This window comes from Telopea speciosissima, chromosome 4 (genome assembly GCF_018873765.1).
Source record: "Telopea speciosissima isolate NSW1024214 ecotype Mountain lineage chromosome 4, Tspe_v1, whole genome shotgun sequence".
In the NCBI taxonomy this organism is placed as follows: Eukaryota; Viridiplantae; Streptophyta; class Magnoliopsida; order Proteales; family Proteaceae; genus Telopea; species Telopea speciosissima.
The window spans coordinates 4,440,115-4,648,065 of NC_057919.1; the positions used below are offsets into that span (position 1 = coordinate 4,440,115).

Genomic DNA, 207,951 nt, shown 5'->3' on the forward strand with positions numbered 1-207,951 from the left:
CAACAAGGTCGGGTTGGGTTGGGCTTTTTAAACCCCTAATCCAACCCTAAGACTTCTTAGTTGGGCATAGGCCCGGTCTGGTCCGACCTTTACTCAAGGCCAGAAAAATCTAACCTTGACCCACCCTCAAGGCCCGGCCGGGCTGATCCTAATTAGCCTTAATTAATTATGGTGTCACAGGTGATGGTGGAAAGGTTGTTGAGTATGGAAGCAGCACCAATGGTGGAAGCTATGATGTTGCAAGCGGTGGCGGTGGTGATGACGGTAGTAGTAATAATTTTGTTAGTGGTACTTCCTCTATGACTGGAGATGGTAGCTATGCAACTGGCTCGTATGGTAGCAGCATGTGTATGGGTTTTGGATTTGATCAGTATGGTTGAATCAAGACAACAATGCAGGTGCTGCCAAAGAGGTTATGGCGAGGATGATCCAAAGTAGAATTACATGGACAACGATGAGCCCTATCACTATTCTAACAAGAATAAACAAAACATGAAGATAGGATTGGATTGGCCAGACCAGATTCAACCATATCTTGGCTCGGCCCGACTCTGACTCAAAGCTAGAAATTCTCAATCTTGACCCGCCCTCAGGGCCAGAGTATCTCAGCCCAGTCTCTATTCGGGCTCAGGGCGGATTCGGGTTGTCGGGCCAAACTTACACCCCTAACAGATACACACTCTTGTTCACAGTTTTAATAACTATAATTAGATCCAATTCCGATCAAATCGGTTAGATCAGATTCCCAATTCTTTTTGATTCATGTTCAGAAAATAAAAAATAAAAAAATTGAGGTTTCACTGCCGTCAAGCTGATTTTGATCAATTTTCTACATATTCTAATATAATTAGAATTAAAATCAATCAAGAATCTACTTCAACCGATATAATTTTGAGATACGATCATACATAACATGCAAATCATGGGAGGACAATTAGATACAACAGTTGGCGTTGTAACGAAATTGGTTGCAAAAGAGAATAAAAATTCCACTTCCTCAAACAATGCTTCGGCTGGACTTCATGAGTATCCATCTAATATACAAAATCATGCTTATTAGAAGAGGCAAAGTGAGAATTCTACCAAAAAAAGAAGAAGCGGTAAAGTGAGAAAAGAAATTTGAAAGAGAATTTGGAAGCCAACTCTTCCCACCGTTTCAAAATTTGAGTTAGACCAGCTGAATTGGCTGTTCTGGATTGAAATCAGCCTTGACTGTCCCAATCCCGCTAAATCAGATCAGAATTGATCACCAAAATCACTGATTTTTTTTCAGATTTGAAGGCCGATTCTGAATTAATCAGCCGGAATTGCTCACCAGATTGAGTTTTCATATCTAAGGACCAAAATTCTAGGGTTTCCTGGGACCGATTCTGGCCAGCAAGACCTATCCGATCCTGAATCCGATTTTAATTACCTTCTACTCCTCAAAATTTAGTCTCAGCCGGAATGGGGATAAGGAACGGAGCGATCAGAGCAACCACATGAAGGGATTTTCTCATTTTCGTGACAATTTGGATTCTCTATTGCCGAGCTGCCCGACAGAAACGTATTACTGTCAATACATGGTAAGGAACGCAATGACCGTCTTATCCCCACTCGGGCACAACGCTTTGGCAGGGATAAGACGGTCATTGCATGCCTCACCATGTCTTGGAGTTTTCTCACTATCGCGACCAGCATGCCTTGTACGAGATTACATGGCGTGTTCTGGTTGGTTCTCTCTCGTGACTTCACGCGACAAGGGATTTGGATCATGCAGCATGAATCGAACCATCATGGATATTTTCAACTGTCAGATTAGAATCCAATAGAAGTTTTAATTTACACAAATACCCTAAAACCTTGTTGTCTAATTTTCGAATTAAACTCTGGGTCCCACCACTGCATACTGTGTGTATGTCCTTGTCCTCTCCACGTCAGGGATCAGTGTTTTTTATGTTATAAGAGAATAAATATTTGGGGACTGGAGAGTGTTGGCTCAGGTTCAGCACTGAAGAGTGATGAGGAGGTAGAGAGCTAAAGAGTCATCCTCATCAGATTATCTATCAGACTTGTAGAAATGTTTCAGTTTTCTCTTCGACGAGGTAGGCATGCTACCATCCATGATCTCTCTCTCCCTCTTTCTCTCTATGTAATTCTGTTATTTAAGTTGGGGGAATTCTCAAGTTTCATAATTTGTTTGTTCAAATTATCAATCTGTGATAATCCATTTTCTGTTGCAGCGAGAAGCGTAACCCAATTTAGAACCCAGATTTCCGTTATGGGGATCTCACATCTCTCCACAGCCACGGAGCCTTTAGCCAGAAACCCTCCGGTACGTTTTGATTTCAATCGATGAGAACATCTTCGGTTTTCCTTGTTTCCGATTTCTAGGTTGTTTATTTTATCTTGTTCTTGTTGTTTCTGTTGGTGTTTTGATTGGCCTTTTACGAGTTTGAGAAACTTTTATATGACTTATAGCCGAGACTTCGTAATCTGATTGGAGGGAAATTTCTGGAATCGCAAGCGAGTGAGACGATAGATGTCATAAACCCAGTAAGAATCAAAACGCCTTGAATTTATCATTTGCCATCTCGCTCTCTCCTCTTTATGTGGCATTGTTTTATAATCTTCTACCGTTCAATATAGGCAACTCAGGAGGTTGTTTCTCAACTGCCTCTAACTACCAACGAGGAGTTCAAAGCTGCAGTGAGTGCAGCCAAACAGGCTTTTCCTTCATGGAGAAACACCCCGATTACAACTCGTCAGCGCGTAATGTTAAAGCTCCAAGAGCTCATCCGCAGAGACATCGTAATAACATTGAAAGAATTCCTTCCGTCTTTTGTTTTCTTGGAAATTTTGATAATCACTGTATCTGAATTGTTATATATTTTTCCAGGATAAGATTGCCTTGAATATTACCACAGAACAGGGCAAGACGTTGAAGGACGCACAGGGAGATGTTTTCCGTGGGTTAGGTTAGTGCCTTTTCTCATCATACGTCATGTCCGTGGTTTGGTACTTTGGTTGACACATTTTTTACAGGTTTATCTAATGTGATCTTCCGTAGAAAGGAAGAAAGCAACTTACAATTATCTGGTCTCTGTTTTGGGTTTGGTTTCTATCTTGTAGAGGTGGTGGAACTTGCCTGTGGAATGGCAACTCTGCAGATGGGGGAGTTCGTCTCCAATGTGTCCCATGGAATTGATACTTACAGCATCAGAGAACCCATCGGTGTTTGTGCTGGGATATGCCCCTTCAATTTTCCAGCAATGATTCCCTTATGGGTATGTTTGCTGATTCTGTTTATTCCTTTTTTTACCCCCTTAATTACCTCCTTTGGTTATTTGCTTTTTCCTCTCAATCATAACTGCTGTCAAGGTGACTGGTTAGTTTCAGTTCTTCTTAAATGTTCCTATTGTCTATTAATTTTTCGTTTTGTATATGGACAACGACCTAGTCATCGCACTTATGGGTATGTTTGCTGATTCTGTTTATTCCTTTTTTTACCCCCTTAATTACCTCCTTTGGTTATTTGCTTTTTCCTCTCAATCATAACTGCTGTCAAGGTGACTGGTTAGTTTCAGTTCTTCTTAAATGTTCCTATTGTCTATTAATTTTTCGTTTTGTATATGGACAACGACCTAGTCATCGCACTTGTTACTCTCCTAAGGCCGTGCTTTCTTGCCATGTGGAAGACTTGACCGGGCATGGATGGGTCCATTTGATGAGTATTGCACACCCATTTCACTGGTAAAATTTCGGTGTGAAACAAGCACAGAAATAGATTCTCTTGATTGGGGGGATAAAAGAAAAAAGGACAAAACAATCTAATAGCTGCAGCGAGTTTAAACTTTCACAAAATTGCAAAATGCCTTGATCACTATAATGAAATTTAATAGCATTTCAGTAATTTTATGTCACTTTGAGCTCCCTCTTTCGGGAAATATCCTAACGATGCGGGGGTAGGACTTCATACATTATGACCCTCCCTCGACCCTGCAGTGGCGGGAGCTTTGTGCACTGGCTATGCCCTTTTTTTGAGCTCCCTTTTAAGGTTTTCTCCCTAAGCACTTCTTATTGAAACTTGACCAGTGAGATAACTTCAGTGTCTTCTATCACATGGACCTCCTAGTTGCTGATGTGGCAAGTCATGATGGATACAAAACATTACAAACAAATGATTGTTGATCAACTTTTACATCTATCAGCAAACTTAATAGATTCCCTTTGACTGGGGGATAAAAGAAAAACCCTTTACAAACCCTACAGTAGTCTCTTGACTTCTTCTTGCTTGGCTTGTGCATGGGTGCCTTGAACTTCCTGCCGTTGCATACTTACTGCAGCATGATCTTGGTACTTTATGAATTCTTTATTTGCATCATCCCATCCAAAAATTAAATTTCGGTTGTTTGATATCTACAGATGTTCCCAATGGCAGTGACATGTGGCAACACATTTATTCTTAAGCCGTCAGAGAAAGATCCTGGTGATTGTTATCTTCATAAAATTTTATTTTATGTATTTCTTCTTTTTTTTGGTTGAATATTATGTATTTCTTCTTATTTGTGTTTGTGATTGAAAGTTAAAGGGAACATGCCATCCTAATGTGAATTGTATGAAGACATTGTTTATCTTTTTCTTTTTTGTTGGTTTGGAAAAGGATTGTTAAAAGAAGAAGAAGAAGAAAACAGAACAGATGAAGGCTTTAGTGTGAGGTAGATCGACCTATTATAATGATAGGCTCTTGTTCATGGATAAACAATTTAAAATCAGTAGCAGGCCATGAGATGATGTAGTGAACTGGGGGATGCAAAGAACGTGGTGTGGATAAATTGGGATATCATTCAATATGGCCTTTGAATAATGTGTTGGAAAATTTTGGCATACGCTTATTGCTTAAGTAAGTTAGTAATTTAAATATATATGTAGTGGTAGCTGAAAAAATATGACCTGAAATGAATGCAAATAATATGGTGTCGACATAAAATGCTTGACTTTATTTTTTGGTGTGTATCTTTGAGAGATACAAAAAGAGGGAAAGGGATTAGTCAAAGATAATATATTGTATCTCTAATCCTCTTCACCCCCTTGGCATGTCAATAACTAAAATGGAAAAAAAGGGAATGTCGACGCATCCGGAAATAAACACTTGATTTCTATCAATTAATACTCCTGCATTAGTCACAAAAATACAATGCGTGCATGTATTATCCGGGAGTAATACGCAAATCAACTACAGGTGATGCTGATCATTATTGGTTTTGATCAGCTCATCTGATGTGCAAAAATTGACATTGCCTGTCTATTTACTGACCCACTACATGCTACAGATCCTGATGGTGTGGATTTCGATATTGGACAGCATATTATGATGCAACAACTATGGCCTTTTTTTTTTTTTTTGTGTTCTTTCTTTCTTCCCTCTTGTGTGTGTGTGTGTTGTTATTCATGTTTGTCTTTCATAGTAAATTACCGTAGTATCTGTGTGTGTGGTGTTATTCATGCTTGTCTTTCATAGTAAATTACCATAGTACCTGTTTGCATGAATGGATTAAAAGAAAAAAGAAGAAGAAAACTTTTGTATACCATCCTGAATTGAAATATGCAGAAACATATTCTTATTTTGTGATGAATTTTTTTTTCTCTGTAGACTATCCATATCTTATATTTGAGTATGTACAGAATCATTAATCTGGAATAATATATGTAAGCATATCAATATTTTATATATGTGCTGTATTTTAAACCATATTGTACCTGTTAACACTGAATAATACCCGACGGCATCTAAACACCCCAGAATTTATCAAGTCTGGTGAGTGCAGCAGTGGTAGACAGGGATAGTTCCATCTCAGTTTGAACTGAACATTAAAACGTTAATTATGTGCATAATGTGGTTTTGTCAGTTGTAAATTAGAGCTGATTTTCCACTTGTGCATTTAGCTATTCACTTTTTGCTTGTTGGGTTGGTTGATTAAATTTAGGCACATTACCTTGTTCTTTTTTTCCCGTCTCCCCCCCCCCCCCCCCAAAAAAAAAAAGAAGAAGAAGAAGGAATTTCCTTATCCCCCCTATATCCCAGTGCTTAAATGATTCTTTCTTCAACAATCATGCTCTTTAGCTATGATGATCCACATGAGGCTTTTATGAGTGCCGTGTTTTTCCCAGAAATTGTTTTGTCCTTTGTATTTTGATATTTGGAAGTGAAATATAAATATATAATACCATGTTCAAAATTATTTAAATGGTATTATCTGAATTCTCAATTTTCAAAATCGTGTAAAATGAGGGCCATGGTGTATGTTGAAAAATATCTTCGATAATGAGAATGAATTTTTATGACGCTAAAAAACAGGTTTAAGTCTATTACCTATTAACTATATATTTATAACAGTGACATCAAACTTTGCTAGGCCACATGTACAATTCAAGACAGAACAGGCTTGGGCTTTGCCAAAGTCTGCCCAGATCCAGCCCAGGTCCCCAATGCCATTTTTGGCCACAAAAGAGCACCCAGAGAACCAGTCCTGCATAGTAAAACCAAGGATTGGGGTGGCCAAATGTTTATTGGTCAAGACAGGCTGGTGCTAGTCTGATCTGATTTGCAACCCTACTGTAAATTGACTTTCTATCTTTGCCATGAAATATATTTTGGACCCTCTTCTCTATGCATTGGTGTGTGTGGGATGGGGTGGGGGTGGGTAGATAGGATGAACCCTAGGTTCAAATTACACACCCCCTTTAACAGGAACCCAAGCAAACTGTGAAATAGAATTTAGGTCAATGACAAAATCAAAGTCTATCTTATCCGTTGAAGGTCAGATTCTGGCCACTGTTCATAAACTGTTAGAACAAGTAAACTACAAAGGACTATGATGTTCTAACGGTTAGAATGTTAGATTTAAAGTAATGGTCAAAACAGTATAATATCAAACCCAAAATTCAGATTTTGGGAAAAATCTTGTAACAACAGATCAGCAAACAGACCTGATTTGATTCAAACCCTGGTTGAAGGTCACCAGGGATGGGACTCTTTAATATCCCAAAGTGAGGAGAGAATCTGCTGGTCAGATTCCTCACAATAGCATAAATCAGCCTCAACCAAAACGGGTCAAAACAGAGCTGCCGGCAGCCCTGTGGTGGAGTTCCTTGCCTGTGTTTTAATTCCCTGCAATAAAAGAGTATAAACTGTAAATCAAATTGATGATGAACCCTTCCAAACTCTAGTTGAATCAATTTCAGCAAACCCAATAACAGTAGAAGGGATACCTTACTTGAGATAAGAAAACAGAAAATAAAGTGTAGTGTATGACCTTTGCTCTCCCACCAACTGGCCTAGATTAGAATCCCTCTAATCCCAAGAGTTTCTCACTCTCAACTGAGTCTTACAGCAGCAACAAAGGCAATAGCCATTCTCATTGATAACGTTGGTTACCAAGATAGGCTACAAGCTTTGATTTAAAAAGAAAAGAGTCCCTTGCTAATTAAGAAACCTATGTAAACCACACTTACATAGCAAGTAGGAAACTTAAAACAAAAGGACACTTAAAAGTAAACCCTTTGCACTAGGTAAAGGAGTTGGACTTAAATAGGACAATCTAAAAAAAAATAACTAATAAAGTAAATCCCGAATACCTACCTCCTACCCCTAATTTATGTCCATTAAAGTGGCTCATTACAAAGAAAACCCATTGGACCAAAGGCCCAACACATATATAACCCAACTCAAGGATTGTGTTCACTAAAATAAGCCCAATTCTAAGTTTTATCTGCATCAACTATTTTTTGGACCCCTCTTCTATATGCATTATATTAATAATCCTTTTTTTCCTCTTTATTTTATGGTTGGTAGATGACCTATGATGTCATGGTTGTTGTCAATGTTTAGAAAAACATTTTTGGGTTTAGGATGGTTTGGGAAACTGCCATGCATCCTGAGCCCATCCCAACTGTCCTGGTCCAGTCTCAGAGGCAAAAAGGGCTAACAGATATGGGACGGCTGGGACAACTGACAGGCATCCCGAGGTCCCGGACTGCTGTCCGACGTCCCTGTAAATAATGATTGTGGTATAGGATGTTGCCAATAAACTTTTAAGGCCCCGTTTGTTTAGAGGGGTTTATGGGTTGGGAGAGTTATGGGATTACTGATGGGTGGGTCCCATGTGTTTGGAAAAGTAAAGAGTTGATGGATTACTGTAGCATTCCATGGGAAAGATGCAAAATCCCACCTATTTCGTGGGACGACTTTGTCAAGCCAAGGGGTGGGAAAATTATGGGATTTGCAATGCCATGTCAGCAGACAATGGTAACGATTATGTTCCCTCCATTATCTCAACATTCCCACCCCCTTGCAAACAAACAGCCTGGGGTGGGATTGTTGCAATGCCATGTCAGCATTTTACCACAACTTTCCCACCCCTTGCAAACTATTCCGCTAAACAAACAAGAGTTTTTTGTCTAGGGAAACATCATACCATAAAATCAGGCCCATCGATAATTGATTGTACACTTCATTTTCACTGCAACCCCATTCTTCTCTTTTCTTTTCTTTTTTGTGGGGGGAGGGGGAATTCTTGCTCTTCTATTTACATAACTTGTTCTAATTTGGTTTGTATAATTACTAAACTGTCCATCTTTTTAGGAGCTGCTATGATGCTTGCTGGGTTGGCATTGGAGGCTGGTTTACCGAATGGAGTCTTAAATATTGTGCATGGAACAAATGTGAGTTCTTACTTTTTTTTTTTTAATAAGCTCTATTTCATCGTTTTGCTTTAGTTGTGAGAAACATTGTGAAATAGTTAATTCATCTCCACTCTTAAGTAACTCAACATATTATGTCATTATTAACAACTTCAGTACTCTCTTTTATTATTATTATTAATTTTATTTTTTTTTGGGGGGGGGGGGGGTGGGAAACTTTCTGGACAGTTGGTATTATGCCCAGTCATTTGTGGCCTAGGATAATTAGTCTCCATTTTCATTCTATGTTAAATTGACACTTCTAGTTTGAAGCTATCCTCAAGTCTAAAATTCAGTCCTTAGTGCTAGATGGGGAAACCTTTTGTGGAACTGCAGTGACTTATTTGTTCCCCTGACCAGGCAGCTTAGCACATGTTTGTGCCAGGAACTGCGGCCCAGTATCTAAGTGTGTTTCAAAAACTGAAATATGTTCTGGGGGCAGCTGAACGGCAAGAAATGTGTTCTGGAATGTTCTGAAACAGGCCCTATAGTTTCACTGCTCAACATAAGTGAACACACTTTTTCACCTGATTTCTTATGATGCTCAAGGAAGCCAATTATTGCATCTCTCATGGAAATTGGTTATTTCAATGTGGCAGGATGTTGTTAATAATATCTGTGATGATGACGACATTAAGGCTATATCATTTGTTGGTTCAAATACAGTAAGTTCTCTTAGTGGACGATTCCTTTATCATGCTTTTATTTGTGGAATATGTTTTTGTCATGCCAACAAATTTGATTTCATTTTAATTCACTGCCAAATGATCCAGTGCCAGTTGTATTCATTCTTCACAACCTTTAAAATCATTGATGTTTTCAAGAGGGTTGGTTATTCTTTTGGGGGGGGGGTTATTCTACTACCAACTGTATCAATGGAGTGGTTTCGCCACGACTTCAATTTCTTTGATACATAGGGTATAGCTGATGATGTGGGACCATGTGAACTCTAAAGGTATCATTGCATCTTTCATGTTCCATTCACATTTTTGGGGAATAGGAGGAAATAGATATGAAATTGAGTGATCTTGGTGAAACAGGTCCTGTTATCAGAAGTTGGTCACTTGATTTCCAAGTGCACTTTAGGCATCGAATATGGTGTGACCTAACCTTTAAAACTTAAATTCTCATTTTTCCTTTTGTACTTTGTCTTCAAGGCTGGCATGCACATATATTCAAGAGCTGCAGCTAAAGGAAAACGTGTTCAGGTGAATACTGTTTATTTGATTTAGTAGTGGCATGCAATTTTTTGCTTGTGAGTTGGGGGAAATATTCTTTATGTTAGAACTGAAACTTTGTTGATTGACATGAATTCAATATCTGACTTGTGTTCAGTCCAATATGGGAGCCAAAAATCATGCAATTATAATGCCAGATGCAAGTGTAGATGCTACTATAAATGCTCTAGCTGCCGCTGGTTTTGGTGCTGCAGGACAGAGGTGCATGGCACTCAGCACAGCTGTCTTTGTTGGAGACTCAAGAGCATGGTAATATGGTGTATTCAAATTATTCATTTTCTGTTCTTTTTGTCTGGTTTTGCTTATTGTAGATTGAAAATCATCTCTTTCCTTGCAGTTTGAAGAATGTATGCATCTTTTAATGACTAATTGTCTTTACCCTTTGTCCAGTGTGATTATATTTGTCTTATTCTATATGCATGTGGTATCTCACTGTGAATTATTTGACATTCCATGATTGGTAGGAAGATTTGTAGTGGAACCCAGATCACTCCTGGGCAATACTGATCCTGGTCTTTTCAGATGTGAAAATATATACAAAGTATTGGCCAATTCAGTGAGCAGCAAAACGACATTGCCAGCAGATCAACCAATCCATTTAATATAATAGATGGAATTGAAACCATCGGATATGAATCCTTATTAGGCAACCCGGAGTGTTTTCGCTGATTCTTGAACCATAGGCTGGAATATTTGTTTGATTATGGATATTACTTTATTTCTGTTTAAACATTTATGTACTGTATTGCATTATGTATAGGTATAATTCTCTTCACCAGTTTTGATGTTACCATGCACTTTCTTAACAATTGATGATAGTGCTTTAAGAAAATTTGGCTTTGTGTTTGTCATTAATAAATTAGAATCTTCTCTTTTTACAGGGAGGAAGCACTTGTTGAGCGTGCCAAAGCACTTAAAGTAAATTCTGGAACTGAACCTGATGCAGACCTTGGCCCAGTGATTAGCAAACAGGTAGGGCATGGCTCCGAAGTTCTTCCAAATAGCTTTCACTCTGGTTTTGTAGAGAAGAAAAAACAGAGTTTCAGTCAACCAATTTTCTTTGAATGATGTTTTGTGCTGCGCTGATAGAATTTGTGTTGTAAACATTATTGCTGCACATTTGAGCAAGCCCATTCTTCACGAATATTTTTGTATAATTTGTGGAGTTTTGGGTATCTGTCTCGTTTTTGTTGCTTTTGACATGCATCCTTTGACAACAGGCAAAAGATCGAATATGTAGACTGATCCAAAGTGGAGTTGAAACTGGTGCTAGACTTTTGCTTGATGGGAGAAGTATTGTGGTTGGTATCTTTTTTTAATCCTCCTGTTCAACCATCAATTTTATTGTCAAGACTAGTTTGTGCGCAATATCTAGTGTTTACATGGTATGGTAAGCTTTCTTGAATATTATTGGAGTGTTTTACTTAATTGAGTATGTCCTTATATCAGCTATATTTACTAAGAGAGCCTATAGGTTGTGACCCAAGCAAGAACTTCGTGGGATTACATTGATAGCCACGTGGCAAAATACAGCATTGAAAAATTCAGGAGGACTACCAAGATGGTTCATGGACCACGAGGGGGTGCACATGGACATACATGGGAGGGTATGCCATTGCATAGGAGAAAATTAACTGTATTAGGTTCTTAAATTTGACATGTGGATAATCCAAATCATTCCCTAGATATCCAATGGTCGAAATTGCCACATCATCTTTCAATGTGGCACAACTGGATGTGCTGTCCACATAAGAAAATGTGGGCAGGGCTGTCTGCAGATCTTTTTTCCTTAATTATATACTTGTTAATTTTTTTTATGAATTATCTCTTCTTTGTTCAGCATATATTTTATCTGGAGATCTTTTTTTCCGTTAGTTCTAATTCTTATTTTGAATTATTTAGCTAAACCAGGGAGGGAGGGAAATTAAGAATGTTAATTTAGTTTTACATCTATTTGGGTCTGAATGGTTTTAGATCTCTCTTTGAATGGAAATTAGGTTCCAGGGTACGAGAATGGAAACTTTGTTGGTCCCACCATCTTATCAGATGTGACAAGCAACATGGAGTGTTATCAGGTAGGTCTTATACTAACACTTAAGAGTCCAAAGCCTTAGCATTGGTTGTATGATGTTATTTCTCTGCTGTTGAGCAGGAGGAGATCTTTGGCCCAGTTCTTCTCTGCATGCAGGTAGGATACTTGCTGCTAGTTCCTTTCTCTAATTCTCAATTCCCATTCTAAGCTGAAGATGGCTTCTTTTCTTTTGTTTCCTTGTATGTACAGGCTGACACCCTAGAAGAGGCTATAAGCATTGTTAACAGAAACCAGTACCACTTTTCTCCTCCTCCCATCAAATTAGAATGGTCAGAATTGCAAATATTTCTTTTAATTTGTGTTAACCCCATTATTTCAGATATGGTAATGGAGCTTCTATATTTACCACCTCTGGTGTAGCTGCAAGGAAATTCCAGAATGAAATTGAAGCAGGCCAGGTAAGTGAACTGTTTTTACCCGCCCGGGGGAGGGGGGGAAGGGGGGAGGGGGGAGGGAGGAAGAGAACAGCTTTAAGATGCAGATATTGCTACTACTGTTTTGAATGAGCATTTTGATTTCTGGCATGGATCTGATCCTGTTTATGTCAATATCTACTTAGGTTGGCATCAACGTTCCGATTCCAGTTCCATTGCCCTTTTTCTCCTTCACCGGATCCAAGGCATCATTTGTAGGCGATCTTAATTTTTATGGTAAGTACTACTTCCAAAGCATGATGTCTGAAATATTCTTTGGTTACTATTTTTCCCAAATTGCTTTAGATGTATTACCATGACTGCCTCTATTACTAGTAGATGTAGCATCACCTTAGTAGTATATCAGGGTATTGTATGCTTTTCAGTGGTTGTGACTAAGGTGGTCACTGTACTGTGTATTGCAGGTAAGGCAGGCATGCAGTTCTACACTCAGATCAAAACAGTAACTCAGCAATGGAAGGATTTACCAAGCCAAGGAGTGTCACTGGCTATGCCGACATCGCAGAGAACATAGAACTTGGTTTTCCATTCTGTAATTTGCCTCCTTATTGCATTTTCTAACATAAAGCCAGCTGAGATCTGACCAAATCCATTTTCATCCCTGTATATCCATGATACTCAGCCTTAACAATTGAGACAGTGGTGGCCATCCGAATTTTAGCTTTCCAGTTGAGTTCAGTTTCATATATATATTTTTTTATATTGCATTTAAATCTCCCTTTTTTTTTAAAAAAAAAAAGGTCAAGTCACTTGGGAATGTTAGAGAATTGTGTAATGTTCTTAGCCACCCTCAAAAAAAAAAAAGAGAATTTCTGTAAGAGAACCCCTTTACAGAAGTAGTGGGCTTTCTTGGCTTCTGCTGAGATGTCAAAAAGGATGTAGGCAACAAATTTGAGGAAAAGAATTATGGGCGAATGGTTTTACATGCCCTGATGTATCTTGAATGGTCGATATATTTAAAGGAAAAAAATCCTATGCATGCAGTGATCTTGCAGTCTTGAGAGCTCGACACCTGGAAGAATGTGCACTGTTGATTGAAGCATCTTCCACGTGTTGAGCTCTCAAGCCCGAACTACAGTGCACTGTAGAGGATTTTAATCCTCAATAAGCACACACCAGAGTGCACTATTTCTATCCAAGTGCTTAAGTATAAAAGCTCAAGATGCATGAACATGTCTGAAATCGACTCATTATTATTAGGGCAAGAGATCGCACCAGCATGATACCATTTTGTTCTTGAAACCAGATTCTCTCCAGTGCCCCAGGCATCCTGCGCGAATCCCTACTTGTTATAACAATAAATAGGGAAAATGTTGGTCACATTGCCGATGTTATGCAACCTCATTTTCTAATTTCTTCTTAACAGTCTTTCTCCTCCAAATCTCTTAAAATGGGGAAAAAATCTCTCCAAAACAAGCAGTGTAAGCTACGCCAACGTTCTCTGTCTCTTTCATTCTGGCAGTACCTCTCGTCTCCCCCATTGATGGTTAATGAATCATGTTCCAGACTCCCTATTTGCTGTCTCCCCAACCCCATGGTGGGCTCAGAGAAGCCTCTCCCTAATAAATAAGAGATCATGATGTAAGATTTGTAGGAAAGGTAAAAGAACAGAAAAAATAAATGTTTCCGGGCATTGTGGGGGAGGGTGGGGGGCATCTGCAAAATGATCAAACACTTGTGCATTACTTACTGAACTCTTGCAGGTAGGCCCGTAGGGGTCAGCAAATTCATTCAAGAGTCACACAGAGTTTGGTTGGAGGGCTCTGTCCTTTTCTATATTTGGATCCAAAGTTAGTATCCATATTTTAAACAAGTGGAAAAGGAAAAAAGTTTTTTAAGTTTTGTCTTTACTAATGAATGAACGGTGTCTCACCTGGAGTAAGATTAGATAGAAATTCACATTCAGACAACATTTTTTTTATCACACCCTGAAAATACAAAATACTACACACCACCTGATCAGAGAGAGGAACGACCCCAGACCAGACAATGAAGAAGAAGAAGAAGAAATGGACGACATTTTGAGCTTCAGAGCTTGAGACGCTTCCTCCTCAAACACCAGGTCTGCTTCTTCTTCTTCTTCTTCTTCTCACTTTATAAAAAAATTGAAGAAAACTAATCTTCACCACCACTGACTAGACTCTCATTTCTGGGTTCTCTTTACATTTGTTTCTTTTAATCTTTTCTTGGTGGATGAAGGGTTTAATGGGTTAGTGATGTTCTGGGTAATTTTACAGTTGTTTGTTGATACTTTTAACATCTCCATTGCTCTATTTCTCTCCATAGTTATTAAAAACACAGCTCTGACCTCTGGTTTACATTTAATGGGGGCCTGAGATTGGGGTATTCTCCAACCCTGTTTCATCTTTATCTAAAGAAAAAGGAAATCAAGAAATGAAGACTACACTTTTGCTCCAAATCTCCCCTAAATCGTTTCATTCCCATTATATTTTTCTTCTGTATCTTTCTCTGAAAAAATCCTAAAGCATTTTCCTGTAAAGAAAGAAGGGAATGGAAAACCCCTAAATGCATCATTATTCATGTGCGTGCCCCCATTTAACTATAGAAGCAGAACCTCCACCTTCGGATCCTTTCCTACCCAACTCGATTAAGTCAGAGTTTCTTGGTGTCATACAGTTTTGTTCTTATTTCCATTGGATCTTCCAAATGTAAGCTCTGGCCCTAGAGTCTAGAGGGTTTCACAGGCAACAGTGTCAACCCTCTTCTTCTTCTTCTACATGAAATGAGCTCTCCATTTTGATTCTTCTTTAGTGGTTTTAATTCAGTTTTAATCATTTGGGTAAATCACTGTATCTGTTTCTTAATCTGTTAAAAGATCCCTGACCTAACCCCTGGGGTAAGGTAATACATATTTATTCACCCAAAAAAAAAATCTGTTAAAAGAAAGACGATGGCTGTGCAGTGGTTGATATCAACACTAAAATCGTGTCTTCTCTGCTGTGAGATAATGGATAGTGGTGGTTTGTGGTCTTAGTTGATTTTCACTCATTTGGATAAACTGGGTTTGGGTGTCTGAGCAGAGCTGAAGCTCTGACATTACCTTTTTCCGTTCCTCTGTTGCTGCTCTGCAAATGTCATTGAATGCACCTTTCCCCTCTCTGACTATCTATCTTTTCACTCTTCTCTCTTTGTTTGGTCTTTTTTCTGTATATTGTTTCTTCTCTTCCTTCATGTCTCTTGCACTCTTGCAATCTTGCACTCTTGCTTGCTTAGTTTGCTTATTCAGCTACTCTACTACTTGCTTTGTCCAGTTGGCCTTTTTCCAGTGGTCCAGCTGTCCATGATTTTAACCTTTCTGGTTGTTCCATGTTCTTGATTATTTTCTCCTTTTTCTGGTCGTTGGAATGGATCTTGTGATTGGTTAACTTGATGCCAAACAACATGGGCCCATAGCTATCTGTTTTTTGGATTGGGTTAGGCCCACCCAAATTGGTGAGGATGGTAACAACAAGGTTTTAAAGAGAAGTGGACCTGGTTCTGGATTGGCCCGGCCAATTCTGATCTGATCTGATCCGAATAGGCCATATTCTGCCCTAGTCCTAGAACATGGAATCCGGAACCTGAGTTTTAAAACAACAATAAGGACTTCGGGTAATTGGGGCATTTTATGTATGGACCAAGTTTCTCTTAACCCATGGTAAAGTGAGAATCTCTTCATCTACGGGATCTGACACTCTGATTGGACTAGAGAAGAGTAGTTCGGACATTCAACAGTAAGGGGCAGGAGTTAATGATGACATTCACTCTTCCTAGAATCCAATCATAACATCAAATCATAATGGATAAAAAGATTCTGAGTGTGTAGTATGCGATTGTTGGGCTTATTAACTTGAGAAGAGCCTTTCTACCCGGAAGCTAGGAATTTTGTGTTGAACGCCGTCAAATGGTATCAAAGCAACTTATCCATATATTGGCCATATGGTTATGTGTATGGCTCAAAGCTGGGAGAGGAGTGAAAAAAAACTATCCTTATATAATTGTTGAACAGGGAGAACCCTGAACCCATTCATTGATGAATTTTAACATCATTTTGGTATCAATTTGAGGGGGCTCTGATGCTAATTGTGGTCGCAGGTGAAATGGTAACACTGGACAAGTTCGCCAAACCAACTTGACTGGAGAAGAATTAGGTTATAAGTTGCAGTTAGGGTGAGGAGGAGGGATCTGTCATCTCTATCCCCTACCTTTCTGATATTGGCATGAAAAGGCTCAATCGTAGGGTAGGAACCTTGTCATGGGTTAGCATGTTTCTCTTATTTACATAGTTTTATCATGTGTTTTAGTATATCTATGTAGTTCTCCAATTAATTTTTCCCAATCGAAGAAACATTGGATCAGCTCATCACAGGCCCATCTCTGTTTCTAAGTATTGGTATCGGATCGATGGATTCGTATCAATACGTATTGGTGGTATTGGGCAAAATTATGTTTTTCTTTGCTTTTTTAACAAATTTGGATCTGATACGATCCGATCCGTATCGATATCAGCGGTGACCGATACCAGTACTCAGAAAACCCTGAAGCCTATATACGATGCAATATGGCTTAGATTGCACAATTAGCAAGGTAGTGAAGGATCTAGGCTCTCTGGTTGGTCAAAAGCCCATGCTTCACATGTTTACCTGATTTGAAAAATGTCTCTATAAATATGATAAGAACTTTATTAAATTAGTCTAAAAAATTTGACATGTGACTAATCCAAGACACGAGTAGTTCTTATCCAAAAATCAGGATTTGATTTTATTTTAAAGTGGCTCAATGAGATGGGCAACTCTGAGGTATCGGTATCAACCATGGTTGACTGTCGGTGTTTTGAAGAAGCAAATTGAAATCGTCAACCCTCTGACCGATTCTTGAAGTCGATTCAATGGCATTTTAATCTGACTCCGACCATTCTTGACCAGCCTTTTTCACTGACTCCATTTACTTGAACCTTGTTCACAAACTCATCTAAGTTCCGAATTTTTTGAGTCAAAGGAAGAGATTAAGGGACGGAGGGAGCAAGGAAACCAATAAATCCTCAAATTAAGAAAGAAAATGTCTCTTTGTCCCTTCCTATGTTTATATTTCTTTCCATCTTTCCAGTTAAGATTTCAACCTCCAACTCTTCCATAACTTTCAACACTTCGCATCATGGTTTGAGGTATTAGATAGGATCAGCCGATTTTGACCGGATTAGATTGGTATCGGCCAATCCCAAATCACGAACCATGGTTCGCATGCACCTATATAATATTATGACTTTAGACCTTCTAATGAAGTTTCTTTCTTAGTAGGCAAGAGAGAGACTTTTGGAATAATTTATGTAAACAATCTCTTGTAAACTCAAACACGGAACACAAGCAAGAGCTTCTAATGAAGTTCGTCTGTCTTACCAGGCAAAAAAGGTTTTTGGAACAATTTATGTAAACAATCTCTTGTAAATTCTGATACGGCACACAAGAAATGTTCTTGGGATGGTTTTAGGGTCACTATTATCTAATGGATTAAGTTTTCCCTTAATCCCTTCAACCGTAGATAAAGAAGAATCCCTTTAATAACTCCCACCTTCTATTGTATGTATTATATTTTAAATTTTTGGACAAAATTTTAGAATTTTAATGTAAAATTGGAAAAAAGAACGATTTTAATGTTACTTACAAAACTAGAAACATGTGTAACTTAATACAGAACGATCCGCTTTATTGGATCAATTTAGAAATCGATTGAAAAAATAATAAAAGATAGGGAGAGGGTTCCTTGAAAGGCAACATGGCCCTTGCGTCAGTGCTGAGCCAACCTCTCTCCCTCAAACTTCTTCCCTAAACAGTTTGATTATGTTTAGAGTGTAATAGGCAGAAATTTAAACCAAACCGTTTATTAAATAGTCCCAATTAATGAAATAGAAATCATTTTATTAAATTGTTTCGGTTTTTCCGTTTGTAGATATGGTTTCGATTTGTCAGTTTTAAACGGTTTCGGTCTCAGGTTTTGCTACTCATTTGAGATAATAAACTCATAAACAGTCCTTAAATGATTTGTTAACGGTTTTTCAATTTTAAACTCCTTTCTTGATTGTATATTTGTATATCTATTCTAAATGCCTTTACTAAAATATGAAGACTTGGTGTAAACAATATAGTCAAGTTAATTATAATCAATATATCGATTTATAAATTGTTCAAACCCAAACGTTTGAACAATTTAAAATCAAGTTGAACCATTTATTAAACGATTGCACTTTTCCAAGCCCCAAGAAACTCCGTCTGTCCATTCCTTTTTCGAAGTCAACAATGACGACCATGATTTGAGGAAATCAATCGGAATTGATGGAATCGAAGGAATCTAAGGTATTTTTAATCAATTTTATCAAAATCAGAACCAGAATCGATGTAGACCGATCTTGTGTTGCCTACTCTACTTACTTACTTTGAATCTAGACGAGAACTGGTCTAGGTTCAGACTGGTTTGGGTCAACACCCTCGCCCCAAACCACCGTTTGCATCCTCTGTATTACCGTAGCTGTTGACACAGAGTTAATCGATGCTTATTCCTCAGATATCATTAATTCTTCTAAAATCAAAGCAATCCTCAAAATAGAAAAAGCATATATGTCTCTCGTTCCTTCCAAGGTTTCTATGTTTCCAACTGTTTTTCCAATTGGGATTTCAATTTCAAACGATTCATAAGCTTAGTATTTGTGGACTCGACAAAGGTGGCCTTTCCTAATTCCAGATAGGCAAACAGTATTACGAACAGAAATGCAAGGTAACATCTACCAAATGGCAGCCCATGTGTTTCACCCAAAAAAAACTTGGGCAGCCCATGTGAGGGTTTCGTAAACCATGGAATAAGTTCACTTTATAGGAGACAGTACTGGACTACTGGTCACCATTGATATTGATATCGATATGTATCGGCTGGATCGATACTAATTCCATATCAAAACACTATTTTCTTGAAGAAAAAAAAAAAATACAACATCGTATCGGCCAATTCTTATCATTTAGGGCCGATACTATGGTTTATGTTCACGGTATAGGACCCGAGATCGGATATAGATCAATATATCGGCATAGTATCGGATGCTTTTGCCCTTTATTTTGATTTTTTTTTTTTTTTAAAATGAATTTTAAACCTTTTTACCTTTGATTCGTACCATAAAATCGATATAGGATTGGTCAGGTATCGGTATCGATTGATACCACTATTCCCAAACCCATATCTAAAACCCTAAACTGCCTAAACTCTAAAAATCTTGTTTGGAATCGGCATAATAATCATGAGGTTGAATTGGAATCATAATTATCCAAATGCAATTCGGGTCAACAGGATTTGACGATCTGATTCCGATTCCTCCAACCATGCTCCATTTAACTTAAGTTGAATCTCTCTTGTTAAGGTTAAAATCTTGGATTCATTCTAGCAGTGTCTCGGCAAAGTTTGTTGACTCTCAAACTTTATGGATATTTTTTAATGTCATTATATAGTTGTGACTTGTGAGGGAAAAGTTTTATACAACGTCAGCTCAAAAATAAAATTGCACACTCCCTCACATATCACTGTTCATGTGAGGAGATAATATGTCATAAATGCCCCTTCCTCTATTTTTAGATTCCAAAAGCTAAAAGGAGTACTCTTATTCGCCTGAAAATACACATGGCCAATGTAGAAATCCTCTCCCATATTTGTGCTTATTAATTACTCAATTTAATAACCCTATGTGTCAAAACAAAGTTTTAAAAGTTGTTTAGAATAGACACCACTAATTTGAACTTCTATTGAAGAAACCAAAAAGAAGCCTATACTAGGGAGATATTCCACTCAAAATTCAACCTTTAATCAATTTAGAGAAATCATTCATTTATGTCATAGTCAAAACTGTCAAATAATCTCTTCACATGGTAGAAATAGTAGATAGGCTTAGAAATTATTTGTATTCACGGGTGCAAATTAGGCAAAATCTTTTTTTTGGAGTAAGATTTACTCATCCATCTATGGTTATTATTACTCATCTACCAAACCTAATCAAAAAGACCCTTCCTAGTATGGCTGATATCCATTCCATCACTCGGACAGCCATCAATAAAGAGATTCTTCCTTGACCATAAGTGTTGAAAACACATTCTAACAAATTATACTACATTCTTTATTCTTTAGGAGGAGGAATATGTAATTATAAACACGTCTCTAATAACTTTTATTAAAGATCTACCTATTTCAACCACCAAACCTTTGTAGTAGGTTCCCAATACTTTCCTCATTTATACATGTAAAATCCAAAACTGGACTCGACCGAACCCATTCTAGTCCAATTACAAAACTTTAACAAAAAAAATCGATAAGACACCATGCCAAATTGATAACTCGCCTAACAATTTTGTTTCTAGTTGGCCAAGTAATATACTAAAATCGAACTGAATCAATCCAATCGATTGACATCCTTAATTGACCAATTCAGGTTAAATTTGGTCAAACTCAATTTCAACCAATTCATATTGGGTTTCCAAGGTTTTAGATTCATTTCAATCGATTCTCAATTGATTCAAACTAAATCAAAATAAGAATCAACTCAATCCAAACCCGACCTCGATCCAAGTCTTGATTCCAAATTTTAATAACCTTGCTTCATAGATAAGAATTACATGGGATTGATAGCCAAGGCTAGCCCCTAACCCCCGGAAGGGGAATTGTTGTTTGCGATCTTTTGCATGTTCAGTTTGGCACTTTCATTAAATTAATCGAAAGGCCCCACACATATGGTCCGGTCTATTTAGGTCCACTTGCATCCTATGGTCTTGTCTTCCATCTTGACGGTTAAATTTCACTCTCAGAAATATTTACAAAAAAAAAAATCCATTTCCACTGGATGCCTTTTCCACTTGTGAGGGAAACACAACATTGCGTGTGCCTTCTTTATGGGCTCTCCCACCCATCCTTTTAAATAAGACACGTCATGCGGTTCGCGAACAAAAAAAAAAAATCCTTTTCCACCGTTCACTAAAATCCTTGCCGAACGTCCAATAGCCCATGGACCCCACATAACGGAGCACCAGCCCAATAACCTTTAAAGTGGAATTTATACTTCCACTATTTTTTCTTCTTTCAGATTCTCGGCCGATTTTTGCGGTTTTGGGCCCTCTTCTCACGTTCAGAATTAAATAGTCCAAAATTTGAGTTCGGGTTAAGGATCATAGAGTTCCAAACACTTATTTTTTTTATGTAGAATTAGAGACAGAGGGGTGGCAAAATGACCTGACTATCCTTTATAAAAGATAGAAATTTCACCCATGTTTTTTTATTGATGTTTCATGTTTCCATTGGTTTTCGCATTAGCACAGGCTACGCTGTCAAAACTCTCTTTCAGATAACAAATAATCACAATTTAATGTTGATCATACACGTGTCCAAAATTAATACAGACATAATAAATAAGAAATCAGATAAGACAGAGAGGAATCACATGGCTTTCTCACATCATCTTTAAGATTCTCAGGCCATGTGAGCCAATGAAGATGATTCGGATACGCAAAACTGTCAAAATTTCACAGTTCCAACGCATAATTCTGGTTCATGGCGCATTTCATTTGACTCTATCCTTAATCCTTATAATTTTTAGTTATTGTATCGTCAACTTTTGTGTCTTCCACGATTCTAACTCCTCTCAGGTTCTCTGTCCGATCAGGTCAGGTCAGATCAGGTCAGGTTCGTAGGTTACTCTCATAGAGGTCAAAAATGACGATTTCACCTCACCCGGACGGTGAGATGAGATTGTCACTTCTGAAAAAAATTCGTCTTCCACAGTGCTTTTGCTGAAACATTACCAAAAAAAAAAACAATGCTTTTGAAATAGAATGATATTTGTCTGTGAATCTAAATTCTGTAGAGTTGATCTAGGGCTACATTGTAAACAATATATGATTTTTTTTTTCCAAATGGCTAAGTATCCTATTGAAACCTTCTTAGTGGACGATTTGGTTTTTCACCTCCTCATTAATGGAAAACTAAACTCTAGTTTCGTGGCAAACCTTCTCTCTAGATCTATATGTTGTCCACTTATATGTTATATTCATTTCTTATACGTCAAGCCAATAACAGACAGTAAAATATAGAGAGAGATAGAGACAGTGAGACAAAAACAGTACACACTAACGGTTTGTTTTTTTTTTTTCCTAGAAACATAACAAGGGAAAGAGAAGGCGCAACATGGCACCTGTGCTTAAGCATAGGAAGGGTAGGCAAAATGACTGTCCCACCTCTGTGAAATGAAAAATATTTTCGCTGTTGATGCCCTTGCATGCACTCTTATTGATTCCCACAATAATATAGGGACCACGCAGCCTAACAATGATCCACTTCCATATAGCAAATAATAAAATAATGGGAGGATGTAGTTCTCTATGTGGGTCATAAGGATCACGCCACATGCACCAACCAATGAGAGCATGCACATTGACATATTGGGCGATGGAATTTTTTCCATTCATGAGGGGCAGAGCGATCATTGTACTATCTACTAGGTGTGGACGTGGCCCCTATGTCTCACGTAGAGAACTTGTCTCTTAAAATAAGAGATAGAATAAAGGGAGAAGAGAGGTTGTGAGTGAAAATAGACTCTCACAACTAGTATTTTATTTTCCCATAAATATAAGAATTCAACATTAAGAATGAAGCGTGTAAGAATTTTATTTTTTTAATATACTTGTAACAAGCAAATCGAGGTTCCTAGCTACAAGGTTTGTTAAAGCTTTCGTAGTTTAATTTTCCCTAAGAATTTTCCTAGTGAATGCCGAGGACATTGTTATTAAATGGACGTGGCAGCTCCTACACGGTCAGAATGTTACATCATTTTTGTCCTTTTTATATTGTTGACTTAATTATGTAATGGCCAAAGTTTGTATGTGCGATCGTGCAGTGAACGGCTGGCATTTAGTATAGTTAGAGGAGTACAAATGCCCATCCGAAATGAAAATAAGATCCCTACCCCTTATATGTTGAAGTTGATGAGAGAATCTCTCGTGCATGAACACCTTTCCCGTAATGTAATATATACACTTTTGACACAAAAAAAATCACTCCTTAGCATCTATGAAATTATTCTCCAAAATCTTTTGCACTTCTTTGAATTCATCCCTTAGTATTGCATACATAATACAGGATTTGAATTCAAGATCTAGCTAGCAGGCGACTCACAAAATAGAGAATCTTAATAAAACAATTTTCAATATGTTTTAAAAAATAATTTATAAATTATTTACAAAACTTGGTATTTGGCTCGGAATTTTTAGATCAGATTTCTCTCTCTTGATATTCTCCAAATAAAAGAAGTAGATTCTCTATTGAGCGTCTCTTTGCATATTCTTGAGATCACACAGCACGACAATCGTATGAATCGAATGTCTAATTCTATTCCTTGTTGCGAACAATTTAAGATATAAACTAAGAACAAACAATGGTTTAATAATATCATGACAAATTTGATGAACATACAATTCCAACAATTATTTTCCACCCCATAAATATTTCCTTTTGCATATTCTATATTTTCTTGCTCACCATAGTGGCCAACAGATTTACATCCAACATTAAGTAAATGAAAAAGGTAAATGACAAAGCACATTTGGAGATAAGAGTGATATGCTTTTTCTTCCAATTTGCAAGTTTTCCTAACCCAACAAAAAAAGCCACAAAATTGCAAGCTTCTTCCATCTTAGCTTTTCAAGAGTTAGGTCTCCATTAATTAGAAGTGATCCTTAGAGGACCAATTAATAAGCCAAGAAGATATTAAGTTGGGAGGACAAGCAAGGCCATTGAAGCATCTCATCCGTCACCTGCTCTACTACTACCCCACCTACTGATGGTAATGGATTTCTAGTCCACAATCCACATACCATATACCACCCCAAAACAGATTTAAAACCCCACTAACTAACAATACAAGCTTTCTTTTGGGTAATACTGTGCAAGGCCTTTAATTAATTAATTAATGTTATCTAATTTTTAGGCAAACATTAATGTTATCTGATTGGACTTTTCTTAATCATCTTTTAAGGAAAATGGTTAGCACCACGTATGATCCATAGTTCACACCATTCAAGAGACGTCTCTTGATATGTGTAGACTCCCAATAATAAATCAAGTATTCCTAATCTACAACGCTTTAGCTCGTCTCCAGGGAGCCTAGCACGTCCAGGGTGTTGTCAACCGGTGAGTTGTATCGTACACATTCTTAGGCGTGCATCAAGATGTGTACGGCACAGCTCAGCTGCTGGATGCCCCCTGGCAGCATCCTGGGCACTGGGTTCCCTGGAGACGATCCTGATCTGCTTAAATAATGTATGTAAGGGTGTCATTTGGGACATTACTAGTAAAACCTAAAATGTGTTTCCTATCCACGCATTCTCGCACAAGTGTTTTTATTATTATTATTTTTTCTCTTAAAAATATTAAAAAATGCCATTGTGAGGAGGTATAGAAAACCCTATAAGTTTAGATAAGCCTTTCATATACTTAATGAGAACAGTTCACAGGACCTGATCCGTACCCACATGGAATCCACTCGTCCCAAGGTCGGTCCTCATACGTGGACATGATCCAAATTCATACTTGATAGATATAACTTATATTGTATTTATGAAGAAAAAAATAAAAGTTGATATTTTAATATGGGAAGTAGTTTTCTGTCCGATCAATCTCTCTCCTCCTCAAAACAAGAGGGAGAGATAGACTCATAGGAGTGCTGGCATAGGCCACACTCCACTCCCGGACAGAGAATTTTCTCCCTTTTATTATCTATATTTTTAAAGAGAAAAGGTTGGGTAAACTAGTGGTATACCATAAGCTAGCACCTTATGTGTCTATCTCTCTTCCTTTCTTTGAGGGGTAAGAAAGTCATTTCGAAGAGATAGGAGAAACACACAGGGTGCTAGCTTACGGTATCCTGCTAGTATTAGTCATCCCTCTCCTATGTTTAAAAATAGTGAGAAAAAACGTTGTTGTTGCTGCTACCCCTACACCCAAACACAGGGGTGGGTGAAATGACTGTCGTACCGCAAAAAATTCCGCCTTTCCATAGGGTTGCGGTGGTCATTTCGCCCACCCCTTTGTCTGGGGCAGGGACAGTGTACCACGCGCCTCGGTGGCATTCTCTTTTCCTTAAAAATAATATTTAATTAATTGTATGCTTGGTATACTTAAGAATTTAGGACTTTTATATGTGCTTTGAGTACATGAACAATTAAGGAACTGAATCCGACCGTCCCATTGTTAGATAGAACTGGATCTTTGTTTTGAAACCGTTTAATAAATAGGACAATTTTGAGATTGACCCCTCGGAGCCTAAACCTATTAGAACCGTCCAAATGGACACCTTTAGGCTCTACTGTGGTTGCTTCATTAAAACTAAAAAGGATAGGGATGTATACCAATCGTGAGCATGGTTTGAGGAATCGATATCAGATCAGTTGGATTGATATCAATAGAGATCAAGATTGATACCAATTTCTGATCGATAACAAAGGGTAAAAATTAAAAAAAGAGAGCAAATCTGTCAAATTTAAACTGATACGGGTTGATCTGAATCGATATCGACCAAAACCGATATCGATTACTAAATCCCTAATCTTGAGGCATTCCCTTTGGTGTGTCCATCATCTTAGCCCACGTGAGCAACGTGTAGATTCCCTACCTATATTGTATAACCGTTCTTGCCTGAGGATTCTCATTTGATATCGATATGAATCAACCGTATCAATCTAAATTGGACCATTTTTGTTTTCAAATTTGCATAAAAGTCAAGTATCTGACCGTTTTACCCTCTATAGATTACCACACCACCGATCCATTTCAATATCGGTCTCGGTGTGACGTGGTCCAATCAAAACAGTGAGAACCAAGTGTTCTGATTGGTTGATTCTCCTACGAATCCCTTTCCTAAACAGTGTGTATTTACACCATATTTTTTTTTTGGTGGGGGGTGGGGGGGGGGTGTTGGTAATTCTGGATTCCTTTTTAGTTACTGTTAAGAGTAAAACTAGGAAGGGCATATCTGTAGATTTCGTTTCCATTTTGGCCATTTTAATGAAGCTAAGCAGGTTATATACACGCAACGCAACACGATTTAGGCACCGTCTTGTACATCCCTTTTAGTCTTTTTATAGAGGAGAGCTCTTCGCTTCCCCTTCGGAGAACTCTTCGCTTGGGAGGCGAGGAGAGGAAGAGAAGCGCAGGGGAAGGACGGCGATAACTCTGATTCTCTCGATCAATCTGAAGAAAGGGACTGCGATAGTGATTGAGAGAGAGATATGGGTGAGAAGAGATTTGCCGTTCTTCTCTGCGCTGAAGATTCTGAGTACGTGAAGAAGTTGTATGGGGGATATTTTGAGGTGTTCGTCGGAATGTTGGGAGATGAAGGTGAGACTTGGGACCTTTACAGGGTCATCAATGGGGATTTCCCTCAGGACGAGGAGCTGAAATGCTACGATGGGTTCGTTCTCACGGGTAGCTGTAGTGACGCTCACGGGAATGATCTCTGGATCCTTAATCTTGTCAATCTCTTGAAGAAGCTGGACTCCATGAACAAGAAGATCCTGGGTATCTGTTTTGGTCATCAGGTACGGAATCTCCCCTTCTCACTCACATGAATCACACCCTGCACTTGCAGGCACTCCTTAGTCAAATGATAAATTTTTTTTCTTTCTCTTTTCAACGGAAATGAGAAATCTGCACATTCTGTTTTGTCTTTTTAGTTTCCCCTTCTCCTGGAAAAAAAATTCCTTCTTTTTCCATTCAATCGTTTCTTCTTTTTGTTTTTTTTTTTAGTTCTTGTCTGAACATTAGCTGGAGAATGCGAGTTGAGAAGTTTTGATCTTTGATTCATCGAAATGAGGAAGACTCTATGATTTGGGAATTTTCAGCCAAAAACTGTTTTCCAAAACTGTTTCTCGTCCGTTTTTTTTTTATTTTTTTTTATTTTAATATGGGGGCACGTTCGTAATTACGAAAGAATAGATTATTCCTGATGATAAGGTGTAAGGTGTTGTCGAGACATGATTGGTCCATTAGTGATCTTCTGACATAAATTTTTTTTAAGAAAAAAAAAAAATAGCCAGGGTAGCTATGAGCTGGAGCTTGGAATTAAGCCCAGAATTTTGGTATCGGTCTGATATATATCGGAACCGTATCGGTTTGATACATTGTATACATTCTCTTTTGAATCACAAATCTTAAAATTTCTTAAAACTATAATGTTGTAATTAAGGAAGGTTTTGATGGGAAACAGATTCTGTGCCGTGCATTGGGAGGAAAGACTGGAAGAGCAGCTTCAGGATGGGATTTGGGTGTAAGAATGATCAACTTTTTGCCTTCCAAACACTTCTCCTCTGCTCTCAAATTGCCCGTCTATGAATGCCATAGAGATGAGGTTTGTCATAAAAGTAGCCAAACTCAAAACCAACACTTTACTTGGGTCTTCTCTTCTTCTTCTCCTCAATTCATTCCATTTTATCTATTTCCCCTTTTATGAATCAATGTAGGTGTGGGAGCTGCCACCACATGCGGAGGTGATAGGTCGGTCCGATAAGACGGCGGTGGAGGTGTTCAAGTACAAAGAACACATAATGGGCATACAAGGCCACCCTGAGTACACTAAAGGCCTCTTCCTCAGTATCGTTAATCGTCTCCTCCACTGCAATCTCATTCAGGTATCGTATAATACCTCTTCTTCACTTCAAAGAGAAGTGCTTCAGAAACTAATGATTAAATTTAATTTCTTTTTTTTCTCAGGAATCTGAAGCTGTGGTGGGAAAGACAAGGGCAGAGGAACAAGTGCCGGACGGAGAGGCATGGAAGAGATTGTGCAAGAGCTTTCTGAAAGGTTCAAAACCAACTGCAATCACATCACTAAAACCAACTACAACCCTATCACTTCTATAGTTATCGAAGTTAGTTTTTCTTTCTTGAGTCTTGACACGGGAGGAGAGAAAAAAAGAAAAGAAAAAGGAAGATAGTTTGTTTCTGGGTCCTAGTTAGATGAATTTTGGTTGTAAATATTATATAAACTCTTCTATTCTTCTAGCTAGGAATATTATAAATTTTGGATGGACCTTCTCATTTATTTCGTCTTTTAATTACAAATTGATTAATTTTTAAGTGAGCTTTGGCTACCTCTTTGTCTTTGATGAGGTGAATGGGTTCTCCATATGATATCGGTATGGATCGATTGTATCGGACTAATTTAAGATTACAAAAAAAAAATCTATTTTTAGCCAAAACAACTATCTATACCAGTGTCGGCATATGTCTCTGACCATGTATTTGAGAAAAGATCTGTGCGGGAGTGTCCCACACCTCTACCCCTTGTTTTGAGGACGGCGATCACATATATCTATATATATATAAAGCATTCTCTGGGTATCCCAGTCCCACCTTTGTTGGGGCTTTGGTTTTTTGGATTCAATAGGGTTTCTTTATTTTTCAGATGTTTCATGTCCCAAACCTGCTGAAAGAACAGATGTTGGTATCTGACTGTATGGGCATGTGATCCCAAAACCCACTATCACAAAAAATGTGAAAATGGTTTTTCTCTTTTTGATTTGGGCCTTTTTGTTTCAACAAAATTGTATGGAAAGAAAGAACGCAATACTATCTAGTTATAGAATCTGTACCATTGAAAGTGAAAGGAAGGGACATGTGGATCATTATCTGCTGTTGTAACTGTAGCACTGCTGTACTCATCGTGCGGCACTGTAGGTGCCATGTATGCATAGTGGATTCCACATGGCACTTGCAGTACCGCACGATGAGTACAGCAATGTTGCAGTTACAGCAGCGGATAAAAATCCGACATAAAGCTTTATTATAGTGGAACCCATAAATTTCTTGAGGGAAAGAGATCACTACTAGTCGTGTGCGATGAGCAGTACCCCTGCACTTAGACATAAAGTCGTGTGAAATAACCGTCGCATCTCCAGAGAATCTTGCCTTTCCATGAGAGGTGTGGTGATCATTTCGCACGACTAGGTGTTTCTCTCTTCATCACCAACACCATTTCGCACGACCAGGTTTTTATCTCTTCATCACCAACACCTGTTTTACAGCAACATGACTCCCAACCCTCTTCTTTGCACGTTGCCATTCAGTGTCAACAATTGTTTGAGGATTCGCATTAGAAAATTAGAAAATTCTAAGTAGAGTTCGATTGTTATTCATCTTCAAGTGCTTGTAGTTAGAGTGAGGAAATTAAGGCTACGTTTGGTAATGGTCCAAACGCCTTCTTTGCCGTTCTTCCATTCTTTGAGAACAAAAAAACATGAAATTGTGTTTAGGTTGTTGGTTCGTTTTTTTAATCTATCAAAATGAACCGGAGAGAATCTTGCTCCAAAGAACGTTCTTTACAGACCGTCTCAAACACGGTCCGTAAAGAACAAGAACAATTATCGTGAAGCTATCATCGAGAGAAAGGGAAAAAAACCCGTGATTTCTCAAGGGTTTGAACCTTTGAGAAGAAGGCTTTCTCTTGCGATCAAGTGGGGAAGAGGAGACCTACAACTCCACAGGAGATTGAAGGTGATTTCTATCATCTCTCTCTCTCTTCAAGAACATCTCTCTCTGTTCGCAACCCTTACAACTGAAACCCTTTGCCTACAATTTTGCAAACCTAAGGTCCCCCTCTTGCCCTCTCCCTCTCCCTCCCCCTCCCGATTTTTACAAAATCGATTTAGGGTTTAGGATCTGAAATCGATTCTAAATCCTAAAATGTCGGATGCCTATTTGCACCCTCTCGTTCGAGTTGCGATGGGAACAGGAAAACCTAGACACGATGGGGGTCTGATGTCTCTTCTCAGTGGAAGTCTGAGGAACCCCATTTTTAGGTTGGCATATTTTAGACTTTGAAAATGTTGTTCTATTTGTCATTTGTAAGGGAAGGTATAAGTGTGGACTTTAGGACTTTGTTTCGATTTGGTTCATCCTTTGTGAAGAGTGGGGATTATTGCTGCTACAATTGCAAAACAGCTGCAGTGTTAGGTTTTCTCTTAGTTTTTTAGATGTAGTTCAGCGTAATAGCCTCATATTCTTTCAATAATTTTCCAATTTGAAGATTTTGGGAGATGGATGGGAATGTTTGTACATCTTACGGCCTGTGTATGTAAATAAAAGTTGATTAACTGCAGCTCTGTCTTTTGGATTTTCTATACCCTGCTTTAAATTTGCTAGAATTCGTGGAATGTAGCTTCATTTTGATCCTCAATTTCCATAGGTTTGCTTGTGTTAATTAAAAATTGTAATTGAAAATTTATATGCAATCTTTCCTAACCACTCATCATCATCACCTACTTGGTCAAATAACAACCAGTTTATCTTCATCACTAATGGGTAGGAATGACTTATTTAAGTGGTGAGTCAATGGCATGGACAGATCCATGCATGTCATCAGTTTATAACCCAATTCAAAACTAACAAAAATGCCGTTTGTAATACTTGTGTGGCTGATGAGATGAGATTTTCAGATTTGAAGAGGGCTCTCAGCTTTGTGGTTCACTGTTCAAGCACTGCAATATTATAAATAAGGTGGGCCACATTGCCTCCATTACTGTGTAACCGATGAGATGGATTTGTCCTCTCTCTCTCTCTCTCTCTTGTGTTACATACAATGCATGTGGTTTATTGAATAAATCTGTATATAGATAAGATGGTAGTTAGGTTACTATTTCTGGCTTATTACAAGTGGGATTATTATGATGGACTTCTTAAACTTCCCCACTAATTCGAGAAAGTAAGTTTCAGAGTCTGCACAACTTTTTTCTAGATATTATTTTTTGGAGGAGGGCATGCAGCAGCTATTTTTTGGAATTGAATTCATGAATCTGATTCTGAATGCCTCCTTTAACCCCCACGAATGTCTAGCTAAAAGTTTAAGCATTTGGGCTTTTGGCAAAGGAATTAATTATGAAAGGGGAAGAAACTAGACTAAAGAAGAAATAATTATATGATAGATTTGATTGAGCTTATTGAGCAGAGAGAGAGAGAGAGAGATGGTTCTTTGTCTCCACTGCTTGAATGGTAGATGTAGGAAGGTTGGTTGATGAGATCTTGAGGTTGTTCGATCTATGCCAGAGATGTGGTTCTTTGTCTCAATGTGAATGTTAATGCGAATTGATTATGTGAGTCAATGTGAATGTGAATGGGCGTATGCAGGGGGGAAGTATGTGAATGGATTATACTATTGTTTAACCTAATATTTGCAGGACAAGTCAATACTTTTCTTTATATTTGCTAACATGTAAATGGGTGTGCTGCTCATTATTTACTTGAGTCATTTTCCCATCATATTGTTATCTCTGTTATCTCAATTCATCTGTTGTGTGCTTAAAACCTAAAGCCAAATAATTCGATCTGTTGTATGCTTAGAACCGAAAGTATTTTTTGCTAGTAATACCTTATGTAAATGGGTGTGCTGCTCATTAATTACTTGAGTCATTTTCCCATCATATTGTTATCTCTGTTATCTCAATTCATCTGTTGTGTGCTTAAAACTTAAAGTCAAATAATTCGATCTGTTGTATGCTTAGAACCTAAAGTTTTTTTTGCTAGTAATACCTTATGACAGCTATAACAATGGATCCATGCACCAAATCCTTTTGAGAAAGTTAATTAAGTGTTAGTATCTTTTGTAGGCCTAGTTTAGTTTACTCAGTTTGAGAAAAAACTCTTTTGGATAATCTATTTCCCTAGTTCATCATGACTGCTGAAATACCCTTTTGCCTCCACTGATTGAATACTACTTGATGGGTCTTTAGCTCAAATTGGTTGAGCACTTGGAACATGAGCATGTTCCAAGAGGATGGTGGTTCGAATCCATCAAGGCCCTTTTTATTCAAATGTTCATAACATAGGCAATTATAGCACTAATCCACACAAGAACCCAATTTTAATAGCATCTTTAAAATTTGACATATTTTTATAATTACTTTGGTTATGGTAATGAGATGTTTTAATTTTATACTAAGGTTGGTAAGAGATAAATGCTTTTACAAGTATTTTTTGGTATAATTTAGATGGAAATGGCATTATAGTAATTTATATCAAATAGAGACTGTTTTCATTCTGAACACGTTTTTGAGATCGTTATCAAACGGTCATTTTCAGTCACAGAACGCCAAAAAACGTTTCTAGTAAAAAACGGATGTTCTTTGTTCAAACTGTTACCAAACGTAGCCTAAGGTGCAAGAACTGAAGTCTGAAGATACCTTACGGGTAGAATAGAGCAAGATAATTAGATATGTATATAAAATCGTAATTGGAACAAAAGGTTCATTGATAGGGACTTTGAGCACAGGTTAACAGAGATGATTGGTAAATGTTTCAGGCTAAACAGAACAGGATTGGGAGAGATAGAGAGTTGCACATTCCAGAAAACTGGCCTAAAAACAGAGCACCTGTAGGGGTTGGAAATGCTGAGTAAGACTGTCTTGATCTCAATGGCAATTGAAGAATGCTCTGTAGAACTATTAACAACTGAAATAGAAACCAAGTTACAAAACCAGAAAATAGTCTTCGGACCATCATATGGACCTCTACACACAAAACCCAGATGGTTCCCCCTCAATAATGGTATCAACAGCAAGGGAAGAACAGGGAATATGGTCGTCGAATTCTTTCTCCATGCTCCGTGTTGTCTGGCCCTACTCAACCCTCTACAGTTTTGACTCGAGAATCACAGAGGAAGGATGGGGGTACGGCGCAAACGGTTGGGCTCAAGATGGGGTGACGGTGCTCGGTGGGGATCAAATGATGGTAGCATGCGACAACCGAGGATAGGTACCAGGCGTGACTCTCATTTAGCCTCCAGCGGTAGTGACATGAGTGGACTGGTGCATATTGCTGGGCTGGGTCGTCTGTAGATAATTCTGTAATTTTCCCCCAAAAAAAATTCGAAAGGGTGAAGAAATGAAAAATACTGATTCATAAGGAATTAAAATACAGTCACTCGCTTAAAATTATAAGGGAAAAGGACCAACAGGTTCTCTGAGCTCATGGGGTGGGATGGAATCTCCCATGCTATCCTACAGCCGCAGTCTACACCTCTTTCTCCCGCGCTTTGCGGCTGCACCTGCTCTTTCTCCCCATTTGACCGCTGCAGCCTCACTCCTGCATCCTTAGATTTTAGATTTTAAAAGGTCGACAATTTCTTTAGTATCATAATAACAGGATACTCTGGATATTCCCAAGTTCCCAACTACCAGCATGATCAAGCCTCGTTTTCATGGTTTAGGCTTCTCCCATTTCGCTCATCGCTACTACGAGAATCATTTTTGCTTTCTTTTCCTGTGACTACTAAGATGTTTCAATTCACCAGGTTGTCTCTGGCCTGCCCATGGATTTAGCAGCAGTTCGAAAGGTTGACCCTCCTTTATGTTGAAATCTCAGCCTCCTTTGACGAGATGCAACCTTCCATTTTATCCTCCGCATTCAAAAGCAGTGTTACCATGAAGATCAAGGCAAGCATAACCAAAGGAACCACCCTTCTCCATGCGAAAACTTAGGGTTTAGTCATAGTGTATTACAAAATTATTGTATAGTCATAGGGCATCTCAGTGACAAGGTCTTTGGCTTTGGATTTCATCTTCGGAGCTTGATTTAGGAGACTGGAAATTCAAGAAAGACACCTGATTTTTTTACAGGCGGATCTGGACTCTGGGTTGTGAATTGGAAATTGCAATACCCCACACTTGCCGTTTGCAACCCTCTCCCCGACTTTCACAGCTGCAACCCACCACCAACCCCTTCTCTCCCTCCCCTGCTATCTCCCACTCTCCACATCTCTCCTTCCAAACTGTTCGCGGTTCCATAATTCCGAAGCAGTCAAAGGTTGAAACTGGGTTACATCTACTACTCAATTATATCAATTATATCAATAGAATTTCTTCTCATCTGGGTCTTGAATCAAGACTCTTGATACAATTAGTTCAACTATGTACATTTGAAATTCTGAAACGTATGTATATCAGTTCCTATTTACGTTTCAAAACAATAGAAGCATTGCTTTGAATAGAGATAAAAACGAAGCGCATTGCTTTAAATAGAGAAGGAAAAAAAAGGAAAAAGGACATGAAACCCACCGCTAAAACCCGTGGAAGACGAACAAATGAATAAATCAAAAAAAGGCCCCATCCACAGCGGAGATGAGCAGTGGATTGCAACTGCAAAGTGGGAGAGAGAGAAAGAGAGCAGCAGAGTGAGTTTGCGATAACTGATAGAAGAACGATTGAGATACAAATAGGGATCTAACGGCAAATAAACTAGGGGTGTGGGAGATACCATCCCACCTTGTTGGCTCAGAGAACCTACTCCAAAATTATAAGTAGATTGCAAGAACAGAAAACCAAATTTCAAAACGTTGTCCCTTTTTGAGATGCAAACCCTTAATGTTTATAAAAACTGATTTTTTCAAAGCAATTTATTTGAAGCGATTTTTTTAGCCTTCCCCTAGTAAAGGGTGCACCCTTGTGGGAGGTTCAGAATTTGTCGATGTTACTCTGGCTGGGTTGAAATTTAACATGTGAACAGGGAACTTGGACTCTACCTGTCTACCAAATTTCAACCCACATGACTATCAATGTACCGAGAAATAGATCTGCCAACCAGAGATTGCTTCTTGGTTGGACCAACCAGGAAACCTACTCCATATTTTCTCCAATTTAATTATAATTCAAGGCAGTTAAATCAAAACTAATGCATTCAATAATAGGGAACAGATGCAGGATATTCAAGAATCAAGCTAATGCTAGAGAGTTACTTAAGAACCCCAAATAAACAGTGTTTGTCAATGACACAGCAGCAGAACTAAGAATAATGAGTCCTAAGAAAGTTCTTTCATAAAACTGATTGTAATCCCAGAGTAATGTTTCAATAGTTGTCTACAGATATTATTAATTATTAATATAAATTCTTACCATGGAGGTAGTTGTTCCTAAGCAAACATGACAAATGGATATGAAAGTTCAAAATAAAATGAATCTTCCAGTCTCATGGAATGCAAAGGAAGGGGCTAGCACTTAGGCGCCCATCATAGAACCAGAGTTCCTCCGGCACTCGGACAACATATCCAGGTAGAACTGGCATTTGCTGATGTCACTCCCATAGTTGTTCAGGCACTGCAGGATACAAGATGAAAATCAAACATTGGTAGAACACTTTTCTCATGGTACAAAGACATTAGCAATGGTAGTTCCAGCCCAAACACCACTTTTGAGTATTTTTTTTTAACCCAGAATTTCAAAGACAGCTGAGCAACATAAAAGCAAGAAAGCCCAATAAATATATCAAGATAGAAATGAGCACCAAACAAGCACATACTTTAACTGTATCTCATTGTTGCAGCTCATGACCCAAGCAATCCAAACTGGCAGGTTTTCTCCAAGTAAAGCTTTGGAATTAATATCCAGGTTACAGATGAATAAGGTTAAAACATATTATCTCAAACCAGCAAACTAAGCCAGTTAATATGCAGACACCAACAAATCATATTTCTAGCTGTCCCTCCCATAATTAGGGAAATTAAGAATAGTAGCCATTGTTAGTTTTTCTTTTTCATTTTTTTTCTTCTTCAGAATCTCTCCTTTTCTTTCATTTTGCTGTATCTTTTAAATGTTGTCTTCAGGAATTAACACATCCCAACATAACTGCGAGATTTCTCTAGTAATCTTAAAAGTCTACACAAGAGTAAGCAGCAATTTCACTGCCTTCCTTAAAAGGCAACATAGGTCATTGTTCAATGCTAGGAGAGTAAGTAGAATATGAAATTTCCACATACATCTTGGAAGGCCTTGGAGTGATTATTGCATGCATCTGAACTACCGAAACTGTTCATGGTTGGTGCCGGGGCAGCAGCAGCAGCCTCCGATGCAACAGTTTCATGTTGAATAGTGCGAGGACCAAGTACAGCATCAACAGCCCTGTGTGCGACCGCACTACCAGTACCAAAAGCCATGCCTACCGAGAAAAGCATACACAAGAATTGACTCAATTAGTTGCTCAGATCCTACATGTGTGCATAAACTCATGTATAAGCTTCTATTTCTGCAATATAGTGGTTTTACATACCCTGAGCTATAGTGGCACCAAGACCTCCAAGCATGGATCCACCACTGCCACCCTGAGCAGGAGCGGGAGGAGGAGCATGGCTTGCTGCAGGAACAATCCGTAAACCATGAAAGTTCAGACTAGAAAGAATTAGTGACAGAGTAAAAGCAGTTGGTTCAGTATGAAAGAAGCAGGAGAGCTGAAGGCTAATCAAAGTATACACATAAAAATAATAAACATAAAGGTTCTTTAGTTGATTGCAAAAACAAGAGTTCTTGCTGCAATACCTTGTTGTGGGGGATTGCGCACAGGTGCAGCACGAGGAGCTGCACGAGGAGCTGGCCTTCCTGCAGAACAAAGGAACATATCAAGGCACTTTAAACAAAATAAAGGTAGAGCATGTGAATGTAACATTGCCACAAATGCCACTTTAATTGGAACCGGATCCCCTTTTCGTTTGGGTATATATTATACATTTTACCCATTACCATTGGCAAAAAGGGCAACAATATGTAATCATGTGATGATCCAAATGGGAACCAAGACTGTGTCCATCACTCAGTCTCCATCCCTGATTCCCCCTATTCCTTCCTATGGGAGACATGGTCCAATCAAACCATTTGCCAGTAGCAGGACAATTTGACGAGAGGTAAGAGAATTATGGACTCCTAAGGAGTAATCCTAGTAACGACATATCTTTACATTTCGTTCATATTTGGCCATTTTAACAAAGCTAACAGGTTATACACATGCTAAGCAAAATGAATAGGCACGGTACTGTACATCTAATCTTTGATATAGGAGAGCCTTTCGCTTACCTTGAGAGAGGGCAAGAGAGAGGAGTGGAGGAGGGCAGGGAAAGGACAACGATGACTTTGAACCTATACATCAATCTGAAGAAAGGGCTGAGAGAGAGATGGGTGAGATAGATTCTCCGTTCTCTGTGCTGAGGATTCAGAGTATGTGAATAAGTTGTATGGGAGCTATTTCGGGGTGTTCGTGGGAATATTGGGAGAGGAATGAGAGACATTGGACCTCTACAGGATCTCAGATGGCCATTTTCCAGAGGCTGAAGGATTGGAATGCTACTATGGTTTCATGGTCAAGGGTGGGTTAACAGAATGATCTCTGAATCCTTAAACTTGTCAATCTTTTGAAGAAGTTGGACTCCATGAAACATGAAGGTATGGGTATCTGTTTTGGTCAAACGGTACGGAATCTCCCATCTTTCACACCATATACTCCCATCTGAAAGCATGAAGGGCATATCAATACTTAGTTTTATTTCCTCTCTGTATTTTCAATGGAGATCTGCACATTCTATCTTGTCTTTCTAAGTTTGATCAATGATGGCTTCCCCCTTTCCTTAAAATTTAATTCTTCGTGATTTGGGTCGTCAATATATATGGATAATTTGGAGATTTTCACTTTTCCTCTCTGAACATTCGTGGATGATGGGTTGGGGAATGAGAGTGAGGAAATTTTCATCTTTGATTCATTTTAGGAAGAGTGTATCGATAATTTGGGAATTCTTATCCAAAAAATATATCTCCTTTTTTTTTAAGGGGTTTGAGAAGATTATATAGATCAGGCAACAAAACCTAAATTTAGGGAATCGCCGAACGACTTAAATAAAACCCTAATTATCAAGAAAAGAAACAAAAAACCAGCCATTTTGCTCGTGAGCTCAACAAAAAGAATAAACAGTGAAATTAGATTGATGAAAACACAACGTACCTCCGGAGCGGCGAGCCATGGTTCTTGGTTGATGAGGGCGGCGAAAGGAAATACAGCAGAGAACCTGACGCGTGATATTACAGAGCTATGCTTTGTCTATACGGCGACGATTAGGGACTTCGTATATATAAGAAGGGGTCGAGGACTAGGTGGACAAAACAATCAAATGGAGGGTATCACGGTAACTTCGTAGTAACGTTTGTTAATCCCGAACCAAACTTTCCAGTAATCCAGGGAAAAGGATATCGATAGAATGTACTTTCCCCGGAACAAATGGTAGAGAATTTTTCTATTATTTTGACAAATATACCCTGTGAAATATTTCCTTCTGATAAGTTACAAAAACCCTAATCCCCTACACCTAGGTTACCAATTTAGAATCGAACCGAAAACTGAAATCAAAGTCAGACCTTTAAAATTGAATTGAATTGAACCAAAACAATTCGATTGGATTTTGGTTTTGTATGAAATATTCTTTGAATCGAATTTAATTTTAACCTAAAAATCGATCAGGAACCTCGTCTTGAATGTCTGTGATTAAGTCATCCATGATAGACATAAACAAATAAGGGTTCAAAACTTATTCTTTATGTAATTCAACTATAATTTGAAATTCATTACTTTAGTCCCTCACAGGTCTTACACTTTTTAGTGGACCATCATACATGCCTTTAATTATGTCCACATATTTACTTGAAATACTTATATGTTCTAATACTTGCATGACAAACAGGAGATTCTCAAAGTCTAAGGAAAATACAATCTGTTTCTTTGAATTCATTTATTATTTTACGAAAAAAAAAGTCAAATGAATCAAAATTAACTCAAATTAACACTTACTTTGCCTTGATTATAACTCTTCACCTTTCTTCACCAAAAAGTAAAAAAAACTCTTCACCTTTTTTTTTTTCCCTGTCAAGGAATGGGTTCCAACATGCATGGATTTGGTCTTAAAAGTCAACACTCCCTATATATTTTGCCACGTGGAAATGTTATGTGGCCATTCTAGTACTTTTATACTCAGTGAATGGTGTGTGAAATTATAAACCAAATCCTACATACCCTCTTGTGTATTGGCATACTCTCCCATCTATGTCCATGCACCCCCTCCGTACTCCCATACACTCTCTTGGTAATCTCATATTATTCAAAGCTTTGTTCCATCACTTATTCAACTTGGATTGGGTCAAAACTTGATATGTAATCATGTTCACAAAATCTGAGCCCTGTATGAACTGCAAAGTTCCGATTGTTAAGGATGTGACAAAAAGGTAATTGGAAGTGGGTGTGCAAGCCCAAGCATACTATCCCTTCTTTTATTATTGTAAAAACCCTATTGAAAAGTTTTGTTTGTGAAGAAAGTATTCGTTCACCGTACGCATAGGGCTCAACCACCATACTATGATCCTAAAACACCCCTTTCTCTTTTATTAGACAAAGTTGATAATACCCTCTTTTTTTTCCATCCAAAGGCCATAAGTAAGTGGATTCACCTTTTGCTCCTACAAATTGGCTTATTGAAATCCAAATAATTTTCTCTCATTTTACATCATTTCACTTCTAGAAGAAACCCTAGAAATTATATTAAATACAACCCTAAAAAAGTACTTCATTTCATTTCAATTAAATTCATTGTAGTAATAAAAAAAGTACGCTTGTAATTTATTGTAAATCCTTAAACTTCGTTTATTTAAAAGCATCTACAAATAAATAAGATAAGGGAGTAGGTTTCTTTCGACGTCTTTGAGTAGTTTCGAGTGGAGGGAGCTAGTAAGCTACAATCTTTTTGGGTGGGTGTGCGTAGTTTCAAATTTGAGCTAGCATTGTGCGAATCTTTCCCCATAAAAAATATTGTAAAGCTTTATTTGTTTTGATATAAAATTAAAAAAAAATAAATATGAAAAATAAAAGGAAAAATACTTATTCGCATTATGTGATATTCTTTTTCATACATCCATTGGTTTGGTGTGGAATATGCCAATATATATGAACAGCAATTCGATCCATTCCCCAAAATCCAATTATAGGGTTTGTCTTGTAAGAAGTGAAACGGAGTTGACTACACTAGAGCGGATCGGATTGGAATTGACTCATCCTAATCTCGATTCCAATCGATCCAATGTATTGTTCTAGGGTGTTGGCCGATTCTAACTGATTCCCGAGTCCCCGACTGATTCCAGCTAAGATCAGAATGGCCGATTCTAATTATTTGAACCGTGTTTTCTTCCTTTTAAATAAAACAGAGCCTTAAGAAATGAGGGCAGTTTTGGTATTTTAGACTACGCAAGCGCTTGTTAAGCAAGAACGAACCATGACCACCACTCACCAGGCCTCCCACCGCCCCACGGCTTTAATCAAGTTGGAATTCAATTAGATTGGAACCCTTCGGAACCTAAATCTTTGCCGGATCCCTCGATCAAATTCGATTTCGGAGAGAAAATTCCAGTCCCTCTCCGCCGTCTTAGGCGTCTTCTACCATTCTACGCATCTTCATTAGCTTAGGCGGCAAGGAGTAAAGCTTTGGGCCTCTGGTTGTTCTCCGCCTCTGAAAAATTTCTTGAAATCCCCACGCGCTTCAAGCACGTCACTGCTCATCATACTAACACCTATCTAGGGTATCGACAGACTTCCTAATTTATTTGAGTTATTTTCATTGATTCGATCATGGCTGAGGAACCAGTCTCTGCTCCGCAAAGTTCGTCGTCTGCTGCTTCTCTCGGTCATTCTGTAATTCCGATCGTCAATAAACTCCTAGACATATTCGCTCAGCTCGGCAGCTCTTCTATGATCGAGTTGCCGCAGGTCGCCGTCGTCGGAAGCCAAAGCAGCGGTAAATCCAGTGTCCTCGAGGCTCTGGTTGGAAGGGATTTTCTTCCGAGGGGTTCGGATATCTGTACTCGAAGGCCTTTGGTATTGCAGTTAGTGCAGACGAAACGGAAGCCCGACGGCACTGAGGAGGAGTACGGTGAGTTCTTGCATTTGCCAAAGAAGAAGTTTTATGACTTCTCCGAGATACGTAGGGAAATTCAGGTAAGCATTACTGTTACTGTGCTATGGTAGCTACGCTGTATTACACTACTGATAGGAACTTAGGCTGTGGTCTCTCTTTCTTTAAAATTTTTTCCTTTTCACTGTTTGGAGGCACATAGCCCCCAGAAGGAGAAGTATAGCCTGTGCAGGTATCTTGATCCTTAAGAAAAACAGTCAAATTATTTACTTTGAATAATTCGTGATCTGAAAATCCCCCTCCCCTCCACCCCCAACGGGGAATTTTATGAGATAAAACAAACAATAGATGAAATCGTAAATTAACAACAGAAGGGACTGGCACAAGGCCCGAACAAGAGTAAACAGCAGCTCTTTAGATGACAGGGAGGCGAGGTCTGTCCACAGCAGGCTTAGCATAACTAACCAGACAAGCACCTAGTTGGTCGCTTTCTCCACTGAAAAGTGATGCTTCTATGAGCACTTAGAGATATGGCTGGCCTTTCTGTTAAGAAGATGACCAGGGACCTTCATCTCTCAATCCCATCATTGGATGGCTGAGGCAATATCTTCTTCACTGATCGAGTGCCATTCTCTAGAACTAGAGATCTCCAAACTTATAATAATGGCCTTTGGACTGCGCGAATAAATAATCAGGAAATGCCAATTATGCTTGCAAATATTCTCCCAAAGAAAATTAGATTTTGGCACATTGTGTGGATTATTTTTAAAGCAGATGAGCTTCATATATGGATTGGCTGTTGTGCCATCTTTTTCGGAGAGGGCACCAAAATGTTCTTCTGTGGTTGTTGATCCCAAAACCTCCCATAGTTGAACTGGTAGTCACAGAGCAAAATCAAACTCTTTTGTGGATATAGGTGGATTCCTATAGCATTGAAGTTTTGGGTTCATGGTGGTTGAATGGTTACAATATGGAAGCTTTGAAGGTTTCAAACCTTTTGGTAGGCTGTTATGAATTATTTCTCTAGCAATAATAGGGTATTTCGGCAATTGATTGTTGTTCTCGACAAATATGCATGTATCACCAAAAGGGTTGTCGTTAATGAAATTATTTAGAAGTTTTGCATACTGTAGTTTTTTCCCCCCAGAACTTATTGGCTTTAATATTCACAGATTTGTATTGGAGTAACATAAATCTTACACTATTTCAACTCTTAAAGCACTGGGGTGGTGAAAGTAAGTTAATAAACTAAGTTAAGGAACTAGGTAATGCTTTCACTACACCGATTTCCAACCACTTTTTTTTGAGATAATCCTTAATTTTCTGTTTGAATTTCAACTATTATCAAAAAATCTCCCATTACAGACTTGTGGCACTAAACTGATACTGGAAGATCATATTATTTAGTTGTAATCATTGTGCATTTCCCCCCGTAAGTATACTTTTTTATACCCATTTTACCATGTAAGGACGTAACCCACCATGGTACTAGTGATGATGGTAGCAATGGATAGGGATGCAAATATGTAAGGGATTAAACAATGGGCAGGGAATATACTATGGGTGATGATGGTAACTATGGAAAGGGATTAAAATATTGGTAAGGATTAGAGAAAAAGGGAACAAAATGTTAAGTACTTAAGAAAAAAATTAAACTTAAAAAAAAAAAATAAAAAAATCTTCATTGTGTCCACGACATCATTCCCTATTAAAAAAACCATCAATTATAAAATAGTTTTTATTCAGTTAAACGTCAGTTTTTTGTTCTGAAACCAAAAATGAACCGGGAAGGGAATCTATGAGATCAAAACTGGATCATTTCTTTGAGGTTCGAATCGGTTTGATCGTAATCGGTCGGTTCCGGTTCCATTTTGACACCCTTATTCCCAACCTACAACTTAACCTATAATGATTGACTGCCTCCATTATGTTTTGCTAGCAAATACCACTCTTTTTGGTTTTGGACCTTCCAAATCTTCCCCGCAGGAGATCCGGGCCAATTTTTTTCTGATCCTTTGATAAAAAGATTCATTTTCTTCATAAAAAATAGGAGGTAGAACCAATAAAGATTTCTTTTTCGATTCATTCCTTGAGTTGAATACCTCATTCAAGATTTTTTTTGGATCCAATCTGGAGGAATCAGTAGAAAAGGCATATCGCTTATGATATGCCAAATCCGGCTCGGTTATTGATAGAGTGAATAGATCCACCATTTCTTTCTCCCTACTAGTTTTACTTATATTTTATTTTATATTTGTAAGAGAATAATACAGTTGGGTTTTAGATCCACTATCTATCTTCATCTCGACTCTAGGAGACTTACTAATTTAAATATGTATAGCTAGTTGTTTTGGAAAAAAGTTAAAAAAGGCGGTTGCTATATTTCCAACCTCTAATGATTCAATTTACCCTAAATTTTGGCACTCAAGGGATGTTCTCCCTCAATTTCTGAAAGAGGCATACCATTTCCCTATGTGCTAGCTCCTCATCCAACCCTCAAGAGGTTTTGTTTGTCTCTTTAGGAGAGACTTGTCCACACCAGGGATCACGTTAAATTGCTAGTCTAATATTACTTCTCAAACACAGAATCCTTCTACCCCTAGTTCGCTTCGTCATGGTGATTTGAGAAATTATTTTTTCTTTGGTCATAAGAAATGCATGTTGCTTCAATCAGACTTCTATTCAGAAGATGGTCAATTTGACCATTACTGCCCTACTGTGCACAATTATGAAGATCAAACTTGGCATGCCAGAAGGAGCAATAAAGAAGATAAGTTAGACTTCGATTGAGTGGGGGAACTATCTCTGATATAATGTTTCCTAAGGTACTATCATGGTGGTTTTACTGTTGATTGTTGCCTGGGATGATGGGAACACCACTTCAAAATGTCAATTACATTTGCATCACCTGCTAAAGGTAGGAGAAATATCATTTTAGTTGCTTATGACAATCTTTGACATGGAGCACACCCTTTCTGTCACTCTCTTCGTATGCTGGAGCTAGCGAGCTAGTTCCTTTTCATTGCTCTCAATGTTGCTACTTTATGCTCTTGACTACTAGTGAAACATAGATTCTTTATTCTTTGCCTTACCACGCTGACCTTCTGCAACCATTAACATCACTATATTTGTTTTAACCTAGCAGGTATCATCTATTTGATCTGGAGGGGCAAAGATCATCTAGATGGCAGTGCCATGTAGTCTGTTGTAAATAAAAAAGTTTAATAAAATTAAAAAGGACAATCTCTATTCATTATTATCTACTGCTAATGGTGTTTTACTTAGTTCTGGTGTATGTTTTTTATTACGTAATCTCTGAATATCTCTTTTTGTTACTTCAGAGCTTCAGGTCCCTATTTAGTTTCTAGTCATCTTTATCAGAAAAAGTTGTAAACATTTGCAGGCAGAAACTGAACGCGAAGCAGGAGGAAACAGGGGTGTTTCAGATAAACAGATACGTCTAAAGATCTACTCTCCAAATGTTCTTGATATCACACTGGTGGATTTGCCAGGAATAACGAAAGTTCCGGTTGGTGACCAACCATCTGATATTGAGGCACGGATTAGAACTATCATATTATCTTACATCAAACATCCAAGTTGTTTAATTTTAGCAGTTACACCAGCAAATGCAGATTTGGCGAATTCAGATGCACTTCAGATTGCAGGCACTGCTGATCCTGACGGTAAATCTGCTTTGATGCTTTAGGGAGTTTGAATTTCATATAACTCGGTTGAAAAAGGGACATTGTAACTGTAAAAGGAAGGTTTTTTGTTCAATTCTGAAACTTTTTATTGGTGTTTCTTTTTACAGGTTATCGGACTATTGGTGTAATTACAAAGGTGGCTATTACCCCCTCCCCTCCCCTCCCCTAATACCTTGACAAATTTTGCAATCGTTTGTGATCCTCTGATTAGATGTTGCAATAATATCTTCTTTGTGGCCTCAGTTGGATATTATGGACAGAGGCACTGATGCCCGTAATTTTTTGCTTGGAAAAGTGATCCCACTTCGACTTGGTTATGTGGGTGTTGTGAATCGTAGTCAAGAGGTAAGCCTGTTCCATTAACATCTCCCAAAGCCATTTTAAGTTATTTGTTGCGGGCACACTCAAGCAGATGTTTTGAATCAAATTTTTAAATAATATTCTGTGCTCATGCAGTTGAGTTACTTTGAAATGCATTGTCTAATCTCTCTCTCTCTCACAAACACACCGTAAATATTATAGCTTTGGTCAAGAAAATGTTTTTCGTCCCCTACTTGGTCCTGGGAAGTCATGGTTTTAGTCAATGCAGGAACAAGTAATGAAAGGGACTTTACAGAACCTTCAAACGCTGCAGGTTACGTAGGAAAGCAACTACAAAAATATTGGAGTTTATAGGCCTTTTGTTGGAAGTGAATTTTAATTAAAAAGCTATATTATTGAGATAAGCAATATAAGAGATTAAGAGGGAAAAGATGATGGAGAAGAGAAACTCTAGCTTTATGACAGATAGGAAAGGAAGAAAGAAATTGGGTAACTTGAAAATTATGCTATGAATGCAGTGAAATTTGAAACTTATGGATATAAGCAGAATCCACACCATACAGTTAGTAAAAATAAGATTTCTGTTCACCAAAAAAAAAAAAGATGAGATATCTCTCTCTCTCTGTAATGTAGTTCTAGATAGGGTAAAGCCCTACTAGAAGCCAATTAAACCAGGACCAATAACAAGGAACAAAGGGGCTGCTGGTTCTGCAGTTTCAGTAGGACAGAATTGCAGTTTTAGGTCAAATCTAGGGCTTAGGTTAGGATAATGGAAGGGGGGCTTAGGGGGTATGGCTAGGCAGGTTTATAGGACTCTAATAATGTAGGTATTATAGAGTTTTAAGTGTTTTGAAAATTCTGTAAAACTGGGCAGCAAGATCTAGGGTTTAATGGAGTTAGGGTTTATGGGATTCAAACAAAAAATAAAGGGGGTCAATTGGGGGAAAGGATTAGAGTGTTAGAAGAAGAAATTGGGTGTCAAACTTACTGGAGATTCCACTGGCAGCAGCTTTAACAGATGTGAAAGATAGAACCACCTTCGAATTGAAGAAGATCCTCCCAGCCGTCACGGCTTAAGGAGTCAACCGGATTCCACCAGTCCCTTTCCACCTTGATAGAACCACAAGGATGCACACTCAACAGAGCAGGGCAGCAGCTATGGCAGCAAACAAAAAGCTTTTCATTAATCAAATTCGTGTTCAAGGCTTTGCCCCCTTACAACCTTATATAAAAGACTCAAAAATAGACTTCTACTCTAAAAAGGAAAGGCCTAACCCAATCCCTAACCTATTAGATAACTTAAACTGACTAGGAAACTAAAATAGACTCAAAATAGAGTCCTAATGACTTAAAAACAACTTAAACTACTTAAAATAAAGAAGATTCTCTACTAGCCAATAGGATATAAGAATCTCTTAGCCAATAGGATCACTTCACTTAAATTAGACCAATTGAACCAATTGGATGCTAACAATTTAAACCGGTTCAATTAAAAACATAAAAATAGACTAAATATTGGGCTAATCCCGTATGTAACCTATGTACCCCTCTTTTAGGCCTAGAAAAGTGGCCTATTACATAGAAGACCCATGGGATCAAAGGCCCAACATACATATAACCCAACCCTAGACTTATTTCTAAAGAAATAAGCCCATTTCGGTGACGAATCTGCATCACTCTGTGGTGGCAGCTGGCATAGATGGGTTTCCATCAGGTGAAATCGGTTTGGCCCCTTTTGCTCTTGGATGGAATCCCAAGGGTCTTCTAGCTTCCCATGACCAAGGCTTCCATACCTCCAGTTGGAGAAAAATAATGATTCAGCTCTCCTTTCTTTGCTGACCAAAATAGTAGCCTTAATCTCCCCAATGGCCTATGTTAGTATCTGTGTTCGTTTCGTTTCATCTTTGCTTCTGCATTTTTCCCTTAAGGTTTGTCCCATTACCTTCTCCCTCTTTCAAAGATCATGTAGTTTTTAAGCTTTTCTCAAGCAAAGATTAATGTCTTAAAAAGGAGAAGCTTGGGATTGTCACCACATCTTCAGCATGCCCTGACCTTTAAATGAAGGCTTGCTATACTTCAAGCAAAAGATGTGCTCCAATTGCTTCTGTTCTCTGATGATTTGTAGCCTGAATTTTCGACCTACAGATGTCCAAAATGACTATCGTTTGGTTCCTTTTCCAGGTACTACAGATATGAAGTGCCTCTATTAATTTATGGCATTTTTGTTTTTATGTTAAAACTTCCACCAGTTGCTTCAGCATGAATTCACTGGTAACAGCTAGTGTTCTCCCATACCTAGTGCATGCAGAAACTGTTCTTAAACTGCAAAAGTTGTCTATTTTTTTTTCATTTGAATCACATTCTTTTCTCTTATGGGACTATGTCTGCGAGTGCTATCGGTTGAAGTTATATTTTAGAGGTAGCGTGTTGTTGTTGAGTAGTACGATTATATTATATTAAAATGAATATGCTTGACATATACGTCTGTTGAATGATCTTTTGGTTGTAAAATATTGCAATATTCTTTTGCTGGCATGTCTAGTGCATATGTTGGTGAAGCTTCTGATATACTTGTTTCATGATATAAACCAGGATATCATTCAGAACCGGAGTATCAAGGATGCGCTAGCTTATGAGGAGAACTTCTTCCGCAGTCGTCCTGTATGACTAATGTTTATGAGCCTTTGTTTGCAGATCTGGTGAGTATGTTGATGATTTCTGATATATTTATGATTTGTTTACAGGTATACAATGGTCTTGCTGATCGTTGTGGTATTCCTCAGCTAGCGAAGAAGTTGAACCAGGTTGGGTTGCACCATCTATTCATTTATTTATAAATTATAATTGGTTTCAAGCTTTTTACACCTAATCATTTAAATTTTATGTTCAGATTTTAATACAACATATCAAGACTGTACTTCCGGGGTTAAAATCACGCATAAGTTCTGCATTGGTTGCTGTGGCAAAGGAGCACGCAAGCTTTGGAGAAATTACCGAATCAAAAGTATGTTTTGTTCCCTGTCATGATTCCCATTTTACCCTCTCAGAGAAGTGGGAAAGAAGAAAATGCCAGCCTGCCTTGTGTGCGAAAATATTGATAGAACTGTAGAGAAACAAAATTTGTAGTTCTTTTCTGTTCTGATCAAGTCTATGATAAGATGGTTGATAAACTGGACCTTGATGTAAGATATAGTCCATGGTGTGAAGTGTGAACTACTATTTATTGCATTATGTCTTATTCCTCTCTATCCTTCATAGTTGATATTCATCATGTTTGGCATATGTTTTCGTTTTTACAAAGCTGTGGAGTTTCTGTTCTGTTATACTGCTATACTTTGCATATTTCTCATTTGCTGACTTTTGAAAATTTGGATATTTTTACTTATTTCTCCACTGTCTTCCTTACAGGCTGGACAAGGGGCTCTTCTGTTGAACATTCTTACAAAATACTCTGAAGGTAAATATGGCTTGCTTCAAGTGTTTTGTTTTTTGTTTGTGCCATGCGGAGCTGCCAACTAGTTCCTTATTTGATTAGATTAAGTAATTCTTTTGTTTGGATACATGCCATTAAGTTGGGATAAGGCTGAGTTTTTTTGTTGTTGTTGTTCATTAAGTAATTCATGTCTGAAATGTTTCATTTCAGATTTCCCTACTTTTTCAGAATTCATTATTGTTATTTTTTTTCCAAAATTGTGATTTCCAGCTGAAACTAAGTTGAGGCCTATTTCACAGAAGCTGCTCTGAATATTATGGGCTTGGGTCACAAACTCAGCCTAGTTTGTCTATTATGTCTCAAGCCCAATATATATCTTATAAGTTTGTCCATATTAAAAAAATTATTTTTGAACATTGTAACATGGGTTCAAAGATAAGAGTATCGGATTGCCCAGATAGCTCAATTCGGGTCAGTATCATTTGAGAATAATCTAATCTTGGGTGGGAGTGGATCACTGATATACATTGTTTTGATATTTTTTCTGTTTTGGATGTCCAATCCAGTAGTCTGGATCGTTCGGATTGCCCTCTCCATATTGGTATGACCAGAAACAATCTGGACTACAATACCAATCTTAAATACCTTGCTTTGTAATGATGGGGACTTAAGCTTTCTTAACCTTAATCTCTTACATTAACCAGTGGGCTAAACAAGCCCTTGTTTTACTGACCTTGAAATGCATATATACTACAAATTTATAATTCATGATTCAAACATAACTTTTAATACTTATGTACACATGTATCTAATATATGTGGCCAAAAAGTTAGCCAAAATCACCAAATGAAATGACCAAAAAATCCCAAAATTTTACATTAGTAACCAAACTGAATTATCAACCTATACAAAATTTACAACTAGGTTTGTCTCATGCTTGACCTACCTGCTGCAACTTATGGATAACTTCTTTTTGACAGCCTTTGCTTCAATGGTGGAGGGGAAAAATGAACAGATGTCGACATCAGAGCTTTCTGGAGGAGCACGAATTCATTATATCTTCCAGTCAATCTTTGTGAAGAGCTTGGAAGTGCGTAATCTTACATGCCTTTTACTTTTTGCAGTCTTGTTTGAATTGAGACAGGATTTGAGGGCATTTTTGCTTGAGCTTTTTCCATTGAGGAAATTTGTAATGTGACCTTGAGGAGGATGGATTTTAGATTACATATATATTATGGAAACTATGAAACCTGTTTTTCCAGTTTAGTCAAAACAGAGTTCCAAGAAAATGTTAGAACTTCAATTATGTAGAGATTGGGAACCAATTCTGTTCATGGGGGCTAGGAAATTGACAAGGATTTCCAGCTGGCAGCCCCCCTCCTCTGAAGGTGTGGCTAAACTCAATACAGATGGATGTGCCCTTTGTAATCTGTGCCCCTTGTGTATTGGAGGAGTAATTAGACTGTGGTATGGAAATGTGGTTGGAGTGTTTTCAGGCCCTATTGGGGAAGGAGATTGCGAGACCAGAGTTGATAGCTCTAAAAACTGGAATTGAATTTTTGTTGAGCAAGGGGTGGTTTCTTGTTATAGTGGAAGGGGACTCAGCAAATGTGGTTAGATGGATGACAGATTCAAAAGGAGTTCCTTCGTGCTACAATCATGATGCAGTTGCTCTATCCTGGCTGGACAAATATGACTCACTTTAGAGGCCCAAACCAAGAACGTGTCCAATCTGGGTTCATTGGTCCATTAAGGGTTGGAAGTAGTTATTTAGTAGTTTATTAAGTAGTTTATTTATTTTTATGTCTTTTATTTGCAATGTAGGATATGTAGGATTCCGCTGGTTATTGATTATTTTATTTGAACTCTTGGACTAGGATTCTTTGCTTTTCTTTATTTATATCTTGTAATCAACGTTGAAACGCAGATTTGAATACAGAATATTGTTGGTTGCCTATGTGAGTGAGCTTATAAGAATCCATACCAGGAGTTTTGGAGAAAGGCCAACTTGGCTTTCCATTCTAGTTGTCGAGCGGCAGTGTCGTAAAGTCTCCCTTACTTAAGGTGTCTTTCTGTTCCCCCTCAACCCTCTAGTAGTACTGTGCTTCCTTCTCCCCTGCAACTCTAAACCCTTATCAGATTTTTCTCTTCCTATCCAGCCCTCCACCAAATCACCTAATTGGGCCAATTAGACAGCTTACAACCTGTTTTGACATCGAGTTCCTTTGGCAACCAAGAAGTGCAAATGAGGTTTCAGATGATTTGGCAAAGCATGCAGTTGTAGAACCCTGAATTTGTTTCAGGGATTCTTTTCTGTTGAGATGTAGCTAGAGCCCATAGTTGTATTGAGCTGGGTTTGAGGGGTTAGTCCTTCTGAGCAGGGCGCCAGGGCTAGTTGTGTTATTGTAATTATTTTTAGTTTCAATTTTAATGCACTTTTCTTCAACGAAGTTGTTAGTTATCCAAAAAAAAAAATGTTAAAAACTTCAAGCTGCTATGTAGGGTTCCCGACGCATCCAAACGGACCCCTCTTAAGTGTATACGAGACTGATGGGTGGGGATTGAATCGATGACACGAATCGCCCCTATCAATATGATAGTCCTTTGGACCCTTCGCTTGCCGAGAAGAGAGAGCCCAAGTCGATAAGGGAATAGTCAAATGCCAACTCCTGCCCTCTCCTCTCCTACTTCTCTCGAATCTCCTCTAGGATTGCCAGTACCAGATTCTCCACCACTCCCACAAGCCGATGATGAAGGAGCAGGTTGGTTGTAGATCAGGATACCTGCCTGAAAAAATGATTCTATTCCCTAGCAAGCATTCCCACCCAAACCTTGGACCAGGCCCGGCAAGCGGATTTAGGAGGAGATAGACTACTCAGAACAGGCAGAACAGGTCTATATAGACCTATCCGGCTATCCACAAAGTTAGCTTTTCCATTAAGGTTCAGTTTGGATCAGGAGAATGCAAACAACCGGGTAGTAGTCAGTCTTTGTGTGATATTTAATTATCATTACTTATCCAGGAGTGAGATTAGATTGCCAATCGACCAGCTATCCCACGTCTTAATAGTGATCAAATTCCACATATTTAGGTAGAGATCCCTATGGTCATGGAATTTTAAGGTCATACAATTCCCATGCTCCCATATTACTTGACTATAACTAGCTTGTTTTTTTGAAGATTATCGACTGTTTGGACTCTCACGATCCAAACTGAGGGACCAGAGTTGATAGCTCTAAAAACTGGAATTGAATTTTTGTCGAGCAAGGGGTGGTTTCTTGTTATAGTGGAAGGGGACTCAGTAAATGTGGTTAGATGGATGACAGATTCAAAAGGAGTTTTGTGAAGATTATCGGCTGTTTGGACTCTCACGATCCAAACTGAGCTTGATGGAGAAAAGGAAATTGGATATTGCACCTTTAATAATTACTGAGATTGGAAGGAAGAGATTAGGAAGAGATTTTTGAATTGGTGAGAAAAGATATGCATTGATTAGGATTTAGCAATAAAAATAGTTATCAAGGCGTTGCCTAGGCGTCCAGGCGCCTGGGATGCCTAGATGTCGTGGCAACTGACAACTATGGCAACAAATGTCCTTAAATAGCGCTGAATGGCGAAACCAGATTTGTGTAGCTGACCCCATTTCTTGGGATAAGGCTTTATTCAGTTGAGTTGTGTTCAAAAAGAAAAAGGAAAGCAGGGGGCAGAATTTCATTCTCATATCGAGAGTGTGTGTGTGCAAACTCCTGCTTGCCTGAAGTAATCAGGAGTCTCCTCTTTGAACCTCCTCCTTTGACACCTCGAATTGGCACCTCTTGTGTTCCTCAATGGACTCTTTTCTAAAATAGAAGTATATTACAGTTCCCTAGGAATTTCAATCTTTCATTGTTTATAGCTCACCTTCAATTCCAAAGAACTAGTCTCTGATCTGTTCATCCCTGAAAGTAAAACCTTAGTTTCTTGCTCACTTAAGAGGCATATGTCTACTGCATCCATCTTATTGGACGTATAGGATTCAAAAATTCCAATTTGGGGCTTGTTCCTGATGTAAAGATACCTATGTTTTTGTTCTTACAGTGTAAGCTCTAATTCTGTTGATTTTTTAGATGAAGGCGCATAATTGGGAAATGGAATCAGATTCTCTTGTATGTGGAGATTTGGTTCTCCTCTTAACTGTCTACTATCCTACGCAAGGGTTACCTAAAGGCCATCAATTTCTTCTCAAACTTTCCCAGCTTTTGTTGATTTTAGTGGAGTAGCAGATATTAACCCTAGGTAAAGAAAATAAAAAAAAAAATAGAAAAATATTATTAAATTTTTATCAATTGTTTGAAAGCATTTCACTTTTCACTTGCATAAATACATGTGGGTCATCCACCACTAAGTAGACACATGAAAAAGCATATGCCTTCTTCTTCTTCTTTTAACACTGAGGGTTAGAAGTTTATACACCATATGCAATGTGTCCAATTCATTGGTCAATTATATAACATCTTCCCTCTAGGCAGTAGGCATGCCTTAGAACACATTTTGAAGAAGTAGTAGTGGAGGCTGTTTATTGCCTCCATTCTCACTTACTGGTAGTAGATTATAGATATGTGCTACTAAATTAAATGTTGTTACTATCTCAAGCATCCAATCTGGAAACTGTTGCAGGAAGTGGATCCGTGTGATGATTTAACTGATGATGACATCCGTACTGCTATTCAGAATGCAACCGGTCCCAAATCTGCTTTATTTGTACCTGAGGTTGGTGTTGTAGTGCTTTGTTACTTTCCTGGTGTAGAACTTCTTTTGTTGCTGAGAGTTGTCTGTGGTCAGAAACCTCTGCAGATTGTTAATTCACGGAAACAGCAGAGGACACTTGCATTGGCTGCCTTTGAATGTTTATTTAGTTATTTTTGTTCAGAAAAGAAGACTACCTGTGTTAAACACAGCCAATGCGAGTGTCTTCTGGATGTCTCAGTGAGTTTAGTGACTCATTGAGGATCTGCTATCATTTCTATGTGAGATGGTGAAACTATGAGCTTTCTTTTTGCCCTTCTGTTTGCTCAGATTTTTTTATTTGGATGATGCTGATCACTCATTTTGAGCCTGCAAAATTTAGGTGCCATTTGAGGTTCTTATTAGAAGGCAGATAGCCCGTTTATTGGATCCAAGCCTTCAGTGTGCAAGGTTTATCTATGATGAGTTAATAAAGGTCAGGTTCTCTGTTAGCTATAGATTCTTGGCATGTATTAGAATTTTCATTTCTTCTTTGGGAAATTAATTTTAATTGCTTTCAATTTCAATTCAGATGAGCCATCGTTGTCAAGCCAGCGAGCTCCAGCGGTTTCCCGTTCTCAGAAAGCGCATGGATGAAGTTATTGGAAACTTTTTGCGAGAAGGCCTTGAACCTTCAGAGACAATGATTGGACACGTTATTGAGATGGAGGTATGCGTCGAGCATGTGTATCATCCATGAACTTAATTTGTCTATGCATAGATAATATCTGTAGCTGTTGATTGAGACATATATCTTTCATCTCTGATCCCTTCTCTTCCCTCGGTCTGCCCAGCACCTGCAGATCCCCTACCCGATCTGCATCACTGAGCTTCCTCATTCGTTTGGTATTATGTGCCATTTTATTGATAAAACTATGTATCCTTTTCTGTAGATGGACTATATTAACACTTCACACCCAAATTTTATTGGTGGGAGTAAAGCTGTAGAGATTGCACTCCAGCAAATCAAGTCCTCTAGAGTATCTGCTACTTTGCCTAGAGGAAAGGTACATTTATCATGCATTTGGAAGAATAAATAAAAAAAATTTATTATCTATTCTGTATCTGATTTTGAGGGCCATTCACTATTTTGCACATTCTGGATTTAGGATGGGGTAGATTCTGATAAAGTACCGGCATCTGAAAAAAGTTTGAAATCTCGAGCCATTCTTGCTAGATCGCCGGCGAACGGAATTATTGCTGATCAGGTATGTTTGATATCATGTATGCTGTCTTATTATTGGCTTGATGTTATAAAATGTTACAACTACAAGATTTATGAGAAGCTAATTAATTACAAATTGGCACTGCTCACATGTTTTGATTTTTTGTTTCTAATGCTTTCGTCTTAATGATGAATAGGGACTTCGGCCTGGTGCAGATAATGAGAGACCTGGTATATCAGTTAATTTGTCTCACAATAAGGGTAGTTTCATATTGGATTTTAAATTTGACAGTCATTTACTGAAGGGTATTGAATTACTTAGCTCCTTTTTGTTCAGAGAGGCACTTAGGTCTCCTGGATTTCAAGTAATGACTATTGAATTCGAGTTTATTAATTTGTTGATGACTAATCAGGAAATACCACTGGTGCAAGTTGGGGGATTTCATCAATTTTTGGTGGGAGCGAAAACCGTACATCTTCAAGAGAGAGTTCAATAAGCAAGTCATTTAGTGAACCTGTCCACATGTTGGAGCATTCCCTGTCTATGATCCAGTTGAAAGAGGTGACTATACATTTATACAAGATTTCCAGTGTAGAGCTGAGTTACTAAAATTTTCCAAATGCCTTTCTATTTTTTTTCTCATTTCTAAATTATTTTTGTTGTTTATTTATTTATGCAGCCCCCAACCATCTTGAGGCCCACAGAAACTCATTCTGAGCAGGAGGCAATTGAAATAGCAGTCACAAAATTGCTGTTGAGGTCATATTATGACATAGTCAGGAAGAATATTGAAGACTGCGTTCCTAAAGCAATTATGCACTTCTTGGTATGGCTTCTAGCTCTGTTGAGAACCCAACTGCTAATGTTTCATTAATTTAACTTTATGCGAGCACTGGTGATCTTTAACTAAATGGTAGTGTAGTGAATGTAAAGGATTGTCAGGATTCAATATACACTTAAATTTAGATGTTCTTTTTGTTAACTAGATGCCAAGTTGATCTTCTGAAAATGGTAATATTGTGATTGTAGAGAATTGCTTGCCTAGGCCAATGTACGGGTGGAGGGTCCTCTAGCCTCTCTGGCCGTAGAAGCAAAATGCTTCTTTTTCCAAATCAATAGCTCAGTATTTCCTTATGTTTTTTTGAGAGTAACAAAACCAGTTTTGTGAAACAAACTTCATGCTAATGTACCCAAATATGGAAAACAGATCAATTTTTCTGATATCATCAAATTAATGTCTAGGTCAACCATACAAAACGGGAGCTGCACAATGTCTTCATCAAAAAACTTTACAGGTAATGTTGCACACTTTTTGGAGACTGTTTTGGTTAGCAATTGCTTGATTCTCAGGATTCCATTCAACACATTGAACGCTTGCCCATATTTTTTTGTGAGTTAATTGTTTATGGCATTGTTCTGTTGGTCCAAAACAGAGACAACCTTTTCGAAGAGATGCTGCAGGAACCTGATGAAGTGGCAATGAAAAGGAAGCGAACTCGAGAAACACTCCGAGTTTTGCAACAAGCTTTCCGGGTGGGTGCATTATGATTCCATTTGAGTATGAGAAGATATTTCAACTGCATTTTTTCTTTGGCGGTATTATGAACATCAGTACTAAGGTCTTCATGCCATTGGGTGGACCCTTCTGAGAGATATCGAGGGGAAGTAATTGGCCTCACAGGTTAATGCTGACATGTATAAGAGTTGATGGCCACCATAATTAGGATAATCTGATGAGGCCAAGTTTTTGACCTGGAGATCTCTCAGGATACTAACATATTAAATGGGGCTAGTGGCATTGCTGTTACATTGGTGGACCTCCATGCTGTGTTCAACAGGGATCATTTTCTAAATTTATTTTACCTGAAAAGAGCAAGAAGCATCCTTTTTCTGGATATGGTTATTCACCTTTTTTTTATTTTATAAACAGACGTTGGATGAGTTGCCCCTTGAAGCTGAAACAGTTGAGGCGGGTTATAATTTGGGCACTGATCCAACTGGATTGCCAAAGATCCACGGGCTTCCATCATCATCTTTCTATACCACAAGTGGTGATTCCAGCTTCCACACTGCTTCACCAAAGAACCCAAAGACGCGGAAGTCATCTCATTCGGGGGAACTGCAATCACCATTGCATGCAAATGCAGATTCTAATGGCAGTGGACGCTACTCTGTACTTGGATCGTACCCAACTGTTGATCTGTAAGCAATTGAAACATGTAAAGCCGGGTATTGATGGTAATTAGTATATTCATTTGGTTGCTTCAATGAAGAGTCTCTATATCTTCTTCCAACAAGAAATACATAGTCTTTCGTACAAATCCCATTTGTTTTTGTCAACATTGCACATCTGGCAAAAATCCCCATAAAAGAATTACAGGGGCCGGCCACTCTGTTTTGCAAGAAAACTCAAACCATTATTTTCTTCCTTGTTAGTCTCTAGTTGAGGAGTTGACGATGCTAGGTGCTTGAGCCAGTTCACAATCTGGGGGTAACAGGAATCCACATAAACTCATTCAAATTGAAAGAACCCGATGACTCTGCCCAGCTGACTTTATCTGCTCATGTTTGCAATGACAAGCCTTTTGGTTGTTGCCCAGGTGATGTGGATACTAACAACCTGGAATTTGAAGTTTGTATCGTGCCTTCAATTCGTTTGCATTTTTTGTTCCCCAGTTTTCAGTTGAGTTTTACTGATGAGCAAGGACCATGTTTCTTCGGTAGTTTTTAATTGTTTACAACTTAAATATGGGATACTGAACGTAGCTTCCAATGAGTGATTTGGTAACAGGAGGTTTGTAATTAAACAAGATCATTGTTGTTGGGTATGGTTATTATTATTTTTCCTCTCTTGGGGCTGTGAAAGGGTAAATGTTTGATCTGTTGCATCCAGGTTGTTGTTCTAACGTTTTATCCATTCTTTCTTCCCTTTTTTAGAAGGACGACGGAGTCCCCAATCCCATTGTAAGATTAGTACGTGAATATCTACCTTATGTTGCTTAGAAAACAGTTAACAAAAATATTGAAGCCACTTTGCACTATTTTTTTGATTAGAGCTATTATATCAGATCTCTGGCTGTCCAGTTTTCTAGTTAATGGTTTGGTAATTCGAATTCACTAGTTTGAGAATGCAGAGGTTTGTGTCTGTATGCACGGTATTGGCGAATGTGATAACCCAACAGCCCGACATTCTATGGTGTACACTCTTTCAAAAATCGGAATTGGATTGGTTGAATCAAATGGTTCCGCTTGGAATTGGCCGTGACCGATCCGGAGTTTTTACACTTTCATCTGGCTAGTTCTTGGTATTTTTCTCATTGGATCGTTGGGTTTCCAGATATGAGGGGCTGATTCTAGGGTTCTGAATCCAATTCTGTTCCGATCAGAATCGGTCAATGCTGATTTCGGTTTTCATTATCCTGATGGTGTAGCTTCAGAATGAGCTTTTGAAGAAGATGAGTGCAGTGTGTGCGTGCGTGTATTGGGAGTAGAAGCTTAACAAGTAGAACTGAAACAGGGAAAATATAAATAAGGAATCGGGACCCAACTTTAACGCATAAAGTGGCTAATTTGTATGCGGATTTCTCATTCAATCGTTCTACCATTTTGATACAAGAAAAATGAATTAAATTGGTCGCATGCCAAATTTAAGAGTGTATTCAGATATTTTAAACAATTTTACCCGCAAGTCGTTCCTCTTCAATTTTTTCCCCCAACGTTTCTTATTTATTTATTTATTTTTTTCCAACGTTTCTTATGTTCAGCCACTTTTAATTGAAACATCACATTTAAATCATATATGAGGATAAAGGACATGAGGTTTCTTAAAAAAAATGATTTTCCTTAAAATAAAAACTAGGAGTTTAAAGATAAAAGAAAGATTTTCCCTAGAATTAAAATAAAAAAATGGGAGTTTGAAGATAATAGTTTAACGACTGTGGGACAAAAGAAGGTGGGAAAGGGTAAGGGGAGGTGAACCACTGAACCGTTTTCAATGAGTAGAGAGAAATTTAGTCCAAAGTTTAAATGCCAGGGTGTTTATTTTCTGATACTTCAAGCACCGAAGTTAGTTTTTTTTTTTTAATTTTTTTTTATTTAAAATATCTTATGGGTAATAAAAGATTATTATTACTAGGTTGATTTCCATGCAAAGAATAGTGTTTTCGCCATGTCCAAGAATAATGTGACAATTCTCACTATTTTATATCTTAAGCATCATCTATATTGGCCATATGTTATGTTAAATTTTTTATTAAAATTCAGTATAATTTCATTTCATCACCCTTATAAACTTGGATAATAAAAAAATTTAACATGAGTAAAGGGACCTTAGGTTCCACCAAATTACAAATTTTAACCCATTCTCAAGTTTTTAACCAAGGTTTTAATATAAGGCATCGATGGTCATAATGGTGATTATAGGGTAAAGATCCAATCATGATAAGCTACAAGAGGGTCGCCCCGATACATGATAGGCAAAGAGAAAACCACTTTACATGAAATTTTCGATGGAATACTTTGGATGCTCTAGAATGGAGTGGTTTGATTCAGACTAAAAGAACTAAAAGAGCTAGGGGCAGATTTAAAATGACTTTAGAGGAAATAGTGAAAAAGATTTGCAAAGCTTAGCTCTTGTATCAAGTATGACCTTGAACTCTTTACAAAAGAAAAAAAAAATTAAAAAATATGACCTTGAGCATTACAATTTGGATCCTCTACTGCCGAGCTGCCTGGTAGGACCGTGCTGCCCAGACACGGTGCTGTGCGCAATGTCCGCTTTACCCCTGCCCAAATGCCTTGTCCGAGTGGGGGTAATGTGATCATTGCACGCAGCACCGTGTCTGGGCAGTACGGTCCTGCCGGGCAGCTCGGCAGTAGAGGATGTGGATCCTGAACATAGCTCATTGGAGGGCAAGGATCCATATCACCAAACCCACGTGAATTCTCAATCACCACGCGACGTGCCCATTGAGCGTGGGCTGGTGACAATTAAAAAACAAAAGGACCCCTATGAAAAACCATTAAAAAAAAAAAAAAAAAAAAAAACCCTTACGGAACGAAATAACAAAACCAAAAACTTCTCACTTGGGAAAAAAAAGGGGCCCATAGCTGACACCACACACCAGTACTACTTCCATTGTGGCTGGTTTCGCCGGAGCTCTTCGAAAGGTCAGGAAACGGTTCAACAACGAAGGCTGAATGGCGGGAAAGCCAACTTCTCTTCCATCTTTCTTTACCATATGCACTTTGCAGAGATCGCTTCTTGCTCTTGCTGCCATTACTCTATTATCTTTTACTTTCTTCTCCCTCAAATCTCTTCGTTCTCCGATTCGATATGGCTCAGATCTCTCTGCAGATACCCTCAAAAGTAAGGTACTCGCTCTCCTCCTCTCCCCTCCCCCAAAACTCTTCTTCCTTTGCCTCCATTTATTCCTGTTCAATTACCGTTTCCTGGACTCCTTTCGGTCTTTCTAAGATAGCTTTTGATGTGTGAAGGTCGTTTCAGAGGTCGGTGTCAATGACGATTTCTCTGACATCTATCACTATCCGGAGGTTTTCCTGCTGAATTACGCGGAGATGGAGAAGAATTTTAAGGTTTTCATATATCCGGACGGAGATCCGAATACGTATTACCAGACGCCCAGGAAGCTTACTGGGAAGTACTCCAGCGAGGGTTATTTCTTCCAGAATATCAGAGAGAGCCGTTTTCGGACGGAGGATCCGGATTCAGCGCATCTCTTCTTCATTCCAATTTCTTGTCACAAAATGAGGGGGAAGGTAATATCTTCTGGCCTCTTCCCGATTTATTAGCTGACTAGTAAAGAGATGAAATATCAGGCTTTTGATCACAATTCACAGCATTGTCGTGTACTCTTATTGTTTTAGTAAAGATCAATCGGTACTACTTACTGCGTTTCTTTCCCCAACAAAAGCTTTCTTTTATGTTCTTTAATCAAATTCGTAACACGTAGATGCACATATGATGAATGGGTCAACGTGAGCTGGTAATAAAGACGTTGTGCTAGTCAAGACTAATGAGTCCAAAATATGAAGTTGAGAAGCGTCATACTATGAAATTTGTTTGAACTCCCTCCATGTTTGCTCATTACATAATGATGCACGCCTTATCATAGATGATAGATCTCACTTCTATTAACATTTTTCCACCCCTTCGATCAACCACTTCATGCGACATAACTTTTAATCAAGAGCGATTGTTTAACAAAAATGAGAGAGAGACCCTCTCAATTGGCCACATTACACGACATTGCTGTTAAAACAAGAGCTCTAAGTTGACGACTTTGTGTAGAGTGAGAGAGAGGGTACCACTGCAATTATCTAACATCAGTAAGAGCATAACCCGTAGAATATATTCATTGGAGGAAGTTATTAATTGTTTGAGAGAGATTATATTTTCAGGCCCAAGAATTCTGTGGATCTTATCAAAGATTATCTTTTAGTCCCAAACTGGAGCCCACTCAAAAGATATTAGCTAATGATCCCAAACATCTCATTTATTCCGTCAAAAAATGTTGATATATTTGCCTTATTGCTCATCGCATCCCTTTGTTGAATCTTTCAAGAGGTTATTCCTATTCAATCTGAGCCACTTGGAGAACAGATGCAAGAAAATTCATCAATGTGAATTTCCTGTGAAACTTATTTAGCGGAGGATCGGTAAGTGGGTGATTGAAGGAAGGCCTATTGAGAATTGTGGCATGAGTTTTATAGCAGTGGCTTTGAAATTGATTGTAGCTTTTATTGTACTGCATATTGTTTAGCGGGGTGAATTTAGTGGGGTAGGTAGGATGGAGATCAAACCTTGGTCGAACTATCCTACTGGAAGGGTGATTAACAACTCCAAGTAGCAGCCCAATCTAAGGGAGAGATTCCTTTGGATGAAGGGATTAACTTGCAGCCAAAAACAGTAAAGAAATTCCACTTACTTGAGCGAAGAAAACAGGAAATATAGAAGAGGATATGACCTTTGATTTCCCACCAATAGGCCTAGAACAGAATCTCTCTGATCCCAGAGCTTCTCACTCCTCACTGAGTTTCACAGCAACATACTTTCTCAGCAGCAAAAGGCAACAGTCAAAGTCTCATTAATCAAATTCGTGTACAAGGCTGGGGCCCCTTACAAACTTATATATAAGCCTCAAAAACATACTCAAACACTAAAAAGGAAAGGCTTAATCCATTCCTTAAATAATAAAGTAACACAAATTGACTAGGAAACTAAAATAATGAAGGAAAATGACTCAAACAGGACTGGACTTATAGAATCCTAATCTAGCCCAACTAAAACACTTAATCACAATTACTATAAAGAAATAAAGACACTTAACTAATCCAGATCAAAGGCCCAACACATACATAATCCAACCCAAAGCTTATTTCCAATAAAATAAGCCCATTTAAGTGATTTATCTACATTAGAGTTTCTTAGGTTTCCTTTTTTCAGGAGGCATTGTTGTTATACAGGTACATTTTGGACATTTGATGGGTTCTGTTTGTATTCATCATCCCCAATCTTCCCTGCCCAAGGTGCAAATTGGTTTGATATTCTCCCCCCCCACCTTTTTGTACTGCTCCATTTTATGTATATTTTGCCTTATATTCTAGTAAAAACCATCTAATCTAGTGCATTTGCTATTAAGACTTTTGATAGTTGCATACATATTTACATATAAACATGTGTATAAGCAGATCCACTTGTAGGCTTAACATAGCTGTACACTTGATCATGGTCTCGATAATGAATGGAGGATGATCTGAACTTGAGAAATTTGAGTCACTTATTTATGAGTGAGAATTTTCTTCGAAATATTATTTTGCACCTTCGGCTCTTTTGGTATCTAATGGGTACTTTAACCATATGCAGGGCACATCCTATGAAAACATGACCATAATTGTCCAAAACTATGTTGAGAGCTTAATATCCAAGTACCCCTATTGGAATAGGACCCTGGGAGCCGACCACTTTTTTGTCACTTGTCATGATGTTGGTGTCAGGGCAACTGAAGGAGTCCCATTGCTAGTGAAGAATTCAATTCGGGTTGTCTGTTCTCCGAGTTATGATGTTGCATTCATCCCACACAAGGATGTTGCTCTTCCTCAAGTACTACAGCCATTTGCTCTTCCACGTGGAGGAAATGATATAGAAAACAGGTATCATGTATTGCTAATATTTCTTCTCTGAACTAATAATAAACAATCTTTCATATGTGATAAAAGAGGAATAAAGGATGTAGAATATGTTGCTCTGATATCTTTTGACAACTCTACAGATTAATGACCATCAAAAGATGTTGATTTTAGAGCCAACCAATATGCTGTAGTTGTAGATGTCTCAACTGCTTAAGTATTCTGCTCAAACCTCTAGCTGAGCTGCCTACTGGTACCATCTAGCAGCTTGTTCAGAAGTGAATGACCTTTGGGACTGAACCCTTTTATACTCCAACAGAATTATCGATCCCATGCATCTCTTTTTTGACAATGGAAAAATCACTCAACCCTCGTTTGAAAATGGGCAGTAAAAATGAATTATTCTTCCATTTCTCCAAATTTGTTTTACATACTATAGTGTGATGTTGCTCTTGTCTATAAGATGGTCAATCTAAAACTGTGCATTGGCTGATAACTTTGGAATATACTAAAGCCAAACATTACCCACTTCTCAGAGGGAAATTTGAGCTGCCAGATTTCCTTTTCATTGAGTTTCTTCTACGCTTAGAATTCTTCAGAATGCCAACTCTGTCAACATGTGCCAAAAGTATATACGTATGATGAGCGCATAATGCAGAAAAATCACTTGTTCTAGATGTGTTTTAATGTTTGTGTATAAAGTAATCATATTTTTCTACATCTTTTGATTCAATAAGGGAGACAATTTTCTTTTCAATAGTTCATACTTGTGTGGATAGTTAACTAACCATGGCATGACAGTCAGCCACCTTTCCATTATACATAATCGACATCCACTCTATATTTTCTGTTGCAAGCTTTCTGTTGTCTATAAAATTCTCAAACATCTTCCAGAAAGTAGTATTACAGAACCATTGCCCCACTACATATTGGACTCCTTTGATAAACTCCTCTTTACGCGTTAATTCTTCTGTGTTTACAAGCTCATGTCAACTTCATTTAGATTTCTTCATTAGCAAAGGATTTGAAGACCTGCCTCCTCAAAGTATTTCTTGCATCTCCAGTTCTCCACAAACATCGTGTCAGACATGTGCAGTCGTGCGGACATGAGAAGTGAGTGGTGAGAGGGAGGCGGTGTTTTAGTGGGTGTGGGTGATCATAGTTTAAAATCTCACGATATCTCGGTATCTCGGGCTGGTCGAGATGGCCGAAATATCCGAAATATATTGAAATATCGCCGAAATATGGTATTTTTTCTGCCATATTTCGGCACTTCATCTCGGTGGGTTTTTGGCCATATCAAGGCCTAATACTTCATATACACCCTTATTTAAGCTAAATAAACGCATTTAAACCTTCATATTGCAAAAAAAATGAACTAAATGTGGTGTTTTGGGTTTGCACCCTTGATTGACAGTATACGGTCGCCGACCTTGATGTATAAATAGTTAAATACACATTGATTAGGTACTAAAAGGCATATAAGAAATTTAAACAAAGTATTAAAACAAAAATAACTCATAAGTCATAAGTCATAACTCATAAACTCCATAATAGTCAATAGTTCAATACTCAATAGTCAATACTCATTACTCAATAGTCAATACACAAAGTCACAAGTTCACAACTCACAAGAGTGCAAGACACAAGAAATATCGCTGAAATATCACTGAAATATGAACTTTTTCCATTTCGCCTTGCCATTTCGTCTCGGTAGTGTCGAGATTTCCGAAATATCCCGATATATCGGTGATATTTCGTGAAATCTTGAACCATGTGGGTGATGCAGTATCAAGCCTGAAGAAGATCCCTCATGCTATTTTGGTCTACGTCAGAACTAGACCAACCCGCAGGACCAAGAACCAGCCCCAATTAAGCCCGGCCGTGGGTTAAGCTGGCCAGGGTTAGTCCCTGTGATATTATTGTTGGTGGGGCCCATGAAGTAGACTCCAAAGAGCCACCAGACCTGAGTTTAATTTTCTTAAAGTGTCTTTTAATTTTCCAATGTGTCTTTTCATTTTCCTAGGCTTAGTTAATGAGTTGATTTATTTTTTCTAGGTGCTTTATTTAAACTTTTTAGTTTTCAAGTTGGGTCTTTTAAGTTTTCTATGTAGGAGTCTAAAAGTTTGTGTTACTTGGTATTAGTTTCTAGGTAATTTAATGCTTTATTGGAGTTGGTTTTTAGGTGATTAATGTTTGAGTCCAAGAGTCATTTCTATTTTCTTTATATACTCATGTAATCCAACAATGAAAAAAAGATTTGAAGAATGAATTGAATATTGGATTTCATTGGAAATCAGCAGGTGTGTTTGATCACCTTCTATCCTTCCCCTCTCCTCAACGTCTTCTCTTCTTCTCTCCCCCCTCTGAATCTCATCTCTTCTCCTCTCTCTCACAATACTCCCTCTCATCCCCCCGTGTCTTCTTCTATCTTCATCCATGATCATAATCTGATCTTGAAACCCCGTCTTCTATCCCTAACCTCCCTAATCTCTCTACTACAGATTTGAACCTTCCGCCTGCGTCAGTGGGGAGGAAGAGGTGGGGTTTTTAATGAGATTGGAATGTGGGCGGAAATAGAGGAAGTTAAGTCATCCAAATTCAAGGTTTTGGGTAAATCCTCCCCCCCCCCCTTACAAAAAGAAAAAAGGGGGGGGGGGGGGGGGTGGGGTGGGGGAAGAGAAATCTGTACTCAAAACCTTTTCATTTTCTGTCCTTTGCACACCACTGTTGCTCCTAAATCTTTAAGAAAAAATGTATGGTTTGAGCAATGGGGAAGAGAAGCCTCAGAAGTAAACCTACTCCCTTTTCTATTAAGTATTACGAAAGCATTTAGAGGTCCCCTAGGTAGACAACATTTAGTTAGGGTTCTATCACCTGTTGAACAAGAAAATGGAATGCTTGTTCTTATGTGTGTGTGTGTGTGTGGCCATGTTGCCTTTCCTAGATTGAAGGGGGTAGCTGTATCTGTGTCAACATGAAGCACTTGTGTATCAACAGGTCATAGCTTAGAGAGTGACATGAAATGAGAACAAGAATTTACTCTTCTGTTTTTTTTTAATGGCTTAGGCTCTTTTCTTCATTAAATTGATATATTTTCTAGAGTTTCATCGGGCTCTTTTCTTCATTAAATTGATATATTTTCTGGAGCTGCATCTCAATATATTTCGTGCTTCTGTATCTTGAACATTTATGACATGTTTTGTGGTTTATCCTGCATGTAAATAGTTAATGCACTTGCTTGTGTTGTTTGGCTTCTCAATTTCCTGAGGTTGTAATGTACTATATATTGGTTTACAAAATAGAAATGTTGTATTAGTAAGATCTCAAGAAAATCATCACTGAAATTACTAGCAAATGTATATTGCAGGACAACTCTTGGTTTCTGGGCAGGACACCGCAATTCTAAAATAAGAGTTATACTTGCACGTGTATGGGAGAATGATACAGAACTCGATATCATGAACAATCGAATAAATAGGGCTACTGGACATCTCATCTATCAGAAGAAGTTTTATAGGACTAAATTCTGTATATGCCCTGGTGGTTCCCAAGTCAATAGTGCTCGCATAGCAGACTCAATTCATTATGGATGTGTTCCTGGTATGAACTCTTCCCCTTATGGCTGTTGATATGAAATGGTCCATTGTTAAAAGGAATGGTTGCAACAAAAAGGTGCAGCTGCACTTTGCCTTCCTGCTGAAAAAGGAAAATCAATCACTATAACTGCTTGAGATATTTGGTTGGCTATTTTATCTCTGTGGGCTGAATGATATGCTGTTGAGAATAAATTGAAAAAGAGAGAATTTCTGTAATTACTGCTTTCTCTTGGTTACTGGGTTGGTTATTTTATCTTTCAAAGGCCATGAGAACTGCTGGTGAACCTCATTATGTAATTCCTCGTACCAGCACCTCGACGTCACCTCTAGCATTCTTTCTAGGAATGCATTTTCTCTCCTTCCCTGTTGTTTTCTTTATTGCACTTCTCTCTTTCTTTATCACTCTCCTTAGATCCCCAGCCCCAAAAATATGCCATTAGAAGACAATCTGGACGTGGAGGAAATGACAAGTTTTCTATGTGAAACATCTATCTGGTAATCCATGTCATGCATAGAGTTTCATGTGTGATGAAACTCTATGCTTTGCAGGACACTTGTTGTGTAGATTACTTTTGCATTCACAGGTTTCTTGGCAGGCACTTGTTTAGACATAGCACAACTCTTTTGGATACTTCGTGTGGATCTCTTGCACGTGTCTTCATTCCCCCCCCCCCCCCCCTTGTGTATTTTGCTCTATGTAATATAGTTACATCTAATGTGATGAGGCAAGAGCACAGAAGGCACTCTTTAACAATCTAACCATCAAACCATCCCAAAGTTGTCTTGTTTTACTTTAAAAAAAATGATCTATGACATTGATTCAGAAATTTCAGTCATAATGATTTATTAAATTACAGCTGGGCTTCTGTTTCTGGACTTCAGGGGTCTCCATGACTTCTCACTACAACAGTGTTCATGTCCATAAATCAGAGCACAAAGTTGATACAGTGGCTCTAGAGTGGTTGGCTTGATACAACCGAGTTTGGTTTGTTTTGTAATCTTATTCTATCATTTGGTTATGTTTTACATTGAATAGATTACTTAGGGGGTAGAGTCTTATTTGTTTTGAGTTTTTATTTCAGTTTTAGGATTGTTTGGAGCTTTTGGAGTCTTCATATAACCGTCGAATCTCATAATTGATTATGTCATTATGGAATGGAAGTTTCATTAGTGCTGCTGCCAAGAGCTGCGTGAGCAAATTCTGTAACTTCCTCTTCTCAGTTCCTCCCCTTTGTTCCAGATTAATCTCTCCCTTAATCTTCTCTTCCTTTCTTCTTAATTGCTCTTTATTCTCCTTCTTTATTTTCTTATTCCTGCTTCCTCCATTATCCCTTTTCTCCTATCACTTATGTTGTTATTGGATTATCTCTGTTTTCTTTCTTTTCTGCTAACATACACTGCCACTGGGTTGGGAAGGGTTATTAGAAATCACTGGTTAATGACCCATTTGACTTGGGATTCTTGATAATACAATTCATCCCGTCAAATCTCGCCCCTTAAAACTCTGCCGTTGTGAGAACCATATCAAATCTTAGTTCTGATCTCATGTCTTCTGCCTGATCTGGTTTCACCAAGTTGTTTACAGATTGATATTAATTTGTTGGGGGTTTCCATGGGTTGGAGTCGATAGGTCTGGTGAATACAATTCTAATTGTAAATCCACAAGGTAATCGAAACCAGAACCACTGCAAGGCAGTTTTATTAGCTCTATGTGATGAACCGGAACCAATGCAAGGCAGTTTTATTTGTGAGCTGCATTGGTTGGAGGTTGAAGACAAGCCTCTGGTCTTCCCCCTTTTTGACACAAATAATTTTATTTCTTCAATACAGAAATTTCCCCTCCTCTTTATCTCTATTTCACTAATGTCCTTTAATTAATTTTAATTCCTAGTTTACCCCTATTCATTAATTCCTAATTCCCCTCTTGTCCCTTCCTCTGTCAAATCACCAATCTCCTTTTAAAAAGTCTACCTATTTATGGTTCTCCACTTCCACTTGCAAACTTGGAGTTATTTACAGAATTGTCTTAATTTATCAACTTTTGCCTATTTTACACTTGTGTGGGCCCATAGCGACCCAAATCTAGGGTTTTTGAACCCATGGTTGCATCAAAAGTACATCTATATGTCTGTCAGAAAAATACATTCATGTTTTAAGGATCACGAGCACAAAAAAAAATTGAAGAAAAATGAAAGAAGAAAAAAAGTACAAGTATGGTAAGTTGAGATAATTGAAGTTTTAATTCTAATCTGATCATGTTTCAAGGCAAGAAATAGTTTTATTCACTGTCAAAAAGTGAAGTGTGAAATAGTTTTAACTAAATCTCCAGTTATAAATCATGGGAAACTTTTGGAACTCAAATGTGTAATGTGGTTATGACATGTGAATATTGTTGTTTTAGTCTCATTCTTCATATTTTCTATTTTGTTTCCTTTTTCCCCTATTTATATACCCAACTTCCCAAGAGAGAAAGGATTGTTCTTGCAGCTTAAAAATATCAAATAGAAAGATACCCCCATCCCCAGAAAAGAAACATGTGAAGTTGAAAAAATTTGCAGTAGCATGGAACTGGCTCTTTGTTGTGTGTCCTCGGTTTGATCTCTCCCTCTTTGCATGCTTCTGTTCGAACCAACTAAGCATGTACTATTGACAAATTTAGGTAGTTGCCAATAACACTGATTTCCTGCTGTCTTGCAGTGATATTGTCTAATTACTATGACTTGCCATTCAATGAGATCCTCGATTGGCAAAAGTTTGCTGTCATAGTCAAAGAGCAAGATGTCTACCAGCTCAAGCAAATACTCAAGGCCATTACTGATGCAGAATTTATTGCACTGCATAATAACCTAGTCAAGGTACAGTATCTTAATGAAAAAAAATCAAATTATGACTATTCCTTTGATGATTAGTTTTTCTGTTGGGGTAGAGATGGAAGAAGAGTTCCAAACTTCGCTGTCTGATGACCAACCAGTTTACTTGGTAAATCATCGCAATTTTGATTGGGTGTTCTAACGATGAACCTAGCAAAAAAGTGAATTGGAAAAAGCCTTCTATATGTTGTTAATCTTTAAAATAAAAAGAAATTTAGGGGTGGCGTTATGGGTGGGAATGAAAAGTAAATATTTTTTGTAGGATATCCATTGATTTGGTTTTATTCAGCATTTCTTTATGACATGTTTACCAGGTTCAGAAGCACTTCCAGTGGAATACACCACCTATCAAATATGATGCATTTCATATGGTCATGTATGAGCTTTGGTTGCGCCACCATGTTATCAAATATTGAAATCCAGAGGACGTGCTAATTTCGTGCGAACGTGGGAGTGTCTACATCTGTCGCATGAAGTTGGACGCTGAAGATTCTTTTATCTAATTTGGTCTCAGCAGATCCATAAGCGTGTAATACTATTGCATTCAATATTTCAGAGCATGCATTTTTGATCGAAGAACTAACACCAAGCCAGTGAAATGGGAAGTTCACACAGGATTAGTATCAGAATGAGGAAGAACATAATGCGTGGGAACTGAAATGAACAGAAGATCTACGTGATGCGGAGTGTCCACCTGATGTTAACTGTTAGAGACAGTAAAAGATTCCAATCTTTGTGCTATCCATCTGATCCGTTTTCCTTGTCTAGTTACTCACAGGTTGTAAGGGTTTTTTGTTAGTGGTTTAGCTTATTTGTATCCTTTAACAGACTTTCCTTAAAAATTTTCTGTGAAATTGAAACAAACTCTGCTTGTCTTATAAAGATTTAAGCTGTGTTAGGTGTGCATTCTAGGTCGATTTCACATTCTCAGGCAATGAAAACAACTATTTTTATCATCTGAGAATGCGAAATTGACATAGAATGCATTCCAAGGATGTATTTTCATCATTTAGACACTTTGTTGCTAAAAATAGTTACTGTCTAGTTTGGTTCTGATCATAAACTTTATTTCTTAAAAAGTACATCTCTCATTAGTATATTTGAGGAATAGCATAAATTATTGTGATTTTATCCATGTATCAGTTAAGGGCAATTGAACATTAACAGGTCACGTGGTCTCTGCTTCCGGACACAGGACCACTTGAATTTACTGTTCAGCTCCCAGTGAAATAAAAAATCTCATTCAGACATATCTCCCTCCGTGCGGTTTCATTAGCTCCCACATTTGTGCAGGCAATACATGATGACACAATGATCTCATTCATATTAAAAAAATTGCCTATCGACAGCCCTATAGTTACGGAGGGCAACAAATTTTGTTGGCCCAATCAATGCAATGGAGATCCCAGTCGCATCTTCTTCACTTCGATTTTTCACTCAGCTCATGACCCCCAAGAGCCTTGAACATGGAGGTAAGGTTGAGTAAACTTATTTATTGGGATTTTGGGGGAGGATTTCCCATGCCGCCTATGTGGGAGAAAATCTGCACACCACACTAATTGGTGTCCTAAAAAAAGTATCGTCCATATACGACCGACATATTCAAGTAGGAGAGAGATTAATAATTCAGAATACAAAAATGCATTTTTCATTTTACCAAAATACCCAGCCGGAGTTTACCTTTGCCAAGTTGCTCAAAATAAAGATGGGATTTCATAATAACCACACCCATACCACCAAAGAAGATAATTGCTACAGCATGTCCGATGCCCTACTAACAGAGTGCAAGCTTTTAGGTCCCGGTTTCGACTCTCATGTCTTCACCTTGTGCCTTAAGACACTCACTTCTTACACTATCGGAGACTTCCAAAATCAACCCTTATATCTAGTCTGTGTGACAGTACAATAATATCTAATCCAAAGTGGTTAATGATATCGAATCCTTAAACTTTTGATAAGCCACAAAGTTTGATGACTAAAAAATTCAAGATCCACTCCATCCAGTCAATTCTGCCTCTACAAAATGAGCAACTGGTGTCAGAATCCAACTTAAAGAAACCCAAGAGAGAACCAGTCCTTGCACATAATAAGTGGAAGATAAACCAAGAATATGAAAAAATAAATAAAAAAGAGTTCACAGCAGATAGTGAAACAATTTAAGCTTGTAGTTTCAAGTAATCCACAGGGACTAACACTCATGATTCATATGTTCCAGAAGTTTGGTTTAAGTTTACACTGACCAATTTGTGGACTGCTACAATCCTTTGATCTCTGGGCTGTAAATGTCAAATCCCCATTCAATGTCATACAATTTTGGGTACTGGCATCTGAAAACCACCCACCACAGAAAAACCAAACTTTCCCAAACAACAATCTGCAGAAGTACTCCAAAGCTTTAAGTCCAAAGTTGTCATTTAAGTTCTTCAACTTCCGCTTCCCACCTAGTGAATGGTGATTTGGTGTACATGCGTAGTTAAAAATTTATTTAAGATTCCCAACATTTGTGGTTCTATAAAAAAGTTGTTTAAAACATTTATAGTTTTATCCATACGACAAAAAAAAAACCCTATTTTGGAGTCATGATCAAGTACCATTATTGGGATACTACTGGGATTCATAATAATAGCAAACAACCGCTTGGTTGCTTGATTGTTGGCTTGCCATTAGGAGTGCATGTCCCCCGATCAAAGGATCGATTATCTTGATTTGAATATTTGTGCCAGAAAAAAGACACCCCCTTCTCCCCCTCTAGTGGTTAGATATCTCAGACTTGTAATAATGCCCTCTTATTGAAGTTGTGTTTAATAGATTCTGAAACAACCCTCTTCTCTTTGGGTTCGAATCTGTTCTAAGGTCTGGAGGGGTCTCCAGTGTATTCAGTCTTCTTGTTAAATTAATATGGTGGGGAATAGGTTTTCGATCAAATATTAATATTTGGGATGATCCTTGGATCCCTTCACTTCTAAACTTTAAAATTCCTCCATTCCAGTGGTGCCTCTTTACTCTCGGGTAGCTGATCTTTTGAACACTTATAAGAATTGGAATTTACCACTGTGTAATACTTTATTCTCCTCTCAAGTTACCAAACATAGTCCAAGTGGTGAAGATAAGAGTTAGAAATTTAACATTCATTATGGAACAGGATTTCCATGCTGCCACTGTGGGGAAAAAAAAATCTCCACCGACACCAATCAGGGGAGTGTTTTGTCAATTGGGGGGGGGGGGGAAGGGGGAGGGAGGAGGGACCAGGATCCTTTGCAGTACCGTCGAATGTGTGGTGCACATCCTGCGGCACAGCATAGGCCACGTGGCACACATGGCCTCTGCTGTGCCATCTGATGTGCACTTGGCGGTACTGCAAAGGATTTTAATTTGGGGAGGAGGGTCTTAGGGATGTGAGAGAGTAAAGGCCTAGTGCACGAGTCTCCCATCATTGGGGAGTAAGGAGAGGATATACTGTACACAACCTTATCCCTGCTTTGTGAAGAGGTTGTTTCTTGACTTAAACACGTGACCACCATTGTTTGAGGAATCGATATCAGATCGGTCAATTCTTATCGGTATCGGTAGAGGTCGGAATCGATTCCTTGCCAATCTCATATTGATAGATCAGTACGGATCAAGGTTAAAAAGTAAAAAAAAAAGGCATAGATCCTTCTGATCTGGATCGATACGAGTCAATCGGGATTGATACCTGATCGATATCGGCCAAGACCGATACTATATTTAATACCGATTCCAAAATTCCTGATGACCATTAGGTTGCAATGGAGTAATCTCACCATTGCGTAGAGTGTCTAAGGGATGTGTTACAGAGAGTGGGAAAGAATCCCCACACAAAGCATACATTTATTTTGGTGATAGGTGAAAGGCTGAAAGCACCATCAATTAAATTGATGTGAAATCAAGTTGTTATTGGTAGGGCAAACCTGATCTTTTGTGGGTCATGCATTATTAAGTAGGTCTCTCGTTGGATGTCTGATCTTCATCTTTTACATGTTTATTTCTAACCTAGTTGATGTGTCTGTCCCTGTTGAGATTGTTCCCTCTCCCGAGTTTCTTTGTCCACTTTAAATTTTCCTATCTTGATATGCGCAGGATCTACTAATCATCTCTTGAAAGCATTAGGGGCTTCAATAAGTTGCGGTTTTGGGATGACAAATCAAAGAAGTCTGGATTGAAAATCATGATTTGTTGAGCATGCTTCTTGAACTTATTGTAAGTGTTTGGCCATGGTGTTAGAAAAACAATGCCCAAAATGACGATTTGCAGAAGAAAAACGAAGAGAAAGAGAAGAGCAAGCACACAAGACAAGATTTACATGGTTCACCCCCAAAAAGGAAGACTACATCCACGACTGAGTGATAGAACAATTCCACTATCTCTGTCAAGCAAAATACAAACCAAGAGAAGAGCAAGCACACAAGACAAGATTTACATGGTTCACCCCCAAGAAAGAAGACTACATCCACGACCGAGTGATAGAACAATTCCACTATCTCTGTCAAGCAAAATACAAACCCTCACACTCCTATCTCTCACAGAGATAACAACATTATATAAAAAAACCCTAACCCAGAAAGTACAAAATTGTCCCTTGAGACCCTCCTGGTCTGGTTTGGACTTAAACCAACATATGTTGAAACACATATCAAATCGAAGATCTCGACGAGATCTACAAGCAGATGCATTTTTTTGGCCATTCTGGTGCGTTTCAAAAGCGAAAGTACCCTTCGAAGAATCACCACAACACTTTTTGGATTGAGATCAAACTTCACCAATAACACGCGGGATCTCAGTTCCGATTTTTTGGGCATATTCTCTTGGGCAGATGTTTAAGAAGTTGACTTGTAAGGCCATACTTGAGAAGGTGGGTTTGGTGTATCAGGAACTGATGTAGATATTTTCTCTATTTTTTTTTAATGATATTTTTATTTTTTTTAATAAAAAAAATGGAAACGGTCCAAATTTACTGTTACCATTGAACCTCACCTGAAAAGTTCAATTTTCTCATTTATTTTTTTCTAAGTCACTAATAAGCTATTTCTAGGGTCATCACCTCATCTTGTTTAGTCTTTGGTGTTTACCATATTTATTAATGGATTCAAGTGATGTAGAACTGACTTTGACCTCAGCTTAGTGGTTTTACCAAAAAATAAATAAAAGACCTCAGCTTAGTGGGTGGTTTCAAACACTAGAAAAGAATAGACAGAGAAGAAGAATATCCCAATAGCCACTCAAACAAGCTACTAGCTACTCGTTAAAAGAGTAAGAAAGTTGAAGTATCCTTTGCCAACACTCCAGCGACCATGTCTCTCTTTGCAAGGTTGTGTGACTTTTAGTAAGCCCCATAGAATTTTGACACTCTTTAGATCTCTTCAACTTCCTCCCCCTCCCTCTCCCCATGTCGATTTTTGAGATTTTTCATAATGTACGCAGTTTTAATCTAATTTTACGGAGATATTGTTTCTTGATTCGAACCCATGATCATTAGGTGACAATTGAGCAACCTTACTGTTGCACCGATGCCCGTCTTCTAGTTTTATCCCCACCTATATTAACTGTAAAAGACTTATGAACTCCAATATTTTTGTTTTTATGTTAGAAATTATCAATCTTTTAATCTAATATGTGTTTAATATTGATTCTCAAAATCATTCCAGATATGCTATCAATATTAATCATAATAATATTCCAAACATGTTGCATATAAGCCGAGTGTCATGCATATGTGGTATAAGATATTTTTAAAATCAAACAAATAAGCTAGGCGAGGTACCTAAAAGAAAATGGAGAAAATGATAATTCTCTCTCCTCCCTGACAGTCTTGCCACTTGTTTACGAATCGTATCCCACCCTCTCCCACTGCCATTGACTCAGTATGAAAATTCCATTTCACATTGTGGGCTTCGCAATCACGTACCTACCCAGTAAAAATGTTGCTTTTAATGCTTGCATGATTACAAGATGATATTTTTATAATCTTGTACAAATTTATACTCATCCTGATAAATCTTCGTACTTTTTTTAAGTTAAAATTTCATGAATAAAATAATTGTGACTACGACTGTCAATATATTTTCTTTCTATCATTTTGAAAATAAAAAAAAATAAAGATCCAAGTGAGGTTAATTGGTAGTGGAATCTTTCACATTATTGATATTTTCTTATTAATTTTCATGTCACATGTTAATTGTATAATTGTGTGACACTTTGATTCATCATGTATGGGAATCACTCACAATCTCACTCCTCTATGGTTTTAGGAATCGGTATTGAAGGTGGGTATCGGTTGATTCGTATCGATATCAGACGTGCCGCTTGATGCGGATACCTGACCAGTATGATATTGACAAATAACCGCATGAACTCTAGATTTTTCTTTTATGAAAAAATGACTATTAATTCATAAAATTCATTCAAATTAATGTGAATCAAATAAACAATTAGACAAAGAAGCGTTGGTTCTTCGGCAATGGGTAAAATTGAAATTATGTAAGGAAGAGGATTCCCTTAGATAGAAATCTTCACGTCACATCAATGGTGGTACAAAGAATTATATCATTTAGATAGAATCCTAACATAGTCAGAGTAGGAGAAAGAAAATAATAAAACATCCCAAAAAAGGAAATAATACTTAGAATGTCTTGGCGATTCTTTTCCCATTGTAGAAATATTTGAAGATTTTTTTTTTGGTAATAAATATTTGTAGATTAAAGATATGTAGGGACCTGAGGACGGTTTTAGGTATTTCAAATCAACAAAATACAACACAAAACTGACTTTTTTATTTGAAAAAATTGACGATTTGATCATCTAGAATCGGGGCTATACGATTCAATACAGTCAATACACATAATGAATACCATCACCAATGCTTTGAATTAAATCCTTGGACCAGAGGCATAAATATCTCAAGCATGAGGAACCTCGTGTGTAATTTAACCATTATTTTTATCAATTTTTTTCATATAATGTTATATATATTTTTTAAGAGCTTTTCTTAACCTCATAGAAAGGACTTCACATGTCATATAATACAATATTACAAGTCAAATGAAATTTGAGTATTTTGTAGTTTGAACCCTGCAATATATATATATATATATATATTCTAAATGTTGATTGGACTGTAAGGCTCAATGTGCTCATTAAATACGTAAAATTAGTATTTTATATTTTTTTAAAATAAAAAAAAATAAAAAAAGATTTATGACAATCACGTGGTTAATAATATTTGAATTTTAAAAAAAAAAAAATCTTTTGAATTAGGATTTAATGGAAAAAATTCATCAAGAAAGTCTGTTGATAACTTTATCAAGACAGTCTTTTATTTATTAGCTACGTGGATAGTTGGTTTTGGTAAAATGATCGTTCGATAAGTTGCATACTTTATGGATTAACTATGTGTCAAATTTTAGATTCTATCAAGTAACTATTAATGTGATTCTTGTTGTAGGATTGATTTGATTGATCACTTACGCTTTCAATCAATGGATCTCTCTCCGCTTCTAATTTAGAAAGCTAAATCTGAAAGCTTGTGACTCGTTGAACTGTTGATCTTAATTATCTTTTCAACCTATGATTAGGAATCATTAAATGTTTAATTCAATGTGATCAAAAGGATTAAACATTGATCTTAATCACAAAAAGAATTAAAGAAATAATATTTCATATTTATTCAACAAGTAAATCTGATAAAATTAAGCAACACATTATAAGCCATGTGTTAATCCCAACTTAGCCAGAACTTTAAAACCTTACTGAAAGCTCATGAAAAGCGGCATTGACCTCTATTCTTGCAAAGGCAAATCCATTAAGAGTATTTCCGTTTACATTCAAAATATCCACGGATTGATAAAAGAATTCTTAACATCGCATATACGGAAATTAAGTGCATTTACCTATACGGATGAAACTTTGTTAAAAACAATTTCAACTCTAACTTAATTAAGTTTGGATTACTTTTTTGGTAAAATAATCATGCAAAGGAGTTGGTTAAGTTTGGAATAAAGATGATCATTCAAACATGGTCTGTCAAGGGAAGACCCATTCAAGGTAGATATAACCCTAACTCATCTTGGGTGCAAACTAATAAATCATTAAAGTATAATTAAAGAAAACAAAATTTTTTTTAGTGAAATATCTAGAAAACTCTTTCATAATTATCAACTTATGTACACATTGAATTAGATAGAAACTCCTCTAGATGATTCGAGAACATCATTAGAACACTAATAAATAATTGTGCAATGTATTAAATTTCAAATTCAAATTCAATCATGTAACCTCTTATATATTGGAATAGTTTTTTTTTTTTTTTTTTTTCTGAAATATAACCAAGTATTGATGCGCATTATTCTATAATAGTTTTGGATTTTACAATTTTTTATTTTGCAATTTGGATTGAAACGTAACATGTGAATAGAAAACACTAAGGCGTAGGATCTACCTGTCCACAAAATTTCACCTCATCCAATATGGGATGTGATAGAACTAAAAGAATAATTTAAAAATTCTTAATGGACAACCCATCCATTAAAATATTGCGATAACATAATGTGTGACAAATTGAAGAATTTTATTTTAAAAATTTCTTGATAACCAAAAATTAAAAAGAAAAAAAAATAAATCTAAATGATACCTTTATCGGTATATTTAAAACTTGACACCCTCTTTTGACTGTCGGTTGTCTTAATTCTAAAATTTGTTTAACTAGAAAGTGAAAAATGTTTTAAAAGAAGATCGGAGGCAAAAGAAAAACTTAGTCAAACGGCCAGGAAAAGGGGACAAAGTTGCCTGCCCAATTATACCCACAAGGCATTTTCACCTCTAATTGTGATTATCTCATCTACCTTGATCACATAAAAGATAATTTTGTATGTAACTCAGTTTCTGAATTGAGAAATTGAAAAATTTAAGGTGTTTGTAATTTATAAATTGGCAGTTTGAACTGGTGCAGATCATAATTCATAAATATCTTGAAAAGGACCCTTTATTGACTATTTCAATCAGTCAAAAGGAAAAATGAAACGTTACATATATATTATAGCTATTTTATCTGGTCTTGGAATTCTACGCTTTGGCTCTCATTCAGAAATTTAAATTTGCATTCAACCACATCATACCATCCACTCTGTTAATATATTAATCCATTACGAAAATTAAGAGAAGGATTGAATCATAGTTAACAAGACCACCCCTTGGCATCCAGGATCTTTAGACCCTCTCTTATGCCATTGTCACTTTGCCTCCCTGATAACTATGATTTGAATCATTTTTATGCTCTCACTCTCTATTGATTTTTTTTTTTGGGTAATCATACAGAACACATGTCAATCCCCAAAGGTTAATCGACTTTTGAGATTGTGGAATAATGAATATACACAATAGGCACATCACATTCTCACACTCGATGTGGGACTAAACTCATGCACTTAGCGCACACAGTATAATGTTTCTTTCAGTAATAATACAAACAACACACCAATCTCAAAGGTTAACAGACTTTTGAGATCGTAAAGTGAAAGATACACACAATGCCTCACCCTCGATCTATTGATGAAGTTAAAATTATCCTTCTCTAATGGGATTTGATAATTCCGATGAAAGTTGATGTAAAGATACCTCTTCACCATGGGTTTAGAGAAACTCGCCCCTTAATTTACCCACAAGCCAAATGAATGTCATTCTATTTATAAAAAGGTCATGTTAATGTTGAGTATAATCAAACACCTCCATAAAATAAGGTATGTTGGTAGGTAATGGATTAATACCTTAATTATGTCAATGTCTAATTATCAGCATCATAATGAAATTGTCTTTTCTATGATAATATTTTGTCTTTTTTATGCCACGAAGATGGTGACAACCCTTTGTATTGTAGCATGGTTACACCAAGATTAACCCATTTGTAAAAGCAATTGTGTTTCATTTGAATAAATTTTTTTTTTCTCAAAACCCAATGAAAAACAATTTGGCAACAAAAAATTTCAGCCCAACCAACAATTATTCTTTTGGGAAGCCTTTGGAAAGCATTAAATCTAAGATTAGTCTCTAATTAACCTCTTTGTTCCAAAAGCATAGACTCTCAAGAACTCGTTTTATTTGATTGTAAAATATGATGCATTTTTTGGAAATCTTCCATACTAAGTTTTACATCATTGAGGGAAAGGACTTTTCAGAACTTCACCTTGCAAATCCTGCATGATAATTTCTTAATCAAAAGAGAAATACTTAAAATTTTTAGTATAATATTTGAAAGGTAGGAATCCATGCATCATTTTTCAGTTCTATGGTGAACTCATATATGACTATAAAAAATAGGGAGAAAGATTCAAAGTTAGTGTGCACACCCTCTTACATCCCACTGTGGAGCCCACACTTTCTCTCATCATTAAAATACATCCTTATTGGACGACTTGATTCCCCAACCCTTGTTGATGGGAAATTGCACTTTGGCATCGTAGTGATCATTCTTCCTATAAAATATTAATAAAAACTTGAAAAATACTCTTCTCTCATTTTCATGAATGTGGGTTTGCTATGATCTTGCAGGACCTAGGTTCTAACTATTCCATCACAAATTTGTCTATACTGAATGTGAGCAAGTTGTAAGGGAGGCTGCAAGTTTGGGTTTTTATGCAGTCCAACTTCGATCCATGATTGGTTTATACTGGGATAAGATTTTCTAGTGTAGCACGGCTAAAGGGTATCTCTAGCTCAACACAAATATCTGTCTCATGACATATTAAGAAAAGAGTTTAATTAAATTAAGCGTATGCCAAAAAACAAATAGCTCTTATGAGATTAAGAATTCATTACAATTTTTAAAACTATACGTAGAAGAAGGCTGCTAACCGATGGAGAAAAAATCTGTCTAATTAAGAAAGTAAAGCTTAATTAAATTAAACATAGATCAAATCACCAAACAACAAATAGCTCATAAGGGTCCAAGACTCCATTATGTAGAGTAAAAAAAACTTGTAAGCGAAAATGACAACACACACACAAGCAAGCTTTCAAACCTTCAAGTTGCAATAATAATAATAGTAATAATCAAAGTATTAAATTTGTACATTTGGACTATTTTATGTCTAGTATATTCAAACAAATAAATAAATTGTTGCCCTTAAGACTTTGATTTGCTTACTTAAACAACAAGCCATAAAATTTGTTTGCACATGCAAGTAAACTTTTGTATTAATACATCTTAATCTTTGACCACATCCAATTTTTGGGCTAAGGATAATTTAAAACTGAAATTATTATGTTTAAAATTTTTCACTGCAGTTGGTAGACTTGGTAATTGTTTTTTTTATCTAAAAATAAAAAATAAAAAACTTAGTAGTTATCTTGACCTTTCTTTTTCTAGTATTTGATTTCTCTCTCCTTATTAAATGCCATTTACTAAACAATTCGATCATCCACCCCCTCATTAGTGGGAAACTACACTTTGACATCGTAGTGATACCCCTTCCCATACTTTAAATGTCCCTTACTGAACGATTCGATCACCCCTTCCCATACTTTTACGATCAAAGACATGATCTTTAAAATAGAAAATCACCAAAATGTCCATACTAAGTATTGATACCAATGTGGTCTCTCTCGCTCTCTCTCACGTACACACACACACACACCAATGAAATTTAACTTCCCTTATGATATGTGGATGGCACCAGTTTAGTGGACCAACAATTAAAAAAAAAAATAAAAAATCCATCATACATATGACATCCTCCCACATTTTTAATGTGTGGCGGTTTTTTACTTAGCACGTTATTCTCTCCATTTTATTTTATTTTTAGTTCTTTTAATAAAGTTATATTTTCAAATCAAATCATATTTTAAAGTTGATATGTGCGTAACAGGCAAATTGCCAATCCTCATTTCTCAGTTGTCTGAATTATGTAATTTAGGCATCTTGCGAGTTGTTCATGACTTCATGAATGAATAAATAAACTAATTTCTACAAAAAAAAAAAACAAAAGTTAATATGCTTTTTCGGTCAATTTTTTTTGTTCTTTCAAATTTAGATGAATTCTTCCCCAAAATGTTGTGCAAGTCAATGTTCTTGCTGTCCACCTAATTTTCAACCTATGTGTCAAGTATGAGTCCAGTTAAATTTTAGAAGAGGGATTTACATGTTATTGTCATTTTACACATGAAGCCAATAACGGATAGCAAAATAATATATTTGAAGAAGAGAAATAAGTTATACTTAGTTAATTTGCGAAGCTTTACTCTAATCGAACTCCACAGAGCGTTCAAATAAGCCAAGGATTAGATGTCTTCTACCTAGAATTGCACTCTCCACCATCTTTGAATTGGCAAGGGAATTGATCTTCATGGATTATATTCTAAGTCCATCAGAATCGGCCAGAACCCTAAAAATCAAGTATAAATCAATCGGAATTGGAATTAGACCGATTCAATAGGAATCAGTGATCCAATTCCTTAAACCAAATAGAGTGTTTTGAGAATGGGATCGAATCAGCCTGTGCTGATTCTAATTCGAATAAGCAGAATCAGTTTAGGGCATTTTTTGCCGATTCTTGACCTATCGAAGCAGAATCGGCCAGGACAGACCAGGATCCCCGATTCCGTTCTTTTAAACCCTGACCATGGTTGGACCTACATGCGAAAGTAGAATTTTCATTTTTCGCAGAAATAAGGCATGTAGCTTTCCATAAAAGTTAGCGAAAAAAATGTAGTTTTCCATAAAAGCAAACAAAGGACAAACGTGAATTTGTCTGTAGTCTGTAATCCAAATTAGAAAGTAAGAACATGAGATGAGATGAGCTCTTTCTTTCTCTCTTTGTCTAAATCTCGTGAGAATTTGACTTCTCTCTAAACTAAACATGCCACGTGGGTGATCCTCCCTGTACCATTAACATTAACACCAGTCCAGCTCACCTTTCGCTTATTTTCTCCCTATAAATTCTTATAAGCTCTCTCCCGTTTGCATTCAGACCCTCCTCCGCTACTTCCCCCATCTCTCTCTCTCTCTCTCTGCAAAGACTGATCAATCATGGCGGTTTCTGGGTTTCCCATGACGAGAATCTCAACTATCAAACCTTCCATTAAAGCTCCACTAAGACCACTGCCGTACCTTAATTGCAGGAGACAGGTTCTTTAAATTTAATCCTTTACTTACTTATTCGTTTTGTATTCCTATGTGTTTTTCATGGAGGTGCTCGGCTGATTGTCCTCGATAGTGGGACATTAATGATAACTATGATTGTTAAATACTGATTGATGGTGTTGAGTTTTCAGGTTCAAACGAGAGCTTCTGCAAGTAACTCTGCCGGAGAGGAAGGGAAGATATCGATAAAGAAAGAAAATGGTGCTTGGAAAATTGATTTCTCAGAAGAGAAACCAGCTACTCCTTTACTTGACACAATTAATTACCCAGTTCATTTGAAGAATCTCTCCATACAGGTAACTGGGTTAATGATTGATCTTGTGTTTTTAGTTCATGGGTTTTCTCCTTTGTTTCAGGGATTAATGGAATTTTACCGTTTCTTTCAGGATCTTGAACAACTCGCAGCAGAGCTTAGAGCTGAAACTGTTTATACTGTTTCAAAGACGGGCGGGCATCTCAGTTCGAACTTGGGAGTGGTGGAGTTAACTGTGGCTCTTCACTATGTTTTTGATACCCCAGAAGATAAAATCATTTGGGACGTCGGCCATCAGGTGAAGAACTTTGATTTTCAATTATAATTTCATTACAAATGTTTGGAAGGAAGGCTTTGATTTTCCTTCTTTTTTTTTTTTTTTAAAATGTTTGAGAACTGGTTGCTGAACTGTGAGCAATAAATTTTCAGGCATACCCGCATAAGACTTTGACGGGAAGAAGGTCAAGAATGCATACGATTAGACAGACTTCGGGGCTTGCAGGTTTTCCTAAAAGGGATGAGAGCGTTCATGATGCTTTTGGTGCAGGACATAGCTCCACAAGTATCTCTGCTGGTCTTGGTACACAATTCTAATTCCCAACTTGTTCTTATTCTCTCTTAATTAATGTGAATGAGTCACATATTAAATCCTCAATTCTTAGTTGGGTTTTATAATTTTTAGTCTCTCAAGTCTCAACAACTAATCTGGGTCTCTGTAAATTTCTGTGTTTTTAGGAATGGCGGTTGCGAGAGATCTTCTAGGGAAGAATAACCATGTTATCTCTGTGATTGGAGATGGAGCCATGACTGCAGGGCAAGCGTATGAGGCAATGAACAACGCAGGATACCTTGATACGAATCTGATTGTTGTATTGAATGATAACAGACAGGTCTCCTTGCCTACTGCCACTCTTGATGGTCCAGCAACGCCCGTTGGAGCTCTCAGCAGCGCACTCAGTAAGCTGCAAGCAAGCACCAAATTCCGCAAGGTCCGTGAGGCTGCCAAGGTAAGCAATCCATCAGATTCCATATTTACAGTTGGACTGCATAGCTATGGCTTCAAATAGCAAATTAATCTGAATTGGATTCTTGTCAGGGTTTAAGCAAACAAATTGGAGGGCAAGCACATGAAATTATAGCAAAGTTGGACGAGTATGCGAGAGGGATGATCAGTGCCTCTGGTGCTACTCTGTTTGAGGAACTTGGCTTGTATTATATAGGCCCAGTGGATGGTCACAATGTTGAAGATTTAGTGACCATATTCCGAAAAGTGAAAGAGATGCCAGTACAAGGGCCTGTTCTGATCCATATTGTAACAGAGAAAGGAAAGGGTTATCCACCAGCAGAAGCTGCTGCAGATAAAATGCATGGTTAGTATTGCCTGCTAGTAATCAGTTTAATGGATATATGACTGCAACATATCCTATTTTGTTAGAATAATTCTCAAAGAGATCTGTAATTTTTTGTTGCAGGGGTTGTTAAATTTGACCCCAAATCAGGGAAGCAATTCAAGTCCAAGCCCCCCACACTTTCCTACACTCAGTACTTTGCAGATTCACTTATAAAGGAAGCAGAGGTAGATGACAAGATTGTGGCTGTTCATGCTGCTATGGGTGGTGGAACTGGCCTTAATTTCTTCCAAAAGAGGTTCCCAGATCGATGCTTTGATGTTGGGATCGCAGAGCAACATGCTGTAACATTTGCAGCAGGTCTAGCAACAGAAGGTGTCAAGCCGTTTTGTGCCATCTATTCATCATTTTTGCAACGAGGATATGATCAGGCAAACCTTTAAGAACAATTTAAATTTGAATTTATTTAAATTCAGTCATTTTTTTGTGTCTGAGATTTCTGAAGCTGCTTCTTTGAATGGATTTCAGGTGGTACATGATGTGGATCTTCAGAAACTACCGGTGCGGTTCGCACTAGATCGAGCTGGCTTGGTTGGCGCTGATGGACCTACTCATTGTGGTGCATTTGATATTGCATACATGGCTTGCTTGCCAAATATGATTGTCATGGCTCCTTCCAATGAAGCTGAGCTGATGCATATGGTTGCGACAGCAGCAGCCATTGATGACAGGCCAAGCTGCTTTAGGTTTCCAAGGGGTAATGGAGTTGGAGTAGCACTCCCTCCTGGTAACAAAGGCACTCCACTTGAGGTAAGCATCACAAACAACAATTGTAAAATTTCCAATTTGAAATGACCAAGAAAACAATGGATAAAAATGTCATATTTCTTTGGATTTTTAACAGATTGGGAAAGGTAAAATACTGATGGAGGGAACCAGAGTGGCTATTCTAGGATTTGGTTCCATAGTTCAGGAATGTATTGAAGCTGCAAATGTACTCAACTCCCGCGACATAAACGTCACAGTTGCTGATGCTAGGTTCTGCAAACCTCTTGATACAGAGCTAATAAGAAATCTGGCTAATGAACATGAGATCCTTATTACAGTGGAGGAAGGCTCTATTGGAGGATTTGGTTCTCATGTGTCTCACTTTCTCAGCTTGAATGGACTTCTAGATGGGCATCTCAAGGTAATCAATCAATCCCCCTTTACAGAACTTTAAAATCCCTTGACAAATGCTCTTCTTTTTTCTTTTCCAATATTTTTTCCCCTTGACCTTGATTCTATGGAGGTTCTTTGCAGTTGAGATCAATGGTGCTACCTGACAGATACATTGACCATGGTTTCCCACAAGATCAGATTCAAGAAGCAGGGCTTACTTCAAGGCACATATCTGCAACCGTGTTGTCTCTCTTGGGAAGGGCCAAAGAAGCACTTCAGCTCCAGTGACTGACTACAAATATAAAAAGCCAGACTTCATTCAGAAGCTAGAAATGGGCATTCTCACTTTTGATCTGGTATCTGCAAACAGTACAGAGTTTTAATTTTTTCAACTCGGTGCAAAACTTGATGATGATTTGATGATTCAAGACATTACCGAATTTTCTTCAATATAAGCTGTGCTTTCACTGTGATTTGAGTGAAAGCATTTATTTATTATATGTGAGTTAGTGAGATACAGGGTAGTTTGATATGTATTGAAGACTGGATTGTATGGGAGTATGATCTGTGAAGAGAAAATTGTAAAAGCTGTGCTTTCAATGTGATTTTATAAACAGAAGTTGAAACTTGGGGGAAAAAAAATTCTGTTGACAAAGCCCAAGGGGTGAAGATAAAAGTAAGAAATTAAGAACTCATATATGGGAAAAACATCATTCTCAAAGTAAAATTGAAAGTAGAAAGAGAGACAAGTAAAAGCATGCGATTGAGTTAAAAATTTGTTCCTACTAAAAACACTTGGAAATATTTGTTTCATGGGGAGTGTTTGAGTTAAAAATTATCGCAAGCGTACGGGTAAATCGTAGCTACGGGTCGAACACGAGGAGATATACGTCACTCTATTTAACTAACTTAAAAGTAATGCAAAGTGAACCAAATTAAAGTGTTAAATTAAACTAATTAAACTAATGAAAATTTATGCATCCTAACTCATAAGCATCTAACAAAATTAAGGGATTAAATTGGCGTCCTAACACATGAGCATCTAATCTATCAAACTAAAGCGAATTGAAAGGAATAACAAAAATACAGCCACACTTCATAATCACATAAAAAGAAATAAGAGAATAAAAGTGCATCCACATACCACAATCATATAAAAAAAATAAAAGAAATAGAGGGAGAAGAAGAAGAAGATAGAGAGAGAGAGAGAGAGGAGAGGGAGAATGAGATTGAGAGTTTAGATAGTAAAACCTGAATGTGCTTGCATGGATGTAATTGAAAAGCTTGAATACTTTTATAAACTTACCATGGCCTCCTCTTCTAAATCTTCAAGTCTTATCATCAACTTAAGAACTTAGACTAGAAGGCTTAAAACCTAAACTAGAATTAAGAAATTACAACCCAATTGAAGACTTAAATTGAAATTAAAGCATAAACTAAACCTATTATAACCATTAACTAAAAATCATAAAAGCAAACTAGAACTTAGAAAAACAAAAAATCATAAATTAGAAGGAGAAGAAGAGAAGAAATTTCACTAAGTGAATGAACTAAAAATTACTCTAAAAACTAAATTAAAATTGAACTAGAAACTAACTAAAAACTGAACTAAAAAACTAACTCCTTACAACCCAGAGGGCAAGGGGTATTTATAAGGGGAAGAGTGGAGAAGAGAGGAGAGGGAAGTGTAGGAGAAATATTCCCTAAGAAAAGAGAATATTCTCTTCTCCTTCCTCTTTTACAATGCCTTGAATCCTAAGAAAAAAGAAAAAAATAGAAAGAAGAAGAAGAGAAGATTGTTTTACGTAGACTTTATTTACAGAAAAGTAAACTTCCAATTCTAACAAGTCTTTCTTTTTTTAGATATCTTCTCCAAGCAATAAAATCAAAGCATCTTTGATTTTTCAACTTTCCATAGGTGAGAGAATATCTTTCAAAATAAATCTATCCCAAGTAGAATTCCAGAAGTGCCCTTGAGAAGTTGGAGGAGAGAGAGAGTAAGGGTGATGTCTAGGATTCCTTCAAGAATAAATAAAATACCCATTCTGTCCTTCAGAAAACGTGGAGCATGGGGTGCTTATATAGGCCTCACCATTGTGTTCCTTGCAAAAAATCACCCAAAATAGATCCAAATTTCGTCCAATTTGGAGTTCGGGAGCCCAAGATATCTCAAGTTGAAGTTGGACTGTCCAGAGCCCTCCAAATGGAATCTCTCGGGTACAAGAAATATAACTTCTGGTTATTGCGTTAAGACCCCTGGCATCTGAACTTTTGCTTCATTTTATCCCTGTCCGACTGTCAATAATTACAAATAAACCCCTATAGACCATTTTCGCACTTCGTTATGGAAACGGCCGTAACTTCTTCGTTTCAACTCAGAATCAAGTGTCGTTTGAACCGTTGCGAAGCTGACTCGATGGGCTACGCATCCAAGCCATTAACACCTCTAAACAACTTAAAAAATTTCCTTAGCATCATCTCCTCCATTTTCACAAGAATTCACCAAAAACCTGAAAAGCACAAGAAAGCACCAAGTAACTCTGTCCAATGTGGTAAAATATATGTTTTATGCCCTAAGATTTCACACATAAATGTGCTCATCAGGGAGAGTTTTCCTACGACGCCAATGTGTAATATCCCACCAATAGATGTCGTGGGTAACGAATTGTCCAATAGAGTGAGGGTGTATAGAGGAATCTACATGCTGATGTCGTGGGCTTCTTTTTCCCTTGTTTCAAATTTTAATTTACCCAAAAAAGAGAGCACATGGAGTGCGTGCGGAAGCATCAACAAGGGCGGGGTTTCCACCTTTCATGTGGGGGGGGGGATTGGGATAGTCATTTTGTTCCGTACTGTGTCTGTGTTTGGGTGTAGAAGCCACACTCCTGGACATAGTTCATTTTCCCAAAAATAATCCAATTTCTCTCAACCTGAAGAGAAAATCTCTTCATCCTAAGCCTTTGATTGGACTAGAGAAGGGTATTTTAGACCTTCAACAATAGGGGAAAGAAGTTAATGATGGCATTCAGTCTCCCCCGAAGGTTTAACCATAGCTAACAGATTATCATTGCTCACCCATCATGAAAAAAAATTAAGTGTGCTCCACATTTTACATACTCACAATTTCGGAGAAGGTTCTATGAGCAAATGACATTGAAGAGCGCATCGATGAGGTGCGATAAAATATTTTCATCCATAAGAAGGATCAGGATATCCTCCATGAAAGAAAAAGACTATGTCTCAAATTTAAGTATCGATATCGTATCAGCCGTATGTAGATAAAGATTGAAATGACGAATTTATATCGGTATCAGCGGCGACCGAGTGCCTATATCTTGAATAAAAAACCTTGACTAGTCCTAACTCGTCAGGAAACGATGAGAGACATTGGAGAGAGTTTCGTGGTCCATGCCCCGACTAACCAGTTTAAAGTAACAGTATCGTGGTGGAGGTGGACCAGGGTTTTAGTAATTAGTATTGGGATTGGTATTGGTCTCGGCTGAGATCGACCTGATACGAATCTGGATTGGCCTGTACTGGTCTAGATCGGACAGATTCTCTTGTTTTCTTGAAAAAAAAGTCCAATTCTTTTACATTTTTCCCTTTGGTTTTACCGATCCACCGATATGGGATCGGTTAGGAATCGATATCGATCTCTAACAATACCAATACTAATAGACCAATCTGAACATTCCTCAAACCATACGGTGGAGGCATTAAAAGTACGAAGTTACATAATTCTACCCAGATTAAAGCAAATCATAAGCACGATCAAATGGGTAAAAGAGTATTTGACTACCATACATTGCTCGAGTCCCATAACAGTTAAATATCAATTCCTTCCTTCTCTTTTTCAAGGATTTAAAGAATTTAGCTCGTCTCTAGGGAGGTGTGCCCCCAGGGTGCATCCAGCGGTTGAGTTGTACCGCACACATCTCGGTGCACGTCTGGGGATGTATGCAGCACATCCCAACGGCTGGCAGCGCCCTGGGCATTCCTTGCTCCTTGAAGACGATCCTGATCCGGATTTAAATTTTAAATCACGGAATTCAAGATCGGATCACCCGATGGATATGGATATTTGCTGACGTTGGATACTTTTATAGATGTCCACCAGTCGGCTGGATTTTAGACCGGCAAAGTGGCAAAATCGAAATAGATCAATTAATACGTTCAAATCTGTTTCAGATTTTTAAAACGTTTCTCTTTCCTATTATTGAAGAGGAAACTAGGGGTTGACGTAGGGGTGAGACAGGACAGGTTGGGCTGGGTTTTTTTAAATCTCAACCCAACCCTGAGTCTCCTTAGCTCAGCCCAAGCCCAAGCTGGCGCTAAGGTCGGGCTGAGATATCTCTTAGATCAGCCCAGGCCCAACTCGGCCTTGAGGTCAGGCTGAGATATCTCAGCCCAGGCCCAACTTTGCCAGGCTCAGTCTATCCCGATCCATCCTTTATTGATCCTGATCGGGTATGGTTAGCTCTAATTAACCCTGGTTTTTTATCATTTGCATCCTCTTTTACGTTAAAAAAAAGGAAATACATGTTTGGGTATTGATTTCTCACATACTCAATTGACTATTTAAACAACTTAGTTCAAAACTTATAATTTTAAAAACTTTCTTTGAATAGATAATTAAAACTATTTTTTTGGGATAACTAATAGATAACACAGGTTCAGACCGGGCTGGGCGGGCTAGGGTGGGGTTGTGCCGACAGGGCCAAATTTACACCCCCTAGGTTGAGGTATGTGAGGTTATATATATGGTCCTAAGTATATCGGCCAATACGTATTGGGATCACCGGTATTTTTTTATATTTTTTTTAAGAATTGGGACCTTTATATATATTTTTTGTATAGAGGGGGGGGATCAAACCGGGGAGGGGATAAGGTACCAACCAGGAGACTTGAACTCGAGACCTCCTAGTGAGCATGGGCATGAAGCGCACCACAGCTTACCAACTGAGCTAGACAGTTGTTGGTGGTATCACTGGTATTGAATATTGATATGATAACAGTATGGATTTGAAGTATTGATAAAAATATTTTAAAAAAAAAGTGATTTTTTTCGAATTTAAGCTCAATACGGCCCGATTCATATTATAGCAATATTGGTATCAGCGATGACGATTTGATTCCTTCCGTAAATACCTTATTATCATAAAAAGTAATAAAAGACTTTGAAAATATTTTTCATTCCTATTATTGAAGAGGTATGTGAAGTCGTCGATCCTTATAATTCTACTATTTCTTAAAAATAATCAAATTAATTCCAATTATTCATTCTTTCTGTAAATACCTTATTATTATAAGAAGGAAATAAAGAGCTTACTAAAAAATAATAATAATAAAGAGCAATAAAGAAGCTAACTAAAGGGAAAAGATTGCTATCAGGTCGCGTATGGTGTGAGGCTCCTGTGCCTAGACATAGGGTCAAATGAAATGACTATTATGCCCCCATGAAAAGGTGAAAATCACTAAGGATGCGACAGTTATTCCACACAGCATTGTATCTAAGTGCAGGAACTGTACACCACATGCAACCGGGAAGCGTGCCCTTTCTCTTAACTAATATATAAAAGTCTCAAAAAGTACCTTTTAAAATTTTTTTCGTTTAAATTATTCTCAAAAAGTACCTTTGTTCAACTTTCCCCATGAAAGATTTGGTCAACCAATTAAAATTATACTAATTGATGTTTAAATCAACAATAACTTATGGGAAAAAGAACACTACCTTGGTGCATGCAATGCGTTGCCCTTGCGCTTAGACAAAAGGGCATGCGAAATGACCGTCATACCCTTAAAAATTTCCACATTTCTAGAGGGTGCGATAGATAATTTGTATGCCCTTGTGTCGCCCAAGGGCAACACATCACACTGCATGCGCCTAGGTAGCGTTCTTTCTCCCATAACTTAATTTCTAAAATAATAAATGAAAAGCACCATTTAAAGAATCGAGATTGGAATCAGCCAAGGCCGATCTTAATTCTGGCTAATTTACTTAGTCCATCGTTTTTTTACAATTAGGGTTAGGGCATGTTTTGGCTGTTGGTCACCAATCTTGATCGATTCCAATATAATTCAGATTGCAAAATGTTGTGACTGGTTTGGATTTCAATTTCGGGTTTGTTAACCCTGATGAAACGGAAAAAAGATTTCACCACCCTCATAATAGTACCTCTGTCCATCATACTTGCTATTTTCGATGAACTAATGATTTGATCGGATTATTGATATAAAACTCCTAAATAAGTCATCTGTCAAATTTATTGGCCTATTTCAAATATATGCCCACCATGCATTAGCATTTTCCAACAAATGTACATCTCGCCATGCATTGATTTTTTTCTATAATTTTTTTCCAACAAATGTATGTCTCCATACATTGGCTTTTTTTCATTAATATTTTCCGACAAATGTGCATCTCACCATGCATTGGTTTTTTCCTTTAATTATTTTTTCGACAAATGTACTTCTCATCATGTATTGATCTTTTACTTTAATTTTTTCGACAAATGTATTTCTCATCATGCATTGGCTTTTTCTTTTAATTTTTTTCCAAACAAATGTATGTCTCACTATGCATTGGAGACAAACTTGGTCACCCAATTTTAGTAATATTGAAAGTTGTATAGGAAATTTTCCAATTTTGGTGCCCAATAAATCTATTCAAATATTTTCTTTTCTTATTATTTCCTAATAAGTGTATCAATATTTTACCATCTTTAAGGATGGGATTATCAATATTATTTGCAATCCCAACAAGCTAATTTTTTTTTTTTTTTATGAATAAACATCATTGGGGAAAATGAGAACTCAAAAGAGAGTACAAGTAATACACAGCTAACCAAGCCTCAAGTAATATCTCCTAAAACATTATTCTCTCATTTTTTTAATTAAAAATTAGCAACTTTTCATGTTTAATGCGTGAAAAAGGATTAATTTTTCCTTCACCTATGGAGAAGAGAAATCTTTCTCTACTTTTGATATGACCATGTGATTGAAATCTTGTGTCATCATTTCATTATTATCCTTAATTTACAAAGTCGAAAACATCCCTCTCTATTGCAATCCAGTGGTACTAAAGGTAATGGATGTGGAGATTCACTCAACACCCAGAGTGTAGCAAAACTCAGTCCAATGATAAATGCGCATAGCATGAATTTTTGTCGAGGCATAAACCTTATGAATCACTCTCACTTATATACGTCGTTTAAAGATGAATCACTCTCACGTACGCGAATGTGACGATTCGTACACACACCTTTTTGCATCCCACTTGTGGATCCCATATTTTCTCTCCTCATTAAATGTCTCTTATTAAACTATTCGATTACCCACCTCCTCATTGGTGGGAAATTGCACTTTGATATCTTTATGATCCACATAAATTCTCTTTTGCTCGAGTAATTGCATTTATTCTAACGAGTTCAATGGTTTGTAAACTAATAATTAGGTACTTTTTAATGTGTGGCTGTTGTTTTTGTTAGCACACTAATCTCTTCATTTTTATTCCTTTTGAGTTCTTTTAATAAAATTATCTTTTCAAATCAAATTTTGTTTTAAAGTTGATAAGTGCGTGTCAGACAGATAGGCCAATCTCCATTTCTTGGTTGTCTGAATTATGTAATTTAGACATCTTGCGTTGTTCACACATGAATAAATAAACTCATTCGTACTGGGAAAAAAAATTGATATGATTTGGGTCAAATATGAGTCCAGTTTAATTTTAGAAGAGGGATTTACATGCCATCGATTTATATTGGCATTTTACACGTCAAGTCAATAACGGAGAGAAAACTAATATATTTAATGAGGTGATAAAAATAAAACTTAGTTTACGAAGTTTTACTCTAATCTAACTCCACACAAAGTGTCTAAATAAGTCGAGGTCGAGGAATACATGTCTGCTACCCAACACTGTACTCTCCACCATCTCTAAATCGCAATGAAATTGGTCTTCATTAATTCATTGGGATCTCGATTCTGTTCTTTTAAACCCTGACCATGGTTGGACCTACATCTTAGTTACCTTTAATTTTTTGTTATAGGTGATATATCTAAAAATATACCTATACACGTGGCAGTATAACAAGAAGGTCCTGCTATCTACATAAAACCTAGTGGGTCCCATATAAGTAATACGTCTGAGATATTAAGCCTTCTAATCTCTCCCAGGGTGAGTCAAGGCAACCGACCTAAATCAGTCGGTTGTAACAACTCACCAGTCACTCAACTGGGTGGTAGCACAAATCGACTCGGAGTATAAAAAGAACACTAACATACAGAGGTAGACGACTTACATTTTATTACTCTTACCGTATTTCACTCTTATTTACTTATTGCCCGGTTCTGACTTAATCATCAGAGTTACCATGAGTTAACCTCGGATTCATCCCACAATTCTCTATCTCTCCTACAGGTCATTCACCTCAGTCAGATCAGAATTAAACGACAACAATTAGTATTATTCAAATCGAATTCAGATAAAGTGCGGAGGCTATTTTCGACTAGAACCCACGAACATTGTATCTGTTGAACTGAGTAAGTCGCCAGAAGGATCGACTCAGATAAGGATGCCAAGTTGTGATATGGGGATAAGATTGGCAAGCTGTGTGTTTCCTACTTAACAAGAACTCATGTGGCTCAAGGAAATCTCTCCTATATAGAAGAAGATAACTTAGAGTCATTAGAGGACTGTAAATCTGGAAACCAATGTAAATATGACTCTCACACTCATCGTTGTAATCCTCTATTTAAGAGTAATACAATCGCCCCAAGAAAATAAGACTATTTGGGGTTTGACATTGTTGATGTAAGCCTCCATGGCTGAACCACGTTAAATGCCTTTTGTGTTTTCTGTTGTGCTTTAAGTTTGAACAGTATCGCAATGGAGCAATCTTACCATTACATCGAGGTCCGCCTTCTACAAATAAATAGAAACATTTTTTTCATAAATGCAGACAAAGTGGATAACACACATGAACATGTAACAAAATCCAAATTCAATTCCGAAAGACAAAAGGGGAAAAAAAAATAAAAACCAAGACACGAGAGAACCCTGAATGGAAAAGTAGATACTATTTTTTCACAGAAATAAATGTAGTTTTCCATAAAAGCAAACTATGGACAGATGTGAATTGTCTGTACTCTGTTTCTAAATCCAATCATGAGATGAGCTGAACAGAACTGGAATACGGAATACGAAATACTGTAACCATCTTTCTGTCTCTCTCTCTCTCTCCAAATCTCGTGAGATTTTTGGCTTTCCCTAATCTAAACATTCCATGTAAGCGATCCTCCCTGTAACAGACTAACAGCTCACCTTTCGCTTATTTTCTCCCTATAAATTCTGCCTCTTCCTCTACGTCCCCTCCTAATCTCTCTCTCTTTCTCTTTGTGTGTGTCTGAAAAGACTGAATAGTCATGGCAGTTTCTGGGTTTCCCATGACAAGAACCTCAGCCATCAACCCTTCCATTAAAGCTCCACAAGGACCAATGCCGTACCTTAATTGCAGGAGACAGGTTATATTCTTTCTGTTTTTCTTTGTGTTTTTCATGGAGGTGCTCGGATAAAGATAACTATTGATTGTTGAATGCTGATGAGTTTTCAGGTTCAAACGAGAGCTTCTGCAAATAACTCTGCTGATGAGGAAGAGAAGAAAACGATAAAGAAAGAGAATGGTACTTGGAAGATTGATTTTTCAGAACAAAAACCGGCTACACCGATGCTTGATACAATTAATTACCCTGTTCATATGAAGAATCTTTCGATACAGGTAACTGGGTTTATGATCTTGTGTTTTTAGTTCATGGGTTTTCTCCCTTGGCTTCAAGGGTTAATGGTATTTTACCGTTGCTTTCAGGATCTTGAACAGCTCGCAGCAGAGCTTAGAGCTGAAACAGTTTATAATGTTTCAAAGACGGGTGGGCATCTCAGTGCAAGTTTAGGAGTGGTGGAGTTGACTGTTGCACTTCACCATGTTTTTGACACTCCAGACGATAAAATCATTTGGGATGTTGGCCATCAGGTAAAGAATTTTGATTTTCAATTTCAATAGAAATGTCTGAAGGAAATGGTTTGATTTTCCTTCCATTTTTTTATAAAATAATTTGTATATGTTTGAGAACTGGTTGCTGAGCTGTGAGCAATAAATTTCCAGGCTTATGTGCATAAGACTTTGACGGGGAGAAGGTCAAGAATGCATACGATTAGACAGACTTCGGGGCTTGCAGGTTTTCCTAAAAGGGATGAGAGCGTTTATGATGCTTTTGGTGCAGGACATAGCTCCACAAGTATCTCCGCTGGTCTTGGTATATAATTTTAATTTCCAACTTGTTCTTATTCTCTCTTAATTAATGTGAATAAATCATATATTAGATTCCCAATTCTTAGTTGGATTTTATAAATTAATATGGGTCTCTGTAAATTTCTGTATTTGTTAGGAATGGCGGTTGCTAGAGATCTTCTAGGGAAGAATAACCATGTTATCTCTGTGATTGGAGATGGAGCCATGACCGCTGGGCAAGCCTATGAAGCGATGAACAATGCAGGATACATTGATACGAACCTGATTGTTATATTGAATGATAACAGACAGGTCTCCTTACCCACTGCCACTCTTGATGGTCCAGCTACGCCCGTTGGAGCTCTCAGCAGCGCTCTCAGTAAGCTGCAATCAAGCACCAAATTCCGAAAGGTCCGTGAGGCTGCCAAGGTAAGCACTCCACTCCATCAGATTCCATTTTTACAGTTTGACTGCTTAGCTATGGCTTCAAATAGCAAATTTATCTAAATTGGATGCTTCTCAGGGCTTAAGCAAGCAAATTGGAGTGCAAGCACATGAAATTGCAGCAAAGATGGATGAGTATGCGAGAGGGATGATGAGTGCTTCTGCTGCTTCTCTGTTTGAGGAACTTGGCTTGTATTATATAGGCCCAGTAGATGGTCACAATATGGAAGAGTTAGTGGCCATATTCCGAAAAGTGAAAGCGATGCCTGTACAAGGGCCTGTTCTGATCCATATGGTAACAGAGAAAGGAAAGGGTTATCCACCGGCAGAAGCTGCCGCAGATAAAATGCATGGTTAGTATTGCCTGCTAGTAATCAGTTTAATGGATATATGACTGCAACCTATGCTATTTTATTTAGAAGAATTCTCAAAGAGATCTGTTTTTTTTTATTTTATATATATATAATTTGTTTTTCTTTTGCAGGGGTTGTTAAATTTGACCCCAAATCTGGGAAGCAATTCAAGTCCAAGCCCCCTACACTTTCCTATACCCAGTACTTTGTAGACTCCCTTCTAAAAGAAGCAGAGGTAGATGACAAAATTGTGGCTGTTCATGCTGCTATGGGTGGTGGAACTGGCCTTAGTTTCTTTGAAAAGAGATTTCCAGATCGATGCTTCGATGTTGGGATTGCAGAACAGCATGCTGTAACATTTGCTGCAGGTCTAGCAACAGAGGGTATCAAGCCATTTTGTGCAATCTATTCATCATTTTTGCAACGAGGTTATGATCAGGCAAGACATTAAGAACAATTGAAACTTGAATTTATTTAAATTTGGTCATGTTATTGTGTCTGAAATTTCCAAAGCTGTTTCTTTGAATGGATTTCAGGTGGTTCATGATGTGGATCTTCAGAAACTACCAGTGCGGTTCGCATTAGATCGAGCTGGCTTAGTTGGAGCTGATGGACCTACACATTGTGGTGCATTTGATATTACGTACATGGCTTGCTTACCAAATATGATTGTCATGGCTCCCTCCGATGAAGCTGAGCTGATGCATATGGTTGCGACAGCAGCAGCCATTGATGACAGGCCAAGCTGCTTTAGGTTTCCAAGGGGTAATGGAGTTGGAGTAGCACTCCCTCCTGATAACAAAGGTACTCCACTTGAGGTAAGCATCACAAGCAACAATTGTAAATTTTCCAATTTGAAATGGACAAGAGAACTATGAAGAAAAAATCATATTTCTTTGGATTTTTTTTACAGATCGGGAAAGGTAGAATATTGAAGGAAGGAAACAGAGTGGCTCTTCTAGGATATGGTTCCATAGTTCAGCAATGTCTTGAAGCTGCAAATGTACTCAACTCCCGTGATGTGACTGTCACAGTGGCTGATGCTAGGTTCTGCAAACCTCTTGATACAGAGCTAATAAGAAGTTTGGCTAATGAGCATGAGATCCTGATTACAGTGGAGGAAGGTTCTATTGGAGGTTTTGGATCTCATGTGTCTCACTTTCTAAGCTTGAATGGACTTCTAGATGGGCATCTCAAGGTAATCAATCTCCCTTTACAGAGCTTTCAAATCCCTTGAGAAACGCTTTTTATTTTTCTTCCAATATTTTCCCCCTTGACCTTGATTCTATGGAGCTTCTTTGCAGTTGAGATCAATGGTGCTACCTGACAGATACATTGACCATGGATCCCCACAAGATCAGATTCAAGAAGCAGGTCTTACTGCAAGGCATATATCTGCAACAGTGTTGTCTCTCTTGGGAAGGGCCAAAGAAGCACTTCAGCTCCAGTGACTGACTACAAATATAATTAAGAAGCCATAGAATTCATTCAGAGGCTAGATTTGTGGTGGGCATTATCCATTTTGATCAGCTGGTATCTGCAAGCAGTAGATCAGAGAGTTTTTAATTTATTCTACTCAGTGCAAAACTTGGATGATGATTTGATGATTCAAGACATTGCCAGTTTTTTCTTCAAAAAAAAAAAATAATAATAATAAAGGCAGGCTAAGGAAGTCTACATGCATGTGAAATATATAGAACAAAAAATTAGGGATGGAAAAGAAAGGAGATGAAAATAGAGACAGGGTATATAGAGATATTGGTAAAAAGGAAAGCCATTAATAAAAATTGAAGTAGCTGTCAGTGTCACTGTGAGGGATTTTCGGGAATCTGTGAATTGATACAAATAAGATTGCAGGATATTCATCCTACCTTTTGTCATTGGCCCAACTGGGTTATTTGGAAATGAAATAAAAGCCAAAGATCTCTCTCTCTCTCTCTCTGTGGGAAAATTCCTAAATCCATTTACCAAAGAAAAAGGAAAATTCCTAAATCCATGGTTAAGGAGAATTTTGAGAAATCAAAACACAGTAATATCTTTCATCTTTATTGATCTCAACATAAATATCGAGTGTTCCCACATTAAAATGCTGGAAACAAAAAAGCAAGTTTCTTTTTTAATTTTATGCAAATCAAAAAATGAAATATCATTACTTAAACGGATTTTCTTATAATGTATATTTTTTTTAAGAATGGTAGTAGTATCATTTTATATGTGTACTTGAAAAATATGTATGACAATGACACATTTTGATAATTAAATTTTGTTTTTGGAAAAATTTCACGGATACCCCCTAAACGTATCCAATGTCTCAGAAACTTACCATACTTGGTCAAAATGTCACAGACACCCCAAACGTTAAGCACAGTTAGTACCCAAAGGTGAAATATCCATTTTACCCCTTAGTTATTTAAATAGAAAGACAAAATTGTCATTTCATCTTCTTCCCTCTATGGCTGCGGCTCCGGTGACCATCACCTGCTCCGGCCGATGTCATCTCAAAAAATGAAATGGTTGTCGCTCCAAAAAATTCACTTCCCGCTGTTGCTCCGATGGTAGATGGTTGTTGCAGAGGGGGTAACCGCAGAGTTCAGAGATAGACCGTTCAGTCACTACATCCTCATAGTCGCTTCGAGACATCAGTGACCCAGCGGCAAAGAGTTGGTTCTCATGGTGGATGCCATCGAGGAGGAAAAGCTGCAGCTTTTTTTTTTTTTTTTGCCAAACAAGGGCTTCCTTAAAATCCATTGAGCTTTCATGAATCACAGAGAGAGAAGGAAACGAAAAAAGAACGTTTTCGCTAAATCACATCTTAGAAGTAACTATATTGAACTAAAAAACATTAGAAAACAAAAGGAAATGGCCTTTGAAGCAAGAAGCTCAGAAATGATCTAAAAAACAAACCTGAAAGACGGAACTGAGTTTAAGAAAACATCGATCCAAGCCAGCTCGGTTGGCGTCGGCTTCCGAGGATCATCAGATGGGAACCTGTAAGGAATTGTGCAAGCTCTGTAATTCGACTCAATAGGAGTGATTAGCAGAGGAAAGGGAACCAATTCCGAAGAACTCTCCATGAAGTCTACGATAGGTGGGACTTCCGAGCCTTGCTCTTTGGCACTTTGGAAAAGCTGCAGCTTGTGGACGGCTTCTTTTACAGAAAATGTTTCATCTTTCGCCATAGAAAATATTTGTCTTGCAGCTTCCCCCGAGATGGTTGCCACTCCAAAAAATTCACTTCCCGCTGCTGCAACCTCCATGATCGCACCTGAATTAGACCCATTTAGCCCCTGTGGTACAAATTCTGGTTTTCTCTGCAAAGTGCAAACTATTAGCTTCTGTAATTTATGCTCAATTCCGAGAGATCTGTCGCTTTGTAGGATTTATTTGATGCAGATTGGTTGTTATTAAGTAGAATTTATTAGGTTTTCTATCATCTGCGTCGACCCAAGTTATATTAATCTCGAGTTATCCAATTCGACTTGCCGGAATTTCTTTTGTCTCGAGAAATTCTGCGGGAAATATCCCGGTGCTGATGCCTTCGGCTGCAACCTCAAAGACGCCCTCGTCGCCCACCTCCGTTCGGTCGACATCGAGTTGAAGACATCGGCACCGGAAAATACTACTCCATCGGTGAAGAAATCGGCCGTCGCGTCAGCAGCGCCGCAAACTCTGATGGCACTGCTACCGTCGAAACCCGTGGCCTCGTCGCTTGTGGGACCGGCGTGGGTGTCTCCATCTTCGCCAACAAATGTCCTGGCGTTTACGCCGCCACATGTGTAACAGCCGGCGAAGCTAGCAACGCTCGATCCATCAGCAAATGCAACATTCTTGCTGTCTCTGGCATGAACACCGCCCCTGAGACTGGCATAGAAATCCTCAACATTTGGCTTGAAACCCCCTTCAAATCCCCTTGCCCTGCATCAGGCAACAACCCGTGGCCCCAGGAAATAGAAACCTTCCTCGACGAATCGATCTCCGAGATGTCAAAAATCGGAACTTGAGAAGGAGGAGAGACTGGAGAGGGTGGTGGCGGGGTTGCAGGGGAGCAAGAGAAGGAGGGCTGGAGGGGGTGGCGGCGGCGGAAGAAACAGCATAAGGAGAAGAAAGAGAAGAGAAGAAGAAGAGGAGAAAAAAGGAATAAAACAAAAGTATTGAATAAAAACACGGGCAAAATTGTCTTTTTCTAAAAACTAACTTCTAATGCAAAAAATTGCTAGCTCAGTTGGTTGGTTGGTGGCATTGCAAGTTGGTGCATGCCCCCCAGGAGGTCAAGGGATCGATTCTCCTGAATTGCATATTGTGCCAAAAAAAAGGCACATTTCTCCCCCTCCCCCCTACCCCCTTCCCCCTCCTCCCTTAGTTGTAGATTGTGGGCTTGTCTTAGCCTTCCCCTTAGCTTGTAGATGGCCTATCGGCCCTTGAGTAGGATAGTCTAAAAAAAAAAAAATAAATAAAATTCTAACATCATTAATTCATCATTAAGGGTATTACAAGGATTTCACTGTGGTAAGAATAATTTTGCCATTTAAGAAGACTTAACAGACACTTAACTGCAGAGATTAACGGAGTGAATTAAATTGAAACAAATTCATAAAAATAGGGGGTATCTGTGACATTTTGACCAAGTATGATAAGTTTCTGAGATATTGGATACTTTTAGGGGGTGTCCGTGAAATTTTCCCTTTTTTTTTTGTTTTTTATACTCTATCCTTAAAACACTTTTGGGAAAAAGGAAAATGACAATTAAATGAAGGTGTCGGGTTCTAAATACATCTATAGAGGTATCATTCGGACATTCCTTTAATTTAAAATTGCAGGAATAACATCTACGGTTCACTGTTAGTATAGTTAGCTTGTAGTCCTTGTTTGAAGTCTATGCATCTTGTAAGCATCCTTTAGTTTCATAATCTATAGAGTCCTAAACAAGTTTATGATTAAAAATTATTAATGCAACCCATCCAGTCTCTCCATTTGTTGGTGTGTAACTACAATTGAAAATCATGATCAGGAGATTCTGAGATGGTATTTAAAAACTCTTGAAATGTTTAAAAAAAGGGAGAATGTTTTTTGCATGGGCCGCAGGGGCCACGCCCAAACACAATAGGGGCAGGAATGACCGCCATGCCTCCCGTGTATGGCGGCAATTCCGCCCCCTTTTGTGCCACTGCATGCAGTCTCATTAATTGGCACGCACGGCGTGGCCCTTGTGTCACACCCAGAAAATAGCGCCCCTTAAAAATTGTTGATTAATAAGCTTACAAGAATTTGGAATTTGAGGAGAAAGTAATTGAAGATCGACAATCTACTGGTTAACATTAGAAATAACAAAATGAATGTTAGAGTGTGGTTGCTAAATAAACAATGTTTCCATTCCATTCAAATGAAGTTAAAAACAATTGAAACTACAACAAAGATTCTAATTATTGATTCCTTCTATAAATACTTCTTATTATCATAAAAGGTAATAAAGAACTTACCCCAAAAAAAAAAAAAAAAAAAAAAAAAAAAAACAATAATAACGAAGTTTGGATCGAGTTTTCCTCCAGTCATGGTGAATGGGATCCCATTCACCAAGGGACGAGAGAGGATACGAATAAGTATCAGGAGGGTATTTTGAAACATATAAAAACCCTAAGAGGGGTTTGTGATTCCTAGGAATCTAGGGTGGTGGGTGCACCGTCCTCTACGGGTGGAGGAAAGCTTTATCCAAATATAAAAATCTCCAAAAGTACATTTGTTCAGCTTTTCCCAAGTATGATTTGGTCAACCAATTCAATTAATACTAATTGATGTTCCAATCGACAATAGCTTACTTTCTAAAATAGTAGATGAAAAACACCATTTCAAGAATAGAGATTGAAATCGGTCATGGCCGACTAATTTGGCTCAGCTGGTCCTTATATGGAAACTAGAGTTAGGGTATGTTTTGGCTGTCTCATCTATCTTGATCGATTCCAATCTAATTCAGATTGCAATGTGTTGTGACCGATCTGGATTTCAATTCTGGGTTTGTAAACCCTGATAAATAGGAAAAAAGGTTCCACCACCCTTTGAGCTGGAGTTCTTTCCTTCATACTTGGGTATTTTCGATGGATTAAAGATTTGACAGGATTATTGATCGATATAAAACTCCTAAATAGATCATCCGTCAAATAATTGGTCTATTCATCATGCATTGATTCTTTCCTTTAATGTATTCATTCTGACAATTGTACGTCTCACCATGCATTGGCTTTTTCCTTTAATTTTTTTTTGAACAAATGTGCGTCTCACCATGCATTGGCTTTTTCTTTTAATTTTTTTCCAAAAAATGTATATCTCACCATGCATTGGCTTTTTCCTTTAAAAGGAAAACATATTACTCGAAAAAGTTTATAGATATATTATATCCATACTGGACAAAATTACATTTGTCCAAAATGGTCTTAGAGGCCAAGTCCGTAATCATATCATTAAGGTTAGAGTCATAGTTCCATGGAAAAATTGGATTAGTAAAGTTTGTAGTCAAATCGCGTTCCAGCTAGGGCCAAAAACTATCATCAGATGGTGGTAAAAAAGAATAGATCTAGCTACTGCTACACCAGACTTCGTGGAGCATGATCTTTAGACTGTCAGAGTGTTTCAACCCCTGCAAGATCCCAATGAGTTTTGCCTCTATCCTATCATTTGATGTTAGAAATCCTGCAACTGCTAAAACAAATTGTTCTTCTAACAAAATGCACATAGCCCAACCTGATTGCTTTAGATGTGGGTTAGATGCTCCTGCGCAAATTAAAATAGAGAGATTGGAAATATAATTAAGAACAGATAATGTATTTGGTGGAGGGGTAGATATGTAATAAATCAAGTATGGACTCTGTGAGTGGGGGGATTAATATTCAGCTCTGAGAGCCATTTAGTTACAGAATGACAAGCCAAGAATGGATCAACTCTGGCTAATCCTTTAACAACCTTGTTCCTGATAGTAGCAAGTGAAAATAAAAACTAGAAGAAAAAAAAAAAAAAAAATGTAAAATTGTTTGTCAAGGACAATTGATGAAAAGAAAGAGGCACATAGATGGGCCATGGTGGGACTGGAGAGATGTTATGTTCTCAATCCGAGGGGGTCTGTAGCCCAGACACGCTTATAGTCCAATTACATGATAAGAAAAGATGACAGATGGATTCACCAAGAGAATCACATAAAACACAAGAGGGCTCGATTGACATCCATTTCGAAAGAGTCGCTTTAACTGGTAGTTCTGCATTTAAAACACGCTAAAAGAACATCTTAAATTTCGGATGAAAGTTTAATTTTCAAAGAAAAGATCTCCACCATTTTTAATGGATGGGGCTTGAAAAGATGGTGGATTAATTAATTGGATTTTTCCTTTAATTTTTTTCCAATAGATATACGTCTCACCATGCATTGGTTTTTTCCTTTAATTTTTTTTACCACAAATGTATATCTCACCATGCATTGGCTTTTTTCTTTGATTTTTCCCACAATTCCTGTTAAGTTCATGTTGAGTTCACTTCCAAGACTTCTCAAATTTTTTTTAAATCTCTACAATAACACAAAAGTATATCGGATTGTTCTGAATTTAATGATGATGCAGACAACTTGGTCACCCAATTTTAGTAATTTTGATAGTTGTATAAGAGATTTTCCAATTTTGGTGCCTAATAAATCTATTAAATATTATAAATCAAATATTTTATTTTCTTATTATTTCCTAATAGGTGTCAATGTTTTACCATCTTAAGGATGGGATCATCAATATTATTTGCAATTACAACAAGCTAATATCTTTTTGATGAATAAGTATCATTTATTGGAAAATGAGAACTCAAAAGAGAGTACAAGTAATACACAGCTAACCAAGCCTTAAGAAATTCTCTCCATAAAATTTTTTGTAAAAAATGAGTGAGAACCAGAGAGGAACCTTTGCCCAAATCTTTATCCCCTCTAGTTTTTTGTCCGGCCCAGTTCTCCAGTCTCCCTAACAAGGGAGGTACAATGACCACCCTACCCCTGCCCGAACACTCTGCCCAGGTGGGATCACCCCCTGTTTCGGCCTCGAAACGATCTCGAAATGCTGATAACTGGCGGGGCTCGGCGTGGAGTGGTGTTGGGCTCGTCAAGTTCTTCGAAATGAATACCTTTTGAGCCATGTGTTATGTTTTGGTCCGGTCCAGGTTTATTGGGCATTTTTGGGCTGGAGGCATTTGTGTACTTTCTAGATTAGGGTTTTCTTATATATTGTTCTTATCTCTTTGAGATAAATGAGGGTTTTGTAACACTTCAGAGAAATAGTGAAACCTGTTCTTCTGCTCGACCGTAGACGTAGCTTCCATATTGGAGGTGAACCACGTAAATCTCTGTGTTGTGCGTTGTGTACACTTTCTCTATTTTTGTTTTTTTTTTGTAAATCGTCATTCTGGGTGTTGTTTTCGTAACACCCCCCTTTTTTAGAGGAACTGGGGAATTGAGCTGGGTAGGAAACTGGAGGAGATAATTTTCCCCTTTGCCCCCATTTAGATGCCTTTTCAAGTCAGTCAATTGTTAGTTGACTAAATGATCTGTCTTTAGTAAAATCTGATTTTCATTTTGAAAAAGGAAGCTATATTCAAGGGAAGAATTTAATACAAATAAAAGAATAATTTCGAAATAGCCTCTTTTAAAGCAACAGCTCAAAAAAGCCATAGCATTCCACTGGCATGTGAGGTATTGGAGGAGAAGCGAGTGAAATCCCCAAAATCAGATTAATGCGCCAATGTTATTTTTCCCAAATAAAAGTGCCCAGGGTTGGATGAATAGGGATATTTCCATAAATAGTAATTATTAATTCCACCATTAGTTGTAAGCATTCTTTGTATCTTATATCACCATAGAACTTTCCCAGCCCTTTCCTTCCCTAGAGAACTCTTTACAATTTTTCACACCTATGATTTCATTTTTTGGTATTCTCAGATTTTAATTAGCAATTTTTTAAGTTTAATGAGTGAAAAAGGATAAAGTTTTCCTTCACCAAAGATTAGAGAAATTTCTTTCCATTGCAATCTAATGTTACAATGGATGTGGAGATTCACTCCACGGTGTAGATAAACTCGGTCCAATGATAAATGCGTGAATTTTTGTGGGACATAAACCTTATGAATGACTTTCACTTAAATGCGTCTTTTAAAGATGTGATAATAACACCTTCTCACATCCCACCTATGAACTCATACTTTCTCTTATTGAACGATTTGATCACCCACCCCCTCATTGGTGGGAAACTGCACTTTGACGTCATTGCAATTCCCCCTCCGATACTTTTATGATCCACATGTATTCTCTTTTGCTCAAAAAATAACATTTATTCTAATGAGTTCAATAGTTTGTTAACTAATAATTAGATACTTTTTAATGTGTGGCAGTTTTTTTGTTAGCAGTTAGCATGCAAATCTCTTCATTTTTTTCTTTTTTAGTTCTTTTAATAAAATTGTCTTTTCAAATCAAATTTTGTTTTAAAGTTTATAAGTGCATGTCGGACAAATTGACCAATCTCCCCATCTTGGTTGTCTGAATTATGTAGTTTTGACGCAAACCTTGCATTGTTCACACATGAATAAATAAACTCATTCCTACTGGAGAAAAAACATTGATATGATTTGGGTAGGTATGAGTCTAGTTTAATTTTAGAAGAGGGATTTACATACTATCGGTTTATTTGGCTTTTATACGTCAAGGCAATAACAGAGAGAGAAATAATATATTTAATAAAGTTATAAAGGTAATACTTAGTTTGAAACTGCACTCTCCACCATCTTTAAATCGCAGCGGAATTGGTCTTCATTAATTCACCGGGTTCGGATTCTGTTCTTTTAAACCCTGACCATGGTTGGACCTACATCATCTTAGTTACCTTTAATTTGTTGTTATTAGTATTTATTCGAATTGAATTCCGATGAAGTGGGGAGGCTGTTTTCCGACAAGAACCCACGATCACTATATCGCAATGAAGCAATCTTACCATTGCATTGAGGTCCGGCTTCTATAAATAAATAGAAACGATTTTTTCATAAATGGAAACAAAGTGGACAACACATGAAGGCTGTCTTTGGTATAGTTTTTATTTTTTATTTTAACCTTTAAAAACGTTTTTCGGAAGCTGTATCAAAATCCAAATTCAATTCCGAAAGATAAAGGGGAAAAGAAGCTCCAATGGGAAAGTAGAACCTGTTTTTTGGCAGAAATAAATGTAGTTTTCCATAAAAAGCAAACAAAGGACACATGAATTTGTCTGTACTCTGTATCTAAATCCAAATTCCAAATTGAGTATAAACACGAGGTGAGCTGAACAGAACCGGAATACGGAATAGGAAATTGTATAATCCTCTCTCTATCTCTCTCCAAATCTCGTGTGAATTTGGGTTTTCCCTAATCTGATCCTCCTTGTAACGTTAAGCCCAGTACAGCTCACCTTTGGCTTATTTTCTCTCTCCCTATAAATTCTGAAAACCTCTCCCCTGTTTGCATACAAGCCCTCCCTCTCTCTCTCTCTCTCTCTGTGTACTCGTCTACAAAGACTGATCAGTAATGGCAGTTTCAGGGTTTCCCATGACGAGAACCTCGGCCATCATCAGCCCTTCCATTAGAGCTCCACAAGGACCAATGCCGTACCTTAATTGCAGGAGACAGGTTATATTCTTTCTGTGTTTCTTTGTGTTTTTCATGGAGGTGGTCCTCTGAATTGTCCTCGATGCTGGGATAAAGATAACAATGATTGTTGAATGCTGATTGATGGTGTTGAATTTTCAGGTTCAAACGAGAGCTTCTGCCAGTAACTCTCCTGGCGGCGAGGAAAGGAAGAAAAAGATAAAGAAAGAGAATGGTGCTTGGAAAATTGATTACTCAGAACAGAAACCGGCAACACCATTACTTGATACAATCAATTTCCCTGTTCATTTGAAGAATCTTTCAATAGAGGTAACTGGGTTTATGATCTTGTGCTTTTAGTTCATGGGTTTTCTCCTCTGTTCAGGGGTTAATGGAATTTTACCGTTTCTTTCAGGATCTTGAACAGCTCGCAGCAGAGCTTAGAGCTGAAACAGTTTATAATGTTTCAAAGACAGGTGGGCATTTGAGTTCAAGTTTAGGAGTGGTGGAGTTGACTGTTGCACTTCACCATGTTTTTGACACTCCAGACGATAAAATCATTTGGGATGTTGGCCATCAGGTGAAGAACTTTGATTTTCAATTATAATTTCAAAAGCAATGTTTGAAGGAAATAGTTTGATTTCTTTCCATTTTTGTTTTAAAAAAAAAAAAATTAAGAAAGGTGAAAATTTATTTTGTATGTGTTTTGAGAACTGGTTGCTGGGCTGTGAGCAATAAATTTTCAGGCTTATGTGCATAAGACTTTGACGGGGAGAAGGTCAAGAATGCATACAATAAGGCAGACTTCGGGGCTTGCAGGTTTTCCTAAAAGGGATGAGAGCATTTATGATGCATTTGGTGCAGGACATAGCTCCACAAGTATCTCTGCTGGTCTTGGTACACAATTCTAGTTCCCAACTTATTCTTATTCTCTCTTAAATTTGAATGGATCATTGATTAGATTCTCATTTCTTAGTTGGATTTTCTAATTTTTGGTCACTCAAATCTCAACAACTAATCTGGGTCTCTGCAACTTTCTGTATTTGTTAGGAATGGCGGTTGCTAGAGATCTTCTACGGAAGAATAACCATGTTATCTCTGTGATTGGAGATGGAGCCATGACCGCAGGTCAAGCCTATGAAGCAATGAATAACACAGGATACCTTGATACAAACATGATTGTTATATTGAATGATAACAGACAGGTCTCCTTACCCACTGCAACTCTTGATGGTCCCGCAACGCCCGTTGGAGCTCTCAGCAGCACCCTTAGTAAGCTGCAAGCAAGCACCAAATTCCGCAAGGCCCGTGAGGCTGCCAAGGTAAGCACTCCATCAGGTTCCATATTTACAGTTTGAATGCTTACCTATGGCTTCAAATGGCAAATTAATCTGATTTGGATTCTTCTCAGGGTTTAAGCAAAAAAGTTGGAGGTCAAGCACATGAAGTTGCAGCAAAGATGGACGAGTATGCGAGAGGGATGATGAGTGCCTCTGGTGCTTCTCTCTTTGAGGAGCTTGGATTGTATTATATAGGCCCAGTAGATGGTCACAATGTCGAAGATTTAGTGACCATATTCCGAAAAGTGAAAGAGATGCCTGCACAAGGGCCTGTTCTGATCCATATTGTAACAGAGAAAGGAAAGGGCTATCCGCCAGCAGAAGCTGCTGCAGATAAAATGCATGGTTAGTATTGCCTGCTGGTAATCACAGTTTAATGCATATATGACTGCAACCTATCCTATTTTATTAGAAGAATTCTCAAAGAGATCTGTTTTTTTTTTATTTTTTTTTTATTTTGCAGGGGTTGTTAAATTTGACCCCAAATCAGGGAAGCAATTCAAGTCCAAGCCCCCTACACTTTCCTACACTCAGTACTTTGTAGACTCCCTTATAAAAGAAGCAGAGGTAGATGACAAGATTGTGGCTGTTCATGCTGCTATGGGTGGTGGAACTGGCCTTAATTTCTTTGAAAAGAAATTTCCGGATCGATGCTTCGATGTTGGGATTGCAGAACAGCATGCTGTAACATTTGCTGCAGGTCTAGCTACCGAGGGTATCAAGCCGTTTTGTGCAATATATTCATCATTTTTGCAACGAGGATATGATCAGGAAAGACATTAAGAACAATTGAAACTTGAATTTATTAAATTTGGTCATGTTCTTGTGTCTGAAATTTCTAAAGCTGTTTCTTTAAATGGATTTCAGGTGGTTCATGATGTGGATCTTCAGAAACTACCAGTGCGGTTCGCATTAGATCGAGCTGGCTTAGTTGGTGCTGATGGTCCTACACATTGTGGTGCATTTGACATTACATACATGGCTTGCTTACCAAATATGATTGTCATGGCTCCCTCCGATGAAGCTGAGCTGATGCATATGGTTGCCACAGCAGCAGCCATTGATGACAGACCAAGCTGCTTTAGGTTTCCAAGGGGTAATGGAGTTGGAGTAGCACTCCCTCCTAATAACAAAGGTACTCCACTTGAGGTAAGCATCACAAGCAACAAATGTAAAATTTCCAATTTGAAATGGGCAAGAGAACTATGAAGAAAAAAAAATCATATTTCTTTGGATTTTTTATTAACAGATTGGGAAAGGCAGAATACTGATGGAAGGAAATAAAGTAGCTCTTCTAGGATTTGGTTCCGTAGTTCAGCAATGTCTTGAAGCTGCAAATGCACTCAACTCCCACGACGTTACCGTCACAGTTGCTGATGCTAGGTTCTGCAAACCTCTTGATACAGAGCTAATAAGAAATCTGGCTAATGAACATGAGATCCTTATTACAGTGGAGGAAGGTTCTATTGGAGGATTTGGTTCTCATGTGTCTCACTTTCTCAGCTTGAATGGACTTCTAGATGGGCATCTCAAGGTAATCAATCAATCCCCCTTTACAGAACTTTAAAGTCCCTTGACAAATGCTCTTCTTTTTTCTTTTCCAATATTTTTTCCCCTTGACCTTGATTCTATGGAGCTTCTTTGCAGTTGAGATCAATGGTGCTACCTGACAGATACATTGATCATGGGTCACCACAAGATCAGATTCAAGAAGCAGGACTTACTGCAAGGCATATATCTGCAACAGTGTTGTCTCTCTTTGGAAGAGCCAAAGAAGCACTTCAGCTCCAGTGATTACAAACATAAGAAGCCAGACTTCATCCAGAGACTAGCTGTGGGAGTTGTCCATTTTGATCAGCTGGTATCTGCAAGCAGCAGAGAGTTCTTAATTTTTTCAACTCAGTGCAAAACTTGGATGATGATTTGATGATTCAAGACATTGCCAGAGTTTTCTTCTTCTTCTTCTTCAAAAAAAAAAGGCAGGCTAATGAAGTCTGCAGGCATGTGAAATATAGAGAACAAAAATCAAGGATGTGAAAAGAAATGAAAATAGAGAAAGGACAGAGATGTTGGTAGAAAGGAAACCCTTTTATGGTGTTCTTCAGAGTTCTGTCATTGGCCCAACTGGGTTATTTTGCAAATAAATAAAAGCTAAAGATTTACCCAAAAAAAAAAACAGAGCTAAATCACTCTCTCTCTCTCTTGTTTAATGAGATTTTCTTATTGAAACCCCTTGATGTTGGTAGAAAGGAAACCCTTTTATGGTGTTCTTCAGAGTTCTGTCATTGGCCCAACTGGGTTATTTTGCAAATAAATAAAAGCTAAAGATTTACCCAAAAAAAAAAACAGAGCTAAATCACTCTCTCTCTCTCTTGTTTAATGAGATTTTCTTATTGAAACCCCTTAAGGTGTTAAATAATTTGTAACCTTATTTTTTGTCCATTTAAGTATAGCACACAATTTTTTTTTCCAATGAGGATATTAGTGTCATTTCATGTGTACTTGGAAAATATGCATGACAATGAAACCTTTTGCTAACGGCACAATGATATGGCACTTTCAACTTATTTTTGAAAATCCTTTTATACTCCTATCCTAGAAGACTTTAGGGTATAAGGCGAAGGGCAATGAAATGAAGATGTCAAGTTCTAATTACAGCTATAGATGTGTCACTCAGATACTCCCTTAATTTAAAAGTGCAGAAATAAAATCTACAATTGTCTTTCATATGGTTAGTCCGTGCTAGTATAGATGACTCGTAGTCCTTGTTCGAAGCCCAATGCATGCGCTTCTTGTAAGCATCCTGCAGTTTCATAATCCATATAGCCCTAAACAAGTTTATGATTAAAAAGTATTAATGCAATCCATCCAGTCTCTTTATTTGTTGGTGTGTAATTACCATTGAAAAACATGTTCAGAAGATAGGCAATCCACCGGTTAACATTAGAAATAACATATGGAGGGTTAGGAGTGTGTTTGCTAAATAAACAATGGTTTTTCATTCCATTCATATTTTACGTAAAAATTTGACGTAAATCCGTACTTAAAATCTGATTACTTAGAAGGATAGACTGAAACAAATGAATCATGGAATTCATTTCACAAATTTAATGGACTTGTGAGCCATACATATTTTAAAGAAAGTACAAGAAAGAAGCAACACACTTAAAGTAGTCAGTACACGAATTTTTATCCTCCAAGTGCAGTGCACTGCCCAGTGCATCACACTTGAGCATCCATGAGACTGAGAGGATGAACTTTAAAGGTGCACTACCCAATGCACCATTGGATGCACAAGTGAGGTGTACTGGGCAGTGCACCGCACTTGGGAGGATAAAGATCTATCAGTATGTACACCCCATGCAAGAATGCCGTGCAACAGGTCTATCAACGGAATTGACAATATTTAGCTTAATAACCACAATAGCAAATTGTTATTCTTGGAACAAAGAATGTATTTATTAGACTACGGACCAAGTTTCCCTCTACCTATAGAAGACGGTTCAACCATCATCCTAGGGTTCACAAACCTCTCCTAGGATTTTAGTATATTCCAAAATACCCTCCCGATATGATACCCTCTCTCGCCCTCGGTCCTTAGACTATAGTTTCACAATCCATTATGTATAAGATCATTAACTTTAGTGAAAAGAGGGTGGACAGACACTGTAGCTGCAGGAATCAAAAACAAAATTTACCCAAAAAAAAAAAAAATATATCATAAACAAAGAAGCAAGTTGAAGTATCCTTTGCCAACAATACTCCACTGACCACAAGGTTGTGTGAGTTAGTAAACCCATTGGACTTTGACACACTGTGGATCCCTTGGACTTCTTATAATCCCCCCCTACTACAAGAATCTTATCCACACCTATATTAACTATAGAAAGACTCGTAAACCACAATCTTCTAGTCTAATATGTATTTAATATTGATTTTCAATATCATTCCAAACATGTTGCATGTGAACCTAGTGCCATGCATACGTGGCCTCCATTTCTTCTAGATATCACCCGTATCAGTTTTTTTTTTTTTTTTTTTTTTTTTTTTTTTTTGGGGGTAAAATAGAGACTTTATTTACCATTAATTGCGAGGGAAACTCGTCCGACAAACATTAAGGGAAAATTATCTCCTCCAGTTTTCTACCCGGCCAGTTCCTCAGTGCTTGTAATAAGGGGGGTGTGGACTCCACTCGGGCAGGGGTAGGGTGGTCATTGCACCCCCCTTGTTAGAGACATTGGGAAGGTGAGCCAGCCAGAGAACTAGAGGAGATAAAGATCTCAAACATCAGAGTACAAAAGAAGAGATAGAAACCCTGGAGGGTCCCACAAACATCAAGGGAAAATTATCTCCTCTAATTCCCCAGTGCATATAATAAGGGGGGATAAGGTGGTCATTGCACCCCCCCCTTGTTAGAGGCACTGGGGAACTGGGCCGGGCAGAGAACTGGAGGGCATAAAGATCCCAAACATCATAGTACAAAAGAAGAGATAGAAACCCCGGAGGGTGTACATTCCATTAAACAAAACATTGAGATCTTACATCAACGGATGCATGCTAAAAATTCAGTTACAAAATTACCCTCCCGAAGAGTGTGTTGGAAGATTACAAGATCAAACTGGCTTACTTAACATTAAACAATCCGAAATTATATTTGAGATTGTCCACGAGATAGACTAAAAATCACGGAATGAGGATATTTACAATCATCAAGTTCTCACTTTCAATCACAAATAACTTAATTGGATTGTAGGGTATATTGATCATCCTTACCTGATAAATTCAAATTATGGTATTCTTCAAGTTTTGTCCTTTGATGATTAACCACAACTGGCATGGGTTGATTGTTATTGATGATGCAAGAATTCCAAAGTTTTGGAATAACTATTAAGAATTCCAAAGTTTTGTGATTAACCACATTTATATTGTGGAAATTGAAATAAAGACCTTCCTGCACTGCACTAGTGGGTAATATCTTTCTTTCAATCCTAATTGATAAAATATCTTTTTGGCCTTTTTGATAAAAGTCATAGATAGCGATGGTTAAATAAAAGTATTTACTAGAAACCAAAACGTAATATTTTTCAACCTTATTGATAAAGAGGAGTCATGCATTCTCATGCACTAAGTACGTTCCTTTTATAGTCATCATTCCACGTTTATATTGGGGAAAATGAAAAAAAAAAAACAAAAAGACAGAGATAGCTATGTAACTTTATAAATATTCACATTTATATTTGAGAAATGAAATAAAAGCCAAAGATGTCTCTATACCAAAGTCTAAAACCATTTATTAATGGTGATGGTTCTCTTAGCAAATAGGATACTCGACTGACTCTCACATTGGTTTTTTTTTTTTAATTATTATTTTCTTTTTTTTAAAAAAATAATATAATAATCTAATGTGATAAGGTATAGTGTACGTCTTAAGCTCACAAAATGTTTTTCCAACATTTTAGAAAACAAAAAAATAAAATAAATAAATTTGGTAGATGGAAAGTTCATTGTAAGTTTTGTGGATTAAAAATTGGTAGAAGAAAAGTCTATTTGTCACGTACGATGCACAAAAGGACAAATGGCAAGAGCACGAGTTTCCCACCATTGTGAGGTTTGGGGAGGATTATATTTGCAATTAAAGAGATTGTTTCTCAGCTTGAACCCACAACCACTATAATTTGAGGAATCGGTATTGGATTTGTCGGATTAGTTGATTTGTATTGCTATTGGTACCGATTTCTGGTGGTTAAAAAAAAAAAAAAACACACTAATTTTTAAAATAAAACAAGGATAGATCCATCCAATTCGGACTAATATGAGCTGATCTAGATTGATATTGAATCGATAGTGATCTCAGTCGATATCGAAATTTATTGTCTTTAATAATGGATTCGATTCAACTATAGAGATAAGTTTGACCTCAGAGTCTTTACCAAAAACAAAAGAGTTTGACCTCAGAGCAGTGGTTGGTTTCAAGGACTTGGCTCTGGTGCAGCCGTGGCGTGAGCTACACAGATGCAACACCAAAACCACACCAAATACAGGGGGCGGGTGGTCATTTCACATGTGGGGCCCAGGTAGGACCCACCTGTGAAATGACTACCTTACCCCTGGTTTTGCTGTCGTTTAGCGATGCTGCACCTGTGCAACTCCTGCCACGGTTGCACATGATCTTTTTCCTAGTTTCAAACGCAATAAGAGAATAGACTGAGAAGAAGAATAGCACAATAGTCTCTCATTCAACCTATTTCTAGTTATAATTAAAGAGAAGCAAGTTGAAGTATCCGTTACCAACACTCCACTGACCACGTCTCTCTCTTTTCATTTGGGTGACTTGGTAAACCCCAAAGGACTAGGACTTTGCCAATACTACATGAACAATCTTATAAGTTTCCTAAAAGAAAATGTGGAAAAGGACCTGAACACTTATAATCTCGGACACATTCTCTCTCTTTCTTGACACTCACTTTGTCATTTTTTTATGAATTGTGTCCCATCATCTCTCATGCTGTCATTGATTCAACATGAAAATTCCATTTCACATTGCGGGCTTTGCAATCCCCCTACCCAAATAAAATGTTGCTATAATATTTTTTAAAGGGTATACTATATTGTATGGTTACAAGATGATATTTTTATAATTTTATGCAAATTTATATTCATATTCGTCAATAAATGCTCCGGGGTCATCCCCTTGAAACAAGATGACTTCATTTTAGATAAGGATGGTTCATAAAATATTGATCCACTCAGATCCAGTCAGAGATCATAAAAATGGATGGGTTGATTCATAAAATTCACTCAAATTAATGAAAATCGAATAAACAGCATTGATTCTTCTTCTGTAATGGGTAAAGCTGAAAATAGAAAAGCGAGAGGATTCCCCGATGATAATATAAAAAACAATCTCTTCTCATTCACATAGGCCTATATGATTAGAGTAGGAGAGAAAAAATAACATAACATTCCGAAAGAGAAAATAATACGAATTTTTATCCTGTCTGGTATGGTTGTCCAGTTCCTCTCATAAGGAGGCAGAAATGACGACTTAATCAAACTCAGGCAGTGTGTTTGGGCAGGGGGTAGGTCGTCATTTTTGACCCCCTATGAGAGGAACCAAACAACTGTACCAGACAAGGAACCGGAGACGATAATGATCCAATATTACTTATAACGTCTTGGTGATTTTTCTCCTTTATAGAAATATTGTTAGATTAAAGACATGATTGACTCAGGTGGATAATTGCTTCTTAAGGGGGACCAAACATTAGTTTTTAAAATGATTTTAGGAATCGATATCGAAACCGCCAGTACAATATGAAACTGATTTTGCCAATACAGTCTATACATATCGATGACGACCGATACCATCACCAATGCTGTGAACTAAATACTTGGATTGAAAGAATTAATATCCCAAGCATGAGGAACCTCATTTGTTATTTATCCATTATTTTTATGAAGTTTTTTAATTTCATATAATGTATATTTTTAAGAGCTTTGCTAATCTCATGGAGAGTACCTCACATGTCATTGCATTATCAAAATAAGTCAAATGAGATTATGAGTTGTTGTAAGGCTCATGGGGCTCATAAAATATGTAACATAAGTATTTTTCAAATTTATTTTTTAAGAACAAAAATTATGATTCTTTTTTGCAAAAAGTAAAAAAATAAAATGATTTATGCTACATCACATGGTAAGTGAGATTTGAAATTTTCATAAAAAAATCTTTTGAATTACGATTTAATGGCAAAAGTTGATCAAGAAGGCCCTGTCGATAACTTTATCAAGACAGTCTTCTATTTATTATCCAATATTTAATCGTTGGATAATTTGAATACTTGTGAATTAGTTATGTGTCAAATTTTAAACTCAACTTCAATCAAATATCTGCCTCGGCATCACCCTTCCACCCCGCGCTCTCTCTTCTCCTCTTGTCATCTGCATCACCTCCCATGTCCTCTCTGTCTCCACCCTTACACTCCATCCTCTCTCTTCCCCTCATGTCATCTCTCTCTCTCCTTCTCCTATAATAACATAATGGGAAGTAGTTTTCTACACGGGAGTGTGGCCTACGCCAGCACTCCCTTGTGTCTATCTCTCTTCTCCTTAAAACAAGGGGGTAGAGGTATCTTTTCACATGGGGAGGAGAGAGATAGACTCATGGGAGTGCTGGCATAGGCCACACCCCCGGACAGAGAACTTTTTCCGTAACATAATATAGATAAAGTATAATGAACATGTTCCACCCTCATTATTTTACATACAATGTGTACCCGAAAGAAAATACCAAAATTACTTTGAGATGAATATCAAATGGGATGGTTCAAAGATTTATAGCACTTGGATTAAAATCCTCTGCAGTGCACTGATCTTGCGGTGCATTGCATTTCGGGCTTGAGAGTTCGACACTTGAAAGATGCTTCATCAAACGGTGTGACCTCGATTGACCTATTTTTTTTTTTTTTGTATTTCTTCTCAAGCTCAACTATCAAGCTAGCTAGCTACCATTAATGTGATTGATAAGTTGAATTTGGATAAAGATGGTCATGCAAACATGGTCTGCCAAGGGATCCGATCCCTAGTTGATTGGGCTGAACTACTTAAAAACCATCGAAGACCCAATCAAGGAAGATATAACCATATCTCATCTTGGGTGCAAAGATATAACCTTAACACTTCTATTGGTGTACTTAAAATTTTACATGTTCTTTTGATTGTCCTTTATTTAAATTCTAAAACCTAACTCTTCTAATTAAGAGTAAAAAAGATTTTCATAAGGAGGGGTTTGAAGACAAGGATGTTTGGATCAATTCATAAGTAGGGGCCCACCTATGAATTGACCCAAATAACTTTGGTGAAAGGGCCGGTCATGAAGGGGAACAATGGTTGCCATCCCAATTATAACCCCAAAACCGAAAGGCATTGTCACCTCTGATTGTGATGATCTCATCAATCTTGGTCACATAAAAGATAATTTTGTCAGTTACTTACTAGTTTCCAAACTGAGATATTAATGCTTTTAAGGCTGTGTTTGCAATTGGATTTGAAATTTGAATCGGTATGTATGGATCCTTCATTAATATCTTCAAAAGGACTTCATTGAATATTTTACGATTAGTCAAACCCTACAAAAATGAAACGTCACAAATTATAAATATTTGGGTTATCGGATCTTTGGATTCCACGCCTTCAATCGTTCAGAATTCTAAAGTTGCATTCACCCTGCTCGCTCGTGTAGCGCCTACATCAGTGTGGTTTCAATGAGAGCGTAAGTAAGGGTATTTGTTGGAATAGAATTTGTAATTTCACTGGGGGGTTGAACGATAAATTTACATAGCCATTTATTTGGACACAGAAACCACGTAACCAGTTAATGTTTCTTTTCCTTTCTATTAAATAAAACTTATTCTCTTATGTGACCATACGTTTGCATCATTATTACACTCTCACCCTCATTTGATGAAGTAAAAAATTATTACTCTTTAATTCATTTTGATGATACAGTTGTGGGTGGATATGAAGATTCCGCTTCACCATGGATGTAGAGAAATTCACTCCTTAATTTATCATCAAGGGAATCTGGAAATATTTTAGAGTACTATTATTTTTTTAATTCTCATTATCAAACACCTCCGTACAATAGGGGTTTTTTAGGTAATCAAAATACCTGGCTTAGGTCAGTGTTTTGTCACCGTCACAATAAAACTATATTTTCTATGATAATATTTTCACTCTTCTATGTCATATAGATTGGTGACAATTTTTTGTAATCAGGCATGGTTACACCAAGATTAAATCATTTGTAACCGTAATTAAGTTTCATTTGAATAAAATAATTTTTTCAAAACCCAATGAAAGACAATTTGGCAACTAAAAGTTTCTGCCCAACCAACAATTATTCCTTTGGAAGGCCCTTAGGATTAGGAAGTATTAAATCCAAGATGGAGCTTCAATAGTGTCCTTAACCATTATGTTTCAATAGCATAGAATCTCAATAACACATTTTATTTGATTGTACAATATGATGCATATTTGGAAATGGACTGATGTTTCCTTCAACCACGGTGATCCATTCACCGCGGGCTTCTCAATGGGCATGAGAGGATATCAGGAGGGTATTTTAAGTATATGCTAAAACCCTTAGGGATTTTGTAGACCCTAGGATGGTGGCCGAATCTTCACCGCGGTGTGAAGGAAATTTTTGTCTTTTGAAAATCTTTCGTATTATGTTTTTCACCATTGAGGGAAAAGGTCTTTTCAGGACTGCACCTTGCAAATCCTACATAATAATTCCTCAATTGAAAGAGAAAATATAAGAATTTTGTATTTGAAAGGCATAAAACCATGCATCATTTTCAAATCCAAAGGTGAACTCGTATATGAATATGAATAATAGGAAAAAATATTGTCACAATGCCAATGTGCAGATTTCTGCACACACCCTCTTACCTCCTTGGATCCCACCATGGAGCCCTCTCTCTCTCTCCCTCTCTCTCTCTCTCTCTCTCTCCTCATTAAAAGCCACCCCCAGTGGACGATTGGATTCCCTACCCCTCGTTGGTGGTAAACTAAACTTTCGTGTCATAGTGATCCCTCTCCATAGAAAATATTAATAGATATTTTCTCATTTTCATGAATGTGGGCTTGCTATGATCTTAAGCTAGGACCTAGGTTCTAACTTCATTACCAAATTGTTTATACCGGATGTGTGCAAGTTGTAATCAATTGTGATGCTGCTATGGATTTGAAGATTAACTCTACAGCTGAAACAAATTGGATACTCAGACTCAGAGATAGTGATTTTACGTTCATAGGAGCAAGCTATAAGTGTCCTTTAGTTAACTACCTCGAAGCCATAGCAATTCGAGAGGGTCTAATGGAGGCAGCAAGTTTGGGTTTTTTAGGCAATCCAACTCTGACCCGATGCTCAATCCATACAAGGATAAGTTTTTCTAGTGTAGCAAGGCTAAAGAGTATCTCTAAACCAACACAAATACTTGTTTCATGATACATTAAGAATATTAAATTAAATTAAATTAAATTAAACATCTGACCAAACAACAAATAACTCCTAATAGGCCAAGACTCCATTACAATTTTCAAAATTATAAGTAGAACAAGGCTGGTAACCGATGAGAAAAATATATTTATTATAGTATGTCTAATAAAGTAAAGCTTAATTAAATTGAACATAGACCAAACAACAAATAGTTCCTAACTTGTCAAGACTCCATTATGTAGAGTCAAAGAAACTCATAATAGGAAAAGACAGGCATGATCTTAATTAAATTTTTAAAAATGAGAGAATGATAATAATAATAATAATGTCTCTTTAGCCTGATTGAATCATGTCGTCTTCTCGAATTGCCTTCATTTTCAAGACCGTCCGGGGTTTCAAAGTTTGGTGCCAATGCTTGAATTTTAAATTTGGGTACAGTTTTATAATTTTGAATTTAGGCGTATTTTTTTGAATTTTGAATTGTACTTTGGCCTATTATATAAGTCTCTTTAAGGTTTGTAATCTTCATCTTGAAACCTGACATTTTCGTTCTTATTTTCTATATTGTGGATTTGAGGGTCATTTGCGCTAAAACGATATTTAGTCTATCTATACTTCTATTGCATCAAAATCAATATCAGTGGTGACCGATTCGGCTATTGATACCCTTACCTGTAACAGTTGTTGTATATCCTTCAAATATATTATTTCCTAAAATCGATCAAATTAAACCCAATTATTGGTTTTTTCTGTAAATACCTTATTATCGTAGAAAGTAATAAAAGATTTTTAAAATATTCCTCATTCCTATTATTGAAGAGGAAATAAGGGGCTGAGGTATGTGAAGTTGTAGATTGTTCCAATTCTACTATTTCCTAAAAATAATCAAATTAAACCCAATTATTGTTTCCTTTGTAAATTAATAAAGAGTAATAAAGAAGTTAACTAAAATATAAAACTCTCAAAAAGTACCTCTGTTGAACTTTCCCAAGTATGATTTAGTCGACCAATTCAAATTATACGTATTGATGTTCCAATCAACAATAGCTTAATTTCTAAAATAGAAAATGAAGAGCACCATTTCTATAATCGAGATTGGACTCTGCGGTGGTCGATCTTAATATTATTATCCTCTCTAATTCCTAAAGTGTGGCAGTGCGGCAGTGCTAGGTGGAGATGTTGACACCTGACAGTTGTCGCATCCAACGATCTGAGCTCATTGATATGAATGGTTGGATGGGGCAGCTGCCAAGTGTCGACATCTCCACCTAGCACTGCCGTACAGCCACACTTTAAGGAATTAGAGAGAATAGTTTTTCCATATACCTCAGCCCATAATTTCCTCTTCAATGGATTTTTTGAACTCGCAACCTTATGGTTACAATCACATTAAGTTGTGGCACTATTGTTCTGAACTTTTTATCATTGACAAATGATGATGTTGACAACTTGACCAAACAATTTTATTAATTTTGACAGTTGTAAACGAGATTTTCCACTTTTAAAGCCCCATGGATCTATTAAATATTATAAATCATGAGAAAGGGAACGCTATTTGGTCACATGCGGCGTACGGCCTGCGTCGAGACACAGGTCACGTGAAATGATCGCCGCGCCCTCATGAATTTTTGCCTTTCCAATGGTGTGCGACGGTCATTTGTGCAGCCTTGTGTCTAGGCACAGGGGCCATGCACCACGCGTGACTGGCTAGCATTCTTTCTCCCATAAATCAAATATTTTGTTTTCTTATTATTTCCTAATAAGTGTATCAATGTTTTACCATCCTAAGTGAGGATGAGATCATTAATATTAAATGCAATCCCAACAAGCTAATATATTTTTGGGGAAAAGAACACTACATGGTCGCGTGGCTCCTGTGTCTAGACATAGAAATGCACAAAAGTATCGCACTGCCACCATGGAAAGGTAGAAATCTCGCCCATGGCAATGCTTGCGCATAGGCTCCCATTGACTAGCGCACACGTATAAGCTCTAGAGACCTAGGCAGCAATCTCTTTCCCTCATCTTTTTTATGAAGAAGACTCTCTCTCTCCTTTCCCTTATTGGTCAAGTTATAAATATCCCTCCCTATTGCAATCAAATAGTATTAATGAGAATGGATGTGGATATTCACTACACATCCATAGTGTAGAGAAACTCGATCCAATGATAAATGCTCACACCATGAATTTTTGTAGGGCATGAACCTTGTGAATCACTATCACTTAAGTATGTCTTTTGAAGATGTGATAATACATTTAGGAAAAAATAAAATCATGCCGTCAATGTGAAGATCCTTACACATGCCTTCTCACATCCCACCTGTGACTCACACACACACACACACACACTCTCTCTCCTCATCAAGCTCCCCATATTAAACGATTCAATCACTCACCCCCTCATTAGTGGGAAACTACATTTCGGCGTTGTAACGATCCCCCTCCCCCTCCCATACTTTTACGATCCACAAGTATATGGGTGAGGGTGAATTATAGAGTTTGTAACTCCATTTTGTTTAAGTACTAGCATTTATTCTAATGAGTTTAGTGGCTTGTTAACAAATATTTAGGTACTTTTGTTGCAACAAGATCCTTACAAATTTATTTTTTTTTCCATCGAAAAACTCTTATATTGTTATGTATCGCAAAAATAAAAGATTCAAAGACATGATCTTTAAATAGAAAATCGACAAAATATCCATACTTAGTATTGATTAGTAATGTATTCTCTCTCTCTCTCTCTCTCTCTCTCTCTCATCAATGAAATGTAACTTCCCTTATGATAGGTGAATGGTATCAGTTTAATTCTACCGGAAAAAAAAGATAGCACCAAAAAATAAAATCCATCGTACATATGAGAACCCCCCACATTTTTAATGTTTGACAGTTTTTTACTTAACATGCTAATCTCTCCATTTTATTTTATTTTTAGTTCTTTTAATAAAGTTATTTTTTCAAATCCAACCTAGTTTTAAAGTTGATATGTTTTTTCAATCATTTTTTTGGTTCTTTCAAATCTAGACGAGTTCTTCTGCAGAATGTTGTACAGGTCAGTGTTCTCTCCAAATGTTAGGTCAGGTGGGGACCAAAAGCAGTTATCCATTTAATTTTAGAGATGTGATTTACATGCTTTCAACTTATATTGGCATTTTACACATCAAGACCATAGCGAAAAAATGAAATAATATATTTGATAAAGAGAATAAAGTTGTATTTCGTTTGTAAAGTTTTACTCTAATCTAACTCCACAAAGTGTCTAAATAAGCCAAGGAATAGATGTCTTCTACCTGAAACTGCATTCTCCACCATTACTAAATCGCAATGAAATTGGTCTTCATGGATTCGACTAGAATCTTAAGAATTCAATTATAAATCAATCCCAATTGAAATCTCCGAATCAGCCAAATCAGTTTATGGCAATTTTTGGCCGATTCTTGACTGATCAAAATTTCAATTCTGATCGAAGAAGAATCAGTCGGTTCGAAATTCTGATTCCAATCTTTTGACCATGGTTGGATCTACATCCTCTTAGTTACCTTCATGGCCTCATGGGTTTTCATCTCTTTGTTAACAAAAAGGACCCATCAAATGACTCTGGTTTTCACTTAATCAGATTGGGTTGAAGGAACCATTTCAACTTTCCTAAATTATGGAGACTGACCATTTATAACTATCACAATGATGTAACTGCGACCAACCGGTTGGTCAGTGTCCTTGAAAGCGCTTCTACACAATAAATAGAAAGACTCCTTGGTTCGAAATAAATAAATAGAAACAAGTTTTCATAAATGCAAATAAAGTGGTCCAACACATGAACCTGTATCAAAATCCAAATTCTCAGTTCCAAAGAAAAGGAGGGGAGAGGTGGGGAGGGAGAGAGGGGGGTGGGTGGGGGAACAAGATAGGACAACCCCGAATGAAAAAGTAGAACATCTGTAAAGTAATTTTCCGTTTTTTCTAACTTTTTTGATAAAAAATAGTTTTTCTTTTCCATAAAAGCAAACAAAGGACAAATGAATTTGTCTGTAGTCTGCACCTAAATCCAAATTCCAAAGTAAGAACATGAGATGAGCTGAACAGAACCACCGAACCGGAACAGGAATTAGTATAACCCTCGTTCTTTCTCTCTTTGTCCAAATCTCGTGAGATTTTGGGCTTTCCCTTTCCCTAATCTAAACATGCCATGTAAGCGATCCTCCCTTTGTCCTTTCGCTTATTTTCTCCCTATAAATTCTGAAAAGCTCTCCCCTGTTTACCTCCAGCTCCAGGCCCTCCTCCTCCTATTCTCTCTCTTTCTCTCTGCAAAGACTGATCAGTCATGGCGGTTTCTGTGCTTCCCATTACAAGAACTTCAGCTATCAACCCTTCCATTAAATTTCCACTAGGACCATTGCGGTACCTTAATTGCAGGAGACAGGTTATTTAAATCTAATCCTTTAGTTACTTATTCTTTCTGTGTTTCTTTGTGTTTTTCATGGAGGAACTCGGCTGAAATGCCCTCGATGCTGGGAGAATGATAACTATGATTGTTGAATGCTTATTGATGGTGTTGAGTTTTCAGGTTCAAACGAGAGCTTCTGCGACTAACTCTGCTGACGGCGAGGAATGGAAGATAAAGATAAAGAAAGAAAAGGGTGCTTGGAAAATTGATTTCTCTGAAAAGAAACCGGCCACCCCGTTACTTGACACAATTAATTATCCAGTTCACTTGAAGAATCTCTCCATACAGGTAACTGGGTTTATGATCTTGTGTTTTAGTTCATGGGTTTTCTCCTTTGTTTCAGGGGTTAATGGAATTTTACCGTTTCTTTCAGGATCTTGAACAACTCGCAGCAGAGCTTAGAGCAGAAACTGTTTATAATGTTTCAAAGACAGGTGGGCATCTCAGTTCAAGCTTGGGTGTGGTGGAGTTGACTGTGGCTCTTCATCATGTATTTGATACGCCAGAAGATAAAATCATTTGGGACGTCGGCCATCAGGTCCAGAACTTTGATTTTCAATTACCATTTCAATAGAAATGTTTGAAAGAAAGGGTTTGATTTTCCTTCCTTTTTAAACAAAAAAATTATGAAAACTAAAAACTTAATTGTATATGTTTGAGAATGGTTGCTGAACTGTGGGCAATAAATTTTCAGACGTACCCGCATAAGACTTTGACGGGGAGAAGGTCTAGAATGCAAACAATTAGGCAGACTTCAGGGCTTGCAGGTTTTCCTAAAAGGGATGAGAGCATATATGATGCTTTTGGTGCAGGACATAGCTCCACAAGTATCTCTGCTGGTCTTGGTATGTGAATGAATCATAGATTAGATTCTCAATTCTTGGTTGAATTTTATAATTTTTGGTCTCCCAAATCTCAACTAATCAGGATCTCTGTAAATTTCTGTACTTGTAGGAATGGCGGTTGCCAGAGATCTTCTACGGAAGAATAACCATGTTATCTCTGTGATCGGAGATGGAGCCATGACCGCAGGGCAAGCATACGAGGCAATGAACAACGCAGGATACCTTGATACGAACATGATTGTGGTATTGAATGATAACAGACAGGTCTCCTTACCCACTGCCACTCTTGATGGTCCAGCAACGCCTGTTGGAGCTCTCAGCAGCGCCCTCAGTAAACTGCAAGCAAGCACCAAATTCCGCAAGCTCCGTGAGGCCGCCAAGGTAAGCACTTCATCAGGTTTCATATTTACAGTTTTTTACTGCTCAACTCTGGCTTCAAATAGCAAATTAATCTGAATTGAATTCTTGCCAGGGTATAAGCAAACAAATTGGAGGGCAAGCACATGAAGTTGCAGCAAAGATGGACGAGTATGCAAGAGGAATGATCAGTGCCTCTGGTGCTACGTTGTTTGAGGAACTTGGCTTGTATTACATAGGTCCGATAGATGGTCACAATGTCGAAGATTTAGTGTCCATATTCCGAAAAGTGAAAGAGATGCCTGCACCAGGGCCTGTTCTGATCCATATTGTAACAGAGAAAGGAAAGGGTTATCCACCAGCAGAAGCTGCTGCAGATAAAATGCATGGTTAGTAGCCTGCTAGTAATCAGTTTAATGCATATATGACTGCAACCTATCCTATTTTCTTAGAATAATTCTCAAAGAGATCTGTTTTTTTTATTTTGTTTTTCTTTGCAGGGGTTGTTAAATTTGACCCCAAATCTGGGAAGCAATTCAAGTCCAAGCCCCCCACACTTTCCTACACTCAGTACTTTGCAGACTCCCTTATAAAGGAAGCAGAGCTAGATGACAAGATTGTGGCTGTTCATGCTGCTATGGGTGGTGGAACTGGCCTTAATTTCTTCCAAAAGAGGTTCCCAAATCGATGCTTCGATGTTGGGATCGCTGAGCAACATGCTGTAACATTTGCAGCAGGTCTAGCAACAGAGGGTGTCAAGCCGTTTTGTGCCATCTATTCATCCTTTTTGCAACGAGGATATGATCAGGCAAGCCATTAAAAACGATTAAATTTGAATTTGTTTAAATTTAGTCTTTTTTTTTTTTGGGGGTGTGAAAATTTCTGAAGCTGCTTCTTTGAATGGATTTCAGGTGGTGCACGATGTGGATCTTCAGAAATTACCAGTGCGGTTCGCATTAGATCGAGCTGGCTTAGTTGGAGCAGATGGACCTACTCATTGTGGTGCATTTGATATTACATACATGGCTTGCTTGCCAAATATGATTGTCATGGCTCCCTCCAATGAAGCTGAGCTGATGCATATGGTTGCCACAGCAGCAGCCATTGATGACAGGCCAAGCTGCTTTAGATTTCCAAGGGGTAATGGAGTTGGAGTAGCACTCCCTCCAAATAACAAAGGCACTCCACTTGAGGTAAGCATTACAAGCAACAATTGTAAAATTTCCAATTTGACATGGGAAAGAGAACAATGGAGAAAAAAATCATATTTCTTTGGATTTTCAACAGATTGGGAAAGGTAGAATACTGATGGAAGGAAACAGAGTAGCTCTTCTAGGATTTGGTTCCGTAGTTCAGCAATGTCTTGAAGCTGCCAATGTACTCAACTCCCGCGACGTAACCGTCACAGTTGCTGATGCTAGGTTCTGCAAACCTCTTGATACAGAGTTAATAAGAAATCTGGTTAATGAGCATGAGATACTGATTACAGTGGAGGAAGGTTCTATTGGAGGTTTTGGATCTCATGTGGCTCACTTTCTAAGCTTGAATGGCCTTCTAGATGGACAACTCAAGGTAATTTCCCTTTCAAAGAACTTTCAAATCCCTTGAGAAACCCCCCCCCCCCCTTTTTTTCCAATTTTTTACCCTTGACCTTGATTCTATGGAGCTTCTTTGCAGTTGAGATCAATGGTGCTGCCTGACAGATACATTGACCATGGTTCACCACAAGATCAGATTCAAGAAGCAGGACTCACTGCAAGGGATATATCTGCAACCGTGTTGTCTCTCTTGGGAAGGGCCAAAGAAGCACTTCAGCTTCAGTGACTGCAAATATAAGAAGCTGGACTAGACTACTAGTCCTACAAATAAAAAGGAGAGAATCAAAGATTTGAATGAATTTAGGGGTTCTGGGTAAGAGGAATTAGTGAGAAGTAAACATCATTAAGAGAAAGCGGGAACTCTGATCTTGATATAGTTAGGTTCAATGTTCCCTTTTTGGCTCCCTCTTTTGTACATGTATATATCCCCCAGCCACCAAATGAATAGGTTGAAAAGAATCAAATTGAGCGTTTCTTTACTTCTTTATATCATCTGCTAGTACTGTTTCAATACCCAACATATAAGACGTAAAATTTAGTATTAGACCAAGGGAATCAAAGAGTTAATTGTAAGCCTTGTATACTGTTGTCAACTTGTTGCTGCCAACAAAACAAAAAGAAATGTTGTTAGGTGTGTTAGAGAGAGAGAGAGGGGAGAGGGGTACATAACAAATAGGTCCACATCACATCTATAAAATATAGGATTGTGGTTTATATAAATATATCAGATACCAGCTTGGTTTCATGTATTTTGTAATTCATGACGTTGTTCTAATATATATAAATATTTTTTTAATCGAGTTTTCCTTGAACCACGGAGAAGGAGAATCAGTTACATTGACTTTTTGATGGAATTGAAAGGTAAACATATGGGGAGGGTATTATCGATTTTGTCCAATAGGAAGTGCTTTAGGACCTTAAGATGGTGGCTGAACCCTTTCTATGCGGTGAAGGAAAACTTTCTCCTTTTATTATCATGATCTGACAGTCCGATGGAGTCTGGACATGAGTAAAAAACTTTCATTTCCAATTTCCTACGACATTAAGGGCCAGTTTGGTTGCAAGGGAAATGGGAAAGGGAAGTGAAGGGCAGGGAAGAGAACTGAAGGGAATTTTTTTCTTCCTTTTAAGTCGTTCGATTGCAAAGGAAGTAAAGTGAAATTAATTTTACTAAGTTGTTTGGTTGTCTGAAAAATTGATGTAAAATCAATGTAATTTTTTTTAAAATTTGTAATCCAACCCAGTGTACTAACTTTCACTTATTAAGATTCTTTCTTAATAATTTATGAAAAAAGGAACGCTAACCGGTGCTGCAGTGCGGTGTGTACCTGCGCCTAGGCACAATCGCGTGAAATGACCGACATCCCCTCAATGTAATTTTTTTTAAAATTTGTAATCCAACCCAGTGTACTAACTTTCACTTATTAAGACTCTTTCTTAATAATTTATGAAAAAAGGAACGCTAACCGGTGCTGCAGTGCGGTGTGTACCTGCGCCTAGGCACAATCGCGTGAAATGACCGACATCCCCTAGAAAGGCAAAAAGGACCAAGGAGTGTAACAGTCATTTCAAACTTTTGTTGTATATAACATAATTTTGATGAATTTGAAATAATGTCTGAAAACACATCATAACTACCTTGTTGAGACCCCCACACACATACACAAATGTGCATAGACAATTAGAGAACGAGTCTGAATTCTAACAATTTGGATGGTTGGGAGAGGGTATCGCACATCAATGGGGGGATATTATCAAACATTCATAAATAGGTGGGCAGACATTTTATAGTCATTAATGACCATTGAAGCAAAACCAAATTGTAAATTCGGGCCTAATGATTCAAAATGCAAACATTCAATATGCCTCTTCTACATTTTTCTAACCTTGTGTGGAAGAAATAAATAAAACATTTTCCAATGACAAGCTAGATAAAGAAAATTCTATCTATAACCAGTTGGATTTTTCCTCAATCAATCAAATAATACATTTTGCTTACCCAAAAAAAAAAAAATAAAAAAAAAAAAAATATATATATATATATATATATCCAAAAATAGTCACAAACAAGACCAACCTCAATGGCATGTCTATATCAGATTGCAATGTCAAGTTCCTAATTGAAGTTTTCCAACTACGATGTGAGCACTGTATACAAGGGCAAGGATAGGGTTACAAGAAAAGAATATATATACGGAATAGAAACTAGGATCAAACACCATATCCACAGACTAAAATTAAGCTCCACAGGAAACACCAATGAAACTCAATGAGTGAGCCAAACATTATAAATCCAAAGTGCAAACAGTTCCATACTTCGCTAATAATGTTGTATCTTATGTAGCTAACAATGTTGTATCTTATGCTAACTCAACTACAGGTTCCCAACCCCACACCAATGTCTTTGCCAAAGTCAGATTTGAATCCATCCTTAGCCTTAGAATAGTAAACATAAAAAAGTTCATTGAGTATGCCAGTGAACACAATGAAGGCAGCCCCTACTCCAAAGACTCCTTTCCTCAAGATCTAGCAAGAAGGAGGTTGGTACCCAAAAATTATCCTGTGTCTGGTATGGTAGGCATTCCTCACAGAACCCGCAAGCAAGCAAATATCTACGATAAAAAATGCCAACCTGCGATGGACAAATCAACATTATATTTAATGATTGGAGCAAAAGAAAATATTACTAATGTCATGGAGTGGAAAATTAAGGCATTGGGCAGATACAGATCAAAGAGATTTCAATTTGAAAATTTATCCACCATTAATAAGTACCAACACCCTAAATTTCATCAAGCAAATCCAAGTATGCTGCAAGGGAACCTTTTCCCAAAAATAACAGAGTACAACCCCCCCCCCCCAATAAATAAATAAATATTGACAAAGCGTTGAAAGCAATCTACAGTCATCCTAGTCATGTGTTTGCAGTCCTCATTTGACTCTAGTAAACGACTCACAAAACCACGATGAGTATAATAAGTATTCCTATAGATTGACTTGTCCACATATTTTGAGTAGTATTCCACAGCATTGCATAGCACAGCTGCTGATGTTGCTACTGAAGTTGCAATGTCAATAATAAGTTCCTCCTCTGAGTCACCATCTCCTTCTACATGTGAGTCCTCCATGGAAACTATTCAACCTAATGTCTACCATGGTTAAAAAAAAAAAAAAAAAAAAAAAAAAAAAAAAAAAAAAAAAGCAAAATGACACTATTGTCTCACATCTATTTTAGCAGAAAAAGAAAAAAAAAAAGAAGACAATCCAACATCCACATCACTCTCTCCCTTCTTAGTTGTCAATGAACAAAGATAACAAAAAGGGTCCCTTGAGGTATTGCATCAGGAGGCCCAAAATAGAACCAACAATCCAATACAAAATAGCAAATCCAGCAATAGAAAAATCTAATAGCAGCATTTACGCAACAACACAGATGAAAGTATGAAGCCACAAGTACTTTAATATGTTCCCACATTGCCTAAGAGCTACTTCAGCTGAAAGCCAACAACAACAGCTTCTGCATCAGATCCACCAGCTGAGAAATACGAATATCAGCTGATTGCTGATTGCTTTTGGCATGTGACCTAGGGTCTTAACCGTGTACTCTGGGTCCAATTCCATCATTGCCCACATATTAGAAATAAGTGGAAAAAATTGCCTTATAGCTATATGAGGGTTAAATAACATAGCAAGCAAGAGAGGGAAAGGATAGTTGCTGCGTAATAGGAGACCATGCTTGCTTTGAGATGGATACACTTCTCCCTTTATGAGCCCTCTCTTTGCTCACTTGCTCCTTTTGAAAATAAAAAACTAAGTAAGCTTTGAAGTGTATATCAAGTGGGCTTGGTTTAAAAGGGTCTAAAGGGATCATGTCAGTTAATAGAATCCAGCCAAATTCAGTAGATTTCTACAACTCTCTTGTTTGCTGCCTATATTATTCACAACCGACTCTGATGGCTGATCCCATATCCGATCCAGGTTTCTTAAACCATGGGAACAATTACATGTTCCTCCCCTTGGCAGGGTACTTTGATAAAAGAGAAAATTATGTTACTTCAAGAAAACAAATTAGAATGGTCCAAAATTTCAATAAATGCGTCTATTATATAACTAACCTAAAAAATCTGAATTGATTCTATCAAAAGAACAGTCACTCTCTGAAGAGTCCTACATTGTGTAATGTTAATAGCCGGATGAGGACTGAGGTGATTGAGCAACAGATTTAGAATGGTAGAAAAAAATCCCAGAGAGGATAAAACCAGATATCACTAAAACAATCTGAACCCAATTCAATAAGAATACTACGGGATTTTATAATCAGTAGAAGATCAAAAATTTGACAAAACTAGAGTAACAGAAAGGTTAAGAAATTGAATAAATTTGACCCAAGCACGATTTGGAATCCACCTATTAGACAACTGAATCCACAACAAAAACAGTTAATAAATTGAATAAATTTGACCCAAGCACAATTTGGAATCCACCTATTAGACGACTAAATCCACAATAGAAACAACTATATCCACACCTACCAAAGTTTCATAAACTAAAAACTATACAGAATATAGAAATCAAATGTCATACAAAGAAGCCTTTGGAAATGCCTTCTCCACCACAACTATTTTACTTATAGTTTGTTATCTTCAGTTCATCTAGGAGATGGTGCAACAAATATATCTCTAAATATTATATGCCTAACAAATAAATCTCTAATAATCTCTGATCAACAAGTCCTACACCAGTTAAACTATCGACCAGATAAGCCATGAAAAATAGAAAACAAGAACAAATTTATGGATTTAGAAGTACCTAATATTTAATATAAGTGTGCATATATATCCTTATAACACAACAAGGTGGAGATACCAACATTTCCCTCAAAACATCCATAATCTGATATATAATGAACTAGAATAACCTACTGCAATCAAAATATCTGGAATTCCTAAAACCCCAAGCATGGATAAGCAAAATGACTCAGTTTTGACCCATTAATATGCAGAGAGAGAAGCTGCTGGATTATTATGTCTCAAGAAGGTTCCCCATATAAGCTACTGCTATCCTTAATCAGAAACCAATTCAAACCATGCCGAAGCAGGACTTAGACATCCCAACAGTATATTCAACAAAAAAAAAAAAAAAAAAGGAAGCACGGGAGGGAACAAAAAGAATATTCCAAACTCAGTGGCACAGCATGAATCCTGTTCCGTCTTTCTACTCCTAGTAAATAATGAGACAGTGGAATCACAATGGCCATGTGCAGTATTAAATCCAGTTTCCAAACTCCTATGTAATAATAAAAATAGAGAAACAAATCCATACTACCAGGAAAAAAAAGAGACATATCCAAGCATATTTTTATTTCGTATTTATTTTCTAATCCTTCCAGAACCAAAGTACAGAGAGGGAAGGGAGCTGTTGAAGTTATAGTACAGGGGAAGTTCATAACTACCAGATCATCTGATGGACATTTTTACATACACAGAGAGAAAACTTACAGAGTAGATAGATTGTCGCTGGCCGAATTGAACGGAGATGGTGAATCTGCTGCTGCAATTACCGACTGCCACGGGGGGTATTCCGGTATTGTGAGGACGCACTTCGCAAGTCACTAGAATCGCCGAGGAACGGAGACAGAGAAGAAGGGAGCAAGGGTTTGGGGATTTTTTCAATGAACCAGATGCAAGGTCTACTGAAGACTTGAATCGAAGGCCCCGTCCTAGCTTCAGAGCTTGCTCGAGCTTCGAAGCCTTCTTAGAACCAGCACCAGAGACGTTAGGGCTTCAGCTTCTCAAACGTTCGCAGAGATTCTCCAATCAACGAAACAAACCACAAAGCAAGGTTTGAGAGTCGTTTCTCGGGTTTTGATTTTACTTGCGTTTTTTGTCAGTAAATTAAAATTGCAATTTGACCTCAAAAGTGAAATTTATTCTCCATGGGAAAAACAATTCTCTGACAACCAAACACCTAAAATTTTTACCCCTTGAGAAAATAATTTCACTTTGCACCAAAAATTTCCATTCCCCTTGCAACCAAACAAACCCTAATTTCATATTCAATTTAGGGGCGGGTATAAAAAATAGGGGATTTTTTTCCCCTGAAAGTAAACGGAGGTACATTTGAAAAGAATTTCTTGTTCTACTGTGACCTGTAGACAAAATATATTTTTAAGTATTCACCTGAAGGAAATATATCATAGAAACAAATACAATAAAATCTACAATAAAGATTAACTATTCCTCCACTCCCTACTACTACTCTGCTCAGCTATTCCTCCTCCGACCACCGTTTCCCATGGCTGCCCAACCAGTAGCTGCAACTCCTTGTCTAGACCGGTTCTCCGCAAAAGTGTGTATGCAGTCTTGACAACAGAAAATGCTCTGTTAGCTAAAATTGAAAATCCACGGCTAAGTTCTGTTATTCGTTCTCTTCATTCTATCCTCACAGTACTTAGCTTAGGTTTCTACTTTGGAGCAGAAACTCAGAGAGCGAACTCTGTTGATCTCAGGTTGCTTCAGTCTCTAGAAATTACCGTTCCATTTGGTTCATTTCTGCTTTCTCGCTTTCTAGCAAAATACAAGGGTTGTGTCAAATCAAACAGCTATCTCGATCTGATCTTTTCTTGGTCAGTTCTTAACATGGATTCCTTTATATGCTTCACAAGCTCATCTTTTTTCCTCTTTTGTTGAACACAGTTCACCTGAGAGACTCCACAACCGACAAAGAGAACACTGACATAAATCCCAACAGATCACCATCCTTAGAACCCCTGGGGTCGCATCTCGTCCAACTCTCGATAACCTCCTCCACCACCACCACCAGCAGGAATCTACGTTGTTCAAGTACCAAAAGATTCTCTACAAAGTCCCATCACCTCACACCACCACTCGCTATGAAAGTTAGTCACAACAAACCTCGTAGCTTACTGGTTGCTGTTGCCGCAGCTTCTGCTGCCTCTTCAGTTTCACCTTCATCCTTATTGTCCTCATGGCCATCACTGCCGGCGCCTTCTACATAGTTGTCCTTCCCAAAACCCCTAGTTACTTGGTCAAGACTCAAGACTCAAGAGTCTATCCACCAAAGGCTTCAATTTTGACCCAATTGACAACCACCCAAACTCTCTCCCCTAGTTTTGATTTCTCAGTGAGAGCAGATTAACCTAACAAGAAGATCTGAATCTATTACAAACCAGATAGACCTGTAACCATTTTTTACTCTTATGTGGAGCTTAGCAGTGGACCTCTGCCGGTGTTTTATCATCCGACACAGAATGCCTGGCACTATTTATTGTAGGAATTGAAAGGTACAAAGGGCATCATGCTCCTAAACCTGGTGTGCCGTTGCAGATAGAGCCCCACTAGTACTGCTACCACCTGAAAAGGGGTCACACAGAAAAATTGCCCAAACCAATGCGAAGAAGATGAAGATTGCCATGGCTCTTGAATCCAGCCAGCTTAGCAAGGCATGGGCCCTCTCCCCATGTTGCCAAGTCCACAACCACCGTCTGCACCCTCCCTGCCACAGTCCTCAACTGATCATACCTCATCCTCACAATGTTCCCTGGCTGTGACGTTGGAAATGTGTTGAATTCCTCAGCCAGCTCATCTGGGTGAGCCCACTCTGCATGTGATAGGCAACCATCCATACGGGGTTGATGCCTCAGCCTGAATTGATAATTTCATATCACAATCGCGAACAGATAGAGGAGCAGAGTGGGTAGAATCAGCTCTAGGTAGCAGACTAGTATTAGGATTTAGGAACAGCACATGAACCAGAATTGTGGTGACCGAAGCACCTCTACAGTTCGAACAGAGCATCGCCGCAGATTCAGAGGGCGACCTGAGAACACATCTTCGAACATTGAATATGTAGGGCCTAATGTGATTTCCCAAATTACACACTGAAATGATATTCTTATCATGATTTGAGGAGGGATGAGGGGTCTTGGCAAATTATATCCTTAAGACCCTGTAAATAACTGACATGCATAGGGACCCAAAAAAAATATGTTTACAAATTCTGTTTGTATTCTTCTTGATTACAAACAAACGAATCCATTAGAAATTAAGAGAGAGGTTACAAAGGCAATAGAATAAAAAGAATTGATTTAAGGTTAGAAATTATGAGAGAGGTCAAGAAAGTTCTATCATTAAAGAGGTAAACAAGAAATGGTAGAAAAGGAGATTATTGGTTGCTAGCTCTCACCATCCTTGAACGCTATGCACCAGTTCCATGTGGGCACGAACACTACCGCAATGTCCAATGATCAAATCATCCCTCAAAATGGAAATCACCAATAATCTCCACAAGAACATAGGCCATCTCTAAAATGGTGAAATCTCTTTGCATCACGAGCAATTATCTCTTTCCCAACAACCTTAGTGACAAACTTAATCCAAGTATGGCAATCCCCACAGACCCTAAGGTTTTTGAAAATCCTCACACAATCTGTGCCGTTGCTGCTGCTCAACAATGCAAAGGCTATTGCCAGCTTCTCACTATGATGATACAGAGACTTCTCCTTCTCCTCCTCATTCATGTCTTGCAACACGAAACTTGTATCAGGAACATAACCCAAATTCATAACCTTCTCGATCAATTCCTTCAACATTACATAGATCGCTTGGGACTTAGGATGGGACCAATCTCCAGCCATGAACGTATGTACTTCCTTGCCAACCTCAACCCAGCTCATGGCTGGAATCTTTCTCAATCTCATCTCTCTCATTGTGCTTTTCATTTTAATCACTTCGCTCCAATTACCAGTTGTTGCATAGATGTTAGACAACAGGATGTGAGTCCCCTCATCCCATGGTTCCAGTTGAAGAACACTATTTGCAACTCTTCTTGCCATCTCAACTTCCCCATGAATCCTACAAGCACTGAGCAATGTCCTCCATAGAACTACATCAGGGTTCTTAACTTGGGAGATTAGCTTTTCAGCATCTTCAAGTTTTCCGGCACGTCCCAATAGATCAACCATGCATGCATAGTGATCTCTTGACATTTCAACGTTAGGGTTACTGCTGATGGAAGAGAAGATTTGACGACCTTCTTCAAGCAAACCTGCATTGCTACACGCATAGAGCACATTTAGGAATGTTACATCATTTGGCTCAATTCCCAAATCTGGCATCCGATGGAATAGTTTCACCGCTTCATGTCCATAACCACTCTGCCCATAACTATTGACCATGGAGTTCACAAGTACCACATCAAGCTCAACTAGATCATCAAATATCAACCTCGCTGTTTCAATGCTCCCACATTTCCCATACATGTCGATGAGTGCAGCACCTGTGAACTTGTCTCTATCAAATCCAATTTTCATAGCTAGGGCATGAATTTGTTTCCCTTGTTCAAGCATCGCAAGGCTCGAACAAGCCCGGAGAACAGTAGATAAGGTGAAAGCATTTGGAACCATTGCATGACGGATCATCTGGCATAGCATAGACAGTGCAGACTCTTCTCTACCATTTTGCACAAGACCCATTATAACCGCTGTCCAGCTCACCTTATTTGCATTGTCGAACCGATCAAAAATTTTTAAAGCATCATCAACCAAGCCATACTTCGAATACATAGTGAGGAGTGAAGTCCGTGAAGCAACCGCAGATTCAAATCCAGATTTGATAACAAGACCATGTATCAACTTCCCTCTACACAGATCCCGTAAATTCCCACAAGCAATCAAGATGCTGGCAAAAGTGAACTCATTGGCCTTAATACCCTCCTTCACCATACTACCGAAAACGTCAAGAGCCTCATCATCTTCACCATGTTGGGTGTAACCCACAATCAAAGCTGTCACCAGAACTACATCTTTGTCCACAACGCGATCTGCCACTAAGCGGGCATCCCTCAATCTTCCAAACTTAGCATACATATCCACAAGGGCACTACCAACAAAGACATTCGAGAGCTCCAATCCTGAGACCACCAATCGCGCGTGAGCTTTCCGGCCTTCACTCAGAAAACCCAAATCAGAGAAAGCTTTAAGAGAGCTGGAGAAGGTAAATTCATCGGCAATAACTCCCTCGACAACCATCCTTCCGTAAAGTCGTACAGCTTCTCTGCTTCTTCTAAGACGAACGTAAGCAGAAATCATGGCATTCCAGTTTACAATGTGCCGATGAGGCATCTCATCGAACAGTTTACGGGCATTATCTACATCTTCGCACTTGAGGTATGCATCGATGAGCTTATTGCCTAAACTTAGGTGAGGAAAACCAGACTTGATCATGTAGAGTTGGATTTTTCTGATTCCCGTGACACATTTTCGCTCGGTACATCGACGAATGAGAGAAACGTAAGAACTGAAAGTCTCTTCTGAGATACTTTCTTCGATGAGGGGAAGGACGTAGCTGTCGTGATGGAGACAAATACCAGTGATGTGAGATCGAGATGGAACTGCTGTTCGAAGAGTTCTGACGAGATTAAAGAATCTGTTGAGGCCTATGGATCTCTTGTCGAAAGCTCTTTGCATATCCAATTGGCATTTCAGGAAGAACGATTTCTTTAAGAGTTCATCATTCTTAGGACTCGACCTCGCCCAGACGCCAAAACCCAAAACCCACCGAAATGTTTGCACTCGCAGCCTCGTAAAGCAGCCAAAGGTTTTAGTTCACGGTATCGGTGCCTACACGGTCACCGCGGATACCAATACTGATACTGATGCCGATAAAGATCGATACAAATATTGATACTAATGCCAATAAAGATCGTATCATTTTCTCTTAAGAGCAGAGTTTTAAAATCAGGAATCGGTCCCTTCCGATTCAGATCAAAAAATGAAATCGACCGGAATTGATCTGGAACATTAGAAATCAAGAGAATCTCAAAGTGAATATTCCAATTCAGAACAGCAAAACAGATTCCCAATCCGATTCACCGATTTTTGAAACTGTGCCTAAGAGAGCTTCTAGTCGTAACCAGTCGTAACCATATTGACACGGCTATTTGCGATATTCAGATTGATTCTAATCCTGGAGACAACGAGTGGTTTTGTCCCATATCTCCTTCGGGTTTGACGGGATCTGACTCGGCGGATTCCTTAAACCAAACACGTTCTAAATTACCTCTCTGTTTTAAAGAATTTTTTTTCAGAAAATTCTTCTTTGATTGAACTTTTTGAATCTCTTGTATGTATGCTCTTATCCCTTTCACTCCAAGGACTTGCACTGTGTTTTATCTAATTTGTTGTTATAACCATGTATTTTATTTGGTTCTTCAGGAATAGAGATGTCTTCAAAAATCAGACTTTTATGCTTTCTAATGTTCTTAAAATCATCCTTTAATGGGTAGCGAATATCACCTTATTTTCCAACTCTCTCTATCTTTACCAATGACCACCACTGAATCTTTTTTTGTCTCTCTCTGATTATCACCATTGCGGATGGACTTTTATTGTCTTTTTCAAATCAAATTTTGAGTGTTTAATTGAACCATGATTTTTCAGGGACCATGTTGGTACCAAAGGCCTGAAGTATCCTGCAGGTCTGCGCCAAGTAATGGTAGAAGGATTACGAAAGTTACAAGTATGGGTGGCAGAAGATGATCTCATCAAGAACGGTGGTCTAAGGAATTATTTGATTTTCTCCTCCTAAACATCTATTTTCTTAAGGCTTGTCACGTGCTCAGAGAAGACTCAAAGCTCTGATCGCAGTCGTGCCTTGTTAGAGAATTCCGGTAAAAAAACACTACTAAAGTAGACCTTAGGAGCAGAGATGAGAGCTCTAGTTTGGTCACATGGCCCATATGAACAAAGAGGGCTTTGTTCTCAGACCGTTGTGAATGTTGCCAAATTATGAGTAAAATTTGCAAGGCCGCCTTTTGTACAAAGAAACAGAGCCTAATAAAGGGGGGAAATCACTACATGAAGGACGTAGAATCTAAAGGGACACCATTCCAATAAATTTCAATTGGAGAACCACAAAGCTAGAAAATCGACCATATATTGAACAATCGGATTATTTCTAACTCAATACACAAATAGGATCCTAGCATTTTATAGACAACCCATCTCCAGAAATCTTATGTCAGTAGCTACCGCAGAGCGCCTTCCATCACAAAGCAACTACACAATTAAGGTTTGGGGCCATGGCCATTCGAAAAGACATCAAATCCCTGACCATTGGTCACCATATGGCAGGCCTCGACTTCGGTCTGTAAGAAACCAGACAGCAAGTACCATTCAATGACATGAGAGAACCCAAACAAGGGTGAAATGGCCAACAGAAATCCCATCTGTTCAATGATCAAATACACTCTTCCAATAAGAACATACCGTCTCATCCAAATTGGAAGGAATCTCAATTTCTGAAGCATTAGCAAGATCATCCATATTTTCCTGCATATCCAAACAAATAAAGAAAGAAAAAAACTCAAAAACCACCATGACAAAATGAATTAAATACTATTATTTATTTATGCACCCTCACTGCACTCCGAGCCCCAACTAAATCAAATTAATAAAAATGAACCCACCAGATCAGTCATGCAGTCCAACCATGAGACAAAATCACAAGTTCATGTGTGTACACCTCATTGTCACCTTGAAGGCATGCACAACGATGATGAACATGTGCTTGAGAATAGACTATAGAGGGGGAAAATTCAATTCGTGGTTTAAAGAAATGATTATTAATTTTTTCGGATTTTTTTCTATTACTTTATATTTATTTAGATTTTTTATTTCTATTCATATAATGTTTTGGATTTTTCATTCTTGCATTGCATACGTCATTCTATGTGGGTTTTGGCATCCTTTTGATCTTATATCGATAGAATATTTGGTTTATGAATGTTTAACAAAGTTCTAATTTCCATATTTTCAGTAACCTTTATAGATTTATTTCTGCATTTATTAGCATTCTGATACCTTAGTATGCTTGCATATGAATTTCTATGCATTGTTTTTCCCTTCGATGTATTCTGTGTTTTTTCAACCTTCATAATGTTAGAATAGGTTAGTTTTCCATTATGTAATTTTCTCTTAATTTTATTTTGCATGTTAGAATAAATATTTCATATAGGCTCTATTTGGTACTTTGGTTTCAAGGGGAGTTACAGGGAAGGGAAGTGAAATTTTCAAACCTAAAAAAAAATATTCTGGAATTATAGTTATAAGGACATTTTGGTCATTATACCCTCTTTATTTTTATCAAACTTGTTAATTATTAAAAAGGGCATACCCAGTGCACGAGGCTCCCGCCACTGCGAGTTCTGGGGAGGGTCATAATGTATGTAGCCTTACCCCCGCTTTCGCAGAGAGGTTGTTTCCAGAATCGAACCCGTGACCACCTGGTCACAATGGAGCAACCTTTACCATTGCACCAAGGCCCGCACTCAAACTTATTATTATTATTATCATTATTCTGTTTTCATTATTTAAGAATAGAATCATATGATTCAGGATGGTTTTGCACTTAAATTTTGCATGCAACTCATGTTAGGATTAATTTATTTTCTTTTCTTGTCAAATTTAGGGTTTTTGTTGTATAAATGGCATTCTTGTAACATTGTGCTAGTAGTTTAGAGTTTTGATTTTCTGTTATACTGACAAATAGTAAACTACTGACCTTGAATATGTCGTAAAGAATGCGCTGAGGTAGGCCTTCACTCTCTCAATATAACTGTCTCGTAAGGCATGCATTGAGGAAGGTCTTCACTCTCTCTATTTAATATTTAAGTGAATATTTCAGCAAGATGCATGAGGTGAGTTTGGGGGAAAAAAATGTCATCCATACCGATAGCAGAGATACTCTCCCACAAAGAAACTTCCAAACTTCATCAGTATGTCCAAATTGGGAAAAAAATTGCCACACTGCCAGTGCAGTTTCCCTCTCACATCTTTTCTTTTTTTTTTTTGGTTTATTTTTATTTGTTACGAAAATGTGGACTCCACCTAGATGGTATCTTTTTCGGACCATCCATTGGTGTGGCGTACAGATTCCTCCCTACACTGGCAGCATGGGGAACCCTCCCCCTGTCCAAATATTAGCTATTTAACTACTCTTAATGCCTTCATTGGTTTCAGGAACAAGATTCGTGAACCTGTCCCCAAAATAGTTGGCATAAGGTGTTGAGTCCAAGTTGCAATGGCTTTTGGTTGCTTCAACGACAAATTTTCAATTTTGTTTTTTCTGTTTTACAATTTCATTATGGAGGAGAACAAATATAGAATACTACCCCAAAATCACATTAACAACCTAGGAAAGCAAACCTGACAGTGAGGGAAATAACAGTAATCAGTATAAATTTTTTAAAATTAAACCACCGTATCGGCATGTACGGTGCACACTTATTCCCATATCTATTTGTAGACTACAGGAACATAGAATTGTAGAACTACTGTCCAGTGTCCTTTCATCAAGATCAAGATTCCAGTTCCTAACTATGTCAAAACTAGCATGCAACTAGAACTTTTGCTGAAATTCCTATGGACTACATCAGAAAAAGTGAAAAAACACAAAAAATGTGGGAAGATACCGAAGTTAAACTTCCTTTAGGACGGGTCTTCCCTTTACCTAGCTACTAGATCTCCAAGGGATATGCATTTTCCTATTTACCCTCTAGATGTAAATTTCTGTCTACTTGTTATGAATAATCTTCTCCATAGTTTCCTATACCATACCAATAAACTAATGCGGCTTTTATACTTATTATTTCCTGCATAAATTTTTCCTCATCAAACCAGAAATTCAAAATTTTCAGAATTTCCATCAGGTTCAAGCCCCAGATTCTTATTCAAAGAGGTCACCATAAGAGGCCCAAACTCACCCCTCCCTTCTCTTCCTGAATGAACAACTTTATCGATGGAGAAAATGCATCACTACAACCAAGGAGGGGATATGATACCATACAAGAAGAAAAGGAGTAGATAATATATAAAGGGAGAGGAGGATTTATATCTAAAATCACAGCACATGAGCCTGTACACATGTTGGATATTGAAAGCTCTTCTAGCTTTATCATCAGCCAGTGACTCAGACCATCATGATGAGGTTTAGTTTCACCAGTCTGTCATCCACGGCACAGCAAGGGTTGAAGGAGATATGTCCTGAAGACCTCTATAGATCTAAAACGGGAAGGAAATCCTCGTCGACACCCGAGAATAACGTCATCACATGGGGAGAAAAGTCTTTGTCCACACCCACGAGTAACATCATCATATAGGGGAAATGAGCTCGCCAACACTTCAAGAAGTTTCAGTTTTTAAGAAAAGAAGAAACAAAGAAGGTTTCTATTGGCCATTACACATATGGATAAAACTTTGCTAGCCACAAAACTAGAGCAGAGGACAGAATTTCTGACATGTTTTGATTTGTTGGGTGAGTTCAATCAGGGTTTTGGATTATGTTCTCTTGCACCCATTGGGTATTCCCTCTCAGGTGTTCTATTTCTTCCCCCTTTCCCTTCATTCATACTTCATTTTCCAATCAACAGTTTTTGACAAAACAGAGATAGAAGAGACCTAAACAGCAGGAAAGATGTTCTTGTAGCTTCAAGCAAAATTGAAATTCATAGCATGCTAAAGCAACGGTATTTTCCAGATAAACCATACCTGCTCATCAGTACTGATAGAAGGATTTCCAGTCTCCACAGGTAGAGGCTTTCTTTCTCCTGGGCTTCCCTGATGGTCCGGTAAATCACAGCAAGAAACCAGTAAGATGCCAACAAACAGAAATAATTGCAATTTCCCTGATTGACTAGTCAAATAGATTATACAACACAGTCACCTGTCAAGGCAAACTGCAGCCACCTTTGGCATACTTGATTAGTTAACCACCAATAAGCACTACTTTGTGAAAGCACTTCAGAGATAAATGTGTCCAAATTGACCACTGAGTTAATTTTCAATTTAAACTATTTAAAGCATACGTAAATTACTATAAATGCAACAGAAAACCTACCTCACCAGGGATGACAGAAGGATTCTCATTTCCTGCATTTACTTTTGAAAGATCTTCAATATTCCCCTGCAGGTAATTAAAGAACTCAATAAACTACAACAGCCTGCACCCATTCAAGCACTAGCAGAACTTATAATATGCCTTGAGGAAATGTCTGTAAACTGGTCTGCTGTAATCATACCCGTTCATCTTGGTTGGTAGAGGGATTTTCAACTCCCATTGTCAAAGGTTTAATTTCAATTGGTGTTCCCTGCAGATCCATAAACATAAAAGTGATCAGATTGGTCACATGAGAAAAGAAGATCTTCATCTGCCAATAATTTTAGGAATTTGGAGGGGGGGGGGGGGTTTGGATCCAAAGTCCATAACCGCAAGAAAAATATCATGGCTAAGCTAGATGTGAAGAAATAGCCAAGGAAAATATTTGAAATACCAAACAGAAATACTTATGGTTTAGTGTGGATACATTGTTTGCTACTAAGAAATAAGGGCTAATGCTTAATTCTTACAGGTTCTTGCTCGTAAGAAATATGCCTTCCTCCCTTGCTGAGATCTCTTAAAGTTCCCTGCGAATAAAACAAATTCATTGGCACATTCAGTTGCAGCAGAAAAGCTAGTAACAGAACACCTGAATTCAATGTTAATCATGGTTTAAGTATCGTGATAACATATGAAGAGCTTATTTTATTGGAAATAAGCATTGGGTTGGGTTATGTATATGTTGGGCATTTGATTCGATGAGTTCTCTTTGTAATGGGCCTAAAATATGGGTAGAAAGTAGAAAAACGGGATTTACTTCATTAGTTCAGTTAGAGTCCTTAATAGAAAAACGGGATTTACATTGATAATTCATAAAAATAAAAAAATAAAAAATTGTAGTCATCCTAAGTTACACTGGTGATTTCCAGCAGTTAATTCTGTTAGATTATTAATCAGCAACTTCCTGTTACCATGTTCTTAGAACGTGATAAATTTATTTATATTCAACATCAGCAAATTGCTTTTATGAATCATCAGAAATTCATAATCAAAACTAGTTATAATCTATTTCAAAGAATTTCAATGAAGAAGTTAAGGCTCACTCTTCAGAGTAAGGTGAAGAGACATGCTCGATTTTTGGCTATAGTATATTTGCCATACAGAACAACACATTCCGGAACAGCCTCTCCGCGAAGCAGGTGTAAGTCTGCATACATTATGACCCTCCACAGACCCCACAGTGGCAGGAGCCTTGTACACAAGGTACGCCCTTTTTTACAGAACAACACATGTATCCCAGAAAGGAGACAAAAAAAAATATATCATGAAGTGGCATCAGCAAACAAGATTTATCAAAGAACAACATGGTTAGGAACGGGTTTCCTCAATCACATCACCCTTCCAAGTTCCACATGGCACAACAAAGTGGTCCATTCATATGTTCAGGAGAACTTTTACCTTTTTGGAAAAAATGGAACTTCTTTCAATAAGGTAAAACATGCCTAAACTCTTCAACATTATTCCAGTTAAGTGCTTCCTTCCTGCTTGAAATACTACGAAAATATAATTTTCAGGACTATTTTATACACTTACAAATCAACTTATCAACTTGTTGCATAAAAAACCTGGAAGAGTTTGAATCAAGACCATGTTGAGTATTTCCTCCCCTATCAAAGATGAACAATTAATTTACTCTCACCAAATATGGTCTAGAACCCAAAGGGAAATTGGTTCTTGGGTTGCATATGCCTAGGATTATGGGGTGAAAAAGATAAGGATTCAGGGCTGATGGTGACATCATGGTTTCTCACTATAACCAGCAACGAACATGTTCACATAGAACATTTGGGCATATCGTGCCCCTCCCCCCCCCCCCCCAACCCAACCCAACCCAACCCAACCCAAATATGCTTTTCAGTCAGAAAGAAAAAGGAGGGGGAGGGGGGAGGGGGGGGGGGGGGGGGGGAGAAAAGAGCAACAGCTTATCATGATATGCACACAATCATGTCTAATTGTACATTGCAAGGAATGAACTTTTAAAAACAATTAGAAGTAACATCAGATAACCATAGAGAATATCAATACCAACCTTGTTTGCCCACATAAGCCCACAAGCATTGCAAAGAGACCTTGGACCAGCTGGTCCACGACGCATTGCTGGAGTGGAGTTTTCACTGATGCCACAATGCTGGCATTTACGGAGACTACAAAGATACAGAACCATACCATAAAAACAACCCTATAAATTTCATTTTTTTTAACTTGGTGTAAAAAGGAGGTAAAATACTGTCATGCAACATTGGTGAAAGAATCTATGAGAAATGTTGCTATACACAAAAATTAGCAACTGAAAAGTCAAAGATTAGGTTTCAACTCACACAATTTCAGGTCGAGGAGTACCATCAACCTGGACAGAACTCTGAGACGGATCCCACAGTCCTTCCTTGTAGTTCTCTTTAAAGGAGGCAAATTGACCATTCTTACGATGCATCCTAGCCATATAAATTTAAAGGAATTAGAATTATGTCAAAACAATGTCTCATTATATTAAGGGACTGTCTAAAATTCTATAGGCGTATTCAGAACTTGATACCTTTTGATGCCCTTCGTTTTATTCCCACAAGTTCTTTAAGTTATGAGTAAAGAAGGGTTTTCAAAATAAGTTTTAACCTAACTTTTTTGCCCTTTTCTTTATTCTTTGCAATGAGGGTAAATCATGTCATTTCACAAGTGCATTCGGAAAATGTGCAAGACAATGACAGCTTTTGATAATGACAAAATCCCTTACATAAAAGAACCAAACATCCAAAGAATGTAAGAAACCAATTATTCAGAATCTAAAGCAAAAGAGATTACTGTTCCTATTATCATAACAAACCAAGAGGTTCACTTAAATTACATAATTAATTCCCAAGGAAGTTCTTCCACAGAAATACAACAGGCATGTAGCCAAAAAAAAACACACCAATGTTACCATTAATGATAATGATATGAAAGACTATTTTTTTTTAATGGAAGAGGAGGCAGTTCCCAAAAATAGGCAACACTTGTCCTCTGCAATGATTTTAATGGAAGAGGAGGCAGTTCCCAAAAATAGGCAACACTTGTCCTCTGCAATAATAGACTAGACTCCGACAACTAGAACCATTAGAGATCCTTGCCATCCTTAAGAGCAAGTTCCAAATCCCATGGAGATACGCTGGTGGATTTTGCTTATACAATTTGTAAATTTTATATGGTTATAAACACACAGGAGAAACATATACTTGCAACCTTTAGAATAGGTTTTCAAAAAGCATATTTTTTCTATCTGGGGAAGGGGAGCGGTGAGCTGGACCCCTTCACTTGTTGTCCAGAAACATGTCTATTGTTTAATCACTGTTAGGTCTGCTTTTGCTTAGCATATAGATGATTGCTCTTTCAAAGAAAGAGCGTTGATACTTGAGGAGTCTTTCTCAGTCGGCATGCTTTCAAATAATTTTGTTTACTATTTTCTATCACTAAAAGGGAAGCAAAAAAACAAATGAGGCACAGCGAGAAAAAATAATGAATAAAGCGATTTAGACCATAGTTGGGTGCTATGACCTTTCTGTAAAATTGAAACTAAAAGTAATCAAGGCCAAAATGAGTCAGACAGCTGCTAAGAACACAAAATTTATACCTAGGCTGTGTTTGGTTCTTCAACATAAAAAACTTGTTCGAAGTTGACATGTTTTTTCTCGCCACCAAAATAACAATTACTAAAGCTTGAAATGTGGTGTGATTGTGTGAACAAAAGCAAACCCAAAGAACTCTACAATGATGTGGGTGCATAAAAGTTTGTCGCCTGGTGCTTCAGAAGTTTGAATTAACTCCTACAAGCAGAAAGATCGCCTTCGGTCGGTAATCTGCTTTGTAGCATGTTTCTAAGAGATTTCAGAAGATTCGAATTCCACAACACCCTCGCTCAAACTCTGCACCAAACCAGTTCCTAAGTTAACAAACCTATGGCTCTAATACCCCGTTGATGAGATTCCAAACTACAATTATTGAGACTCCCTGTAACAGTAAACACCATAAAAACTTATGACCTGAACCAATCCCAAACCTAAACTTGAACCAGAATCTCTTAAATCTGTAGAGAAGACAAGACCTTTACCATTTAATGCAATCAACCTAAAAATAGTAAGAGATGACTAAGAAAGTAAACAACAAAGAACTGAAAGAGCATTGTGAGAAAGAGAAGGGGGGGGGGGTGGAAGAGCTCAACCCAAAATGCAAGCATACAGATCAATGTGCAGCAGTCTGCATTAGAATTTGGAAACTTCCTTCCAAAGTAATTAAATGGATTTGAAAACCACACCTCCACCCTTGGCTCTACATGATTAATTCCAACTCTTGAACTTAAGACTCCTCAAGTCACTAGCATTCACTAATTATGGACAAAAACCTAAACCTATCAAATGCTAAACTCTGCCCTCACGCAATTAATGAAACAACAAACATTATAATACTGACACTTCTTAGGCTAAAGACTGAAAACAAGGAATAGTGAATCCCATAATGGGAATAGTAGATCCAAATACACAACTTCTTCATAATTACTCAAGACCTCAAAGCTCATCACATTTGCAGCACGCCAGCACAAGCACCACTGATTGGTATGCATCAGGTTCCCACAAGTCTACTATTTTTGAATCTCAGCATCACCCATTCCAATGGAAATTTTTTATCTTGATTTGTTTTGCCTCATTGTGAAAAATGCATTATGTAGTATACCAACAAGGTATTAGAGTAGAATTTCCTTGCAATTGCAAAACACCATTATGGAGAAATTCAATGACTCAATTTTAATTGTTTTAGTATCTCTTCCATTTAGCCATGCAGTTCTGTATAAAAACATTGTGACCTCTTTTTCTTTCATACACTTTGAATGAAAGAGCTTTAACATGCATTCACGGACTAGCTCCTGAACACAAGTCAAGAACATCCTATTTAATAAACGGGCTAGCAGTCAAACCCAATAATAACCATTTGTAGGTTGGGCCTGGTTAAAGAAGGAAGGCAGACAAAGCTGAGAATTGCTACCCTACCCTTCAAGCTGTAAATCATCCCCTTTTTGTTCTATTGCTATTATAGCAACACTCTCAGTGCCCAGCTCCTGGCAACAGGGGCAGAGTTGGCTTCAAATGTACAGCTCAGCAACAGATTTCCTTCTCATCATTTCAGCTTATACTTTCCCACAATCTCACTAATTTTAGGGCCCAATGAATCTCTTTTAGCACTTTTACTATGTACAAGAATGATGCAAATGAAATACATTATATAATTAGTCCAAACATACATGATGAACCTTTAAACTTACAAAACCATTTTCATTGTAGAAATCATTAAGATACGAAACATTATCAGATTTCAGAGATCAGATCAGCATAGATATCCAAGCTGTTACCCATTCTCAATCCACATTGAAAAGAATCATGAAAATTGCAACAACAATAATAACATAATAAGCCAAAATACCTCTGAGCAACCTCTTTTCGGACAGTGTATCGGATTTTCTTGTCAAAACATCGCTCTTTCCGCTTCTCACGGAACCTCACTAGAGAAGCAATTCTTCGTGAAAGATTTGTACGCCGTGAAGCATCAACAATAACCTAAAAAAATTGCCAACATCAAATATTCACACGTATAGAAGGGGAAAATATTTTCTTAATAATTCTGATAGGGCATTAAATGAGCAACTTTCAAGGTACCCGATTGCTCTGATAAGGTACTTCAGTGCTAGGCACACTAGAAGGTACATCACGCCCACCTAAAAGCAATAGCACAGCTTGAACCTGTATATGCAGAAACCAAAAATATAACAAAAGATGGTTATATTTTTCCATAACTGTTCATTAAATTATATAAACATTAACAATAAAAATTCTGTATATTACATAGCTCCTTGTACCATTCACCATTTGGCAACTTAAGGCCAATATAAGAATTAAAAAAAAAATGAAATTCTTCAAGACACGCAAAGACAGCAAAAGAATGAAAGTAACAGTACATGGTGAAACCTAAAAAAATGTAAAACTAATATTCCATACCTATGAGAATATCTAATCATGTGTGTGTGACTGCATATAGAGCATGATTCTATGTACTTTAAAAAAATTAATAGATAACAAATTATATACAGCATATTCACATATTTTATGACATACTTTCTTCCATCGACAACTCATAGTTCTTTATGAAATTTCTAAAATAAAAACATATATACATTCTCTAATAAAGCTATAGAACTGTTGGTCAGCTCATATATATGTCAAATGAGTATTCATACAAAATTAGAAGAAAAGGGACAAGCATTCCTCAAAATAAATAGTGAGTTCATCATATTACATCCAAAGCTGTTTACCAAGAAAAAACGAAGATCCTAAGTTCGTGCTTTTCAACCAAGATACTTAAATAACCAGACCAGCAACATTTCGCTCTTCACCATATGGTAAAAATTCCAACGAAATATGTCAATTATTATTTCCAAATTGGGAGGGTGGACCTTGGTGCAACGGTAAGGTTGCTCCCGCAGGTTCAAGTCAGAAACAGCCTCTCTGTGAAGCAGGGGTAAGGTTGCACACATTATGACCCTCCCTAAACCCCACAATGGTGGGAGTCTCGTGCACTGGGTACGCCCTTGTATCCAAATTGGATTTCAAGCCAACCTTGCAAAGATGAAAATATGTTGGGACCTTTCAACCAAAAATTGTTTAATTTTAAATCCATAACCACAACAGGAATTTTAAAATAAAAAAAGGGGGGGGGGCAATAATAGGTACATGCAGATCTCCAAAGAATACTTTAAAACCTCAATACTGGATAAAATGAGTGAACCAGTGCCTCCATGCCATTTTCTGCCCTCATAAGGCCACCCGACTCACCTCCATACCTCCCCGTGTTTAGAGTTGAGGACCAAAGTTATGAATCACAAACTACCCAATTCACCTCTGTTCACAACTCGAACCATGGGCAGGATTCCTCTCCGCTCCTATCTATATTGATCTCTCTTCTTCTTCCTTTTCTTCTGCCTCTCTATTGCTAATATGCTTGTCCTTAATGCCTTGATATTGTCACATGGTATCAGAGCATTAAGATCCAGTGGTTAATCATACTTTTTCTCATTTGAGAGTCCTTGGAATTCTCCATGGTGTTCAACAGCAACCAATGTTGTATGTTTTCTTTCTGAAACCCTAGTTGATAATATAGTGAAGAACTAGGGTTTCCCACTACTTTGAAGTATTTACTACATCAACAACCGCTGGACTGCTACAACTGATGCATGCAGTACTCTATTTTTTTAAGGATTTCGAGAGATTTTATGGTGCAATTAATTATAGTCTGCCCGACTGATGTAGATCACAGGTCCATGTGTAGCCACAGGAACAAGGTCCCAAATCCAGGCCTGTATCATTGAGGGATTCAACTGCTGTGCGAGACAGCCTGGTCTGCTGTTGTGCCGGTTTTTGTTGGTTTGATGCAGCATCTCATATGGCAGCCCAGTCCAGATTGCATGGAGATTAAAGGGAAGATTTTGTTGATATCTTGTGGGCCCCATGGCCAGCTGGATGAGATCAGTTTGAAATCCAGCTCATGTGAAGCAATTTTCAGATTTTGCGGACTATCGACCAGCAGGTTTGGGAAGGATATTAACCAGATTTTTTTAGCGAATATTAGCTATCGATCTTGTTTATTTGAAGAAAGTTCCAAATTTGAGTGGGCCATGGCCAATACGAGGTGGCGGCTTGGAGATCTTTTTCCAGTTTGCATGGTCCTATATTTTAGGGAAGATATAGTCCCTTGCGTGGGGGTTTATTAGTTAAAGATTTGTTTCTATTTTATAGGTTGTTTATTGTAATTAGTAGTTTCCTTTTCTAGGACTCTGTAGTTTGTTAATTAAATTGGGATTGGGATACCTTGTAAGTAGTTTCTATTTAGGATAAAGTTCAATTTGTGAGGGATTCCATTCCACACAAGGAAGACCCCTTTGATGTAATCGATTTGAAGTTTATAAATAAATTAAAAGAAAAAAAAAGAAGCTAAAACAGCCAAGTCAAGTTTGAGAAAAAAGAATGAGTATGGTTAAAACCATTAATGGCTGTGAGATACAGTTGAGAGGGATAGCGGCCCAAGGGAGAGACTGGGAGACTCAATCCTTTTTATCCTTCTATTCTATCTCCTATTTTTCCTTTTTTTTATTTCAACCAATTTCACAGTGTGATCTGCTATAAGTTCTGCAATCAATTAAGGAATATCTGCTACAAGTTCATCAATTGTTGTCTAGTTTTTGAAAACCGAACTAGCATCAAACTTTGTTCAAGAAGATCCTGCCTGGGGCTAGGTCCTTCGTGATCCAGCCTTACATTACCAACAGATCAGCCCAATATTTTAGGGCATTGAAATTTTATCTGAATAGGTCCTTCAACCAGTATGGTCCTGATCCAAGCATCTGATGCATAAGTAACTTAAAATCTCCTCTCGGCTGCAATTTGGTTTCTGAAATTTCTGGCAGATTCGGTTTTTGCAATCAACTCAGATGTGTCCGGTGCATTTGAATGAGATTTTAGGGTATTGAAGACCCTTCCATATAGGTCTTTGACCATTGTTTGCTGCTGATCTCTGCATCTGATCTTTTGCAATTAAGGTTCTCCCATCAGGCCAGTGGTACTCTGTTTTTGAATGTTATTGACTTTATGCAGTTATCTTAAATCTGGTTTCAGTTATAGCTTCTGCAGTATTTTATTCCCCTCTCAGTACTGGAAACAGAATCTGATCTCCATTGTCTATTTGATTGTTGTTACTTTATTTACATCTTTATGGAAAAATCCAAGCCTCACGTGGCCAATGTTAATGTTCAGATAACTTCTATCAATTTAAACGATGCTTCCAATTATCTTCTCTGAGCACAGGCTGTGTAAGTCTATACCACAGCCAAATGGAAGATGGATTATTTGACTTTGACTGCACCGGACCCCACTGCTTCTAAATACAAGGATGGGCAATCTGAAAATGCCACCTTACTCTGTTGGCTGTGGAATAGTATGGAGCCCTCCATGGCTGCCAATGTCATATTTCATAAGACAACAAAGGGAGTCTGGGATGAACTCAAAGAAAGTTTTTCTCAAGACAAAAATATGTCAAGGATATATGACTTTTATGAAAAATTCCTCTCTTTCAAGCAGAATGGAAAGTTCTTTGGTGACTCTATCAGCCTCTCTCCACTGACATTAATATTCTCAAATCTCAATGTGCTGAATTTCTTGTTGATAAGTTCCTATCTAGCTTGGACTTTGATCTTCAGCTTGTCAAGGGTCAAATATTAGTTGGTGAGAAGATCCCCTCGATGAATGAGGCTTAATGCAGAATTCAGCGGATTGTATCACCCTCTCTGGTTAAATTCTATTTCCACTACCTCTTCTAAGGATAATTCTGCCTTCGTTGCTAATAGTGGTGGCCATGGCCATGGCCGTGGTCGTGGTAATGGCGTTCCTGGTAGAGGTTGTGGTTCAGGGGGAGGTCGTGAACGTGGGTGTTCGTGGCAATCAACCTTCTGATCCAATTGTTCCCTGGTGCACTCAAGGTGTTGCCTAGGTGACGCCTTGCCCTCGCCTTGAATTTTGGTGTCGCCTAGGCGACGCCTTGTCTCCTTATTTTTCAATCTCTTCAACCGCCTTGCTTCGCCTAGGCGCCTTAACAACTATGGTGCACTCACTGCGGTTGCCCTAATCATACTGTTGACAAATGTTGAATCAAGCATGGCAAGCCCTACTGGGCACAATAGCAATTTGCTAATACTATTCTCTCTTATGGAAATACTGACATAGTGCCCCCTAATGACACTAATCAAAGTCCTTCAGCTGGAGGTGGTGTCTCCTCTCATACTGATATCAACTCCACCAATGAGTTCAGCAACTTGAGGCATCCTCTTCCACATCCACAGAGACTTTATCCCATTCAGGTATACCTACATGTCTTACTTCCCCATCATCCACTCCATGAGTCATTCACTCAGGGGTGTCCTCACATCATAGTTGTTAAGGCGCCTAGGCGAACCAAGGCGACGGAAAGGACTAAAACCAAGCCGACACCAACAAGGCGACAAGGCGTCGCCTAGGCTACCAAGGCGAGAGAAAGGCGCCTGGACGCCTAGGTGACGCCTTGACAACTATGCCTCAAATATGATTGGTAAGCCAAATTTGCTCTCTTTATTTCAGCAATCTGATTCTCCATCACAAGTTATTCTTGCCAATGGATCCATTATGTTACTAGTCATGGTATTGTTCAGTTCCTTTGTCCTATGCTTTCGTTATCTACTGTCCTTCATGTTCCCAAATTGCCTATTAATCTCTTATTTGTTAGTCAATGAACTAAACATCTAAACTGCTCCATTACATTTTATCCTTCTCATTGTATTTTTCAGGATCTCAAGACAAAGATGGCGATTGGTGGAGGGCATCAGAGGGATGACCTATACTACTTTGACATTGCCTCATCATCTACAATGGCGTCTGCTACCTCTATTGGCATTTCTCCTTTTCATTGGCACTATCGGCTGGCCGCTAGGGCACCTTACTCTTTCTAAGCCACAGCATATGATCCCTAGTTGCAAGTCTATTTTCCGCCTCGAATGTGAATCTTGTGAGCTAGGCAAGCATCACAATATAATTTTTCCTTCATGTAGTGAGACTAAGAATAAGTCTTTATTTGATATAGTTCAGTGTGATATTTGGGGGCCATGTAGGGTCAAGAGTTGGTCCATTTTTATTATTTTGTATCTTTTATTGATGATTTTTCTCCCATGACATGGTTATACCTTTTAAAGGATCGTTTTGAATTTGTGTCTTCAAAAGAATTTCATAATGAAATAAAAATTTAGTTTAGTGTTGTTTGAAAATTTTGCGTATTGATAATGATCTTAAGATTACCCAACGTGAGATTGTCATTTTGTTCTAATAATGGCATAATTCACCAAACCAATCGTTCTTATACACCTTAACAAAATGTTATTTCAAAAAGAAAAAACCGCCAATTTGTTGGACATTGCTAGGTCGCCAATGTTCTACATGAATGTTCCAAAGATTTCTTGGGGCGATGTTGTGTTGACCGCTTATTTTTTATTAACCGGATTTAATCTTCTATATTTCATAATCAATTCCCATTTTCCATTTTTTTTCCTACAAGTTCATTGATTAGTTTACCTCCAATATTTTTTGTTGTTAAGGCTTTGTTCATAGTCTTTCTTGATCTCCTATATTGATTAGTTTACCTCCTTATTTTTTATATTTTTTGTTATTAACTGGATTTAGTCTTCTATACTTTAAATGTTTTGTTCATAGTCTACTCGGGCTATGAACTATGTCTTTCTTAGTTACTCTGATACCCAAAATGGCTATCGGTGTTTTGATCTTGTTACTCGTCAGCAATTTGTTAGTGTTGAAGATACTTTTTGTGGTTTTGCTTCTGAGTTGGGTCCTATCTCTCCTAGCTCCTATCTAATTCCTTAGGTCATTCCTCTTGAGATTTCGAACCCCAAACCTACAGGGTTGCCTTTACATATATACAAGTGTCACCCTAAGAAACCATCACCTATTACTGCCATTCCTCCGCTCTCTCCACCCAAGACTTTGCCTAAAGATTCTTCTTCCGACGCTAATCATCCTATTTCACTTCGGAAAGGTACTTGTTCCTACACTCAAAACTCTTTGGTTGCATATCTGATTGCTAATTATGTTTCTATTTCTCATCTTACTGCTTCTCTTAGTCAATTTGCTCTCTCTCACCTCCCACTCCGTTCCTACCAATTACAATGATTCTTTATCTAACTCTGGGTGGAAAATTGCAATGGATGTGAAAATGGATGCCTTGCCATCTCACAAGACTTGGTCACTAGTAGATCTACCTCCTGATAAGGACCTAGTACCATAGTTGTTAAGGCGCCTAGGCGAATCAAGGCGATCGAGGGGGTTAAAAAACAAGTCTACACCAACAAGGCGTCGCCTAGGCGACCAAGGCGCGAGCAAGGTGGCTGGACGCCTAGGCAACGCCTTGACAACTATGCCTGGTACAATGTCGTTGGGTATATACCATTAAGTATAACCCTAACAGTTCAGTAGACCAATTAAAGGCTCGCCTGGTTGCTAAAGGCTACACTCAAAGCTATAGGGTTGACTACTTTGAGACATTTTCCCCAATTGCTTGGTTAAATTCCACGCAAATATTGATATCTATAATTGTTAACCTTGATTGGCCCCTTACTAGTTAGACACATAGTTCGAAAACTTGTTTTGTTTCGGTGTTTCGGGCTGACCGAAGTATCCAAAATTTCGGATATTTCAGTCAAAATTTTGCATTTTTCTGTAATGTTTCGGTAGGTCATTTTGGTGGGTTTTAGGCCAAGTTAAGGCCTGAAACTTCATGGAAACCCTATTTTAGGCTATATAAACACATTTAAATGTTCAAATTGCAAAATAGTCACCCAAAGTGGTGTTTTGGATTTGCACCACTGATTGGCAATGTACGGTCGAATCCAAATGTATAACTTAGATAATTACGCATACACATTGTTTAAGACTTTAAGTACTTGATGACATAATAAATTAATGATTAATAAGCAATTTAAACAAGTAAATTGACTTGAAAGTTGGCAGCATAAAGTGAATGACTCATAAGTCATAACTTAACTCATAATATTAAGTACAATAAGTAAATAACAAGTTAAGAAGATGATATTCATACGACAATAACCCCAATAGTCCGATACAAGTCAAGTAGTCATGTAGTGACACAAATGTTTACAAATATTCTAATAATAATTAATCCGACGTCCAGGATCGACCCCACTCATAGTCCGATGGAGCCGACGTGCATTGTTCTTCGACTGTAAGACAAATGAATGCCACATCATAGTATGGGAGAAGAAACGAGTGTTGTCATCCACAGTGGCCATGTAAATTGCATCATCAACATGCTGAAGGTACCCTATCCTAGGATATAGGTCACCAAACTGTGAAGAAGTACTACCCATTGATCCACTATGATATGACGCCTTTGGGAGCATGTACGGATACAGCTGGTGGGTTGGGTAGGAAAAGATGTCATCTACAAAAGATGATCCACTACGTCCCTGTGAGTGGGAGTCGTACTCAAAATTGGGAATGGATGAAGAAGATATTTAATTGATCACCATACAATGTACATAACCCCTATTTTTTTACATTCTTGTTGTAAGAAAAACAAATTTTTGAAGCAGAAAAATAAAAAAATAAGATATATATATATAGAAAAAAAATTTCAACACCGTGAGTAATGTAGTCCTAGATAGGTAGGAGACCTACTAGGAGCCAGATAACAGGATCAATAGCAAAAGGTGTTCCTGGTTCGAATTGACAGCACTAGGTTTTAGGTTAATTCTAGGGTTTAGGATGGGAATTTGGGAAAGGGTCTTATATGACTTTAATATGCAGGTCTAGGGAGTTATAATGGGATAAAAATAATCGGATTTGGGAAGGTTTTAAAATTCTGCAATTCTGGACAGAATTGAGTTGCAGGTTTTGGGTTTTAATGGAGTGGAGGAATGGAGGGGATAGAGAGGGAGTTATGAGCTGGGTTTAGGATCGAGTGTAGGGAGAAGTGTGGGGGTTGTATGCTGGAAGTTTGGTTTGAAACTGATGGATAGATCTGAAGTTATGCGGGAGTCCTAGTTAAGGTAGGAGTTGCAGGTTTAATGGAGGTTAGGGTTTGATGGATGGAGGGGAAGGATATATGCAGGAAACTAAAATTACTTACTGGTTTGATCTCCTTCAAAGGCAGCAGCAGTAGATTGAAGAAGCTCGATTGAAGAAAAAGAAGAACCTCCCGGTACTGGATAGACGCAAGGAGTCGCAGGAGTCCACCCACCCTATCCACCTTGAGATCCACAAGGATATACACTCACAAAGAGTAGCAGCAATGGCAGCAAGCATAAAACTAATTTTTATTAATCAAATATGTATTCAATGCTGGCCTCCCTTACAAACTTATATAGAAGACTCAAAAATAGACTTAAACACTAAAAAGGAATGGCCTAACCCTATCCCTAACCTATTAAGTAACTTAAACTGACCAGGAAACTAGAATACTAAAGGAAATAGACTCAAAACATGCCTAAACTTATAGAGTCCTAATCCTACACAACTTACATCACATGACCACTTAACCAAGTCACATGATCACTTAAATCGAACCAATTGGATGCAACCAATTTGAACCGGTTCAATTAAAAAAACATAAAAATAAACTAAGTATTGGGCTAATCCCGTATGCAACCTATGTACCCCTAGTTTAGGCTCATTAAAGTGGCCTAATACATAGAAAATCCTTGGGAACAAAGGCCCAACATGCATATAACCCAACCCTAGGCCTATTTCTAAAGAAATAAGCCAATTTCTATGATGAACCTGCATCAGTGAGGTCGTAGATTGGCCTTCGGTGTCTAACATATATTAATTTCATCACAAACAAATAAGTATTGATCATGCTTCTTTCAAAAAAAAAAATTTGGAGAAATTGGTTTTACCTGATATAGTGGAAAAGCTTCACAAATGTGCTAATGGTGTGTTCTCCAGCGTAGATGCGACGAAAATTCAAAGGCCGGTGCAAGAATCAACAAGGAAAAGTGAAAGGATGAAGAACAAGGAGAAAAAAACCTAAAAAACCAAAGCTTGTTAAGTCTCGGTCGAAATTTCGACTGAGACTAACGAATTTTGGTATTTATAAAGCTACTTTTGAAAAAGGAATCTCGATATCTCGCGAGATTTTGATTTTGTCTCGAGATATCGCGAGATGGTCGAAATTTCGACCTACTTTTTACATTTTTTTTATTCGAGCTGCTGTTTCGTTTCGGTTAGGTCGAGATACTCGAAATATTCGAGATCTCAACCGAGATTTCACGAGATTTAGTACTATGGTTAAACATCAAGAATGTATTTTTGTATGGTGACTTGCAGGAAGAGGTTTATAGAGCAACCTCCTGGGTATGTTGCTCAGAGGGAGAGTGATCAGAAAATATGTAGGTTGCACAAAGCTATTTATGGGCTGAAACAGTCCCCGCGAGTGTGGTTTGAAAAATTTAGTACAGTTGATGCTATATATGGCTTCTCTCAATGTTACTCAAATCACTCAATTTTTGTTCGACGTCAAGACTAAAGTTATTGTGCTCGTTGTTTATGTTGATGAAATCATTGTTTCTGGTAATGACCTGTTTGGGATTGCACAGGTTAACTTACTTATAGCAGCATTTTCAAACGAAAGACTTGGGCGCCCTTAGCTATTTTCTTGGTATAGAGGTGTCATTCGAAGCAAGAAAGGCCTTGATTTATCACAACGGAAGTATGTTCTTGATCTTTTGAGTGGCAAAGGAATGTTAGGCTATAAGCCTATAGATACACCTATGGATCCTAATAGCAAGCTTGAGCATCTGATGACAAGGAGTTTGAAGATAAACATCAGTATCTAGTCGGGACACTTATATATCTTGCTGTTACCCGAAATGATATCTCCTTTGTTGTTGATGCAATTAGTAAGTTCATCCAAAGCAATTTCATTGGGAGGCAGCTTGTCGTATATTGAGATACCTTAAGGGTGCTCCAAGGAAAGGCCTTATTTATTTAGTCGTCATGGTCACACTAGTATTGTTAGTTATTTTGATGTCGATTGGGCTGGTTTTGATGGTGATCGACAATCTACTACAAGCTATTGTACCCTCTTTAGGGGTAATCTTGTTACATGGAGAAGTAAGAAACAAAGAACTATTGTGGCCCGTTTGAGTGCAGAAGCTAAGTATCGAGCTATGACTCACATTGCAGCTAAGTTGATGAGGCTTCGGTCCTTTGTTCAGAAGTTTTATTATTCGATTAACAAGGCGATAAAGATGTTTTGTAATAACCAAGCAGCCATTTACGTTGCTAATAATCTGGTTTTTCATAAGAGGACGAAGCATATTGAAGTAGATTGTCATTTTGTTCGGGTTGCATTGATGAAGAAGTTGATCTTCAGTTCTTCACTCCCTTTGTTAGCTCTCATAGTCAACTTGGGGATTTGTTTACCAAACCCTTGTTTCGGAAACAAAGATGTTCCAAGCTGAGCATGGGTGATGTTTGTGCTCCAGCTTGAGGAGTGTCAAGTATAGTACTCTCGGTTAATGTTGAGTATTTTTATATTTTTGAGGGGTGTTTAGGGTATTGTGATGTGTAACTTAAGTAGGTCGGAGCTGTTAGTTGTAATTTTATTTTCTATAAAATATAACCCCTCACCCTACGGTTTGAGTAGCCTGTTTACAACTCAAACCGTGGGCAGGATTCCTCTCATCTCTATTGATCTCTCTCCTTCTTCTCTATTGCTACTGCTTGTCCTTAATGCCTTGATATTGTCACAACCTCTTTATTAGTATTATTTCATCTACAAGGTCTTCTAATGGAACTGGCCAGAGAAAGAAGCTTCATTATAGAAGATTCAATCAAAGCCATGAACTACTTAAGGGTGAAGCCCAACAAAACCCAAAAAGCTACCTTAAAGAAGAAATTCATGAAAAAAACTCAATAAAAGACACGAACTAAATCATTTGAGTTAGCCAAAAAAAGGGAAAAGTGGGGGAGGAGAAGGTGTAAGCCTGAACCTCTTCCAGGTAACTCCAAGAAAACAAGATTTTCATTGCAGGATCAATCATTACATTGCATACTATTACATGTGTCCTTCATTGATTTGTTTTCAAAGCAGCTCCTTACTGGCATCATATTCTCCCCTTATTACAATCCACAGCAAAGAATAATCAAATTAATAAACAACGAATAATTAGGTCACATAGGAAAGCTGACCTATATTATTTTTTTTGGTAAAATAGAGATAAAGCTGACCTTTATGGTGCTTCCACATATGCAAAGGTCGCATGTTTATGAATTATGAGCCATAGACATACAGTGCAAAGCAGACCAGAATGAAACAAGGAAAGCGAGTGATTCAATTCCAACTACATAAAGTTCGCTAAATAGGTTCCTCAAGTATTCTTCTGTATTGATTTTGTTATAGCAACAAAACCAAGGTGCAGTTCCTAACCAACCCACACCCCCCCCCCCCCCAAAAAAAAAAAAAAACTACTGCAGTCCACTGAATCACCACAATTAGTTGCAATAAATCGCGTGACTAAAATAATAGACCATAATTCTTCTAGTCATAAGTACAATTTGGGGGGAGGGGGTAGTTCGAGCGGATTAGTATATGAGTACTGAGAAAAATTATACATACCTTTTCAGGGGTGACGGCGTGGAATACATAAACTTCGCCTTCAAATGACAAGGTGAGCTCACTCGTCCGGGAAGACATAGAAGCAACATTCTGGTCGACAAGGTTTCCCGAATTCATCTGAACTTCATCGACGTCGTCCATGGCATCATCACCAACACCACCAATACCGTCAGCTTCGTAACCACCTTCGTCGTCATCGATATGGACAGGAATCTGCATATGATCTTCATGGCCCTCGTAGGGGAGAATTTGCACTGGCTGCGGGTTCCCGTTGGCCATTAATAGAACATTAAAGCGTCCTGAATAGAAACGAAACCCTAACCCTAAACTCAAACTACAAACTCATAAGCTGCTCCGTTACAGCAACCGTAACACCGCCTGTTAGAATTCCAGGAAATTGAAAACCTAACCCTAAGTGGAAAGAAAGTAGCAGGTTGGATGCATGAGACAGCTTGAAAAATACCACCCAAATGAGGAAACTATGCTTCTGGCGTCGTTTCCTCCTTAGTTAGAGAAAGAGAGAGCTTTTTTTTGAGCTTTCAACACAGGAAAGATGATGTTCCGTCGTTTCTTTTGTTTAGCTCCAGTGCTCCACTAGAGAATAAACGAAGCCCGGTCCTTCCCCTTACCGCAGGTGTACTTGTGTTTATATATCGAGAGATAGCTATGAGGTACGTGTGCGCACTGAATTAGAACGAGAGTACTATACACAACCGTCCGTTTCTGATCTTTACCTGCCTGATAAGGCCCCACCGACCGATTCGTCAAAATCACATGATTGTTGGGTACCTTTCAGATGCTGGGACAGATGTCGATCGAGATTCGCACAACAATTTCATCATAATCCGTCAATGGCGTAGTGTCATGAGCGTGACACTCGATCATTTATCCGAGTCTTGACTCGAACTCGGGCTATTTCATTGTAATCCGACGGTGGCGTAGTGACCATGAGCGTGACACTCGATCATTTATCAGACTCGGAGTCAGGAGTCGGGAGGATCTTTTCTTTGTGCTATCACAAGTATGAAAAAAAAAGTGTCGATTTCTTTGAGGATTTTCTAAGGGATAATTTCCTAGATGTACTTAAATAAAAAATTAAGGGCAAGAGATCGATGCTTGGTCGTGTAACTTCTATACTAGCATCTGGCCCAATGGAGGAGTGCGTCTAGGTATCCACCTGGGAGCAGGGGTGACATTTTACATCACCTTGTGAGAGGGCTTAGAGGGCGTGAGTGCATGACCAAGCAGGGATTATTTTCTCAAAAATCAATTACAATAAAATAGATTTACAAGACAAGTATAAAACAAAGAAAAACCTTTTTATTTTGTAATTTAAATTTTTTATATAATAGATCTAAGAAATTGTCCTATTTTTTAACCGCCCATGTATTGATGCAGGTTCACCTGTTGGTACGTAGAGATGATCCATTCTTTATTACTTCCCCAAATCCCAAATGCTTGGTGGGTAGTCTTTTAGGAATTGGTATCAAATCTACCGAGTGGCCATATTGCTGATACCAAATTAGTGGTACAATATGGATAGAGGGTGAATTTTTATCCTCTCAATTACACTGCCCGTACTTGACGTCAAGTACATCTAATAGAGGGAAGTGGACCCCATGTGAACCCCACCTCGGACAGGGGGTAGGATAGTCATTTCTGCCTCCTCTATTAGATGTACTTGACGTCAAGTACGAGCAGTGTAATTGAGAGGATAAAGATCCATAGAGGGTAACATGGTTTAGGAAAAATTTTTAGTACGTACCATTATTTTGTGGGTGACACTAATATGATGATTAAAAATTAAAAATGGTGAGGGTTCATTTTTTGGGTAAACAAATGGTGAGGGTTCATTGAGCAAGGGGCATAAGGGAACACACGAATAAGATGCAACAAAATGATATTGGACATAGAAGGGCAATGAGGTCATTTAATGTGAGGAGAGAGATAGACACAGTGGTGCTAGTGTATATTGGCATCATCCACATGAGGTTCACTGGATTTTTTTCCTTTAAGGTTCCCTCACCCATACGGTTGTGAGGTTCTCTTTAGGGATGTTCAACATGTGTCAGAGAGAAATCCAACGGCTGACTTTTCATGACATGTTTAAATTGGTAGTTTCCATTGAACGTGTGACTCTCTCTCTCTCCTCTCTCCACTCGTTCCTCAAAACCACTCTCTCTTCTCTCTCCTCTCTCCACGTTTGAGAAACTCAATGAAACAGGTCTCCTCTCTCGTCTCTTTTACTCCTCTCTCACGTCTCCTCTCTCTCGTCTCTTTGCTCTCTCTCTATACTATTTCCAAAAGAAAAAACGAAGAGGGGAGAGAGAGGAGCGTGACGATCGATCAGGCGTCTGCAACTGTTCACTCTCGACCCTCCATAAACCTCCCGAGAAGAGTGACAATCGATCAGTCTCGCTCCACTACAGGTACTCCAATATGTGTTTATGTTTTTTTTTCTTTTCAAAAAAAGTTTCTGGTTGTTGGTTTTACTTGTATGTTCCTTGGTTTGCAATTGAGAGAAATCACTTTATCCAACTCCTTTCAAGATGGAATTTCACGCACTGATTTGTAACACCTAAACCCGACGAGGAATAATCAACAACCAACCCCGTTTATCAAATATTTACTTAAAAATAAATGAATGAAATTGTGAAACTCATTGGCGGAGGTTAGAAAGACCAGGTCTGGTCCCACGTTGCTATCTTAAGAATCAGGATAGAGGATAGCTTTACTTTTGGGATGATATTCAAGAGATTTAATCGCCCTAAGGAAGCATACTGTTACCCATAATTCAGACCAAATGGCTGAAGACCGAGAAGTTCCAACATAATAATCTTCCAAGTTCAGAATACCATTAAAATAGATGGGATTAGCAGTAAGATAAAAAAGCAGAGAAGAGAAACTTAACTTTCCACATCCTTGTTGATTTTCAAAGTGTATGTCTAGTAAAATTCATGTGGAGTAAATCCAGAGAGACGAGAGAGAGGAGACATGAGAGAAGAGAGTATAGAGAGAAGAGAATGACAAGAGAGAGGAGAGAGAGGAGAGAGAGGAGAGAGAGGAGACCTGTTTCATTGAGTTTCTCAAACGTGGAGAGAGGACAGAGAAGAGAGAGTGGTTTTGAGGAAAGAGTGGAGAGAAGAGAAAGAGAGAGTCACACGTTCAATGGAAACAACCAATTTAAACATGTCATGAAAAGTCACCCGTTGGATTTCTCTCTGACACATGTCAAACATCCCTAAAAAAAACCTCACAACTGTATGGGTGAGGGAACCTTTGAGAAAAAAAATCCGTATATGGATGGTGTTTGTTAAGTTGGTGGGTCTTCCTATATGCATCTGATAAAGGAAAATAATAGCTTTTTGAAACCTTTCTCCTCATCTACTCCATATGGGCAACCTAGAGATTTTCCCGCATGAATACCGTTTGATGGTAGTTGTTTCCAATTAAGTTTTTTTTTTGTAGACAAATCCAATTAAGTTTCAACAAGACGACTTTGCAGAAATGATCACAACCAGGCACTCTCGTCCCGCCATCTGTCTCTCACACGGTCACACCCACCCTCTGCTCACTCCCTCATACTTCCCCCGCCATCTCTCTCTCTATCTCCCCCACTCCCCGCCGCACCCGTCCCCAACCACCGGATGTGTCCCTGTACTGCCGCCGCTGCCGCGCCCCCAACTCTGTAAGTTCAATGCGCTCATTCCATATGCTGCCAAGGGATTGTCCTCTGAAGCGCAAAGGGATTTTATCATCACGATCATCCTCGGAATTGTGTAACATAGACAATAGCTGTTGCTGCAATGGTTCTCCAAAGCGGCAAACACCAACATCATCATTCCTCGTATCACCGCTACTACCGCTCGGTCTCCCGTCCCCTCCCTGCTACCACCACCACCACCCCATCCTCTATCCCTGCCATTGCAGAACCAAGTTTCAAAGTTCGAATTCCTCTCATGGCGGAGCCCATCTTCAGCAGTGGCCCTCCTATGAATGTTGTTAATCTGAGAGCGAGAGAAAGAGTTTTATTATGGTAGAACAGAGAAAAAATATAGCAACAATCAAGGTGGGATGGGGGATAGCAAGCATGCGGCAAGGCAAAGGTAAGTTCAGAGAGATGGGAGGCAGGAGACAGTGTTGGGGTTAGCAGAAACAAGAGGGTCAGAGTGGGGCAGCAGAGGCAAAGGGATGGGTTGCAGAGTGGGAGAGGGAGCCGTAGACGGAGAGGAAGGCGAGAGGAAATTAACATCTTCTATCTTACACTTCAAGTGAAATGATAATTTAACCCCAATGTAACAAGAACATGGTTGTACAAGATTGGACATAAAACTATAAAAGACAGGTTAAAACTTATTTTGTAACCACCTAGGTTACAAACAGATTCTCCCAATTAAATTATTTTACCATTTAAAAAAAAAATTTAAGAAAATGGACAAACGAAACTATTATTCCTTCAAAATTTTTTAAAAAAAATTCTCCCACCTTGTTTTTTTCAATCAAAATTTTCAATTGAAAAAAAATGAAGTGAACTACCCTCCTTCCAACTTATTCATGATCCGATTTATCAACCAGGATGAAGATACACCTCCCAAGAGGCTAGGAAGTGCTCTATGATGGTTGAACACAATTTCTTTTGGGAGGAACTGGAACCCATGAGATGAGAGGAATATTTAGGCGGGGGCCCCTGAGCGCTTCTATCTTACCACATTGCAGCTCATAGGTGCTCAAGTTTTACATTTTGAAAACATATTAGCAATATCAAACTCATGACAAGTTTTGGTCACAAAACCAATGCCACCATATTACAATCAATTTTGGCCAAGATTTGGATCTGTAACAACAGTAAGGAGAGGGTTCAATGCACAATTTAGGGTGTCAAATTACAGCCCGAACCGGTTCAACCATCCATATTGAATGATTCAGCCGAATCGAATCAAAATCTTATCCGGCCGGCTTCAGTCTGGTCATTTACAAAACCAATAGAAACTGAACCGAAAACAATGAAAAACCAAACCAAACTCGATAAAATCATGAAAAAAACAAAAAATCAATAAAAATAGGTTTTAAATTTTTATAAATATTTTTCTTAATATATACATATGGAACAACCAAAACCAAACCATCCCAATAACAAAATGATAACAGCCAATTAACCCAACCCAATAAAAATCTGAAGCCGAACCGGAACTAAACCAATCTTTTTCTAATCGGGCTGGCTTTGGTTTGGCCCAGTTGAGACCGGAGACCCATTCAGCCCAACCAAAATCAAACCAAACTGATTGACACCCCTAACACAACTATTCGTATAATTGGGTTTCCAACCAAACTTTTGGATGTTGCAAATTTATATGGTTTGCTATCCATCTATTTATTAGAATATACCTTTGATCTGATAAGCTAGTGAAAAACTGAATTAGGCCTCAAAATTATAACAGTAATAAATCGTCGAAAGAGGTGAAACAATGTGTATTGATAATGGCAGTGCATGTCCTGTACAAATTTGTAACAGCAACCAATGGAAACTAATTTAAAAACTCCCCGTCGCTTTTTGGAGTCAGTACAAACCTAGGTAGGACTTCTTTGAGGGGGAGCAAGACTAAAAATAACTCACTGTTCAGCTGTTACAACAGAGTTACCTCCATTGGAATTAGCAGCAACATCTGCAGGTGGTCCCTCAATCCTGGTTCCCAAATCAGACCCATTAACTTCACCCTACAAATTACAACACAAAGGAACCACCACTGTTACTCCTATGAAGAGAAGTGGAAACCTTTGTGACAATAATTTCCATAGCGATCACACCAAATAAAGATCATGTCATCTAAAGGAGTACCTGCTCAACCCGGTTTGCCAAAGTATTCTGAGTTCCCACAGATGATGCTTGCACAAGTACTGGCGTCCTAGAAAGATCTCTTAGAGTCCCCTGAAAATCAGTAATTCAGCACCAAAGGAAAAGTCAACATTTTTAACATTCCCAAATAAATAGCATGAACACCAGGAGGAAAAGGGGGGCAGGTGGGAGGGAGTAAACTAAGAGAATATTGTGGACACAATTTAACTAAAGGATTTGGTAAAGAAGACATTATTGTAGCAGTCAAGTTGAAAATGAATCAAGCATTCACTAGCAATGACCTCCTTAGCTTAAAAAATTTTGTTTTTCGCGGCAGAGAAAACCGAGGAAAGATGTGGAACAGATGCCATCTTCAGGACATTTCTTCTATTGTTTATTTATTTTGAGAGGAGAGGGGGTATTGAGTGATCAAATTATTGGAATCTGGGAAGAAGTTATTGGCAAAAAACACAATACCAGCCATTTTCCTGGGATTTTAACATTATCAAAAAATAATTTCCATTACTGATTAAAATCCTTGTCATCTCTTCAGAAGCCTGCATTGGGTCATATGATATAAAACTAAATACAGAGCAGAAGGATGATTTACAATTAACTTTTTTTCACAACCAAAGACCCAAGTTTGCACTGTGCTAGTGAGAAACTGTAATGGGAATTGGTACATACCTAAGCTGTCATGTTTCCTCTTTTTATTAATGTGACAATACCAGCACATTAAAGACAACCAGTAGCTATAGGAAGAAGAAGAACAAAGAAGGAGAAGAAGCGAAGAACGATAGAGACAAAGAGATGTAGAAATCTGCCCACGGTTTGTCTTGTGAACAGAGCAAAACAAACCGTAGGCTCTCACCTTGTATTTATACTAATCATCCAACACACACAAACCGACTTAATTAATTACCAGTAAAGTACCTAAACTACCCTCACTAATTAAGCTACAAACCAAACATAAACCGTGGTCCTGTGGACCTACACATAAAATAACTCATAACAGTTTCCCTCAAGTTGGAACGTACACATCACCCATGCCCAGCTTGGAACACACTTGTAGCCGAAACAAGACTTTGGTGAACAATCTCCAAGTTAATGTGAAGAACTGACGAATGAAGTAGAGATCAGCTTCTTCATCACAGCATCCCAAACAAAGTGACAATCAACTTCAATATGCTTCGTCCTCTCATGGAACACGGGATTATTAGCAATATAAATGGCTGCTTGTGATGCAGGGCATTCAGCCAGCCCGTAGGTTAACACCTATGCTAGCCTGGGTAAATTAAACCCAGTGGTTCTGCCTGTTCATTTTCCTAGGCTAGTGTTTACTCTTACTATGTGTCTTTTTAGTTTCCTAGGTGGAGTTATGAGGTTGTTCATGTTCTTGGGTATTAGTTATTAGTCATTAAGAGTCTTTTAGTTTTTCTAAGTCACTTTCTTGGTTGTAGTTCCCTATGTCCTGGGGATGTTATTTATGCTTTGGTTTTAATTTCTAGATGTTGAAAATCCAAAAGTCTATTTAATGTAAGTTGATGTATCCTAAGGGCTTTTAATGCCTCCCCCCTATATAATGAAACCATGGGCTGTTCTCAGGAATACCAGAATTTTAACGGAAAAAAGAAATCTTTCTTTGAAAGACTATATCCTGTGGATCTCAAGTGGGTTGTGGATTCACCAATCATATCCAAGGTGGATCTCCTTGGTAGGGCTCTAGTGGACTCTAGCAGCCAAAACTATCTACCTCCATCAATTATCATCATCATCAACCACCATCATCCATCTCCATCTTCATCATCAAACTAAAAGGCCCTCATCTAGTGGCTTATAACTTGTCGGTTCTCAACTAATTCATCGATCCTTGTTATTCTACATCAGCTTGATTATCACAAAACATTTCCATAGGCTTGCCAGTAGAATAACCAAGCTCTTGAACAAAGGATCGAAGCCATATCATCTCAGCAGCAATGTGAGCCACAGCACGATACTCAGTTTCAACACTAAAACGGGCAACAGTAGTCTGTTTCTTACTTCTCCACATAACAAGGTTGCCTCCAAAGTCCAAAGAAGGTACAATAGCCTATAGTGGACCGTCGATCTTCATCGAAACCAGCGCAATCAACATCAGAGTAACCAACAATACTAGTGTGATAATGACAACAATAAATAAGTCCCTTCCCTGAAGCACCTTTGAGATATTTCAATATTCAATAGTTTGGTTCCCAATGAACTTGCTTAGGTGTTTGCGTGAATTGAATAACCACCCCAATGGCAAAGGAAATATTAGGTCGGGTAACAGTAAGATATATAAGTTTCCCGACAAGTCTTTGATACCGAATTTTATCTTCGAACTCCTTATCATCGAAGATCCCAAGCTTAACATGAGGATTCATGGGGTATCTACAAGCTTAATGCCTAACGTCCCTGTCTCACTCAAAAGATCAAGAACATACTTCCATTGAGATAAATTGAGCCCTTTCTTACTACGAACAACCTCAATACCAAGAAAATAATGGAGTGCACCCAAATCCTTCATCTGAAAATATTACTGCAAGTAGGTCTTAACATGTGCAATCCCAGACACATACATCATTACCAGAAACAATTATGTCACCAACATAAGGCACCAATACAATCACTTTATAAGCTATTGTCAAACAAAAACAGAATGGTTTGAGTAGTTTTTAAAAAACCCATATGCAGTAACAACTTTACTAAACTTATCAAACCATGTTTGTGGGGACTGTTTTAGCCCATAAATGGCTTTGTGCAACCTACAAACTTTCTACATGTCCTCCCCCTGAGCAACATACGCAAGAAGTTGCTACATATAAACTTCCTCCTACAAATCACTAGACAAAAAGGCATTCTTGATGTCCAATGTCTAGAGTGGCCAATCAAGATTAATAGCCAAGGAAATCAGCATGCGGACAAAATTCAACCGTGCAATGGGGAGAAAAGTCTCAAAATCGTCAACTCCATTAATCTGAGTATAGCCCTTAGCCACCAGTCGAGTTTTCTGCTCAACTAAACCATTTGGGTTATACTTAATAGTGTACACCTAACAACACTTAACAAGATCCTTACCAGGAGGTAGGTCAACCATAAAACAAGTCTACGAGAAAACAAGGCATCCATTTCCACATCCATGGCAAATTTCCAACTAGGGTGAGACAAAGCATCCTTGTAATGATGAGGAACGGAATGAGATGTAATAGAAAGAGCAAAAGTTCGAAGAGGAACAAGAAGGTGAGAAATAGAGACATAATTGGCAATCAGATAGGTAACCAAAGAGGATTGAGTACATGAATGAATACCTTTCTGAAGAACAATGGAGAGGTCGACGACAAAAGAAGGATCTCCATGCAAAGATTCTGACGGTGGAAGTAGAGGAGCAGCAAGAGCAAATGATGGTTTGCTTCGGAAGACGGGTGTATATTTGTAAAGGCACCCCTTTTAGGCGGAGGCAGAGGAGATGGAGTGAGAACTGTATTCTCAAGAGGAATAAGCTGAGGAAGAGGAGGTGGATTGGAAGAGGAAGGACCAAAAATAGAAATTGAACTACCAAATAGGGTACATTTTCAAAAAAGGTAACATCAGCACTAAGTAATAGGGTCAAAACATTTATAGCCCTTCTAAATAGAATACCCCAAAAATATACACTTGCTGGACCGAGTAACAGTTTATCAAAGCCAGGATGTAGATTATGGACAAAACATTGGCAATAAAAAAATGCGAAAAGATAAACTAAACAAGTGTGGGTTGGGGGAAACGATGGAAAAGGGAAAATTTTTTAAAAACAGAGAATGGCATCCAGTTAATCAGGAAACAAGCAGGCAACATAGCATCACCCGAATAAACTTTAGGAATATTCATATGGAACATTAATGAGCAGGAAATGTCTAATCAGTGGCGGTATTTCCGTTCAGCCAGCCCATTTTGAGGTATATACGAACTGGTCTAATGAATAATACCAGTCAGAATAAAAGGAATAAATTGCATTTTGGGTAATTTCCAGAGCATTGTCAGTATGCAAAACTTTCAAACAAACACCAAATTGAACACTTATTTCAGCATAAAATTGTTTGAAGACAGATACAAACTCAGGAGGAAAAACATGTTAGTTTACTTGAAGGAGCTAATGTACCAATGGATGTGGAAGATGATGTCTCAAGTTGTTGAACTCGTTTAAGTAGTTGATTAATCATATCAACAGGTGAGGAGACACTACTACCAGTTGAAGGACCATAATTAGTATCAGTAGGAGTCACCACTTCAGTATTTCCATCAGGAACAGTAGTATTGGCAAATTGTTGCTGCCCCCACTGGGGCTTGCCATGTTTCAGCCAACACTTATCAATGGTATGATTGGAGCGACCACAGTGAGTACACCAACGAACAACAGGATCAAAGGATGGATTACCACAACCACCCATGCCACGTCATGGCCACCACCCTTTGAGACAAAGGCTGAATTATCCTTGGGAGAGAGGGAGTGGAATCAGGTTTAACCAAAGAAGGAGATACAACTTGCTGAATTCTATAGTAAGCCTCATTAACAAAGAGAATATTCTCACCATCTAAACAATTGACTCATAGAAGTTTTAGGACATAATTTGGTCAACAGTTGAAACTTACAAGGTTTTGGTCGAAATTTCACAGTTTTGCGAAATATTTTGGTTTCCAGCTAAGTCGAAACCTGGCTCGAAACCAAAACTTCAAACCTCTATGGTCCACAGCCAAAGCTATAGGCCCTGATTGAAAATCATACTTTAGAATCCTGTTGTCTAGAAACTGGCACCGATATAATATATGCTAATGTTTTATTTGATCCTCTAACAGAACCAGTAAATTCATTTTTTATAATACAAAAAATAGTTATTATTTTACCTCACGATTCCCCAAGTCTTATTTTTGTAATTTACAGAGTCAGGCAACCCATGTTAGTGTCAGACTCAAGACACTTGCACCTGCAACTTCATAACAAAGCCTATTGATTCATACATTTCCTATTGGTTCATACTTTAAGAAATGTGGACCCTTATCCTTAGGCTCCTGTTGAATAAATTCATTTTTTAATTACATCCCTTTTAATTTTATCATGCATCCAAACGTTCAACTCTCAGTTTTGTGTTGCATTTTAAAACATTCTTCTTCTCCATAAAGCATGGCTGGTCTCATAGCCATCTCGTAAATTTCTCCTTCAATCATCTCATGGCACTCAACATGCCAATCCATTTCATCCATCCCACACCAGTTTGGTGGTGAACATCCAATTCAAGCTCTGCCTATGTATGGAAGAGGAAACCAAGATAACAATAGTGGGAGCATTGAAGTAAAACTTTTTCATTAAACTTAGCTTCTCCCTTCAATTATAATGTGAATTTGTTAAAATAGTGTGATGCCGTGATGTAGATCACAGGTTCCAGCACAAGTGTAGCCACCGGAACAAGGCCCAAAAAAATCAGTCCAGAATCGCTGTAGGAGACAGCCTGGTCTGAAGTGACCTGGTTCTTGGTTGGTTCGATGGAGCAAGTCCCAGTGGACCAGATTTCTAATTTTGAGGAGCATATCATAAGGAATCAACAAGAACTTGTCCAGGTTCATCCCCCCTATCATCCAGCATATTTTGTGGAAGATTATTTTCAGATTTGAATAGATTTTGAGCCAGCATATATCCTTATTTGAAGAGATATTTCCAGAATCGACTTCTGCCAAAGATCAGCCATCTACAGCCTGTCTACGAGAAAATGTTCTTCAGATTTTGGTGGGCCCCATGACCATTGCGTGGAGAAGCTTTTGGAGGGTTATCACAACTTGCAATCACTCTTATAATTTAGGGAATTAAGGTTTCTTGCATAGGAATTCATTAGTTAAAGATTAGTTTCTATTGTATAGGTTGTTTTATGTAATTAGTAGTTTCCTATTCTAGGACACTTTATTTTGCCAACTAATGGTGTATGCTCTTCGTCGATGATATTGTTTTGGTGGATGAGACAAAAGCAGGGATTAATGCTAAACTAGAGCTAAGAAGATCAATCTTGGAAACAAGAGGCTTTAAGATTAGTAGAACGAAGACAGAGTATATGATGTGCAATTTTAGTCATACTATGAGGGATACTGAAATGGTGTAAATTGAGGAAAGAGAGATACCACAAAGTGACTATTTTAGATATATGGGGTCAATCATAAATAAAGGAGACATAGAGGATGATGTTTCACAGAAGATTAAAGTGGGATGGATGAAGTGGAGAGGTGTGTCCAGAGTGCTATGTGACCGACGTATTCCTTTAAGCTTAAAGGAAAGTTCTATAGGACTGTTGTATGATCGGCCATGATGTATGGGGCAGAATGTTGGGCAGTTAAGAAGTGTCATATTAAGAAGCTATATGTAGCAGAGAAGATGATGTTAAGATGGATGTGCGGAAAAACTAGGAAGGCTAAAGTAAGGAATGATCGTATTAGAGCTAACTTGGGAGTTGCCCCGATCAATGACAAACTCCGAGAGAGTCGTTTGAGGAGGTATGGTCATGTTCAACGGAGGCCTAGGGATGCCGGACGCCCCAATAAGGAGGAGTGATATGATCCCGATTGAAGGAGCTAAAAGAGCTAGGGGCAAGCCTAAAATGACCATAGGAGAAGTTGTGAGGAAAGACTTGCATAGTCTAGGTCTTGTACCAAGTATGACCTCGGATAGTGCCTATTAGAGGGCAAGGATCCATGTAGCAGACCCCATTTAGCTAAGATTCTCCTGACTTGCTAGGCTGTGCCTCTTTCCTCTTACTTTCATTTTTCTTTTTATTTTCCATTTTTCATTTCCCATCCCTCTTTCCCATCTCTTCATTCCTCTTTTTTATTCAGGCCTCAGTTTTCCCTACTTTGTTTTATTTGGATCCATGTAATCGACCCCATTAAGTTGGTGATGCAGGTCCAAGCACAAGGAAGAAGAATAAGAAGCCTTGAAGAGGCTGTTGTTTTGTTGCTGCTTTATTTTCGTTGGAGCTTTTCTTTCCCATACTTAGTTTATTTTAAGTGTTTTAAGTGACTAAGGGTAAAATAGTCTTTTACCTATTTTAATTGTTTTAAGTTGTTTTTTTAAAACTTCTCCATCCTTCCACTATTTCTTTTGGAGGATTGAATCAGATTTGTATTAGGATTCAATGTCTAGTGTTTTAGGAATCAGACTTAGGCCCTATTCCTAAGCTGATTCGATGTAAGGGCTTTGGCCATCTTATTATAAATAAAGATTTCATGGGAGGCTCCTCGACAGTTCAAATAATTAATTTTCTGCTTCTAAGCTTGCTGCTGCCATAGCCGATTGCTCTCTGAGCATACATCCTTGTGGATCTCAAGGTGGTAAAGGGTAGGTGGACTCCTGCGTCTCCTTGCATTGTGAAGATCGGGAGGTTTCTTCAAGTTCTCAAGCTGCTGCCTTTGATCTCTTCAAATCCAGTAAGTTTGAATCTGAATTTTGTTTAAACCTTCTTATTCTCATCCTCCAACCCAAGCCTTCAAAATCTGTCCAGCCCTTCCCTTCACTAGACCTAATCCAAACCCCCCCCTCCATCCATTAAACCCTAACCTCCATTAAACCTGCAATTTACCCATTCGATCCATAGCTTGAATTTCAAGCAACCCCCTTCCAGCCCTCTAATCATCACCAAACTACCATCGAACCACCCTCCCATCCCCTCCTACACTCAATCCAAGTTTCAGCCCCAAATTCTCACTCTAACCCCTTCATCTCCTTGCTCCATTATAACCCAAACCCAAAACCCTAAACCCTAAAATTCAATTCTGCCCAAAATTGCCGAATTTAAAACTCATCCAAACCCTAACTTTTTTTATACCATAATAACCCCCTAGGCCTGCCCATTAATACCCTATAAACCCCTTTCCCTATATCCAACCCTAACCCTAGTTTTGCCCTAAATTACTAAACCCTAACCTAATCGGCCAGCCTTTGTGTGTGACCCCATTACCCTGGTTCCTAATGGGATTACTCCTACCTAGGACTACATTAGTTGGGATAAGGCTGAGTTTGTTGTTGTTGTAGTTTTTAATTATGACAAAGTTTAGGGGTTTATTTTCCACGCAAGAAAGAGTTATTTTTACGTAATGGTAGTTTCTATTTTTAGGATTCTTTATTTGTTAGTTAATTAGATTTCTATTAGGATTTTATTTTATCTCTAGAAGACTTTGATGTAATGATTTGAAGTTTATAAATAAAGAAAAGAGGGCTGAAACAGCCAAGTTGAGTTTGAGAAAGAAAAAAAAAGAATGAGCTTGGTTCAAGCCATTAATGGCTGTGAGAGACAGGTACGGTGAGAGGCCGTGGATGAAAGACCCAGGAGAGAGTGGGACACTCGATCCAATCCTATCCTTATTCTCTATTTTCTGTTTTCTTCTTTGTTTCTATTTCAATCGATTTCATTGTGTGATCTGCTACAAGTTCTTCAATTGTTTCCCAGTTTTTTGAAGACCAATCAGCATTAATTTTATTCAAGAAGATCCTGCCTGGGGCTAGGTCTTTCGTGATCCAGCTCTACATTAGTACCTCATATGTCTCTTAAATTATATAAAGCAATAATCACGACACTTTCTCTAATATAAGACATTCTTTTTTGTCTATCCTACTCAAGGGCCCACAGGCCAACTACAAGCTAAGGGGGGAAGGCTAAGACAAGCCAACAATCTACACTAGGGGTGGGGAGGGGAGAGAGGGGTGCCTTTTTGGCACAATATGCAATCCAAGAGAGTTGATCCCTTGACCTCCTGGGGGCATGCACTCAACCGGCAATACCTCCAACCAACCGAGCTAGCGGCTGTTTGCCTAATATAAGACTCAATTCCACACTTCAGTCAACTCTTACATTTTCCCCTTAAAATATCTCTAAAATTTCTCGCTTTGTTTTTTTTTTTTTAAATCAGGTAATGGTGGGACCCCTAAGTTCATCTTTCTTGGCAACCTCTTTGTAGTTTTGACATATGACTTGTAAGGTTCACTTTCTTGCGCTTCTCATTCTGTCCCTCCATAATTCCTCCCATTTCCCACTCTTTACATTGTCTCTCAACAATATTTATGACAGTACTGAATGCGAAAAAGAGAGAGCAAGAGAGAGACATTAATTGTATAGATACTCTCATAAAATTGCTTATTATAAAGACAAAGCTCATAGATTTTCATTTCTATTCTACTCTAATTTTTTTCATAGTAAACAGGAACTCAGTTTTTTTTTTAAAGAGAAACTAACAGTAATTAGCCATATACGGGAACCAACCTTGTTTGCCCACATAAGCCCACATGCATTGCACAGAGTCCTAGGTCCAGCTGGCCCACGACGCATCATTGGAGTGGACTTTGAACTAATGCCACAGTGTGTGCATCTGAAGGGAGCATTAAAAGATTACAAATAGCAAACTACAGGCAAAGGGAAATAATGCATAAGACCAGCCTAAAAGAAGGGAATAAAAGAAAATTGAAGGAAAGAAGGCAACAAGAAAAAATGAATGGTTGACTACAGAAGAAATTTTCTAAGGAAACCAACGACACTATTATAGATGATTTGGCACTCACAAAGTTTCTTGCTGTGAATCATCTTGTCCTGAACCATTCCAATTTGAAGAACCTGATGCTGTTTCATCTAAAGTCGCCTTTGACGATGTGAATTGACCCTTTTTACGTTGCATCCTATTATAGGGAAAAGCATAAAATAGAAAATTCACTAAGAATATATGAAATATGAAACCAATGAAAGGTGATTTGTATAAACAGTAAAACTAAAATCTGTGCTTGAAATAACTCCAACCATTTTTACTTCAGAAAGGGGTTGCAAACTTGATGTGGGGCCAAATAAAGAAAGCAGGATGCTAGGAACAAAAGACCTTAACTATTTCCAGAGGGAACACCCTTTTTCCCTCCTGATGAACTCCAGAACTAAGCCCTACTAACTTTTTACTCCAACAAAAACTAGTAAAACACATCTCAGCACTATATCAGAGAAGCAAAATCTGTGAAGTATGAATAACATTACATTTGTACCACTATGGTTCTTGAAAAGAAATTTATACATTACAATTTAGGGAGAGGGATCAACATGCTACCCACTTACGTTAACATCTTACATGTGAAGCCAACAGTGGGTAGTGAAACGGTATAGTTAATGAATAAACAGAAGGAGGACCCACATATTTAATGAGGAGAAAGGCTGTGAGAGGAAAGTACACTGACAGTATGTACTTCCTTTTCCCTACAATTTATTTATTGAAAAGAATTGAAATAGGGATGCAATTAGACACCCTCAAAACATTTGATGAGTAAAACATACACAACAACAGTAGGCTATCCCCAAAATGTAAATATAGTTGCACAACCAATTAGCTTAACCAAATCACCTGCCTCTTGATTCACCAATCTTGGCATTCAGCTGGGTTGCAAGAGCTCTAATGAATCTGAGTCAAGAGACGATTGCCATGGCTCTGGGTCATTACGTCTCAGCTAGTTAATAAGTTAATAAATCTCACTCCACAAGAATCTGATCATAAACTCTCAAAATAGAAAACTCAGCCCCTCTCTCAAAATAGAAAATTCAGCCCCACATTCAGATATAACAATTCTGCCTCAGTGAGAAACCCTTTTCCCCAATAGGGCCTGGATATGCTACATCAACCATCCCATGGCCCAAAAGTTCTATGCCTAAGATTTCCCAAAGAACAGCCATCAAAGTTCCAATTTAACAATTGCAATGGTGTTGCCTAACACAGCATGAATCAAAGGACTTCAATATCTAAACAAGTGTGTATCTAAGAGTCCATTTGGTTGGATTTCTATTTTAATTTCAGATTGATTTCTTAAAATAAGTCAACAAATAGTTTTTTGGTCAAGATTGAAATTAATTAATTTCACCAATTGAAAATATTTCAAGAATAAAAATTCATTTGGTAGTTCAATTTAAGAATATATCTCTTTATTTATGATAACAAAAATACTGATGAATTAATGATAGTAATAATAATGATAGTGACGATGATAATAATGACATTAACAACAATGCCAATGATGATGATGATGTGAAATGTAATCCAAAGGTGATATTTCGTCCATATGTAACCAAAATAAGAGAGAGAGAAATCGTGAAATAGATTAGAATAGAAATTGTGAAATAGCTCCCTAAATATTTCAAGATTTCTCTTCAACTTGATTCCAATAGCTCCCCAGCTATTTCAATATTTCTATCAACTTGATTTCACTGAAATTGGGTACAAAAATCATGCCAAACTACCAGAGAAATTGAAATAGAAATCCAACCAAAGAGAGCCTAAATAGATCACTCGTACATGCCCAATGAATCACTTTAGCTGTAGCTTCCTCATTAGAACTTGCACAACAGAAAATTGATCATAAACAATCTTCCATCTCTCCCTCACTCACAGACACACACCAAAATGATGCAAATAGAATATAAATGCCTACAAGGCTACAACTTTTGACACGAGGTGTTAGATACCAAATACAAACGTTACTCTTTGAGATCTTCCAGAATGCCCAAATAATTTGAGAAACCATCAAGAAATGGAACTATAAACTCTTTCGGCAAAGGAACAGAAGAGAGAGATGGTCAACTGATTCATCATCCTCTTTGAATATTAAACACAGAAAAGTCATTTGGCTGTCTCTTTTAACACAAGTAATCACTTAGCACCCTTATGCACTATTTCCCACCCCACTGTTGATCACTTGACCTTCTCATTTCTATATAGTATTCGGCAAAGATAAACTTTATTAAAAATTGGCTGATTATATGATGGGATGAATTCGATAGGTAAAATGGGTGAGGGAAACAAGGTTCAAATGCATAGTTGTCACGGCGTCTAGGCAAACAAAGGCATTGGAGGGGGCCTGGATGCAAGGCGACCAAGGAGACACTAGGAGCCTGCATTGCATGATAACCATAGTTGTCACGGCGTCTCGGTGACCCAAGGCGGTGGAGAGGATCCAAATGGTAGGCGACACCAATTAGCCGAACAAGGCATCTGGACGCCTAAGCGTCGCCTAGTCTACGCCTTGACAACTATGATGATAACACGTTTGTTTCTCTATTTCTCTGGAAAAGAAACTCGTTAGTTAACACCAGTTCATTTTTTGTTTTTGGGAATGAACCGGGGAAAAAAAGTTGCTGAGAAATTAAAAAAAAAGCTCCAATTTGAAGCTTCTGTGTCCCAGAAATAAAAGAAAGAAATGGGGGGGGGGGGGAGCTGCTCTTTAATGAGCACATGGTTAATCTGATGGGCAAAGTAGTAATTCCATGTTCAAAAAAAAAAAACCCATCAAACTACCACCTCCACCGCCACCACAACCACTGGCACCGCTACCACCACCAAATTTTTGGGTATTCAATGGAATTTATGAAATTTTATAGAAGTTCCAGAAATAGATATTATTGCGCATAACAAACACGTTTTTTTTTCTTTTTTGGCAGAGATAGAAATTACCATGCTTTACCAAATGCGTTTTTTTTTTGTCCAGAAATTTGGCACAGAAACAGAAACAGAAAAAGCTATTTCTGGAATAGAGACAGCCCAGAAACAGAAATATTATCATGCAGGCCCTAGTTGTCAAGGTGCCTGGATGCCAAGGCGGTCATCACTTGACAACTATGGTTCAAAATTTCAATCGTATATTGACCGAAATTTTGAAGAGAAAAAAAACCGGTTTAGAAAAGTCTCGAAACGAATCAAGGGTTGAGTCTGTAGGAATATAAGATTTCGACCAAAATTTTGGCAATTCGGCTGAAATTTCAGCATCGTTTCAAATTTCAATATCTCGTTTTTGCTGCGTAAAAATACCATGATATATTATACAATAAATTTTTCGATCAAAAAACCAAGATTTCGTATTTTTTTCTAAATCACCTAAATTTCTTTATGGACATGATGTTCTTGACTACTACACATTTACATAGACGATTTGTCATTATTGGAGCAACAGTTGTGCAAAATTCCAATTTGGAGGTATAATCTTTTTCTTGAAATTACTTTTTGCCAAAACAAATAAAGTAAATATTTAGTGAATGACCTTCAGTTTTTTATATGTTAGACATCATAAACTGATCTACAACTTTATGGAGTTGGATTTGATTTTCTGTTTTTTATTTTCTAGTTAAAAGTTTGATTTTCTTGAAACAATTTATTTTTTAAATAGGATTAATATATATTGGTTGGGGCTCAATTTTATAAATGTTAAATATCGAAATGGCCAATCAAAATTCACTAACAAAATGGCTAATAAAAAATTCACCAATGAAATATACCAGATTTTGGCCGAAAATGAAATGGCCAATCAAAATTCACCAACGAAAGCCAGATCCAGCTTAAACAACTGATACACCAGCCCAACACCCCCGTCAGCCAACAACCAGATCCAGCAACAGCAAGAACAATGAAACAATATGCTTCCTTCACCAACTCCTCTCACCCCATGACTAGCATGGATTAGATCAAAGCTTCCAACCCCCTCCCCCCCCCCCCCCCAAAAAAAAAAGGCAAGAAGGTCTATGCAGTCAATAAAAGGAAATCAACCTCTTAAGACATTTACATAACTATAAAACCAATAGATGCAAAATATTGCCCTTAAAACTAATTTCCAACCAGCTCAGCAACTCAGAAACAAGATGTGAGCATACATGAGCTTCAAGTGGTGCAGGTAGATTTTACAAAACCTATGGATAAGGGCCCAACTAAGTAAAAAGAGAAGTGCAGAAAATTGGAGAAGAGAAAGAGACAAGGGACTTGTTCATCATAAAGAAAGCTGGGGTATCATCAAACCATTTATGACTCTTTTTTTTCTTTTCTTTCTAAATGGCACTCGGAAGATAACCATTGCCTTGACAAAACCAAAATCCAAATATGCTGATGACAGTACTTGTTATAGGCAAAAACCAAACCCCCATGTCCTTACAGAATATGACTTTGACTTGAGAAAAATAATTCCTAACATGAGTATAATTACAAACTATGAACTCCGATTAGGACTTAAAAAGAGATTTCCTAACATGACTCTAATTACAAACTAGCAATTCCAATTAGGGCTCATACCCTTTTCCAGATAAAGAAAAGTTCTAATTTAATGAAGAAATATAATTAAGACTTATAATTTAATTTAATTTAATTTTTCTAAAACAAAAACCCCATCAGTAAATTGTTAATACTTTTCCAAATAGATCTTGGAATCTTAATCTTCGTCTCGCTAGAAAGGTAAATAAGCTTTAAGTGGCACCAAAAGCACGCAAAACAGAGAAATTTTGACCATCCAAAATTGAGCCTTAAGAAAAGAAATATCCAATTTCCTATAATACAATGCTCCCTATCACTAAAAATTAATTCAATGCTCTCTGGAGCATATCTAAGATCCTATAGTTGGCTACTTGTACACTCTTGCATCATAAACACAAATTGGAAGCAAACACTCAATCCGTAAGGAACTTTGTGAGTAGAGGAACGAAGGACAACTTCACTACATGAAGACAAAAGCAAGCTAAACTGCTAAGAATTCAAATGGATTTTCCTGGCAATAAACAACTACTTAAGAGTGTGCATTCCTTGGAAAAACACTCGCTTCCTCCATCTTCTTAGATCAACTAAATCATTATTTATGAAAAGACTAAAGGAAGAGAAAATCCATCCTCCTGGTTTAGGAAAATAGCCTGATATCCTCTTACAAAGTCCAAAATCAATTTATGCTTAATCATAGGAAAGGAGAAGGCATGTCTTACTTGATTCTTAACTATAATGTCTTGCAAAGTCCACAATGACAATCAACGTAGTTGTACATTTAACTGAATACATGAAGCCCACAGAAATCTCAAAACAAGCCAGTCCACAGTAAGAGAAAAGGAAGATTTTTTTTCTCCCATTTTCCTTTCCTCTCCTCCCAGCTTTGTGCCATACAATGTACAGAAGTCTTAAAATCTCCTTTGATATGGTATTCCGACAAGCTTTCTCTACTGGGTTGAAAAAGGATAAATAAATAAATAAAACGTATTTAGCAGCAGCACAACTACCTGAGAGCAACTTCTTTTCGAACGGTATATCGAATTTTCTTGTCAAAGTTGCGCTCTTTTCTTTTTTCACGGAACCTATGAAGAGAAGCCTCTCTCTGAGGAAGACTCGAGCGTCGAGGGTACTCAACTAAACTCTGTTATCAGAGATTAAGGATGAAAGCAGCGACCACCAGTCATTAAAAAAAAATACACACACACATAAGAGAAAAATAAAAGAACCAGCAGGCACCAGGGAGAAAAAATTACCCTCTGATTCGGGGGGGATGCAACGCCAGACACGCCAGAAGGCATTTCATACCCTCCCAGCAATAGCAGAACCGCCTGTACCTGTAAATAATAAACCCAAAAAAAAAAAATGAAATGAAACCTGAAACCCAACACAAATCATCTAATCTACAAACACGAAACCTAACAATAACCAATGTTTAAAAAAGAACGTAAATTGAACACATAAACAAAAACCATCTCTCAAAAGACCTTCTCCGGGGATACGGCATCGAACACATAGACTTCGCCTTGGAAGGAGAGAGTCAGCTGATCCATACCCTCTCCACGTGAAGGTAACACGAAATTGGCGCCACCGAGAAAGTTAGAATCGGGCGGGACCTCTTCAACGCCATCCATGACCTCAACGCTGCGCCCAACGCCACCGTTTTCAAGCGTGTGAGCTTCGTATCGTACGTGAGGATTGTCGATGGACTCTCCAGCTGCCCCTTCGTCTTCTTCCTCGATCTGGCTCGCAGGGTTCATGGACTGCATGTGGTTCTCATGGTCGTATAATGATAACTGTTCATTCGTCTCAGTCATCCTGCAGCATTACAGCGGCAGATCGAGAAGATAAGACACCTGAAACCCTAGCTTTTCTCCTTGCACCAAAATTAAGTAAATTGTGAAATCATCGCCTTGCACAGTGACGAGTGCGGACTGTGATGTTAATGAAAGGAAAGAAACCCTATATTGACTGCGATTGGTCGTTCCGATCTGTTTCCAAACCGAAAGTAGAGACAGCTCAGGAGAGGACGATGGGGGAAGGTAAATAACCCTGCACGAAGATGAAATTTACGGGATATGCCCTCCCCCCCTTACTGAGAGTCACTACTCACTAGTGAGTGGTATTAGTGCAGGTCAGATTGTTAAGACAGTCACAGAGTCCGTTTAAGACTTTGGACCCGGAAGGCCGAGCATCGAAGAATCGCAAAGCAGAACGGGTATTGCTAGCTTGACGGGGATTCAGTAGTGAGTAGTGAGTAGTGAAAGCTGTGAGCACGCTTATCAACTGAAGCTTTCCTTATGAGTTATGACTTCATAAATAGACCGGTTACGAATCATAAAATGGTCTAATTTACGTTTCTCTCCGGTTTGACCATCGATGACTGGGGGCCCATATTGTGGGGGTGGGGAAGCTCTGGATTGATCTCCTCTTAAAGCGGGGTTTGGGGACGGTCATATACGCAGCCTTACCTTTGCTTTGGCAAAGAGACTGTTTCTAGATTCAAACCGGTGACCATTTTAATCACAATGGAGCAACCTTTATCGTTGCACCAAGGCCTGCCTTTTGGCGCAAGACCACGTTGTTGGAAATAAAATCCTCTCCTGTTTGTCTTTTGGGAAAAGGCTCTCGGAGCCTAAGGCTTAGTTAGTAAATATGCATATTATACGTGTATTCAAACTTTTAATTGAAAAAAGTGTCCTATTATACACATTTTTATACGTATTAAACGTATCACTCATTTATTTTTCTTCTTCTCCGTCTCTGTTCCCGTTTGAGTTCACCGGCAACTGGCGAGTCCACATCTAAGGCTCAAATCTAAGGAGGTTGAAAGATATTATGTCATCCATAGGGCATGCCAAAAGTTTAGCGTCGAATGGTAATAGGGGATATTATTAGGGCTGTAAACAAATCGGATTCAACTCAGATAGTGCTATATCCGCATCCGCATTCGATTAGCTATTGGACGGATTCAGATAATGCTAAACGGATACTGACACGGACACGAACACGAATACAGATTGGATATTTTATCCGTTTACATGTAAATATAGCTTTTCGGATAGCTATAGCCTATTCGTATCCGCATCTATTTTGCTTTCAGACGGATTCAGATAGTGCTAAACAGATACGAACACAGATATAAAAACGGATTTTGACTATTCATTAACACCCCTAGATATTGTATTGTGTTTATTTCAATTGTGCAGTTTGTTCTTTATAAGATCATTGTCTACATGTTATTGTAAAGAGAGAGAGAGAGAGAGAGAGAGAGAGAGAGAGAGAGAACACAATGATGAGCTATAAACCAGAGCTTCCACTATTCTGTTGAAGAAATTACAAACCCTTACACACAACTCCTTGCGATGTCACACCTTAAATATAAGGTTTTATTACAATATAAAAAAACCCATTTGATTGCAAGGGAAAATAAAGAGACCGGAAGTGAAATCAAATCAAAACAACACAAAAGTGAAAAATTTGCAATTCTATAAAAAAAAATTGTATCATTATCTCACTTAATGGTACGACTAGTTCTAAAATATAACAAATTTGGTTATTAAATTTCACTTAGCCATTTGAAAAGTAAAATAAATTTTACAAAAATATATATATATATTTATCAAATATAATAATAGTTTTAGGTAGGTTATAGAAACATTATTAAAAACCCACCCTTTTTTTTCCAAAGTGATTTCACTTCCATTCACTTTCTTTTACTTGCAACCAAACGGAGACATTGTTGTCAATATTACACCTTTTTCATTAGGGAAAATACGATACAAAATACAATACACATGTGAGAAATTACCAATAGTATCAATATTAAAATAAATACTTACATACGCAGAAGAACAATCCGTCACGTGGTTGAGTGGTGAACCGGCAATGTGTGCAATGGCCAAACCACCACAAGACTACAAGAGGAGTCTAGGGAGGAGGAACCCCGGTCTCACAAAAGCTGCAGAGATAGGGAAGAGAGGAAATGAATGAAGAATGCCAACCGGCAGCATCCAGCTCACAGAAGTCCTGATCATGAGAATCGACTCTTAGGGGATTTCCCATCCTCTGCAAGCTTCAGCAGACCTCCCTTAATTTGCCATTTTCTTCATTATTAAGGCTAGGGTTTCCTCTCTCCATGAAACCCAGTTTGGTTCCATGAGGTTTCTTTCAATAATCCCACTTTATGCTTGACCAGTTCTGATGGATCTAGTCACATTAGACGCCTTTGAAGGCCTTATAGCCGGTCTTGGGTGCTTGTCAGCAAGAATGAGACTCAAAAGCATAAACCAAGGAAGACCATTAGTCCATTCATATGCTTCACTAACAGTAACAGTTCTTGTTTCACCATTCAACCATTGCACGAACGGCTAATGGCCACTGCCTAAGAAAATTTATTATACGAACATAATTGCCTTCTTGTGTTTTATTACTGCATTAGGAGCGTAACAATACAACTCTTAACATGGATGCCTTCTCCCCCTCAGCCCCTAGAAAAACCCCAGATAAGTAGGTATAGCAATCCTTTTACAGAATTAAGGGTTACTCTGCCTTCTTAGCATCTTCAACAGAAGGGTGTCAATCCATCAGTTTCAGTTTTGGTTCAGTATACAATATATACAAATCGAAACCGAACAAAAACTGAATTAAACCAATTTGGTTCCTATTCAGTTTCATTCAGTTCTTATATGGTCTCGGTAATTCGGTTCAAATTCAGTTGAAGTGGATATAACCTGCTAAAACAAATAAAGTTGAGAAAGAAATCACAACCTTCTACAGATACAGTTCCACAATGTCAAATCCTGTATCTTTCAACCCTTTTTGAACAACTCAACAATGAAACATGATTGTAGAGTTTAATACGATCTAGGTTCGATTTATACAGGTTATATTTTATTCGATTCAAACAGACGATTTTCAGTCCAAAATCGACATCGAGCAACTCATTTTGTTTAGGTTTCGATTTTCGGTTCTGGTTCTAAATTGACACCCTTGCTCAACATTCAAGATTTTGAAGTTAAGACTGGTCCAAAGTTGCAGGCATTATGATTACACGAGTCCATCAATGATCCATAGCCAAGGCGGATCATTAATTCTCTGTAGTTCCAACCAATTAAAATAATGAACTATACACAAGCTAAGACGGATGCTCAAATATCAACAGGTATTGTACATTGAGAGGTCTGCTCCTGAATGAATGGTCCCCTACATTAGAGAGAGATTGAAGTGCTATCCTATCCTGCTGTTGTTCAGTTCTTTCATGTCTGTTTTAATCGTGTCGTAGAAGAGAGCGTGTTGTTTCGCATTTAGCTAACTTTGCTTTATTTTTGTAGTTGAGTGAGTCAGTCAGAATATGGTTCTATTTCTTCCAATATTAATGAAGGTTATAATGAATACTCATCCAAATAATAATAATAAATAAAAACTTTGAAAACAAAATGAATAAAACTCTAATCTCATTCCCGCTTTACTCTTCAATCTCTCTCTTAATCAAAGGAGCAGCCCATATTATACCCAATTCGAATGGAATCCTCCTCCACCTTCCTACTCATGGAAGTGTCAATGTTTAATTTGATGCCATAGATTTCATTTTCCATAAATTTTGTCAGAGAACGTTTTAGTAAGAAAAGGCTCCAAAGATGTAGAGTCACATTAACAGATTGTCATATTGAGTGCTCTAAAAGAAGAAAAAGGTGTCAAATCTTTTAAATAATCTCATGATTGTTTAAAATTAACCCACACCGCTTACCAACAAAACCAATATCAGTTGAAACAAGCAAGCAGGAAATTGATTGGACCTCTTCTTTCCCTTAATGATCAATATAGCTGCAAATGATGATCTGGTGATGACTGTCCATTTAAGATGAAAGCTTGGAGTAGGCTCTGTGCTGTCTGAGTCTGCTCAGGGGTTCCAGATATGATGACCATCCCATTACTTGTGCCAGGACGAGGATCGTGTACTATGACTTTGGCACCAGAAATCTAATACCAGGAGAAATACAGCTCAATAAAGTTGGAACTATAGAGAGGATATCGTCTGATAAATGACATTGGGAGCAGACATTGAATTTTTAGGTAGAGAAAGGCATTATCTAGTCAAGTAAAAGATGACATGTTTTCGGTGTTTTCTTTTTCTTTTGGTGTTTTGTGTTTGTTTTCCTTTCTGTTTCTTCTCTTGGAAAATCCCATTTATCATTAGACAGCTTATTAGCAACCTTCTCAAGGAAACTCGCAGGTCAACAGCAATGATGTCGTAGCTAAGACGCATTCAATTATGGGTTCAGGTCAATTTCCGTTTTTCCTTTTGGTGTTTTGTGTTTCTTTTCCTTTCAGTTTCTTCTCTTGATAAATCCCATTTATCATTAGACAGCTTATTAGCAACCTACTCAAGGAAACTCGCAGGTCAAAAACAGCAATGATGTTGTAGCTAAGACACATTCAATTACGGGTTCAGGTACATCTACACTAGCAGCCCAACCCACTCTGACCTAAGCTTCTTTCACGATAATAACTAATAAATTGTTCCTCCTAAAAGAAAGAAAAGTTCTAAATAATGTTTCCTGTGTCAGGTAATTTTGTGCCTAAATAATGTTTCCTCAGTGTGTCGGGTAATTTTGCGATTAGGGAATACAAGATGCGACTCTCCTTAATGTGGCTTAATGATGCTGAAGTTTATTATGAAATAGAATCTGAACGAGCACTTCGGGTGTAAAAGGAAGAAATAAAAATTTAGTAATAATCTCCAACATAAGCACAGAACAAATACAAAGGCGGCAAACAATAAAGAGCGACATGTCCAAACTTACCTGTCTTAAACGACTCAGATTGCTACCCTTTTCCCCATATACAGAGACAAGAACATGTTCAGGAACCATGATCTCCATAGTTGTATTTGTCACTATTGCAGATTTGCTTCCACTGCAAACACAATTGAAACAGCAAGAACTAGTAAGAGAACAGTTCCACTGAAAATTTTCAATACCATAGGTGCGTTCTGGATGGATACTAATTTTTATTAAAAGGATAATACAACAATAGAGCAGAGGTGTATTTCCAGACAAGCCAGAACCTTCCACCTTCCCCCTTCCCCCTTCCCCCAAATTTTTTTTGGAGACCACTCAAAGCAGAATATTATTCTTTTGCTGAAATCCTACTCTGGCTACCATAGTAGAATGGTACTTCTACTGTGGGTAAATATCACTGACCATTGTATTTATAATAGTGACATTGGTATATAGTGAAAGCAATTACTTCTGATAGCAATACATCTTCTACGGTGAAGGGATGATTATTCCATCAATATCTTCCTCACAATGACCACTAATAACACTTCTTGGGATAATAAATCAAACAAAATACTGTTTTTATTGGTTCTTTCCTTAGGACAACCTATCAACATCATTACCTCAGGATCAAGAAGTTTGCGAGTCAACAGTGCAGTGAGTAAATAGTTCCATCCAGGATGCATTTTTTGAGAAAAGGATTGGAGTGAACTTTTTAAGAGACTAGTAACAAGGCTTGTGGGTTGGACAAATTATGAACCCAATAGGGCCATGCAAGGTTTTAAAAAATCAGAATCGAATCAATGGAAACAGTAAATTCAAATCAGAACCTCACAAGGCTGAGCCTGATCTCCATCATTCTCCAAACAAAAAAAGTGAATCAGCCAAAAACACTTATTTTGGCCATATTTCTTTCATTTGGCTACAAAAAAATGCATAAACTTGAGAAAACTTGCCATTTGGGCTAGTTACAAGATTCTTGACCCCAAGACTCCAAGATATCAGAGATCTGGGTAGATCTAAACCAAGATCTGGGTAGATCTAAACCAACCCCCCCCCCCCCCCACTAAATGCCATATTCTATATGGAGGGGACAATATTAACCAATTCTAGTTGATTTGGATCAGTCCATGGACGCCAGTCTTGTTGCAGAGTCTGACTTTTAAAACCTTGGGCCATGACCAAAAAATAATGTATCTCATTGGTGAAAAGTACAAAGGATGCTTGGGAATTCACATTAATCACCCTTCTTTCAATATATCATTTTTTAGTTAAAGAAAAAGCAATCTAGGCTTTGCCCATCTGTGCTTCAGCAATTGTTTTGTAATAAAATATGATCACTACCTATTCCCCTCTTACTGCAATCTGGCTTCACAGAACCCAAAATATACTCTCTCAGAGAGAATCTGCAAGGGGGTGGAAATATCAACCACAACAGGTTTATCTTTGGAAGGTAAGATATAAATGGCAGTCTGACACAAGACAAGGACAGAAACTAGGAAAAAATGAAGTAAAAGAAAAAAACATAACTAAATAACAAAAAAGGAACTGATAGAAGTAGGAGAAATGTAAATGTAAGGCAGAATAGGAGAAATTGAATATCTTAAGTTGGAGTGATCAGTTTGAATTGGACCTCTGGTTGAGTGGTCACCCTGGTGGGGCCCACAGATCAACAAAGCTTCACAAGAAACTCTCGAAAAACCAGGAGTGTAATAGAAGGTTTATAGAATAAGTAACAAAAAGAGCAACTAGTTCAGAACTAAGGATTAGTAGCAGCAGGATGCAAATAGAAAGAAAAAAAAAAAAAGAACATTGTTCTGCCGTCTGTTACTAGGAAAGATTAGTTGTAGCAGGATGCAAATCAAATTTCAGAAACTGATCCCAGATTAGGAAGTTATAACTAATTTCAGAATTCATATGGAAACATGTGTGCCAAGGACTTGCAAGAAAGAGAAAAGGGCTGCAGGATTGCAGGAATCCACCCGCTGTGACCCTGTAGTGAGGAATCCACCAGATTTTCTTGAGAAACCCTCCCAAGTTGACAGCACCGAGTCCACAGTAATGTAGTCCTAGGTAGGACAAGTCCCACTAGGAACCAGGGGAATAGGGTAAGTAATAGGATTGGCCGAATGGGACAGATTGGCTAATTAGGTCAAAATTTAAGGTTTAGGGGCAGATTTTAGGAAAGGGGCTTATAGGGTTTTAATATGCAGGTTTATGGGATCCTAATGATGTAAAGAGGTTAGGGTTTGGATAGGTTTTCAAATTCTGCTGTAGGGGGCAGAATTGAGTTGCAGGTTTAGGGTTTAATGGAGTGGGGGAATGGAGGGCTTAGAGTGAATACTAAAGGCTAGGGTTAAGGTCGAGTGTGGGAGGTGATGTAGGGATTGAGGGCTGGAAGTAGGGTTTGAGGAAGAAGGTTAAACCTGGAACTATAAGGGAATCCTAGTTGAGGAAGGAGTTGCAGGTTTAATGGAGTTTAGGGTTTGATGGAAGGAGGGGTGTGTGGATTAGGTTAGAAGAAGAAGGGAATAACTAAATTAACAAACAACTCACCGGATCTGCAAATCTGCAGTAGCAGCAAGTTGAGGAAACTTAATTGAAGAAAAAGAAGGACCTTTTGATCTACAAGATGCAAGGAGTCGATTGGAGATCCACCAATCCCTTCACCTTGATATTACTCACAAGGCAACCTTGATATTACTCACAAGGCACACTCATGATGGAGTAAAGGCAGCAACAAAGGCAGCAAGCATAAAGCTGAGTTTTTATTAATTAAAATTCGTGTCCAATACTTGGCCCCCCTAGAACCTTATATGAAAGACTCAAAATTAGACTTAGACACTAAAAAGGAATAGCCTAACCCAATCCTTAACCTATTAGCTAACTTAAACTAACTAGGAAACTGAAATAGACTCAAAATAGAGTCCTAATTACTTAAAAACAACTTAAACTACTTAAAATAAAAGAAGATTCTCTACTAGCCAATAGGATATAAGAACCTCTTAGCCAATAGGATCACTTCACTTAAATTAGACCAATTGAACCAATTGGATGCAACCAATTTAACCCGGTTCAATTAAAAACACAAAATAAAAACTAAGTATGAAAATAAACTAAACTAAGCTAAGGCTCCTACTAAAACCCTAGGTTTAGGGTGGCTTCTTCAATTCGAGGAGGCTAGGATCTGCATTAACTCTCCCCGACTTAGAAACATTCATCTCCGATGAATGGGTGAAATCCATACAACACTCTGGCAACGTGGGGCTGAGCTTGTTGACATCATGTAGGGGAATCCAAGTACCATGCTTATGTGAAGAAACTCGTCCATGAACCTTGTGATGAGGAGGAGGAAGCAACATGTGGGCAGCAGCTTCAACACTTCCCTGGCAAAATTCTGTTGAGGTTAGAACAGTGGGAATATGGTCTTCAAGTCGTGGGGCCTTCTCTTCGAAGAACCAAGGTGGCATCACAAAGTCAATGTGTTCAACCTCCATAGGGTCTTCAATATTGATAACCTTCTCATTCAGCCCCACCTCTTCAAATACAGCAACTTGCTTGTCATTGTCTCCCTGTGAAATGTTCCCAATTACCTCGTCACAATCAACCACATCATCCATGAGAACTGGAGCAATCGTATGGACACCTTGAGCACCACCATCCATATCTTCTAGGTAACATTCGTAGTCTTCATCACTATTAGGGGGTAGTGCATATACACCTTGCTCATCGTGCCCTTCAGGGGTTTCCTCTACCGTGGCAGCCACATTAACAGGTCTATGCTTTTGTGGGCATTCGTTGGCATAGTGCCCAAGCTCGTTGTAGTGGAAACACTTGTAGGGTTCATTGCTGTCCATGGAAACTTTACCTTTATGATCAGCACGTGGAGGGCCTGTAGGGCGGGGAGAACTACCAACAGAGTAGCCTGATCGAGTAGGACCAGCAGCAGAGTTTCCAACTCGATTGTGACCATTGGTAGTAGACTTGAATGCTGAAAAAGTCTTGATAGTACCCTCAGTGGAGGAGTCAAATCTTCTATTTCCAGCCAATAATTCTTCAGCCTTCAATGCCTTCTCGAAACAATCCTTGATGTCCAGAACATCAACAACTCCAATAGCCCTAACAATATCCGATCACAATCCCAACCGAAATCGAGATAACATCTAAGTAGCACTCTCTCTGGTATCAGTACGAGAGGAAAGAGAATTGAATTTCTTCATATACTCGGATACAGTCAATCAGTCATAGTCCCTTGCCGAAGGGAATTGAGTTGATTTTGCATCTGAGCTCTGTAATGTCTAGGCAAATATTTCTCCTTCAAGTCATACTTCATGTCCTCCCAATTAGTAGGTGCATCACCTATGCGTTCCAAGTCTCTCTCTGTCTTTCGCCACCATTCTAGAGCAGAGCCAATCAGTTTGGTACATGCCAATCTCATCTTTCGATCTTCAGGCAAGTCATACCAGTCAAAATAATCATCTAGGGCAGCAAGCCAATCATAGAATTTCTGTGGATCACCATGCCCATCATACTCTTTCAACTCTAGTTTGACCTTCTGTGTATCAAACCTCCTGTTAGTAGCTTCATCTCCAGTGAAGTAGGACCTCAAGTATTCCTCAACGTTAGGTCTTCGAGGTGCTTCAGTAGTTCTGTCCCTGTTTTCTCTGTAGTCATCTCTGTCATACCAACGTCGATCTCTGTAATCTCTGTCATGTCTAGAATGGTCTCTGTGGTCCCTGTGACGTCTGGGATGACCTCTATGATATTCATCCCTTCCCAGAGTTCCATGTACTTTAGAATGAACTTGGAATTTGTCTTCCTCTACATATAGAGGGTTGCTTACAAGAGGCACAGCTTGCCTTTGTTCTATTGTTGTCATTCGATCACCAAGAGCTTGCTAGTCTGTGGAAATCTTATGCAGCATAGCATGATTGCAGCAAGGGAATTGGGTGGGGGTGGTTGTGTGGGGTCCACAGCAAGGTTGCCATGTCCTTCCATGGCTTTGATACCAATTTAATGTAGTCCTAGGTAGGACAAGTCCCACTAGGAACCAAGGGAATAGGGTAAGTAATAGGATTGGCCGAATGGGACAGATTTGGCTAATTAGGTCAAAATTTAGGGTTTAGGGGCAGATTTTAGGAAAGGGGCTTATAGGGTTTTAATATGCAGGTTTAGGGGATCCTAATGATGTAAAGAGGTTAGGGTTTTGATAGGTTTTCAAATTCTGTTGTAGGGGACAGAATTGAGTTGCAGGTTTAGGGTTTAATGGAGTGGGGGAATGGAGGGCTTAGAGTGAATACTAAAGGCTAGGGTTCAGGTCGAGTGTGGGAAGTGATGTAGGGAATGAGGGCTAGAAGTAGGGTTCGAGGGAGAAGGTTAAATCTGGAACTATAAGGGACTCCTAGTTGAGGAAGGAGTTGCAGGTTTAATGGAGTTTAGGGTTTGATGGAAGCAAGGTTCGAGAACTCGGGTCTCGGTGGCATCTCGGCTAGGCCAGAAACCGAGTCGAGCCGAGATCTCGCCGAGATCTCGGCGAGTTGGTGCAATTTTTTTTTTTTGAACTCGGACCCCCAACTCGGTGGGTTGTACACATATTTTGGGTCTGAAACTTGGTATCCAGCCTATTTCAGGCCATTTAAACACAATGGCATGCCCAGATTTGCCAAAAAACAAGTCCAAATATGAGTTTCACTTTGGACCATAGGTTGGTAGGCGACGAGTCGTACTAAAAGTCTAAAACAACATAATCTATATATAATTTAGTAAAACATAGCAAATTAGCAATCAAAACATTCTAATTAGCACACATCAATCAAAACATTCAAATAAAATGTACATTACATCAATGTTCACTTAATTTGTTACATAAAATGAGATTGAACAAGAAATTCATCCCTATATCGATCCACATATAATTCCCATGTCATGGAATTGCTATAGTGTTGCAAATAGTGTGACACAGCTTCCATATAAGTCTTCTGATCAACATATACCAATCTCCCTATCTTAGGGTACATGGGAGGCTGTTGGTATGAGGTGTAAGATCCACTGCTACTGTCATATTGAGTTTGAGGCATGTATGACTGGTTTGGGACTAGGAATGTATGCCCAACACCTGACCTAGAGCTTTGACTGTCATACTCAGCTGCTGACTGCCCATACTGACCATAGGCACTATAATCAGAACCGGTGCTCTGCTGGCCATAGTCATAGCCATGATGATGCTGAGATGATTGCCATGACTGATGCTCACTAGTAGTATCTATACTCATGCTTCCGAAACTTGTAAGCATGGTGTTCATACTGCTGTTCGGGCAAAGATGTTCAACATATATTAAAACCACATGAATCTAACAAGGATTACAAAAATTTTTTTTGGAAAAAATAGATTTGGGGAAGAAATAGAAAACACCTTTGAAATTTTGCAAATAGGTGATGATGCTCCAAATTGGCACTTGAATCTTCACTTTGGCACTTCAATCTAACTCCAAACAGTGCATTCCATCCAACAATCGAAAGAACGAAGAAGAAATTTGAAGGAGAGGTTTTTTCCCCTTGGTTTAGAGCCTAAGAACTTCTGTTCCTGCTCTCTCTTATGTTGGAAATGGTTTTTGGGTGAAAATTGGGCTAAATACAACTAACTAGCATCTTTGGGCCCAACCGAGATCTCGCCGAGATCTCGCCGAGATCTCTGCGAGATATTGGTTTTTTTGTACTAAAAAAACCATGATTTTCACCTTCGAGATATCACCGAGATCTCGGCGAGATCTCGGTCGAGAAATTGTAGTTTTTTGTACCGACTAGGAACTCGACTCGGTTTTGCCCAAAACCGAGAAACTCGGCGAGATCTCGCGAGTTCTCGAACCTTGGATGGAAGGAGGGGTGTGTGGATTAGGTTAGAGGAAGAAGGGAATAACTAAATTAACAAACAACACACCGGATCTGCAAATCTGCAGTAGCAACAAGTTGAGGAAACTTGATTGAAGAAAAAGAAGGACCTCCCGATCTACAAGATGCAAGGAGTCGATTGGAGATCCACCAATCCCTTCACCTTGATATTACTCACAAGGCAACCTTGATATTACTCATAAGGCACACTCACAATGGAGTAAAGGCAACAACAAAGGCAGCACGCATAAAGCTGAGTTTTTATTAATTAAAATTCGTGTCCAATACTTGGCCCCCCTAGAACCTTATATAAAAGACTCAAAATTAGACTTAGACACTAAAAAGGAATGGCCTAACCCAATCCTTAACCTATTAGCTAACTTAAACTAACTAGGAAACTGAAATAGACTCAAAATAGAGTCCTAATGACTTAAAAACAACTTAAACTACTTAAAATAAAAGAAGATTCCCTACTAGCCAATAGGATATAAGAACCTCTTAGCCAATAGGATCACTTCACTTAAATTAGACCAATTGAACCAATTGGATGCAACCAATTTAACCCGGTTCAATTAAAAACACAAAATAAAAACTAAGTAAGGAAATAAACTAAACTAAGTTAAGGCTCCTACTAAAACCCTAGGTTTAGGGTGGCTTCTTCAATTCGAGGAGGCTAGGATCTGCATCACACAGCTTAGAAAAGTTGCAGAAACTGAAAATATCTATTGCTCAATGTATGGTGACTTGTAGCTTTACATGCTTGTTTATGGACTTGTTTGAAAACCAATCCTATACTTAGAAACTCAAAATACAACCAATAAACTGAAAACCACACCTGATGCTACTCTGGAATCTCCAAGTTTTTGAGAATTAACTATTACTGACCTACTTTAAACTGACAACTAGCAAGTGTTGCTTATCACAGACAAAGAAGAGAATACCCCAAGACCTGCTGGATTAGGACTCCAACTACATCCAGAAAACTGAAAAAACAAAAAAAAACAAAAAAAGGAAGAATCATTCAGGACCATGTGATACTGACCTGCCAAGTTCTATGCCACCTCTATAAGAGGTCAATCCTTTACCAATGTCAGTGAAGCCCCTTGGATTCCCCCCACCCACAGTCTGCAGCCAAATAAGACAATCACACATTAAAGTTGCAAGAATGATCAAATAACCCCCATTATGTTGACCATGATAAATATGGTGACAATAACAATAATAATTGCAAAAAAAAAAGATGACGCAGAAAATTTTACCTGTGATGTCCATAACCTTGGTGAAGGAGGATGATCTAAGCTGTGGGAAAGTCCAAGATGATCAATACTGTGCGTTAGGGAAGTTTTCCGATCAATGTCATGAGAAAGGCTCACAGATGGGTACATCCTAGGAGGAGTAGGCTCCCTCATTCTTCCATAGGGACTAATCTCTGGGATGGCTGAGGAGTAGCTCCCAACTACAGAACTTTGTAGCATCTCACTGGGGAAAAGATTATCCCGCAATCTACCACTAACTAGTAGCAAACCATCCTTAACATTGCCAAACTCTCCAATAATCTGTAGAAGTCAAACTTCTTCCGTCAGTAAAAAAGACTATGCTTCCGCTTTCAGATATTCTGGTACCATAACAGTCTGAAATAGTGCTCATTTTTGCCTCTATAAAACTTAAAGACCCTTTGATTTATTCAATATGACAAACTCACTCAAAATAAGCATTGCATGAAATTGTCCAACCATGGTAAATTCATCAATCTGCACAGTCGCCGGGGGGAGGGGGGTGCGCTATGTTTGGTTTCAATGAAAGGAAAAATTTGAGTCTCATTCTCCAAAGGAGCAACACAGAACAAGTATTTGTCCACAAAAAAAGAGCAAGAAATGTTTGGCTCCCCAAACACTGTAATGCAGTTAATGGCCAAGGATAGGCTCCGTTATGATATCTAATGGCTGCGGGCTTTTATTTTTTGTGTTTCAGTTGTAGTTGACTCAATTATAAAGGCCGAAAATCTAAGTCTAAGAGGGTACATTAAGTTTACCATAGGAATTAAGTCTTTTCCTATTAGCATTAAGAGTTTGAAAACCTAATCGGTTCTTTGGTCCTAGTTTCATTAGGATAGGATTATAGAGTTCTAATTTCAAGGTCACTTTCAGAGTTCCATTAAGCTTTTGTGAGTCCATCATTGGTCAAATAAATAGTGGTTTGAGTTGTATTTGAATTTAGGATTAGATGAGTTTTACGTCATATTCTGAGAGTTCTGTATAAGCATATGCTCCCAGCGCTTTGGCTATATATACCAGTTGAATGGAATACAATTTGGAGTGTTTTAAGTGTGGCTGAGTGAAACTTGTGTTCTTCTTCTTCTTGATGGAATACAAGACCAGCCCAAACAGGCCCCTAATTAGTCCAGTTGGGTCAAGTTATAACCATAGTACTAAATCTCACGAAATCTCGGTCGAGATCTTGAATATTTCGAGTATCTCGACCTGATCGAAATGAAACAGCAGCTCGAATAAAAAAAATGCAAAAACTCAATCGAAATTTCGACCATCTCGCGATATCTCGAGACAAAATCAAAATCTCACGAGATATCGAGATTCCTTTTTCAAAAGTAGATTTATAAATACCAAAACTCGTTAGTCTCGATCGAAATTTCGACCAAGACTTAACAAGCTCTGGTTTTTTTGGGTTTTTTTCTCCTCGTTAGTCTCGGTCGTTTCTTCTCCCATACTATGACGTGGCTTTCATTTGTCCTACAATCAGAGAACAATGCACATCGACTCCACTGGACTATGAGTGGGGTCAATCTTGGACATCAGAGTAATTATTATTAGAATATTTGTAAACATTTGAGTCACTAGATGACTACTTGACTTGTATTGGACTATTGGGGATATTGTCATATTGATATCATCTTCTTAACTTGTTATTTACTTATTGTACTTAATATTATAACTTAAGTTATGACTTATGAGTCATTCACTTTATGTTTCCAACTTCCAAGTCAATTTACTTGTTTAAATTGCTTATTAATCATTAATTTATTATGTCCTCTAGTACTTAAAGTCTTAAACAATATGTATATGTAATTAACTAAGTTATACATTATGATTTGACCGTACATTACCAATCAATGGTGCAAATCCAAAACACCACTTTGGGTGACTATTTTTGCAATTTGAACATTTAAATGTGTTTATATAGCCTAAAATAGGGTTTCCATGAAGTTTCACGCCTTAACTTGGCTTAAAACCCACCGAAATGACCTACCGAAACATAACAGAAAAATGCAAAATTTCGACCGAAATATCTGAAATTTCGGATATTTCAGATATTTCGGTCAGCCCGAAACACCGAAACGAAACGAGTTTTTGAACTATGCTTATAACCAGCCCAAACCAAGCACTTTTCTCGCCATCAACTTAAATCATTGTCAATCCCGGACTTGGGAACATACATTAGCTATACTTAAGCCCATGTTCTGCCCATGTAGCCATCGACCGGCAGCAATTAAAAGAGATATTTTGACAGATTTGTGGGCCCCATGTGGACAAGTATTGTGAGAAAGATGTAGAGCTGCCAAGATCTTTTGAGTTTTAAATTATTTAGTTGTTATTTCCATCTATTGCTACATAGTTAATAGTTAGGTGAAGTAAGAGTTTCTATATTCATGTACTTTCCATTTCCTTTGTTTTAGTTTCTTTTTCCTAAAGGTTGCTTGGCAACCAAGATACTCCCCACGCCATAGGGAGTTCTTTTCTTGTATTGTTTCATTGATTATTATAAATAAAGACATAGGGCTACAAGAGCCCATAATTTTGGCTATTGAAAAAACTCATGTTCTCTATGGAGATGCATGCTTCTGTGGTGAATCAGCAGCAACCCTAAGTGGTGAAGCCTCCCATAGACCATGGTGGTAGAGCCAGGTCATATTCCCTTTTCCGCTCTTCTTCTACCATACTGTTTCTGTCAATTTTCAGCAGCCTTCTTTGCTTCTATCATGGTCACAGGTCACCAGTAGGTAATCTCTATCTTTCTTAGTGTCTTCTATTTATATCTTTAATATTTCTATTGGTTAGTCACCTTTTCTGCAGGAATCTCTACTGTTTTCCCCTCCTATGGTTTCTGATTTCTAACCTATTCTAACTGAAGTTTTGTTATATTGTTTCTGCCAATCCAGCTATCGGATATAGCCCAAACTTTGACCAGTTATTCTCCTCCGTACGCTTTTCCTTCAACCACAACTGGAGGTTCATCTGAACTCTGGTTGGTGAGTAACGCCTGTTCCTTTTCAGTTTCTAAATTCTATTTTTTCTAGTTACTAATTCAGTTCACCATCAGGATTGGCTAATCCCATCGTTGGATCAAACTGATCTTTGGAGTACATGATCTGCAGGTTCTAGGCCAATCCAGCTATCGGATATAGCCCAAACTTTGACCAGTTATTCTCCTCCGTACGCTTTTCCTTCAACCACAACTGGAGGTTCATCTGAACTCTGGTTGGTGAGTAACACCTGTTCCTTTTCAGTTTCTAAATTCTATTTTTTCTAGTTACTAATTCTGTTCACCATCAGGATTGACTAATCCCATCATTGGATCAAACTGATCTTTGGAGTACATGATCTGCAGGTTCTAGGAATTGTTCTATCTAATTTTCAATCCCATTGAAGTGTTAAATGTTCAGTTATTGATTCACCTTATTCTGGTTTACTTCTACTTAACATTTTACTCACTGTGTTTCTGTCCTGTGAGTATTGTGTTATTAACATTCTCGTCATCATCAAATTCCATTCTTGCAGCACAATATCTACAAACTTCAGATCAGATCTACTCCAATTCTCCCAGCCCCATTACAGTTCCTTCTTCTATTAAAATTTGCTACCTTGTTTCTATCCTCATTCCTCTAATTGCTTAGAGATCTGAAACCCTAGGGTGACCTACAGCATGATGTATGTGCTATGTCGACTACCAAAGTTTATCCGCAATTTACTTGACTGTTTTATTGGATACATGAAGAATATTCCATCCACATAAGAAATGGAATGAGAGAGTTTGAAAAAATACAAGTTACTTCATTATTCCATAACTTGCAATGAAATGGTTATTTAGTGAAAAGTTCAGCTATCTATCAATTTTAAAAACAGGGATTATCATAGGGAAAATGGTTGCAAAACAGTTTGTGCGATGCTGGCATGCTGCATTGCTCAATCTGGGTGCCATACAAATTTTGGAGCACAGGTAGGTCCAACCCTCCTTCCATCTAGAAAATTTCAAACCAAATGAAGATTGTGATGTAACATAAAGCTTCAAAATATGATTGAAAAGCCAATATAAAAGCAAAGATGGTTTTTAACAAATGAAATATAAAGGGAAAAGTTCAATAAAATGTAATATAATAGTGGGACCACCAAATTTACGTGTGGGCTAATACAGAGCATAGTTTTTAAAACTGGACTGGGCACCAAACTAAAAAAGGGCCTGGTTCCGGTTCTGAACGGTTTTGACCAGTTGCGACAGATGAAACTGCAGCTAGAATAAATGATCAAATTTTGTAAAAATTGAGCAACAACACAATTAATATTGAACAACAACACAATTAGCTTGATGGTTAGTGCTCCTATTCGTAGCGCTTAGTCTCATGTTCAAAACTCCTTCAAAAAAAACACCTGAAACCAAAATTTTAATTATGGGAATTGCCAAACAAAACCAGTGGTTTGATTCAGGTTTTTGAGAAGAGCAGTCCCCTTTCCAGACCGAACCAAAAATAGGGAATCCATCTAGTTCAACCTACAGTTCAGTCCGGTTCTGAAAACTATGATACAGAGAACTTCACATTTATCCATCATTTCAGACTGCAACACCATCTCTCCTTGTGGCTCAATATCAGATTCCCTTGCACTAGGCTTAGCACAATGGGTGATTTTTCCCACTAATTATCCGTAACTATTACCCAAAAAACCAAAAGAAAAAAATCATAATAAAAATTAAGAACCAATTGCATCCTTTATTTTTTCTAATACAAACCAGAAACAAAGACACAGAGACAGTGTCAAACCTGTACTACTTCATCATTTTCTGAGGCACACTTCGGAACCTGATCTCCTCCAATTATACGTATTCCAGCACCAGTTACTTTCCTCATTTCTGAAATTATTATACCTCCTTTACCCAGCAAGCAACCAGCTTGGTTTGATGGTACTAGAAGACGAGCTGAAACAGAAGCTTCTTTAGATGACACTGATTCTAGCCCCTTTTCCATGCCAGCCTCCACTAACCTAGTGAAAACACGAAGAAGAGCATTCTGTGCTGGGGAGTACCTTGAGTCTGGGCTCTGCAGAATGGAAAATACAATTACAACAGAAACAAAAACAACTATTTTAAAGAGTCTAAGCATGAATATAGAAGAAGAACAACAAATACAGGTAGCTGGATTAACCTCCATCGCAGAAACAGTAATTATGCGCTCATCCGCCTCAGCTACAGAAGCTCCACAGCTAATGGAAGCTCCTGTTTCATTCTGCAATGCTCTGACGATGACACCTCCCTTACCAATTATACCTCCAATCTTATCATTTGAGCAGAGGAGCCTGAACAAAACTTCTTGCTCTGTCTTCTTTGGATTCAGGGTGGGGATCCTGTCAACATCAGTGGACAGAGGACGGCCTCTGGATGCATAATCAATAGAGCTGCTTGATGTACGTGTAAACAGTGAACTCCTAAGAGGAGGGAGCTCTCCATGTGGATCAGGAAAGCTTCCATGGTGAATTGTCTCAGGCCCGCTTGCAATTGATCGTGCTTTCTCTGTTGGTGGACAAGCTTGAAGACGGCCGGAAACAGCAACCAGTGCTTTCTTTACTGCCAAAATGTTTCCTGTGAGCTGCAAAAACAATTATGGATTTTCAAGTGAGAAACGGGAACAAATAGTCTCCTACACAATATATAACATGTACTACACAATATATAACATGTTTTAATAACTTTATTAAAAACATACTAAAACACTGATTTTCTTACATTACATTACATTTATTTATATATAAAATATTGTTTTTTATATAAAAAAAAGGGCGTACCCAGTGCACGAGAGTCCTGCCACTGCAGGGTCTGGGGAGGGCCATAAAGTATGCAGCCTTAACCCTGCTTCCGCAGAGAAGCTGTTTCCAAACTCGAACCCATCACCACCATGTTTTTTTATATATATGCCAAAATTTTACCTCTTAAAAGTGAACCATACCCAAACCAACCACACTATATGTTTCCCGTTGTTGAATTTAATAACCATTATCAACGCAAAAAAAATTCTTTCCTTTATTTTAAAACCTTCTGAATATATGCAAATGCAATGACCATTACAAATCAAAACCTTTAGCTAGTCTAAAATATTCCATTACCTTGCAATTTCATTGTCTTATAGAATGCGCCAAACACAGGCATGGCTCATAATTTGAAGTGCCTGGGTAACATAGACTGTAATGAAGCCGTGTAGGCCCTCAGTTAAAGATATCAAACGTCCTAAATGCACCTTGTTTTTTGAGTCAGCTAATAATTTTCTTTCACATGCTAACCTTTAAGAATGTATGTTAAAGAGTGTATATTTATAATAAAAAATTTTAACTTTCAATTGTATCCAACAAGAGGATTGCAAAATAAAAATATTCTTAATCATAGTTGTCATGGTGTCTAGGTGATCTAATCGTTGGAGGGGGGCCTGGATGCAAGGTGACCAAAACGCCTGCCTAGCGACACTAGTTGTCAAGACGCAAGGATGCCAAGGCAGTCACCTGGGGCGACGCCTTGACAACTATGTTCTTAATACCTGTCCATCAGTTCCTCAGTTTTGCTTTTGTATAAAACGGCAAATGTAATCATGTAAAAGAGAGGACAAGCAAGTTAACACTTCTTGAATATCACTACGAAACCCTGGATGATAAGCTTCTACCCACATTGCCTCCTGTGAAAACCTCTTCCAACAATGATCGTGATGCAGAAGCCGAAACCATGATTAATTTGGCTGTTCTTTGATTTTTCGTTGGAGCCTTTTTATTTGTTTGTTCTTTTAGCCTAGGGTTAAAACAGTCTTTTTCATGGTTTATCTTCTTAGTTCCCCTCCACGATTTTAGAGGGATTAGTATTTTATTTTATTTGTTTTAGTTGTTTACACTTATACTCCTATTTAGAGTATAAGTCTATTCTGTGTTTTATAATTAGGATTCAGATTAGGAATCCCAACTCCTAATCTGATTAGGATTGCTTTAGATTGATTATTTGTAAGGCCTTTAGGCCCCCCTTTATTATTATAAATAGTAGAATTGTGGGAGGCTCCCCCACCTATTATGTTTGAAATTTTGTTTCTTCTTGCTGCTGCCGCCATGACTGCTGCTGCTTCTCTGTCTTGTGTGTCATATCAAGACCCCTTGTGAGTAATATCAAGGGCTAGGGCTGGAGTAATCCGGCGACTCCTTGCATCTTGCAGATCGGGAGGTTCGTCTTCTTCTTCCTTCAAGTTCTTCAAGGTTGCTGCTGCTGAAATTCTGCAATTCCAGTAAGAGTTACAATTTCCTGCAACTTTATCATCTCTTCTTCTTACTTCCATCTAACCTAATCGACTTCCCCAAACCCTAGCTTCATCTACATTCATCACAGCCCTATTCCCTCATCAGATTACACTCAAAACCTAACCACAGGTCCATCACAGTAACCCTCCCACTCGATCTCAGTTGCAGCCTCACCTATCCACTACAAACCCTAAATCCCTCCCTCAACATAAAAACCCAGAAACCCTAAGATCTGCCTAGACCTAACCAGCCATCAAAACCCCACCAAAGTCCAGCCGAACCACCCCCTCCCTGCTAGGAAAACTCGACCTAAAGCCCAGCCCCTAAATCTGCTCCTAAACCCTAGTTTCAGCTTAGATCCTAAATCTGAAAACCCAAAACCCTAACCCTAATATTTCTGAATTTCTATTTCTTATTCAAACCTCATTAAAACCTATTCTAATAGACTCCTAAAATTCTGCAGACCATTACCCAATAAAACCCTAACTCAATCTCCCATTCCTAACCCTAATTTTGCCCTAGTTACCCTAAACTGCCCATTCGGCCAACCCTAAAACAGAACCTGGTCCTAAGTGAGATTTATTTCACCTAGGCTACATCAAATTGGTATCAAAGCCATGGCTGAACATGGCAGCCTTGCTATGGATCCCTCACGACCACCCCAACCTGATTCCCTTGCTGCAATCATGGCTATGCTGCAGAAGATCTCAACAGACCAGCAAGTTCTTGGTGATCGAATGACAACAATAGAACAAAGGCAAGCTGTGCCTCTTGTAAGCAACCCTCTATATGTAGAGGAAGACAGATTCCAAGTTCATTCTGAAGTACATGGAACTTTGGGAAGGGATGAATATCATAGAAGTCATCCCAGACGTCACAGGGACCACAGAGATCAGTCTAGACATGACCGAGACTACAGGGATCGACGTAGGTATGACAGAGATGACTACAGAGAAGACAGGGACAGAACTACTGAAGCACCTCGAAGACCTAACTTTGAGGAATATTTGAGGTCCTACTTCACTGGAGATGAAGCTACTAACCGGCGGTTCGATACACAGAAGGTCAAGCTAGAATTGAAAGAGTATGATGGACATGGTGATCCACAAAAATTCTATGACTGGCTTGCTGCCCTAGATGACTACTTTGACTGGTATGATTTGCCTGAAGACCGAAAGATGAGACTGGCACGCACTAAACTAATTGGTTCTGCTCGAGAATGGTGGCGCAAGGCAGAGCGGGACATGGAACGTGAAGGTAAAGCACCTACCAACTGGGAGGATATGAAGTATGATTTGAAAGAGAAGTACTTACCAAGACACGACACCGCTCAGATGCAAGATCAATTCAACTCCCTTCGTCAAGGGAACATGACTGTATCCGAGTACATGCAAAAGTTTGACTCTCTCTCATCTCGCACTGACACAATAGAAAGTGCTACTCAGATGTTGTCCCGATTCCGGTTGGGATTGAGATCGACATCCTCGGGGCTATTGGCGTTGTGGATGTTCGGGCGTCAAGGATTGTTTTGAGAAGGCATTGAAGGTCAAGAATTATTGGTTGGGAATAGAGGATTTGATTCTTCCACCGAGGGTCTTGTCAAAACTTTTTCAGCATTCAAGTCTACTACCACTAGTCACAATCGAATGGAAATTCTACTGCTGGTCCTACTTGATCGGCTACTCATGGTAGTTCTTCCCGTCCTCCACGTCGATTATAAAGGTAAAGCTCCCATGGACAGCAATGAACCCCACAAGTGTTTCCATTGCAATGAACTTGGGCACTATGCCAAAGATTGCCCACAAAAGCATAGACCTGTTAATGTGGCTGCCAAGGCAGAGGAAACCTCTGAAGAGCACGATGAGCATGGCATATATGCACTACCCCCTGATAGCGATGAAGACTTAGACCGTCACCTTGAAGATCTAGATGGTGGTGCTCAAGGTGTCCATTCAATTGCTCCAGTTCTCATGGATGATGTGGTTGATTGTGACAAGGTAATTGGGAACATTTCACGGGAGACAGATCAAGCAAGTTCTTGTTCTTGAAGAGGTGGGGCTGAATGAGAAGGTTATAAATATTGAAGACCCTTTGGAGGTTGAACACATTGATTTTGTGATGCCCCCTTGGTTCTTGAAGAGAAGGCCCCACGACTTGAAGACCATATTCCCCTGTTATAACTTCAACAGATCGCCGGGAAGTGTTGAAGCTGCTGCCCACTTGTTACTTCCTCCTCCTCATCACAAGGTTCGTGGACGAGTTTCTTCACACAAGCATGGTACGTGGACTCCCATTCATGAAGCCAACAAGCTCAGCCCCAAGTTGCGAGAGCGTTGCATGGATTTCACCCATTCATCGGAGATGAATGTTTCTAAGTCGGGAGAGTTGATGCGAGCGAAACCATGATTAATTTGGCTGTTCTTTGATTTTTCGTTGGAGCCTTTTTATTTGTTTGTTCTTTTAGCCTAGGGTTAAAACTGTCTTTTTCATGGTTTATCTTCTTAGTTCCCCTCCACGATTTTAGAGGGATTAGTATTTTATTTTATTTGTTTTAGTTGTTTACACTTATACTCCTATTTAGTGTATAAGTCTATTCTGTGTTTTATAATTAGGATTCAGATTAGGAATCCCAACTCCTAATCTGATTAGGATTGCTTTAGATTGATTATTTGTAAGGCCTTTAGGCCCCCTTTATTATTATAAATAGTAGAATTGTGGGAGGCTCCCCACCTATTATGTTTGAAATTTTGTTTCTTCTTCTTCTTGCCATGATCTCTCTGCTTCTCTGTCTTGTGTGTCATATCAAGACCCCTTGTGAGTAATATCAAGGGCTAGGGCTGGAGTAATCCGGCGACTCCTTGCATCTTGCGGATCGGGAGGTTCGTCTTCTTCTTCCTTCAAGTTCTTCAAGGTTGCTGCTGCTGAAATTCTGCAATTCCAGTAAGAGTTACAATTTCCTGCAACTTTATCATCTCTTCTTCTTACTTCCATCTAACCTAATCGACTTCCCCAAACCCTAGCTTCATCTACATTCATCACAGCCCTATTCCCTCATCAGATTACACTCAAAACCTAACCACAGGTCCATCACAGTAACCCTCCCACTCGATCTCAGTTGCAGCCTCACCTATCCACTACAAACCCTAAATCCCTCCCTCAACATAAAAACCCAGAAACCCTAAGATCTGCCTAGACCTAACCAGCCATCAAAACCCCACCAAAGTCCAGCCGAACCACCCCCTCCCTGCTAGGAAAACTCGACCTAAAGCCCAGCCCCTAAATCTGCTCCTAAACCCTAGTTTCAGCTTAGATCCTAAATCTGAAAACCCAAAACCCTAACCCTAATATTTCTGAATTTCTATTTCTTATTCAAACCTCATTAAAACCTATTCTAATAGACTCCTAAAATTCTGCAGACCATTACCCAATAAAACCCTAACTCAATCTCCCATTCCTAACCCTAATTTTGCCCTAGTTACCCTAAACTGCCCATTCGGCCAACCCTAAAACAGAACCTGGTCCTAAGTGAGATTTATTTCACCTAGGCTACATCAGATCGTAGTCTTGTTCTTTGTCTTTTGATACATAATACCACACTTGAAATTCTATTTGTAAGAGAATCTAATATATTGGTATAAATTAACCACTAGATAAATGCTCCAACATCTCTCATGTACTGGCACCATTTCAACTAAGGATATACGGACTATCCCTTTGTCCTGTACTTCCACGTTGCAAAATATCACTCCTTCTCAGTGATGCACTGATGCATTAACTGGACAGTGTCACAAGTGCGCAAACCATTTCAATCGGCTTCCCCTTACTGTGTTACCAAGACTAAATTTGTGTAGATGGTGTTTCTTTTTTCACTGAGAATTTAGCTCCAGAAAGCATTACTGGTCGTAAAAGAGAGAGAAATATTCAGCTTTTCTCTATGAGCTTCTCACAATTGATCAGGCAATTAAAATCGGCCTTGATAAGATTCAATTGGTCATTTTCTTTGGCCCGTCAAATAACACAGGCTTGTTCAATTACTGAAATTGATGAGAACCAAATGCAATTTAAAGCAGGATACGTTTTTTCAAGAACTGAAAGCCCTCATGGCAAACTAACACACTTCTGTTCGAAGTGCAATGCAAAACAAGGGAAACATATATAACCGAAAAAAGAAAGTTCTTTTATATCCCTGTTTTATATTCGAAACGAACTTCAAGAGCCAGAGTCGTTAAGGCCTCACTCACCTCTATGACATCGTCATTGGTAGACGCGCACGCAGGGAGCTGTTCCGTAGGCAAAACGCTAATCTTGGCACGACTGTCCTTCCTGATACTGGCAATAATCTTTCCACCTTTCCCCATGACCGAGCCAACTTGATTGGTAGCAGCGAGCAATCTGCAAGAAACGATACCTCCCCCAGGAGGGAAAACACCCTCGGTCTCGGCTTCAACGTCGAGGATCCTATCAAAGACCTTGACGAGAGCCTCTTGTGCGGGAGAGACCTCGTATTCCTTAGCTGCTTCCTCGCCCTTGTCGTCTTTCAACTTGATCTTCTTCTTCGGAGTCTCGGAGGCTACAACGAGTATGATGCGCTCGTCGCACGAAACTACGGGTTCCTCCACGCGGATCTTGGCGCCAGTCTCCTGCTGGAAGAGCTTGATGACGTTGCCGGACTTGCCGATAACGCCGCCGATCATGGAGACGTGGCAAAGGAGGCGTAAGGCAACCTGTCCAGGGGACACGACAATGGGAGGCGGAACGTGTTTGCCGCCGCGGCCGCGCTTGGCTGCGCCGTTGACGCTGCTGTAGAGATTACTCTCATGCATTCCGGAGATGTCATAGAAAGAACGCTTCGCCGCTGGAGATAGGAAAGAACCTTCCATTCCTACTCTCACACAGATTTCCCTGGTTCTCCCTCTGCCCTTACGAAACTAACGCGGAAGAGGGAGAAATACTCCCTGAATACGAATCCGACTTCACTCGACGTAACCTTCGCCTCTTCTTCTTCTTCTTACCAGTGATTGGTCACTATCTGAGTTGCAGTAGCGAGTTTGAAATGTGAAGCGAGGAGTGGCTTGTGATGCTGATCGGTGATTTTTCGTTTCCTTCGTTCCCAGTTCCTACCAAGACTAAACTCGTAACCCCAACCTCTCCCGTGCTCGGCTCCTTTAGTCCTAGGTTTTCTTCCGTCAGTGTTACAGTGCTCAGGGTGCGTAATACGCTCTCCCAATTTATCGCGTGCGTGTGTTTTTTGTGCGCCGGTTAATTTTAAATTCGGCTATCTATTTTGAGAATCATTGAAGCAAGGTTATTAAACTCGCCAGCCTGGATTTGGTCGGAATCGGCCTAAACCCTAAAAACCCATTGACTGTTCCCTTCCCCCCCTAATGTTAAGAAAATTCTTTTAATTAAATAAAAAGTTTTGAATATCCATCATAATAGAACTTGCTAGCTTATCAACTGGTTGTCTAGGGCATATTCAATGCTCAAGGCTCCCGCCACTCTAGGTTTTAGGGAAGGTTATAATATACACAACTTTACCCTTGCTCTCTTCGAGAGATTGTTTCTACACTCAAACCCTTGACCAGTTGGTCATAATGGAGCAACATTATCAGTTGTTTGTGTATTCTTCTTAAATATACAAACAAGTTAAAGGTTTCCATTAATTGAGAAATATCATCATAAAATAAAGAGTAGGATCTCGTGGGCAGCTTTCACGTGAACCCTACATTTGCTAGGTCACTATCTCTTGATAGTCCATTCATACTTCTATACTTGTCCACCCCTACTCCTTCGCTCTCTGCAAGCCTTAGAACAGTTCCTGGATTTATGATTCTTGAGGAATCCCTACAAAACTATGATTCATGCAGGCCACCACAGACTGAGAGTTAACCGCCAAGAGAATAGAAGATCATCCTTCAAAACCTAAACTTGGTTCAAAACTGCCACCGCAAATTAGAATTTATAAGGACACATCATTTGATACTTTCGATAATCATCTAGAGTTAAGGAAAGATCATGATTACAAGATATGTCAGTTCTCCTCCCTTCTTGACTAGACAAAGGAGAGATGAATATTATATGGTAGCGGTAGGTAAGGGCTTGAATTGATAGTATATTCTCTCATGGTTGGGTTGAATGCAAAGACTAGCAAAGTTCATCATTCAGTGCATTGGTGGGGTGTTTATA

The 207,951-nt window shown here is 38.2% G+C and overlaps 12 protein-coding genes, 1 long non-coding RNA gene and 1 pseudogene across 21 annotated transcripts; 8 read left to right on the forward strand and 6 right to left on the reverse strand.

Moving 5' to 3' along the window:
- The first annotated feature begins 1,980 nt into the window (after positions 1-1,980).
- Positions 1,981-13,051, forward strand: LOC122660575 (methylmalonate-semialdehyde dehydrogenase [acylating], mitochondrial). Its single transcript, XM_043855944.1, has 19 exons — positions 1,981-2,084; positions 2,223-2,314; positions 2,461-2,535; positions 2,629-2,790; positions 2,879-2,957; positions 3,112-3,266; positions 4,405-4,468; positions 8,624-8,703; positions 9,321-9,386; positions 9,879-9,929; positions 10,057-10,208; positions 10,841-10,931; positions 11,180-11,260; positions 11,957-12,034; positions 12,112-12,147; positions 12,241-12,284; positions 12,371-12,449; positions 12,611-12,701; positions 12,890-13,051. The coding sequence occupies exons 1-19, from the start codon at positions 2,060-2,062 to the stop codon at positions 12,997-12,999; spliced, it is 1,611 nt and encodes a 536-aa protein (XP_043711879.1). The 5' UTR covers positions 1,981-2,059; the 3' UTR covers positions 13,000-13,051.
- A 13,550-nt stretch (positions 13,052-26,601) lies between these two features.
- LOC122657645 (gamma-glutamyl peptidase 5-like) lies at positions 26,602-28,418 on the forward strand. The gene is made up of 4 exons (XM_043852414.1): positions 26,602-27,097; positions 27,766-27,906; positions 28,019-28,186; positions 28,269-28,418. Exons 1-4 carry the CDS (start codon positions 26,789-26,791, stop codon positions 28,416-28,418), a joined length of 768 nt encoding a protein of 255 aa, XP_043708349.1. The 5' UTR covers positions 26,602-26,788.
- Positions 28,419-35,394: 6,976 nt separating this feature from the next.
- LOC122660533 (coiled-coil-helix-coiled-coil-helix domain-containing protein 10, mitochondrial-like) lies at positions 35,395-38,397 on the reverse strand. The gene is made up of 5 exons (XM_043855893.1): positions 38,304-38,397; positions 36,854-36,913; positions 36,588-36,671; positions 36,298-36,476; positions 35,395-35,638 (listed from the first exon to the last, which is right to left on the reverse strand). The coding sequence occupies exons 1-5, from the start codon at positions 38,320-38,322 to the stop codon at positions 35,540-35,542; spliced, it is 441 nt and encodes a 146-aa protein (XP_043711828.1). The 5' UTR covers positions 38,323-38,397; the 3' UTR covers positions 35,395-35,539.
- A 2,348-nt stretch (positions 38,398-40,745) lies between these two features.
- LOC122658677 (dynamin-related protein 3A-like) lies at positions 40,746-57,491 on the forward strand. Of its 5 annotated transcripts, XR_006332478.1 has the most exons (22): positions 40,746-41,333; positions 44,654-44,936; positions 45,065-45,093; positions 45,201-45,302; positions 47,871-47,939; positions 48,023-48,082; positions 48,169-48,282; positions 48,687-48,735; positions 49,692-49,801; positions 53,369-53,461; positions 53,820-53,912; positions 54,009-54,146; positions 54,370-54,483; positions 54,586-54,684; positions 54,839-54,881; positions 55,055-55,203; positions 55,322-55,468; positions 55,885-55,937; positions 56,076-56,175; positions 56,573-56,880; positions 57,079-57,126; positions 57,207-57,491. XR_006332478.1 is itself a non-coding variant. In XM_043853730.1 (21 exons), the coding sequence occupies exons 1-20, from the start codon at positions 40,968-40,970 to the stop codon at positions 56,846-56,848; spliced, it is 2,487 nt and encodes an 828-aa protein (XP_043709665.1). In that variant the 5' UTR covers positions 40,746-40,967; the 3' UTR covers positions 56,849-56,880; positions 57,079-57,491. The 5 variants fall into 5 exon arrangements, 4 of the variants coding, with proteins under 4 accessions (XP_043709665.1, XP_043709663.1, XP_043709664.1 ...); XM_043853730.1 differs by having other exon boundaries at positions 57,079-57,491; XM_043853728.1 differs by having other exon boundaries at positions 56,573-57,491.
- A 2,266-nt stretch (positions 57,492-59,757) lies between these two features.
- Positions 59,758-70,030, forward strand: LOC122660493 (probable glycosyltransferase At5g03795). Of its 3 annotated transcripts, none has more exons than XM_043855822.1 (6): positions 59,758-60,015; positions 60,139-60,420; positions 62,528-62,814; positions 66,161-66,393; positions 69,087-69,244; positions 69,574-70,030. In XM_043855822.1, the coding sequence occupies exons 1-6, from the start codon at positions 59,842-59,844 to the stop codon at positions 69,673-69,675; spliced, it is 1,236 nt and encodes a 411-aa protein (XP_043711757.1). In that variant the 5' UTR covers positions 59,758-59,841; the 3' UTR covers positions 69,676-70,030. The 3 variants fall into 3 exon arrangements, with proteins under 3 accessions (XP_043711757.1, XP_043711758.1, XP_043711759.1); XM_043855823.1 differs by having other exon boundaries at positions 59,758-60,010; positions 60,149-60,420; XM_043855824.1 differs by having other exon boundaries at positions 59,835-60,010.
- Positions 70,031-82,240: 12,210 nt separating this feature from the next.
- Positions 82,241-85,508, forward strand: LOC122658318 (probable 1-deoxy-D-xylulose-5-phosphate synthase 2, chloroplastic). The gene is made up of 10 exons (XM_043853240.1): positions 82,241-82,391; positions 82,538-82,702; positions 82,793-82,957; positions 83,089-83,239; positions 83,395-83,666; positions 83,756-84,029; positions 84,132-84,439; positions 84,537-84,818; positions 84,913-85,197; positions 85,311-85,508. The coding sequence occupies exons 1-10, from the start codon at positions 82,293-82,295 to the stop codon at positions 85,455-85,457; spliced, it is 2,148 nt and encodes a 715-aa protein (XP_043709175.1). The 5' UTR covers positions 82,241-82,292; the 3' UTR covers positions 85,458-85,508.
- A 13,954-nt stretch (positions 85,509-99,462) lies between these two features.
- On the forward strand, positions 99,463-100,253 carry LOC122658182 (annotated as a pseudogene).
- Positions 100,254-106,816: 6,563 nt separating this feature from the next.
- On the forward strand, positions 106,817-110,050 carry LOC122658183 (probable 1-deoxy-D-xylulose-5-phosphate synthase 2, chloroplastic). Its single transcript, XM_043853094.1, has 10 exons — positions 106,817-106,918; positions 107,039-107,206; positions 107,292-107,456; positions 107,623-107,773; positions 107,927-108,198; positions 108,288-108,561; positions 108,680-108,987; positions 109,084-109,365; positions 109,466-109,750; positions 109,864-110,050. Exons 1-10 carry the CDS (start codon positions 106,817-106,819, stop codon positions 110,008-110,010), a joined length of 2,154 nt encoding a protein of 717 aa, XP_043709029.1. The 3' UTR covers positions 110,011-110,050.
- A 5,654-nt stretch (positions 110,051-115,704) lies between these two features.
- Positions 115,705-129,070, reverse strand: LOC122658319. Its single transcript, XR_006332426.1, has 3 exons — positions 129,010-129,070; positions 120,487-120,492; positions 115,705-115,716 (listed from the first exon to the last, which is right to left on the reverse strand). It is a non-coding gene; the product is annotated as an uncharacterized LOC122658319 (long non-coding RNA).
- LOC122658317 (probable 1-deoxy-D-xylulose-5-phosphate synthase 2, chloroplastic) lies at positions 123,524-126,796 on the forward strand. Its single transcript, XM_043853239.1, has 10 exons — positions 123,524-123,637; positions 123,782-123,949; positions 124,035-124,199; positions 124,356-124,506; positions 124,616-124,887; positions 124,979-125,252; positions 125,364-125,671; positions 125,775-126,056; positions 126,151-126,435; positions 126,541-126,796. The coding sequence occupies exons 1-10, from the start codon at positions 123,539-123,541 to the stop codon at positions 126,685-126,687; spliced, it is 2,151 nt and encodes a 716-aa protein (XP_043709174.1). The 5' UTR covers positions 123,524-123,538; the 3' UTR covers positions 126,688-126,796.
- Positions 129,071-134,611: 5,541 nt separating the features above from the next.
- Positions 134,612-137,025, reverse strand: LOC122660542 (pentatricopeptide repeat-containing protein At5g65570). Its single transcript, XM_043855907.1, has one exon. It carries the CDS (start codon positions 136,945-136,947, stop codon positions 134,752-134,754), a length of 2,196 nt encoding a protein of 731 aa, XP_043711842.1. The 5' UTR covers positions 136,948-137,025; the 3' UTR covers positions 134,612-134,751.
- A 1,323-nt stretch (positions 137,026-138,348) lies between these two features.
- Positions 138,349-160,143, reverse strand: LOC122658337 (GATA transcription factor 24-like). Its single transcript, XM_043853255.1, has 11 exons — positions 159,656-160,143; positions 148,090-148,173; positions 147,857-147,990; positions 144,733-144,846; positions 144,444-144,558; positions 142,885-142,941; positions 142,557-142,625; positions 142,376-142,441; positions 142,027-142,098; positions 138,748-138,810; positions 138,349-138,626 (listed from the first exon to the last, which is right to left on the reverse strand). The coding sequence occupies exons 1-11, from the start codon at positions 159,932-159,934 to the stop codon at positions 138,546-138,548; spliced, it is 1,134 nt and encodes a 377-aa protein (XP_043709190.1). The 5' UTR covers positions 159,935-160,143; the 3' UTR covers positions 138,349-138,545.
- Positions 160,144-165,051: 4,908 nt separating this feature from the next.
- LOC122658338 (GATA transcription factor 24-like) lies at positions 165,052-181,658 on the reverse strand. Of its 2 annotated transcripts, XM_043853256.1 has the most exons (7): positions 181,034-181,656; positions 180,803-180,883; positions 180,557-180,690; positions 175,075-175,188; positions 174,779-174,884; positions 165,492-165,581; positions 165,052-165,370 (listed from the first exon to the last, which is right to left on the reverse strand). In XM_043853256.1, exons 1-7 carry the CDS (start codon positions 181,361-181,363, stop codon positions 165,266-165,268), a joined length of 960 nt encoding a protein of 319 aa, XP_043709191.1. In that variant the 5' UTR covers positions 181,364-181,656; the 3' UTR covers positions 165,052-165,265. The 2 variants fall into 2 exon arrangements, with proteins under 2 accessions (XP_043709191.1, XP_043709192.1); XM_043853257.1 differs by lacking the exons at positions 165,052-165,370; positions 165,492-165,581 and adding an exon at positions 174,553-174,696 and having other exon boundaries at positions 174,752-174,884; positions 181,034-181,658.
- Positions 181,659-185,190: 3,532 nt separating this feature from the next.
- On the reverse strand, positions 185,191-206,830 carry LOC122658818 (KH domain-containing protein HEN4-like). 2 transcript variants are annotated; one of them, XM_043853939.1, is made up of 7 exons: positions 206,007-206,828; positions 199,647-200,087; positions 199,266-199,541; positions 194,476-194,772; positions 194,259-194,341; positions 186,353-186,464; positions 185,191-185,528 (listed from the first exon to the last, which is right to left on the reverse strand). In XM_043853939.1, exons 1-7 carry the CDS (start codon positions 206,643-206,645, stop codon positions 185,364-185,366), a joined length of 2,013 nt encoding a protein of 670 aa, XP_043709874.1. In that variant the 5' UTR covers positions 206,646-206,828; the 3' UTR covers positions 185,191-185,363. The 2 variants fall into 2 exon arrangements, with proteins under 2 accessions (XP_043709874.1, XP_043709876.1); XM_043853941.1 differs by lacking the exon at positions 185,191-185,528 and adding an exon at positions 187,962-188,006 and having other exon boundaries at positions 186,387-186,464; positions 206,007-206,830.
- Between the last annotated feature and the right edge of the window lie 1,121 nt (positions 206,831-207,951).

Excerpts from the sequence above, each read along its gene's own strand:
- LOC122660533 (XM_043855893.1), bottom strand. Across the intron at positions 36,477-36,587 it reads TGGTGCCACTATAGCTCAGG|GCATGGCTTTTGGTACTGGT; the intron begins GTATGTAAAACC and ends TTTTCTCGGTAG. Across the intron at positions 35,639-36,297 it reads ACTCCAAGGCCTTCCAAGAT|TGCCTGAACAACTATGGGAG; the intron begins GTATGTGGAAAT and ends TGTATCCTGCAG.
- LOC122658337 (XM_043853255.1), bottom strand. The coding sequence starts at position 159,934 with ATGGCCAACGGGAACCCGCAGCCAGTGCAAATTCTCCCCTACGAGGGC. Across the intron at positions 147,991-148,089 it reads TACCTTATCAGAGCAATCGG|GTTATTGTTGATGCTTCACG; the intron begins GTACCTTGAAAG and ends CAATTTTTTTAG. Across the intron at positions 144,847-147,856 it reads CGAAAAGAGGTTGCTCAGAG|GATGCATCGTAAGAATGGTC; the intron begins GTATTTTGGCTT and ends TTATATGGCTAG.
- LOC122658338 (XM_043853256.1), bottom strand. The coding sequence starts at position 181,363 with ATGACTGAGACGAATGAACAGTTATCATTATACGACCATGAGAACCAC. Across the intron at positions 180,884-181,033 it reads ATGCCGTATCCCCGGAGAAG|GTACAGGCGGTTCTGCTATT; the intron begins GTCTTTTGAGAG and ends TATTATTTACAG. Across the intron at positions 165,582-174,778 it reads GGCTTATGTGGGCAAACAAG|GGGACTCTAAGAGATCTTTC; the intron begins GTTGGTTCCCGT and ends ACTGATTTTCAG.
- LOC122658317 (XM_043853239.1), top strand. The coding sequence starts at position 123,539 with ATGGCGGTTTCTGTGCTTCCCATTACAAGAACTTCAGCTATCAACCCT. Across the intron at positions 124,200-124,355 it reads TTTGGGACGTCGGCCATCAG|ACGTACCCGCATAAGACTTT; the intron begins GTCCAGAACTTT and ends ATAAATTTTCAG. Across the intron at positions 124,507-124,615 it reads AAGTATCTCTGCTGGTCTTG|GAATGGCGGTTGCCAGAGAT; the intron begins GTATGTGAATGA and ends CTGTACTTGTAG.
- LOC122660493 (XM_043855822.1), top strand. The coding sequence starts at position 59,842 with ATGGCGGGAAAGCCAACTTCTCTTCCATCTTTCTTTACCATATGCACT. Across the intron at positions 62,815-66,160 it reads GGAAATGATATAGAAAACAG|GACAACTCTTGGTTTCTGGG; the intron begins GTATCATGTATT and ends TGTATATTGCAG. Across the intron at positions 66,394-69,086 it reads TCATTATGGATGTGTTCCTG|TGATATTGTCTAATTACTAT; the intron begins GTATGAACTCTT and ends GCTGTCTTGCAG.
- LOC122657645 (XM_043852414.1), top strand. The coding sequence starts at position 26,789 with ATGGGTGAGAAGAGATTTGCCGTTCTTCTCTGCGCTGAAGATTCTGAG. Across the intron at positions 27,098-27,765 it reads GTATCTGTTTTGGTCATCAG|ATTCTGTGCCGTGCATTGGG; the intron begins GTACGGAATCTC and ends GATGGGAAACAG. Across the intron at positions 27,907-28,018 it reads ATGAATGCCATAGAGATGAG|GTGTGGGAGCTGCCACCACA; the intron begins GTTTGTCATAAA and ends GAATCAATGTAG.
- LOC122658677 (XM_043853728.1), top strand. The coding sequence starts at position 40,968 with ATGGCTGAGGAACCAGTCTCTGCTCCGCAAAGTTCGTCGTCTGCTGCT. Across the intron at positions 55,469-55,884 it reads AAGCAATTATGCACTTCTTG|GTCAACCATACAAAACGGGA; the intron begins GTATGGCTTCTA and ends ATTAATGTCTAG. Across the intron at positions 56,176-56,572 it reads TTTTGCAACAAGCTTTCCGG|ACGTTGGATGAGTTGCCCCT; the intron begins GTGGGTGCATTA and ends TTTTATAAACAG.
- LOC122660575 (XM_043855944.1), top strand. The coding sequence starts at position 2,060 with ATGTTTCAGTTTTCTCTTCGACGAG. Across the intron at positions 8,704-9,320 it reads ATATTGTGCATGGAACAAAT|GATGTTGTTAATAATATCTG; the intron begins GTGAGTTCTTAC and ends TCAATGTGGCAG. Across the intron at positions 10,209-10,840 it reads GTTGGAGACTCAAGAGCATG|GGAGGAAGCACTTGTTGAGC; the intron begins GTAATATGGTGT and ends CTCTTTTTACAG.
- LOC122660542 (XM_043855907.1), bottom strand. The coding sequence starts at position 136,947 with ATGCAAAGAGCTTTCGACAAGAGATCCATAGGCCTCAACAGATTCTTT.
- LOC122658818 (XM_043853939.1), bottom strand. The coding sequence starts at position 206,645 with ATGGAAGGTTCTTTCCTATCTCCAGCGGCGAAGCGTTCTTTCTATGAC. Across the intron at positions 194,773-199,265 it reads AAAATGATGAAGTAGTACAG|ATTATTGGAGAGTTTGGCAA; the intron begins GTTTGACACTGT and ends TGACTTCTACAG. Across the intron at positions 186,465-194,258 it reads GGTGGCATAGAACTTGGCAG|TGGAAGCAAATCTGCAATAG; the intron begins GTCAGTATCACA and ends TTGTGTTTGCAG.
- LOC122658183 (XM_043853094.1), top strand. The coding sequence starts at position 106,817 with ATGGCAGTTTCAGGGTTTCCCATGACGAGAACCTCGGCCATCATCAGC. Across the intron at positions 106,919-107,038 it reads ACCTTAATTGCAGGAGACAG|GTTCAAACGAGAGCTTCTGC; the intron begins GTTATATTCTTT and ends TTGAATTTTCAG. Across the intron at positions 109,751-109,863 it reads TTCTAGATGGGCATCTCAAG|TTGAGATCAATGGTGCTACC; the intron begins GTAATCAATCAA and ends GCTTCTTTGCAG.
- LOC122658318 (XM_043853240.1), top strand. The coding sequence starts at position 82,293 with ATGGCGGTTTCTGGGTTTCCCATGACGAGAATCTCAACTATCAAACCT. Across the intron at positions 82,958-83,088 it reads TTTGGGACGTCGGCCATCAG|GCATACCCGCATAAGACTTT; the intron begins GTGAAGAACTTT and ends ATAAATTTTCAG. Across the intron at positions 83,240-83,394 it reads AAGTATCTCTGCTGGTCTTG|GAATGGCGGTTGCGAGAGAT; the intron begins GTACACAATTCT and ends CTGTGTTTTTAG.